Source organism: Labrus mixtus, chromosome 5 (assembly GCF_963584025.1).
Source record: "Labrus mixtus chromosome 5, fLabMix1.1, whole genome shotgun sequence".
NCBI classification, from domain to species: Eukaryota; Metazoa; Chordata; class Actinopteri; order Labriformes; family Labridae; genus Labrus; species Labrus mixtus.
Genome location: NC_083616.1, coordinates 19,886,242 through 20,171,264, shown reverse-complemented (window position 1 = coordinate 20,171,264; position 285,023 = coordinate 19,886,242). Strand labels below are relative to the sequence as shown.

General features: G+C 39.2%; 21 protein-coding genes and 1 long non-coding RNA gene across 25 annotated transcripts in view; 10 read left to right on the top strand and 12 right to left on the bottom strand.

The window, feature by feature from the left end:
- Positions 1–2,297, top strand: part of ppef2a (protein phosphatase with EF-hand domain 2a) — a 12,056-nt gene extending 9,759 nt beyond the window's left edge. Inside the window, exons 14-15 of the mRNA XM_061038454.1 lie at positions 481–568; positions 1,800–2,297. Of these exons, the coding sequence (XP_060894437.1) occupies positions 481–568; positions 1,800–2,053 (342 nt within the window). The 3' untranslated portion in view covers positions 2,054–2,297. The remainder of the gene's footprint in view (positions 1–480; positions 569–1,799) is intronic.
- Positions 2,298–8,160: 5,863 nt separating this feature from the next.
- scarb2a (scavenger receptor class B, member 2a) lies at positions 8,161–24,854 on the bottom strand. Of its 2 annotated transcripts, XM_061038452.1 has the most exons (13): positions 24,344–24,854; positions 19,514–19,671; positions 19,163–19,310; positions 18,639–18,833; positions 17,595–17,686; positions 16,700–16,819; positions 16,092–16,270; positions 14,466–14,584; positions 14,056–14,129; positions 13,876–13,927; positions 13,629–13,781; positions 12,313–12,360; positions 8,161–11,986 (listed from the first exon to the last, which is right to left on the bottom strand). In XM_061038452.1, exons 1-13 carry the CDS (start codon positions 24,464–24,466, stop codon positions 11,855–11,857), a joined length of 1,593 nt encoding a protein of 530 aa, XP_060894435.1. In that variant the 5' UTR covers positions 24,467–24,854; the 3' UTR covers positions 8,161–11,854. The 2 variants fall into 2 exon arrangements, with proteins under 2 accessions (XP_060894435.1, XP_060894436.1); XM_061038453.1 differs by lacking the exon at positions 12,313–12,360.
- A 17,188-nt stretch (positions 24,855–42,042) lies between these two features.
- On the top strand, positions 42,043–43,344 carry zgc:158260 (uncharacterized protein LOC571389 homolog). Its single transcript, XM_061039336.1, has 2 exons — positions 42,043–42,373; positions 42,541–43,344. Exons 1-2 carry the CDS (start codon positions 42,113–42,115, stop codon positions 42,676–42,678), a joined length of 399 nt encoding a protein of 132 aa, XP_060895319.1. The 5' UTR covers positions 42,043–42,112; the 3' UTR covers positions 42,679–43,344.
- A 1,130-nt stretch (positions 43,345–44,474) lies between these two features.
- On the bottom strand, positions 44,475–55,683 carry LOC132974787 (coiled-coil domain-containing protein 158-like). Its single transcript, XM_061039061.1, has 23 exons — positions 55,657–55,683; positions 55,247–55,359; positions 54,036–54,175; positions 53,636–53,811; positions 53,424–53,539; positions 53,026–53,350; positions 52,895–52,950; positions 52,154–52,264; positions 51,936–52,017; positions 51,527–51,646; positions 50,379–50,594; positions 50,057–50,293; positions 49,749–49,917; positions 48,741–48,893; positions 48,314–48,426; positions 47,515–47,673; positions 47,039–47,131; positions 46,698–46,805; positions 46,157–46,311; positions 45,850–45,912; positions 45,580–45,647; positions 45,055–45,215; positions 44,475–44,609 (listed from the first exon to the last, which is right to left on the bottom strand). The coding sequence occupies exons 1-22, from the start codon at positions 55,681–55,683 to the stop codon at positions 45,106–45,108; spliced, it is 2,910 nt and encodes a 969-aa protein (XP_060895044.1). The 3' UTR covers positions 44,475–44,609; positions 45,055–45,105.
- A 173-nt stretch (positions 55,684–55,856) lies between these two features.
- LOC132974403 (cyclin-G2-like) lies at positions 55,857–60,680 on the top strand. The gene is made up of 8 exons (XM_061038451.1): positions 55,857–56,041; positions 56,610–56,734; positions 56,851–56,988; positions 57,229–57,479; positions 57,621–57,699; positions 57,792–57,890; positions 58,375–58,577; positions 59,848–60,680. Exons 2-8 carry the CDS (start codon positions 56,612–56,614, stop codon positions 59,957–59,959), a joined length of 1,005 nt encoding a protein of 334 aa, XP_060894434.1. The 5' UTR covers positions 55,857–56,041; positions 56,610–56,611; the 3' UTR covers positions 59,960–60,680.
- Positions 60,681–62,832: 2,152 nt separating this feature from the next.
- Positions 62,833–71,726, top strand: LOC132974400 (sia-alpha-2,3-Gal-beta-1,4-GlcNAc-R:alpha 2,8-sialyltransferase-like). Its single transcript, XM_061038448.1, has 4 exons — positions 62,833–63,276; positions 64,395–64,517; positions 66,211–66,768; positions 67,858–71,726. The coding sequence occupies exons 1-4, from the start codon at positions 63,119–63,121 to the stop codon at positions 68,138–68,140; spliced, it is 1,122 nt and encodes a 373-aa protein (XP_060894431.1). The 5' UTR covers positions 62,833–63,118; the 3' UTR covers positions 68,141–71,726.
- LOC132974401 (ras-related protein Rab-27B-like) lies at positions 71,386–75,868 on the bottom strand. Its single transcript, XM_061038449.1, has 6 exons — positions 75,673–75,868; positions 74,681–74,853; positions 74,492–74,577; positions 73,672–73,775; positions 73,376–73,499; positions 71,386–72,248 (listed from the first exon to the last, which is right to left on the bottom strand). Exons 2-6 carry the CDS (start codon positions 74,831–74,833, stop codon positions 72,059–72,061), a joined length of 657 nt encoding a protein of 218 aa, XP_060894432.1. The 5' UTR covers positions 74,834–74,853; positions 75,673–75,868; the 3' UTR covers positions 71,386–72,058.
- Positions 75,869–76,206: 338 nt separating this feature from the next.
- On the bottom strand, positions 76,207–82,089 carry poli (polymerase (DNA directed) iota). The gene is made up of 10 exons (XM_061038445.1): positions 81,891–82,089; positions 81,667–81,798; positions 81,383–81,547; positions 81,032–81,178; positions 80,574–80,810; positions 80,106–80,284; positions 78,994–79,085; positions 78,772–78,905; positions 77,914–78,134; positions 76,207–77,608 (listed from the first exon to the last, which is right to left on the bottom strand). Exons 1-10 carry the CDS (start codon positions 81,982–81,984, stop codon positions 76,826–76,828), a joined length of 2,184 nt encoding a protein of 727 aa, XP_060894428.1. The 5' UTR covers positions 81,985–82,089; the 3' UTR covers positions 76,207–76,825.
- A 217-nt stretch (positions 82,090–82,306) lies between these two features.
- zgc:152968 (uncharacterized protein LOC564848 homolog) lies at positions 82,307–89,922 on the top strand. 2 transcript variants are annotated; one of them, XM_061038444.1, is made up of 16 exons: positions 82,307–82,543; positions 83,134–84,695; positions 84,783–84,878; positions 85,277–85,532; positions 85,880–86,217; positions 86,313–86,456; positions 86,532–86,646; positions 86,729–86,800; positions 86,876–87,016; positions 87,164–87,277; positions 87,390–87,463; positions 87,558–87,662; positions 88,028–88,143; positions 88,309–88,447; positions 89,171–89,291; positions 89,535–89,922. In XM_061038444.1, the coding sequence occupies exons 1-16, from the start codon at positions 82,396–82,398 to the stop codon at positions 89,621–89,623; spliced, it is 3,630 nt and encodes a 1,209-aa protein (XP_060894427.1). In that variant the 5' UTR covers positions 82,307–82,395; the 3' UTR covers positions 89,624–89,922. The 2 variants fall into 2 exon arrangements, with proteins under 2 accessions (XP_060894427.1, XP_060894426.1); XM_061038443.1 differs by having other exon boundaries at positions 86,873–87,016.
- A 9-nt stretch (positions 89,923–89,931) lies between these two features.
- On the bottom strand, positions 89,932–105,674 carry LOC132974786 (uncharacterized). The gene is made up of 12 exons (XM_061039060.1): positions 104,830–105,674; positions 104,530–104,678; positions 104,306–104,437; positions 100,946–101,033; positions 99,168–99,387; positions 98,697–98,979; positions 94,152–94,923; positions 93,786–93,934; positions 93,504–93,635; positions 92,742–92,829; positions 91,860–92,079; positions 89,932–90,616 (listed from the first exon to the last, which is right to left on the bottom strand). Exons 1-12 carry the CDS (start codon positions 105,551–105,553, stop codon positions 90,331–90,333), a joined length of 3,243 nt encoding a protein of 1,080 aa, XP_060895043.1. The 5' UTR covers positions 105,554–105,674; the 3' UTR covers positions 89,932–90,330.
- Positions 105,675–110,480: 4,806 nt separating this feature from the next.
- tal2 (T-cell acute lymphocytic leukemia 2) lies at positions 110,481–112,432 on the bottom strand. The gene is made up of 2 exons (XM_061038450.1): positions 112,216–112,432; positions 110,481–111,012 (listed from the first exon to the last, which is right to left on the bottom strand). Exon 2 carries the CDS (start codon positions 110,996–110,998, stop codon positions 110,660–110,662), a length of 339 nt encoding a protein of 112 aa, XP_060894433.1. The 5' UTR covers positions 110,999–111,012; positions 112,216–112,432; the 3' UTR covers positions 110,481–110,659.
- Positions 112,433–115,565: 3,133 nt separating this feature from the next.
- Positions 115,566–133,648, bottom strand: LOC132974785 (protein shortage in chiasmata 1 ortholog). Its single transcript, XM_061039059.1, has 28 exons — positions 133,635–133,648; positions 131,283–131,343; positions 131,072–131,201; positions 130,490–130,580; positions 130,199–130,386; positions 129,933–130,095; positions 129,679–129,784; positions 129,460–129,601; positions 129,266–129,355; positions 128,145–128,277; positions 127,751–127,845; positions 126,526–126,774; positions 125,780–126,268; positions 124,879–125,082; positions 124,558–124,752; positions 124,380–124,472; positions 123,838–124,019; positions 123,585–123,657; positions 122,863–122,932; positions 122,482–122,657; positions 122,283–122,388; positions 119,474–119,585; positions 119,109–119,230; positions 118,920–119,007; positions 118,608–118,765; positions 118,267–118,432; positions 116,996–117,737; positions 115,566–116,313 (listed from the first exon to the last, which is right to left on the bottom strand). Exons 1-28 carry the CDS (start codon positions 133,646–133,648, stop codon positions 116,228–116,230), a joined length of 4,524 nt encoding a protein of 1,507 aa, XP_060895042.1. The 3' UTR covers positions 115,566–116,227.
- Positions 133,649–135,259: 1,611 nt separating this feature from the next.
- krt1-c5 (keratin, type 1, gene c5) lies at positions 135,260–145,114 on the bottom strand. The gene is made up of 9 exons (XM_061038442.1): positions 144,985–145,114; positions 143,794–144,188; positions 143,042–143,124; positions 142,118–142,274; positions 140,302–140,466; positions 140,068–140,193; positions 136,734–136,951; positions 136,278–136,306; positions 135,260–135,467 (listed from the first exon to the last, which is right to left on the bottom strand). The coding sequence occupies exons 2-9, from the start codon at positions 144,178–144,180 to the stop codon at positions 135,352–135,354; spliced, it is 1,281 nt and encodes a 426-aa protein (XP_060894425.1). The 5' UTR covers positions 144,181–144,188; positions 144,985–145,114; the 3' UTR covers positions 135,260–135,351.
- Positions 145,115–152,560: 7,446 nt separating this feature from the next.
- Positions 152,561–163,120, bottom strand: lhx6b (LIM homeobox 6b). Of its 2 annotated transcripts, none has more exons than XM_061038441.1 (9): positions 162,891–163,120; positions 162,114–162,244; positions 161,337–161,468; positions 160,830–160,951; positions 158,754–158,971; positions 156,747–156,847; positions 156,508–156,603; positions 154,967–155,138; positions 152,561–153,686 (listed from the first exon to the last, which is right to left on the bottom strand). In XM_061038441.1, the coding sequence occupies exons 2-9, from the start codon at positions 162,114–162,116 to the stop codon at positions 153,604–153,606; spliced, it is 927 nt and encodes a 308-aa protein (XP_060894424.1). In that variant the 5' UTR covers positions 162,117–162,244; positions 162,891–163,120; the 3' UTR covers positions 152,561–153,603. The 2 variants fall into 2 exon arrangements, with proteins under 2 accessions (XP_060894424.1, XP_060894423.1); XM_061038440.1 differs by having other exon boundaries at positions 152,565–153,686; positions 158,754–158,974; positions 162,891–163,118.
- An 11,325-nt stretch (positions 163,121–174,445) lies between these two features.
- Positions 174,446–179,898, top strand: LOC132974399 (acyl-coenzyme A thioesterase 1-like). Its single transcript, XM_061038446.1, has 4 exons — positions 174,446–174,627; positions 175,471–175,952; positions 178,037–178,239; positions 178,428–179,898. Exons 2-4 carry the CDS (start codon positions 175,490–175,492, stop codon positions 179,034–179,036), a joined length of 1,275 nt encoding a protein of 424 aa, XP_060894429.1. The 5' UTR covers positions 174,446–174,627; positions 175,471–175,489; the 3' UTR covers positions 179,037–179,898.
- Positions 179,899–183,886: 3,988 nt separating this feature from the next.
- On the top strand, positions 183,887–194,138 carry ptgs1 (prostaglandin-endoperoxide synthase 1). The gene is made up of 11 exons (XM_061038439.1): positions 183,887–183,993; positions 184,097–184,177; positions 186,172–186,288; positions 187,473–187,613; positions 187,839–187,982; positions 188,060–188,241; positions 188,370–188,453; positions 190,138–190,384; positions 190,948–191,234; positions 191,986–192,133; positions 193,531–194,138. The coding sequence occupies exons 1-11, from the start codon at positions 183,972–183,974 to the stop codon at positions 193,878–193,880; spliced, it is 1,803 nt and encodes a 600-aa protein (XP_060894422.1). The 5' UTR covers positions 183,887–183,971; the 3' UTR covers positions 193,881–194,138.
- Positions 194,139–204,525: 10,387 nt separating this feature from the next.
- Positions 204,526–209,248, bottom strand: LOC132974783 (protogenin A-like). Its single transcript, XM_061039058.1, has 9 exons — positions 209,013–209,248; positions 208,295–208,448; positions 207,489–207,681; positions 207,169–207,263; positions 206,721–206,907; positions 206,305–206,402; positions 206,041–206,194; positions 205,819–205,937; positions 204,526–204,710 (listed from the first exon to the last, which is right to left on the bottom strand). The coding sequence occupies exons 3-9, from the start codon at positions 207,626–207,628 to the stop codon at positions 204,526–204,528; spliced, it is 978 nt and encodes a 325-aa protein (XP_060895041.1). The 5' UTR covers positions 207,629–207,681; positions 208,295–208,448; positions 209,013–209,248.
- Positions 209,249–213,503: 4,255 nt separating this feature from the next.
- On the bottom strand, positions 213,504–216,824 carry LOC132974987 (uncharacterized). The gene is made up of 3 exons (XR_009673182.1): positions 216,597–216,824; positions 216,446–216,505; positions 213,504–216,361 (listed from the first exon to the last, which is right to left on the bottom strand). It is a non-coding gene; the product is annotated as an uncharacterized LOC132974987 (long non-coding RNA).
- Positions 216,825–217,632: 808 nt separating this feature from the next.
- On the top strand, positions 217,633–225,091 carry pmpca (peptidase, mitochondrial processing subunit alpha). Its single transcript, XM_061038438.1, has 13 exons — positions 217,633–217,720; positions 219,916–220,118; positions 220,218–220,297; positions 220,386–220,468; positions 220,600–220,694; positions 220,865–220,965; positions 221,904–222,167; positions 222,322–222,414; positions 222,523–222,641; positions 222,735–222,825; positions 222,924–222,986; positions 223,085–223,229; positions 223,415–225,091. Exons 1-13 carry the CDS (start codon positions 217,674–217,676, stop codon positions 223,582–223,584), a joined length of 1,554 nt encoding a protein of 517 aa, XP_060894421.1. The 5' UTR covers positions 217,633–217,673; the 3' UTR covers positions 223,585–225,091.
- A 43-nt stretch (positions 225,092–225,134) lies between these two features.
- inpp5e (inositol polyphosphate-5-phosphatase E) lies at positions 225,135–232,545 on the bottom strand. The gene is made up of 10 exons (XM_061038436.1): positions 230,922–232,545; positions 229,872–229,995; positions 229,229–229,326; positions 229,018–229,142; positions 228,599–228,718; positions 228,185–228,292; positions 227,539–227,700; positions 227,319–227,434; positions 227,058–227,194; positions 225,135–226,293 (listed from the first exon to the last, which is right to left on the bottom strand). The coding sequence occupies exons 1-10, from the start codon at positions 231,725–231,727 to the stop codon at positions 226,161–226,163; spliced, it is 1,929 nt and encodes a 642-aa protein (XP_060894419.1). The 5' UTR covers positions 231,728–232,545; the 3' UTR covers positions 225,135–226,160.
- A 1,623-nt stretch (positions 232,546–234,168) lies between these two features.
- On the top strand, positions 234,169–234,870 carry LOC132974986 (gamma-crystallin M2-like). Its single transcript, XM_061039335.1, has 2 exons — positions 234,169–234,433; positions 234,557–234,870. The coding sequence occupies exons 1-2, from the start codon at positions 234,239–234,241 to the stop codon at positions 234,833–234,835; spliced, it is 474 nt and encodes a 157-aa protein (XP_060895318.1). The 5' UTR covers positions 234,169–234,238; the 3' UTR covers positions 234,836–234,870.
- A 35,271-nt stretch (positions 234,871–270,141) lies between these two features.
- Positions 270,142–285,023, top strand: part of LOC132974390 (neurogenic locus notch homolog protein 1-like) — a 40,692-nt gene continuing 25,810 nt past the window's right edge. The window contains exons 1-4 of the mRNA XM_061038435.1: positions 270,142–270,377; positions 271,141–271,222; positions 282,706–282,968; positions 283,559–283,897. Of these exons, the coding sequence (XP_060894418.1) occupies positions 270,320–270,377; positions 271,141–271,222; positions 282,706–282,968; positions 283,559–283,897 (742 nt within the window). The 5' untranslated portion in view covers positions 270,142–270,319. The remainder of the gene's footprint in view (positions 270,378–271,140; positions 271,223–282,705; positions 282,969–283,558; positions 283,898–285,023) is intronic.

Sequence of the window (285,023 nt, the reverse complement as noted above, 5' to 3'; positions counted from 1 at the left end):
CTTACTTTAAACCAAAAACTAGAAGTCAAAACACTAGAGCAGAAGACGACCGACATCCAACATAGACTCACATACGACAATAATACAGACTAGAACATAGAGGGACACCAGGATACAAAATAACAAAAAACACTAAAGACTCATCTAGTAAACACACAAGGGAAACAAACACCAGGGAACATTAATACAAAAACACACTACTGAAACAAGCAACACTAGGATGGACAGGAGAAATTAAAACATGGAAACCTAAACGCTGAAATACAAAACTAAATAAGACCAAATCATGACAATTATCATTAAGTGCGTAGTTGTTTGTGAAAGAGCTGGGTCTTTAGCTTTTACTTAAAGGCTTTAAGGGACTCTGAAGATTGAATGGAGTTTTGTAATTAATTCCACCACTGGGGGGCGACAGAGGAGGGGGGGAGAGACTGTGTATATACTGTTTTTTGATGAGTTTTTATGTTTCACCACTCTCAGCACATCGACCAGAGTCTGCTTGAGACTTTGTACCGCCACCGCGCCACCTTGGAGACGATCTTCAGGATCGTCGACACAGACAACTCAGGTAAAACAAGTTACATTCACACTGTAAGCATCTGTTATGACTAGCACAACATAAACTACTACATATTGTGCTTCTCTATGGACCTATTTTTATTTTACCAGAAATACTGAGTTACAAAAATGTCTTCTACAAGAGAGTTCAGTTCAAAGATGCACTGCAGAGTTTCACTAAAAGAACCAATAACATACTTTAATTACTACTTTACATATTTACATTCCCATGCAGTTTTACTGCTTGATCACACATCTGATAACATTCAAAACTGAAATCTGGGGTCTCTGTTTAATGAAAATATCGTTGAACCTGATCTGATTTACTTTGCCTGAAGAAACATTTGTTTAATGTCGTTTTCAGCTGGTTGTTCTCATCTTCCATTTATGTGGTTACACCGTTATTGATTAAATGATTTCTATAAATGATCTAGAGGCTGAGATCATCACAAGTTCTCTGACTTAAGGTCTTCTAACTAAAAGGCTTGAACACAAAAACATTCAATAGATACAGATTTTCATACAGAAAAAACAACAACAAAAAAAGAGCAAAAGAAGTGAACCCTCCCACTGAAGGAGCTTCAGAATGTTTGACATTCGTTTTTCAAAAAGGGCAATCATTTGATTCTCCTGAAAAGCCGCTGACTAGTTTTCTGTGTAATGAAAATGCTACATCATGATTTTTTTGTTTGACAGAGACGAGGGACTAAAAGTCACTATGTCTCATGATAACCCTATTAACTTCTACTTCAATCTTTCTTGTAATTAAATGTGTCAGAATAGTAGACCTTCTATTCAACATGTTAAATTGTTTTAATGAGAGAAAACTATAGTAGAATCCAGGTTTTTATTGCATATCTTTGCATCAAAAGGAAGCAGCCTGCACCAGATGGCCTTTTACGTATACTCAGAGACAAACTGACGTTTTGTTCAACAGCTTGATGATGTTAGTGACTCACAGAGAAAATCCAACGACAGAGTGTCAGAGATCTGTTAAGTGTGTGTTTTGTCCGTCACTGAGTTAATCCACCTGTAGCATGCAAAGGAGGCCACAGCATGTCACTGGCTCCTGAATCCCCTCCCAGTTAAGACAGGGATTAACCCACTGATCTATTGGACCCTCCATCCCCCACCCTAGAGCACACATTTCTTTTACTTCAGTTTTTTTTTTCTGTTAAGACTTTTCTTTCTTCGGACTTTATTTTATCCCGTCTTGTATCTTCAACTTCCAACATCCCCAGGCTTCATCACCATTGAGGACTTCAGGCAGACGTGGAAGCTGCTGAGTGTATACCTAAAGATGGAGATCACGGACGAGGCCATCTCCGACCTGGCCGTCACCATCGACAGCAACCAGGATGGCAGTATAGACATTGACGAGTTCATGGAGGCCTTCCGTCTCACAGACAAGAAGAGCCGGCTGGAGCGAGGGCGCAGCATGTTCATGGGCACAGCCACTGACCTCACCAAGCTGGATGTAGACCCCAACATTTAAGCACAGAAGGAGTAAGCAAAGACTGAATAACAAGAGAGCCCCCTCAGCTCGGACTCTCCTCGGACAGGCAGGAAAGGAGAGTACAGGGAGAAGCAGCCAACACGAGCAGCTTTAATGACGCACATACACACGTAGGATGCTGCTGAGCTACAGCCACGTGGATCAAAGAGGATTAGAGAGCGGCTAGAGTTCAAGATATTGACAGTAAATGTTGATTTCACATAAAGTGTAGGTTACTCTGCTTTAGCAAAATATTTAAAAATCCACTAACGAAGAAAAAAAGGGATCACATTCAGGTTTCACCAATATTAGGATAACATTGTAGGATACTGTCGTCACATTAACTATAAATGATTCTGCATTTTATTCAAACTATATATATATCTTTATATTTAACATCAGAAAGATTATTTGAACTAGGACTATGATATTTATGTCAAAGACTGTAAAGATCAAATGAGTTTCATCTGCACTGTAGCTCCAGGTGTTATCTTATAAACAGTACTCCCATCAGAGTTTAAATAATTATACCATGTCTATCAAAACACTCTATGGTGACTCACGAAAAACATTGTTTATTTTTTTAATTAATTTGTATTTATAATGTTGAATCTGTTCAAATGTTTGTCATGAAAGGCTCAACACCTTTAAAAAATCTATTCACTTACCATAGATGTAAAGAAGATTAAGATTAAATGTTAACATCAGAGTTTTTTTTTTTTTTTTAACTCAAAACCAACTTAAAAGATGACCCTAGTATTATGCCATTGAGAAGTTGGACATTAACTTTTTGTCCAAAAATTAACAGAATGGCCCAAAAAAGGCAAATTATATAACAACAATATGTGGCATATCCTAAAAATTAAAAAAAAATATATACAATTTTGTTCAATTTGTAGATAAAAAAAAAGATATACTTCTAGATTTTCTGAACAGCTTTTTGGACAGTGTTGTTTCTTTTAAATGTCTTAAATCTATAAATGATTAACCTCACTGTAAGTCAGGTATGTTTCAGCATGACCACTAGGGGGCACTGAAGACCTTGATTTATACTGACATAAGGGATGTAATGATGAATATTATTATTCTAATGATAATGTAATTTTAAAACATTAACATGGCGCCTGTCTATTTAAAGTTCTTCCTGTTTCATAGTGCAGAGGTTCCTCACTTCATCCATGCTTATTTAAAATAGCCTTCTATCCACATGTGATGTGTGAGGAACTTCAAAGACTTCATAGAAAATGTACATGTAGTTATTAAACAGTAAATAATTGTGCAGCTCTGCATCAGTTGCACAAAGTATTTGCAACTCAAAGTTGCTGGTGCCTTAGCATTAGAAGCATTTTAACTTCTAGAGATGAAGTTAAGTCAAGTAAATGCACTGATGATGTTTTGTATCAACTGCCAAGACGTACTGTGGTCCCTCCTCATGTCAGGTGGGACTCTCACCTTGTCCAGAATGGGGAACTCATGCTATCATTCGTTTTAATTTTAAGATGCAAGTCTACCTCCAGACTGTTGCTTTGAAGACAGAAATCATGAGTAAAATGTTGAACTGTGTTTTTCTTCATGGAGACGACATGGTGGACGTTTGTTCAAGTGAATTCTTCTGAGTTTCCATGGTTGGATTAAACGCCCAAATTGTAAATAATCGTTTATTTCAATCGAAAAGGAAATGAAGAAATCATGTGGAAAATGTTTTTGATTTTTAATGTCAATTTTTTTTTTTAGCATGTGACCATGTGAAATGAACATTGTAAATACAAATGTCACATTAGCATTAATTTGTCTGCATATTGTTTTGTGTGTGTGTGTGTGTGTGTGTGTGTGTGTGTGTGTGTGTGTGTGTGTGTGTGTGTGTGTGTGTGTGTGTGTGTGTGAGAGGTGTCTGAGTCCTATAATGGTTGAAAAAGTACAATTAGTGAAGAGTAAAAATATTCAATTACAATCAAAGCTCATGGATTCATACTACTAAGGCATACAGACTATGATGCTAAGGTCTCCCAAAGTCTACCTTCAGCAGTCACATCACTGCTAAGCCCCACCCAAGGGACACTAACAACACCTTAACATTGATGGACCACATGTAATCATTAATCAGCACTTGCATTGAGGTGCCACAAGGTTGTGTCCTTAATTGTTCATGTTGTACAACTTTAACTGATTCAATCATCAGAGTAACTGTACACTAATTCCATTTGCACTTGACAAATCAAAAAAATGAAATGCTTGACATTCTGTTACTACATATCACCACTAGATGGAAACATTAGTCAGTGGTGCCAGTACATCTCAGCATCACTCAAGAAAAAGTTTACCGGTAATTGAATTAATATTGATGAAGAAGTAAAAAAAAAAATGTGCAAAATACTGATTTATCTTTGCCTTTGATTTTTTATTTTAAAAAGAGTAGATTTTAGAGAAAATGCAGTTATACATCGATTTTTGTATTTCAATGCAGTTACTATATTTGGACATCTTTTTTTAAATGTGTTTTTATGCTCTGCATAAGAATATAAAATGTCCAAATGCAGCAAGGCTACTTGAGATTAAAGACCACCCTTGCTGTTCAGAAAGCAAACTGAAAACTCTTAGACAAATGGTATTTGACACTTCAGCTGTCAAGAACACAAAAAGAGCAGGTATTGATGATGTACATGTATTATTCAAGTTTTGTTTGTTCAGTTCGTGGTGTTAAGGATTATTGTTTAATCAGCTAAGGCCATAGAAAACAACTTATCTGAATTGATTAATTTGTATCTCCGATTATAATTATTGTTTATCAGTGACACTATAGGCCTACTGTACATGAGCTGGTTTTATCTTGCACAATCATGATGTGATGATGAGAATCAATTATCTTGCACTATAGCTACAGAAAGCCGCCTTAAGTAATTTGCAAATCAAATGCCGTCACAATCTCGTAACGTAGCGCCGTGATCCAGGTTTTAGTCAAAGACATTTAGGGTATCAAAAAAAAAAAACATTCTCATTTTTTAAGTGATGAGTAGGCTACCTGAACAGACACTGTGCAGTAAATATATGGAGGAAACTCTTGGCATATTTCAAGCCAACACAACATTAGCAATAGTTGGCAAAATCACTTACATTGCTGTTTGCTAGAAAGTCACTACAGGCAACTTTAATGCTTGTTATTGTTGTTAAAAATCAACGACAATGAAGTGCTATACCTTCCTGTCAGACAGTCAATTTGTTTAATATAAGATAAGCACAAGATACGATAAGAAGGATGTGTACTCACATACCCATATAGGGACCTCATCTCTGGCCTTCTTATAACCTACCTTACCTACCGCATGGCCCTCAGTGGCCACCACAACCCAAACAGAACTGCCAACTTCAACAGACCTAGGTTTCAAACACGAGAACTCCCGGTAGTTGCGATGTCGATACTACCAATTCATCCTACCAAATGGCCCCTCACGGCCCCCACAACCTACCAATCGGACCAGATGGTCAGCAGGAGCCAACACACAACCGGTGTTATCAAGTGACCTCCCGTCATTGGTGGTTTGTCAAGTTAGGCTCATGACACCTCAGGAAGGTACACAACACCTCAAGAAGGATCTTGCCAGAGCCAACCCCCTTCGATGCTCTCACCGCCTGTAATACCACCCGCAGAACTTCTTTGTGCTGAGAGAAGGTTCTGAGATGTGAGAAAGGGGACCCCCCCCCCCTCCCCCCGGGTTAGGCTGAATGCACTACCTCCCCCCTATAGTCTCTCACTCTCATGATGGAAGAGAGGAGAGCCTCACCAGCACACTATATGTGTCTGTTGCAGGGTATGTCTGGATCATTTTTTATAATGGCAGGAGTTGGAAATTCTTGGTCTCTCTTCATATCAAGTTAATGGTCCAGTCTATCTGCTAACTGCTGCTGGATGTAGACCCAAATTCAAACAACGTTATCAAACCTTTTGTAAGAATGCCCCTTTTTTTTTAATACAATGTCAAGAGAATGCTTTTAATCCGGACCAACATCCAGCCTGAAGTGTCACAGCCTGCTTTTCAAACCCAGCCACCTCTGTCCACAGCAAACCAACCGACACCCTGGTGACAAGTAGGACAAAAGCAGAAGGCATGACCTATTTTTTCACAGAGCATCGTGGGAGGGGGTTATCTATTGTCCGCAGTCTGCAGGTGGTCTTACAGTTGTAAAGCTGCTGGAGCTCTATCTTAATGGAGACATCTGAATGGAGGATTCTCAGTCGACTGGAGCGTCTCCAAGCCCTCGCTGAGGCCTCGGCTGAAAGCCTGACAGTACTTTAAAGTAGTCTTCTTATAGCTCACTGGGAACAATTCTGTTTGATATTATGGATTTATATACCTGGAGTGTGTTATGTTTTATCTCCTGCTTTTTGCTCTAATGTGGATATTTTCTTTCACAGTTTTTAAGCCAAAATAAATGTTGTTAGTTTACCATTTTAGCTAAATACATCCATTAACCATAAAGTTAGCTTCATAGTTATATTGAAACTTTATTCTAAAACACCAATGGCCACTTTACAATAAGTATCATTTTATGTATGCTGCAAACCACTCGCCCATATTCCCCATTCTAGAGTACAGTGTTTCTGTATTGGTGGAAAAAAACACGCACATGAAGAAAGGAGAGTTCTGAGGACTTGAAAGAAATTAAAACGACAAGGAGCACAAATGAACCTGGAGGTGATTAAAAAAAAATAAAAAATGTTTGAACTAAACCTGCAGAAAGATTGATGGAAAGCGTGAACACATGGTGACGCCTGCAGACCTTGAAACAATCTCAAGGGCGGCAACATGATGTAAGTTCTCTGAAGAGTTCATACAAGGTAAAGATATCTTCCCCAAGGCTACAAGTTAGAAAAATAAAAAAATAAAACAAATCTGCCGCTTTGTGCACATTCAATACTTTGAGGATTTGTGGGTTTATGTCCACAACAGTTTGAGATGAATCACAAAAGTCTATAAGCGCCTGTACTCCCTAAAAAACCTGCTCGAGCTTGTTGCAGTTCATTCAGCTGGTTCCAGGAAATGTCAAAACCGAGAAGATTCATAGCTTTTCAGCAAAACATTGCTCTTTGAAGGAGAGTGGAGACAAAGTCCTTGCTCTTTAATCCTTGTTTTTCTTGTGATACACGTAATCAAACATCTCTGGCCCTGCAGAAGGACCTCTCACTCATTGCTTAGTCATGGTCAGTCAGTATTTTTTTTCTGAAATCATGTCAATTAATTGACTTTGCTGCACTGTTGCTACTCCATCTGTGTCAGCACATTGCAGCAGAACCACTTCTAAGTATGTTGTATTTGTGGACAGTTCATTTAATGCATGTTTGAATCTGAGTGGTGATTTTAGAGTCTCTTGGGGCGCTAAGCAAGAATCAATTGGGGGGGCCCTCTAACCAGCATTCATCACCATCATGTCTGCCCGTGTCCAGATGCTGACCTCTTCCTCTTTCTTTATGCTCTCCTATGGAAGGATAATTCCTCTTCTTTTTTCATTGTTGACTTTCATTGACAAACTTTTGGTTTTCACAGCAATGCGACTCTGAGTTTGTGAAGCTAATTATTTTTCTCTCCTTATTTGCTGGAATTTTTACCAAACAAGTTTTCTATTTAAAGCTCCTGTGAAGGAATTTCAGTTTGTATCTGATTTGACAACTCCTGTGGGGAAAGGGTTTTCTTCTTTTTGTACAATCATCTTTTCAGATTTGACTGAAAAGATGCGTTCTTTTCAGTCATATGTCTCTATCCAGACTCTTTGCTGTGGAAAAAGTAGAAAACTATATATCAAAAATAAATCTTGTTCATTGCAGGTTGTGTTGTTTGCTCCTGTGGGTCATTAAAGGGGCACCAGTTTGAATTTTGGTCTTTCATAACCAGTAAAACAAAACAAAAATCCTCCCAGGGATTTAAACTTCCAGAGAGAGGAATTAGAAGTTTATCACATTTTAGATAAATGGCTTTCAAGTTTAATATTCAATAAAGATTGAATTTAACAAAAAGAGGTCTCTGTTGGATGATAACGAACTTGTAAAAACACTCGAGTGATCGGGTTCCTCTTTGTTGGCACGTTAACTTACACAAAGACACCAGACAACTGGGTTCGTTTGCACTTGATAGCAACTTTTATTTTTCTGCAAATACACTAGAAATGTTTACAAAAGCACTGTAGAAACATTTGTGCAGTGTAAATTATCAAAACTAAAAATCGATATTACTTTGAATTCATTTTGCACCTTACATGACAACAAGGATTGTCATTTTCAGCAGCAAAACAAACGAGTATATCTGAAGAGGAAAGGTCTGTTAGTGACTTCAGAAAATTGAAACGGGGAGATGCAGTTGTTACACCAAAGATCGAAATTAAGGGGGAAAAAAACAAAAACAATTAAAAGTATGGTATGGCACAAGTGCTCATTCCTGAAGGAGGGCTTCATTCATCTAGATAGGTACACAGCATCAATACTTTACTCAGTCATCAAGATAATCAGCCTTCCAGTATAAATCACTCCACTTTGATAGAAATGGTGCATTTTCTCCACAAACACAAGTTTTACTCTCACAAGTTCTCATACTCGTCCAACACAAACAAACTCAACCATTCATGAACACTCTTTACAAACATCATTTTACAGGGCTCCCACAGCTTCCAGTGTGAAATACTGGACCAGATTTTACACTTTTTTTTTTTTTTCACTTCCAAATAATACAAATGAAATGTGCTGAATATTAGTTTTTAAAAATCAATCATTTACAGAAAAAAGAAATACTTCTACACAAGTGAACCTAATAAAAAACAAATTCAGAACAAAAACCATAAATATTGTGTGGCCCCTTAAAAACAATTTCACACAATTCTGTATTGCTTTGTCTTACATAATACTGAGATCTGCTCGCAAGGAACATGGACTACTTTTGTTCGCTCTTGCATTGAGCGACAAAAAAAGCAATACTCCTCAAACTACCGACATTGAAATGTTTTTTTTTTTCTTGCCTTGGTGTAAGAAGGCACATACACTCATGCATTTCAGTTCAAGCTCACACGAAACTTCTTCAAATACTTGATGTAATTGGTGGCACGTTTTTTTTTTTTTTTTTTTAAAGAAGGAAATGAAAAAGTAGGCGGTGGTTATGTGGCATAGCCATTATCGCAGAGAGAGTAAACACGGCGATGGGGTAGATCTATGTGGGTTATCTTTGGTCAAGCAGGGACGAGCCAATGGGCTTGATAGATCGGGACTCAAAGGTCAGAATAGTAGAAGTCAGACAGTGATGGCTCAGGTGTGTGTTTGAACAGACACTATACACACACACACAGGACTCAGGGATTAAGGTCTCTCAGGTTCAAGTTTAAAAAGGTGGCTAATGATGGACTACGAGTTTGCACAAGGCGGTGGCTGCCTGTGCAAATGGTGGAATAAAAAGGCCTTTAGTGAATTGATTTAAAGGAATACTTTCAAAGGAAAACTCCACCACAGTGTTAATAATCCCAGAATCACTGACTTCTGACACCTAGCTGAGGTGGTGCTGAAGCTGCTCACCCTTTTTGTGCACCTCAAGCGACTTAAAAAAAAGTTTACTCCTCCAACAATAAACCCCAACGATACGTGTGATACGGTCGAATCGTCTGCTAACAGCGGAATGAGTGGTTAAAGTTTGATAACTAACTAACTGCTAATTCCAATAAATGGCAGCAAGCTTTGGGCTTTGTATCTCTGTGCTCAGGTGTTAAATGGGCTGGAAGCACAGAAGGTCTAAGAATTGAGACCCTGTGGATCAACCTGAAGACGAGCAAATGGTTGTTCATACACCATATACAAATACAAGTCCATAGGTTATGGCATTTTTTTTTAGCAGCAATAACAAATACAAAAGAATATCAAAAAAGAAGACACTCCGTGGGCTGAAAAGCAAGTAACACAGAGGTGTGGATGTGTGTCTCTTTCACAACAGCATCCATCATAACCAATACTAGTGAGGACAAACCATTGAAATGTACTGAACATATGGACCACCTGCATTGAAACAATAAGGACAGAAACATACACAAGACAAAAAAAAAAGGGCACAATTTTCCAGGCAAAGTGCAGGGAATTCTCCATGTTGACAGTATTATGGCCTTAAATTCACTTCCCATTGTAACTACTGTGTTTTGTTTTGTTTTCTCTTTAGCAAGTGTGGCAGACTGAGAAAAGAAAATACATCATAAAACATAAGACAAACAGTGATTCAAGTGCTGTGTGCTGAATTTTTTCTGTTTTGCCTGAATGTCTACAGCTCCTTGGCAAACTGAATGACTGCACAGCAGCGAGTGGTGCACACAAGGCTCCCTCAAAAACCCAAAGTATTCCACTTTTTCTTTATATAGTCACAGAACTTGACAGTGTCTTTGACAGATCACCTGTAAATATGTATAACAGTAGGACAAAGAAAATGGTCGCCTTGTGTGAGGACTGGTTTTAACAATCCAAATTGTGCTTTTGCTAATCGGCAACAGTGTAGACGTGCAGGAGCGGTCGACACCAGAGCAACTGTAGTGTCTTTCAGCACACCTAGAAGGACTGCTTGCTGGATTTTGGTCAGAGGTATCTCAACATTTCCCCTTTACATATGTACAATAATGACAGAAGAGTTTTTCCAGCTTATTTGAACTATGCATGAACAATAAGAACACGTTGAACCGTTATAAGGCAGAAAGCAGGTTCAAGTCTCCCTTGTAAGTTCTTGTGGGTGTGGTTTTTTTTCTTCCATTTTTGCTTTAAACGTGTGATAAAGCCTAGAGAAAGGTGAAATGTCAACCTTTCACAGCTAATTCAGACATCAACTTTCACAAGTGATGACTTGGAAATGTCGCTGTGCTCTCTGATAGTTTCCGTTTTTAAACTAGTGTTCTAGGAAAAACAGGTGAAGCCGAACAAAACAAGGAGAGAAGGGTGTGTTCAATATCACAAGTACATCGCAGTACACTGTGCCTGCATCAAGATACAGAGACAGTGACGTTTTTATCAAAAGGTACACACACATTTACTAACTGATACTTGAAGTGCGGTCGGTGTGTGTTTGCGTCTGGGTGGTTTCACTAATTCTTCTTCTTAGGAACAAAAAGGCAAAACTTCATCAAATGGTTTGGCTCAGTCTTTTTTTTTTTCTTCTTCACAAAAGGATATGCTTATTGAAAAAATGTTTTATCCTTTGAGCCAGGGAACCCAGTGTTTTCTCCTGGTAAAGGATTCATCTTTATGTTTGGGGGGGGGGGGGGGGGGAATTGTAATTCTGTTGGCTTGTTTTCTCCTCACACAAGAACCTATGCAGAGCGAGAATACAATGGTTGCACCATCAACTGATGTTCAGGTGAAAACTATGAACACTTTTGAGTTCATGTATCTGCAAAACACAGAAACATCGATGCTGCTACCGAGTTCCCTGGGAAGAATAAAAGGGGGAAAAGGCTTGTCCCAGCCTAGCCCACCAAGAGTCCCTTCATCTTTCGGGCCGACCAGGACGGAAAGTATGTGGAGAGTGAGTGCGGGTTGTGTTGCAGTACGGCAGGCAGTGAGGGCCATGCTCAGCAGGTAGAGTAGGATGAGGGCAGAAAGTCTTAAGATGAGGGGAGCATTGTCTTTGTTTACTAAACATTTACTGGGGGCTTGTGTCCCACCCCTTTACCTATCCTCCCCCACCCGCCAAAATGACACCTCTGTGTATCCAAACCCCCCACCCGTGGTAATGTAACACCCATGTGCTGCTCCCCCAGCCCCCTTTCCTGAGCTCCACACAATGGGAGGAGGATCCTCGATCAACACTTCTGGGCCTCCACTGGAGACATGGCAATGTACGAGCCGTTCCTCATCGGCTGGCTGGCAGGAGTTTCTGACGGCTCGTCGGGTTTGTCGCTGACCTGAGTGTACGCTGTGTCATCTTTCACCGTCTGGACCAGGAAATTCAAGAAGGATAGAAAGACATTAGTACAACCTAATGAAGTGGCATGATGTCCAAATATGCTTTTATATTGAATATGACATTCAAATGGAGTAAATGTTTGAAATGTTCACAGTACACCACAGCAATCTACAAATGCATCAATTAACAACAAAAACAACCACCACAGAAAATGTAGCTTAAAATATCAACACTGTGAAGCAAGAACTTAAAGGGGAATATCCCACAAAGATAATTAAAAATGATAATAACCAGAGATGATGGATAACAAATTAAAAAAGGAGAATAGCAAACAAGGCAAAAATTAAGACTTACAGTAAAAGAATGAAAAGCTTCAGTAAAATCAATACGTTTTACTTCGCTCTAAAACAGAAAAGGAAAAAAGGGGGGGTTACAGAAAATTAAAATTAGAACATGGTTAATACAACAACTTATTACATTGCAATTAAGCATGTTTTCAACATTTTCTGAACGCCGAGCAAAATCTCTAAACTTTAACTGTGTCTGTTCAAGTGGAGTTTCACATTCTGGGAAATGCGCTTTATTTATTTCTCAGAGAGTTTGATGAAAAATCATCTCTAAAAAAAAAAAATTGAGAAATGAAAAAAGGCTTGTGCGCAAAACTCATGGGAGAGTTATCAAGAATCCAGATCGATCTTTTTAGAAGATCCATACCAGCCCCATGTCTGAACGAGAAATGTGAAATCACAACTAGAGGCGGGTTAGTTTAGCATAAAGACTGGAAACAGTCAGATTAGTTATTGTATGTTCAAAGGTAACAAAATGCAAATGATTGCACTTTGCTTTGTGATTACCAGATTATCTAATGTTTAATTAGATTGTTGTTTAATTTGAACCAAAAGCCAAACAACACATTTTGGATTCTTTTTTACTTCAGACAGAGCCTTGCATGTATTTCATCTACTCTTTATGCTAACTGTCTTCTTTAGCTTTATATTTAGAATAAGATGCATACTAGGTGTATCACACTTGTCAGTATAAAAAGGCAGGTATTTCCCAAAATATTGAAATACTCCTTTCACATGTTGCATGTGTCTTCATACAGTGGATAACCTAAAGTAAAATAACTGGAGGTTCTCTAGTAGTGCAGGATCTGAGTTCAACAACCCACTAGAGATAAGAGGCTAACGTGCTGTCCATCAATCTCAGGACTATTCTAGTTCAATGCACTTTGCTACTCAATTCGGAGTTACTCTGAACAGAAAAAGGAACTAAAGAAAATGCTCTCTTCCTCAATATGAAGATTCAGCGACTCATCAAAGATGGATCGGCAGTTAGAAAACAATTACAAAAAGGAAAAAACCCACAGACAACAATTCATCCCGATTTATGGAAACCACTCATGCTGGCTTTGCTGTGCAGGAAACATGCAGTGTTAGTTACTGATATGTAGTTTTTTGGTGTTAGTTAACCTGCAGCAGCTCAGGAAAATGTTAACCATGCACAGACCCTGCAGCGTTTACCGTAACACTACTACCATCTATGGATTAGGAGTCTAGCTCTGGTTTACTCTGTGAAGCTAAAGTCAGTGGGTGGCACACACTTCAAACTGGGTTTACTGTGTAGATTAATACTACAGTTTAGTCCACAGCACAGGGGTCAGCTCCTACCTTCTTCTGGCGGTTTCGGCAGAACAAGATGACGAGCACCAGCAGCAGGATGATGCCCATGCCCACAATGAGCAAGGGGAAGTTTGACACAAGAGTGACGATGAGGAGCAGCGTCCTCATCTGGGATGCCGATTCATCGTCAATGGTCGCCGTCTGCGGAGGCCAGAGAGAGGCGATTATTGATCTGTGCTTCATTTACGGTCATGAGAACCAGTTTGTCTGAGGTTGCATTGGATGAGATCCTTACCTCGTTGACGAACATGATAGGGAAAATGGTCTCATTGATGAACTTGGTTTTGCTGAAATACAGAGAGAGACGGAGAGATGAGTGGGGGGGTCAGGGAGGACATCTGACTCAACATGTGGTTGAAATTGGGACAGTGTGATAACAAAGAATTGGGTCAGGGTTCAGCAAAGTTGGACTTACGGGAAGCCTTGAACTCGCTTCAGGATGATATTGAGCTGAGCTCTCTTGCAGGCACGAATTGGAACTCCTGTGGTCTGAAAACAAAATCCCAAAAAGATTTCCATTAATTTAAATTTAGCTTAGAAACTCTTTGATAATCATATGTTGTAAAATAAACTTGTGGTACCATGAGGCTGGATGATTTAATTAACCTGCAGTGAAGATTGATTTGGCTTTAAAAAAATAAAAACTCCCTCACAAAGTCTTAGAACGGTACGTCTTAGAATACATTGTGTTATAACTGTACTGTAAAAAAACAAAAACAAGCTGGGCGTATGCTATGAATCAAAACAGCTCTTCTCATTTAGATAAGAATAGTCAAAGTTCAGCTTCAAATCACTCCACATGGATCATAAATTGATTAGACGTACCGGTTGCAGATCCAGGTACGTCTCGTGCTCCTCCTTGTTGGGGCTGAGTCCTTCCACAGCATTAATGTACTTTGGGTCCGCTTGATAAAAGTGGGGGAAAGACACCACGATGGGAGCACCTTAACGGGAAAGGGGGAAAAATAATCAGTCAGTCATTGTTCACATCTTAAGTTGACTCCGATTGGAAAACCATAAAAGAAGAAACGTGAGATGAGATAAGAAGAACTCTGGTACTCTGCAGAGATAAAAGTACATATACAGTAAATCTTTAGCCCACATAGATAGAAGGAGAATGTATTCAGGTTGCACTTATTCTAAACAAAGATTCGCTGACACAGTGAAAACCTAGTATTTAAACCATATTTATTTAAGTTTTTTGGGGTCATGTTTGCCTTTGTTGGATAGGACAGCTGGAGATAAAAACAGGATATGTTGGGAGGAGAGAGTGGGGGATGACATGCAGCAAAGGGTAGAGGCTGGATTCGAACCCACAGCCGCTGTGATGAGGATTACAGCCTCTGTATATGGGACACATGCTCTAAGCACTAAGAGCCCCTTTCACAGTATATTTAGATTACTTGTATTTTCCATTTGAAATTTCCTCCACAAATGTTAAATAAGAAGGTTTTTAATGAGAAACATGTTTGCTAGAGGGATTCTTCTTATTATTATTATTATTATTATTGTTAATTATGAAGGACCTAAGCAAAAACATTTTCCCTGCAGAAAGCAGAACAACTTCATATTTTATTTTTAAAAATAAATTTTCTGAAATCACAAGAATGAAGAAATCCCCTAACAAACCATACTACCAGACAATTCTAACACAATTTCTTTGACAATGTGGATTTTTAAGATTTTATTTGTTGACTAACAGTTCACTTTTACTTTCTATAAGTAATATTACTAAAAAGAAAGGTCTTAAAAATACTCAAAACTGAGAAATACACAAGTCTCTGCAGCCTAGAACACATTTGATTTTTTTTTTTGTGCTAAGAGCTCATTCTGAGTCAGGGGGCTTAGAGAATGACACCACTTCACACATGACAACAGGGCTTAGTTTTGATTGGCTCTCAATGAAGCATCACATAAATTGAGCCAATCAGGCGCGTTGGTCTGGTTTGAGTCAGAGAGCCTGATGTCAACAGCCAATCGGGCTTTAGCATTGCAAGAACAGCAAAACCCTTCATAAAATAATGAAAAAACTGTTTTGACAGTTTTATTAAGTGTCTGCTTCCATTAATGCTGCAAAAAAAGATATTAAATAAACTGTATGGCTATTAAACAAACAGCAGAGTTCAGTGGTTACAGTAGCATATCTATCAGTGATTCCACATTGTCTTCCTGTGTAAAAGCCGGTGTAGATAGCCTTATCAGAGCAATCACACTCCACTCAATGACCACCATAAAACACTCCAATAGCTTCCACACACAGTCAGCACAGTTAATCATTGAACCGCGCATCGAGTAAAAATCTGGCATGCTCAAACAGAGGGAATGTCAGATCCCAGACAGAGGATGCGGTGTCTGACTGAAAGGACATTTTTTTAGAGGGGGGGGATTGTGTCACGGGGGCCAGTTTGGCGAGGTAGGTTGTGTTGGGTAATTGGGTCAGTGCTCCCTTACCTTCTCGACAAACGCTGACTTTGAGCACCCCAGTGCCGAGACAGTCTCCAGCAGGCACGCAGAAGCCCTCGTTAGTGGGGTTCTCTTTGGGGCTCATCAGGACGTCACTAGGAGGGGCAAAACGGTACGCCTGGATGCCTTTCACCTCCACATCTTTCACGTAGGCCAGATGGATCGACCTATGGAGATACAAGCTTAGTGTCTACTTCAGGGACTCAAATCGTAAAAAAAAAAAAAAAAAAAAATGTCAAAAACTCTAAATACAGATCTGATGATGAAGAGTATATGTCTTCTTTAATCTTTAATCCAGTTAGGCCTATGACAAATTATTATTTGGTATGACTTCCTTTATAATAACGCCATAAACCTTCCAAGTGTGTGCATGTCACGCTCTTTCCTCTCCCACGAGTGTTTGTCTTCACCATGGCCTTATCAGAAGTTGTAATCCCCACAAACTCAACTCCTTATCAGGGGATTTGTAAGCACGTTGTGTCTGACTCAGCTGGCAGTTTCCTAATTCAAACCTCGCTGTAAGTTCTGGTCCCCACCCCTGCCAGGATGCGTTGACTGTAAACAAATGGTAAAATGCACAGGCAACACATGCATACCTGCAGAGATCAGCAGCGAAGATGTAGAGCAGCTCGTTCCTGTTTATAAGAGGGTGGAAAACCGCTCCGTCTGTACCATTGATCATGTTGCTCTGGTTGGAGGACCACCATGACATCTCCCTTTTGATCAAGAAAGTGACAAAAAGATGTTATTAGAGTTTTGATTTTCATTATTCTGCTCCACCACAATACAAAGAAAATAGTGTACCCTTTACCACACTACCTTTGTTCCACATCTAAACAGATTGATTCATTTGATTCAAATTTTTGAGTCTTCTGAGCCATTTAAAAAAGTTTTTAGTCGGGACCTTTAGTCACAATTCCATGGTTACATCATAAAATGTTTGGTCTGTAAATCAGTCTCGACGCCTAAAGTGATTTATTTAACTGAAGTGGGGGGCCACGTGAAACTTCAGATAATAAGATTTGAGAAACTGAACTTCAGGTAATGTTTGGCTTTTTCCTGAAAAGGTGACAAATATAATCTTAGCACATTAAGTTTCTCTTTATTGAAATGTTAAAGGCTGGAATGGTTGATCATTCATCCAATATTTCACAATAACAACAAAGATTTAGTCCAAAGTACAAACAAAACTTTTTAGTCTGTAGAGCAAAGAGTCTTGTAGGCTTTTCTGGGTGGGAATGACATTTGAAGTAAGAAGGGGATCTGAAAACTACACATCTTGATTTGACCTACAGATAAACCAGGGGGCAGAGCCTTGCCCCTCTGGGATCACCAATACAAATGATGAACACAGTAAATGTGGACATCGTGACAGGGAGATAGTGGACGCTGGCAAGTGGTTTTCTTTCTCTAAGGGAAGTGGGGAAAGGAATAAAACATGTGTCTTTCAACAGACACTTCAAGCTGTCCGATATCTGCCCCAGTCTTTACCTCAGGCCGTTCCATGTGTCGATCTTTCCATAATCCATGTAGTTCTCCTCACCAGTGTGGAACACAAACTCTCCTTCATGGGTGCCATTTTTCTATGGAACAAAAAAAAAACAAACAAGAGACACGAGGTTCAGAGAGCGCTGCTGTGATGGACGACCATACAGGGTACAGTAGAGAGTCAGAGACAGTATGTTTAAAAATCATGTGAAAGAAATGCTTGTCATAAGCATGCTTATAGTGTTTTTTTATGTCTCTTCACAGAATTTGATTGAAGACCACAAAAACATAAATTTAGGATTGACACTGTTTTTTGACCTCAGATAAAACTTCATTTATATTTGAAAGGGTTTTTTTTTTTTTTTTTTTTTACTTTTAAGGGTGTAAGAATGTTTTCATTTCTGTATCAAATAATCTGCCTGTTTGGGTTGAGAATACTTGATCTATGAACTTGTATACTGAATGTTTGTAAAATAAACCTTTTTACCATCACATGACTTAAAGTCCAAATACCACTTACATTCAGTTTAATATCATGTGTAACTAAAACGCATCTAACTGTCACACTTTCGAGACTGAAAGCTGTGAGTGATTGGAAATGTTTTCAGATTGAAGCAAAATTCTAATAGCTACTTTTCCATTTAAGAGATGATAAGATCGACTTTATCGAGCCTCCATTGGCGTAACAGCAGCGATAATAGTGATAATATTAATTATGAACTTATTGACTAAAAGTTATATTTAGAAACACAAAATGCTGCACTCAGGATTACAAGCCGTGTGCCGTCAACGTCAAGCTGTGCCAAGTTGCAGACGTAGCTCGACTGACAGGAAGTACAAGCATCGTCTGTCAGCATGTGGTTATTCTCACTTCTCTTAGATGACGTTATAGCAGACTCACAACTGTCTGTTTTTTAGTAACCCCTGACAACTGACATGCAAGAGCTTTCTAAAGGTTTTTGCACTTAAATAACATCGAGCTCGCATTTCAAAACAGATTTCAGGAATACCCAAGCAAGTTGGGAGTTTCTCAACCTAAATTCTCACCTTCCACATCAGCCCAAAATATTCGTCCACTTCTGGCTTCAAGGAGTGGACCTTTGAGAGGAGAGGGTCTTTGAAGCCCCACAGGACCTCGTGGACAGTGCGGGTCATGAATATCTCGATGCCCAGACTGTTCATGTACATTGACACAAAAGTTCGCAGGAAGAAGGAGTAGGAGTTCAGCTCGTTCATCACCGCCTGAGAAAGGAACACAATCAGAGAATGAAAAGGTTAGCGATTTGGCACACAAATCAATTCCCGTTTGAAAATGTCCTTATTGTGTCATTTAAGTTCACTGGGCTTGTTTGCCTTGGCCTGAAATCCCTGTAGTTACTTTTGTTGTGACATGTTGTTATCTTGAACATACAAAGAAGACAATTGCCTGGACAGTGTTAGGGGAATCCTAATGTGTGGGAGAGAAAATGAAAAACACACATGCCAATCATATGACTTAACCTAAGCGACAAGATTAACTGGCGGCTGCAGGTCATAATAACAAACATTATCCTACAGACGCCATGTCTTACCACAAATGGGATGTTGACGGTCCTGATGATGTCAACCTCAGGGTCGCCAGCTGATTTCTCGGGCACAAACACAAAACTTTTGGGGTTCAGGGCGTAAATCTTGGTGCCGTTCTCCAGGAAGGTTATGTTTTCCCGCGGCCTGTATTCCCTGGTGTGGAAAAAGAGAGATCAGCCATTTAGTCCAGATGTCTTTTTGTTTTGATTTCATACTATTGTGAGAAACATATTGAAGATGGTGTGCTTTAAACAGGACTTTTACCAACACGGCTACAATGACAACAAGGTTCCTTTTTGATTCACAGCTGCAGATCTACCCCAACACATTTTTTGGGGCATTCATTTCCCACCTACCTGTAAGTGTAGGGTCCGATCTGTTTAACAGATGCCTTCCCTCCTGCCAAAAACACCTCTGGATTGGTCACATTGAAGAAGTAATACTCCATGTAAACAGGTGGAGGTGGATTCTTCCACGCCTCGAACACTTGGCTCTTCTCAGTCAAAGTCATTTCCTATGTAGAAAAGAGGAACATAAAATTTCAGATTGAGGGCACAGCTTAAAAACAGTGTTTTTGGTGGGCTATTAATTAGTTTGGAAGGCTGTACTTTTACACTTATGTTGCATACTGTTTTATTCAAATGTTTGTTTTCAAAGCTCTGTTGCTGTTGTGAATGAGGGCCATCTGAGAGCGCAAATGGCACATTTCTGCAAGAAGGAGCTGGTGCCAGGCCAAGAGCGCCCAAAAACTCAGAGAGAGGCAGAGAAAAGTCCTTCATGGCTGAAAAAGAAAACCCATCAGGACAGGCAGAAAATCTTCTGCACTCTGTCTCTGACCTCAGCAAGCCTAGACAAGAATCTGACTGTCAGCTACTACTCAGCCCACACAGTCCAGAAATGTGTTGCAATAATGAGACACAGCACTTCTGCAGCATTAGCAATCAAAATAAAGGTGAGTGGTTGTATTCACAATATGCTGGTCAAGACAACGCAGCCACAGAGAGTGCTGTAGTTGTTGTTGGACCGTGCTCATGAGGGGGGGGGGGGGGGGGGAGCCTTAGATTTGAAGTCAGAGCTAAGTAGCCATGTGTGATGTAAGCCTTGATGCCACACATCTGAACATGCGCAATGTAACCTTTAACTAGAACCTTCAGCTGTACAAGAAACAGACAGTGTGTTTACTGAAGGAGAGAGCCAAGGAGAAAAAACAAACTCTTTCCATTCTTCAGGGCATATTTTTAAAACCGGGGAAGGAGAAATTACCCACTTCGTTTACATCCTGTTCATGTTGAGTTCCTGAAAACCCTCTCTGTCCCCAGAGTACGGTGATGTGCACTTGAGAGAGGCTATACATTGTCTTCTGCCGTGACATGTTGTTGAGAAAATATGACTTAGGGTGTGGCTGGCTCTTCCTGTTTGGGTAACAGCATACAACCTTCAAACGCTTTGTTTTCAGTATAGAATTGTTAACCAGGGTTTTGTTAAACCATTTCTTCTTTTGTTACTTTACAAAAACCTGTGATAGTTAGATTTCAAACTACCTGATACTCTGCTTTAAACAGAAAATAACCATTGAAACAAGAAAGTTCAAAAAGCTAATTGGCCTGTTTATGAGTCATACCGGTCTTCCATATATGCCTCAGAAATAACGATTTAAGGTGTTTATGGCTGCAAGTTCCAAGGACTTTTTTTCCCCCCAAATCTATTTATTGTATGTTTCTCATTTTATCTCTTAATAATTTAGTCTGTCTGATGTGAAAAAAAGCTGTCTTCTGGTTTTGAAAATATAAATAAAAACAGGAAGCAGCAAACCTACCAATGTAAAAAACAGGAATATCAGAATAGTAGCAGCTCTTTAAGAAAGTAAATAGCTACCCTGTTTGGTAGAACCCTAAAATACCAATTTTGGGAGGGAAAATACCTTAGTAGAGACATTGTCAGAAATACTGTTGTTTTTTTTTGCCCTGTATTGAATATGATCTTTCTACATGGATGGTGAACATATTTTGCATAAACTTGACAAAAGGCCCGTATGACGCTGCTTTTTTTCTTCTGCCCCATAATATCTGTTACCCAATATTTACAGCTCTAGTGCCTACATTATTTTTGACACGAGGCTTCCATCACGTTATTTTTCATGATACTATTTTAAAGGATTGAATAATCAGCAGCGTTGACGTCAGAGCTGTGTATATCTATTATCAATGAAGAATAGCAGAGGAAAACCTTAAAGGACCTTGAAGTATTTAAGAAGAGGGATTCTCCTGAGTCTTGTAGATTCTGTCTCTTAATTAGGATTTGAAGGGAAATCAGGTAATGCAACAGAAGCGTGTGCCAATAATGAAAAGTCAGTATGTAAGACTTTTATTTCAAACCAGAAGTGACCGAAGTTGTTCCCCTTCAATAAACAAAACGCTAACTGTCACTTTTCAAACAGGCTGCATTCAGAGCAACGAAATCTGTGCTTGCCAACCTTGGCCGAAGGTCTGCGGAAAGGCCTTCGTGGAGGTTATATGAACATAATTTATCCCCCACAAAACCTTGATCAGTCACAAACAAAAAGACAAGTGTGGGACAAGGTGGAGCCGTTAGTCAGCATAATCAAAAATACAGCGCGTTTCACTTGCTCAGGAAAAAAGCTGGAGGGTTTCAAAAGATCAGGAAACCAAACAACTGGTCCAATGCGCACTGTGCCTTAGCCAAACAACTTCAGGCACAGCTTCGGTGTGTTGAGACAAGATCCTGCTTTCATCTGCATTTGTAGAAGACAGTAAAAATTGAAATAGGCGTCACCAAAAAACAAGAACGTCATTGTTTTGGTTAAATAAATGCCTCCTGGGTTGCAGATTCTGCACTTAACGAGTGTGTTTATACGACATTTAAAGATAACACATACTCTGATGCACCAGTATGTCCTTGTTCTTAAACGCTTTCAGCTCAATCAGTTATACTGCCTTGAAAAGTGCTGAGAGGAGTGGCATAAGTGTGGGTGTTTGTCTTTAGTCAGGTTTTCTTGTCTGAGCAACTCGGGATAGGCCGAGGCTGTAACAACAACAAAAGCCCTGCGACTTTGCTCCCAGGCTAAAAATTATGCCCCGGAGCCCTAGAACTCTGTCAAATTCCTCACGTGGCTCTAACTCTGCCTACCTCCACACCCAGCTCACGAGACTTTTAGAGTCTGTATCCTGGAGGCAGCTTTGACTTGTCCCAAAACAACCAGGCTTAATCAGTATCAAGGAGAAAGACAGAGAGAGAGATGCATTCACACAGGTCGTTTTTTTTTTTTTTTGGAGTGGGCTCTGCATGACCGTGCCCGCCTGATTCAACGGGAGGACCGTGGCGGAAGAGGATTAGCTATGCTGTCATTTCATGTAATCGCCAGCCACATCAGAACTATGTCCCCTGTTGGTGAACTTTGGCTAACTCTTTTTAATTTGGATCCCCTGGGATGTCGTGATTCAGAATGAGACATAAATGAGACCCAGACCTAAAATTAACTCCAGGAGGGGGAAACCGTGTCAGCCAGGGAGCTGTTTGCCAGTCCCAGACTTGGACAACGAGCATGTTTAGCCGCTCTTGACTTTTTTTTTTTTTCATCTCCTTAAGAAGTGTGTGTGTGTGTGTGTGTGTGTGTGTGTGTGTGTGTGTGTGCAAGGGGCGACTTTGTGAAAAAGCAGACAGATTTAAAAGTACAGATAATGAGTTTCAAAGAGCAGTCAACACAGGGGGTTATGTCTGGTACAGGAATGTAAGGTATTTTACAGGGTAGAGGTCAGCAGTAGGAGTGCAGGGTGGGGATAGGGTGTCAGCTGCCCACACCCCCACTCCCCCGGGCCGCCACCCCATTACACTACATAACTTAAACTACAGTAACGAACAACTCAAATGAAATATTTAATTTGACTCAACGCTCATGGGCCAAGAGTCACTAGAAATGTAGCCGCGTCACTGCACGTCCACTAGTTGAAGTGGTGATTATTACAGAATACATTTTAATCCACATCAGGCAAGATATAAATATTATGTCATTTGCCTTTGTGCATTTTTTTATGACATGACTTTTACATAAGAATAACTAGCTTAATAAAATAACTTAATTGAACAGAGTTTCCTCGGGGTAAGAGTTGATCAAGCTTGGATTGATTTGTGAACGAATGATGACTCAAAATAGAGTTTTGGGAGGAGATTACTTTTGATGCAGCCTGCATACGGGTGCTTTTTATCTCTATTCTTTTTCATATTTTGAAGCTATTTCAACACACCCTCTTATCATTCAAGCTATTTAAATAGATATTTCACTAAGTCAGAGACTGTCCACTCATCCAGGCTCCCTTCCCCCATAACTCAAGACTTGGCTGGACACCTCCCCCCCCTTTACCCACCACGTCCCTGCTGGCTGAGATTTCTACTATTACTACCGGTAACACTCCTCAGAATACCAACCACATCAAGAAGTCAGTATATTGAGCCTGACACAGAAATGTGTCACCGGGTCATGCGCACAGAGCTGCATAGATTATCAAAAAGCTTTAGTATCATCAGCCAGGAGAGGGAACATATGGTGTCATTTTCCCATTTTACCAGAGTCCCTTCAATTCAATGACAGAATCATTGGGAAATGGCTCATATCATTCCCAATTCAGGCTGCAGATAAGCAGCGGTCTACATGTGAACGGGGTGTCATAGAGATACAAATGCCACTATATGGGGTAAGGTCATGATAATCTCACCTCTGAAAGTCAAACAATCATTATTTTCCCCCGTGCAGGACTGAAAGGGGATTTCCATCTAGCTCAAAGCAAAGCGTGTTATGCATTTGTGAAATGTTTCAAATACACACGCTTGTCTTTAATTCAAGCTCAAACAAGAACCCTGAAGCAGCACAAGCATGTAATGGGACTTACACGCCGCACAACCTCGGATCATGCGGACCCACGAAGGGGAAAGGCTTTTAGTAATATCGCGTTGAAGCTGAAGATGTAAAACGCCGTAAAAACACAATAGAGTATACTGTAACACTAAGACAATTTACACACGGGAACATCTTGTGACCACGAATCAGAAAGATGCAGGAAAGCGGCGACTGACCACTGCAGATATTTAACATTTAAAGCCCCTCCAATATGACAGACGATGAAAGGGGGGGGGGGGGGGGGGGGGAGTGGTTGAAAAAGGGTATAACTCACCTTTTTTAGCCGGCTATGAATCATTGTTTGGAAGACTTGAGCCACGACCAGGGCGATCCCCACGATCAGGAGGTGAGCGCACACGATCCCGGTGGCGTAAATGGCACAGGATCTCCGAGTCATGATGCCGGGCGGATGATGTGTGTCCTTTCTCTTGGCAGATAAAACTTCACTGAAGTTAACGATAACCCCCACACAACATAAACAAAAACAAAAAAAAATCAAACTATAACGGTGTGGAGGCGTGATATCCGACGTCTCCTCGCGCAAGTAGCTGGGGGGTTTAAACTTCTCTCTTCACCGCCCTGGAGTGCTCTCTCTCCCCGGTGAGGCTTTGGGTAAACTAACAACACAAATCGAGTATAAAAAAAAAAATGTCAGTTTTCATCAAAAGATCCAAAGGTCAAACCTAAACCGACGGAGCAATGACTAGGCTGCTCGCAGGCAGTAGGTGAAATGAAACAGCAGCTCTCAGCACATCGGGACGCATAAGAAGAGCTGAGTCCACCTCCTCCTCTTCCTCTACGTATTAATGAACTCGGTCAGGCGAAAAGCAGCGTTTTGGGCGGCTGCATGGGCGGTGGGTGTGTGCAAAAGAAAAAGGGCAGGGGGACTCTGCTTGTATGGCTGATATCACGGTCTACAACAACAATATAATCAGTATTAAATAGAACTATATGACATAGGATATAGCAATTTATTCGGTACTTTTATGCATTATTTTTATGCATTATTTTGTATATCTTGATTTTCCATATTTACACATTTTAACCGGTGGTTTACTATTCGAGATAATATGTTAACTATACAACATATCAGACAGCCAGGATTATGAATGAATTAACGCCAAGGTTGCTCATGGACGTGCACGCGCCGGTGGTAGTAACGCACTTGGCTACTTTCTAATGAGCTTACCGGCGCACGTGCTCAGGGGAAATGCTTTATAATGTTACTTGAACACTTAATATCGAGTGTTACAATTTGCAAGAGCAATTCATTTATCTCACTCACACACACACACTCACACACACACACACACACTGATGAAGATGCCGGGGTTCCGCTACATTTTATACAGAATTCCGCTCTCACCTCATCGCGTCTCCTTAAATAAGCGCAGCGTCCACATGAATAATGCGCCATTCAGGCGACCAACGATCGTTGACGCGAGCCCTTTGTCCGATCAGCACGGGCTCTCATTGGCTGCTGCCCACCCGGACCACCGTCTCGAGAACACCCCCTCTGCGCGCTGATTGGTCAGAGCATGGCGAGTGCGATGTTGAATTTGATCGACTGATTTCGGGGCGGGGCTACTATAAAGGGGGAACATACGACATGATGCTCGGCTCTGCTAGAGAGAGAGAGATGATATTATGTGGTCGATGAGGAAACAACTCTAACCATAGTCAGATGATTTAGTCGCTGAACTACAGAAAAAAGTAGATGATTCATAGTTTGCATTATGATCATCACGACCACTAAATATTGCCACATAAATAAGTGTGCTTTAGTCCTCTGCATGTAAGAAAAACACCTAAGAGCCACATGACAGCTTGAATGCCATCATTACAGTCCACATATCCAGGTTAAACCTCGAGATAGGATGTATCTAAAACACATTTAGCAATAAAATATGTTGTCAGCCAAACAGAAATAAGTTGATGGCACTGACACATTCATGCTAAACTCATGCATTTTTAGAAACAGGATTTTGTTGCAATGTGTACAGATGTGTCTGTCGATAAATGAAGAAGCTCTATTAGAAGCCAGGACAGCTGAAAGTGTCTATTTTATTCTATGTGTGAAATCTCTAACCAAATTCAATTTGATAGATATCTTCATTCATATTAGGCCCTGCAGCTAAACAGCACAATGTAAAGTAACATCTATAAAGGCCCAAAATTAAAGGTTCTCTCAAAGTTCTAACATTTTTAATTGTTTTTTTAAAAGGCAGATCATTTTTTTCTTTCTCTTTAGCTTTTCTCTCTCAAAGAAGTTTAAGTAGGTCTCTTGGTATGTAAACCTTAGCCTAATTTGCATAGCAACATTTGAATTAAAAGGTGATTGAGTTGTGGATGTTTGCTTCTTTTGCAGACAGCCGGACAAACCGCACCCACACAGTCTTGTAAAACATTTGAATTGAGGTATTCATAGCTGAATTTGATTTTGCTTCTTGCTTTTTTTATGCAAGAAGCAATAAATGATATATAAAAGTAAAGTTTTCAAAGGCTATACAAACATTAGCATCAGCAAAGCAATGTTATACCTTTTAATAGAAAATAGAACTGCATCTTTGGCAAAAAAATCTCACTGAAAGAGATTCAAGAACAAGTATGAACACTATCAAGGAGGGTTGGGCCTTGTACTTGTTGTAGCCTAGAGGCCTAATTTTTAATAATCAATCCCATATGCAGACATCATGGAAAGTACAAATGTAAATGCAGAAAGTTTATTACCCTGGCCGTATGGTAAGTGGTTTTGCTATGGCGAAAACACTTCCTTTTCTGCAAACACATATTAACCAATATTGCAACAATGAAGGGATGGTGTAAATTCTCAATGCGTCACACAAAAGGAAAACATTGCGAACTTTGAAAACAACTTTTCAGCAACGCTCAAATCATTTCATTTGTTTCAGCACAGCACACACGGATCTGCTTTGGCTGCTATCGGACATTTTTGTCCAAGGGAACATCGATTTTTGATCAGAGCAGATTTTTCTTGTGTTCATTTGTCACTCTGATTTCAGCGTAATACTTTATTCATAGTGGTAATCGTAAAGTATGCATTGCAGATGTCTTTGAAGAGGAAAATTTGAATATGCAAGCACTAAAATCTTGTGTTGCACCAATTAGCTCTTAGCTGTCGCAGCCATTTAAAAACTTTAGAGGATGTTTTACACCACTTAATCATTCACTTCTTCAACCACATGAATGGCTCACCAGCTTTTGTTTGAAATAAGATCACATTTTAATACCACAAAAGTAAGAGGTGACATTTTTCTGGGATACTTCATGCCCCCTGGGCTGTGTGGCATTCAAACATTCTAACTGGTGTGAAGCTGAAACAGGGACCTGTGAGCCACCAAGGTCTTTATTTACAGACAACAGCAGCAGCTGCTTTTACCCAAAACTGTAGTGATGAAAATGCCAGGTCATATACCAGGTTAAATATGCCTCCTCTCCAAGACCTAACCAGTCATTCACAGAATCAGCCAGCTCATTGACTGGAGTTTATTTGGTATTGGGTTGCATCCTGCAACAAAATGCTTTATGGGCAGTAATGGACGGCCCGAGAGGTGAGCACGGTCATGCAGCCGCCTCTTTCATAACTCATTCATAAATAAAGCAGAACAAAAGACATTTTTGTCCTCAGGAAGTGATATACATCATATCGTTTGATGTCTGTAGCTGGAAGGAACCGACTGGGCTGGACTCTTAACATTAATGTAATTTAATTTTACCTCATTGTGCTCAGCCTTATATGGTAACCTCAGAGGATGGGGTCTGCAGGAGGGGGGCAGCATCTGTTCAAACAAGAGGAGTAAAAAATGCTAAAGACAATCATCAGGGGGGAAGGATAACAGTCAAGTAATGCAGCAACATTGTTTCTGCCAAAAGAAAGGATGGGTGGGGAGGGGGTGAAGAGGGGTAAAACAGTTCAACCTTTGTAATGGTTTCTTTTTATGTTTGGTCAGCAAAGCGACACTGATTTCTTTTTTCTTTTTTGTTGTTGAACTTGTTGGACGCTATAGACACCCAGCTTTGAAGGCCTACTCAAAGCCTTATGTTGATTTGTTTTTTTTATGTGGCTATATTTATGTAAAGAAACATACAAAGGGTGAACGATGAGAATAAGGCAAGCATTTACATGTAACAACAAGGAGACTTTTATCCAGAGGCTAAATATTTTTTGGGCAAGTTATTCGGTGTCCACTGTTCCCACAAATCATGCATTGTGTTCAAACATGTTTGGACCCACACTTAAAAATGGCATCAATAGCTTTTGGTTTGCACTTTGAAGACAAAGCTCAAGCGCAAAAGTGGCTCAACAGTGAACACTTTTATTCGGACACAGATGTCCATTCATGAGTTTAGAAAACAAAGTATTCTCTGAATGTTTCATACATTCTGCCCAGTCAGCTCTTTGGAGTCAACTGTGATAATAACCATGCAAAATTGACTATTTGCTTACTCGTGTGGGCTTTAACTCACATTGTGTTTAGGTCACCATCCTCACACCCAATAATTATAATGAGAGTGAAACTGAGAGACTATCACTCAAGCTTTGGTTCTATACCAACAGAAAGTTGTTATCTAGTTTAAAGTGTAATTCGACTTCATGCAGACATACAACATAACAATTTAACAGTGTATCTAGTTTGCTATTTGATGGGTGGATTTACTGGGTACTGTATAGAGACGCAGTATGCAAACATTGATTCATTGCTCAAAATCTAATTTGTTTTACTGTACAAATAATGCGGCAGATGTCGTGACTCACAAAACTATCCAAGGTTATTATTTGCCAGAACAAGGCAACAAGGATATAAAGGTGCAATAAAAAACAAACTAAAAAAGGACTAGCAAGAAAACCCAATGGCTCTCATGGCTGGACCTTACTTTTTTAGGCTAAACTCAATTGCTTTTGGAAGCAGGTACTGTATATGTTTTCAAAAGCAAAAAGTAGGATACCCTTTAAATGTAGGATTCTTAGCTGAAGCCTCATGAAAGTGCAGAAACATTATCTTCAACGCGACACAAACACGCGAACACTACACAGGAAACCAACAGAAGAACTGAACCATGAAAAACTGAGTGAACACTACAGAAAAGGGGGTCAGTATAGCTGGTATGGCTATTTAATTATTAGGGAGTTGTGGAGGATGTTCCATGTTGTGCAAGTGACTTTTGTGTAGAGCAGTGGTTTTCAAACTATGGTACACGTACCACCGGTGGTACGTGGGCTCCCTGTGGTGGTACGCAAAGAAATCTCCACAATATAAAAAACAAACCCGTTCAGCATAAAACAACATTTTTTTTGTCGTACTCTTATCTGTCTTGTATCTATTGGGTTGTATTTGTATCAAATGTGTTTTCCCCTCTAAATTAATCTAGTTTTTGCAACAAACAACTTTAATCCGCTCAATTTATGCTCGCGCACAGACATAAACAACAACATCAGTACGCCTCGCGTTTTGAAAAGTTCCACTCGATATTCCGTTATAGTTCAGTACTGAAACAACAGCAAGCAGCTGTAGGACTACATTAACATAATATCTGTTAATGTAGGCCTACATTAACAGATATTATGTTAATGTAGGCCTACATTAACAGATATTCTGTTATATATTGGAGTTCAGCACACAATCGGCAGCGAGCAGCTGTACATTAACATTTTTAAAACGGAGCCAGGAGAAGCTTCAGTTTTGATGCAGCGGAACTTATCCCTGTATCTCTCTCTCTCTCTGTAGCTCTGAAGCTGATGTGATTCTGCTCTCTTTTGATGTCTTAACACTCCGCAGGAGTCGAGAGGGATTCTTTTTAAAAAGGCAGTTTTGCTATGTTGAACGCAGAGACTTATAATAAAGCGGCGCTGTTTGCACCGAGCTTGCGGAGCGCGCGCCTGCACTCTCATGCGCTCTCTCAGGCACGCAGAAATTTTATGAATAAATGAAAAATTAAATGAGAACAGGTCGGATATAGGTATCGTCTATGTGTGGGAAACACTGGAGACTAAATATTTCCAAACAGGTTGTTGGTATAAAGTTGTCATTTTTATTGTTCTGCACTTTTGTGTGTGCAAGTTCTAGCACTAGCCCTTCGTAGGCCTACAGCGTGGCTGCCAGCAGTCAATAATAAATAATATTCTTTTTATGAATTAATTTGCCTCTTGCATGAAATGTGTGTTGAAATAGGCCTACAGTGTATTTTAACGTCTACCATAATGGTGGTACTTGGAGAGCCAAATATTTTCGGAGGTGGTACGCAGTCTAAAAAGTTTGAGAACCACTGGTGTAGAGGATTCTCTCAAGTGGTCTTTATTGTTTTAACCTTTAGTAGTTTCTCCTTAGTTTGTTTGGAACCTCTGCCAAGTTGCTATCAAAAAAAAGAGATACATAAAATAACCAATGCCATGGAGAACTGTAAAAGAACGTTCTAGTAAGTTTAGTTTAGACCTAGCCATGCAAAGAGGATAACTTCCAAGATATTAGCTTTTTAAGCAGTAGGCTATTCACTATGGGCACAGCAGTTATAGAGCTAAACTTCAATTTAAGAAGCTAGTTTGACAGCAAAAAAAAGCCAAACCCTGCCATGGTGCCAAGCTAGCATAGTAGTAGGTCTGTAATTACTGTAAGCACAACAGCGCTTTAATCTCAACTTTAATGTTAGCATGTTAGCATCTTCACAATGGCAATATGCCAATGATTAGCCAGTAAAATGTTACTATACTTTTGTTAAGTGTGTTAGCTGGCTTACACCTGCTAATTTGCCAAACAAACACAAAACAACATCATTTTTGAAAGTACAACCTTTTAAGTTTTACAGCAAAAACCTCATAAAAGGTTGAACTATCTTTTTCAGTGTTTTGATATGTAGGCTTTACTGCAGTGGTTCTCAGCACTGGACTTAAAAAGCAGATACAGTTATGATGTTTCTTATAAAATCTAAAATCGTCAGATAAATGTAAATGTATTGCACAATTCAACTGATAGTGAATTCTACCTTACATGGTAAAAAAATCTCTATATGTTATGGTTTGGAAAATGAAGTCAACTGTATTTACACAGTCCATCTCTAAATTGTATGATTATTATACACATAATACGGCTGCTTATTTTAAACATCACATCTGGGAGATGCAGTTTCTTTACTTACTACTAAAAAATCTACTTTCTGTGAGATGACACATGAAAACCAACCACATCGTTCAGCAGTCACATTCCTTCAGCTGTCCTCCCTATAAGTAGCTCCCTCCTTATATCAACCCAGCCGAAGCAACCTTAACCCTTTCTGTAAACACTGGCATAGTAAGTGTTATCCTGCCAACAGGGCTGCACCGTGGTGGAGCCTGGTACTGAACATTAAGTCACGGTGCATTCTGGGCTGAGACAGTCTTTGTAAGGTCACAGACTGATATACAGGCGTGTTTGCGGGAGTGGAGACTTATGGGGAGTGGCAGACCTTTTTACTGGAGGTGATTAATGTAAACTGAGCCATTAAGCGCAATGGGAAGAGTACACTGACTGCATTGAATTTATTTCTGGGTTAATTCATTCCCTGCTCTCCTTGGAGAGGATCACTGTGACCGAAAGAACTTACTGTGTTCTAGCAGACAGAAAAGAAAATTTGGTAATATGAGAAATCCAAAATGTGCAGCAAGAACAAACGCAGATTCTAAGAATGGATCCAATGTCATCTACCCAAGTACTTCCAGTTTCTATTGCTTAGTACGTCTACCTTGCAGGTTTCAAGCTGAAATATTATCCAACTCACAAACAAAGAATTGAATTGGATGTGACTCACTTAACATACTTTTGACCTCAGCAGGTCCATGCTCTCTGAGTACACTTCTGATTCCATCATGTTTTCTTTTTTATGAGGTTTTACTGCTGCAATCACAAACTGTCCACTTGTATAGGCTCTTTTCTCTCTGGATTAATGGCACCTGACTGGAATACAAGTGCCACATTTTTTTTTATTGTGATGTACTCGTGTCCTGACATTCAAAAGATTTTTGGTGGATGGAAATAGGTATTCATTTGCTTTTTCTTTTGCACTTTTTCTTTTAAATGTGTTAGATATTACTGCTGAATTTGGATGAACACTTGAGCCAATAGTTTCTGAACAGAACAATACTATTTGGGCTAGTTGTATTTTTTATTCTATTTTTAAGTTTGAGGCTCACAGAGGTGACGTAATCCCACAATTAAAAAAAACAATCATTGGTGTAAAGCATGGACACAACCATTATGTGGGGGCCAATTAACTACCTAAAAACATGGCATATGAATCTTTTGTCTCCAACCCCCAGTTTCATAACCACAGCTATGATCAAAATGTACTGTATAGGCTATAAAGTGGTTTATGAAGTAAATCAGCTGCAAGCCAACCTGGTGTAACATCTTTCCAATATTATTTTTGCTTTGTTGACTCTACTTTGCATGAACTAACACCCAAGGTGTTTCTTTATTATTTTTCATTTGTTTTGTATATGCTTTCTCATGGTATGACTTTCTAGTTTGTTTACTCAACAGCGGTTAAGTGCTAAACTGACCATAGAACTCTTTTGTCCAGCTAGGTGTGGTTTATTTCCCACCATTCAAAGAATGTGTTTTGTAACAGGAGACAGCATCTCATTGTTCCTGTGTGGAGCAACAAAGTGTTAAATTAAGGAATCCGTTGTCACACCACTTCACTCTGACAGAAATATAAAAGAGTTGATCCCCATAAAAACCTATTCTGAAAACATGTATAAGTGTTCATGATTTTTATTTTCATATAGTGACCTGACTTAGCCCTGCTTCAGCCTAGCTTGAGGGGAGTTATGCAATAATATATGCATTGTGCATAGAATAACAAAGCAAGCACAGAGTGTAGCTTCACTCAGATGTACTCTGGCTTTGTGAGGCCTGATTACAATAAACAAAGAGAGTAAATAACGAGTAAAATCATTAGAAGTTCCTAGAGATGGTACAAAGCTTCCAACTACATAATTTCTTTAATTATACATTTTAGCAGATACAAATGTATGCCAATTTTAGGGTTTGGTTGAATATTAATCAGTGATGAAGTTATTGTTCTATGTCTGGGCCCCCTTCTGAAATCTTTTTGTAGCTTATCCGGGTTGTCCTTTTTACGCGTCTTTGTTTAATTGCAATTGTACTTGTTGGATTAATACATTTTTTATGTATGAAATACCAATCTGATTAAAAAAAAAAAAAAAACATTTAAAAATCATAAAAAGTTATTCAGGTATTTGTTGGTGGAAAATATCATATTGAAGACTGATTATTGCCTTGTTATGTTAGGCATGTGTGAAGCAATAATTAAACATTTTAAGCTTCTCCGATGTGAGAAAAAGACGTCATCTTAGGTTCTGGGAAATTGTGAATGAATGGTTTTTAAAGACAAATGAATATTTTCACACAAAAAATAATTTTAAAATAAACCTACATTACTGTAATTTGTGGCCCAGTGCAAATATTACATGAACCTGAAAGTCTTATTAGCACATACAGCAGCCCTACTGAAAATTGGGAGATGATAACACAATCAATGGGCAGAGTTTCAAAAATAACACACAAAAAATACAAAAAATAACAGAATAGAAAATGTGATAGGTGATGGCTTAGATTTCAATTGATTCCGCCCTTAATCACATTATTCTTGTGTCAAAAGTTTCTCTTTAAGGGACATATGCCAGTTGTTTATCCTTTCTATCAACAATGGGTTGTGCGATGATCACTTCTAGGAAAAGTGTCATAAATCTACTTCACCCTGACCTGACCTTGATCACATGGTGGGGGGGGGGGGGGGGGGGGCTTTTCATGCCACACCTGTATTACATCCTGTACAGATATGGTGTTAGAGAGTTCTGCACATCCTATCCGGTGTATTGTTTTCTACTGTTGCTTCACATCCTAAAAGGCTGTAAAAGTTAAAAATGGCCGTAAAGTCCTTTTCACTGAGAAGCCAGCGTGCTGCCAAACCCTCTGGTTTTCACCATAAACAAAAACATTTCCTATGTATCGCACCAGTTTCCCCCAATTGTACTGAACCTCTTGATTGGAAGTAGAAAGTCTCTGGAGGAAAATTAATGCTGTACTGGGCTTTTGTTTTTGTATATTTGTATATTTGATTGTTATGTGTGGAATAGATGAGTAAATACAAGAATGCACGTCATCAAACAAATAAAAAATGAGATTAATGCAAATATTAAAAACTACTGCAATCACTCTGTTGTTCAGAGATCAAAGAGGGGTGTGTTTTTCACATTGCTTTCACAAACTTCTGCCCTGATCATATTAGTCTTATCTGAAAACAGAAAACACATCGCCTTGAAGCTTGCATGTGTAAAATATATTGTAGATACAAGCTATCCACATCCTAATGTTTACTCTCAGATTTTTTTCCTAAAGGGGCTGAGCTCTCCCAAGTCAGGCCATCTTAGGCAACCATTTAGAGAGCTGTTTGAAGACAATAACATGTCACCCGGGCGTCGTATTTCAATATTTATACATCAGGATGCTTGAGAAGGAAATCCTTCTGAGGAGGGAAGTATGGTGCAGTATGTAAAGGTTGAAATAAACAAAGTTTCAGGCGTTTCCTTGCCACAGTCAAGTACATAGATAAGACTATGAGAGCACAGCCAAAAAATGAGTGAGCTCCTTGTCAGCTCCTTGTAAATGTAAACTTTGAAGGAGGCAGCCTTATTTATAACTTGACCACCATGTGTGTTTGAGTTTAACCAGGCAGGCATAATTCAGTTTTATTAGCCGTAGGATGATAAGATTTACAAATACCTGTAAACTAAAGAGTTATAATAAATCATTCAAACATAACGTGCTGCAGAGCTACAATGTCCTATGATCCCAGTGAAGTGTCTCTCAGTTTCACTATGAGAAAACACATGAAATGAAGGTTTTAAATGTGAGAAATAAGTTAATATTTAACTATGGGTGTTTTGAAATCATATACAAGAAATTCAGGCCAACAGCAGACTATAGAGCAAAATGCCCTAAGCTGACATTTGGCCTTTCCAGGTCACAGTATGTCACACAGTCTGACTAAGGTCAGTCTGACTACGGTATGTAGGAGAAAGCTGTTAAAACACTTTGTTGGCTGCCACAGGGTCACATGAGTGAAGTTCCATCTTCAATCTGAAAGCTGGAAATTCCTCAGAGAAATGGTGCCACCCTGACGCAGCAAGGCCATGACTACTTTATCCATTCACAGAGCCAGCTGCTGCTTCTGCTGCATCATGTCAGAGTGTCAGAGCGGTCCTGTGACAGCACGAGGCGTCTATAGGCAAGAGGAGGAGGCTCAGGGGTGATAAACAAATCCATTCACAGGCTACAGAAGCCCCAACAGAAATCTAACAGGAGGCTTAAGTTGCAGGGATCAGAATATCTGTATAGAGTGCTCAACATAAAAACTAATCTCAACTTTGATTTAGTTAGAAATTGACAAGTTCAACTCATTTAAGTCCACCATAAACTATACAATCATTTGGATAATTAACTGGCTGTTATAATTTCATATTTCAAATTCTGTATTCCAATGTCACTGTTCTGTGGCTGCTGCATTCAGAGCCGGTTATGTTGGTGGCAAATATACTAAAACAGTGCATTAGACAGTTCACTGACTGCATTCAAACTGTTTACTAAGTTAGTTTGTTTTCATTAATAGGGCTCATCAGTGTTGAAAGAGGGGAAACAGTAGTGCCTCTGTCCCTGCAGTGATTCCCCTGTTGTTTAAACAGCAAGAGAGATTGGGGACCTGAACCCAGGCTAATTAGCCAATTTATCAGCCCTGAGGGGAACGACATGTGATTCAATCCAGTCAACAACATTCACTTTTCTATGCAGCAGTCACTGTCCAGAAATGTTCCAGAATCTCTCACATGATAACAGTAAACTTAGGAAAGTGCACGCTATACGAGAAGCAAAAATCACCTCAGGTAAAGTACGGACAGTAAGAAAAAGTATCACAATAGCAGCTAGCATAATTAAAGGTACATTAAGCAGTACTGGAATATAATTAATTACGGTGAATACACTTTCTGAAATTTTGCCTTCTGTGTCGATTTTAATTATGATTTATTTGCCAAATCCCCTCATATTATACTATTCTAAATAGCTTAAGAGCTCTACTATACTATAGAGATGAAAATATAGATAAATATTAAACACTGGACAGATGGCTCTTTCTCAAACAAATATTGACCCTAAGCAAAAATTTCCCTCGGACTATTGGCAAAGTGGGGCACCTATTATTGGTAAACTGGGACACTTAAAACACATTCACTTTTTTCAATTAAAAACACAATAATAATATCAATAACAAAAATTATCACTTTTGAAATAATTTAATTTAAAAAATGTAAATAAGGAACCTTCATAAAAGGGCGGCAGTAGCTCAGTCTGTAGGGACTTGGTGCGGACCAAAAATGAATGTTGGTCTGGTAGCTGGAGAGGTGCCAGATCACTTCCTGAGCACTGCCTTGAGCAAGGCACCAAACCCCCTCCCCACCACCAGCTCAGGAGCGCCCACTGTGGGCAGATCCGTCACTCTGACATCTCTCCATTAGTGCATGTCCATAGGATCCTGTTTGTGCATGTGTGTATATATTTCAGCCTATGTGTGTGTTGTATGACTACAGAGTGTAAAAACAGAATGTCCCCTTGCAGGGATCAATAAAAGTAAATCTTAATGTAGAAAAGTGAGAAAACATATAGACCAAGTCAGGATCCAAATGAACAACTAATTCAACGTTAAGTTTGATAGGACAAACCAACGGAAAAGCTTGAGTCAAAATGAATGTTACTGTGTTTGATAGCCTAAGTCACTTATTGAAACAACCATGGCATCCTGGCATTTTGTTTTATTTTTAATTTTTAATTTATTTTACTTTTCTTTTCTGCCTCCTTGCCCTTCTCATTTCTACCATTGGATTCTGAAATAACATTATCATAGTAAGCATTATTATTTCATCCTGAAGTTGGTAAATTGACTAAGTTAATTATAGCTATTTATTTTTATATCTGTATGCTACTTTTGCATGTTAGCAGTAAGCAATTAGCATTAAAGTAAATACAAATTTCAGTAAATACTTGGTTAAACACCTAGCTAGCTAGCTAATTTTATGAGGATATGTTAAAAAGGAACTACATTTCCCAATGAAAATGACTTGAATGGCTGTCCCACTTTACCAATAGTGTATTGGTAAACTGGGACAGTGTCAAAATTGCCCCCAAAAATAAAATAAATTACATTTTGTCTTATTTTGATTCATCATTATATTCCATACAATATATATATATAATATATATATATATATATTATATATATATATATATATATATATAAATGAAAAGCTATCCATCTGTTTTTTTTTTCTTTTTAAGACCTTAACATCATCTCAAAATGCTATGCCTTTGCATCGCTGGTTCACTGCTAGCTTGTTGAATATGGTGTGCCACGCCCCAGAAAGGGATGTCGTCCCCACAGAAACTTTATTTTTTAATCACATACTTCCTTATGATTAGCTCAGTGTTGATTTTTAATTATGGAAGTATTTATGTCATGATTTGGTCTTATTTAGTTTTGTATTTCAGTGTTTAGTGTTTCTTTATGTTCTAGTGTGTTTTGTTCATTCTTGAGTTCTGTGTGTCTTTAGTGTTTCATGATTTAGTTTTGTAGTTGTCCTCAGTGTTTCTTGTATTCCTGCCTCTGTGTGTTTTCCCTCCATGTTGTTTGCCCTGATTGTCTTCACCTGTGTCTTGTTAGTCTCACCTGTGTCTGATTACCCTATGTCTATTTAGTCTCTGTGTTTCTTCCCCTCTGTGTCAGTTCATTGTTGTTTGTCAGTGCGTAGGTTGTATGTCAGTTTACCTGTGGTTCCTTGTTTTCTCCTGTTGGATTTTTGAAGTAAGTTTTTGTTTAAAGAATAAATAGTTTTTGTTAATTCTGCATCTGGGTCCTCCTCTTAGTTTTCTCCATCCGTAACAATTTAGATGTAAAGATAAACATGATTAATCCTAACTGTCCCACTTTACCTATAGTCACCCTACATTTAGGCTACTTGAGTACTTTTACCAACTACAAATTAAAAAACTTGTCTGTAGGCCTATAACGTGGGTGTGTTTCATTTATTGTAAGTCCAGGGCAAATGTTGTCTGTTTTTTCCACTCTTTTGGTACTTTCCAGATTAAAATTGTGCAAAAAAATCCAGTCATCTAATCAATTATCATACATATAATACACGTCTATTTTCAAGTTCTTTACTCCATTAATACAAGGTTGTTATGATCAGTGATTACAGTTTGGGATGAAACTAAGCTGCACATTTTCTAACAAGGAGAGCCCCCTAGTGCTCACATACCGTTTCAGTAAGAGGGAACACATAGGAATTTAAACTCACTTTTCTAACAATGACGTTGAAAAAGTAACCTCTAACTTGTGCACTTACACTGTAGGAAGAGAAACCCAAACTACATGCCTAGCCTACGTATAATGTTTATGTAGACCTCTAGAGATTTTTTTTTTACAGACAACATGTCATGGAAGACAACAGCTGTACACTTCTAAATGCACTTGGAGGTAACCAAATATCACCACTTACATTTTCTGTACCACTTATCTTTAGTAGCTCCTTATAGCCTAGCATACAGTCCCCACATACTACATATCATCGCGGTGAACAAAAGCCCCCCCACAAGTTGCTATGTCTATCCAGGCGCTGAAGAGTTACTACTGTTGTCATGGTTACCACCTAACACACGGCTCTGGAGAGTTTACGAGGCAGATTTCGAGCGTCAAACATTGCGCATGTAATTTTATTGAACGAAATTAACCACTTTTCTGATTTGTTTTAGAGAGAAACCTGATTAAATGGCCTATACAATCTGGCAATAAGGAATGGATATAAATAAAACGCGCCCTGTTTTCCCTTGGTAAGTGACATTTTAGCGCCTGTTAGGCTATGTTTAAAGTCTTAAGCAGAAGATGTTATTAGCAGTCGTGTCTTTAGTGATTTGTTGTCAACGTAGGCCAGTATTGGGCGAGGTATTTGAAGCTTTTACTTAAAAAAAAAAAGGTTGCTACAACTGCATTATGTAAAAAATAAATACCCCATGGTTCTCTGTGTTTAGGCTACATTTTAAAGGGATGGCCATTACCAATGAGCTTAGACTACATGCTGCAGTGTGGCAGCCGATGACAACTGGTTACTTGCTCCAGTGTAAGTAGGCTATAAAGTGTTTCTATGCAAAATATTGCACTTTTTATTCCACACATTTATCTGACATATGCTTGTTGTTGTTTACATCGCGTTACCTCTTTAAAATAATATGCATGTTGTTCACTCTGAACTTTGTAAAAAGTAGTTTAGTAGGCATTTAGCCTATTTGAACCAAATCCCTGCAATTTCACATTAAACTTCTTATTTATTAAGGCATCACTTGCTGTAGGCTAAAGTGTATTGCTTATATTAAGTCTATTACAATAATGTGAAAAGGGCCAGTCTAGCTTATTTGTGTAGTAAAAAGCATTGTTTACCTCTGAAAAAAGTTGAGTAACAGTATAAAATAATATGGCCTACAAAGCATCCGGTATCAGTCATAAAAAAACTGACTTCACAAAAACCCCTCAGCGTCTCTGTCAGGATTTACAGTATTTAACTTGTATGACTTTTATGTCAATCTTTAACTAAGCTTTATTGTTTGTTCACCTTAACCGAACCAGTCAGAGCTCAGGGCAATCGAGGGATAAAAGAGGAGAGAGAAATACTCAGAATTCAGATGATGAGGAGGAAGTGGAGGAGACGAGAATAGATAAGATAAAACACACACTGCTTTTAAAATGAGCACTGCTTTATCTCGACCTACAGTATCTGATGTATTTCTGTTTTGAAAAGAAATGCAGGAGGATCCTGCAGAAAACCTACCTTGGTTAAAAATCTAAAATTCCTTTATGAGCCCTGAATGCTCCAATAATTATAATAACTTTGTCAGCCAACAAGCAGTCAAACAGACTAGAATAATAAATACATTAGACACAATTACACTATGAGTAATTGTATAGAAAGTTAAAAATGGACTGAAACATTTGAAGTCAATGTACACATTTTCACTAAATGCATCACTGCAAAGAAGGATTAAGGAAAACTATTTAAAATCTAGACTTCATTGTGTGTAAGTTATTCCTCCCTAAAGTAACTCTTCTGCTATCACACCAGCAAAGAAGACAAACAACAAATGTTTTAAGGCGTGGCTCAAGTTTGTAACCAGAAGTATTTCAAAATACATTGCGATGACTCAAGTAGGATTGTTCAGAGTTTATAAATCTTCAATAAAGATTTAACTAATATCAATTGAACAACAATAGTTTTCAAATTTCTGTCAAATCAATCGCAAACCCTTATGGATTAAAAAAGTGAATAGTCCCTTTAAAATGAACCCAAAACTCTTATTAATTTACTTTTAACATTTCCAGAAATATACTGGTGTTAGGGTTGCAACAACATAAGCAACCAAAGGGTGAAAAGTTTGTACAATCTCAGTCTAGTGCTGTTACTTTGCCCTGTCTCAAGAGGTTTCTGTGCTATCAGCCAGGCTTTAAAAATGACAGTGGTTTTCCTAAACAGAAGCACAAGAGACCCTTAAGGTAGAACTGTTGTTTAGACATCCTTTGTATCAGTATTTCAGCTCAACAACTATCAAAAAGTAGTCTTTAATTTTGGATACAAACTTTTAAAGTTGGTCCTTAAACAAAGAGGACATCATAGGGGTATCCAGATATCTGATCCCAAGTTATGAGGCGACACATCAAAGAAGCCAGAGAGCATAAATTGTGTCATCGTCTGTGTTTTGGTCAGAGATATCATATGATATGAATCTTCATAATGTGCAGGCTGAGTGTCCAGCTGGCGAAACTTAAAGGAGGATATAAAAAGATGAAGTGAAGCATGACCACGGGCGTGTTGTTTGAACAGAGACACACTACTTGAGTTAGCAAAACTCTCTCAGTCAACGAATGAATAACAATGTGTAGCTATTTCATCTGTTGAAGAACACAGTCTTTGTGATAGTGTGTGCATTTTAAATCCCATTATTGATGATAGGATGGAGACTGTAACTGTGGTGCTCAATAACAATAACACAGTGACCCTTATGAGCTTTTTTTGTGGCTGGTACACTGTTCCTAAGGGGAACCAAAGAATGAAATAATCACTACTCCTTATAATGTCCACCGTTACCCAATGATGAACATTATATTTACTTATAGCCTCTACATTTATTTTATAAACCAAAGTAAAAACACAGAATATATTCAACAAATAAATGTCATTTATTTTTGTATTAAAGGATATTTTAATGCTAATTCTTTGTAGAGGTACTTAATGTTGAATTTATTTATTTATTTGTATTAATCAATAAGGATCTATATATCAATCCAATAACTGATTCAATATCATTGATACAACATTAAATCACTAGTCTTATCAGCAGTTTCTACGAAAGGCTTGTAAACAGACTTTAATATGAAGATTAGACAGGTTTTTTATTTTCATTTTACATTTTTGGAGAAGTAAAAAAGTAAAATCACAGTTTGGGTGTCTTCTCTGAGTTTGCATAAAAAAAAACTCCCTTATTGTATTAAATGTCTTTTGTAATATAGTTTATAATCTAACACAAGCCTATGAATTAAACTGATTTAAAGAAGTATTTTGGAATTGGTAACAGATCATTTCTTATCATTGTCTAAAGAATCATTGTCTATGGTTTCATGATGACACTTGTGACCCTTATTATCACACTCTGATAGTGCTTGTATTACTTCAGTCAAAATACTAAATCATTGTTCCACAACTTTAGTTAGCCTTATCTTTTATAGTATTCAAACAGTTTGAAGCCTTTTTCATATTTCAAGAATGTGAAACTGAAATGAATATTTTTTCTTCATCCTCAGGTACAAGGAGAGGCTGCAGACTAAGTTTCTTAAACCGCCAGCGAACAAGGTTTCTTCGGTCATCAGTTTTGTAAACATGAACCTTGATGACTTCAGTGAAGGCTCAGCAGTTTTGTCAGGGGCCCAGAGAGGTTTCTCGCCTGTTATTTTTCATGGCACCCAAAACCAAAAATCCAATCAGAAGCCTAGAAAGAGCCCATCTAAAGAGCATGCCTGCTTCTCAAAGCAGACAATCCAAAAGCAGATCCGCAGAGAATATGTCGCTGCTTTGGAGGAAAAGCTAACACGGCATCCTCTAACAACGTTCCCACACTACAAGGATCACATGACCCCAGAGGTAAGAGTAGACAACAGCAGTCTGCATTACAAAGCTGAAATGTGGCAGAGGAATGAGGCTTTATCTAAAACTAGGTAGGGGTAGGCTGATGATTTAACAAGGCCTGAATGAAGCAGAACTAAGTTTGATACTAACATATTTATGTCATTCTTTGTGTTTCTCTCCAGTTATTTTATAAGGTGGCATCAATTTTGGACCCAGACATGTGCGTAAATGACGCCTCTGGACTTCCTACGCCCACAGGACACCATACGACAGAGGAAAATGGAGAAAACTGTCGAGAGCCAAGTAAGAAAGAACAATGAGGAGCATCCTCAAATAGAAAACAATTATGCTGGATTTTTAGTATTATATAATCTAAGTTACTTTAAATCTTAATTACCTGACTTATGAAAACAGCCAAATGAATAATGACTTCATCTACAATCCCGATAATTTCAAAGCAGCCAAGATGAATATGAACCAAGACCCAGAAAATCAAACACAAAAAAGAAAGGGAATGGTATCAACAAAGGATAAGAATTATCTTAAATGCATCCACAAGGACATGAAACTAGAAAGTAATGTAATAAATAAAGAATAGATAATGAAGTTTAAGCTCAAAGGTATCTTTATTGTCCCCACAGGGAAATTTGTTTGCTGCTAATTGAAAAGTTTTTTTTTTTTTACCTAAAGATAAAAAGTTGAAATCAAAATGATAATACAAGAGCATTGACTGGAAGATGAGATCAATGTTACTGAATCTGCAAGAGTGAGCAACAGTGGTCTTCAAGGCTCATTACTAAATTTCCCAAGAGATTGCTAACAGTCCTGTCATATCCATTAACAGGTCAGACAGTTCAAAAGAGTAAAGTTCACAGAGGCCTAAGTCCTCAAAGATAAGGAAAATATCCATTAATGGGCTGCTGGAAACTGAATCCCACAGCTTGGAGGAAAAGCGACACATAAGAACCGCTGCAACAGGGAAACCTTATTTAGTGAGTAGAAAGCGAATAATTGAAGCCATCTTCCTATCTGTTCTGGACTACGGGGATGTCATTTATAGACATGCTTCTGCCTCCACCCTAAAATCATTAGACATAGTTTATCACTCCGCCCTCAGATTTATCACTGGTGATAAATATTCCACTCATCATTCCTGTACGATAAAGTTTATTGGCCTTCATTAACAGTTAGACGTGAACGGCATTGGCTGCTATTTATTTATAAATCACTTGTGGGTAATCTACCAGCATACATCACTTCTTTATTAATCTGGGCTGATAATCAGTATCAGACTCGATCAAGTGACTGGCTGATGTTAACGGTTCCACATGTAAAAACGAACTTTGGGAAAACATCCTTCACCTATTGTGCTGCACACACCTGGAACACAATACAAAACACATTCAAACTCAATACAATGGTTACTATGGGTCAATTTAAAAACTTGATCACAGCTCACTGTACTCATGAGTGTAAATGTTATTAACTGTAGTTACCTGCTTACTGCTTATTCTTCTGGTCTTATAATCTATGTATTTTGTCTTCGTTGTTTTTCGTCTTTTTTGTCTCTTATTCGTTTTAATTGTACTCTCAACATCATTGTAAATGAGGGCTTACCCTCAATGATTTCTTGAGAATAAATAAAGGTAAAATGAAAATTTAAGGGGCTGGGCTTTGATAACCAACCAAGTGATACGATCATGACTACCATCTCTTATAAAACCTCATGACAATCCATGTCCCGTTTCCTTAAATAAACACGTGGAACTTGCTGACAGAATGAGGATAAGTAGATGTATGTAATTGCAGTGGTCAAGAGTTATGTAATCCAATGTGGACTAAAGGCTTAAAGAGAGTACATCAAGAGGAGGAGGAATTTCAATAGACCTGAGTATGTGCTTTTTTTTAGTCAAATAAAGGAACAATGGATGATTCAGCACTGAGTGTAAGCGTGAGGCACAAGTTGTACTTGTTGTTTAACTAACGCCCAAAATAAGCTTGAACAGCTGATACAGATATAAAATGATTACAAACTGTTTCTCCTTATTTGCGTTCTGAATGGAATACTTACCAGTAATGGATTCTTTTTTAATAAAAGACAACTCAAACACTCTCGTGAAAAAAAAACAACTTTATTCTAGATAAATAAGACCTGAAACACCTAGTAGACCTGATTGTTGATGTATAATGAACCTTTCTTTGACAACCTGATCTGGGGAGCATTTGGGGGGAAAATCTTGCCTGGAGCTTTCTGAAAGACAAAAAAAAAAAAGAGGAAACGGTCAGTCGATACAATTTACACAATATTATAGAAATAAGTGAATTTGTAACAAATTTGTATGCAATTGCATTTCTTGCTGGCCACAGTTGATGAAATGATTAGTATCAATCCATACAAACTGGCCGTCTTTCTAATCTGTAAGTGTTTGACTGATAACTGAACATTACTCAGATTTTTCTCTCAGTTTATATCAAATATGAAGCAGTCATCCAGAGGCAATATTTAAAATAAAAAAGCCCACAAATGACTCAGCCTGTTTTAACATCTGTCTTTACTTAAGGTGACTGCTGATCACTGTGCATGGAATATGTTTTAGTCGTGTTATCCTAACACACTGTTAGACTCACAGTAACATCAGAGGCTGTGTATACATGTTGTATGTATACATGCAATGTTAAAAATGTTAAAAACGTACCGACAAGAAGAGCCAGTCTATGGTCTGTTGTTCCGTGTCGTGTCGTGTTAGTCACTGTTGGCTGTTTGGATCAGAGGTCAGGAGAGAGTGGACTGGTGACCTGCGGCCCTGTTGGGGGCAAATGCACCCCCCTGCAGTCGCTGGACTCATAACAGCACAGCCTAGTCAAAATGTTAATGTTAAGCAAATAAATATAGACATTTGCAAAGATTCACCATTTGCTGTTACAAGTTTTCTGGTTTTATTTAATGCTGCAGCAGAGATATTTAAGGTAGTGTTTTCAGCACCTCAGCCTGATGAAAAAAACAGTTTGGGTAATTCTGGTATTTTTACTTTGTGTATTTTGTAATTTGTAATGTCAAGTCTAAAATAAAACAGACTTTTAAAAAGGTAATTTTTCTTTTGTTTGACGTATCCCTTTATCAAAGAGTTGTTTCAGCTGTGATGATGTCTGGCAGGTGAACCCTTCCTTTAGAAAATGAGTAACAGGAAACTATCATTCTGTCTTTAGCTGTGAAAACTCACTCTCAATGAAGGGTTTGCTGTTGATCTTATTCTCATTCAGTTCAGCCGTCTTCAGGACATGTGCCTCGCTGTGTACAGAGAGTGTTTGCAAAGACATGCATTACATGACATCACAAAACAGTTAATCAGCAGAGCCTTGCATGTTGCATGAGGGGTAAAAGGCTCACGTGGGACAATGATGTGATCAACTCACCGGCTTTAAGAAGGAAAGTCATGTTCAAGGCTTCAAACAAAAACATTAGCTGGGTTAGGTTTGGGTTCACTTCCTACCTGCCACAGGTTTTTCTTCTCCATCTCGAAGCAGCTTTTATTTCTTCGTTCTTGTCGGTACTGCTGTAAGTGGCAGGGGAATATTAAAACATACAGTTAAGAAGTTACACGGTTTTCTATCTCTTAATAGAATTTCATAGAGAAAGCAGTTAGAAACATTGTAGTGAATGAAACCAGTCATGGATAGACCCTCCACCACCACTCTCCTCGGGGACTTCCTGCTCACTCTGTAACATCACATGATTTTCAGATGTGACCTGAGCTAGCCTAAGAACCTAGCTAATCCCTGCAGTGTGTGGGAACGTACGATGTGGCTCGGTGCTCTCTCTCTGGTGCAGACCTCCTCCTGAAGAAGCTGCTGCGGGCCACAGTGTTTTCTGTGTGTGGTCTGTGGTTTCCCGAAATCACACCTCGGACCTCTTTGACGAGAGACCTCGACTCCTTGACAGAGCTCTCCTTCTGCTGTTTTGAGCAGGAGAAACATAGGAAGTCTCAATGCTTGCTGGGGTATGTCCTGTTCTGATTGGCTGGCATTGCAACAAAGACACCAGGAAATAATGAACTATAATTGACTTGTGACAGTAAACAGTCAGTAATCTTTTTTATGTTAAAGCATTAACCATATAAGACAACCTAACAGTGTGTTTCTGCTGTGGTGAAATGATTAACAGTCAGGTTTCTCTTCTTGCCACAGGAATGTAATGATGAATATGTTTTTGATTTAAAGGCCGAGCAGATGTGCTGAGCTCGGGCCTGTGCAGCCAAATAAACAATGATACACACATGTGGTTCATTGGCTCAGTGTGTAGGAGATAGACAAGAGAGACACAGAGAAATGCTGACTTTACCGTTATGTGAGTGTTTGAGGCGTGCTGGGAGGAAGGTGGGGCGGGGAGTGCAGATGGGGACGGGGAGTTCAGGTCGGATGGAGCTGTTAAATTTTGACCTTGTAGCTCCTGCAGAAGAGTTCAAATTAATTTTAGCTCAACGTTTGTGCTTAATTCTTTTTAAAATTTAAGTCACTTAATTGGTTTGATGAGATTACGCCAGTTACATTACTATCAGGCATTCAAGATGAAGACAAAACAACCTGACTGCACTGCATGTATATGAAATAGGGGAATCAACACGCATTGTATATTTGGTGAATAAGCTTTTTTTCCCTAAACTTGTATGAAATCAGTTCTACCTTCAGGTCCAGAGCATGTTGGAGTTTTAGGCGGAAAAACTCCTGCTCCTGCAGCTGGATGAAGTCTTGACAATCTGCAAAGCTCTCTGACATCTTCCAGAGAGGAGATACAGAACACATCAAACAAAAACAGAAAAGGACTGATAAGGCTCTTATTTAGAAAAAGTATATCAACTTGAATTTTTGATTCGTTCCAGAGGGAGAAGGGTAGGAGTAATTCTCAGTATTAAACAAGTTATTCCATTATATATCAAGTTCTTTTTATAGGTCGTTTTTAAATACAGAATTTATTTTGGTACACATTTTTACTCCCTATGAGAGTTGAAAAATGCCATGGGTTTCCTTGCTGTCAACTGTTTTGGCTCTAAACTCTCTAAAAAATGACAGTCCTTCACCATCTTATTCAGGCCGTTCTGAACTGTAGGCATCATTTGGTGATAATATAATTAATAGTTTAAGGTGTAAATGAGCCCTACCTTGTGGAGGATTGCCTCCAGCTGGCTGATCCGTTCCTTCAACTGCTTGTCTTTAGAGCAAAGAGCCTCCATCTCACTGCGGAGTTGTCTCTTCTCCTCCCTGATGAAGGTTAGCTCCTGGAGCTGATGCTGGTGCTGCAGGCCCTGTTGGCGCTTCTCCTGGATAGGACATGGACAGGATGGTGTTGATAAGTGAAAATGTATGAGTCTATATATTTTTAAACTGGCCAGGTTAGAAAGTATATCCATTTTACATAATGTGGGAAATAGCTTTGGCTTCATCACATCCTGGGTTACAAATAAGGCAGTAGTAAAAAGTACAACAAAACCGTTCAAATACTATTCAAAGTGGCTACTACAACTTGCTTACACTATGTTGCTTTTAAAACTATTAAAATATTGGGTGAAGTTGCCAGAGTAGAAAAACTCAGCAAGGGGAAAAAAAGGTGACTAAAGAAGGAGACAAGATTAATTACAGCGACTCTGTTTCCAAATCACCTGTTAACTGCTGATTCATTTTTACAAGTGGGGGAAGTGTACAAGGACAAAATAATCTTCTTTTAATTTAATTGAACAATGGAATTGAGGATCAACATGGCTGACTAATCAACAGTGGAGATACCTTGTCTACCGTTGTGGAATGTCTGGTGCAAAATTATAATTTACAAGTTGTAGAAGAACAGAAATACAAAAGATAAAGTTAAACTTCAAGTTAGTATGAAAAGTAATCAGAACATAAACTATTCCTGTCAAAAGTTTTAAATGTTCCTTGATTAATGCACACAAACAAAGTTTTCACCTGGTGCAGCTTCTCCATGGCCTCCTCTAGGTGTTGGATTTTGCCCTGCAGAGAGTCGATCTGCTCTCTCCTGTCTGTGATCTTCTTCTGCATCTCCATGGCTACTTGGAGGCCTGCGGCGGAGGCAAACCCAAGAGCCAAAGAGAAGACAGGCAGAAACAGGGCAGGAAGGGGATCAGACATGCGAGAACATCACACACATCATATATCAAGAGGATCAATCTCAGAGCTTTAATCTAGGAAAGGCTTCTCACATCAGTAACAAATGGCTACATAGATTATATCTCTCAGACTGGAATGCAGCAGATGAGGATAATTTTGTATGCAGGAGGTGTCAGGTTTCATAGCTTTTCAAAGTAAACCACTGTTAAACTGTTCCCTTTATCACAGAATATTTCTTTTAATTAAATCCTGCAGTGGATCTAACCGTGTCCGTCAGCTCCTTCCAGGGTCCTCAGGGTGCTCTTGACCTGGTCTAGCTCGTTATGGGTGTTCCTCAGCTGACTCTGAAGCTTCAGCACCGCACCCTTGTGCTCCTCACTCTTAGAGCTGAAGAGCTGTTGCAGCTGCTGATGCTCCTCTGAAATCATGCCCAAACAAACACATACATTACAACCTGCCCCAAGAAACACACACTTGTTCACACACGTACACACGCATGCACTAGAACTGAAGGGCTTGGTTGATTGTGAAAACATACCGAACATGGCTTTGTGTTTGTTTAACTCAGCAGGACAAGGAGATCATTAGATTTGGCCGAAAACCGTGAGAGCAGATCTCTTTCTAGAAACAGCCTTGTGTCACTGCTGGTGCAGGAAAATGGCCTGATTGCACTACTTTGATCAAAGTTTGCATATTTATACAGTTGGATGTAACACATAGTTGCTTCTTTTTGGAGGTCATGTAAAAGATGAAATGTGAAAATGAATTAACTGAATGAATTTGTGTATTTTAGAGAAACGGTGCATGACCCTGATTTTAGCCCAAACAGAACTGATACTATACTAGACCGCTGGGCAATTAAGGGACTAACAACTTACTCACAAAATTTGAAATATGAGTTGGATCAGAAATATTTGTACGTATTTACAGGTGAGAAGTTATCTTTTAAAGCATATACAGGAGGATGAACCAACAAATGTGTTTTTTATACAGCACATGTTTCAAAACAAAAATAAAGCTAAAGGAAATCTTCAAAATATATACCAAATACCAATAATCTCTTTGTGTGTTTAGTTGAATTTATGTGCCTTTTTTGGCTGTGTTCCTTATTTACAGAATAAGATGAGCTATATACACACAAAAAATGCAACGCATTCTATAGAAACATCTTTCTGGAGGAAGATTGTGTATGATCATTGCAATAAAGACATAAAAAACTAGAATTTATCATTCAAATAGACGGAAATGCTCCGGTTAGGAAAGTTCAGCTCACCTTTAAGAGTGAGAAACTGCATGTGCTGGACCTCCAGCTGGGAGGTGAGCTCTTGTTTCGTCAGAGTTTCCTCCTGAACTCGCTGAGTTTGATCAGCCACAGAGGCCTGTAGCCGCTGTCTCTCCTGCTCTGCAGCAGCCAGGTCTGACTTGCTCTGCTCCAGCTCAGCCTGAACAGTGTATGTAAAAAAAAAGGGGAAGAAAACAAGAGACAAAAAATGGGAGGTCTTTGATTTAGGTGAGTTAGAGGTATGAAAGGTTACTTCAGTGATTAAAACATGCTTCAGTACAGTATGCCTGGTTTCTGACCCTGATCTGCTGAATATCGGCCTTGTGCTGATTGAGCTGGTTGCTGAGGAGACTGTTCTCCTGATAAAGATTGTCAATGGTGCGGCTGTTCTGCACTGTCATCTGGACACCGCTCTCCATCTGCAACCTCAGAACGTCTATCTTCCTCTCTTGGTTGTCAAGCTGCAGCCTCAGGGTCTCTCTCTCTGAACGCAAGACTTGGCACTGTCGCTGAGCCTCCTCCAACCTAGCAAGGTGCTGGAAAAATCTCTTAGATTTAATGAACAATTAAAGATTGTCAGGAATACTGTGATCAATCGAAATCTCTTTTGTGGTTTATTACCTGCTGGGATTCTTGCTGCCTGAAATGGAGTTCTTGGGTTTTCTTCTCCAGGAGTTCCTGGTATAACCTCCCCTCCTGGGCCCTCTGCTCCAGCAGGGCCTCTATGCAGGTTTTCTCCTCCCCACCTCTGATAAGCTGCTCCATGGCCGCCTCTAGCCGTCCTCTCAGGACCTTTACCTCCTCCTGGAGTTCATACTGGTGCTTCTCACTGCACCCCTAGAGGATAAAGCAGGAGGCTCAGTGGGATGATTATACTTACATGGACCAATGAATAATAAACAATTAGCAGTGTGAAGACATATAATCTCCATCATGAAACTGGCTCTGTATTTCATCTTCTGTTATACTTGGATGTGTGGCATGCTCTGTGTAAAAGTGAATCCTTCTTAATAGTTACACTTGGGTCTCCACACTCACATAGAAAGAGTAAGGCTGCAACTAGACCATTTTGACTTGATTCAATACAATGACCTGCAGCTGATATAAAACGATATCAAGGCCAAACTTATTACAACTAGTTACAATTAAAGATTCTAAACTTACATGGATAGTTACACCACTAATAATTACAACGATAATCTCTCCATCTAACCACTGTGTGTTGAATTGATTTATTATACCTCTTACCTAAAGAGAGTTTTAGTAAGAATTTCTCTCTTCTTTTTCACCTAAACACGGCCATGTTTATGACCTATACTGACCTCATATTGGTGTGTTATAAAACACACAGTAGGACCTAGTGGACAAAATAAAAATGTGTTAAGAGACAGACTGCCTGCCATGCAATGGTTCTGCCCAATTTTTTTAAGCCAACATATTTCCCCCGTACAGATGGCCCTTCTGAGAATAGTAAACGAGTGATTCTAACCATCTGAGCCTGGAAATCCTCTTTCACTCCTCTCACCAGTGACTTAATCTGTTTTACCAGCAGATTACACGCCTCCAGTTCTTTACCTTTCTACGCCATAATTACGCCACAAAACCTAAAGCACCAATCGAATTAGAAATGTAAAGTTAAATTCCACTTCATACAGTGTTTTAAATGTTACCCAAAACGTGTAAGAGGGCCGTAGTAACAGTAGCAGGGTAGTCTAAAAGAAAAAGAAAACAACTACAACAGTTTCACATTCATGGGTTGCTGTAAGCACCTTAAGTTGGGAGAGCTGGGACTGAAACGTCTCTGTCTGTTGTAAAGATCGCGCTCTCTCTCTTTGGGAGTCCACCAGCTGGGACTGAGCCTGAAAGAGCTGCTGTTCCAGACAACACACCTATAGATGACAAAAATGACGTGCGAAAAGCAAATTAAAAGTAAATAATCAATGTTGATCTTGCATGGGAAGAAGCAAGAAAGCTATTTCCTCAGTGTTGCTTATACACATCCAAAATCATGTTTAGAATTGAAATATAGTACAATCCTGATAGTCTCACAAAGATGCTGATGTGTTAAATATTATTTTATATGCTTTGGTCTTGCAGATCTATACTTCGGGGGAAGTGAAAGAGCATGAACTTCTAACTGCCTGTATGCTCATATTGTTATTGTAAATCCTTCCTCACCTTATCTTTATGGCTGCAGAGGGTTGACTCAAGTTCACTGAGCTGACACCGATGCAGGGATGTCTGTCTCTCTGCAAGTTTCCTAAGCATAGAGGTTTAAAACAGATTGAACACAAATGCAATCATTCAGAAATTCAGTATTGCCTGATTGTTTTCACCCATGACAGAAAACACTGTCAGTTAAAACTGACATAGAATGATTCGAGAGAAAAACTTACTTTAGCAGCGCCAACTTGGCACTTAGGTTGATGCTGTTATTTTTTGATGAGCCTAGTTTGTCAGTCAACAGCCCCATCTCCTGGCCAAGAGATGCAATTACATCTTCAATTCTAAGGAAGAGCAAGGTCAAGAAGAGTGCTTACAACACTACCATGTGGACATATTATTATACTTTAGGATTTTTTTCTGTATTTCTCATAAAAATTGTAGTTTTGCTACTTAGCATATGGTAGTTATAATGGACAAAGTGTTAGAAATAAACCATATAACATTTGCTTTCCTCCTGTAATAGACATACTCCAGATTGCTGATAAACTGACTCACAAAAAGCCAATTTAAACCTTCCCTTCCTTTTTCAGCGATGAACTCAATCACTACTTAATCCAATTGGGACATAAAATGTGTTTTTAAAAAAAACATGAAATAAATAGTATTTTAAGAATATAAACAATATTAAGCTGTTGTTAATAGAAACGCCTTTATGATTTTAACATGCTAACGTTCATGATATGATTTTCAATTTTGAATTATCTTTGAACAAAGCATAATGCTAAAATGTTCCTGTTTTATCAGACATTTAGTTCACAACCTTAGTATTGCACAAAAAAGCAGCAAATTCTGAGATTTTGTGCTGGAAAAGTGACTGAAGTGATAATCGGTTATCAGAATTTCTCCTGACCAAAATTCCCCCTGGGATTAGTAAAGTATTTCTGATCCTGATCAGTTTAGTTTCTGATTACCTTTCTTTTTGGTTATTCGCTCCACTGTTTTCTTCACTCCCCAGATATCTGTGTGACTGTCATAAAACAGAAAAAAAAGTGTTAGACTTATGCACTAAAGATATACTGCAACTGACTTCTCTTGTACTTACTAAAAAAGGTCCTTCATGTAGCTTGTCTCTCTCATCATTTAAAGTCTCTGTCCCCTTAGTAACAGGTGTTAGGTGTGTTGAACCAGGCGTGGAAATGTTAGGACTGGTGACAACATGATGTCCATTTTGTTTCTGGCGAGATAGCAGTGTGTTGTACATCTCCCTTACATTTATTTCTAACGTTTCTACTTTTGTGTTAAGCACCAATGTTTCTTCCTCTGTCTCCTGCAGCTTCTGGTCCCCGGCCTTTTTGATGTTTTGGAGCTCCTCCAACATTTGCAGCATCTTTTCCATCTGAACAACGTGTGTCCTCGAATCCTTCAATCTACAAATAAAAGATCTGTGGGTCAAAGTTATTTAAAACTCTTGTTTGACAGAAGTTTTATCAGTAGATTCACCTGAGGTCAGACAGGCCGTCCTTCTCCATCTGGACTTTATACAACTCAGACTGCAGGTTCACAATAGATTCGTCCACACTGAAGGTCTCTTCTTCAGGTTGAGCAGGAGTCTGTGTCTGGTTAAATAAAACATTGAAAAATAAGAATTAGTAATACAGCCATTCAAACAACATAACACCAGTGACATTTATCCCTGAAACAAAAGTAAGAACCTTGCTGAGCTGTAAGTCAGACAGCTGTTGAAGACAGTCATCTATTACATTTTCAAACACCTCTTCTCTGGGAGAACAGATATCTCTTTGGGCCCCTGTTTGGTTTAAGCCATCCAGGCCACAGACCGTGGCATTCTGGTTGGTGGAAAGAATGGAGGAATCCCTAGCCGAGTCATCTGTCAAAAGAGGACATGAATACAAATGTGATTTTTTTCAGGGTAAATGATTATAGAAATATGCCCTTTTGCCTTTACATCTGTATATTTAGTTTCAATATCACCTAGATAAGTTAGGTGAATAAAAAGTGAATGATGATAAGCATTTAGTTGACAGATTATTTTTCCATCTTTCTTGCTACTATTACATAAACAGAATGTTGGTAGATGCTTGTTTTACTCACAGACATTAAAGCTGTGGTTATGGCAGCTTTGCCCAGGTGAGCTGTAGATGCAGCCAAACCTCTGCAAAGTAAGTTTGGTTGCATTTTCCACCTCTTCCTGAAGTCTCTGGGTTTCCTTGGTGCGCCTATCAAGCTCTGCACTGTAAAAAAAAAGTTGGGGGAATAGAGCAGTATTCATAGTGATGCCACAACACTGTGTGACAGACTTCCTTTAAATATCAAGGACACAAAAACCCCAGAGGAGCCTCAGTGGTCAGGTCAGGGCTTGAAGTGTTGATAGGGCAAGGTGACAGGGTATTTATGAAACTTATTTTAGCAATTAGTTGTGTTTTTTTTTTTACAACAATTGTTATTTTTTGAAAATGTTTAGTCAGTTTGGAATGATGTTATTTTAAGATAAAGATAAGATAAGATATACTTTATTCATCCCAGCAGGGAAATGTAGGTGTTCCAGCAGCCAGCATACATACAAACACACAACACAACACATATATACATACATATCCCACCCATACAAAAAACATGAGCCCACAATACATAGCCAGGATAAAAAACACACTGACATGAATTGTAATGTAGTGTTGTCATTAGTTTGGGCTCCGTGTCTACTTTGCAACAGAAACTAGGTCAAATAAAGAGGGACACTATTACACAATACTGTAGAAGATACATTAATAGACTTTTTCTATCTATTTTTCTACCTTTGGTTTAACATAATTTGATTCAAGGGTGCCACAACATCACAACTCTGCTTGTAATTTGTATGTTGTTTACAACTTTAGTTTAACTTTTATTTGAGCCAACAGACAAAGCAATATATCATCTGAACTATGGCACAGAAATATGCAGAAGCATCAAATGCATTGTGTTTAGTGTTTGGGGAGTAACACTACTGTACAGCATGTGCAAGTAAAAAAAATAAAAAAATAAAATAGGTGGAAAATACAATAACTGTACAAGTATAATTTAAGTTAAAAGAAATACATTGCAGGTTAGTCTACAAAGAGGTTTGTGAGTGAGAGAGCATAAATTCCTTTTCAGCCATGATTTAATATTATTAAATTCGTTTTTACATGTAGAATTTAAACACTTATTTTGTTTATTTTGTAGATTGTATTGAGCTAAAGAATCTTCAATGTAAAATATCAAATAAACAAACGAGGTATCACTTGAGCAAAGCATAAAATAAGAAGGTCTAGTGTTGTGACTACCTCAGTTCATCCAGTGACAGGTTGTGAAATCTGAGTTCCGGATAGGCGTCACCTGTTCCCGAGGAAAAAAATGTAAACAAATTATTTGGAAGACGGAATAATAGAAACAAAAACTAAAATATATCCGCCTCAAATGTTGGGCCTGACAGTAACCTACCTGCTGCTGCCTGAGTTGATTTTGTATGACTCGACGGAGATCCAGCTAACAAAACGCGTTGGTCATTTGTGTTAAAAAGCCGACAACTCTGAGGGACAGAGGGCCTGAACTCCGAAGACATATCTGTTCACATTACTGACACAACAAGAAGCTAACATCAGCAGCTAGCTGGTGAATATCGTTTCATCACCATGGAAACAGCATCTGTTGCTAATTCCTAGCCTTACGTTTATGCTATCAAAAGGTTTTGTACACTGGCACCTAAAGTTAAGTTTACCATTGCCTAAATGTACACTTTAATATAGATATTGGGTTAAGTACATCTTACAAATTTAAGATAATAAAAGTAACGTTAGCGCCGACACTTTGAAATCATTCGTCAACATCCGCTTCTTTCCCCCTCACAGTCGATGATGACGTAAATCCTACTGCAGTGTTGCATGCTGGTCTTTGTGGTTTACAAGCAGATCACTGGTTGTTTGTGTTTATTCAGGGCGGACCCTCTGTTTAGCAGGGACTACGGATCTTGTTTTTAACAATTTCCGCCCGTCTAAAATAAAAAATGGAAACATGAAGAACTGAGCAGTACGACCGAATTGCAGCTAATATTGTCCAGTGGGTCCACAGCTTTAGGACAAAGGTGAGACTACGTTTTGTTTATATACGCTAGCAAGACCGTTAGCTAAACTGGCTTACATTAACGCAATAATTTCTTTAATGCAGCTTTATGACTTATGTTAGTATTTTCGTTCAATCGAGTCTGATGTTTGAAGAGCCGAATGAAGTAAACAGAAAAAGTCTATTAATGTATCTTCTACAGTGTTGTGTAACAGTGTCCCTCTTTATTTGACCTAGTTTCTGTTGCAAAGTAGACACAGAGCCCAAACTAATGACAACACTACATTACAATTCATGTCAGTGTGTTATTATATTGCATTGTTTTATGCATTAAAAACATTTTTAAAAATGCCAATATTGTAACGACAGTTCAATGCTCTGGATTTTGATCAGATTTTTATTTTTTGTATTTTGGGCGGTGACGCTATCTTTCAGTGAAAACTGACACCCAGTAGGTGGGGTTTAGTAGGAGAGAAAATCATGTCCCCATCCTTTCAGTCTTTGGACGCCTCTTCTGTTTTCTGTTTCTATACGTAGTTGTGCATTTTCTGTGGATTTAGAATAACCATAAAGTATTTTTTTTTAACAGGATGAGGGATCTTCATGCGATTGACAGCTTGCTCTTGAAAGAGTTGAAGTCATGTTGTGCCAAGGAACACACATTTCTTCCAAAGGAGACTGGCCTGAAGCTGATGGAGTCGACCTCCACCGAGGTAACCCACTGACCTACATTAACAATTTTGGCTGTCTGTGCAGATTTATGTAAGGGCTAACAATACATTCTATTTCCAGTGATGTCTATCTAATATAAACTTGTTTTATTTTGCAGAATCACGGTGGAGTCTCCGCGAAATGCAGAGACACCAGAGTGGAAGAACTGTGGGGTCTGACCAGTTTCTTTGCTTACAGCACCCAAACCTTTGTCCAAGCTGTCAATTTGCTTGACAGATTCCTCACCATCATGAAGGTAGGACTTTAACAAAAAAATGTAAAAAAAAATGTTGATTTCAGTTTATTTAGTTGTGTTCTAATTAAGCCATATTTCTAGATGCAGAGCCTGTAAAAACAGCTTGTAACAAGTTAAATCATGATCTCTTTTTCTTAACACCAGTCTACTTCTTTACATGTTTGATATCAAGGGTCAATCCTAAGACCTTGAATCATGGGATGTTGACTCACACTTATCACTTTCATGTTGTATTGTTAGGTGCAGCCGAAGCACTTGCCCTGCATTGGAGTCTGCTGCCTTCACATTGCAGCTAAAATGGTCGAGGAAGAGAGCAATGTCTCACCCACTCATGAACTCATTCGCATCAGCCAAAGCAAGTTCACTGTGTCAGACCTGTGTCGCATGGAGAAGATCATCTCAGAGAAGCTGAGTGTAAAGCCTGAACCAGTGACCGCCTTAACCTTCCTCCGCCTCTACTACTCAGCCTTCACATCCCTGTCTGCAGGAAGGTAAACACTTCACTTTCTTTTGCTTATATTTGTTGTTTAAGCAGATGCATTGCTCCAGTTTGCATAGAATTAGGTCAAATAAATTGTGAATTTTGAGGTTTGTACTGGCGGATCACTTTAGGATTCCCTCTATATTTTAAGGGAGGAGATCCCAAGCATTGGGAGACTGGAAGCCCAGCTTAAAGCCTGCTTATGTCGGCTTGTTTTCTCTAAAGCAAAAGTAAGGATTGTTCTCAGGAGACAATTTGACAGCATAGCAGCATTCACTTCGAGCCATGCAGCTAATAAGTCTTTCTTTTTTCTGATCTACAGCCATCAGTGCTGGCGCTGTCCCTCATTGCTCAGGAGTTTGAAGCCCTCCAGTCCACTGCCTTGTTAAAGATTGTCCAGCAATTCCAAAGACACCTAAAGGTAAATATGTCTCATTTTTTTTATAGCTAATCATTTTGTTATATTTCCAATATAATGCCCATCATTGGTTTACTATAGTGTAAGAGGTCCTATATACATTCCTAATTAATAACTGTTTCTGTTTTCTTCAAATTTGCTTTGATTTGTTTTTTTTTTCTTTGGAAATGTTTAATCATTGCTACCAGGCTTATAGCCAACACAGCTTTTGTGTCGCTGTTTTGATTATACACCAAATCCTCAGACGACAGTGTTATATTTAAAGGTATTTAAGTCTCCATTGTGACTAAAATGCTCAAGATTTGTTTTTTTAATTTCTCCCGGTCCTGCATGTCTTACATTTCTCTGCTTTGTGTCATAATGCTTGTGTTGTGTGACCACGAGCATTAGGGGGAAAAAAACAACTCCTGACATGTTGATGACAGCATATTGAAAGACTATTTCTGTCTGCAGCTTCTCATATATTTCCTGTTTCTCTTCTTCACAGATCAGTGAGAGCGAGCTGTTCCACTGGAAGGAACTTGTGGCTAAGTGCATGAGTAAATACTGCTCAACTGAATGTAACAAACCAGACAACAAAAAGCTTGTCTGGATCGTGTCCAGGAGAACCGCACAGAATCTTCAGGCCAATCACTTCAGTGTTCCCGGCCTGCCAACCATTCCTGAGGGGTGCTGGGACGAGAGTGAGAGGTTAATACCACAGTTTATCCATTTCTTTCATGCTGGAATGACCATTCCTGAACAACTTCTTCAAATTTAAGAGTCAAAAAAATCACTCAAGTACCAAAAATAAAAGCAAACTACAAACGTTTACGTCAACTGGTCTTGCACAAACAAAGTATGGTGCTAAATTTGATGGTTCAAATCTGTGAGTAAACAGAGGGAAATGAAGGACAATGTAATTGGAAACAATGTGTGGTCAATTATTTTCATATCCTATTCAGTGCATCAATTCTTTTAAACAAGTAAAACAAACAACTTTTGTTCTATGATGAAGGTTTTAACTTTTCCTATATTGATAATTTAAAATCCACATAAAATATGTTTATGGAAACATAACTAAAGATATTCAGTCTACAATATAACAAAAGAGCAGCTATTCTCTCATATGCAAAGCTTTGAGAGTTGGCCTGCAGGAAATGACAATGCGTGTTAACATTGTTCAATAATAGAAGTCAAATCAATAAACAAATATTACATTGACATATTGGCCAGAACTAAAAGTGTTTATGTCTGTCTGCTGTTCTTCATGTTTTACACAATCCCTGTGTTTCCAAATTTTTCTACTGAACCCAAAATGAACCCAAAAATCTTTTCTTTTTTTTTTATCACCTCCAAAATTTCACCAATTAATCTGAGGATAGCTGATTGCTATCTTGAGCTTCTTCTGATCAAGTTGTTAAAGCATGGCCAGTATACCCAGGCCTTCATACAATCATACAAAAGGAAGAGTGTAAGCATGCTGAGAGAAAATACATTTGTTGTTTATATGAAATCATTTTTGTTATTTATTGCTATAAATTTCGACCTTTGTGATGTATTGATTGTTATGTTATGTCATATTAATATAATGACACATTTGGATTCATTGTGTAGCTCTTCTTAAGAGCATGTAAAAGGTTGCCCTAATCCCTGGATATATTCATATACATGAACCGAAATTGATGTGAAAAAGCATTGTTGTGGCAGATATGTACAGGTCAAGTGAAAGATTTGAAAAACATGTTCAAACCAAAGCAGCCATGCAGATAGTGTACGGTCCATGTATGAGCTACAGATCCAAATACTCTACAGCCTTCACTTTTTACAATACTTCTCAACAAAGGATTTCAGGGGATTCAGATTCTATTAATAGAATTTAAATGTGATGAATACAATTGAACCACATCCAACAAGCAATGCAGACTAATCCTCTAACATTAGTAGATAAATGTATTCATTTCCTTTTCCTCTCTGCTAGTGAGGACTCCTGTGAGGACATGAGCTGTGGAGAGGACAGTCCATGGGGCTCACCAGGAAGTGACGGTGAAGGATCCTTCTTCCCCTCTGCTTTTGTAAACAGCAGAAAGTGATGAGTCATTGTTGTTTAAAACCCTTTTGAATGTGTGTTTTATCCCCTGAACTGTTACAGATTTAAGATTGTTTCATTGTTACAGTGCAAACATTTGTGTTTCACTTTTTGTACTCTGTGCCAAGTGAACGTTTTAGAAGTGCCTGCGTTGATTCCGTTTATTATTTCCTTCTTTAAAGAAAACATATCCTAGTGCAAAATAGATAATTGCAATATCTTGGCAGCTTGATGGCAATGCATCTGAATGTCTCTTTCCCCAAATGTTCTCTTTTTGTTAGTTTGTGTCTGAGCTTGGCACATTCCAGGAAAAACAGCGAAGCACAAGCGAGAGATAATGGATGTCAGTCATGAGGTACTCTCATTGATGAATACAGCTAACACACTAGCATATCCTCCATCTTTTTTTAATAGCAGATTTTATACTCAAAATCATTCATATTTACAGTGTTCTGCAAGTGTATGTTATGCACAATACTAATGTGACAAGGTAGTGAGAAAATACCCGACTGTATATGCATGGATACGTTAAAATATGTGATAATGAAGGAATGTTCATGTTTACCAAGATAAGCTTACTGTAAAAAAAAAAATGAAAAAAATGTACATAACCTGTAAAAAAAAGCTTTGCGAAAGCTACATTATATGTGTTGTATTTGGATATAACGTGAAATATGTTGGAAGGATCAGAAGAAGTCCTTTCAAATAAAGACAAGTACCTTTTATCTACATTTGTTTGTTTTAAATCCTTTGTTATTTCGAATTGTACGTCTGCGGGAACTTGTGGCATAGGCTCCCTGCTTAACTTTACAAATTAAAACTCACATCATCACCACAAAGTGTAAGTGAAGAGATGAACCTTGAGAGTACGGATATAAATGCATTCTCACACGATTAGACCAACAGGAAACTTAACTTTTCTGATTGATCTAGGTGTGTTTAGGAGTGTTTTTAAAAGTCATATATAAAGAACTCTTTCCATATTCTGCCTAGTTTATACACTTAGTTACAACATTTTAACCCTTGGTCAGGCAAATGGTTTGTGACAATGAGAGATGAGAAGCAATCTTAAATACTAAATGACGTACGCCTTCAACCAATCACAGTCCCACCTGCAATAAGAGGGCAAGAATACCGCATCAATTTAACTGTCCTTTATTTGTTTTCTCTATGATTTTCAGACAATGATTTCTCTTCAAGTTATGGCGATTTGACACATGGATTTTCTTGCAAAACAGAACTGCTGCTTTGTGAGTTGAAAAAAATCCATTTACTTATTGAGCTAAACAAACTAATCTGAAAGTTTATTCCACAAGACCTCTCTCTACAAACATATAATGACTTTTTTCATTAATAGCCATAGCTGTAGATGAACAATATATATTGCAACTGTTATCACAGCATTACATTATTGCAGCAGTAAAAAAAAAAAAAAAATTTAAACAAATTAATCCAGCAGCGATGATAATTCAATAACAAAATGAAAAACAATGAATTGGTGTTGACATATAGTGTGTGCTCTCGCAGTACAACAGGTTACTGTGGAAGTTTAAACGAAAGTGGTCCTATGATTTCATGGAAAACTAAAAAGCAAAAACCTACTGTTGCGTTATCCACTTGTGAGTCAGAGTGTATGGCGTTGGCTGCAACAACACAAGAATGTTTGTATCTTATACGACTATTAGAGGGACTTGATGGACATCAGTATGTACTTCCTTTGAGGTTTATGAGGATAACCAGGGTGGATAGCGTTGGCTAAGAACCCTGTAAACATACAGAGATGTAACCATGTTGACATCAAGTATCAATTTGTAAGTTCAAGTGTTAATGATGGAAAAATAAGTTTGGACTATTGTCCAACAGAACAGATGGTAGCAGACGTGATGACCAAACCAGCTACAAAGTTTAAGCTGAGAAAGTTTGATAAGATTTTGTTTGGAGATTGACCACGTGAAAACATACATACATGATGTAAGCTGGAAAACCCAATGTTTATTTTATTTTTTTTATTATAATGTGAGATCAAGTGGGGGTGTTGACATAAAGGGAAATATTTGTGACCTCAATTGTAAAAAGGTTCTATGCTGTGTTAATGACAAGTGACAGCAGCCAATGATATGCGCTGATATTCATAGTTGAAGTGCGCATGTAGCCTATGTCAAGTGAAGTGTGTCAACAAAGTTTTTCCAGATCCAGTTCAGACAGAACCGATACCCGCCCACAGTGTCTTTATTCCTCCCTAAATATTTCGGTCTAGTTTTGGTATGCACGCCAGGATCGTTGTGCAAACTGACTCTGCTAACAATGGGAAATAATCTTACTGCAAAAGAGTACTTTGACATGTATTTGTTTTAATGAAGGGCTAAATTGAAAATGAGGTGTTTTACAGAGTAGTTTTACGACTTAAACAATATAAATACTTCTTCAATGACTTGCAAAATAAACACAGTGAAATTATAAAAAAAAAAAAGTATATTTCTTTCTGACACATAGTGGAGTGAGATGTAGCAAACACGAGTACACAAGTAGCCTACATTTCTTTGAATTCACTTGAGTAGCCTAATGTGAAGATTTATGACCGGAGGGGGGGGGGGGGGGGCGTCTATTCTATGTGTCTATTCATCCCATCTTTTCTATCCTATCCTCCTATTTCTGTCCCATTCATTTCATTATTGCACACGCTTTCGTTTTTTTTTGCTGGGAGCTGACAAGAAGCCTGGCTCAGTGTGTGTGTGTGTGTGTGTGTGCGTGTGTGTAAGTAATAAAGCGAGGGGGGCGGAGTTAGTGGTGATGCTGCTGCTGCTGGTTGTGGTTGTGGTGCTTGTGGACGAGGGTTGTCTGTTAGCTGGCTTGGATGTATTGACTCGCGTTTCTGCTCCATCTCCTTGATTAAACCGGCAGCCTGAAGGGGAGTCGCAGCGGAGTGTGGAGCAGCAGTCAGACGGAGGAATGAGAGCGGACCTAGACTTGGCACCTCCACCATGCAGCCGACGACCACCACCACCACCACCACCAGCCGTCCAGTTTCTACAATTACATGAGCCGATGAACGCCAGTTTGTCTGTGTCTTGCAGACGGGCAGCAGAAGTGAGCAGTCCCGGAGATGAACACATAGGCCAACGCCTCGCTGCAGCTACATACAGGGAATGAAAACGCTCCCAAGATGGTCCGCATCGCCAAGGCCCTCGGTTTGGTTATTCTGTGCGTCGCTGTGCTCATACTGTCGCTCATCAGCTATGTGTCCCTTAGGAAAGACAGCCTCTTCACCTCCTCTAAATACTACATGGGAGGACCGAGGATAATGTTTCATGCAGGATTTCGGTGAGTAATATTTCTTCACAGCAGAATTTGGGCAGAGCTATTTTTGAAGCGAACAAGTGACGTAGTAAATATAAACACAGTCAGGTGTCAGGCCTCGACTGCAAGATTCAAACAGCATCTTCCACTCAATTGAGGGGCAAATTCCTTCCTAGCGTTCAAACGGTGAGCTGTCCTAGGTGCTGATGCTGTTTTCCTGGGCTTGAACTCAAAACAGTGGTGGGCCAATGCTTTTTGGCCTAACCTACCGCCACTACCCTGTTGATGAATTCACCTATCCCATCATTGATTCCCATTATGTTCCAATTGCAGGAATAAAAGTAGATTTTTAAATAATTTTAAATAACCATTTGAACAGTTTACCCATCACTTAAAGCTATCTTTTGCAACGATGTATCTATTTCTTTTGGCAAACAAATTGAACAAATGACACTTTAGTTAACATTTTAATGGCAGGCTCGACTACCTTGAGATAATTCAACTATCTATTGCTTTTTACTGTTTGAACATGTTGTGGAAAGCAATTCTCCAATGAGAATGTTTGAGTTGTTTATGAAACAGATTGAAATGAATAACGATGCCATCAATAATTAAGTCCCAATGCAATACAAAACAATGAATAACACAACAATTAATCAATAAAACAGGAAGACATAAAAAATAAAAGAGTAGCAGCTAAATCAATGGTGAAAAAATGAGATAAGAATGAACTAAAACAACACAGATATAACATATAAATTAAAAGATGATCTTTTGATCGAGATTAATTCTTTAACAGTGATTCAATTCAACTCAATTCAAAAAACTTTATTTGTCCCCGGGGGGCAATTCAAAGGCACACAGAGCAGTAAATTAACAACAGTGCAAGTAGATGAAATATTTTAACCTAAATATAAAGTGTCAATTTAAATACAACTTAAAGCTTAAACTTAACTTAAAAATATAAAATATAAAAAGAGTAAATATAAGTGGACAGTGATCGGACTATCAGATGTAAACAGATGTAAACAGATGTGATTTTAAAGAAGATACTGTTGTTTTTAGTTTGAGATCATTTTACAGCAGAGAGGCAAGAGACTAGATGAAACGTTATATTTTATGGTTGTTGTTGTTGTTGACAGGTCTCAGTTTGCCATGAACTTCCTGGACCCCTCCTTCATCCCATTAACCAATGCCCTGAATGAAGAGCTTCAAGGAAAACCATACAAATGGAAGTTCAACAAGACAGCTTTTTATCAGCAGAGGTAAGAGATTTTGTTGTGGAAGAGACTCAAGAAGAGACGCATGGCTTGTGAATCGAGGATCTGTTTTATTTCTGTTAGAGCAGTTCTCATATACCACCTTCGACATCATTTTTTGGGCAATTAGATCATTGAACATTTACATAACAGACACGTATTGTTTCACCAGATGTTCTTGGTCATCTACCAGGTTGAGGTGATCTGGCATTGTGTATTTCCTTAGAGCAGGGGTCTCCAACAGGTAGCCCGGGGGCAGGTATTCAGTAGTTTTCAGTAGCTCGCCTCTCGGTTGACCGACTGTGTAAAAAAAAAAAAAAAAAAAATTAACAACAATAAATGCACCTCTTCCAACTATTCATATATTTGGCCCATAAAAACAAGTGTAAAGTAGTAATGTTTTCTCGGACATTGATGTGAATTTTCAGCAACATAGCTTACTATGTGGCACAATAAGAAGTGTAAAATGTTCATGTTTTTTTCTTGAACCTTGATGTGAATTTAAGATTATTGCAGCAGCTTGATCCAGCTGTTGTGTGCTATGCAAGCGATTTGATGCAAGTAGCTCCTAGCCACTTTCATTTTTTCAATGTAGCTCTCAGATGAAGAAATGTTGGGGACCCCTGTTCTAGAGATTGTTGTTTTGTACAAGATGGATACAGATCCTAGAAAGGTTTGGCATGGGTATGTATCTTGGGAAAGATTTGTGCGTGTGTGTGTGTGTGTTTGTGTGTATGTGTGTACGTGTGTGTACGTGCCAAATCAAGTTCTTATTACGTAACTGAATGAAGGTCAGATAAACACTGCCAATTTCCAACAATTTTAACAATCAGATTTTTCTGCTTTGTAAAGGATTTTGAACATCCAAGACTCAGTCATCCTGCTGGAAAACATGTGGCAGGGTTTGCTTAAGCTGAAATCCACGGAGCAAAGTGGCTGTGTTGTTTAAGGATATTTATCATTTTATAAACAGTTACATGTTGGACACTGTTACTGTAAGAAAGTAGATTTCCTTGTTTGTTAAAGAGCCTCAGCATTTTCACAACAACAGTGGTGGAGGAAATATTAAATTCCTAGACTTAGGAAAACGCTGAGTATGATGGGTGGAACTTGATTCTCCATGTACTTGGCATAACAAGAGTTTCCTTTCATCCAAAATGTGCATTTTGTTCTTACGTTTGTCATTTGATAACTATTTCCATATTCATTGGCAATGTCCCAAATTACTCAGAATGCTTTTTTAAATCCCCAGAAAATGGATCTAAATCTTTCACACTCAGTGGTTGGTAAAATTGTATCGTTAAAAGTCTTCATATAAGGGCTGCCACTATCAGTTATATTAATTATGTAACTTATCATTTTAAAAGTGCCTTTTTCCTTGTGTCCTGAGAGAACCTCGGGCTGTCATATGTTTGCATTTGTGGTTAAATATATACATCAAAGTGGTCACTGAATATTTTCTGAGGATCAACAAATCAAATATTCTTTAATCTTTTCAAACTCAGGAAAAAACAACTGCTCAGTAATTGCTATTGCAGTCATTGCGTCACGCACCATGTTTTGTGGCTGCATCACATGTTTACATAATCATGCAGTTGTCCTTTTAAACTGGAGCCATTGCAATTTTTGGGGCGCATACTGTATATTATAAACGTACATCTCAATGTGCTGTGTGTAACAAGTGATTGTCTTCTTTCAGGAAAGATATCTTCAACTACATCGACATTCCCAAAAACTTCTCCCTCACAAAGAATAGTGTACGTGTGGGCCAGCTGATGCACTTTGACTACTCCAGCCACAAATATGTCTTCTCGATCAGCAACAACTTCAAATCCCTGCTCCCGGATACCTCTCCCATCCGCAACAAGCATTACAGCATATGCTCTGTGGTGGGAAACAGTGGCATCCTGACAGGTAGCCACTGCGGCCCAGAGATCGACCAGGCCGACTTTGTCTTCCGCTGCAACTTTGCCCCCACCGATGTCTACTCAAAGGATGTGGGAAAGAAGACCAACCTGACCACCTTCAACCCCAGCATCCTGGAGAGGTACTACAATAACCTCTTGACCATTCAAGACAGGAATAACTTCTTCCTCAACCTGAAGAAGCTGGAGGGAGCCATCCTGTGGATCCCTGCCTTCTTCCTTCATACCTCAGCCACAGTAACCAGGACCCTGGTGGACTTCTTTGTGGAGCACAAGGGCCAACTGAAGGTCGAACTGGCCTGGCCTGGAAACATCATGCATGATGTCAACAAGTAAGACAGTGTTTCCGATGGTTAAGACTCAGGTGAATGAATGAGAGAATGACTGCTGATTATGATCAGGGCTGCAATGTTTGGTGGTTTTTCTTTTTGGTAAGGGTTCAACAATTAACTTTCAAAGGGTGGATACAAATTGACTTTAAAAAACCTTCAATTGACCAATTTAAGGCCAACAAGACTTAAATGCAAAGACATTGGACTGACTATCAACATTATTGACTATATGATACCTAATCATGCTTTTTTTGGCTCAAGGGAAGGAGAAAACAAGCTGTTAAAACACTATTGATATATTGTTACTTTTTAAGACTTACTTTTTTTACATTTTCCACATCTAGTAGATACAGAGTAAAGTAAGCATTCACTTTGAGATGTGTCTCTTGACAGTCGATGACTATAAGTCCAATATTCCTCTCCCTCTAGCTCTGATTTGGTCTCCACCAACCAAAGACTTATGTCAAAACAGAGCAGTGGCTTTTGGTGGACTTGTTTCCTAAGTACATCTGAAATTCTCAATATTTGACTTTGAAATTGTGTATAATATTGTTCAAAACAATAAAACCATAATCACCCACATAAAAGAATAGACCAGAAAGGGAGCATGAAATGGAAAGTGGTGTCACGGTTGGATAGATTGCTGTGGGATTAATATCGGTATTCTGACTAAGATTTTTAACTTTATAGTGCAATAAAGTGTGAAAACGATACAAGTGCAAGACGATGCAACACAAAACATTGTGTTGAATGGCAGTGAATATAATTGCAAAATAATCAGACATATTGTAGGCGGAAAATAAACAAAAAAAATCAAAGACAAAACAAAACAAAATGAAAAAGAAAAGTTTGTCTGTTTCTGAATGTGTTGGTGAGTATGTTCATGTTGCAGATTGAAAGGTAATTAGTGAAGGGTTTGGGTAATGTATAGGTGTGGGTTTAGGGGCTGCAGTAGGAGTTTCAGACTGGAGCTCCACTGCCACTACTGATATGTGGGTAAACCAGAGGGAGAGGCTGAGGAGCTTAATGGGATGATGCATTTCTGTTCTTGGATGCAGTTGATGAATATCTTGTCTTTCTCCCTCACAGATACTGGAAAACTAAAAACCTCTCCCCTAAACGCCTCAGCACTGGAATCCTCATGTACACTCTGGCCTCTGCCATGTGCGACGAGATCCACCTCTACGGCTTCTGGCCCTTTGGCTGGGACCCCAACACGGGAAAGGATCTGCCTTACCACTACTACGACAAGAAAGGGACCAAATTCACCACCAAGTGGCAGGAGACCCATCAGCTGCCCACCGAGTTCAAGCTGCTCTACAAGCTGCACCGGGAAGGCGTGATCAGACTCAGCCTGACGCACTGCTCTTAGGCACACAATGAGTGCTGGATGGTTGAAGAGGTGACTCCAAAGATGGTGACCCAGATCCGTCAGCTCAGCTTACACTTTTGTTGTGGCCCACAGTGCATGATTAGAGTTAAGTCAGTTTTTGACACCCACATTTCACAAACATGCACTCACATCACACTGTAATGCCACATGAAGATGTCAGGCTCACTCGGGATGTAAATCACAGCGTTGTTACTCATCCAGTATGTTGTTGTCTTCAGTACCACAATTAGGACTTTTATGCTGCTCAGTTGCTTCCATTGATCTCCTTTGCATGGCTGATGGCTGATGGCCGTGGCTAAACAGCTCGATCTTAACAAACGTCTGTTTTAACTGCAGGGGATTCTGCTGTGGAAACGCCAGCAGTGAAATCTTCAAGTTCTGTTTGACATGGTGTTGATTGATTAATCGCCTTTTACAACAGTATACTGATTCTGTACACTGAAATCACTGCCTAATCTCAGGGAAGGAGTTAGATCAGTGTTTTTTTGTAATCAGATTTAATGCCTCAAGAGAGGTGTAGTTTCTGTTTTCAGGCCTTTCCCCCCAAGAGGTGTGCCACAAGCTGCACTACTCTGGAAGATGGTATGTGTTTACAAGATTGTGCTCTATATAAATATAAATATACTTGTGTGTCTTTTACTCTCTGTAGACAGTCGTGACAGACTGTCCACTTCAAATTTTGCTGAAAGTTTTTGGAATAATAATCAACATTCCAACAATAAGCCATAAATTCATGGACAAATGGGGTGTGTTGTGCTAACATGCTGGACTCCTGAGAGTAGTATCAGCCTACATTAGGTTCTGAGACTATAACACGAGATATCTGCAAAAAAGAGACTACGTCTATGGTCACGCCAGCGACTTCATTAATGTCACAATGCCGAATTAGCAAGCAATGCATGGAAAAAACAATAATGCTGTTTACAAACTCTAACAGCTCTTCCTAAATTGTTTTCAGTTCATTAGACTTGTTGAACCCTCTGGATTAAATATATTTAGTCTACTGTATGTTTAAGAAAGGATTTTTAACTTGTAACCCACGTTGCTGTACCCTATATGTATCCAGGAAGCTGGAAATCATACATTTCCTTGCTCTTCTTCAACATAGGGAAAAATTGACATTTTATTTTTTAAATGAAAATTTACAAAGAGATCCTGTAGTTGTATCTTTGTAAATCCTTGAAGTTTTTTAGAAGTAACTTTTGATTTGATAAAGTCACTGCCCCCCCAAGAAAAAGGAACCTTTAAAAACAATTATCCTTATAAACTTTGTATTGTTTAAACAAACAAGAAGTAAGATGTTATACGGACTTTTTAAGGTTTTTGTAGTTGCACTCCCGTTATCTTTGGACAGGGCCTGTAGCTGTTTTTTTCAAAAGTTGTTTTCAAAGTTTAGTCTTAACAGCTAACAAGCTATGACTCCGACAAACTCTCACAAGCAGGGGCGTGTACCCAAGGTGCCAACCCAAAATCCAAATCTACGATTGGCTATGTGTCTAATCAGAGGCGGAACTTAAGTACAAATCAACTATTCTGGCTGTTTCCACATGCTAATGTTAGTACTTTTAGTTGTGTATATTTATTTTACTCTTTCCATGAACATTTCCAAAGTTTTTAAATTGAGAAACTTATATATAAATGTGGTTTCATATTAACTTTAGAATTACACACGTAAGCATTGTTTGAATTTGTAAACAGCTGCAACTGAAGGGTTTTGTGACCTACAATGAGGCGTTAGCGTGGCTACAAACATCAGGAAATAACATTTGGACACAGTTTCTTCAAAAAGTGAATACCAACAACTATTCCGAGTTTTGCCACTATCTTAATTACAAAAATAATGAATTAGAATTGTGATATTTATAAATGAGCTTTTCTTGGTAGAGAAAAAGCTATTTATTTGCCATGTATCTATATCAATTTCAATATTTATGACCTAAAACAGAGTAATGAATGAACGTTATATGACATATTGCATCTTGTATAAAGAGCATGATCCATTTTAATGGCATAGCATGTGAGGCACTAACAAATCTTTTGAGCTAGTTTTTTACAACCTTTTTGATGATTGTTTGATGGAAAAATTTAGTTATTTGCTTTTCTTTATTTTCCTGGTGGTTTTTTCCTTAAGAGTATCGCCAGTGTCTTTGTATGAGATGTTTGAAGACTAAAAAATGAACTTCTATATTTCACGTGGGACCAAACCTCTGCAGATAAACTAAATATCAACAGCATTATTTTTTTTGTAAAAGTAGGTCATCTTTGGAGTTTAATTATGCCAGACTGAAGCCAAGAGGTGGATATGGCGTTCAGGACTGGGCCCAAACACTGAAAGCTGGCCACATGACCATCTCATGACCATGCAACATGTGCTCCTTGTTGCAAATTCTGGCTGAGACCAAGCTTTAATACACAGAGCAATGCAGTCATTTACACTTTCCAGATGTAGTGTGTGCTTTCGTGCTCACTCAGAATTACTGTGGCAGGCATTTCCTTGCTACCCTTTCCTCACACAAAGAAATTATTCTTTGTCTGTCTCCCCCGGCAACTCTGAAAATTTATTTTTTTTGTCCCCTTAGGCAACACTGAACATTTTTTGACAACTAACTTTTGTCTCGTCTGTAACTCAGTCACCACGACAGCCATGAAAACACATATCTGATTGAAGTCTGAAAATCTAATCTTTAGGCAATTTTTTTTATTGGTCATTGATGTGTATGGATAATTTCTGTAGTCTCTTCATTAGGAATGTTTTGTATGTACACCAAAGACCATTTGTTTAAAAGGAGAAAGAAATGTTACTTAAGCTTCATACAGATTTTTTTTTTTGGGGGGGGGGATTTGTGACCCTGTATGTTTACTAACAAGTATAAGTAGAAGAAGTGTAGTATCCTCTTTTTGGTGTCGAGTTTCATGTTGATCACTTTTTGTGGCACACAAATCATTCAAATGGTTTGCTTTTTTGACTGCAGCCAAAGTATTGTTGTGAAACTTATTTGTGACTCCATGAATGTCCTCCTAGGGATTGACTTGTCTGAATAATCTGCTGATGTGTGCTGGAAATTCTCCAATAGGCATCTTTTAATTTTTTTAAGCAATCTGTAGAATGTGTGTAAAACAATAATGATACTAACAAAGTCTGTGAGGATTGTAATTCCAGTAAGAACAACAGTAAAGCTTTTTTGTGCATTACATTTAAATGACAAAACTGTGACATTCACAACTTAACCATAAAGTGTTTTTATTCCAAATGCAGCACCATACATGAGACGTTCCGACAGCCCTTTAACATTCTTGTAATTGTGTTCGATCTGCATGGCAACTATGTTCCATAATGCATAAAAAAGCTTGGCTGCTTATGTACATATCGTATAAAAGTCATAAATCATTCAAGGGACTTTGCTATCTTGGTTGTTCTAACAAAACCGATCATACATATAGGAAATGTAACCATGTCTTCAATGTTTTTTGAGTATACTTTACGATAAATATATGTTATGTGCCTGCATATTCCTTCCATCAATGCCTAATGTGTCAAATAAAACAGTATTTTTCTCTGATTTGACCCATTTGATGATAACTGATTATTTTTGGCTAAAAACAACAACTCTTATTGACTTCAAAACATCACAGTTTTTACAACGATACCTATATTCAGGTACTATATACAGTCTTCAAAGTTTTGAAGTGTTTTCTCTCTCTTTTTCCACACTCAACAATGCACAGGCTGTGAATAAATAACATTACAGACAGTAAATACCAACAGTAATTGGGCCAGATTATTTAAGTATAGGATATAGTGGATATAGGTTATTTATCTCCTGGCACCTCAGTCAAACTCCAGAGCAGAGTAACATTTTAAAAACCCAATGCTAATTTGGGCTTCAGGTGATGAAATTAGCAGGCGCACCTTCTCCTGGCAGGTGCCTCCTGCACTTCATGGCTAGTGGCAGGGCTACCGTTAGGTTCAGCGCTTGGGCCCCCATAACTGCTCTGCTCCATCCTCTTCATCACCATGTCCAGCAGTGTGGTCACAGCCTGTTCCACATTAACACCTGTCACCGCACTCGTCTCGAAGTAAGGAATGCTGACGAGAATAGAGAGAGAAGAATAGTTTGAGGAGAGCGGGCTGTTGTTGGGATTGACCACTAAATTAGTTAACTTCCTTTTCCTTTACTGCTTTTACTACTTTAAACCTTTCTCTCATTTGTCATGTGACTCTCAGTGATTACACATTTTTTTTGTTTGATTTTTTATATATATCAAGAAGTATAGCCAATTGGTATTTAATTGTTAATAAATAACACAAAAAAAACAGAAGTTTGTGAAATACAAAGGTATTTTCTACTTTAATCTTCCCACCCCTTAGGAGTCCTTGACCCAAAGGCTGGAAACCACTGTGTGCTGACTGAAATGATAAAGGATGAAGAGAAAGTGGAGAAAGGTTGAAAACGAATCACTAGCACCATCCTGTGGTACAGAAGCAAAGTGGCATCCCAGCAAACCTCGTGCTTGATTATCTCCTGGATGTTGACCAAATTCTTGTGATATAAAATCATTCAAAATATAAAGTTACATTTGAAAATGTCCAAGATAAATTGTTCAACAGACTACAGTGAAAAAGTCTAGACCATTAAGACAACATAATCGACATGAAAAGCAGCAGTAATACATTAAAACCAACCAAACCGGGATGCAAACAATTACTATTTGAGTATTGATTAAGGTGTTTTTCAGTTTTATACTATAATAAAATACACTGTGAATTATGGGATCAGCTTGATTTTGAAAAGTAAATCATCTGATCACTAACTTGAGTTGTATTTTTTTTTGATAACATATGACAAAAGTCCTTCAAACTGTCTATCAAAAAAGTATTGCCTTGTAAAAAAAGTGAATCAGTCTGTTGGACAAAGAAATAATTATGTAAAAATGTAAATGAAGACATAAGGATGTCCAATCTTGTTTGCTCGTTGGTGGCCGCCTCCTATTTGAATTTTATTCATGTTTTAAAAAATATAAAGTTCAATTACATGTTTCTCAGTTTACATCAACACTAAAGGAAATGTAGCCTACTTGAAGTTCTGGGTTACGTAGATAGTTATTGAGATTAGCATTGATTGTAGCATCTCCCTCACATCACACAGTCTCTCACACCTTCTAGTAAACCTGAATCTGTAACTTACAGACACCAGTACATGTGCAAATCCTCACCCGTATCTGTCTGCCAGATCTCTGGCCTGTCTGGCGTGAACATCCCTCACATCTCGTAGGTCAGCCTTTGTGCCCACCAGCACAATGTCTGGACTATCACAGTACGCATTGGCCTGGAGCTGACCTGAACCAACACAGAGGAAGTTACTTCAAACCGTGAAACTCATTCAGTCAAGGTGATCACACACTTTAAAAAAGGAACCTCTTAATCTTGGTGCTTGTGGTAATGGGAGAGGAAACATTGATCTATGAGAGCATTGATCTGAAGAGGAGCGTGCTGCTGAGATGACACATACTCATCCAGTTCCTGACGTTGAGGAAACTTTGCTGATTGGTCAAGTCAAACATCAGCAGGAAGCCCATGGCGTCTCTAAAGAAAGCTGTAGTGAGACTGCGGAACCTAAAAAAAAACAGAATGAAAACATTTTAATGCAGTAACAATCTCCTGTGTTTTTGATTTTCAGCAATGCTCAGCATGTTTGGATGGATTAGCATGATATTTTGAAAAGACATTCACAGTCCCCTGAGGTCCCACTAACTTTGGGGATCCCTCATCTTCTCTAGCATTACTGGCAGAATGATACTTTAAACTTTGACTTTAATATCAATACAACTATTGCAAATATAGACACACATTTTAACACAGCACCCCAACATTATAACAACCAGAATAATGGCTAGTGTTTATTGCTACTTAACACATTTTAGAATACTAACACACTGAAGTAAGATCTATTTGCAACAAACTCAGGCTTACATGGGTGCTAGCATAACTGTAGCTTGTGTGTGTGTTTTTGTGTTAATACCCTTATTATGTTATTATAGTTAGTTTTTATTAAAAAAAACAGAAAAAAAGTTAATCCTGACCAATAAATCCCGTGCTTTAGCCTATTTATTCTTGGTCTCCCAAGGTTTGAATGTGTTGCAGGAATTGAGTAACATTGTTTTCTTAAGAAAGTAAACGTACACTTATTGTAACAGGAATACTTCACGCCATCAGAGAATGAAATAGAATAACTTCACTGTCAAGCTGGAGCACCACATCTTGAACTCCATTGCACTGGGGCTTTCAATGATAATAAATATGAATATGTTGTAAATATGACCTGTGTTTACCTCTCTTGTCCTGCTGTGTCCCAAAGCTGAAGGTGGACTTTGAAGTTCTTCTCAGTCGTCCCATCAACACCTGTCCCTGTGTACATCTGAAACAAACCATCAAGCATGATATGATGATGATCTACCTATCTTCTACACCATCAAAGCAGAATTTAAAGCCTTAAATGTGACCACCTGATTATCACTTACCACTCTCTTTTCCCTGAAGTCAATGCCCACTGTGGTTGTAAACTTGCGGTTGAATTTATGGTCTGTGTACCTGTAGAGGAAGGTGGTCTTTCCCACCCCCGAGTCCCCCAGAGACAGCAGCTTGATCAGATAGTCATAATCCCAGTCAGCCATTGTGGAGCTGAGTGCTCAACCTGCCACAGAGGTGAACTCACAGTAAAAAAAAACTGGATTTCTGGATGGCTCATGTATCACAAGAGTTTAGAGGAAGCAAAAAAAAACTAGTAAAGAAAGGTGAATTAGGTCCTGCTAAGCAGCAGTTTTCAGTCTGAGGTGCAGGCTTTGCGGGACGTCATAACTCCCCACTCATTAGGCCCTGATCAGAGAGGGACTAGCACATGACTGGAACTGGCTTCCACATGAGCAGTCAAGAGTTTCATCAGACTTTGCTGAGCGAAAAAACAGCCTGTTTGGCAGACAGAACTCCTTTTATTGACTGCAAGGACTGTGGGCAGGCAGCTGAATACTGCATGACGCCACTCAGGTCACTGCAATGTTTCGGTTACACTTACAGCTGGGGATGGGTAGGCCAATAAAAACAGCATGGAAAATCAGATTTGGTTATGAACGCAATGGTTGAGAAGCCAGAAGAAAACAAGTACCACTTACATTCCTTTGAGCAGTCTAAACATCTTTTTCTGCTGGTTACAGGTTTAAGTAAAAAAAAAAGTCATGCAGCTCAGATTCTAGCATCACAGCAGTGACAGGACATGAGATACTACAATCAAATCTGGGCTCATTTCCCTTGTGCATGATTAACTGTATTGAATTCTCTGCTGTCAGCACATTGACAAGATGCTGAGTAATTCACCCTCTAACCTGCAGCGATCTCTAAGTATTAAACATTTAAAAAAACCTTTCCATGGGGAAAAACACCATCAATCCGCTATTTGTTGATTTACACAGACAAAAGAAAAGTTTCTAAAAATGACAACAAAAACAAAACACCTTACCAGTTTATCTGCAGGAAGTGCCAACGTCCATTCAGAGGTTGCCCAACTTCTCCTGATTAAATAAAATAATCACTATCATGATGTGATGGCCCATCCTGAGCCTTTCCCTCCTTACATGTGATCCAGGGAGGAGTTTCTCTCTAGCAAGAACCAAGCGGGGCTGTGCTTACAGACCTTGTGTTTTCTGGTATTTCTCATGAAAGGGGGAAAAAAAAAAAAAGGCTCTTTAAAACTGGATTGTATCCCCCCGCCGACGAATAATGTGTGCCTCTGTGGATTTGTGTGGAAATCATCCAACCAGGCAACATTCTCCACTTCTTGGGGCTCAGAGAAATAATCCTGCTTCTCTAAACAATCTGAAAACAACATGGAAACAATGAACCTAAAGACTTTATTTAGGTCTGCTTAAGATTGTGGAATTTGTTTCGCCCAATTTACTCCCTTTCTCAACGTATAAAAGGGGAGACACAAAAAAGGTCACATCAGGTAATTGGTGTATTCATAGAAAGACTCTCAAAGCATCATAAAATAGAGCACTTTTAAACAAACGTGTTCTTTATTCCAAAAAGGAACCTGACACCAACAAAGAGTGGACAAAAAAACAGAAAAGCAAACTCCAAAAGTGAACTTTTTGTTTCTGTAGAACATCAGGTGTCATGAAAATGATCTGAATAAGATCTTATGTAATAAAACAATACAAAGGATATGTCATCTTTTAAAATGAGACGAATAAATCTATTTGAATTGCTTTATTTTAAAGGTTGATCAAAATGATTATTAAAAGATTACCAAACAAATATATGATCAATATATTCATGAAAAACGCCATGGTAACTTATGAATGTATCAGTAATGTAGAGACTTTATGGATTTATTTAACAGATATGTGTAAAAAGAATCCTGTTTTAAATATTCAGTTACACATCAATTAAAAGAGTTAAAGTCATTTTAATGACACCCTCAGTCCTTCATTCTTTTGCAGCATCATTATTTAATTTATTTTGCAGCATCATTTTCTGATTTTGATAAACTATCCTCAAACAGTCTTAAGCAGAAGACTTATTTAATAGCTTGATTTTCTCTCGTTCACTTCCTTTGTGTATCACATGACAACAACATTTTCCTTGAGGTAACTAATAACAAAATAAAACGCCTAACTGGGTTTGAAATACTTGAAGAGATTGTTAGTCTGACTGCCTTTTCCTGCAGCTTTTCTGTCTTTTGTCATTAAGCTCCTTCCAGGTTTCCTGGATGAAGGATCCTTCAGGAGCGGCTTCTGTTGCTTCCATTCAGCCATCAGCTCGGCCTGAACATCCGGAGGTAGCTCAGAAAACACCTTAGGGTCCACATTTCCTGGGAACTCGCAGTCAGAAGACCGGGAGAATGATAGCCTCCCCTCTTCCATGACGTTTTCTCCTGGAAATAAGCTCTGGCCTGCAGCACTTTGGTGTTTTACAGTTGTTAAGTTACATGGATCCACAGTCTCTTTTTTGTCCTTAATATTTCGGGCGCCTGTAAATAAAAGTGAAGTCTTGTTTTCTCTTGTGTGGGAGACTTCAGCTTCTGTGGCTGAGCTTGTTGAAGTGTTGACGAGAGCGTTTGTGTAGACAGGAGACAAAAGCTCCTTCTGGATGTCCTCAGGGAGAAGCCTGAACACTTCGGGGTCAACATTTGGGGGCAATCGCTGTGTCGTCTCGTTATTTGTTTCACCGCAGTCTGACCTGGCCGTGCTGCAGAACACTTTTTGAGGAGGAGGAGGAGGAGGAGGAGGGCCTTCTTCAGCAACAACAGTAGAGCTCTGTTTTCTTTTAAAGCCATGTAAAGCTGCCCCAGGGCTACGAGGGCTTTTTGTGAGCTTGGTCTTCTGTGAGGTTTGTTGAGTAATGAACTGATGATCCGTGCAGAGACTCTCCCCAGTTTGAGAGGAATCATCCTGCTGGAGGAGCAAAAAAAATTCCTTCAGGAAATCCAGCACTAACACACTACTTCTTAGAAAGGAAGATGACGTGGATATTACAAAACTGCATTTATGGAAGAAAGATGGCTGAAAGGTATCTTCAGTATAAAGAAGAATGGAGCAACTTGTGTTTAACCTTTACCGACTTGAATATATAACACATGAAGGTTACGCTGTTATGAGATAATAACAACGTCATGAAAAAATGAAAGTATGAATAAGTTGAGGTTAGGATGATCGAAGTGGTCATGAAAAGACATTTAAACATGACGTTACTGTACTACCTGGCTTTGTGAAGAGATGCTTTGTGTTTTCCTGGGAGACGTGCTGTGTGTGAAGAAAGATGCTATGGAGCCCTTCCCGCTGGCGGCTGCCTCTCTGGTCTGCAGGTTACTGAAGCAAACATTTAGGAGGGTGAGGTGGAAGGCCGTGCTGCTTTCCACCATCTTATGGAAGAGCTTCAAGGCCAGCGAGAGCAGCTGGACCACAGCATCATCGCAGCAGCCTACAAAAACAAAAGAGACAGAGGTGCTTAAATGGCAGTTTTGGACGGCTGGAAATGGAGACGATTCAATTTATCCTATTTGACCACATTTTTAGAGAGACTGTTAAAAAAATGTAAAAAAGTTACATACCAATAAAGATTCCATTTTAGACTTTCTATTTGAACACAGCCAGTATAAGAGGTAAAGGGTTTCATTACCAAAGCCTTTCTGTATATGATACATCTGAACTTTCAGATATGACCTGGACAGGGGCGGCTGTAGTTAAGTGGTTAGTGTGCACGCACACTCCATGTACAGAGGCTATAGTCCCTCAAAGCGGGCAGTCTGAATCCGACCTGTGGCTCCTTCCCTCATTTCATTCCTCGCTCTCTCTCACCTCGATTTCTGACTCTATCTACTGTCCTGTCTCTGAATAAATTTATAAATAGCCAAAAAAAAACAACAACATATGACCTGGATGACTGAGAATTGTCACAGATTTTTGTCACAGGTTTTGACTGACACACCCTTAAAAATGATTTCACAGTGACATGTTTTCTTGTTCCTAGACCAGAAACACAAATAAAGCAATTCAATATTTCATCCTGAGCTGATGCAGGTTGGACACAGAGTGTCAGACTTGGCTCACAAACTTACCAGAGCAGATCTTCTGTCCGATGTGGTTTGGGATTGGACACTGCCGACTCTCTCGACTGAACCACTTGTTGGTCGCTGAGTATTTGCGAATGGTGAGCCTAAAGGTTTGAGGCTGCCTGCCATCTTTGTGCATCCTGCGCAGACAGTGAAGGTTTAATTCAGTGATTGAGTAAAAAAACACCACAAGGAGAAAGGTTCTTAAATAACTGGGTAAGTAGTCACCTCTCTACAAGACTGCTCAGAAGTTCTTGTATCTTTTCCAAAACCTCTTTGGTTGATGACATTTTCTTGAAGGAGTCTTCGTCACTGAGAGACTGAAACACACAGAGGATGATAATTAGGGGAAAATATTTTACATGTAACATTTCAGATGTTCCAGATCTTATATAGCTTTTGATCAACACAATACATGTGTTTTTTTGCATGTTACCTAAATTATGACTTATTGTTAGGAGGACACATACTCATCTTCTGTCATAAAACTGTAGTAATGAAGTGGATTATCTGGGAATTATCCAGAGTAATAACACCACTGGTTCTGAATAGAAAGATTGATTTGAATGTTCTAAATATAAATTTAAATACTGTAGCCTAATGTAAATGTATTCACTACCAATGCATTTGTCAAATATCACAGAAAGAAATCGCGTATAACATCTAAATGTCCAGTCACCAGCGGGGAGAATCTAGAGCATTTTCATATAATGTGTTTTTTTCTCTTTTTCGGTATTCCGGGTGTAACGACCTTTGGAATGAAACTCAAGAGAAAAGGTCGCCCCATGTTTAGTTGGAAGTCCAAATTAAATAAACAGTCCAAACATTTTGGATATATTAATATACAGTGTAAATTCCTATTATTTCATAATTTTCTGTAATATTTTACATTTTTTTACACAATGGACATTATGTTTGCGAGTAAAAATAAACATATATTTGCCAAGGGGCACCTACAGCCTCTACAGTGAGCTACTTGTGGGCTTAAAATGTTTTTCTTCTTCTTCCAAAAACAGTCCTCTTATATCTGTTTTTTGATTTACTTACGGGATAAGATAAGTTCCATACATGTTACTGCTGAAAATATTCTTGCTTCTAAGAAAAAATACTGAAAACTCTCTTTAGCAATCCAAATTCCACACAGACATAAAATGTAGTACAGAAGATCTAATGACATCTTGGATTGGTGCCTCACAGCTGATGATTTTCCATTGTTTGACTGTATAAACTATGAATCTGTGAACAACAGCTTTCTTATCTGCTTAGCAGAAATGTTTTAAAGGAGAATGAGACTATGACTTTACTAAAACCTTGTTCAATTTAGGGATATCCTTGCCTACCTGGGGGGCCCCAGTTGGGGTGACAGGTGAGTCATCAACGCCGAGAGACAGATTCTTTAACCGCTGAGCACTGGAGGCCCCAAACTCTTTCACCAAGTCACTCAACGGGAAGAGCTGCAGGTCTTTCACACTGACCAATCCCAGGGCTTGAAGTCTTTTAGCGGTTTGGTGACCCACCCCTAAAAATACAGAGAGGGACCAAATATGTATCAACAGATATACTAGATACGAGTGTCATATCCCTATACAAAGCTTTCAGATAAAAATACTGAACTATGGCTGAAACTTGGATTTTTTTCCGGTAGTTACACAAATGTATAATAATAAGAAGAGAATAGAAAATGACTGTTGTTCAAACTCAATCTCTACCTGTAATTATACACCTGTGATTATTTCTGTTTACAGCTACGAGATACAGAATGATCCAAGTGATGAATAAAGAGCTTTACATTTACTAAACCTCTTTACCTGGTACTTTACGAAGACCGCTTAGACTGCCCATGATGTCACTGATATTCTCTGGCAGGAGGGCGGTTTGCTGATTGGGTTTGAAAGTGCCTGACACCAGTTTGGCCAGTAGCTTATTTGTGGCGATACCAGCACAGCCAGTCAGTCCCAGTTTGCTGTGGACTGCTTCTCTCAACTCGGCTGCAATGTGTGAACCTAAAGCCAGCCTTGTATGATCACCAGCTTCCACATCAGCAGCTTAGCAGGAAAAAAAAACAAACATATATTCATCAAGGTTTTTGGTAACCTGAGATTCTACAAGAGAGTCTTAACCTTTGTTTTTTCATGTTCTGGGGAATTGAAAGTGCAATGCAAATGCTTCAGAAGTTTTAGCTTCTGTGTCTCTTTCACAACTCATATCCTGGTTTCCATTGACCAGATGTTCACACTTTAACGGCAGCTGCACAAATATGACTTACTTAAATGGTTGAAGACGTGCCCTTTGAATGAAATTGTATCAGTCCCTGGTGTCTGTGCGAGCCTATTCTCAACCATCGACGAGATATCCATGAAGTTTTCATCAAATCCAAGCCTCTCGACCAGTGGGCAGTAGGACATCAGCAGCTCTGTATGAAGGAAGAGAAGAAGGTAATATATGAAGAGAACAGAAACAGAAAATACACATGATGTCAGTTAAATTATACTTTCAGACAAGCGTGGGAAAGTAAAGCATGGACTGCTCTGTGAGCTATGCTTGAAATCTAGGATATTACTCTATTATGATTAATACAAAAGGGGGCACCCTTTTGTGATGTACTACTCCTGCCTACCGGTCATTTTGTAGGATATTTCTCGGTAATGTGTCAGATCTTCTCCTTTAACCAGCACCAGCTGAGGACATTTCTCCTTAGCAGCTGTCACAGACATCAGCTTGGTGACACCTTGCTCTCTTGCAACATAGTTACAGGTGACTATGATGTATTTCTGTTGGATACCTGGTGATATAAGAAACATCAACATCAAACCCGTTAGGAATCATTTTCTTTTTGTCCAGAAACAGAATCTGAGGGTGCACTTTTACTCTCCCGCCTTAAGAGTGAAGTAGTGAACTTACCTAAAGGGACTTCTCTTAGTGCTGGGTTTCTGATCATTTCCACCTGAGCATAGAAGCAATCTAGGTCAAAATGCAAAATAACTCTGTGTGCAGGTGTTGGTCCTAGGGTCTTCTGTAGGCTTGGACCTGAAACTGAGATTAATCTTGAAATATTTACCATCTGGCACGTGTGCATAGCTGACAGTCATGTCTTGTAAGAAAACAACTCAGACAGATACTCATACCAGAAGCAGGAGCGGGGCTGAGTGGGACTGAATCTACGAAACTGGTCTTCCACTCGTTTTCATCCTCCTCTATCTCATCCTCGCTAGTATCCATTTGTGTTTGTATATTTTTTGATAAAACAGATAAGGCAGCTGTGTCTGAGATTATGGAAGGTAAAAGTGCTCCTGAGAGTGAATATTTTCTTTCATGGTAGTCAGGTCCAGGTTTGTGCTGTAGTGCCATCTGCCGACATGGATGTATAACTGCGACACAACAGCGTCAATCAAGTGCTTAGGCAAAAAAAAATACTTTTTATTTTGGTGTAAATTGAGTTCTTTCCAAAAATGGAAACATAAATTTAGGGTAAATATTTATTTAATAAATAACATTTATGTCTCGCGCCATGAGCAGAGCCTATTTAAGGGGGACTGACGTCACGTTAATTTTAGTCAGAGCGCTCACCTGTCGGTCGACACTTAATTAAACTAGACGGTCTCTCGCGTCGTGAGAGGCGGCGTTTTGCAGATGTTTCCTTCGTCCGGTCTTTTTGGTGATATAAATTGTCCTTTCACTAAACGTGGGGTTTGTGAGCGGCCTCACTGTTTCTACAAACATGCAGAGATGCGGGACATGTTCGGTTCCTCCTTTAAATCCTCCATAGTTGACTTCACAGGTATTTAATGTATGCTGGCTCAGTGAGGTTGGCTTGACTATTTTGCGTATGCATTGTTTAGCTTGTTTTAATGTCACTGTACTTTGTTCGTTTCAAACAATGTGACGCTTCAGTTAATTAGTTTACATTGTTTTAAAACGTTACAGCTAATTGGTAAGACTTAAACTCTTCCTAAATGATGCATCTTCATGAAAGTTGTCCCAAACATTTAATGTTATACTCTTCGTTTAGCAGGTCATTGTTATAATGGGTTATGCCATGTTTAAATTAATTACTTTCATGGGTTCTTTTTGTCAGTGCTGGTTAGGGACACTAACATTTTTTTTATGGAATTGGATGAGTTTTTTTCAGTCAATTTAACTGAAAATACTTTATTCTTGTCTCAAGGGGAAATTTGCAATGTAAGAACACTAAAACGAAAGATTCATTCAGTTTCTTTAAAACAAATCAAAACACATTAGTTATCACTGAGCTACAGACAACTACACCAACACTTAGCACAGCTTACTTGTATTTGATCCATTTTCACCTTGGATTATTTCCCATATAAGAAGTTTATATAACTAAATCTATTTATTAATTTTCAACAGGAGTCCAAGATGGCTATCCATATGATGTCAGTGGTGCACCAATAAATGACCAAAAAGATGACTGCCTCCAGCAGCTGGCGAAGATCAACAAGGAGATTGAATCTGTTAGACATGAGGTCGAGCAGGAGCAACGACGATTGACCCACTACCAAACTGTACAGGTGGACAGCAGAAACTCGGTGCCTAGTGTCTCTGTTTCCAAGTACGAGACAACAGGCAAAAACATAGACAAAGGGCCATATTGTCTGTCTTCATGTACAAACTTAAGAAAGACCAACTCCCGAGCAAGGAAGTATGTAGTTGACAACTCCAAACCAAGGACTGATTTGGAGTATGACCCTCTGTCAAACTTTTCTGCTAACTTGCGGCCTTACAGCTCGTCAGAAAAGGAGCAAAAGGAGAAAGACGGAAAAGGTTTGAAAAGAGGAAGAAATGCTTGTCATTCCGACCGAAAGCAGACACTCAATTATCAGGCTCCACTCTCCCGATCGCCATCTCCAGATAGACACGATGACTCTTATGAAGACAGTGAACTGATCATTGACATTCCTCCCTTGCCTGACGGGGAGACGGGGAAATCTGAAAATTCTGTTTCTGAAAAATCCCTTGAGGATATAGTGGAGGAATTTCAGGAGGTTAAAGCGCCACTAATTTTACTTGATTCTCCACCGCTGCAAGTTTCAAAAATTGAGGCATTCGATGCTGCATCCAAACCTGCATTAAAGCTAAAAGATAGAGTTCACATTAACTGTGTTACTGAAAACAAAATCAATACTGAAAAAATTCTGTCTCATTCTTATGAGAACAAAGAATGTGAAAATGTGCTCGTAAATGGAAGTGGTTTTGACTTGACTAAATGTTTAGACGTCCTGGAAAGAGAGAGTCGTAAGAATACTCATTTTCATTCCACTGAAACACTTGTGGATAAAAGTCCTGAACCTGCAGATCCTCCTGCAACCACAGACAAGCAAGATCAAAACCAGAACAAACTGGTGGTTATAAAAAATAAAGTACCACAGTGTGAGCCGTCCCATAGTGTTGAGAACATGAATCCACTGCAGCCTTATAATTATCATTCAAAGAATTCCCTTTTTTATCAAGCTCCTGAGATTTACTCAGAAGAACAGAACAGGCACCATGCCAGTCAAGCCCAGACAACAGAGCCGCTTGCTCAGAACAGAGTTAGTGACCATTGGGCTTCAGCAAATATTTTACCAACACTGCGTCCACGCAGCCAGAAAACATCAAACAAAACACTCGGGCTGATGCAAGGTAAAACTTTGGATGATCATCCTCCACTTGAAAGATACGTGGATCCAGTACAACCAGCGTCAGGCAGCAGCAGTGCTCAGGCCGGGCACATTTCTTCAGAATCAATTGAGCAACCCTCAATGACGGCAGATGGTGAAGAAGTTATAATCATTGATTCCTGCTCTGATAACGAAGATGAGCTCAACTACTCAGAAATAGAGCTCTCAGACGATGACCCAATGGAGGAATGCTACAGGATCTTCATGGAAGCAAACGAGGATAATGGAAGTGAAGAGCACCCTGATGTTTCTGTAAGTACGCTGTACATCCCTTTATATCTAAGATAAAGAGCTCTCTGAGTGTTCACATTTTTTTCCCCCTGTCATTGTCACTTTCAGGTTAGAGATATGGATGTGGATAAGCCAATGTTAAATGTCAAACCACCAGCATTGGCGGGAAAGAAGAGGGTGGCTCATGAAGCCAAACATGTAGAGGTACAAGCCACTTTCATTTATGTAAACATGACAGCTAATCCTAAATCTGTATATTGGGAGGCACTCCTTTTTTATGAGCATTTCAAGGTTTTTTTTCAGTCTTAAAGATGTGCACTGGAGGTCTTTGTTCCACTCAAATATTTAAAGGCAAAATATTTTTTAAATGATTAATATAAAAAAGCATTGCCATGTAAAGTTAAGATGATTATCAAATTGATGAATATGTTGTATGCACCCATGTAGAAAATGTAAGAGCATTTTTCATAACTTAGATTTTTTGGTACCTTTAACAATATGGACAAATATAAGAACATCTATTCTTTTGCACTAGGCCACTAACCCCTTTATATTGCAGAAATGAGCAAACCTTTTTTTGATAATCTTGCAACTTTGAGCAGCCAGCAGCTAAGAGCAGACCTCAGCCTCAGGTGCTGGTTCCTTTGCGTGGGCCTGTGGTGTCGGGATTCGCCCCCCAGCCGTCCATCACTGCCAAGATCCAGCAGGTACAGCAGAGAGCCTCGATTCTGACTGCTTCGCTTAAAGGTGGTCAGGCTTTTGTTTCCTCTGCCTGTCAGAGGACATCAGAGACCCAGAGTACACCTTCTCCTTCCACTCAAACTCCTGAGAACTTACAGTCTGCTCCTGTCCAAAATGGTAAGTAATCTTTGGTTGTAGTCAACAAAATATATTTTGTTTTTTTTAGATGGCAAGATGTTTACATTAAGTCCAAATAAAAAAAAGTTATTTAAAATATTGGAAATGTATACATTAACATCTTAAAACAAATATATGGAAATCTATGGCCATTATTGTCTCATTAAAAGTTGAACCCTTTATTAATATATAACACTTATGTGCCATTATGTTAGTTTTCATATTTAAAGTATACATACATCTACATGCAGAAATCTTCAACTCTTCAAGTCAGTTTATTCTTGTGTATTTTTGTGTGTATATATACTGAATGCATCGCATCTGCATTGATTTGTTTTATCCCAAAGCTTACATAAACTACATACCTTTGGGAACAGCCATGATAAATGTCGGAAACAACCTGCAGTTGATCCTTCCTGAAGGCGCCTTCCCCCTGCCAGTGACTTCCAGTTCCAGCCAAGTTACTTCAGTGCTAACTCCGATCACTCAAGTGTATACAAACCCTGTAACGGTTAAACACACATATCTGCCACCTGGACTTAACCATGTGCATAGATACAGCACAACAGCACCTATGCTCATCCCTGCACAGGCACGCAAACCAACATTCAACTCCGCCTTTGCATTAGCACATTCAAGTCCTGCAGCTTCTGCTCCTAAAGCTGCTGTCCATTCCACTGTCAAGGTGAGATGCCAAAAGCTGGCTCTGTCTACACTAAATGTAATACAATTTTGGTTTTATTGTTTTTAATTTATTGATAATTAATTTATTTGTTCCAGCCAGTTCCTACTAAACGTAAACTGAAGCAGCAGTGTGGGGCCCCCAAAGACAAAGTGCCCCATGACATCAGACAACGTTATGTTAACATGTTTACAGAGGAGTTCCTCAAAACATCAGCCAATGTCAATGATGCATTTGAAAAGGTGAGGTGCCAATTGATGTAATCCTCACTGACAAACTTCCTGCTACTGATTTTCTTACATCGATATTTTTGATAGGCACTCGCTGAAGAGAAGACTTTGTATAATCGCAGTGTGAACAAAATCAAATATCTGAGTGTTGCAGTGAATGCTTTGAAGAGGCTGAAGAACCAAAGTGCTGCTGCTGCTAAAGGTGTGGACCTCGGGGAAAATCTGCACTGTTCTTTGTTAAATGTGCTAATAACAGTAAAGAATTAAGCTTTATTTTTTATCAGATCCAACTGTGGTCAGCACCCAAAGATGCAAAGGCAACATTCCACTTACCGTTGAGAAGTTTGAAGGAAATGGTAAGAAAATGTTTTTGTAGGTTATTGAAATACTTTGTCAGCTCTGAGTTTCATTCAATTATTTTTTTTCAGCAGATGATATGCCATTTTATGAGAGTTTAAAGGACTATCTTATGATGGAAGACAAGATGATTGAGAGCAACTATCCTGTCCACCACCCTGAGAAGCCAGGTTGTGCTGTTCTTTTTGCCGACCCCAAGAAAGTAAACACAGACCGTAAGTGGAAACAGAATGCAGCAGTGAAACAATGCTGTCCTTGTCACTAGAGGGCACACTTGACTTAGGTTGTGTACAATGACAGTTTCTTTTCTCAGCCCAGTTATATATGGTGATGTGCTTTTGCCTGTTTTTTGTTGGTTAAAGCCCTCAAGAGGATCTGCTGTCGATGTGGGGCTACATACTCTGTGAGCGAAACGGGCAAACACGTTCGTAAGGAGGAGTGTAATTACCACTATGGGAAAGGTGTCAAGAATAAAGGTAAGCATACTACATGGTTAAACTTCAGAAATAAAAAATAAACATCCCAAGTGTGCCAAAGTGCTAAAAGACTTCCTTCAGATCATTGTGTACTTTTCAAAAATACAAACAGTGCCAGGTGGAGTAGAAACCCGCTACAGCTGCTGTGAGGGAGTCATGGGAGCACCTGGATGTCAGGTGTTTAAGGTATGAAAATACATACTATTCCTCATCTATATTCTCTTAAGTCCTGCACAAATTTTAAAAGGTTATACTTGCATTTTTGTCATTTCTTAAACAGTTGCATGTCCATGATTCCCTCAGCCTGGATGGATTTGTGACAACCATCCCAAGAAAATCTTCAGACAGGAGCTGTCCTGGGGTCTATTCCTTGGATTGTGAAATGGTGATGTCAGCCTTCAAGAAAGTATCACCTTGTTGAGCAGAAACCCCCAACTATACCACAACCCTCTTGTTTTATTAGAGTCCATGATTAAAACTACGACCACAGAAACTCTGACTAGCACTTAATGAAAAGTACCACAGGAATACTATAGAGTCCATGATTAAAACTATGACCACAGAAACTCTGACTAGCACTTAATGAAAAGTACCACAGGAATACTATACCCGATAACAGACAATACTGCTTTCATAGAGGAACAGATATGAACACATCCTGCCTTACATATATATATATATATATATGGATGACCTTGACTAGCAATGAAGGGCCGTGCTGCATATTATAATACATTCTTGTCTTCATAGTGTTACACCATTCATGGTCTGGAGCTGTCCAGAGTGACTGTGGTGAACTCGAGTCTGGAAGTCATCTATGACACCTTCGTCAGACCTGATAATGAGGTCATCGACTATAACACCAGGTAATCGTATCTGATTCTTGAAAGCCTTTTTTCTACCTACTTTACTCTGCCTGAGTTCTGGTAACAACCCAAAACTGATAAATGGTTTTAGTGAAAGCTGTATCTGTGTATATTTGATCAGCTAAGTACTCTGTCAATAACCCATGTGACTATTTACTTATCAAGGTTTTCAGGTATCAGTGAGAATGATGTGACGGGTAACCACACCTCCCTCAGAGAGGTGCAGGAGGCCTTATTGAGCTTCATAAAAGCCGACACCATTCTGATTGGACATGGCATGGAAACAGACCTCTGTGCCCTGAAGGTGATTGCTTTCACCTTTTTCCCAATATTATTCTTTAAGTTATTATCGCAGGCCTCACTAAACTATGATTGAACGGCATGCACAGGAGGATCAGAACTAAGCTGCGAGTGTTTGCAAAAAGCAAAAAAAGGTTTGGAACAATAAGCCATTCCCTCTCAACATGGCAAACATAATCATCATCAGCAAAAAACCCCTTTCACCTTAAAAAGATGAGTATGTTAAGGTTGGTTTAAATGGTTAAATACTTGGTTTAAACTTGTTCTCCATCTATAGCTAACAACATTTTACAGATGAAAGTGGTGAAGTTGGACTTTTTTTTATTATTTTAATCACTTCTATTTCATATGCACAGAGAGAGTAGTCAAACTTGTGAAAAGTTCACAAAAAAGTAGAGATGGAATCTAAAACTAAAATAGGGGTACAGCAATGGATTACAGACGATTGAATGCAACATTGTTCAGCTGTTAACGGGTTTGGTGACTGGGAGGTTTTAGGTAATATAAGAAAAATCATCTTTAAATAATAGTACAGTGTGAAATTACACACCACAGAAATCGTGGTGAAATGTTTAAAGGGGATAATTAGTTTATAAAGCAGTTGACATGCCAATGTCTTCTTTTGCTTTTACCTCAATTGTATGACTATCAAGTTGCTTTTACTTTATCCATGGACCTACACCCATTAAGAAAGCCTTACCAGTAGATATCTCTCCATTTACTGTAGTTGCATCATGGGACAGTGGTGGACACATCAGTGGTCTTCCCCCACCGTCTGGGCCCCCCTCACAAGCTAACCCTCAACAATCTCACTGCTGAACATCTCAGGAGGATCATCCAACAGAGTGGTGGGTCAACATGGATAACTACAACCACCGAATAAATGTTTCACCGTCATTTCATCCGATGTCATTAAGTTTAAACTGCATTATAGATCAGAATAAAATATGTTTAATGCAGAAATAGATAATAATCAGACTGCTACATTTGAGCATGATCAATAATAGAATATTATGTGCAATACTGTTTTCAATGCATGTTGTGCCAGTGTGTACATGTCCCATAATATACCCTATCAATGTTTCTCCCAGTGTATGGCCATGACACTGCAGAAGATGCTGCTGCCTGCATGGAGCTTATGCTATGGAAGGTCAAAGAAGATGGAAAACTGAAAAAATGATTTAATAAAACATTCCTCTCCCCGCCCATAAATGGAATAAAACACAAGCTGTTGGAGCGTTTGAATGTCACATTTAGTTTTGTATTTCTCAGTTAACTTTATTGATGACATAAGAGGGCTGTTTTTTTCTTCTAGTTTCATTACATCACTGATAAATGTTAATACAGGATTTTGTTTGTTAAATTTGTATTTGCAGCCCATGTGTCTATATCTGTCATAATATGTGGTATAACTGTATTAAAAAAACCTGAAGAGGCTGTGATGTCATCAGTATTATCCAAATAAAAGAAATGACTGCACTCCCTTCGTTTTTGTTTTTTTAATCTTCTGAGCCAATGAACATTCAGTGTTTAATATCAAATTTGGTGCAGGTGCACATATGCAAATGACCGTGCACCTGTTAGCAATTGTAGTGATTGCTTCAGGCATTGGTAATTAAAGCTCAAACAAGTAAATTGCCCAAGATTGGAGAGACTATATTGGAGAACAAATATATGTTTTGTGTGTTTAGGTTAACAATGGTTATCAGACTGAACCTGACAAATAGGTTCAATAGTCTGTTTAAATAGCTCAGAAAAAATGTTTGACAGTGTTACCTAAAAGTTTAACGTTTTTAATTTTCTGCCCCAAATGTTTTAAAGGCGGGATCACATTGCATACTTAATGACAACAGAACAACCTTTAGTACTTTGTATTTTCAAAGTCATTCACTCAGCCTTTTTCTTTGCGATTCCCTTTCTGCCACAGCACCTCCGGAAGCAGAAACTGCAGGTCTTGATGAACATGAGTATCAGGAACAGAAGAATGGAAAGGAGAAATGCCAGGACATCCAGACTGTGATACTGGTACCAGGTGAGCTCATGGGCCTGGACCCTTAGGTGCTTGGCCCCATTGTTTCTCATGGTGTACTCGATCCAGAAAACTGCTTCATCTCGAGGACTCATTGGTCTGTCATGGTGAATGCTGGACAGTTGCATGGCATTTTCCTTGTACCTGCAAACAGAGAGGGAGTGAGGTCAAAGTATTGTTCCTGTAATTCTTCCAAATTTCCATTTTAATTCTTTGCAAGGGTTGCTTTGGCTTCCGGTCTTCCCAGTTCTCGATACAATTTGGAATTGTTGTCTCAGCCAGATGTAAGCACAGGGGAGATATTGTATTTGTACCTTGGTGTGGGGGTGCATCTGTCTTCTTTTGGCACTTTTTTTTACCATGAACTAAAGGACCCTTCATGCTTTATCTTGTAGTGCTACTGATTGTATCAGTATATGTATGCCTGCAGTGCATGCAGATTAGCCTTTGGTGTTTGCAGCAATCTAAAAGCTTCCAAGTTCTTGAAGCTATTTCATTGATTATTTTAACTGTCAGTTCCCAACTGCTGTGGACATTTTGTTATTTTGCTACTGTTTTTTTCTCCAAAATCAGCCGTGTAAAAATAACTACATGCTGGTTTTGCAAATCAACATCGCACTACTCATAGCTTTCAATATATTTCTACTATTACAAAGCCTTTCTGTTTGCACCTTTTAAATTTAAAACATTTCTAGTTTTAAAATACTTACATGACATTACAGATATTCTAAATGTTTAGTTTCATTTCTTCCTTTAGGGCCACTTTCATATAATTTTCTTAACACTTTACCTATCGTATTGTTTTTATTCCATCATTATTTGTTTATTTACACATTTTGTGAATTTGAACTTGATTGAGCTCCGACCATTGCTATGTGCATCTGTTTCTGTGTAATAGTAATAAAACCTAGACCTTTGAACTGCGGAGGAAAATTATCTAAATATGAAGTTTCCACATCGGCCCCTTTATTTCTTCTGTTCCATAATATTTGTCTGATTGTATCAGTGTCTAGTGTGATACAAAACTAGCATGTTATTAGGGCGAAATATTGTACTTTTAAGTGTAATTTTAAATGTTTTCTACATTTTTCTATTAACATTGAAAGTTTCTTTGCCTCATCAAGGATGATGATAAAAACATTTTTTTTTTTTTTTTACATGTAATTTAAAAGTGGAACATTTACACCAATTTATGACAGTAAAAAGCAATGCAGTGTTTATTGAGCTCTTTGACCTTTAAACTCTGCTTTAAATGAACTCTATCCTACTGCATTACATAATGGCTCCGTTATTGCATGTCATTCTGCTTGCTTCTGTATCATTAAATTCAAGCCCCCATTAAGGCAAACAAACCAACTGATTAAATAAGATAGGTAAGTGAACTTACGACTTCTTATTTATTACAGTGTTGACTGCATCTGTAAGGTCCTCTTGCTTCATGAAGTTCACGTTTAAGATAATTGCTGCTCCCTTAGCCTCAACATGAACCATGTTGTCTGGCTGGTCAGCGAACATGGGCAGGCCCACCATGGGAACACCGTGGTAGATTGCCTCATAAATCCCATTTGTGCCACCATGAGTAATGAAAGCTTGGGTCTTGGGGTGACCTAATGGGGTACAAAAAATGATTAAATATAGTAAACTTTATCAATTCAGGACCTGCTTATAAAGGAAATAATTTACATTCTCAGTGTTTGATTTGAATTTCATGATCAATTTTCTAGCAACACCCCTACCCCTGAGATTTGTACTGAAGTGCCCTTTACCTGCAGTATCAGGTGTAAACCTGTGAATACATCTAAGCAGGTTTTATGTGAACGGAAAAGTGACGAGAGTATACTCGTAATTGTCTGTATACTATCAAACAACCCTTGATCTTTGTGTAATGTTGATGGACATGGTTTTCCTGCATGAAGTAACCTCAGTTTAAAAACTTTAAACTACGGTAATTGTAACTGGTGGTGGATCTCAAGGCATACTTTTTGAACATAAACTGCTAAACCACATTGTGTGGACCTGCTTTCATATTTTTTTCTGTTTTAAAATGTATCTTATCATGATGAATAATACAAAGGTCTAGTGGTTGGAAAGGATCATGTCTCTGAATTAATGTGCTCTCTGACCAAAGACAAATGTCTCCCATATGTTGCTTCAGGATATTGTACTTTAAAACTTAAAAGTAATTAAATATTTCCGTCAATACTAATATATTTCATTAAAAATAAAATAGTCAAAGGCCTTCTGTAACTTTTGTGAACGCTTTACTTACCCAGTAGATCATTCTGAGGGATCCAGTTGTATATCCTGGTGTTGGCTCCCAGATTGGCTGGTTTTTCTCCACTGTATCTCCACAGCACCTGTAAAAACACTTAAACACTAACTCAGGGGTTTTACTTTATCGAACTGTCCTATACAGCAGATAATTAAAAAGTCCTTGCTTGAAATATATATAGATATATGACAATCCTTTTCCAATCAGTCTTCACATTTTTTCATCTTTCGATTGTTTCTCCTTGCTGTGTTTTATTTTTATTCTTATTGTTATACTGGTATCCTGTAGGGTATTAAACCAGTACAATCTGAATCTCCTCTACTTAACTCTCAGCTACCTGCATAGGCATCAGAGCAACTACAGGCAGCCAGCTCAACTGTGGTAAACTGTCTGTCTGACTGTCCTGCCACCAAACAATTGAGTTGATGCAAATCCTTACAAACTAGTCTACCCCTCAGAGAAAAGTAATCCTTATCAAAAATAAATCTTCAAATAGCTTTGTAAACATTAACTGCACATTATTTGTTGCTGCTAAATTGAACCTAGCCTCTTGTGCTTACTTTGAACCCATTAGGGAAATGTTGGTTTTATTGCCTATTTTTGAAAAGCAATTTGTAACTTGATGTTCTCTATCAAAAAAACTCCATCAAGTTTTGTTTTTGAAAATAGCGTCACCTGATACTACATTTTTTTTAGCAGCAACATTTAATTCAAATGTGCTTTCCCTTCACAATTAAGTTGGGTTTCTTTTTCTCTGACCTTTTGTGGGATCTGAGCGAGAGCTGAGGCTATCACGTTTCCTCTCTCTGCAGTGATGTTCTTGATGAATGATCCCAAAGTGAAGACCACAATGCCAGCGTCACCAGAACTTTGCACAAACTCCTCCATATCCTGCAGTAAGAGAAACATTACAAAAATGCAAACATAGCATGTACTTCTTTTCAAAACAATTAAGCAGCTTTATTTATTAATGTTTAGCAAGGAATACTTAGGCGGTGTCATAAATGATACATAGGCTTGTGATAGTGGATAGAGTCCTACCTCTGGCAAAGGTTGAGCAGGCCGGCAGTGGATTCCACCAACAAATTTGAAATTAGGAAGTGAAGGACGAGGGAAATCAAAATCCCAGTAGGTTCGTATCAACCAGATATCTGCTCTACCCATCATTTCACAAGCACTTACTGGTGTTCCTGTCACCATAGAAAGAATGAATGATAATGTAACAATTATCGGTTACAAGTATTTTGAATTCTAAAGATGGGATAACTTATTTGTGTTGCCTTATCAAGTATTTCAGTGCTAAATATCTGATCTCTGCAGTGAATCCCTAGCAATTTGATCTTTGAACTTCATGTGGTCTCTAAGAAATTGTGTCTTCAGACGGTGGTTCTTGTGTGAGTTGCTCACCTTTGAAGTCAGAGTAATAATTATTGAGTTGTTTCCAAAAAACATCATGCATGACGAGGTCTTGCAGCGCATAGAAAAGGAAGTTCCACACTCTCTCGGAGAAGTCCATCTTGTCGGTCAGTTTGCTCATAGCCCCCGGGACAAACGAAGGTGGAGCTGGTAACTGAGCACACTGTCTCTCCCAGTTATGGGCTAAGGAAAATCGCAGAGACAAGACCAGGGGAATGCCCAATGTATCTGCTAATAAGTCACTACCCGCATAGATAGGGTCAGAAAAGAGAAGGTCATATTTTGCCTCTCTCAGCTTCTTCATGATTGTTTCTGATTTCAGCACTCCGTCCAAGGTCTTCAATGAATACTGCAGGTCGACCCTCATCAGATCCATGTATTTGATGTAAATCTGCCAGTAGCTCAAATGATCCATCTCGTACATTGAAAAGTGAAGATATTCTTCAAAAAACTCCTCCAGCTCCTCCAATGGGAAAGAGACATTGAAGGGTTCGTAGCCAAAGCTTGAAGGCTCGCTGGCGTTCATGAACATCGACGTGCTAGGAACCAAAACCGTCACCTTGTGTCCCCTGTCGATCAGTGTCTCCAGCACAGGCTTCATGTTAATCCAGTGGCTGCCTTCAGTGTACCACACCAAAATGTTCCCTCCATTTGCGCTCCATGTGAGACAAAGTAGCAGCAGAACGGAAACGGAGAAACGGTGCTCTAGCTTCATAATGCATGTGGTAAGTGGAGAGCATTCTGTGCTGATCTTTCGTAAAAGCTACCCCTTGGAAAATGATTAACTATCAAAGCTGAACTCTGGCTTGTAGCTCCTCTTTGTGCTCTGACGGGCCATATAACAGGTCCTTACCATGTTAGAGGTCAAATGTACTGTGTACACTAGTTGGTATGACAAAGGACAAACATCTCTCATCAGTACCAGAAAACACCAGACTGAAAGAAGATTCTGATAACAATTTTCTACATTATTGATGAAGGGATGTGAGACAAAAGGATAATGACTAAACCAAACATTGTTTTGGAGTCTGCTTTTACTGAGTAAGTTAAGTGCTGTGCAACACTCTTATGGAGTATATGTTGACTGAAGAAAGACTGATTTAGAACAACTATTCTCTCCATCATCTAGAAATGAATGGTTAAACTGATCCTTAAGCTGACAATAAAAAAAGGTCAATGTGATGCCATGAAACTCCCTGAAAAGATACTTTATGTTGCTAACTTGTACATCACTAGAGGGCACACTTACACAAACACATGCTGCTGTGAGGTATTTGTTCTCATGAGGCTGAGTGTCCTTAAGCCACACTGACAGACACATTCATAGATATTATTGTTAGAACACCTACAGGAAAGTAGTGCAGAAAACTGGAACTTTTTATGCTCCAGCCAATACTGAGGGGCCCAGAGTTGTTTCTTACCCGATGAGCTATGTTCTCCCCACCCTAAACTGAGAAGATCTCAGGATCTACTAATAGTTGGACTTGCCTGGATGACTTCAAATGAATGTGGTCAGGAGGCACACTGATCCGATGATTGAACCATCAACAGGCTCCTTTCAACATGAAGGAACAGCAGTTCTGTAGGCTTGATAGATATATGACCCCTGTCTCTAGAGGAGAGCCAAACCAACTTATGGAGGAAACCCATTTTGACTGACTGGACATTTCTGGTAGTAACCCAAGCCTGTGAGTGAGGGCTTGAATGAAGCTGACCAACTTTTACGTTGACTGTTCTGACTCATCTCCCTCTTTACCTTGAGAGTCTGATATAATGCCTTCATCTGAGCTGATGCCAACCCCACCTATATGTCAACCTTATCCTCCATTTTACCTTTACTTGTGAACAAGATCACAAAATTCATTTAACTACCTTGCTTAGGGAAGCAACTCGCTCCAAGCCAGGAGAAGCCAAATGAACCAAGTCATTAGCAAATAACATGGATGAATGATATCTGATCCCCAGAGGTCATGAATTATAAGCGTTGTATCCACCATGGTTGGCCTTTTTTGCAAAAAATCTGTCTCTGCATAAATTATATCCGTTCCAATAGTCGCCAACCAATGATGAGAAATAAGGCCAGTTTTTTTTTTAAAGATGTACTAATCTCATTGTGGCCACCTGCCACCAACTCTTAAGCCAGGTGTACATGTTACAATTGTTTAAAAGTTGTTGGGGAACGTCAGCATAAACTGTCTGTACGACTGAATCATTAACAACGCATGACCAAAGCTCACCATTTATGTGCTCACCCTTGAAGACCTGATTGTCGGACGAAACCTGAGCGCTCAGCGGGGTTAAATTAGGACGAGCAGAAAGTTGTCAAAAGAAAACTCCCACAGATTGAGGTTGAAGACAGATCTGTGTTCATTACAGTTGTCTCATATGCACGGCTCAAATAGCCAACACACACCGACAACAACGTTTTAACGCTCTCTCACAAACACAATCTGCACAACAACGTCTACTTGTAGCTATTATTTGTGTTTTCAGTAGAATTTTTAGATACTTGCTTTGTTGATTTATTAGGCATGGACCATCCAACAAGACCATTTCCAGACTGTTACCTAGGAGGAGGTAGATTTATTTTAATTTAGCAAGTTACTTTTTGGATAGGATATATGTTCAGTGTTTACAGATTAGAATAGATAAAACTCTGAATGAACTTAAAAATCACAATAACGCACACAACTACAAATATAGAGTTTGGCAGGTTGGGTTTTTAAGGCAATTGAAGACAATTAAGAGGTTTAAAATACAATATTCGTTCTGTAAGGGAAAACTATCCATCATGTCAACATATTCCTGAAACATACCTGCACTGAGGAAGTGTTAATACATGTTTATTAGGGCCGGGTATTTCTCACAACCCCACTATACGATATGTATCAGATACAGAGGCCACAATACGATACAAATTCTGATATACATTGATTTTGGATAATGACCATGTCCTACAAAGAATTCACTACAACAGCTATTCTTTATTGGTGAGAATAACAACAGAGGCATATAAAGGATTCCTACAGCTTAAAACACTTCAATTCAGGTCCTCAGAGATTCTAGAAATACATTAAAATATTTTAATCCCAGAGCTATGGCTATGGCATTATTGTGAACTGCAGCCGTATCGATTCTGTAATATCTGCATCGATAAATTTGTTTGCAAGGAGCACATAACGATATATTGCCATATCGTTATTTTGAGCACATTCCTAATGGTTTTTAAAGGACCTGGGTAGTTAAGGTATGCTAGCCAGCATTCATCATTAGAACTTGAAGTTTTTTTGCGAAAAAGCCTAAAAAAAAAAAGAATCATCGTCACACTGCTTATTCACCAAAAAGATGTGGCTATGCAAATTTGAATGTCACGTTTATTTTAGTGATACACTGTTGCATGTGTGCTGGTGGTATGAGAGGGCAGAATATTATTTATGTTAATACAATTATACAGTATTACAACATTTAATGTTTTTTTTCTACAGCCATAGCAACAACCAACATTCAGATTTTAATCCCAAATGGTTCTATGGTGTAGGGTTACCATTGAGCATCCATTTGTTAGCCGTTGGAAAAGAAAGTAAATAGTGGTGACAGATAATAAAAGAAACAAGAAAAATTTCCTCATTTGTATGAGTGATTATTTTGCAAATATAAGGAGACAATATTGTTAAAACAATTTTTAAGCTAGACTGATCAAAACTGAGTTACATCACAAAACAGTTTAAACATATATAGTTTCTCATCTCAATCATGCTGATGGTAGCTTCAGCAAAAAAAAAGCACTTACGCAGCAATACTTGACACTTAAGTCTTCTTAATTTGTGTCCTTATTAAAGTCCAAATCAAGTGATTTTAGGTTGTTCTGGACACAGGACTATCTTTAAACTTTTTGCATTTTCTTTCTTTTTTTCTTTTTTTTTAATTAGGTGCAATAAAGTGACAAACTGGTGATATACAAATGAGGCACAAAAAAAACAAACAGACAAGGTCAGGACAACGACTCCAAAATACAGTAAATAAAACAAATAAAGACAGCAAAGTACTAAGACATCAATAGACACACATTATACTACGAACAGAAAAACTACAAAACTATGAAATACCTAAGAAAGGATACAAGAAGCGATGGAGAGAAGGTGCTTAGTAAAGGGGACTTGAGAGGTAGAAGAGAGTTGAGGAGTTGAGCAGTGTGTATGTTATGTGTAGAATATGTTGATGTTAAACAACGTTGTGGTGTGAGAGTTTGTGTAATGATTATGTTTTAGTGGAAGTTGACTGCAGCCGGGGTTTTGGGTTTGGTTTGAGCGTTATTTGATTGGAGGGAGAGGCAAAGCTGTTATTTTTCTTTTCTTTTCTTTGGCCGGGTCCTGCAGCAGCAGCCCCCAGACCCTCAGGAAGGGACTTGTCGCTTGCAGCACCCGGCCTGTTCAGCGAGCACACATGAGAGGGAGGGGCCACCAGACCCAGCAGAGGGAAGCCCGCCCCCCCAAATGCAGTAGCTGTTATATTTGTTTGCATTTTCTTAAGAAATCACTCAGTCTTCCTCTTTGTTGTACTCTTTCTGCCACAGCACCTCCGGAAGCAGAAACTGCAGGTCTTGATGAAGATGAATATCAGGAAGAGATCAATGGAAAGGAAGAAAGCCAGGACATCCAGGCTGTGATACTGGTACCAGGTGAGTTCATGAGCTTGGACCCTTAGGTGCTTGGCCCCTTTGTATCTCATGGTGTACTCGATCCAGAAAACTGCTTCATCTCGAGGACTCATTGGTCTGTCATGGTGAATACTGGACAGCCGCATGGCATTTTCTTTGTACCTATGAAGGTGAATAAACAGGTTGAAATGTGGAATCTGTGCAATCTCTGTCATGGTGCTATGAACCATGGCATGTCTTTTCGGCATGTTATCACTTTGCTCCTGGATTATTATTTCACAGGCACGATAAAATCTGTCAAATGAATCTACTTCTTAACAGAAAAATTGCAGATTGGTTAAGGGACTTACGATTTATCATTGATGACAGTATGGACTGCATCTGTAAGATCTTCAGACTTCATGAAGTTTATTTCTAAGTTTACTGCAGCTCCCTTCGCCTTCATATGGACCATGTTGTCTGGCTGGTCCCCAAACAGTGGAATGCCCACCAAAGGAACACCGTGGTAGATGGCTTCATAAATCCCATTTGTGCCACCATGGGTGATAAAAGCCTGGGTCTTGGGGTGACCTGATTGGTACCAAAATCATTAAACAGTCAGATACTATTCACTTTCAAGAGGCAGACCCGTTAGCTTTTTTCACATTTTATTTTGCAGCAGTATAATAATTCTTTGGATTTTAACCGTCATTTATCTGCTCTCACTGCCCAATAAAAATAAATAACTAACATCCATCCATTGTCTATACCGCTTTCCCCATTCGGGGTCACAGGGGACTGGAGCCGATCCCAGCTTTCATTGGGTGAGAGGCAGGGTACGCCCTTGACTAATTGCCAGTCAATCACAGGGCTTAAATATAGAGACAGACAACTCACTACACTCACAATCACACCTAAGGGCAATGTAGAGTCACCAATGAACCTAATGAGCATGTCTTTGGACTGCGGTAGGAAGCCGGAGTACCCGAAGAGAACCCGTGCATGCACAGGGAGAACTTGCAAACTCCACACAGAGAGGCCCTGTCTGACGGCGATTCGAACCGGGAACCTCCTTGCTGTGAGGCGACAAAGTTAACCACTGTACCACCGTGCAGCCTAACGACAACATTGACATCAAATTAGCATTTTATTGAAAGAAGAATAACTGACATAGGTAAACAGGCTCTTGAATCAATACTTGGTTAAGGACTGTTGGCTGCAATAGGGGCGGCAGTAGCTCAGTCTGTAGGGACCTGGGTTGGGAACCAGAGGGTCGCCGGTTCAAGTCCATAATATGGAAGTTGGTCTGGTAGCTGGAGAGGTGCTAGGGTGCTTCCGAGCACCCTTGAGCAAGGCCCTGAACCCCCAACCGCTGTGGTGCGTAGCAGTGTGTAGCACCCCTACTCTGACATCTCTCCATTAATGCATGTCCACAGGTCTCGTTTGTGCACGTGTGTGATTCAGGCCTATGTGTGCGAGAAGCATGTCTCTGAATAACAAAGTGTAAAACTAGAATTTCCCTCAGTTCAGGGCAAGACTCTTAATGAGCTTCTAGGTTCATTGTGCTATTAGGCCCAGTCTGGAGTCAGTCTGTACTTTGTTTGGTACAACATCTCATCCTACCAGACAAGTCCCTGCCTCTGAAAATAATCTATACAGAATAATGCTGCCACTACCAGCCATCAGGCAGGTGATAAGTGGGGCCTGTTATTTTTCCAGAAATAAGGCCTATCGGGGCACTGATAGAATAGCAGTTAGTTCACGCCCCTTGTATGGAGGCTATATTGAATTGGATTTAATTTCTTTATTTAATAGGGACAATGCAATAGTTTCAATACAGAGCATGAAACTGACATGCTGCACAGAGAGTTTAAAGCTATTGCTAATTTCCAACTCTTGTCCCTAGGTGGTCCTACAAAGGGGGTGCTAGTCTGACCTGTGACCTCCTTTCCAATACATGTTATGTCCCACTCTCTCTGTCCTGTCTAAATAATTGGACATAATCCCAAAAATAAGTATTAAAAAAAAAGAGTACATTTATGTCTTTGTTTTATCACAACAGAGAATACAGTTTCTCACAGTCCTAGTTCCTATTTTTTTTTATTACTGTCAAAGGCCTGTTCAGCAAATTTGATCAACCTTTACTTACCCAAGAGATCATTCTGAGGGATCCAGTTGTATATCCTGGTGTTGGCACCCAGTGTGTCTGGTTTTTCTCCACTATATCTCCACAACACCTATAAACATTAGTAAAAACCCCAATTCCAAAAAAGTTGTTAAAATCTGGATAAAAGCAGAATTCAGAGATTGTAAAATAATTTAAACCCCATACTTTACAGAAAATAGCTCAAAGGCATCATATCAAATGTTGAAACAGAGAAATATTGGCTTTTATTAAAAAATGATACGCCCATTTTGATTCTGATAACATGACGGTCTTGTTTGCCACCCTGTTGCATCGCCTCTTCTTTTAACCACATTTAATAACAGTTTGGGAACAAAGGCGACCAGTTCCTTAATTGTTCTAAATGAAAGGTTTTACTGTTCACACTCAATGAGGGATTGCAGCTGTTCAATAGTGCTGTATTTTATGCTTTTTAATGCTCCAAACATTTCCAATGGGTGACAAGTCAGGACTGCAGAAGTCCAGTTAGTCATCTGGACTCTTTGACTACGGAGCCATGCTGCTGTGATTGGTGCAGATTGTGGATTGCTGTTGTCTTGCTGGAATAAGCAAGACCTTCCCTTTTAATAAGAAGTTGTTTATTTGGCAGCATAAGTTGCTTCAAACCCTTTACACATGGTTTAGCATTAGAGCTTTCAGAAATGTGTAAGTTACTCATGCTGTGTGCATTAATGCACCACCATGCAATTACGCATGCTGGCTTTTGAACTGCACTGAAAACAAGCACGATAGTCCCACTTTGGGATGACCCGATACCGATACCAGTATTCAGCATCGGTATGATGCCGCCTTTAAGTACTCGTACTCGTAAAACTACGCGGATACAACAGCACCGTTACCACTTTACGGCGGGTGTGTGCCTCTATTCGGTTGAGCGGGTAGGCGGAGAGAAGCGAGATGTCAGCGGTGTGGAGATATTTCAGCGTAAACGATGACGACAAAAGAAGAGCAGACTGCAAACTTTGCACTGCAAAATTGTCAAGGGGAGGGGTGAAAATTAGCTCCTTTTAATACGAGTAATTTGATTGAACATCTTAAGAAGCAGCACGCCGCAGAGTTCACAGAGTTTGTTAAAGCTAGCAGCGGGAGACCGCTACAGCCAACTTTGCAGCAAACGCTGGAGAAGCGAGAGAAAATGTTGAGAGACAACCCGCGCGCGGTAAAAATATCAGAAGCGCTGACCCAGTTCATTGCTCTTGATGACCAGCCGTTGTCAGTTGTCGATAATACAGGATTTCGTCGTCTTCTAAGTGTTTTGGAGCCGAAGTATGAGGTTCCCAGCCGTCATCACATCACAGACACCGTGTTACCCAAGCTGCATGACTTCGTGAAAAAGCACATCCACGGACTGCTGCAGGACATTTCGGCGTTCAGCTTCACCGCTGATATCTGGACAAGCAGTGTTAGCCCAATGTCTCTCATCAGTTTAACAGCGCAGTGGGTTGATGAAGATTTTACTTCCCAGAGAGTCATTCTACAAGCAAAACAGTTTCGGGGGTCACACACGAGTCAAGCCATAGCAGGTGCGTTTGATGACATGCTTCATACCTGGGGAATCCCAAAAAGTTCTGTTCATGTTGTGCTTCGGGACAACGCCAAAAACATGATCAAGGGTATGAGTGATGCGGGACTCCCTAGTCTTCCGTGCGTGGCTCACACGCTACAGCTAGCTGTTAATGAAGGACTTTTGGCACAGAGGAGCGTAGCTGACGCGGTGTCAGTTGGATGTAAAATTGTTGGACATTTTAAGCATTCGGCATTAGCCTACTCCCGCCTGGAAGACATTCAGCTGCAGCTCAACCAGCCTTTAAGAAGACTCCAGCAAGACGTGCAGACGCGCTGGAATAGCACGTACTACATGCTACAGTCTCTCACCGAGCAGAAGCAGGCTCTGGGAATATTTGGCTCCGAATATGAACTCCCCGACAATCTTACAGCGCACCAGTGGACACTTCTGGAAAAAACTTTGTCTGTTTTGGCTCCGTTTGATGAGTGTTCTTTTTTTTTTTTTTTTTTGTGTTACAGAGATCCACTGAACATGTTACATAAAAAGGAAATGTCTGGCAGTGCCATGTTTGTTTCTAAAATCTGTTATAATGTCAGCAACAGGAATGTTTTTCAGTTGTAAAGTCAAAAAGTAAGGAATCATATCTGATTTGAATAAAACGTACTTTCGAAGTGATTAAGAGAAATTCAGTGGCATTATTAAGTAGTCGTAATGGTACTCGGTATTGGTGAGTACCCAAATGTAAGTACTTGTACTTGGTTTGAAAAAAAGTGGTATTGGTGCATCTCTAGTCCCACTCCTCTTAATCCAATCAGGAAGTCATTTTTTGACTAATTTGACCACAGGACAGTGTTTCACTTTGACTCAGTCTGTTTTAAATGAGCTTGGGCCCACAAAGACAGCAACATTTTTGGATTTATTCGAGTTCCTCTTTGCATGGTAGAGTTTCAGCTAACGTTTGTGAATGCAGTAGCAGACTGTGTTCACAGAAAATGGTTTTTAGAAGTGTTCCTTAGCCCATGCAATGATGTCCACAAAAGAATTGTCTGTTTTTAATGCAGGGCCATCTGAGGGCCTGAAGATCACAGCCACCCAATGTTGGTTGTTGTCCCGTGTGTACAGAGATTTTTCAGATTCTCTGAATCTTTAAATGATATTAGGTACACTCAGCCTCTCTGGGATGCTCTTTTTATACCCAATCATTTACCCATACCCATCACTAACCTGTTGTTTGTCAACCTTAAAAATTACATGTTCCACCAGTTGTTTCTTTAAGTATTTCTCACCTTTTTCAGTCTTTTGTTGCCCTGCCCCAACTTTTCTGAAAGGTGTTGCTGGCAACATTTGCAAAATAGGCTCCTTATTTTATCTTAAGCAGTGACATTTTTCAGTTTCAACATTTGATATGTTGTCTTTGTGCTATTTCTAAATAAGACTGGGGTTTAAATGTTACAACGGTAAATTTTACCAAATTAAATGTTTCTCTGCATTAGAATTTATTTTTTAAATATGATCTACACCTCTCCTGTAAAATCTTTGTAAGTTATATATATTTTGAACTTTTCAGTTAATAAAAGATGCAATGTCAGGCTCTGTCACTTTATGACCATTATCTTCAAAGCTTGTGATACTGCTGACCTCTTGGCATAAGCTCATAAACTTTTCAACGCTGCAGGCTTTCAATGCCAGGTTGCAGTAGAAATGTATCAAGCCAGCAATCTTAAGTTTATTGAGTTGAGTTTGCACACTACAACAGAATACTATATTGAAATCATGCTCAAATCAGTTATAGTTGGCAAAAAGTGTTTTTATCTGACCTTTTGTGGGATCTGAGCAAGTCCGGACGCTATCATGTTTCCCTTCTCTCTGGTCATGTTCTTGATCATTGATCCCAAACTGAAGACCACAACACCAGCGTCTCCAGAGCTTTGTACAAACTCCTCCATATCCTGCAAGAAAAGTAACATCTTTGTTTAAAAAAAATCACCTGATGTAATAGTTGTAATAAAACAAAAGACGTGTGACAGTATACGAGTTTGACCTCTGGCAAAGGCTTAGCAGGTCTGCAGTGGATCCCTCCAACATATTTGAAGTTAGGGAGCAAAGGGTGAGGGAAATCAAAATCCCAGTAAGTTCGCATCAACCAGATGTCTGCTCTACCCAATAACTCGCAGGAACTGGTGGGGGTTCCTGTCACAAGACAAAAGTTATGGATGACAAGTGCGCCTCGAAAAGTATCATCAATACCCAAGATAAAAAAGCTTTTATTTAAATGATATTTACAAAGATTAACAAGTTGCCAACCAGTCTAGTGACTTGTTCTTGTGGCTGAGTTGCTCACCTCTGTATTCGGAGTAATAATTATCAACTTTTTTCCATATGCTGTTGGCCAGCATGATGTCCTGAAATTGGTAAAAGAGAAAGTTCTGCACTCTTTCCAAGAAGTTCATCTTGTCGGTCAGTTTGCTCATAGCCCCCGGGACAAACGAAGGTGGAGCTGGTAACTGACCGCACTGTCTCTCCCAGTTATTGGCCATGGAGAAGCGCAAGGACAAGACCAGGGGGACTCCCAATACATCAGCTAACAAGTCACTACCTACGAAGATGGGGTCCGAAAAGAGAAGATCGTATTTTCCATCCTTCAGCTTCGTCATGGTGGTTTCTGATTTCAGGAGTCCATCTAAAAACTTTAAAGTATACTCCATGTTGACATTAATCAGCTCCATGAATCTGTTGTAAATCTGCAAGTAACTCATTTTGTCTGTCTCGTATATAGAAAATTGAAATAAATCTTCCATTAACCTCTCCATCTGCTCCACTGAGACAGAGACATTGAAGGGTTCATAGCTGAAACGTGAAGGCTCACTGATGTTCATGAACATCGACGTGCTCGGCACCAGAACCGTCACCTGGTGTCCCCTGTCGATCAGTGTCTCCAGCACAGGCTTCAGGTTAATCCAGTGGCTGCCTTCAGTGTACCACACCAAAATGTTCCCCCCATTTGCACTCCATGTTGCCGAAAGAAGAAGCAGAATGGAAAAAGAAAGATGTTTGCCGAGCTTCATGGTTGCTGTTTGTCTGGAGGTGAGCCGGCTTTGCTCTGCTCTTCTGTAAAAGCTACTCCTTGAAAAATAATCATTAACTAACCAAAGCTGAGCTCTGACATGTAGCTCCTCTTTGTGCTCTATGACACAGACCCAACCCAAGCAAATGGTGGGAGGTAAAAGATAGTGGTTGTAAAGTTAATACCCAGTACTAAAACAAGAGCAATCTGACCTGTACCGCAACTCCACAAACAGTTAACCCAGACTTTAGATCCCCAAGTTCTACTCTTTAGATGAGAAGAGGTGAGAAAAAAGGCACAAAGGCATACTCATTTCATCTCAATGTGCTTGGAAGCACTTGCATAATCTGAGGAAGTTGAGAGCATGTGGGTGCCTGTGGAAGAATTTCCTTGCATACCACTAAAGGAGTACTGGATGGGTTTTCAGAGAGGGGGGATGTAGTAAGTCAGGAAAACAAAATGAAAACATATTGTATTTTGAAGGAACATTCCAAAGCATTTGTCTTTGTCCTACTCAGTATCACACTTTGGCACAGATTATCAGAACTCCCCTTTAAACATTTGGACGTATTGCCATAAAGTTTTGTTTAAAAACATGGGTGGGGGGGGGGAAGAATGTTATTGTCTGAATTTTAAAGACATCTATTGAATGCTTTTACTGTGAGCGTTTGGTCGAGATGTAGTGCCACCAGCGGGTGAAGAATTTGAACTACTAAGTGAAATATGTTAACATCTTCAAAATGGTTGACTTTTGATATGGTGTACATAGCTGTAGTTCCAGGATGATGTGTCCCACTGACTGAACACAGGACTTCTCCTGATGCAACATCATAAGTTAAGTCTGTGCTATTTGAGAGAAATTACTCAATACATATTGGATGGATTGCCGTTAATTCTGATAAATTCATGTCCCTACCACCATGAATGTACTGACTTTGGATATCCCATCATCAGGTCATATTTCTAAGTTTTCTAATATATTAGTCTGTGACTTAAAACACTTGCAAAATTAACATTTTCATCAGCCTCAGCTGTTATTTGTGTTAAGTGCTGATTAGAAAATGTAACTACATTTCTTCAAAAATGACTACAATGTTTACCTTGTTAACAGGGTCACTGTGAGACTGCTTGCTGATCTTTGCATTTAGCTAAAAGTACTGCTTAGTACAGACTTAAACAGCTGCTAGCAGTGCAGCAGACCTTAAGTCTTGTTTAAGAGATGTGTCTGCTAGTAGAAGGAAGCAGCTGATTTCAAAAACCTGCTAGAGCCAGGGGTCACCTTGGACTGAATATTTTTGGGGCGACGGGGTTTGTCCACCGTGCCTTTTGGAAGCAGCAGCGTTCAGGCTGTGTGTTCTCAGGAAATGTCACCCCGACTGTTCGGTTGTCCAAATCTTAACTCTGGGTTCTTTGGCAGCCTCATTAACATTGTAGATTCCTATTGATGCTTGATTCAGGAGCGACTGGAAAAACAATACACATTTGAATATTGAATTCAATGCCCTGTTGATGGAGTCAGTGGCCATTCATAGTGTGTAAGTGTGTATTGTGTTGTTTCCAGACCTCCCCTGGTGGAACAGAGTGTATGTGAGAGAAACTATTGACAGGCATATCAGAATTTTTCATGCAAAATTGCCGAGGTATTGAGTCTAATCATGCATTTTACCCTTGTATTTCATTTTCTTTGGAGCTAAGCCATCCACCCTTCTCTCATTACATTCCTGCTGCTTCCTCTCCTTCTGTTCATCTTCCGCGCTCTGTCTTCCCACCACAGGGTAAGGGTTACAGCGTATTGCTTTTTGAAGTAGATATTTGCATAATCAGATTAGGATGCGTGATTGTCAGTGTGCTCCCCCATCAGAGGGTGCTCCAGAAGCGAGAGGGTGCTGTCCAGCCTAACAATGGATGTCTCCCCTCCTCTCTCACTCTCCTACCAGCCTGCACCTGCATCCCACCCACCCATCCGGGCTGCAGGTTGGCCTCAGCGGCAGTCCTTGCTTGGACTTGCAGCCGTGGAGGGGTGAGAGAGAGAGCGAGAGGAATAGTGAAAGAGGAGGGGGGGGGGGGGTTGGAGTGCACGATGGGAGTGGGAGGGCAGGGGTTGAGCTGAGATATTTAAACATGCAGAGTGTGAATTGGCTTTAAGGGGATAAAGAGCTCAGGGCCTATCGGTTGGCACCCAACTCCAGAAATTCTTTTTCATTGGCGCCTCAGCCGGGAGAGCGAGGGGCTGCCTGCACTGATCTGGCCCATTGTGATAACAGATTCAGACAGTGTGCTAGACGCTGATAAGGAAATGTGCTCTCAATAGACGATTACCCACATACTTGGTCGAGAATAGTCAATCAGGCAAATATACTTGGTGGAGGGAATGAGAATAACCACATTTGTCATTATTTTCAATGCAAGGTTTCATAATCTTGCAAAAAAGTTTAGGTCAGAGTGATGCTCATATTGCGATTGGGGAATTTTGTAAACAAGTTGTATCAGCAAAATGCATTTCACAGCCTAGCAGAACGGTGGCAAAAGCTGTCAAATGTCTTAGGGAATCTAAATTGCACAAAAATGATCAACATGAAAAAACGTTTTTTTAATCTTTCATGCCATATTACCAAGAAGACTAGCTTTTTATAACCACGGTTGCTTTATTTTGGTATCACTAAACCATGAAATTGCTCAATTCAGCATGAAATCGCAGAAGAGGTAAATACCTCTCAAATGTATGCTGTGAGAGTGATAAACTGTTAATATACAGTATTTTCACTCTTCTAGTACAGTTTGATTTATTTAGGTTTTGTTTGCAGGATAACAAAGAGTCACCTGTCAGTTTCCCACAGGCCTCCAGTCAGTGTGTCCAGCTGCCCTCTGCTCCGTGTACACACTATTAGCTGGAGTTTAACAGCCAGGGTGAAAGCGCCTGAACCCAACACAGTGTTTACTCTTCAGCTCAGTTAGTTGCGGCCCTTTTTGCCTGAAAATGGGGCACATTTTCTACAGTCACAATAGACGATTAGGCATGTAAATGTCTGACCTCGGTTTAAATGACAAACAAGGACACTGGTGCAAAGTAAATTGTATATATTTGAACTATAGCTGAAATAACGAATCAATGTGTTGAAAAAAAAATAGAAACTATTTAGAGCTTACTGGTGAGTCATTTATTAAACCAGAAATGCCACAAAAAAATGTTGTAGGAGCAATGTCTGAAGTGTGAAGATTTGTTGCTTTGTAAGGATGCCAATAAAAACAATTATAATATGCACGTTTTGTTATATTTTGACATTTAATAGATTTACTTAAAATGAAAAGAGAATAATTAATACTACTATTGTCATGTGTTATTTGTTGCATTTCCCTAAAAAAAATAATATCAAACTGCTCAATAACATGTACATGATTTAGCTGGATGTTAGCCTTCACGTGTATGTTTGGAATCTAACTGGAATAAATTGAACCATTTTTGTTGTCACTTTTTTTGAATAATTTCGGCCAGATTTGCTAAGATGTTAGGACTCGATTGTTATCATATACCGCATGTGCAGCAGCTAAGTGACATTTTCCCGAAGAAAACTCCATCTGATCATCGGTCATTTGGACAGTGTTTGACTCTAGAGCGACCTTCAACCCCCGGGTCACAAGTTAAGCTTTCACTTGCAGCACTGCTCTGGTCAGTGGACAGAGAGCAGAGGTCAGCTCTGTGTCCACACGGCCCGACACAGCTCTAGTGGACAAATGTTTTTGGGGCTTGTTGAGCACGGACAAAGAGGCAGCAGCTCCACTCTTCAGTTTAGTTGTATCTCACACTAGGTGAAATTTCAAATTATTAATACTGATTGTATAAAGTTATTTTCTTTGTAAACAACATATTTTATATCATGAAATTCTGCTTAAGGTGTGCATTACAAACTGTGAGTGTGAATTTTCATAATAACAATCGTTTTTAGATTTCAGTACTGAGTTGTCTCTCTGCTTTACAACATTGTTTCAGTTGGGAGCAGATCCTCATATGCTTTGTGCATTGCATTATAGAGCAATCATTTCCATCAATACTGAACTTAAAGTTCTGGTGTTTCTTTTTCTTTCTAAATGCATGGCAACACAAACAAGCTCAGACGTGAAGCGTAGCTCCAGTCAATCATCAAAATGTAAAGATTACTTTGAATTGTGCACAACGAGAGAAGAAAGACACAGCGGGTAATTTAATAACAAATCATTTATTAAATAAATAATTCAAATAAATAACATACTGTATATTCACAAACGGACCAAAATAAGTTACAAAAGAGGTATTAGGAGAAATAAGCACACTCTTCACAGTAAACAATCAATTCATAATCTTTGGCCATATGACATGCTTATAATACAAAAATCTCAAACCAAAGCACATTTAAATAAGAAAACATTTGTGTGGGGAGGCATAAAATCACTGAAAGAGGATTGTCAGTTTTGCCGAAAGTATCACACGCTGTAATCAACAAATACTGAACATCGTATTTTTTAAAAGGGGTAAAAAAAAAAAAAAAAATGTCTGAGTCTTCAAAGTGACATAACCTTGTTCATAAAAATAAAGGTCAGATTTAGTCTTCCCAAGAAAAGAAGTATGTCGACTAGAAATAAAAGTGCCCTTGGCTTTTTGAGACGATTGCAGTCTGGAGAATTGGCTGGGCCATTATCTTTTCAAATGCTTGCCTGAATCTATGCTTTAAATGAGAAATTCCTTAATCCCCCCCCCCCCATTTTCCTTATTGGCAAAAACATCCCTCAGTGCAAAACTAAATTAGTTCCAGGCGACCGGCAACAAGGAATATTAACAGGAAGACATGAAGGAAATGTTGTACATCCAGGTTTTATACATCCATGCAAAATACAAATGAGCTTTTCACAGCAAATCATATTTCAACACTGATCAGCTGGAGGCCTTGCCCACTTCTTCTGCCATGTTTGGAGTCCACAAATTTGACACGCAATCATATCCTCTGCATTAAAAAAAAAAATGCAGAGATAAAAATGAGTCTTGAAGATGGACTCGATCAGTTTAACCCCAGGAAAAAGTTAGAAAGTCCACTCAAGAGTTTGTCGTTTTTTTTTTTGTTTTGCAGCAGTGGTTCTACCAGGCCTCAGAGCTGTCACAGCTGGATCCAGGTGATGGGACTTCTGTGTCACTGGTCAGGGCCCAGGCGTGAGGAGGGGAGCGTAGCTGCTCCATGTTTCCTCTGAGGAAGGTGAGCAGAGCGGTGGGGGAGTGGCTGGCTGGCTGACCGCTCTGGCTCTCCAGCAGCTGCACCAGGAAATTGATGTAGCGCATGGCCAGACGCAGGATCTCGTTCTTGCTCAGCTTCTTCTCTGGAGGATGGGTGGGGATGAGCTTGCGGAGCTCTGCGAAGGCCGTGTTGACGTTGTGCTGACGCCAGCGCTCCCTCGTGTTGGTGAAAACCTTCCTGGTCATGATGCTGAGTAAACCTGCAACGATTAGTTAGCAGGTCATCAGAAACTGTTCAACGGGTAATGGATTATTCAGTAGACATTCTAATGTAAAGAGCCTGAGAATGTTAAGATTTTATGCTTTTCCATCCGTGATCTTAGACTGTCATCTTGTTTTGTTTTTTTATAAATAGGACAGTGGACAGAGTCAGAAACAGGGATCAGAGAGTGGGGAGTGACAAATGAGAATGGAGTGGAACCCGGGCTGCCCAGGGATGATAGCCTCTGTACTTCGGCCGCGTGACATAACTACTAGGCTGACCAGCACCCCATCATCTCGGTGTTTTGAACTCTTGGTCGGACAAAACACAAATATGAACAGGTAAATTGGATATTTCAATTTCTCTTATAATTATTTGAAAGTTTTAGAGACAGAACAATAATACAGAAAAATAATCTGCAGTTGAATCACTTTATATTATAACCACAATCCAGCAAGCTGAGCTGAGTAACTGGAAGGAGAGTCTATACTTCATTCATTTAAAACTAGCAGCTTGCAGTATGCCCCCAAATAACAGAATTATATTTTAAGCCAAAAAACAAATCCTCCTCTGGGAGTATTGAGCCTTTTTCTGCTTCTTCCTGAAACGTTGCATTTTGCGTTCGGTGTATGCGGCACCAGGGCTTCACTTAACGCCCTGCCGTGTTTGTCATTTATAAACAGCAAATAAACTTCAAACATGAATTGTAAAAATATTTTGTCAACAACTGATCACAGGTTGATGCTGGTGTATAGACTGATTATAAATGACTGTAATGCAACAACATCTTTTTATAGCAGAATATCTTTTGAGGTGTTAAAAATGTTCTCTTAAATTTTACATTTATAAACAGTTCAAATAAATTACAGTTACATTATAGTGCATTATTAACAGGTAATTATTAAACTGTGGTAGTAAATGCTAAATAGAGGGGTTAAAGAGAAGTGTCATCAACCTTTTTATTAAGCGTCAAAAACCTCAATTCTATGTATGCATCGATATTAAGAGATCATTTGATCTTCTACGTAATGCAACGTCTGGTCTATTTATTTGTATTTACCGTTACACCAGAGCTGCAGGCTAAACGTACAAAATATCTCCCCTAATGACATTATCCTGTTAATATGAACTTGACCATAGTGAAAATAAATGGTCGCAAAGAGGACGGGGGAAATCCTTCAGTTCACGCCAGATTTCTCACCTATATGTGCGTAGAAATATGCAGAAAATCTCAGCTGCAGAGTCGTCCTCCGCTGGTTATCAGCTACGCAGAAGTCCGGCGTGAATGTCCACTCAGTTATGTTTTCTCATGCTCACTTAGATATCCTTAAGAGAGAGAGAGAGAGAGAGAGGGAGAGAGAGTGTGAGGGAGGGAGGGATGGGGAACAGAGAGAGAGAGAGAAGGGGTAAGACTGCTGCATGCTCGCATCCCACATTTTATAGGAGGGTGAACCCATTGTGTGACGTGTGCTGTCGTTGAGCCTCTGTGTCATTGTGTGAGGTTGGTGTTAAATGATTGCCAAAGTACACACACACACACATACACACACACACACACATTTTCTGTAAGATCTTTCGGAAACAATGCGGGTGGCTCTAAATCATCACTTTAAAATATTTTCATAGGTGTGTCAGTGCATCACTTGAAGGGATTTGGGATTCAACAGCATTTAAAGTGACTATTTGTGCTGCTTTTATGATTCATTGCTCATTTAATCCTTAAAGGTTCGCACTAAAGGTGACAAATATATTCCCATTGGAGTGAAACTGAGACGTTCATGTCTCTGATCCTCCTCTTACTGGCTGTGGACACTTGTTCCTTTCTGTTTCTCTGACATTAGGCACGGACAGCCCACATAGCCCTCCACCGTGAAAAAAAGATGTTGATATCACAGCGATTGAGTTCAGGCTGATTGGGCCACAAAAGGTAAAAATAGCATATCCAGATTGACAGTCCTACAATACGGGTTTTGTTATGACTATGGTAATCTTGTTGAGCCATTCACAGGGGCTTCACATAAATTACAGAGGAAACAGGGCATGCACAGCGCCCTGACTTACCTCTCTCTAACCACTCCTCTCCTCCCTCTCTCCCCCTCTTCTCTACCTCCCACTTTCAACCTACATTCAAATAAAAAAAACAAGCCTAGTTTAACCAATTGTCACTGTTCCTTTTACACCCTTCAAGTGTTGTTTCAAAGACGCAGCCTTCCATAAAAGTCTCTGTGTGGAGTAGGAATTTACATAATCCGATTAGGGGCCGGGATTAGCCCTGGGCCTGGAGAACAGGCCCGATGGGGGCTGATTTTCTCAATCGGCCATTCATGGGCCCTGCTGCACGGCCAAGAGGCTGCACCTGCAGGCCAGGCGCCGCTGCTCTGTAGTTCCATCCAGCATCCATCCAGTGTTCACTGAACGTCTGCAGAAACTCCAGTGGCAGTCTGTTATTTTTCATCACACCTACAAGGCCAGGTGAAGAATCCTTATAATCTACATGTTGTACAGGTCAGGCCTGAAAACACAATGACACATTTTGAAACCACTTGTGGAATTAATTGGGTTTTGTTAAGGTGCACCTCTTGGATAGGGAGGCATGCTGATACAACTGTAAGACGACTAAGAGGAATCTGTTTTGTTTTTACACTAACAAAAAGTTCTTATTCACACAAATGTATGCAGAAAATACTATACAGAAAATAATAGCACAGTATTGGTTCTGTACCTTAAGATTAAACCAACAACTTTTGACAGAAAAAAGATTAAGTATATTAGAAGTATTTTTAGTTTAAAAAAAGTCTACATTTTGTGCTTAAATGCCAGACAATACAAATTACAACACTGACGATGTGATTACTCAAAACTCAAAAGCTCTTTTTGAACTTCTGTTTTAGTTTTTGACCTCTCTGACCCTTTCAGCACACGTCTGTATTGACTGTTCATGTTATCACACCGGCAGAGCAGTAGACTTTAGTGACGTGATATTAGATCAATTATACATTCAGAACTATTTCTCACCTGATAAATTCTGGTTGGCTGTCAATGAAATGAGTTTTTGCTGTAGGGCTTTATCTTAACTTTGACACTGATCTTCTAAATGCAGTGACAGCTAGCTCAAACATTGACCATCAATCAACCCCTCCTATGATTCTTATTGACAACCAATCATAGATACTGTGCAGTAGAATGGCTTCTGAGTTGATGTAGTGAGTGAAGAGTGAAAATATTCATCATTGAAATCTAGTACTTTGTTTTTTTGAACGTTTTTTTTTTTTTTTTTTTACAAATTATTAAATGTCAAAGTAAAGTAAAGTTACAAGCAGATTCAATGATAAAGACACACAGTTGTGTAGGTCAATAAAGCTTGACTTTTTCTTCTTTTGATTTGTTTATTTTGACGGGGACAGTCTATTAGCTGTACCAGTTAGCTATGAGCTAATTTACACATGTAGCGTAGAGAAATGTATGTTTATAATAGCTAGTGGAAAATGGTAATGTGAAGTTATTATTTAGATATATTTTTTAAGTATTATTACCACCAATTAATCTGTAACTGATAGGAAATTGTATTAATTTTGTGTAATTGCATTTTGTATAAATGATGAAAAACTGGAATTGTATTACTATCAATGACTGACTCGTCACTGATGTGCTTCTGTGATGTAGTTGAATTAGTGTGTTGCTTCTTTTAGGATTCCCTTTCCTGTCTACAAATAAGCTCAGGTCTAAGCAAACAAATGTAACTCCAGCTCAGAAGAATCCCCCCCCCCCCCCCCCCCCACACACACACACACACACACACACACACATTCACAGAGGAGAGGAAACACACAGGTGACACAGTAAACTGCTGCTGTGATTACAGATAACAGCTGTGTGACCTTTACAGCTGCAGTCAGAAAGATCGCTTTGGTTTAAACAGCCTGTGAATTCCCACAATAACGCTCCTCTTCCATTCAGTCCAGGGCTTCCGGACAGTCAGGGGGCAATTACTGCTCCATTAGGCTGCTGTTTACCTCGCCTTTGTACAAGGCCTCCTTTGACCAACCTGCAAACATCACTTTTGTTCCTGAGCCGTAAAAAACAAAACATTTAGTCTGCATCTTTGTTTGTCCACTGCTTGTTAGACCACCGAGGCCAGAGAGAAGGAGGGCTGGGGGGGGGGGCGGGGCTGGCTTGGTATTGATGGCGGCCAGTCAGTGCTGGATGTGTCGGTCCACAGACAGGGGGAGGCTTGGAGTCGATTTCCCCGGGGGTCGTCTTTGTCTGGGGATCATTCCTGAGGGAGCTGGCTTCACTCTGCTGGCTCGTGAAGATAAGCACTCTCTCCACATGCTGAGAGACGATGATAAGGGGATTGCTTCACTAAATGAAAAAAAGAAAAAAATAGCCCCACCATTGGAGCTGCTAGAATGAGAGGCGTTATCAGTTTAGCTGGGAAAAGACCCTCGATCCCGCTCCTCCAACCATAAATCACAGTTTGTTTTTCACTACTGAGCATGCTCCATGTGGGGAGGGGGAAACCAAAACAAAAGCAAAATGTGCACACAGTGGCAATCTTAATGCTTTTTATTACTTAGAGGCAGAACATAAACATTTCAGAAACAGTTTTGAACACATTATAATGTATGTTATAATGTACAGTAGTTTGAGCAGATATATTTCAGTGTTTTGTAGCGAACAGTATGTCAACAATTCCAACTTCACCTGTGAAGACATCTAAAACTGTTTTATATTGATATCAATTATCTGTTTATACACTAACATTTTGTTTTGAATGGCAACAAGATGAAGGACATTTGAAAAATAGAGAAGTTATACAAAATAGTTCAGAACTTCCTAAGAGGGAACACAGCTTTAAGATTGAATAAAAAAACACATTTTTTTAAATATCGTTAAAAATAGCAAGATGATAATTCTTATATAAACAACTTATTGGTCAGGAGCTCGTAACAGAACAGCAATTTCATTTAGTTTCCTGCTTTAAAGGTCAAAACACTGCTGGTTAAATATTGAATATTTGTCTAAAATGCAGAAATTATATTTCAGCGCATTAGCAGGTTTTTGCAGCCAAACTTGAAAGTTATTCCACCTGAATAAAAACCTCAGAAGTAAAACACTAACTATTTGAGTAAATAACTTGAATGTTACAAAACTTGGTGAAGAAATGTTTCCCTGGTGTTTACAAACAGAACACAGGGACAAAATATTCATGACTAAAATAATTTGAGCCTCGTCTGTCCATCACTTCTTCCGGGAACCTTCTCGAAGCTTAACCTTCCCTTCTTTAGTGGAGTCATCGCTGAAAAAGAAACACACGTACAGACATATCTGAATCAGGTAATGAAGCTACAAACAGTCTCAAACAGGCCATTCCAAATGAAACACAGTTCAACTTTTGTTTTAGTGAATCTACATGCAAATCAAAGAAATGGGGACTGAAAATTACATTCTACCATTTTGCAAATCTTCAGGGGGAGTTTTTTGGGCTGAATAGTGGGTGTGGGTACCTCTCACGTAATGTGCCATTAAACCATTACATAATTACATTATCACTATAGAAAAGCTTTTAAAATATAATTAGGAAGATCACTAGTGTTTGACAAAGTGAGAATTGCCCACAGGTTTGATAAGTGAATGCAAACGCCTTAAACCTGCATTGACATTGATTTAATAATTATGGCCCCATCTATAGATAGACAATAAAGCAGCGTATGCTTTACTATACAAGGGCTACGATGACTAAGAAGTCACTACAAGGGCGACCAGTCATACAAGGTAGATGTATAGCAATGCATTCAATTTCCACCCTTTTGTTCTGATATAACTTTTGCCAAACTCAAGACTTCTAAACAGCAGTCCAAAAACCACAAAGCTACGCCAATGTGGCTTCATCCACTTATTTTATCCGTGACAAACAGTCAATGCTCTCATGGTAGAAAACCCCAGAGACAACTTTATGTAAATAAATGATTTACCGGTACTTGCGCCGACTAAACCTGCCACCTCGCCGTGCCTCTTCCTCTCTTGTCCTAACCAGCATTTGGAGCCGTAGTTAGCTGAACCTGGCGTTGTCTCTCTACTGTCGGGGAAGCTGCTTAGACCTCGGTCCCACATCGATACCTCTGCAGGAGGGCTCAGACTGTGGCTGCCTGGATCCTGGAAGCCACTGAAGACTGGAGAGTATGTGGTCATGTGACTGGCGGCTGGCTGCTGCAGGACTGGATTGTAGCCTAGCACAGAGTCTGGCTTGAAAGAACCAACAGGCTTTGTTGGGGTCCACTCGTCATTTATTCTTTCTACAACTCTCCCAATTGCTCCAGTTCTGCCTCTCCAACTAGAAAACTCCACCTCCTTCCTGCCTCTGTCTTCCTCTCTCCAAAGTTCTCTGTTCCAGCCCGTCTGGAGGTGAACGTCTGGGCTGCCAAAGGAGGAACTCAGGTTGAGTCTGAAATCTGTGTTTCCATCCTGCACTAATACGTCTGAGTGAGGTTTGAAGAAGCTGCTATCTGCTCCAAACTGGAAGCTGGTGTCACCACAAGGAAGATCTGGATGGGGGTTGGTGGGGGTTTCTGGTAGTGGACCAGAGTTTACGTGCTCTGGGCAAACAGCAGTAGTCCAGGGGCTGTTAAGGTGCCTGGTTTGTTGGTTTGTCTCAGTGGTGACTGTCTGAGACTCTGGGTGTTTTTTGGTTGTTGTATACAGGGAGGTGGTGTCACTAAACAGCTGAAAGCAGAGAGAGGAGAGAGGTTATTAAGTCCTGAGAAGATTCAACTTCCCTTCTTTTAAATCACTTATTCTTCTTATTTATGATCTCTCCTGCAGTAATTAGGTTTATAACAATGATTTGGACCGTCTTAAAGGATGACAGTTTGAGGCTTACATCAGTCAATCCATCAATTATGTTTACCGAAAGAAAAAAAAAAGAGGCAACTTTTGACTAGCTATTGATTGTCTAAGAAATATTTCAAGCCAACATTTACCGACACTAGCATCTCATCTATAAGGATTTCCTGTTTTCTTTGTCACATACGATAGTAAATAAACAATAATAACTCACTGAATTTAAACACATTAGACTCTGAGTTGTGTTGGCTCTACTTCTTAATGTTTTATTACCAGAAAAACCGAACGATAAAATTCTCATTACCCTGAGTAGCAGCCATAACTCTCGGTCAAATCCCATAAAACATTTTTATCATGCCACCTATAGTACACATATATTTGAATGTAGTACACGTATATCTCAAATCACCTTGAGGACTTTATGCGGCACCTCAGGGAGCAGCTCCTGCAGCTGAGACAGAGGGGCCCCCAGGAGCCACTGAAAGGATGGCGCTCTGTTCAGCATTAACTGACTGACCAGAGGGTTGATACTCGGGAACTGACACAAACACTTTTCCTCCTGGAGCAGAAGAACAACAGGACATTAACACGTAAAACTGCACATTAACTCTAATGAAAAAAAAAAAATACTGGATGATAAAAAAACATCTCCAGTATTGTTTTTTTCAAGGCTTTGTTTTTCTTATGCAATTTAATCAAGTTGTAACAAGTAGTTAAAGAAGCAAGTACATGTCAAATATTAGACTAATCTTTGTAACTTCCTGATGATTAATCACCTCTGAGGGGAGCAACGTCAACCAGTCTCTACTCAGGTATTCGACAGGGTCCCTGTCGCTGGACATCAGGCTGTGGAAGCAGATCTTGCTGATCCATTTGGTGACTTCCACCACATTAGACACTATCAGCACCTGAGAAACACAGGAAGAGGCTTACCGGTAATTTAAGAACAACTTTGTGTATTTGAGTATATGTCCTCGGTTATTATTATTTTCCATGCAACAACGTTCAGTTGAAAAACAGAAACAGTTTGATGGAGAGAATGAAATGATGTTTGTGTTTGACCTTCACATCCAGATCCTCTGACTTCATGCCGAACAACACCAGAGATGAATAAACCAACACCAAGTTATTGAAGGCTTCAGTGGAAAATCTGCACGAACAGAAGTACTGACGGTGAGTCTGTGTGCACAAAATACGTACCTATGTTTGAGTTCCACATCTGTGTGCATGTGAGTGTATGTGTTCACTGACCCTCCTCCCCGGCTGTCGGGGCAGTGCAGTATGAGCCAGCAGCAGTTGTATTGCAGGGACAGAGCTGTCAGTCTCATGACTACTTGTTCACTGCCTCGCTCCTGGCACAGTTCATCCTCCTCCTGCACACACGCACACACCCACGCACACACACACACACACACACACACACACACACACACTGAATTAAGTATGAGTCATTGCTGTCAAGATCATCATTTAAAAGGAATGCCTAAGAAGCTCAGTGAGGGAAATAAAAAACAAGGGTACGTTTTACATCATATTGTGTAAATGTTTATTTGTGTGTGTTTGTGTGTTTGTACAGTATGATGATGGATGCAACAGCTGCCTCTGTCACACAGCACCTGAACAATGATGGCGGTGCTTTCATTCACTGTGATCACAGTATACTGATGGGTCCCACCAAGCATCTGCAAGGAGGGGCAGTGGCTCCTTTCCAGCACAGTTATGTTAAACCTTTAAAACAACACACACACACACACACACACACACACACACACACATTACAATTACATCCTATCATCACTGGCAAGTTGTGGTGTAAACATTTTATAAAGATGGACTGATTTACGTCCATAATTTTGTCTCAGGAAATACTGTCTGAAGGGAATTGTAGAAAATGCTCTGGCAGTGTTTGTTAAAGGGCCAATTAATCACCATAGCAACCCAAGCCCAGGTAAAGCGGGGTACACACTACAAGATAATCGAGCCGATTTTGGGCCCGATTCCCCCCTTCCGACCAAAGTCAGCAAAGGCCCCATGTTATGATAATGCGTTAGGAGGATTCACTTCAGTGTCTTTAGCGGTAGGTGTGGTTGGTAGGAGGAGAAGCAGGGTCAGTACTGATGACACACCTGAGGGGGGGTGTGGTGGCTCTGTCTCTGTAATCTTCATTAGCAGCACCTGCGAAGGCGCAATGGGTTTTGAGTCGAAGAGACTGAATCTGAAGTAACGTTTGTTTTTGTTTCAACACTTCTTCTTCAACACTTCTGTTCTTTTTGCACATGAACTAAACTGATATGAAGGAGAGGGCTGGCGGAGGAGATCGAACCCAAGTGACTCCGTAGATCGGGCTGTCCGAGTGAGCTGGTCGCGGCACGCACGAGGATCTTGGAGGTGAGTCACCTACACGCACCCCTCAAACAGACAGGACAGTTGCACACACATTCAGGTAAGGCAGGATACACCTTCACGTTTACGCAACACGTAAGGAGAGGCATTAAGTTACGGGCTCACTGGCCTTAGCGTCAGGGGCGCAAGGATAGCATTTAGCTGTGGGTTTGTGTAGCGGCGTAACACCCCACTATCTGATGTTCCAAAGATTATCTTGCCAGATTCTCCTGTGGTGTGACGTGTGTTTTAATAGTGATTTTAACCTCCCCGATCTGCTCGGAAGACGATCGGGGCCGCCCCGTTTTGAAATTGTAAATATTAAACATGTTCAACATTTACGATCAGAAATCCTGGTGTGTGGGGAGAACACCAAGGACGGCCGAGCACGGACTCTGTGAATTGTCACGTGGAACGGAACAATATTATTTATTTATTTATTCCGGAGCGGTGGAGAGTGTGCTGACTGGAAACATCACCCAGTGGTACGGGAACAACACTGTACGTGACCGAAGAGCCCTGCAGAGGGTGCTGAAGTCAGCAGAGCGTACCATGGGTACAACACTCCCCACCCTCCAGGACATCTTCACAAGGAGGAGCACAGCCAGGGCAAAGAGGATCATGAGTGATCCCCACCACCCAGGTAACGGACTGTTTACGTGGCTACCCTCTGGCAGGCGCCTTCGACACATCAAGGCGAACACAGAAAGACTCAGGAAGAGCTTCTTTCCTCAGGCTGTCCGGACTGTTAACTCCACTCTCCTCAGTTAAAAACATAAACAGAACTGTGACTACATGATGCACACACACCACACATTCCAATCTGCACATGACACTTTACACTGTTTACATTATTCCATATTTTATATTTTGTACATTCAAATAATTATTTTTTTATTTTTTACATTATATTCTATTTTACTGTATATATGTGTATTAGTAATTTGAGTGTTTATTGCATGGCCTTGCGGAACAGTCTTTACATTTCACTGCACATCTGTATGAGCATGTGACAAATAAAATAAAAAAAATCTTGAAATCTTGAATAGCCAATAGGGAAGCAAGCTGACTGAAGCAGGAAGCACAACATACATTACCATGACGAATACAGCAATCGTGAAGCAGAAAGTTAAATGGTTGCCATGAATTCAGGACCAACTTGTTGATTTGTGGCAACAACACGAGTTATATTACGTGTCCTGTAAATCAAACCACAATCCAACTGACTGGAGTTTGACCAAAATGTTTACCGTAATGGATCTACCAGCTAACAGCTAGCCACATTTAGTTTGCCCGTCATGTTTGTTTACTCTTAAATTGCGTCTGACAGCGCGAGATTACACGTTGTGATAGTCGAGACTCTGGTTGTCGGTGAATGAATCGGTTAGTGTATGGTGTTCTGAGTTGATCGTCTCGTTGCACACCACACACTGCGATCTGAACTGTTAATCAGTCAGGATTGTTGTCATGTGTGGGGTCTCTCACTTTATTAAGATTTTAGAAATCGTGTAGTGTGTACCAGGCTTCAGTTGAATAAGTTCCTAATGGTGGCATCAGCCTTGTTAAGTTTGTAAAACTTAAAGAATAAATTAAGTTCAGAGGAAAATTCATAAAAGTATTTTTTTGTTGTGAGTAGTGAGAGACAAAGATTTTGGTGTTATAACCTCAAGGAATGGCTTGGTAAAAACAAAAAACAACACAATTTCAGAGATTATTTAGCTCTTTCATAAGACCTTAATGATAAGGCTGAAATCTGCAGACAACCAACTTTTTAAATTCAGTATCTTCAGTAAAATGCTGACAAATTTCTCTTAAAATTTCCAATAACTCTTGATCTGGCATTCACATAAACTATTTGTTATTATTGATCATGAGCTCCCCTCCCAGTGTTTGGTCTCAATTAAAAATCATGATGCAAGTTTATGGTTGTCATCTTGGTAATATCATCCACCATGTTTTTGTCTAAAGCTAGCAATACAAACGCAGGTATTTTATTATTCCTAAACTGAATATCATTAAATTACACTGCATGTATAAACGTACCCTGACTCAAGAGTCTGCAGCAGAAGCGGACAGTTGAGAAGCCCCTCAGTCACAAACAACATGTAAGGCACTTTGTCCACCAGGCACCACGAGGCCTCCTCAGACTCTGTTGTGTGAAACAGACAGTGTGTAGTTAAAAAAAACTCTCCCACAACATGGAGCTATAGACTGACTTTAAATCATTTTATTGGCAGCTGACCAGTGTGGGAGATTATAGTGTTGAATGTGAGGTGATTGACCCCCCTCTCTCTGCACACTGTGGCCCACGGTGACTGGCCTGGATGATCGTACTCCACCACCAGACAGAAACACTTCCAGGGGAAATCAGGGCCCACATGCTGCTCATTCACCAACACACACACACTGTCGCGCACGCTGGTGGGACAGGACGGGCATGTAAAAACACTTCAACACAGCACAGCAGCTTGAAATATTTCCTTAAGCACAGCATAACAAACATTTACTCCAACATGACAAAACACTTGATCATTTGATTAACTGCTGAAAAATAGCAAAGTACGTGTTTCCTGACTACAGTATGTGCAAAATGTATCCATGAACAACAATGATCCAGTTTTACCTGCTGATAACACTGGCACCATTTAGTTTCTTCTTGTTCTCTTCAGGGTGAACTGCAATTACAGAAGCTCCTGAAACAACAAACATAAACATACTTTACTTTATGATGCGTTCAAAGAACACTGCCACATTTGTTGAGTTTGTGTTCTGAATTCTCGGTCAAATTCACTGTGTTTGTATTTAGTCATAACGGGTGAAAAATATACTGCTATACTCTTTTTGAACCAGCAGAGGGCACTATCTGCTTTTGGTTTTTCTTGTTCAATGTCAGTAACTGAAGAAGAGAGGCGTACATGCATGTAAATGTAAACATGGGCAGGGGCAAAAGACCTCTCTGGTTTCAAAGCAGGGGGTGGACATTATGGACACGACAGAAACCACGTTCAAATATGGCAAGAGATATGTTGAGAAGTTTGAGACACCAAGAACATATTAGTAACATGATGGGAAGCAGATTTATAACTATACAATGTCAAAATGCAAAAATAAATAAAATATTTTGTATTTTCATTGTCAGAGGATCGAAGTACAATATTCATATTTGTGCTTAAATTGACTTCACTTGCTGTCTTTATATAAATTAGAAAATCATCAAAATTGTGATGAAATGGTATCTTGAATCTGATGTTGTTGATATTGTGATATATTTATGATGTGACTAGAGTGTATTGTTTCCCTTCTGATTTATGAAAATCCTGAAGGAGATCTGAAAGAGTCGCTCACCAGTTGTTTGGCTCAGGCTGTTGATGATTTTGGATCTGTTTTCATCAGAGGAGGTCGATAACATGACAAGGAGCTACAGAAGAAAAAAAAATCAGATAAAACCAGGAACAAAAAATTACACAAATGAACTCTGAAACATTACGGCTGATGGAAGAACTAAACATGAGGTAAAATAAAAAGTAGAAGGGTTTATTTTGGAAATCATGAGGCAATATTAAATCTTAGCTTTTTTTTCTTCAGTTATAACACTTACTTTGTCTGTGGTTTTCTGTCCTTTCATTCTCTGCTGCCATTCAGCCAGCAGCTGCTGCAGCTCCAGCAGTTTCAGGTCTGGCTCCTGATTCTTGTGACTGAGGTAGAGGATGATCTGCAGCCTCTTCACCAACTGCTGCAGTCTCTGCTCGGCACATGCCTCAGCTGCCTGGGTGAGGTAGTCTGTAGTGCAAACAGAGAAGGCCATAAATAACATAAATTACTGTATTTTACTTTGATTCACACACAATCATGTATATGAACACTCATGGATCACAAACATGAAAATCCTCAAAACTTAAGTTTCGTTTCAGTCTGAAAACAAAAATGAATCTATACTATACCGGTAAGTGATGGGCTTTTACAAGGTCTTGGTGAAGCTAAACAGGTTTATTTTCATGAGCTATTTGTATTTTTACGATTTGTTAAATCACTTGTGAATGGAACGTATTTGTGTGGGTTGTGAAGAGATGTATTTTTGTTGTTGCTGTATTTAATGAATGAATTCAAGGTGTAGAAGACTCTAAAGTCAGCCGTACTGACCCAATGCAGTACTCAGGTCACACTTCAGCAGAAGCTCCTTAAACATCACCAGTAAGTGAATCAATGTAGCCTGGTTTAAAAGTACATCCTGATCTGCATCCAAAACAAAACAAAGCAGATGGGTTTAACATGTTTTCATTGTATGTATCAAGATGTTACAAATGTGTTTCAAAAGTACCTCTGATCAGCTCTGTGCTCTGTGCTTGTGTCCTGCAGAGCGCCTTGTTCTGCTGCTTAAGGATGAAGTGTGACTGGTCAGGGGCCAGGCATCTAAAGTCTCGCCCTGCCGGGACGTTGAGCCCCAGCTGTCTGGCTGAGCTCAAACATGGCTGAGCAAAGGCCAGCAGCACAAAGTATGCATGTCGCTGACTGTCTGAAGGAAGATGAGAGAACATGTATTGTAATAAAACCTGAAACACATCATCCATGTTTAATAATTGAAGACAGTGTTTTTTCATATTTTAATATTTGAACAGAATGTGCTATAGTAGTATCTTACCTGTAGGTTGGACTGCTACTACTCCGCTCTCCTGACTTACAGGATGATTCACGTGGTGACCTTTTGACTCCAAAGCTGCGTTCTGTTCTCTGGTAGCGTTCCCTGACACAGCACCGTTCATGGACATCGGCCTTGTGTCTGATCTTTGTATTGGCTGTAGAGGAGGCTGGAGCTCAGGTGGCGTTTGTCTCTCCACTTTTAGTGCTGATAACATGAAGATAAAGGAAGATTAGAAAGTGTAATATGTTAGGTCATATCCTTTTTCTCAATTTATCTTGAAGTGTTTAGTTACTTAATAAAAAAATACTCAATTTAATCAGTATGAGCGCTGAATTAACTTGCTGATTGTTTAGCTCTTTTATTTATGATGATTATGAGAATTATGACGACAAAGCCTGAGCACATTGAATTCACTAATGCATAAATGATAAATTAAGGTTACTATGTATCATTGTCTGCATCAGGTGTCCACATTCCTGTTATGACCACAAGGTGGCAGCAACATTTAAAATCTAAATAAATCCCCAGTAGTAATCATCAGTAATGACGGCAGTAAGACCATATTTCTATTTTAGCTTAATCTGAAAAAAATATTATTTTACACACAAAAAGTAAACATTGTCGACTTAAATGTAAGCCAACCAATAAAATTCATTTCTGTCAGACATTTTACTACCATACAGACTCGTGCAAATGAACACAAATTTGACTAATATTTGATTTTGAGATCAATAAGTTCCCCAACTATAACCTAAGGCAAGGTTATAATTGATCTTTTTAGTGACATGCATGCCGTAAACACCAAGTCATCAAGACAAAAATCTGAAGTAAAGCTGAACAAATTGAGGGAAGATAAAAATCATCTTCAGTCTTTATGATACACAAATAAAAAACTGTGTACCTTGAGCTTTGGCGGAGGTCTGAGCTGCTGATGCAGCAGGAGCTGTCTGCTGTGATCTCAGCGTCATGAAGGTGGACAGGGGGTCCAGCTCCCCTGCTGGAGGAAGTCTCAGAACCTGCGGACTTCTGCCATTGTCTCTTGTGTTCGATCTGGAGGAAGCTGCCTGCTGAGAAGTGGGGGTGCTGTTCTCTGTCTTACGGTCATCTTGACATGTTTTAATGTTCTGAAGAGCAGAAGACAAGGCTGACACTTCTGAAAAAGCCTCATCTTTATCTGTGGTGGTGTTGGTAGCAGCAGGTTTAACGTCCTTCTTGTCTGTGCTGACACGGTGACTCAGGAAGGTGTTCTGAGAAGTATCAGCGACTGCCTCTCTTTGAAGAAGGGTGTCATCTGCTGTAATCTCAGGATGAAAAACTGCTGTTTCACATTTCTCCAGGTGAGGTAACTGAGTTGTGTTTGTGGGATTTATCAGGATGGATCTATTTGTGACTGGAGAGAGAGAGAGAGAGAGAGAGAGAGAGAGAGAGAGAGATGTTAGAAAACTGCTGCAACACTCTAACAATAGAAAATAATGTGAAAAATGTGAACCAGGTCTGAAACAGGTTTAGAGAAAAACATAAAATGTAAAAGAATGTTTTAGGCTGCAATTATTTTCACAGATTATTATAACACTTCTAGCAGTTGATGCCACTGACACAATCACTTTTATCACCCGACAGAACTGAATCAGTTAGCTGCTGACTCACTCTCCACATGTTCGAGTGACAGTTTTTGGAAGTCTTCCATTTCCTTCTCTGGCTTGTTGGAGGGACACTCAGACCTCAGGCTCTCTGTGAACTCATAGTTACTGCACAGATTAACCTGTAAAGTCCCCGGTCCAGTCTCTGACTGCAGTTTGTCATCAATGCTGTCAAAATGTAGAGTTTCTAACGTCATCATTTTTAAGGCGTCAGACAGAGGCCGGAAGTCAACAGCTGGGTCAGTATTCTGGGGCTCTGCAAGAAAATACATCAGATTTGATTGTTAAGGAAAGGCTTTGCAGATTTGAGTTTAGTACAGCTCTCTGAAGGTGGCACCTTCTAACATGAGACACTTTCACTCCAAATTCTAAAATACCTCCAAGCATAGAAGCGGCTTACCTCATTTCATTCATGAATTAACAGGATCCTCAAAAGAAAACCAGTATTAATTGATGATGCAAATGGAAATAAACAGGGATAAACAATGTGTCAGTAAGCACGTTTCATTGGACAGTCCATGATGATTTTTTAGTGTCTACTTCTTAAAGAAACACTCGATTAAGCTGAAGGAGCGACTGCGGTCAAATCATCAGAGTCAGTGCAGCAGAAGCAGAGATTTAGTTTTGTCAAGGTCTAAAACCTCCGTGTGGGACATTTCCTATAAATAAAATCCCATGGAAAATTTATATCAAATTGATTCTGCTGAGATAGAATTTGAAGCTGTGGAGAAATAAACTCAGGAGACAGAGCGACATCTAGTGGTGAGCAGAACTTACAGCACTGACGCTAAAAACACTTGAATAGAACTACCCGAGTTTTTGTATTTGGTCTAAAATACTGTTCTTTAGCAATGAATGCAGTCATTACTGATTCATACGATTGATTTGCTTATAATTATATAAGTTGAATCTTCCTAAGAGAATTAATGTAACTCTTAGAAAAATACTTTGCAGACAGTGCGCGGGGGTTGGGAGCTGGGATTGAATGAAATGCGAGTGTGCTTGCTCTGTAGGCTCCTAATTCTAAAGAATTCTTGGTCATTCAGTTGCTGTTTCCAGTTCTGCTTAAACATCCACAGATTTTTTGTCAATCAGAGTTTAATAGATGATGCATTTATGTAAAGGTTTCTAAATGCATCATATTTATGATCCAGAACTTCAATACTTCTGAATATTAATTAACTTTGAGCTTCTGAATAGAACACTACAGTTTAACGTAGCCGTGCAGATACCTGCTAACAGAAAGCCAACCACGAAGGTTGGATGCCTCTCCGCCCTCCAAAGCGCTGTCTCCATGTCATGCTGAACGGTCGCTGACATCAAAGACCTGAATAACAATCATGAATGTAAGATCAGCTTTTCTATGCGGAGTAACAACGACATTACATCACAAAAGGACTCTTCTCCCCTAAAGCTGTAACAGATAATGATTTATACTTTTCATACACTGAAGAAGAATTTGACATACATTTAATGTGTTGACTCCCATGTAATCATCTTTTGTTCATTTTCACAGAGCTTATTTACTATCTGAACAACTGAATGTTATAATTATCCCTTTTTATTTGGATAACAGCTGCATATACTTGCAGTTTGACCAAATGCTGACCTGTTATCATCACTCACCGTCCACAGAGTGGGGATAGTTCTTGCCACTGAAGTTCACATGTGGATGGACAGATCTTGGTTTGACTGGTCTGGTCTGGAGTCAAGGTAAAAGTCAGGTCCAGCTCCAGGTCAGTAGGAAGCATCAAATGTCCTGAGGGAAGAAGAAGTGCATAAAAAAAATGAAACATGCACATTCTTGTAAAAGTGAGTTATAAAAGCACTTTGATCAACAACAGAGCATAGTTCAGAGTTAATGTGGAAAACAACAAGTACAGTTACTTGTTACAATTTCAGGATCCTTGTTTTTAGCCGGATTAATTTTATTTGAGGGTAAGCTTCTGCCTCACTACCTTTCAGAGGCAAATATGGTAGCTTCTACTTCACTCAACTTTTTTATAGTTACAATTACTTTACAGCTTGCTATTCAAATGACATAAAATATGGTTTAATTGAATAATGACAAGTGACAGTGAGTCCAATGGATACTTCTACTGTTGAAACTTTGATGGACAAAAAATATGGTTCACTTTTTAAAGGGATGCCTAAGACCATCAGAAGTGTAGTCACTCAGGATAATGTGTATACTTAATAATAATGATAATGATACAGAGTATGAAGGAAGTCTGCAGATGTTGCAGATATTCCCTGTCATACGTGGTGACCTAGTCGATGGCCGAGGACATGTACAAAGTATTTGAACTCTATCTTCTCCCAGCCTGTATTACAAACTGCTTATTTTCACAGTGTTTTGGTTGACTTAAACGGCCACATTTACTCCAGCCAAGTATCCTGCTGAGGAAATACAGCAGAGCCTGACAACTTGTGTGCACTCTGGTACATGTAGGCACTGCTGGCAGAGCTCAGACAGCAGAAAAATAAACCTTCTTGGTCAGCGTAGCAGGCACTGAGAATGTTTTTGCTCTCTTAACAACTTTCTACATTGATTGGACCACCATATAAAAAACATTCCCATAACTTACATTATGAATGTAGGGCTTGTAGATGAGTATTTTAGTAGATGGATGTTGCTAATTGAACTTGAATAATTTATCCAAATACAAGCTGGTGGCTGAAAAGATGTTTGTTGACATGTGATAACATTTCAGATTACCCTTGTGTTCGCTCTCCGTTACTTTTACCCGCTAAATCCGGCTCTGTCAGACCTCTGTTTATCTTGAGCTTTCTGCTGGGCTCCTCTGGTATCTCATACTGGGAAGTTTCCACAGATGCTGGGACATCTGAGCGGAAATCCGAAGAATGAGACTCCAGTGTGTCAGTTCACTTTAACTTCAGTGCTTTTTTTTTATTATATCTAAAAGAAACGTGTCCTCACCTTTATTGAGCACCTCCAAGACTGAAGGCTGCTCATCCAGCTGTTCAGGGCCAACATTCATACGACCACAAATACCTAAAAAGTTGTCGCAGTGTTCTTGGTTGAGATACAGAGTGTCCAATACAACTGGCAGCATCAGAGACTATGAAGAAGAAAAAAAGATGTCATGTTAAATTCATATCATACACAAGCATTTGTTATTTATCGGTTTTTAGTTACCTCTTCCTGCGTCATAGATTCTTTCCCAAACTCCTCATGAATGTTTGCACACGCCTCAACGTCGCTGGTGTTCACGTCAGGAGGTTTTTCATAAGGCACACAGTGTCTGAAAGAGTTATAATCCAACTGGGTTTAAACACTGCACAGCACAGCATGAAATAGGGCAAACAAGCCGATAAAAAGTAATGTTCCTTTACTGTAAATAAGCTAAGATATTAGGATGTAACGACCTCTCACACCCTGAACATAAAGACCTGAATATGGCGTCCTCAGAGATGGTCAGTCCCGCTGAGCTCAGCAGAGGGTCGGACACAGGAAGGGTCTTCAGCCGGGACAGTTTGGCTTTCAGTGTGGGTAAATGTCTCTTAAATTCTGGCAGGTAATCGACACCCATGAGCTCTTCCGGCAGGAGAAGATCTTTGATTTAATTAGACATTTTTGTCACAGTCAAAAAAGTCTGCATGAGGGAATGTTAAATTGAAAAAGATCATGTTTCACGACTGACACGTTTTTCAGTTACCTTTTTCATTTCCAGGTTTCATCTGGTCTGTGGTGCACTTGTAAAATGATTCTTGGCATGGATCACTGATCTGGGTCTCTTTCAAAAGACAAACTAACTCGTCCTGGTCTAGATCGGTCAGTGAGTCAGGATTAGAGCTGGGTATCACCTCCACATCTCCTTTCACCTCACTCAGAGTCACATTAAACCTGGAACGTAATAAAACGTCTACTGAAAACTATATTGATTAACTCGATACATGATTCATTGTCAAAGATAAAAAATCTTTCACGGTGAACTTGTTTACAGAACCTTTCTAGTAGATTCACTAGTTGCCTTTTTTCTCTCAGGTCATCCAGCACAGAACCACTGACAAAGAGTTTGCAGGTAGAGATCACCTTTCCTAGAGCAAGTATGAAAAGTAGCTATATCAATTCTTGCACATCATTTCTGTTAGGGTTAAAAAGTTACATTTAAGTAGACCAAGAATTTATGGCATAAAGTGCTGCAACGATCAAGAGGTAATTAGTGAACCAATAGGATAACTAATTGATTATAAATTAGATAATCGTTTAACTTTTTTATTTTTGGGCAGGTAATAGTAGAGTTGACATATGGGATTTTCCTTTACCTGAGCTAGATCAAAAATGCATCATCATCTGCACTTTCACCCTTTACAGTAAAAGGACATCAAATCTAAATGTTTTCTTGAAATGTGAGGGGTTTAATGGCAGACCCCGTGTTTTGCATATATTTTCTATACTGTATATAACCTGGAGTTATTGTGTTTTATAACTTTAGAATGAGCCTCTTACACTAACTCCTATTAAAATAGACTTGAAAACCCACATCCTGTAGTAGCTATACTGTATCATCATTAACCGTCCTGTATACCTCTGACCCACGGTGTCCTATAGGTGACTTCAGGCAGTTTACCACTGTGGGGGTACAGGTCACTGCTATCGGTGAAGTACGGATCTGGTAATGCCAGTAGGTTCCTCATTACTTTATAACTGGTGTTGGTCTGAAATAAAGACGGAAAGGTAAACAAAGCTTATTAGTTTAATGATACAAAAGACAGAAAACTAACAGGCCATAAACTCACCTCGAAAACATAGTCGAGAGCTTTGTATCTGTTGGCAGGAAAACAGCGCTCCGTTTCTGACCTGTTGACATCAAGAAAAATACAAACACAGAAAAGCATATTTTTAGGAAATCATGTATTTACTCATCTTTTCATCACCGCCTACAACCACTGACTCTCATCCTCTTCCCTTGACACTATTTCTATTTTGTATTGTTCTCTTAGTTTTTGCTTTGTTTTTTGTTGTTGTTTCCTGTCAAAGCGTCTTTGAGTATTTAGAAAAGCGCTATATAAATCAAATTTATTATCATTATTATTATTATTACTGAGTCTTGTTTTGTTTTTTAAATATAATTTTGTGATTAATGTAGTAGTGTGTATGATCATTTAATATATTATATTATTATTACTGATGCATTAATGCTTAAAGGTGGAGCTAATAAATACTTTATAGCCTGAGGGTGAGCTTATCATTTAAGCCTTATATCAACAGATAAACATATATATTTAATATTATATTGATTGTATTTTGTAGTGTAGTAGTGGTAATCGTTAGTTAAAATGTCAAACAAATGTAATGTTAGTGAATTAGGATAAAAACATAGATTATCCTGCTAATAGTAACTTGTGCTTAAAGAAGTACAAAACAGCAGATAATAAATACTCATTTAAAGTATAAGTAACTCTACCTCAAAACAGTACCTAAGTAGTTACTTTACAGTTTGTTGTCACACAAAATGATTTTTATAGCTATTTAACGAAAAGTTATCTTGTTAAATCAAAGTTAACTAAACTACATCACATGTTAGCTAGCAGAGTTTAGAGTTGAACAGTTAGCTAACTTCTTTTCTGAGATTTAAACTTCAGCTTCAAATTAACTAATTAAACTTTCATAGTTAGACTCATGGTTAGCATCAAACTTACATCATGAAAATGATTAATAATGTGTTTTGAAAGGCGAAGTGAAGATCAGGAAATGATACAGACTGTGGTCCAGGTCAACGGGGTCAAACGTCGTCTCTCTCCCTCTCTCTCCCTCTCTCTCTCTCTCTCTCTCTCTCTCCCTGTCTCTCTCTCTCTCTCTCTCTTTCTCTCCCTCTCTCTCTCTCTCTCTCTCTCTCTCTCTCTCTCTCTCTCTAACCCTGACGCATGCGCTTCAGGAAGTTTTAATGGTTTTTTTCCCAATTGTTGTATTATTTATTTTATTGTGTTGTTGTTATAATTTTTTATGAATATGTTTTATTATTATTTTATGCAGAGCACCTCGGCTTAAATTGGGAAAACAAAACAAACGTAATTTAAGTAGCACTACTACCGTATTCATTTGAAGTAAAATCCAATTATCAGCTTAAAACTTCCAAAAAAAATTCATTTTTGGTATTTATTAAAAAAAAAAACATCCAATAACTGTGATTATACGTCAAAACTATAGGCAGCAAGGGACACTGCTCTTTTATTTGTAAGAATATGCTACACATATTACAGAGATCTACAATAAGCATTGCTTAAGATTTGTCTAAAATATAGTTTTCATTGTTATCAATTAAACAAAGGACATACAGGGAGAAACTGAACTCACGGAACAAGTTCTTAATGCACTTTACGCTTTTCCCCACAGGGGGGCGATCTTTATTACAATTACACATTATAGGCTACAAAGCTGAAACCATAGACTGTAAATATTAAGGCTGAAACAGGATTCAGCGGTGAAAAGGTATTTTGACCCTTCAATAAAATAAAGTACAACAATTAAACTGTAAAAGTACTCGATTTCAAAATCTTGCATAACTAGAAATATGTACGACATTATCTTCAGAATGTGGTCTTCTGAAAATAGGCTACAGTAGGTTATGTTGAGTAAACTGTTCTTTTATTTTCCTGTAAAGAGATGATCTCAAGACAGAAGAGTTTTGCTGTCCTGTTTCTGATAAAGGAGATGCAGATAGTCACAACTGATCACTCTTCATCTTTAACACATTCCTGCTTGTCTCCTCAGTGTGCTTGTAAATCTTGAATATGACCTCATGGGACATCTTAAGTTAACAGACTAATAAAGGTCAGTGTATATTTGAGTTTTACAAGTTTCTCATTGAGGTGATAAAATGAGTTATATCACTGTTGATGTAGTTTAAGGCTAGACATAATCAGTCACCTTTCACTCTAGGAATGTGTTTTTTTAACTCGGTCAAAGTGAAACTTTTCACGCTGGAGTGACAACTTGTAAAATATTCACACTGACAGAAAACTGCAGGACCTGAGTGCAAGCTGAAAGCGCCCCCTCAATGTACAGTATATGTGTGTGTGGTGATTCACAGGTGCACTTAGCAAGCATATAGAAACCCTAAAAGATAATACACATAATGTTACACTTACATTATTTTTGCCATGTTCTTTTTTCCAGATTTACATGCTCTTCTATATTGAGCATATCTTTTTTAAATTGATCATTTTTTACTTAATGCTTTAAAAAAACTGTTATTGAAACTTTAATGACAATAACACTGGATTGAAAAAACAAACATAGAGGGCTACCATGTGTTCTTTTATACAACCTCACCTACAAACTCACCTGTGTGAAACTTCTCACTCACAAAATCTCTGAATCTTTAAACTAAGTCCTTTGTCACAGATGATCTAATTGCATAGGTCATGGGTTTAAAGCAGAGAGTTCACTAGAATAAAAGTTTTCTTTCCAAAAACCACAAGTGGAGAACACAAAGTTGACACAATTTTTAATCTCCGTTTGACTGCGGGCTCATTGTTTCCATATTGCTCCGACATCTGCCTTCACCATCGTGACCCGAATCCCAACACAGCAGCTTTTATTTACAGTAGTTTAGGATTTGGACCTTTTTGTGTTCTTAAACGTTTCTCTTTCTCTCACATGAAATGCATTTATATTCCAACATTACTTTAATGCCTTTGCTCTCTATGTACATGTGCACACAGACAGACGCTGAAACTCAAACCTAAAGAACACAAAAGCCTGTCACCCGATCCTTCAGCATTTCGGTTGTGTAATTTCTGCCCTCTTGGCGCTCTCTCTTCCTCTCTGTTCCCTCTTCTGTTAATTCCTCCAGTATCAGTCAAAGTTTCTGTTTGGGCTAAAACCTTTTTTATAAACGACATGCACACATATTTTTTATACACTGTTTTTTATTGACACTGTACATCTGCTTTGGTTGATTTGATTACTTCTTCAACAAACTGACATTGAATTACTTGTATTACTATTTAACAAGGAAACTATCCTGCAATAATGCCCCATTTTCTAAAAACAATTGTCCCCTAACTGCAAAAAATTTTTTACCTAACATCTTTTTCATAATTATTGAATGAAATACTCTAATACCATCATATCAGTGTTGAGATAAGCTAATAGGCGGCTGACTGTAGTTTTATATTAAATGCAAAGAACTATATACAATATACCTTTTTGTATTTAAATAATCCAAATATGGATTGTTCATAAATTAGCATTAGAGGTATCGGTTTATAGATTTAGTTGATTTTGGTCGCTGCCAGAATTGTTGTTTTACCTTTCTTTCCAGACTTTATGCTAAGCTAAGCTAAGCTAAGCTAACTGGCTATTAGCGTGTACCATTTTGTACCATGACGATGAGTGTGGTGTCTATCTACTCGTCTGTGTATTCTCATTAGATGTGAAATCTCCTTGATGACCTTAAAAAAAGTTCTTTGACTGAACACAATTAATCTGATGAGAGATAATAAGCCCCAGAAAAAAAGATGATGTCCTAATTGGACCATGATTTAAGCTTTAAATCAAATTCCAGCAGATCTACGGGTGCTTCTTTGGACTTGTATTATTAAACAGGCTATTCAAACACTTCAGAGAATAGTGATCTGATAACAAACATATATACAGAGAGCTATCATGTTGCGAAAAAAGACAAACTAATGTATCTGTTAAACTCTATTATTAGTGTATTTTTGTCACGTTTAAGGCAATAAAACACAATACAAAGAGAAGGATAACATTTTACAAGAAGGCCGTGGTGAGATTTAATCTGAAGCACAGCAGGCACTTTGGCTTTTAGACACATCACTTCTTCTCCAAACACACTTTGGCTCATTTTTTGCGCTCCTCAATCTGCTCCACCTCACTGGACTCATCCACCACCTTTCCATTGATCATAGTCTGGGTAACCACTTTTACAATCTTTCTGGTCCTGACCTCAGGGTCTTCTGTAACACAAAATAAAACCAGGTTTAATCACAAACAATAACAAATGATATTCATCTTTTCTACTGGAACAACAATTAAAATACAATTTAGGCTTTAATTCCCAGATTGAGGTTTTGAAGATTGTGCATTACACAACTAATTGTATTTATAAGATGTGGGTACCTGGTCACACATTTTCCATGTTTCTTCAAAGCTCCTGTAAGAGTCTTAAACTAAAATGTATAAACTTAAATGTATATTGTTGCCTCTTACTGGCCTTCAAAATCAAACAAGACTACCAGCCTTAAGAGTGACAATTTCAATATAATTATTATCAATATCTGAAACTGTTGCTGGGGTTTAGGTGTCTTGCAAAGTGATTAACTGCATGCTGTTAAAACTACATTTTTTCCTTTTACATTTTCAAGGCAGAGATTCAAAGTGAGAGAAAGAAGGATGAGATTTTTTGTATAAAACATTAACTTTAACATGTACATGACACATTCAGTAAAGAGATAAGAAGCATTGATTTGTCCACAGGGTTCGCCAAAATTAACACAAACCCCGAAGTTCATCGCAGCAGCTTTCAAATAGCCTCAAACTCTTAGCGCTGCCTTAGTTGGTAAAACATGCCTATAGGATGCAGTCACCATGCAGGCACACAATTCTTCCAATAGAAATATATTAGAGTAAAATCTGTGCTGACTCTAACAATATAAGAGATTAAGTCATGTCCATTTAACAATTCCAATAGATAACTCTTTTTTTACTCAAAATCCTTGTAAATAGCTTTTGTTCCTCATTCAGCAAATGAATAAATCTGAACTTACTTTTAGGAGGAGGAGGAGTTTCTTTCACCCTGTGGGACAAAATAACATCATTATTCAATCCAAAAGAGCAAAGTGCCAAGCAGAAACGGTGTTCCCTCAAGATCTGATACAAGGACACTGAAGAAGAATCACTTCCAAATATAAATCAGCTTGTTAGCTTAGCTTTAGCTCTATACCAAAGCCATTCACTATGATCAAATATGCACTTAGTGAGCTTAAGAGTTGCTGAGAGGTGTGTTTTGATAGATTTGACAGATCCAGGATATAGTTTCTCTATTTAACAGACTTTATATAGAAAGTAGGACCATAAAGTGGAGTCAATATGAAGGTGTCCTGGAGTCTTTTTTTGCTATGCTAAGATATAAACTGTGAATATGATCTATATTGTTATAGAAGTGTATGTAGTTATCAGTGGTTAATGGTTACAAGGGTTTTGCTTTTGCAGCCCTGTCTTACATTTCCTCTCCCTCCAGCAGCCTCCTGTAGGTGGCGATCTCCATCTCCAGGTTCTGTTTGATGCGCAGCAGCTGTTCGTAGTCAGTCTTGTTGCGCTGCATGTCCAAACGCAGCTGAGACAGCTCGTCCTCCAGCTGAGTCAGTGTGGCCTGAAGGCGATCCATCTCCACCGAATACTTGTGGCCCGTTTCTCCCAGGTTTCCTTCCAACACGTTCACCTGTTAACAGGACCAACAGGTAAGGATCGGTGACTGGATATTAGTTTCATATGCTACAAAACAATGAACAATGGAGCAAAGGGTTAGCTTCACCTGACTGAAGATATACACATAAGTTAAAAAATAGAAAAACAATTCATTTCTTGTTTAAAGGTGCATCCTTATTATTATTATTTAGTTTGCTCATGTTGGGGCATCTGAAAACTGTAAACCTTAAAAAGTTGTACATATTTAGAAATTCTAAAGACAAAGTCAAATAATGATTCATTTGGAGTCCTGTTTCAGGTAGTTTCAGAACACATTCGAGTTCAGCCAGAGGATTTTTGGGTCAGATATTCCCCTTTTGTGCACTAGTCTTTGTTTAAAATCATACTAGAAAACAGAGACACGGATATTAGCTTTGCGTTAAGGGACAGTATTTACCACTGGAGGGTTTTCTATTTTCATATGCAGTTAACCATTTATATAAATGATTAGAAAGCCACGTTTTACCAAACAGTAGCAAGTTGCTGCTGGGATTACATTTTGGGCATTCCTCCCCATTGGCTCTAAACACAGACAGTTACCCTGAATTGCCATGAATACAACAGGAGCCCTTTCAGTTTTATTTGTGAACACTACTCTTACTACAGATATGACACATATAGAAAGTAACCAAAAGGTATCCTACTGTTTGAGATTATGCAATCAAATCTGCAGAGACTATGATTCAGACACCTAGATGAACTTAAGTCTATGGTTCACTTCACAACGTTAAGCTCTGTCTTTGTCACTGAGGTCAAACCAAAGCTCAAAGACTTAAACACTTCTTAAAGCTGAAGGAAACCGCAGAGTTTGGTCATAATTCTCACGGGGTTTATGAGCATGTAACATCACATTATGAAGTCATTGAATGCTTGTAAATGCACAAAGGTTAAAAATAAAACTAACATTGACATTCATAAAAGTCTGTAAAGCTTAAAGATTGGAGTTTACCCCTTCATGTTGCTATGTACAGTATGTTTACATGTTGAGCTCATCCATTCACGACCCCTCACAAATCACCCAGAGACACTACAGACTGTCAGCACCATAATATCTATGCATTGAATACTGTGTGCTCAATATATAGAACAAATATCAATGATCTATTACCTGCCTTCACTGAGGAAGTCTACACACTGTTTGATCTGTGGGCACATGTAACAGGAATACAAAACACTTCCTTGTTGGACTCAATGTCTTGTCGCTTTGATTGATTACTGGAGCAGAAAGACATTGCTGTGTACACTGTTCCACTACTAGCTCTTTGTTGACGAAGAGAAAGCAGCTGTTACCTTTAGAAAGGTCTGACTTGTATACTGTGTACAGAAGACAAAAAGGTGAGGAGGGGGTTTGAGCTCTAAAGAAGTAGAGGAATGGTTGTTAAAGTAAAACTGGACTCATCTTTGCAAGTTCAAACAGCTACAGAACAGGATCCCTGAAGTCTATTGGGGTTCAGCGTACGTTTAACCTGATGTGGGATATCTTACAGTCTTAGTTCTTGAAGAATCTTCTCTTGTTATATCTTCTCATAGCTAAAGCAAGAGTTTGAGTGGAGCTCAAAACTAGATAGATAGATAGATAGATAGATGATAGATAGATGATAGATAGATACTTTATTGATCCCGAGGGAAATTCAAAGCATCCAGTAGCAGGTGACAGAGACGTACATGACATGAAACATTTGTTACAAATTAACCACAAACCGACGCCCTGTAATCTGTAATTATACCTTAATATATATTAAAAAAAAAGAAAAAAAAAGTGTTTCTAAAAAAGTTTCTGTAACATTACCTATTTCCAATTTTTTTTTAAAAAGTATTACAGGCAGGAATTACAATTTGCGACAACCCCTACTGCTGAAAAATGAAGCCAATGCAAAAGTGCAAAAAAATAAAGCTGCAGTTCCTCAAGTGTCCACTTGAGGCTGACTGCAAAAGCCCATCAAGTCACGTACTACTCATGTTAAAAATGTCCATTTTGATGGCAAAAATAAACATGTTTACAGCCTGGTACAGGACAACTTTGGTCTGAATAGTTCATGCCTTGTGGCCATTACTGCTACAGTATAATATTGGTGTGATATAAGAAATTAATTCGAGGGATAAGAGTTATTCATAATTAGGGGTGTGACTGTTGTGACTGCAAGTGGGCGAGTTGTAGCTGTTTGCCAGGAGGCCGTGGGCAATCCTCAGCACACCCTCTTTGTCTGATATTAGTTTGTTGGTTAAACGTAAAATTAAATTCCGTTTAACCAACTAGTCTAAAGATAAGAAAACAGTTCAAACTAAGCAAAATGTATTTAAAATCATCCACGGGTAAAGAATATAATTTGCTTTGCCGAGTGTGGCTAACATTAGCAGCGCTAACACTGCCAGCCTTCCGTTCGTCCTGCAGCGTAACATCTGAGTTGGAGAGTCAGAGAGCAGGCCACAGCCAGTGTGTGTAGCTACAGTCCCGGCTAGTGGCTTGCGTTTTAGTTTGAGTATTACATTTGACAGGCATTGAAGGCCATAATATTAATAATTCATTTAAATGACTAGTTATTCTGGTGCTGACTGGCGAGTGTGATGACATCAAACTGTTTACAGTACTTGACTAACTACCGAAAGTAACTGAAAGTTAGTTGGACACAGCATTTTCAACATGGCAACTGCCATCATTAGAAATTGGTAAATGGTAAATGGACTTGAGCTTATATAGCGCTGTTCTAGTCTTTGGACTACTCAAAGCGCTTTTACACCGCCTGTCACACCCACCCATTCACACACTGATGGTAGTGATCGCTATGTAGTATCATCAGAAGTAACTAATCCCATTCATACACCACCACTGAAGCAGCGGGAGCAATTCAGGGTTAAGTGTCTTGCCCAAGGACACATCGGACATGTTGCTCAGCCAGGGATCGAACCCTCGACCTTGCGGTTGAGAGGCAACGACTCTACCAACTGAGCCACAGCCACCCAGCAAGTGATTTCATCGAGAATCCATCTATCTTAATATATGACACAATTCTTGATTAAAATGCTTGACTTACATAGTTGCACATATTCAGACTTAATAAATCCACCATGTGTTTATTTTGTGTACTGCACCTGTTTCCTGAGGCTGTCCAGTTCAACCTCGAGAGCCTGCAGGAAACGACGCCTCTCACTGAGCTCACTTTGGGCACATCGCAGAGCCTCGTTGCTTTCTTTCACCTCCGACTGCACTGCCTCTAACTGCAAACACACACACACACACACACACACACACGAATATAACATCTTGTTTAATAAAAGCAAATGACAGAACAGAAGAAAACAGCAAAATCACATCCAGGAACTGACCTTCTTAAGGTACCAGGCCTCGGCATCCTCCTTGTTCTTGCGAGCGATTCCCTCGTACTGGACCCTCAATTCAGCCATGGTGGCCCCCAGATCTGGACCCTGAGCCGCATCCACCTCTACACTCACCTGCTCAGTGGCCAGACGTGCCTTTAGTGCATTAATCTCCTACCATGATTTAAAGAGATCAAAAGGTCAAGCAGTGTTAATGGAACATCTTAGTTTCTACCATCACATTAAAAACAGGTTGGGTCATTTGGAAACACTTGGGAGTGGATAATAAGTATCCAAAAAACTTCTTCATCAGTTTGACAACATGTGCAACACAATAAAAATACTGGAACACTTAAAAGGAAGGCAGACAGCAATGAAAACTGTTCCATGCTTTAGGAACACATCCTGACACAATTGGAAACCAGTTGCTATATTAAAGCTTTAAGCAAATGTTCTACATTATGTTCCAGAATCGTAGTGTGGAATTGTATTCGGAATTACCGTGTGAATATTTCTAGAATCTGTTTACGGACCGACGGTCACGCTAGCTTGGTGATAGCTTATTCAACATAGCTCAGACCAGAAATATTTGTTTGATGAAGTCCCTTGACCCTTAGATCCTGTAGTATGTACTGTAGTAGGCAATACATTAATATGTGGTTTAGAAACACAGCCAGTGCCAATCCTTACCGTGTTCATTACTTTTAACAGTTTCTTGTAACTTCTCTATTGTTACATTTTTGGGCGAGTTTGTGTAACTATGTCAAAGGAATGTACATTTTGGAACAAACTTCACCTCATCAAACTATTATTGATAAATGTCAATACACCTGCAGCTGAAAGGTGCTTTATTTAAACAATTCAGCAAATTAGCAGTTAACAAAGCTCCAGAATTAAAGTGTAATTAAAATCATATGGGCAGTTGCCCACTTAATAACCTTGTTGATATGTTGGCTAGGCTATTACTGCCCATTTAGTTGAATGGTTGGCTTGTGGGGGCCATTAGGGATCAAGTGGTAGAGTAGGTAGTGTTGCTGTTGTCAATACCTGGATCTTACAGGAACGGAGCCTGGGTATGTCGAATGTGGTTATGTCGTTTGGGTTGTGGTAGCCCCTAAGTGCCACGGGGTACGTTATGCAAATTATCAGTAGGGCATTAGTTTTAGAGGCGCAATGAGATAGGAAGGTGTTTCATCACTGAGCGCTTATCCTCTTGAATTAGGGCAAAAGTATCTTGTGTTTATTTCAAGAAGAGTGTCCTTTGTTTTTCTTTCTTTCATGTTTGGTCACCTCAGCCTCTGCTCGATAAACCTTCAAATACAAAAATAAAGTCTGCAGGGAGCAGAGCAGCACCTGCCAGGCTCAGCCTACATCCGGGACACCACACCTGTCTAAACACACAATAGGTGACTGGATGGGCTCCAACACTCCTTCTGTGTAAGACGCACAATAGGGGTTGTCTTGTTGTCTTGAAGCACCATTGGGACAAAGAAAGAGGGCGTGTCCATACACTTCACATTATCATATTTCAGATACTGAATACTCTAAATCCATCCGCTACAGCACTGCTTTATATCGAACTGTTGCTGCTGTGCCAGTGATAGAAAACAGGACTGGAATGTGTTTTTACTGAGGTTTTTGGATGTATTTAATCATACCCAGTCAAAGGACGTGAGCCTTTAAGCAGTTCAGAGGACCCACTGTGCTTCAGAGACATCCTATATTTAAACACCACTACACTTGACAACTTGTAAAGCGATTGCCTTGACGAGCAAACACTCATTTATCATTCCTGACGTGACCTTCACCATGGCAGACATCTCACCTCGCCGTGATTCTTCTTGAGGAAGTAGAGCTCCTCCTTCAGGCTGTCCAGGTCTCCTCGCAGGGTGCTGATGATCTGGTCGTGATCAGACTTAGCTCTCCTCAGAGCCTGACAGTCCCTTTCCACCGACTGGCACAAGCTGGCCTCCGCCTCCCATCTGCGAAAAAAAAGAATCACATCATCACAATCATCACATCTGACACAGAGACAGGCATCAGAAGGCTCAGAAAAGTGGACCTTGATGTAAAATTATTGGGCCGTGCTGTTTTATTGGTAATCAATGATATATTATATTACCACATAAAAAAACACTCTGTTGGTTTGAAATTGACATGAAGGTTATATGAGCAGTGAGCGGTATATTCTTTGATCCAAATGTGCTGAACAGTTTGTGAGGATCTTAGTATTTAATTTAATAACCTGTTATCAACCTTTAGATAACTAAATTTACTGTTGAATGTACATTTTTGTGTTTGCAATTTCTTAATTTTCATAGTAACGTGTAACAACATTTTACATTAAAGTATCTGGGTGGAGAGTACAATATATTTTTAAAATATAAAGGAGCAGACCTGGAGAGTTTAGAGCACTTGGCTGTTAATCCCATAAATCACTGCCAATTGATGTATCGCTGCTTCACATCGGACCACAGAACATACCATCGACACGCTGTGAAAAACACAGGCAGTGTTGGTGTACCTTTACTCCACCGCCTCTCCCTGCTGCTCCATCCTCACCTAACAAATCCTGCACTCACTCAAACGACACGGTCGCCGGCTCCTGAGCAGAGCGTGGGAATGAGGCTCTTATTTCGCAGCCTGACATAAAGGTCATTTATTCACACAGCTCTGCAGTCTGGAGCTCCCATGTGAACACTCACACGCGAGTAAAAAAAAAAAAAAAGAACCTCTGTGTGACACTCACTTGACCCTGAAGTCGTCAGCAGCCAGCTTAGCGTTATCAATCTCCAGCATGATGCGCGCGTTCTCCAGCGTCCTCTTTCTCACCTGAGCGGGGAACATGGAAATGAAAACATCATGGAGGACTAGAGATGATTTTAGTTTTTTGTCATTCTGCTTATCTGAACCCATTAGCAGCAGGAGCTTCGTGCTTCTTCTCATATCACTTACAACGAAGTTCAAGATGGACAACTTAGTCTTGTACAGGTTTACTTAATCTCTTTGTCAATTTGGCCAAGTGCATTTTTTTGACAACCAAAAATAAAGAAAAATAAAAAGTAGAACGATTAATAAACAGGATGGATAAAAAGATAAAAGGATCCGTTAATAAAGAATAAGAAACTTATGCAGTATTTAGTCATCTAATTCCAGGAGGGTTGAAACATTTGAATAGCAGTGATTTTTACAAGCAGGTCAAACAGAAGACGCCTGAATATTTGCAGCTTTCTGAGAAATCTTTTTAAAAAATAATTCAGATCTTTGTTTAATTCCAATGATGATCCAAGAACAGATTTTAACAATGCTGTTTATTCTGTTTCTATTTTGAGCGAAGATGATTTGAAACCAAAGGAGAATAAAATATTTTTTTACTGCCTTCAGAGTTTTAAAGCACTGGCTTTAAAGGTAAACTTGGAAACAGGTTATTTTTCTATTCAACAAGAAAAATATCAATCACAGGGAAAAATAAATCTTGGACCTAATCTCCTGGTCACTTACCTCCTGTCCGATGGCATGTGCCTGAGCCATCAGGCCCTCGATGTCATGTCCTTTTGGAGCCCTCTCCAGCATCAGCTGCTTGATCTTCACCTCCAGCTCGCCGTTAGATCTTTCCAGCGTGCGAACCTTGTCCAGGTAATTTGCAAGCCGGTCGTTCAGGCCCTGCATGGTCTCCTTGTCGCTGGCGCCCATACCGAGCCCGTTGAAGGAGAGGCTGGTGCCCAGCATGTTGAGGCCGTTTCCCATAGAGACAGAGCGGGACAGAGACAGTGTGCTGACAGGGACCTGAGGTTTGGAGCGGATGCTGCGTCCGCTGTCCCTCACAGACACGCTGGAGAAGGACGGCTGACGGACCGAGTAGCTGCGCACAGAGAGCGTGGAGGCCATGGTGTCGTCTGCAGAGGAGCCAAGTGAAAGTTTTATCAGTGCTCTTAACAAACTCAACCTCACGGCACAGAAATGGAACAGAGAGCCTTTGTCTTAATTAACATGTTGAAACGTGTGTGACGAATGAGACTAAAAACAGACAATAATGAAAAGAAATCAAAGTCAAAAATCTATTTTACATCAACTTTGTCAGTAATTCTTAAAAAATACGAACATTTGAAATTGTTTTTGTCATTTGAAGGCTCGCTCCACTTGTTTAGCTTATATCTTTACTTGTTGTTGTTTAATATTTGTAATTTGACATCTATAATCATTTTGGGGTTTTGCATCTCACTGTGGTCATCTTTGCAAAAAAAACAAAAAACATTTGATTGTAGTTTGTGTCTTTCAGTAGTCCTTGTGTGTCTCTCTGTCTCAGTATTTCTGTTGCATCTCTTTATTATGCATCTAAGCAGTCATTAGATAAAACTTCAAACAAGAACTGTTAAGACATTTTAAACTGAGATGAGAAGGCTCATTCTTGGATCCATCACTCAGGATACATTCTGTACAGGTCCTGGGGATGAGATCGTTGTTTAACATAATAAATACTGGTTCCACTACGTGTGCCAGACAGTAAATATGATGCTTCTGTGCTTGTTTGTAAATGATTGAATATGGATAAGGAGCAATAAAGCTGATCTATTAGACCTCCTGGCATTCATTTCAGGGTCAGTCTCTTAAGCTTTTGATCTCCAGTGTGAATTTGAATTTTTTTTTTAGCTCATTCAGCAACAAATGAGAAATTACAAAAAAAGTACTCACATCAAGCTCAGTTCTTCAGCAGGTCTTCTGTTGTGCTGCTCGGTCACGTCTGGACCCTGATGGTGGGAGTAAGAACTTACAGGTGAGTTTGGCTGTGGGAGGCGCAGACTGTTTGTCAGGGCGGAGCCGCTGACTGTGTGTCCAATCAGACCGCAACACAGCAACAAACGCGAGGACACAACCCGACACCTTGTGGAGGTGTTGAAAAAAAATAATGGAGGAGCAAATAAACTACACCTGACTGTGTCTGAACCTGAAATGCAGCTTATTGTCTGCAGCTTTAAAAGGTTTGCAAACATCAGAAGCTGTTAGTTCATTGAAATGTAACTCCATTATCCAATGAAGGAAAGTCATCATGTATTTACAAACTATTCTGTGTGCATCTACAAATGATTGTTTCATTCTGTTATCTGGTGTGTTCCAGTAAATTGAAACTGCACTTTTTTAAGATGTAAACTAATGGATGTGCTCTATAAGTTATAAAAACAAAAGCACAGGTTTGAGTCACCACTTCATAAACAGTAAATTCTGTTTTTTGTATCTCCTCTTACATACAATGTGACATTTTGAGCTACACTTTGCCTTCATACAGTGACATCAGCTTTCACCTGCATGCTGAAATTTGGAGGACAAACTGCTGTGTCTAACATTGACTCTGCAGGCTCCAAAGTGATCCCATTGAGCGCGCTCACAATGCACTGAGCGATGTGAGACGCCAGCCTCACCTGAGGAGTGCCCTGTGGGATGAGGGGAGACTCAAGAGGAAGCAGGGACAATGGAGGGACAGAAAGAAAAGAAAGAGAAGACCCCTGAGAAATGCAGGGCGTGGGCCTGGCTGAACTAGAAACCCGGCAGACAGAAACTCTGTTATAGGCTTATGTAATCCTCTCTAACTGTATTGTAAAATTCCTCTGCTGGGCATTATTCTCTCTGAGGGATCGGATCACACAATGACACTGACCTGGTTTAGTTGCCTTACATGCCTCTCGCTCCAACCAGCAACGCACACCTCTGCACTGCGCGCACACACACAATCACAAAACAAAAACACTGCCGAGATCATACACGTGATCAAATTCAGACTTCAGAAGCAACTAGATGTAATTCCAGGTTTGACCGCTGGATGTTCACAATCTTGGATGGAGAAAATTTCAATTGTGCTTTTTGTAATCCTAATACGTTTTTAGCTGCTTGCTTTTACAGTGGAGACACTTTAAGGCTATTCAGCTTTCCAAGATGAGACAGAATCAGGTCCAACATGGTCTAAAAACTGTTTAACTCTTGTTACATGTAGTATTTATAGGATGGCATATGTGCTAGGTTTTTGTGAAATTACAATCTGCCCTTACAACAGTGCAGTCATTATTTACTGATTATAGCATGTCCTTACGGTCCTGATGTATGTACAGCCAAAGTTTGAGTGTCATTAATCTAGCACTGCACTGATGTACTTATTCTACTCTGTATCTATCTACACCATCAGATTAATGACACAATCAGCAACTTATTATGTTGTAACATTATGCATAAAGGTCAGACTTAATTGAACGCTGGTTGAAGTGTGAAAGCGACCCAAGAAATCAGCTTAAAAAACAAACAAAGAAAGGTCATTTTATTTAACATGAATTTCAGCATCCTGAAAAAGAACCTTGGCAAATCTTATTCTTTTACTTTACATTACTTTCAATTACAATCCTACAGGAATTTCACTTACAATACCTCTTCTTCACTGTTGTGATAGGTTTATTTAGAAATATGTTTGAATATATTTGCATCATCATCTGTTGTCCTGCCTTTCAAGATAGGGATTAATGCTTTCATTCAGTAGATAATGGCATTACATTTGAGCCCTTATTTGGCAAAATACTCCAAATAAGAATGCATAGACATACTGCCACCTTGTGGACAAATCAGATAACATATTATAGAGATCAGTTACAAACACATGCTGCTGGTAGTTTAAATACTCCTCTTCCTAATGTTGTATTGAACAACAGACTATATGCACAGTACAGAGCTGACAGAGAAAATGTCTATCTTTTCAGATTTAACTGAAATCAGCTGATACAAAGTTTAATGTGTAGGCTACTTATTAGATTCCAGATTTTTACATGCTCATACAGATGGGCAGTGACTAGCAAAAACAAATTATACAAGTGTATTATTAATTTGAGGGGGGTGGAGCTGCCTGAACATTAAGTAAGGCTGGAGCACTTCTTTAACTACTTTCTTAATTATTGATTTTATACAGTATAAGTTCATTCCCTGAAAATCTTTTTGTTCTTTGAATAAAGGGCAATGTGACTTCAAAAATTATTTGGCAATCTCTTAAGCTATTAAAAGCTCATTTTTGACTTTCACAGCATGAAGACTTATATATGAAATTCTGAACAGATCTGTGCAATAACAGGCCTTTCTGCCTCTGACATGTTTCAAAAGGGGGATTTCAATTCTGCTCCACCTTCTTATAAATCAAACTGAAGTGCAGTGATATTTCTAAAGCTGTTATCGTTCCCCCAACATAAACACATTCTGGGAACCTGCCGTGGGTCCTCTGTTTATTTTTGCACAGTGCACGTTTGGCCGCCAGCATGGGTGAAGTGAATCATAAGTTTCAGCTATTTCCTCCTGTCGTTCCTCCTCCAGCCCACATGTGCTACTGTACCAATCACAGTTTACACACGACACACGAACAAAGTTTCTCTGTTTGTTCCTCTGAATTTCTATTGCACACTATGTACAGACCCACAGTCCAGAGTCAGATCAATTCATTGTTTGTGTTGTCTTTGTTTAGAAACTTGATACTGAATTTAGTTTGTGTTGAGCTTTTTTTAGCCCAGGGTCAAATGGCAGGCTGTGTAACATCCACATTCAAATTAAACTCTCTTAGCCACAATGTGAATTCATGGTGGTTCAGTTTGAGTAGGCACATGACATTTGGCCTAAAAAAAATCGTACTCATGTCAAGTGATGCTAACACTGTTGTATTTGGACATATAGGGCCTCTTTTCAGTTTTTTAACAGCAACTCAAACAAAAACTCTTAGATTGTGAGGAGCATTTAGATTTTGGGGAGGTTAGCACTCAAAGAATGTGTAAGCTGAGTAGCACATTTATTAGGTTGCAAAGAAGCCTGAAATAACATTTAAAACAATCAGGAATTAGAAAGGAGACATCCCCTAATTCAGAGGACAACAATTCTGTCTAAGGGATTTCTGAATGTTAAAGATATTTAATTTAAATTGGAGTCAAAAAGTAAACCTACAGAATTACATTCATGTGAATTTTGTGAAGGCAAAACAAAACAGATTGTAAAAATGATATTACAAATGAAAATAGTATTACAAAAGCAGATCAAGACAAAACAGTCAATATACTGTTGCGGCTGTATACTTCCCTGTGCTGTTAGTCCCTTCTCCCTTTCTGTTGTTTCCAGCCCAGGTGAAGATGATTGAACAACGAGGCACACCTGGCCTCAGAGCTTAAAAGAGCAGTGCTGCCTTCAGGGAAGGAGAGGCTTTTGGAGTTGGGACTGCTGTGACGCTCAGTCAGGGATTGTCTGCTGTGTTTTGTCATGTCAGTAATAAATCCCTTGATTTTGACTTGGTGAAGGTGTTTTAAATGCTTTATTTGGTCAATATGTGGTTTGTTGTTTGCCGCACAGGGTAGCCTTATGGTGGGGCGTAACAATACCAAAATATCTTATGTCATTGGATTGTCTATAGCCTATGGTGTTTTAAGTGAAACAGTATTATTAAATATTTCAGAATCTTACAGATCCTTTCTTTATTATTATTAAAGTAAGATATTATTGAGCTCATGAGCCATTAAGATTCTTTGCATGGCGCCATCAGTTTAGTCAAAAAATGTCCTCAAGTACAGCGGAAAAAGAAATCCATAAAAAAATCAGGAGACTCTGCCAGCATATGGCAGCATCTGAAAAAAACTTGAGAAGAAGAGGGGGGAAGATGGGCCACATTGCAATCTTCCACAGAGGTTTTGTTGACTGTTGTGCAGGAGGAGAGCTCATCAGTGTGAAGGAGAGAAATGTGAATACGCAGAGACAAGGGGCACTGCAGTGTATCTACTCATTAGGCGGCCGAAGCTGTAATTCAGAGAGCGAGCGGCTCTGCAATCAGGGGCCTATTCATTAGCATGGGGGGCCCGCTTTCATCTGTAACTACTTGAAGCTGCCAATCACGCAGGCAGACGCATGACATGATGACAAAATGGGGCGGCTTAAATGCCAAGGGATGCTTGTGCATTGGGAGAGATGTGCATAAATGCTGCCTCAAGCGCTTGTATCTCAGAGGGTCTTTAATGGGGAAGAAATGCAGGTTTTTACAGTGTAGTGCTGGCAGGTGGCCCAAACTGTGTCAGCCTGATAATCATCTCTCTGCTCAGCATGAAACCAGCTTTTGTTCTCAGATTTCACAAGGAGGAGCATTGCTTTACAGAGCAGTTTTTTCCTCCTAAATTGAATTGATTGGAAGTGATTGATTCGGGAAAAAAAAGTTTGATTCAAAGATAAAGTTTAGAAAAAAATAAAAGCTTACTCCCTCTTACACAGATATTCAATCTACTACAGGAACATACAGATAGTCAACACACATATGTCAGTCTACATTTGGGCTCACAGCAACCAGTGTGAGCTGTTTTCATATGCCGTAGTTCTGCTACTCTGAGTTTAGGCATTGCTGGGTCAAGCTGTCGTGTTTCTGACCTTCCTGCTCCTCCAAATCACGCAGATCTGAACAAGGAGATCACAATCTTTTGATTTTAATGCCCACTTTTTCAAATCAACAGAGGAAACCTGTGCAATCATATATTTTCCCACTATCCTGAGGGTTACATTCAGACAAACTTATTGACCCCCCTCCAACAAACAATAACTATAGGGTCAAGTATACTGTGTAAGAGTGTGAACGTTCATTTTCCCATTAAGTATGTGTGTGAAAACACAGAAATCAATATCATTTATTTACCCTTTTTATATCCACTAATATACTTCAATTAACATTAAACTATGTGTATGTTATTTTTTACTTTTAAAAGTTATGGAACAGGGTGCCAACTTTTAAATCTTCTATAGGCCTTTTTTTTGAGGTCTCAAAGAAAAGATGTTTGCCCTATATATTGAAAATTCTAATAAAAGTACATGGCACATTGAATTACAAAGAAAGCTATTAGGAGCCTGCTGAAACAGCCTAAATGGTTTTTATCATAAATCACTGCTCTAACAAGGCAAATAGTCATGGTGTTTTTGCATACCACCCCACCACCCTTGAGACCTAAATTTAGCTAAACTGATCAACATCTGGCCTAAGCGTTGGACTTCTCTCTTTGCTTGTCCTGGTATTTGACACAGTTGACCATCACATCCAATTACAAATACTACAACAATTAGGCTACTTGGAGTTACAGGAACTGCTTTGAGTTGTTTTAAATTGTATTTATCAGATCAATTAGCCTAAGTTTTCTATGCAAACCAAAGTTAGCCATGGAGTTCCACAAGGTTCATAGCTCGGACTGACTCTTTTCACCTATGCTCCCTATATCATGAGGAAACAGTAGGCTACTCCATAAATTGTTATTGTTATACCAATATTGTGAGCTGCACATGATAGTAGCCTATTTGATAAGCGTGATTACATTGTCATCAGGTGGATGTCGATATGTTTTTATTTTAATTGTGTAAACTGATGATCCTTAGCCTACATTTCTACCCTTCCCTATGTTTTACTTGTCTTGATTTTTTAAGCCCCTGGCATGTTCGTTTGTCCGGAAATCTAACATTGTAACATTGTCTATGTTTACAATAAAGTTGTAGGCCTTAAAAAAAAAATGCAATACAGCGGATTGAGCCCTGATTGAGCGTCTTCTGCTCCACACATGTTTTCCTGCACACAGCCAATTGTCCAAACTGCTTGGACAAAGGGTAACAAAAGAACTAGCCTACAGAATCTATATTAAAAAAAAACAAAAAACAAAAAACTAATGGACTGTCTTGATTTTTATCTGTCATCACTACCACAGAGTGTACAGTCACCTAATGTCGTTGGTACCTTCATGCACCGAAACACGTCACTAAAGCACCTCCACCTGTTCCTTATGTGGCGCGGAAAATCCAAAATGCCGACGGCCTACGAGACAGGACATTTCTGTTGGAACTCAGTGACGTTTGGCGGCGGCCCTCCCCTCTTTCTACCCGATTTTAGTCCGTTCGTGTATTCTAGTTCTTTATTTCCCACAAAAGCCTGACAGCTCAACTTGGTTATGTCCAGTTACTTGTAAGTTACTCTGCTGATTAAGATGACAACTCGACAGAAACACTGACCTGGATAGTAGGCTTTAGCCTACAGTATTCTCAAGAACAAGGTTCCGGGCAAAACGTGAGCTTTGTATTCTTATTTATATCTTCTTTGCCCCTTCAAAATTATATCAAACTGAAATGTTGTTTAACACCCGAATTGAGCTGAAATAGCCCATATAGACTTTGGTTATTGACTGGTTAAAGGGTTGATGCTGGACAGCCAGGCCTACCTGAAGTTCCCTTTTATCGTGTGTTTTTCTGTCTAAACTATCTGCAATGACAAATTACAGTTTGTGAGCTCATGTTTTGCTGTTTGGGTTATTAGGCTATATGGCTATTTTGAATCAAGATAAATGCAGAGACCTTTTCTAATTTTTTAAATCATCTCACTTAAAATACAAACAGGGGAGGCTGAACGCTAACACTGTAACGATGCTAAATGGGGGGTAACAACAAATTGCATTTAAACAAATTGCTAGCAAAGTTGCAACTACTTTTCCTAACCTGAGTTGGTTTGAATCTGTGGATTTGGTTTTTTTTGGGCTTGAATGTATTTGTTTTTTTTAATCTACGATGCTGTGGACACATTTGTACTTTGACATGTCCTTTCTGCTCCTTTTATCATTAGCCACATCAGATTTTCTTATATCAGACATAGTAGATGTGTTGCCACTTGCCAGCATTCCCAGATGTTAAGACAGTAGCATGAACAGAACAGTATTACAATTAACTTATTTTCCACCGCCGTGACCACAGTCACAGCGACAGAAAAAGAGCAAAGCTCTGTTGTAATATTACTGCAGTCATACAGTCTGTTTCAGTCAGAATCTGCATCATTTGTTAGGAGAGCTGCTGGAGGTAACCAGCTTTTCTTTTCTTTTCAAATGAAACAGAACTCTGCCTGATCAGTCACAGCTGATTGTGGGCACATCCAGTGAAAGTGGCCCACGATGTATTTTATGCTGTTTAATACTACAGCTCAAACTTTGTCTCTGGTTGGAGGGCGGGGGATGGGGTGTTGTTGAAGTAATACCAAGCAATACACATGAACAGATTTGTTTAAAATGTCATATAAATGTCTTATAGCCACATCAGCACATATTTTGAAATACAAAATGCAGATGTAGCACACTCTCAAAATGTACTAGCAGTGGTCAAAAAAAGAGTCATTGATCCAGTCTGGAAGATCCAGATCTAATGATACACTTTAACTCAATGTATCTCTTTCATTCTTTACAAAGTAGCTCCTTAAGTGCTGTCAATCAATGTAAGGACTGTAGATAATCTGTTTTAAGGGGCCTCATAAGAGTCCACAAACTGCCGAATCAATGGCCATGCTGTGAGTGTATACCGTAACCGTGATCCCTTTCACGGCAGCTTGTTCACATTTCCTGATAAGTACAGCAAGTAAATTAGAGGTTTGTGGCAGGATAATGTGGCCAATAACAGGTTCCTGTAGGTACTTGACCTCTAACAGGCGACCTTTTGATTTTTGCTTTTAGAACCAAAAAAAGTTATAAAGTGCTTCCTGTGGAGATGCATTCATATGTCTCTGTAAATCTGAGTTCTTTTTAACATTTTGAGCCACACACACACTTGTAAACACTTCCCTTCTTGCCCTCTGCATAAATTAATCAACCGCTCACCTCGTAATTATTCAAAAAGCAGCTTTTATATTACAGCTCTGATACATTTTTATTAAACGTTGCAGTATTAACAATGTACAATCACTGTTCATTCCACGTTTAAACACATTTAAAAGTGCTTTTTTCAAAGTGAAGCTTTGTTCTGAATAAATAAGAAATTCAATTTTCTGACAACAACACAACAACAAACAGCAAAGCTGCAATTTGCTTATCACGATACATAAAATGCTGAGGTTTTACTGTTAAAAGTCCTACAACACTCCTTTTCTTCTTCTTTTTAAAAGCTCCTATTGCAGCAGCACAATAAAATACCATGCATGGGCGGGTAAACAAAGGAAAACAATTCTGACCTGATGCAATGTTTTGTGTCCCATCAAAAGAGGAAAATTAAATAAGTGGTCTCCTTCTCTGCATCATAAAAAAAAAAAACTCCCAGCTTGTCCTGGAGGCGAGAATTCCTCCACGGTTTGCTGTCTTTAAAGTTCAGCTCAGCAGTCTCAAGGCAAAGAATCCAACTTGATTTAAAACAGAAACGTCAAGGCCTCTGCTGTTTGCCGGGGATTCAACTTCCAAAGCAGAGCAGATTACTGAAAGTACGTCCCACATGGAGTTTTACTTCACAACATCAGAGCAGTGATGAGGAGAGAGTCGACGTTGGAGGTCAGCGGCTGATTGGGAGTTGTGGTAACTGGATGGACGGGTGGGTCAGGTGGCCCGGAGCAGCGAGAACAGAGAAGGGATGAGCTGCACGAAGAAGAAGAAGAAGAAGAAGAAGAAGAAGAAGAAGAAGAAGAAGAAGAAGAAGAAGAAGAAGTCAAGAGAAAAAGCATAAGTTTGTGGAGCGATTTGAGCATGTTGCTGTAATTTAGTTAAAAAGATGCTGCTGATGAGGGGTAAAAACTTTTGGTATATCCAAATAAAGAGTGAAGCCACAGTGGGAATCAAATAATGTAAAGGAAAGAGTATATCCTCAGGTGTTCAACACTTAACTCCTACCACTGTTATTGTAGTGTAATCACATATCAAGCTGAAACAAAGGGCTTTACATTTATACAACACTGAAATCCTCTATACTTAGACCCTTCATTCAGGCACACAAAGACTCTAACAAATAAAAGGAAAAAGGCTAATACAGGAGCGTTATACAGCAGATCTCTCCCAAAATGTGCATATTTGCACTCCAGTATTTACAGCGTCTTGTAATTTTGTCGTTTGTTAAAATTGTTGTTGCATTTCGGTAAAATGACAATAAAGAGCTTCATATTCAGTTTCATTTGTGTTTGTTTTTTCTGTCGCTACGAACTAAATAAACTGCGAGGCCGCCCTGCTGAAAACTCAACCTTAACACATTTCACTATTTCTTGTAAGCATTTTACATTTTTGTGGTTGATTTTAATCACTCACATTTATTTTAGAGAATCATTAAAAAATCCTCTCGGTCTTATTGTTGTTCTTTATTCTCTATTCCTCTTTTCCAATTATTTACTTATTGAAATAATGTTAACGTACAAATGCTGCAATGCAAAATACCTGTATTCCATACATCCACGTTGTAAAAAGACCAAAGTATAGTTACACTATCAACTCAAAGCATAAAAACAAAAATATTGAGTATAATTAATACTAAGGATGCAGATAAATGGCTCATTTGCTTTTCGTGCGTCTTTGAAATGTTTGTCAAAAAAGTGTTTTAAGTAGAGTTTCACATGATAGTTGGTGGAGATGGAGCTCAAACTTTATTTGTATAGCACATTTCATAAAACAAGTATCACAAAGTGCTTTTACATTAAAATAAATTGCTGCCAGGTGACATCTTTTTGAACTACTTTACTGTATATCCATTGATTGGTAGTGTTTGTGTGTGTTATATGTTATATATTTCTAGCATCATAATTTAAAAAATTGATTTTTTTCTTTATGTTAGATCTAAATCATCTTATTCTATAACCTAACTCACTTGAGTTATCAGATAAGTGAAGTAGACAGTGCAATTTTTCAATCTGAAATTGACTGAAAGCACTCACCGTCCAGGTATCCATGCAGGGCGAGTAGATGTGGTCGGTCTGGGCTGCTGAACGGTGAATAGTGGATGTCGTCTGGCAGCGATGGAGGCATCCTGGACAGCGGAGCGCTCTGGGAGAAGCTGCTCTGATGAGGCTGCTTTTTGTGTCGCGCTCGGCAGTTCTGAAACCAAACCTGAGAGATACCACAGAAGAGATGAGCCTGCAGCAAACAGGGTACAGCAAACACTGCGGAAATCATTTGACTTACCAGACCCCGTGTGTTATATCTTTAACACTGTGGTTTAAGAGGCTTGAATTCTTCACTTGGCTAGGAGCTGTAATTATTATTTTTTTATGTCTATCCATGTGTCTGGTGAAGTCCCTTTTCAGCCTAAACTGATATTTAACTTTTGACTTCTTCTTTTAAATTCATTTTTAAATCATTTTAACATCCATATGATGGTTTTGAGAATGTTAAATGTATCACTTTAGACTCTGAGTAACTGTGATAGCATTTTCACAATCGACCAACCTAATAAATCAAGACACCGATGTAGACAAAAATTAGAGCTATAATCCATAAATCCTAAATAATGAGCTTTACCTCAAAGCAATAATCATGTAATTAAAGATTATACAGTTTGTTGTTGCACTGTTTATGCCTGGTGTATCTATAACTTTAGGAGGCGGTTGTTCATTCTAAATTTCTTTTAGTCGATCAGATACAATATCAATGTATCTATATGTTTCCTGAATTCATCACCGACTGGCCTTTTCTCTAAAGCTTTACAACTACTTATTAAGCCACTTTTAAGTGGACAGCCTCATTTCATTCTGAAATAATGATCAAATGTTGGATCCTAAACAAAGCGTGTGTTTTCTATTAACAAGGACTAGATAACTTGATTGACAGCTCAATAGACCTATAAGGTCAGGCCATGGCCTCACTTGAAGGGGGGGCAGGATCCCATTGTAGGTCTGGTTTTTAATTTAAACCTATAATCAATCTGACTGCTGGCTGCTCCACAGATATACCTGAGTCTGTAAGTGTTTCATCAGACTGTTTTAGTGTTTTAAAATGACTTAATTGGATGAGTCACAAGCTCTTTTTCTTTTGAAATACTGTATACTTTAATATGTGTGGTCTCTGGTAGACCACCTTTATTTAAGGCACCATGCGTCCGAATGAATTTCACAGATTATTTCACTGCACCATGATAAACGCAGGAAATTGTAAGTCCAAGAATCTAAACATCACCAGCCTTAAAAAAATTATTTGAGTTGGAAAAAGTGCTTATTCCTGAAGGGTTTTTTAACCCTTTGCTTTAGACATCTTTAAAACAAAGCATCTAAAGTAATCTGTGAGTCACTTCTTACAGTTTGTATGACCTGTAAGCATCGCAAGCCTAAAATGAATCTTCCATTTTGAAATTATTGTGGACAACTATTTAATAATGTTTTACTTTTTTAATTTGAACATTAATACTATAATGGCCCCTGACAGACTCTCACCCATGCCGTGTGGAAATTGTGATGCAATATTGCATTTCATAACTTCCTACCTGTATGACTCTCCTGCTCAGTCCCGTCATCTCTGCCAGCTTCTGGAGCGTCTGAGCGTCAGGGTTGTTGTCCTGAGCGAACTGAGACTGCATCACCTGAAACCAAACAACATACTAAAATATACAGAGGCTATGAAGAGAAAAAGGTAACCCTCACACACACACACACACACACGCACACACATGCACACACATGCACACACATGCACACACACAACAAACAAGAGCAGACTGCGTACCTGCAGCTGCTCAGCTGTGAAAGAAGTCCGTGCCCTCTTTGCAGGTTTTGGTTGGCAGTCCTGATCAGAGGGTAGCGCTCCCTCCAAAGTTAGTCCTGTCCCTTTAAGAAAGCATGATCACACTCATCATTATACTGTGAAGGTAGACCAAACAGCGCAGTTACAAGTTTAATTGGCCAGTCTTTGTAGCAGCTTGAGTCTGTGTCAGGAAATTGACCATTTGTCCAAACATCCCTGTAGCAAAATTGAAACGTTTTCTTGCCAACAACCGCACAGTCCAAAGTATTTATACCAGTTTCCTCACAGACAGCACAGCAGAGAGCACAGTTTAACAATAGAACACCAACTACAATATATGATTGAAAGAAGTAAATACATGTGATATAGATTTTAGGATTGAAATAAACAATGACAGACTTTTTTTGTTTTGTTTCTACCTCTCCCACTAGCTTGTTGTCATGTAAACAGAGGTGTGGAGTACTGCAGTACAAATACTTGTTCAGGTATCTGTACTTGGTATTAGTATTCTTTTTCGAAAAACAATTTACTCAAATTATCGTCTTTCTAGCCTTTAAAGCTCATTTAACTTTTGGTTTGTGTCAATTTTGGCGCCCCCTGTGGACAATGTAGTTCTTCATAAACTGTTCAAATTGAATCCTTTTCTGATCATTTCTGACTAGCACGACGGTTTTGAAGTGGGGACCAATTTCAGTTCCAGTGCTTGTTGTTTGCCATGCAGTACACAACGTCCAGTCACTGCGAATCAGCTGCTCCTGACAGGTCAGATAACAATTTGGGTTTGTTTGAAATGTTGGTTTGTACGACTGCATACAATGGCACAGTGGAAGCAGAGCCACAAGCCTATTCCCCAACTGCAGGGCTTTTTTTTTTTTTTTTTTAACTCACATGAGTAGACATCTAAAAGTACAATGGCAACAGCAGGCATGCCTGTTGAATGTGTCTGTACCTTCCTATCACGAAACATAATGTTCACAAAACATATGAACAAGGAAAACGTTGGCAGGAAATAGCTGCGGACCTCAATCGACCGCAGGGAATAAGCTCTTTGTTGTACTTAACTTGCCAGCTAGCTGAGTTTTTCTTTGTGACGCCAAGTGTGTGTGTGTGTTTGTGAGAGGGCGAGGGCCTCTTTGAAGGTGTTTGTGTTTGACCTATGCATATGAGACAACTGACTTCTACACTACTCGCTGCACGTCTCAGCACATTCACACACTGATTACGCGGCTTCATAAAGTGCCCTCCTACTCATCAGTACTAATTTATTCAACGTCGTTCACATGCCGCTGGCAAAGCAGCAGGCGCAATTTGGGGTTCATTGTCTTGCCCAAGGATACCTCAACGTGTAACTGCAGGAGCTGGGAATCGAACTGGGGATTGAATCCCCCCAAAATCTTCTCTATGATTGTCTTGTTTGTTTTTGTAGCTCAAGGCATCAGTACTTGTTTCAATCTGTTTCATAAGCAGTTAGCTTTAGAAACAAACAGCTGGTAGATATGTTCTCTATTGGGGCTCCTTTTTGCTTTTATAGCCTATTGTTACATTTTAAAGTCTGTATTTATACTCTTTTACCCAACAAAAAAGTTGAATCCGTACTCTCTTCTCTTTTTTATGCAAATATCTGTACCTTGACTTGAGTACAGATTGTGTGAACTTTTGCTGATTGTTTTTTCAGCTCCCATGTTTAGTAAGCCAAACCTTACAGCGGGTCCCTATTAAACCTCATGTGAGGTGAATAAAAAGATGTAAATGATCAGATTTTTTGTATTACCTGATTAAAATGAGTCACAGGAAAGTCTTTACATATAACGTTTGATTTTCCTATGCATCTTAGGAAGTGATATAGAAAGTTAAGGACATTATGGGGAAATTAAAGGGAGCATCATAAGCTTTAGAGATTGAGTGATCCATGGTTACGAGAATATTTTGTCACTGAGGTCCTAACTAATCCAAACTGTATCATCAAGAGACCATCAGAGGGTGTGTTACCGTTCTCTGCCGCCCTGCGCAGATTATCCAGCATGACGTCGTAGTGGCTGCGGCAGAGCACCCTGCCCTCCACCAGGCCAAACTCCTCCCCGGTGGACAGCTGCCTCTTGCAAGAGAAACAGGCAAAGCAGGCCAGGTGGTACACGCTGCCTCGAGCCCGTCGCACCCAGTCGCTGGCGAACACCTGCCGGCCGCACTGACCACACTTGGTGCCAAACCTACTGTGAACCAGACGAAACAGGAAGGTGAGGATGGACTGCAGGTTACTGAGCTTGGGGAAAGGCTGGAATGTCCCAATCCTACGCAGACTGCTTTAAATATTTAGCATCTGCCAACCAAACCCTCTACCATATTTGTATATTTCTACCCTTGCTTTAAAGCACCACAGCAAACTGATGTTGGAGATATATAAAAATGTAGGAAAACTAATAAAGAATTAGAAAATATAAACTTTAAATGTGTAATGATCTTTCAGTTTTGTTTGTATTGTTTGCAGTATCTACAGTTAAAAGTGTTATTTTTCGTCTATTGTGGCAGGCAGCTTTGGACAGCCTTATTTTATCTCCAGATCAGAAATACTAAAGGTCAACTGTATTTTAAACCAACAGCAGAACCTTCTGCTTCACCTGCAGAAAAATCACAGTGTTATGTGCACTTTAACGCTTTATTTTTCCACAGCATTAACTTTGATATATGTTTATTTCCAGCACCTTTTTTTTTCTATTATATTATAACTAAATCCATAATAGTACCAACAGTCGCCTGGGAAGTAAAACCCAGGACACAACACAGTTCACAATCGTCTCACTGCTCATGTTTAAGTAATTCCTGCACTGTGAAGAATTGTTGATCCACCACTGGAAATCAAGCCTTCATTGTCATATTTCCTATTTTATTGCACTGAAGGCAAACTGATTCAGGAAGAAGTGCGTTGTAGACAAAGCCTGTGAACTAAAACATAAGCTTCTTGAGCTAGATTTTCATGCAGGATCCCTCTACAATAAAATGAAATTAGCCAATAAAGCAGTAAACCTTGAGAATTGGAGCATTAACCTTTCACTAATCTGCATCAATCAAATGTTGAAATTCACTGACGTGCATTGTGACGTTTAGGGAAGTTATCCAGCAGTTTGTGCACTGATGTGGTGTGGCTTATAGGAGGCTGCTCTGACAGTCTGATGAGTGTGAACACAGGAACAGACACAGTTTTGCTGTGAACGATTCTTCTCAAAGGATCTTGAGGACTTAATGCTCATGATGGTCAATCAAACAGACCATATTTACAGCGAAAATTAGTTTATATCAGCTGTTAAAACACCCGGAAATAAAGTAAAATAAACCAAAGTATGTCCAAAGATTCATCACATGGCGAAGTAATATTTTTAAGTTGTTCTTCATTTGTTACAGCTTTCACTTGAAAGTTACCATTTATTTATGTTCGGGTAGAAATGCATTAAAATATCATCTGGCACGTTTAAAAGTCAATCAAGGTTTTATTTTGCGAACCGCCTCTGTCTGCACGTCTTTTCACGATTTTAAAAAAAGAACAGGAATGATGCTCTTTAAATGCTGAATTCAAATCCTAAATTCAGAAGGGATCAATATGATTTTCGGAAACTGATTGAACCTCCCCTGTGATATGATGTAATTGATGACATCTACAGTTTAAGGAAATACAAAAGAATCAACCTTGAGGATTGATTGTGTGGACATCTTACAATTTTTTTTCCAGAATAAACTTTAAACGCATAAAGACGGGTAAAAAGAAGATATATAAAATAAAAATATTCTAAAAGCTTAATAAAAAGATAGGATATTATAATTAACTTTAATCAAATACGTTATTTAATTTGGCAAACGATTAATTAGACCCAATTAAAACGATGTGAATATAGCCTATAGGCGACCAAATTCAAGCCAAGCCTACTAAGAAAAATAAAAACAATTTTATTAAAAAAAAAAGGTAGATACCATTTTGTCTATGGATTCGATTCGTTAACGTGAGATTGTACTTTAAATAGGCTACATGGAGTTTCACTTTTAAATTCTCAAAAAACTACAACAACGCGTGTTTACCTGAAATAATCCAGTTTGCAGTAGATTTCTTTGTTTTTGACGTAGCAGCTGTTGTGTTGGCGCAGAGACGCTCTGCACACTGAACACTCCAAACAGCCCAGGTGCCAGTTCAGGTTATTCACCTGTGCAGACACACGAAGCGCGTCAGTGGATGCGTGGCCCATAATCAATCTCCGAGATGTAAAAGTAAAACAGTGCCCTGCATAAATCTTATTTTAACTGAAGTTAAATGAAAAAAAAAAAAGCTTAAAAAACGTTGTTTTTTTTTTTGTAAAAAAAATAAAAATAGAGGAACACCCGTGTAGACAACATAAAAGGAAACTCCCTGCAATGCATGCGCCAAATGATCATGGCCTATTTAGCTTTCTTTCTTCTTCTTTTTTAAATTAAAATAATCTATTGTGTGTAAAGGCATAAACAGAATTAAATCAATCAGTCAATCAATACGGGCTCTATGGACTCGCTATATTCTTCTTGAAACGTAACATATTTCTCATTGTTTCTCACCTTAAGCAGGTAGCGGTCGTGGATCTCCAGGCCGCAGCTCGCGCACTGGTTCTTGGCCGCAGTAGGAGAGCAGAGACAGGCGGCCTCCGATGGGCTGCCCTCCCCGGACTCCTTCTTCACCTCCGTCTTCGACTGCATCAGAGAAAAAGACGGATTAACATCCGAGTTGAGAGTGAGTTTCTTCTTCTTTCATAGATTAGGTTTTTACGTTCTATCTATTATACATCGTTGTTTTTATTTTAACGTCCTAGGCCTACTGGAAAAATACTCTGTGAAATATCTTATCCTTCAACAGTAATGAGGTGGAAACATGTGGATCAAGTTCTTGAAAAGAATACTTGGCCTATAGGCTTTCTAAGAAGAAATAAAAGCTGTATTTTCTCCATATTGGTACATCACCTGTTTTTGCTCAAACACCGATGCATTTGATTACAAGATATTTTTTCTATTTCATTTTTAACCTTTTCCTTTCAAACGAAGATTTATTGCAGCTCAAAAAAAAAATCTTGCGTTACATAAACTCTAATCCGCATAATAGACGTTGATAAATTGAGTTTCATGGTTTCACTCTATCAACATCCCCGATCATAAACGCGCGCAGCCTTGACGTGCAGTCTCCTTAAACATGCGCCAAAACACCGAGTCCTGCCAGGGTTAGTGCGCGTGCACAAAGTTTATAAAGAGAGCAACAACAGGCATCGACGAGACCTAAAGCAGATTAAAAACAAAGATATCCAAATGCTGCAAAGCAGAGTGGTCCAGATGTTTTTGACTCACCATTTTCGGGTCTTGAACGCTGCCTATTTGGAGAGAAGATGGAGCTCTCGCTGCGCATTACGCATCTCTGCCCCAACCCACACTATATCCGGTCCAAAACAACGAAGAACAGTTTCTCCTGCATTTAAACCCTGGCAACAAAAGACAGTTTGATGCAATTAGAATAAAAAAAAACCCTGTATCTGATCGATCATTCTCCCAGTGCGCAATGGGAGGCAGTATTCCCATGCAATCAAACGTGGTGAAAAGAAAGGATGGAACTATATCTGCAATTAGCGCTGGATTGAAATGCTTCGCTTGATAAGTGGCAACACGAGTGTCAATTTCATCTGGCAATCAAAAAATAGAGAAAAAAAAGCTCACAATCGAGCCACCAAGCTAAGAGTGAAAATGCAGCGCATCCTAATTTCAATAGCTGTATAATCGAAAATCGAAAAATCTCCAAAGTGAAGAGGCTCAATTGGAGTTCGGTCTATTCACAACAGACAATGTGAAGAAACTGCAGCTGATCTCGAGGCATAAAGGAGCTTGATTGTCTCGTGCTCATGATGGACCCATTTAAGCACTTTGGGCTCCCCTGTGTGATTACAGCTGTATTCAGAAAGTGCCAAAAAAGAATCTGCGTTTGGGTGGCAATCCGGAGTCCTTGTTGTCCTTCAGATCGTCGAAATTAACAGGAATGCAAGATTATGTTAATTACCAGCTACGGCATAAATATTGGAGGCAGTGGAATAAGACGAGATTTCCTATAAGAATAAAAAAACATATACTTCATACATGGGAGAACCTCCCAGAGCAGCAAATACATCGTCCAATAAAAGTTTCTCCAGAACATCGCCGGCAAAATATCCAAATAATTCAGTGAAACAGTTTTGTAAACAATATTTTCGCTTTTCTGTCTTCAATAATCCAACTTCATTAAGTTTGTGGGATCAAACGTTGCACCTCCCAGACAGACTCTCCAGAGCTGCTGTGGTTTCTTCTCCCCGCCTCAACCCAGTTACACCCAGTTCAGTCAGGCAGGATGTGATGCTGCAAACTTGACCAACTGTTTGAGCGATCACTGCTATTTAGGCATGATTTAGTTTCATACAATTATCAGGAGGGAAATGTGTTGGTTTAAGACCAGAATGCCTGTTAATTTGACCCAATTTATTTAAACCGCACATCTATTATTCCTAAACAAAGAACAGTATTTAAGACAACAATGAAGCCATACAGTGCAATTTGAAGATGATTTTAAGCATTTTTTTTTTTCAGTTTTAGCCACCTGCTCCTGTGTTCCCTGTCCAGTTCTTACTGATTTAAAAGTCAGCTGAGTCAAAAAGAGATCCTTAATAATACAGTTTCTCCTGTTCATGATGGCACTTAGAAATCCAGTCCTAAAGAATAAATTATGGGAGTCAAGATCAACGGTCTTTATTCTATCCAAAAGAACACAAGTTCAAAAGACAATATATAGATTGAATGACAATAAGGACGTACTTTAGGTGATCCATTGTTAAACCTTTAGCAAGTCATACTTAAGTTTTCCATTCAAATGTACACTTTAAAGTAACAGTTACGCAAAACATCACTTTATGTTTTCACCCAATATTAAGTACACGTGTGATACAAACACACACACACACACACACACACACACACACACACACACACACACACACACACACACACACACACACACACATATTTGTTTGAGGCTGCAAATAGTAAACCATTTGTCACAAAAAAAAAATTACATCTGTGTTACTTCAGTCTCACCACCTCATTACAAGTTAGTGGCCACTAAAAGATCAATAGTGATTTAGGAGAAACCAATAAATAAAAACTTTTAAATTATTAGTTGTCATGAATATGAGATTCCCAGAATTTTGTATTTCCTTCAAATTGTTTCCATCCCAATCGCTGCTGCTGAGCACTGAAAATAAAATATAATAAATATTACACTCCACAGACTGACATGATCTTGAAAACAAACATGTTGATAGATGTACTGTAGCTGATTTGTCTTTGTGTCATCTGGAACAAATATTGTTGCAATAAGTTGAGAGCTGAGTGTTTTTTAAGATCAAAATGATCTCTGGAGTAATGTGAAGTATACATTTCGACACTGCTCTGATTTATAAATAATTCTGTGAGAAACTGACCACCTCATATTTACATAAAGACTTTTAAGTGGTGTGAGTGATGATGACCTCTGCTGCTTGTCATGCTATCACGAGTGTGATTGAATGTTCAGGACAACAGAATGAAACTCATACTAAGCAGCTGGTTATGGAATACTTTAGGTTTGTTATCACTAAGAAACTGGGGAGATTGGATGATACCAGTTGTTACAATCACTCTGTTCTCATTTCAGCAATGCGGGTGCTAAAATGGTGAAGACATTTTGTTGCTTAGGAAGCGTATTCAATTCAAAGGAGAGAAAAAAATCTGCTCTGTTTTTCTGATTTCACGAGATGGTGGTTCCTCGAAATCTCACAGAAGCTCTCATTTAGACCTCTTAATTGAAATAGCAAACATTCCCAGGCAGTTTAATTATGATTTTGCATTGATTAGTTTGTCGACTTTGCACAGCCAACTTTTCAGTTCAGACGGAATCCCTACTCTGATCTGTCAAGACCTGTTTCGCTGATAAAACTTGATGCATCTGAAATCATATAGGATGGCTATATGGGGACTGAAGAGACAATAGGGCAATTGCTGAAAATACTGGATCCCCACAAAATGCAACTGAGGTATCGGTGTTGTGCCCAAAAATGCAAGTACCTCGAAACGTATACAGTATTTTCAAAAATAATTATCTTTGATTTCAGAAAAACAGAGCCCTTTTTTTTCTTCTCATGAGAGTGCTATGCCACTTCCATATGTAGCCACACATGAAGGATAATAAGGGAGATAAGGAGGACAAAGAAGAAGACTGTCAGACCAAGTTGCATACTGTAAGTTAGCATTGCAGCTGAAAGTAAAATACTTTTGTCATGTGCTGGGGCTAACGTTAGCTACAGCTAGCAGATAGCAGCTAGCTAGCAGGAGTCGGATTGTAATTGTTGTTTTTGTGTGTTCATTTTGTTTAATAGTAGGCTATTGCACAGAATAGTCATTTCTTCAGTTTTTCCTCGTGGCGACAGTCTCACACTGAGGCTATAGCTTCACAGTTATTCACAATAATCACTTAAGTCCTGCAGAGATTGAACAAAATAGCTTTAAGTAAAGGTTTCCATTAAATCAATGACACTCCAATCCTTATTGATCACTTAAAAAGCATCTCTAACAGCAGGATGACATTGTCTCAGTCTCTTTGTATTGTGCGCTTGTAACACACGTCAGCAGCTCCATGCATTAACAGTAATAACCAAATGGAAAGGGGTCAACTGTGAGTGGGCTGGTCAAGAAGTAGGAGGACTTATAGGTGGAGAGGGTGTTATTTCACCTCCATTATCACTTACTTTAAGGGATCATTATCACACAAAAGTAAGTGAAAATGTGTGCAGGACGGAAAGGGTTTTGGTGAGATTTGTACGTTTTTTGACCACCGTTTTTTTTTTGGTGTTGTTTTGTGCTTGGGGAATTTTCATTCAACATTTTTTGAGGTAGAATAAAAAAAGAAAAGGAAATCAGCGCCTTGGACCATTTTCATACTAAAGATGTGAATAATTACATGACAGTTCAGCCGTCCACAAATAAATTAATACTGATTACGGCTTTTAATGAATGCAGTATTGACAACTTTTGTATTACAGGTATGTTATAAAATAAACAGCACCTCCAGGTTAGAAAAAAGTGCATTATGCAACTGTTTTGTCTCACCTTTGAAGTTCTGGCAGCTCTGCAGATGTGTTCATGTCAAGACTACTCTGCGACTGTGTGTGTGTGTGTGTGTGTGTGTGTGTGTGTGTGTGTGTGCGTGTGGGGGGGGGGGGGGGGGGGGACTGCTCTGTACTGTAGCCCTGCCCTTCCTTCAGCTGTTTGTAGTCCACACAAACAATAAGCGACCAGCACACCACCACAATAAAAACAATCTTTGCCACATGTTAAAGCTATTAGACTCATCCAATTGGCCCCAGTGGACAGTTTGATAGTTGGTATGTCAACAACGTATGACGTCTGCTCACTGTGGAGGTGCAGGAAAGGTTCACATGAGGGCAAAATCTTATTCAACCGGCATCAAGGTGGAGTGCTTTTGTCATCAATAAATAACAAAGTGTGTTTAACTTACTGGCCTTTGCCCAGCTGTGATATGGGACACTTTTGTAAGTATTTTTAAAGAGTTTTATCTGGGGTGTCATAGTGTGTTGAGTTGCCAAAAGACATGGCCAACAGACAAAATAATTTAAATGGGTTTTTTTTGGAGCCTTTCATTAAGTGAAAGTAGTCTTTTGGCTCATTTTTCTGAAGTAGTTTCAACAATTTAGGTTACATGTACCTCACTTCCTGAGCATGATTGTGGCCCCTGCCCTCTTTTGGGTAAAAATGTCAGATCTAAAATGGACTTAGGGGGGGCGCTGGTGGCGCAGTTCTTATTGCGCACGCCCCATGTATGGAGGCTGTAGTCCTTCAAGCGGGCGGCCCGGGTACGAATCCGGCCTGTGGCTCCTTTCCCGCATGTCATTCCCAACTCTCTCTCTCTCTCCCTGATTTCCGGCTCTATCCACTGTCCTATCTCTCCAAAAAAAGCCAAAAATAAATAAATCTTTAAAATGGACTTTTAAAGTTTAAAGTCCCAATAAGAAAGCCATTCTGTGTAACAGTTATCTTGAGTCCCAATCCAATGGATGTTCAGGTAAAGATAACAATCATGATTTTTCTGAACAGGGAACAGCATCATAATATTATAAATACATATACACAAAATACAAATATCTTTTCAGTCTGCCTCCATCAATCTGGACAAAAGACCCTATCTTGTGACCAGAAGTATCATAAACCTACATCACATACCTCGTGTGTATTTTAACCGTGTAACCTGGGCTTGGATCGTCACTTTTAAATTGTATTTTTTCTTATTGTATGACAGTTTCTTGTAATGAATGTGGGAAGAATCTGGTAACACAGCCAGACAGCTCCTTGTGTTGCACACAGTGATTGCTGGCTTAAAGCCTGAAGAAAACAACCCCAGCCACACAGTTTATCACCTCTCTAGTTTCTTCCAAAAACCACAGAGCTCTTATTTACAGTCCTTTGTTCTTTATGGAAGAAAAACACATAGTCACTTATTCTGTTTAAATCTTTGAATGAACTAAATGCTATGCAACAGCAGTAAGTCACATTGCACACTAGTGTTTTCCAGTTGCCAGTACTGTCCGGGGGCTTGTTTTCACCCAAATGGGGGCGTGGTCACCTTGGTGAGCTGGAAGTGATGTCCTCATCTATCAAATAAAGAGACATATGCAAATAAACCAAAAATAAACTTGCAATTTCCCAGAAAATTATTCTAAATGAATTCATTATGTTTGCCTGTGTTCCATATTCTCAGCTATCTTTGGCAGTATAATCTACAAGTGTTGGAGGGGGCTCAGCCTTAGATGAAGGATAGAAAAGGACGATGAATTGGACAGAAAGAAGAGGATGTTAAACTGAGTTGCATCAATACTTTAAGCTGGTGTCATGTTGTGAAAGTTTGCTACTTATGTTCATGTAGCCTATATACCATGCATGAAGCTGTTTGCAAGCAGGCGCAGTGTTCATCTGTTTCCATTGTAATGTAACATTGTAATGAATCTGCTCGACTATCACCTGTGCTCCAGTCATTTTTGATCATTGCTCAAGTTTTCGTAAATCCACAGACTTTTTTTCTGTGATGACTTGTAGCCTTTTCACACATGCACAAAACTCCAGAAATTTTCATTACATTTCCGAGGTGAGCTGCATGTGTGACTGCTACCCAACATAATCAGGGTATATTCCTGCAAGCTGTCTAGAAAAATCCTATCCAGAAAAATTCACAGTGAGCAACAAGGAGATATTGAGCAAGCTCGAGTGATAAACATCAGTTTCATGCAACCACTGTGCGACCATTTGGAGCTTCCTTATGAAGCTGCATCATACTCTTTTCTGCTGGCCAGCATGTTCCTTTTCCCTCCTTTCTTAACTTTTATCTATTACTTTTGCCAACATATTTAAACTGCTTTATAGTTTTCCAACCACAATTCATGCGTTCACTGTTAGGATTTGTTAGGATTGCTTATTTACAAAGGCAGGTAAACCACAGCTGCTGAGACAAATCTCTTTAAGCCCTGTTCTCATATAGAGTGTTATTAGATCCAAGATCAACATCTGACAATATTCACATACTTTAGACTTCATTGGCAGAAGTGCTACAGAAACAAGAAAAGACCTTGGTGTTGAGTTTAGGGCTTGATCCGCCCTTTCCCAAACATTTTCTTGAAGTCAACATGCCAAGCGGAGTATCAGTCATCCCTGAAACGTTGCTTTGTGCCGGTTTCTGGTACCATGCAACCAGTGAAAGAAATTAGAAGGAATCATAACCATTTGTCTACCATAAAACCATAGTAACCCGGACACTGTTGTCCATATCACGTTATCTTGTAATCACAAATTAACTTCAATATAACAAAGACAATACAGATCTACATTGTTGATTGACTGTAATGCAACACATTCAAGGATTAAAAAATAAGTTATTGTACAATAATATTAATAATTAATCAGTTATTGTGGGAAAGGTGTACAAGAGTTGATTTATTAAGAGCTGAAACCTCAACTAATCAACGGGATGTGTGGGTATGTTTTATGGTAAAATGAACATTTTCCAATTCAGGAGCTCTTGACCGTTATACACTCCAAATAAAAGACATTGCAGCATATTAGTGACCATACTTGTTAGCGACGCCAGAAAATAGTTATTAAAAGAGCTATGTGGGGTCTTGATTGTTGAAAGCAGGGGGAAAAGTTTGAGATTTTAAAAAAAAATGTTACTGTAGAAAATAAAAATATCATGCCTAGTATATCATGTAAATGTATTAAATATAAAACACAAACAATCTATCATGAAATTGATGAATATAGTGATAAACAGTCAAAATAATTAGCCCAGAAAGAACAATGTTTTTACACTCAAAAGAATGTACAGTAGTAGAAGAAGATAGAAGTATAATACATAAATGACTGAACTCATCAAACGATGTTGAAACAGCCAAAAGTTAGCAAAAAGTAATGAGTTAACAACTATACATGCAAACTTGACTGATGCAAAAAAAAAACATGATTGTAAGATTTTAAATGTAGAGAAAGGTCTTTGTAACAAAACTTGTTAGTTTGTTATATTTTTCAGATTAGCCTACATTTGGACCATAAAAGATTCTGCTGATGAATGAGTAGCCTGCTAGCTTGAGGTCATCTGAGCAGATTACAGAACATCAGACAGAAAGAGAAGCAGTGCTGAGACGTCCATGGGATAGCAGTCTTTAACACATTCTTTGAAATGTGAGCATAAAATACTAGATTTCTTACACGCGTTCACTTCTGAGGCTGTGAAGAAGCATAACATGTGAAAACCTGAGAAAGGCTCCAGCCAGTGAATGTTTGCCCACGGGAGCTTGTTGTTGGATCAGTTTGAAGACTCAGCATCCAGCAGTGTCCAAAATTCAACAGGCTGCATCCACTCTGACATCAAACCAGTCTAGATTACAGTCCTGCAGCCAAGCTTTCAACAAACAAAGGAAACGGCACATTACACCATCCCTTTCTCTTTAAAAGTTGCACTAGAGAGAGAAAAAATCGCTCTCCAGTTATTTAACAAATACAAGTTTATTTGAAGTACTGACAAGGAAAAATGAAGGGCTTTTTTCAAGGCTTGCACTCCATATGACAGCAATTTGGGGGTATTGTGTATTTTGGCCCGAGCATGTGGTCCGTGATAGATGACAGGAGAGAAAATCTCGAGCCGCTGGCTTCAGCACAGACATGCAAATTGCTTTCAGCTGATTGCAGTATTCTGCTTGATATTTATCAAGTGGATTACAGTATGCCTCTTTATTTACAGCCAGGAAGCAGCTGATCAAGTTCACTGAAGAAGGGAAGAAAGTGTGTTTTTTCCTCTGCTAGGTGAAAGTAGAAACCCCTCAAATGGCTAGTGAGCTGTGTAACTCACCTTACATTACCACATCGAAAGACACAACACATCCAGGTATTGATGTTTCTAGATTATCCCAAAATCACACTCACTTTGGTTTGAACTTGCCAAAAACACATTTCCAAGAACACATAATAAAGTAGGGCTTCATAACATTGAATTCAAGCCAACAGTTTCTCATACATTTATTTTTGTGAAGAATTATTTGTAACCTGTTACAAATGAATTGTGAATTGACAACATTTATATTTACTGTTCTTTAAATTAGAACGTGTAGTATTTAACATGGTGCACTTTGCTGTAATGTAACTAATGGTTTAGATTGGCAGATTGATACAGTTCAGACATTAAGTACGTCTCCGGATACAGCAGAAGAAGTCCCCATGCCTTTTCTTTCTCCACATCCCTAAAGGTATATCTGTTTTAATATATCAAGTTTATAGTTAATGTAAAGACAATGCAATGTTAAAGAATTAGCATTGCACTAAATTACATTTTCAGCCGTTAGAGAGCAACCAAACCAATGACAAGTTATTTTTCTCTTTTATTGTTTACAGGCATATCAATTGAATATATGTAATTTGCTTTTTCTTTTTCTTTTTTTGTGAAATAATTTGAACATTGTTTTTTGTTTATTGTATTTTCGTGCTTTTCATTTTGTTTTGTATTTCTGATATGTTTGATTTTATTTGATATGTCTGAAATAAACTTAATCAATCAATCAATCAATCAATCAATCAATCAATCAATCAATTGTGTAACTTTTGTAGGGAAATACCTGAACTGTTAGCTGCTAAATCATCTGGCTATTCACTAGGATGCAAACTCAGTTGCCAAGCAGGTAGCGCCAATAAGTTTGAAAGGATTTTCCAAATGAAATGTAGTTACAGTAATCTCTATTATGGTCTTAAATTTGCAATGTAAAGTCTAAATATCTTAGATTCTTCTTTGCATTGACCATTCTTCTCTAATAATTAAAAAAAAATCACACCACTTTATGGAAATGCTAAACTGTGTTTTTACACCCGTTAGCATGATGCTAATTCTGTACAGGCATGAAAAGCCCTTTTCACAGACTTTTTTTTGCAAAAGGACCGTAATTTACCCCAGCCATCTTTGTACATTTATATTGATTCCCCAATGGCATAATATCAGTGTTCCAGTTTGTGGACTGACACGGCACAGCAGGAGCTCCACTTACACACTCAGTCAGACACGCGCACACACACAGTGCGGCGCTCCCCCACTGGCTCAGCTGACACGTCTCGCCTCTGTTACCACCTACGAAGACGGCATAGAGGGTGGGTCGCTTCGTCCCCCCTTTACGCCCCTGTGATATTCAGATTGAAGCGGATACAGAGGTGTAAATATCCCAGCTTGAAACGGCAGTCTGAATAAGGCTAGAGTCAAAGACCTTTTTAAGAATTTGTCTCCTAAACTTATCCAAGGAGGATCCTTAAAGCACTTATTTGTTTGTTGCCATATTGGACATGAGATGTATATTTTTTTTAAAGTTGATTGAACAATTCATTGCACTTTTTGCTAAGCAGTTGTAAAGCTAATAGGCAATGACAGAGGAAAATATGAGGAAAGTTATATCGTTCAACCAGGCGAAGTCCTTATGGCAATAATAATCAACATCAATGTATGTAACAGCAAAGTACGAAAGTGAAACACAGAAGGTTCAGTTTAATGAGAAGAACACATTTTTTTTATAGATCTATGGGATTTAATTGAGCCTAATTCTTGCCTCTGATCAGGATCCAGATCCACACTTCAGCTTTAGATATTTCTGAGGACTCATAATGTGCTTTCCTAATCAGGTAACCAACTCCAGGAGGAAAATTACCTCCTTCCGACCACTTGCACTCTCCTGCAGTGACCCGGAGCAATCAGAGGTGAACAGGGCTCCTAATCACGGAAAAACCTTTAGGTCAGTACAAGCACACCCCACTCTGGCCCACCCAACCTTCCTCAACAGGCCAGCCTTGAGTTCAAGTGTTTAAACTGTCACATCAAATATGCTCAACATGGAGATTACTTGTGCAGGAAGCATTGTGTGTTTAGTTTGATGCCGACTACAATATCCTGCCGCTCTGTTGATCCCTGCAGCTCTGGATGGAGAACCGTGGAGTCGGGCTGTGTCAAGTAGAGGTGGATGATGCCAGGCACGCTCGCACTCTGATCAGCCAGGGGAAAGTGTGGAAGGTGGGTCAGGAAATAGAGGAGTGTTTTAGCAATGAGAGCTGGAAAGGATTTTTTAACCTGGATCACAACCAGGACTAGCTTGCTGTTTGTTTTGATTAAAGAAGCTCAGTTTATTCTGAAGGAGTGTCTGGAGAATAAAAGCAGTAAGAAACACAAGGTGAACGTTATGAATTTTACAATTTTAGGACACTGCCAGCTTTGACTTTACTTTAATGTTTGTTTTCCATGAACAATATGTTCTTACAATGTTGTGTGTGGGGAAAAAAATTGCTTTATTACAGCGATGAAGACTCTGTTTTTCTATGTTGAACTGTGCCAGCTCTCTGACAGCTGATGAATGAGCTCAAATCTCACTCCTCCCACGGATCTCTGGTCATTTGCAACATGTAGTCTACTGTTAAGTTCTGAGGACTGTAAACACTTTAAACCAATGTAATAATACATTCATTTGAAGTGAATCACAATTTCCAGTGGATTGACAAAACATCAAACACACTCGGGTATAATAAAAAAAAGCAGTCCGGAAACAAAAGCAAGGAGTGTTTCTTTTACCTCATTAGATCGTTTTTTTTCCTGTGAATTCCTCAACTACAAAGAAAACAGGACAAGGAAGTACAATTTAGTTTCCATTGTTAAATGAAATCAGGTATTCATTGTCAATATTAAACATTGCTTTGCAACCTTTTTTAGCCAGTAGGTGGCAGTGGAACAAGCGTAAAAACAACATTTACACATTCTACATCCACCTTATGTTGACTTGTTGACATGCTCACATGTAAGCATTCTTTTTACACATCTTGAAGACAGTCCATCTAACTGGTGTTCTTTCAAATACCTTTTGTATCGTTGTTTTACCTGCAACATTTACACTCTGGAACTTGCAGGCTATAGTTACCTTAAGTACTATTCTATTCATCTACACATAATGGTGGTGTGTGATGCTGCAATCATTGCTACTGCTTTTATGTGAACAATGGGAGCTAAACATTGCTCAATTTGGTTGATTTAATAAAGCCAAAACTGTTACCAAATGAAGAGCCGAAAGAGCCAGTGTTATGCAGAGAAATGCATCCCTACCAAAAATTGCAAGCTACTTGTGGAAGCATTAGAAAACTGTACAAATCTTATTTCAGAGGCAGATCTGTGATGACAGATGGGAAGTTTATACATAATACAGTTCAGTGTCCTTATCATTCTGGAGACTTGAATGATGAAGCATTTGTGTAAATATGACACAATAAACTGTGTGACTCTGAAGTGTCTAAAGAGCAAATTTAAGGTTGGATGCAAAATACGACAGCATAGTAATTTAATCCAAATCTGGCAGTGCAGAAATTGTGTCTGCCATATTTTCCCCAAGATGGCTAGGGGATGAGGGGAGTAACAATAAATTAAAACCCAGGGAATAGAAATAGGAACTAAATACAAGCAAAGTTAAAATGGATTTATTAACAAACTAAAGCAAAAATGTGCACCACAAAACAAGCTTCTTCTAAAAAACACCAAACAAAAGAGAAGTCAATCTAGCTTAAACACAACTCAAAACTAACAATCGAGATATAAACAATAAGGCCTTCATCAGAACACAATCCTTGCACAGAAGGAGCACACTAAATTTCTTGACGTCAAAGACACACGCAGTCCAACGACCCGCAGCCTCCTCTGCTGCTCTTTGTAGTTTTGCTCCTGATTAGTAATTAGCCACAGGTGTGGCTGGGCACTCTGAAGCTGAGGAGCAACACCTGGGGAGCACACACACAGGAGAGAGAGAGAAAACACAAACACACACACACACACACAAAACTACGGGACGTAACAGCATTGTCCTGCGAGATGCATGCAAATCTCTGCAGGCATGACATTTCTCGGCATAACACCGGCTCTTATTACTGAGCTGTGCCAAATGATGCGGATCATTAAATAGAGCCTGAATTCCCGTCACTGACTGCAGCTTTTTTTTTTTTTTTGCACTTTCTCACTGGCTCCATGTTCAACACCGGAGGTTGCCTCTTGGGAGCGATGAAGGACCCAGAAGCTTTTGGCGAACCGCGTTTAAACTGAAAGGACGAAGAAGAAATAGTTAGGGAAGCTTTCCAAACAAAATGTATTACATAAAAAGCTCTTCAGTCTGGGAACGTTGACATTTAAACCTATCGACAATACACGGAAATTACCATAATTGACGCCAATTGAGTCACTCTACTTGAAGTAAGTAACGACACTTAGCAGTAGCCTAGATTCTGTCAGGACCAAACACTCTTAGATATTTCGAGATTAAAGTCAGACATTTATGAGAATATAACTCGAAAATGCACGAGAGAAAAGTCTTCATATAAGAAAGTCCTCAATTTACGAGATTAAAGTTGTAATGTCATACATTTCCTCGACTAAGGTTGTTATGTTATTCTCTATGAAGGCTATATCAGAAGAGTAGTAGCCATCTGTACGGAAATGAGCTACGTGGGGCATCCATAGACTGTACACGGTCCATGGCATGGGAGCATTTTGTGAAGTTATACTTTCGTGTTTTTTTTTGGGGGGGGTGGGCGGATTGCAAACAGTTTAAAGGTGCATACCACCACCTACTGTGCAAGAGTTTGTAGCATCATATCATTTACCTTCCCTAGACTTTAAATTCTGCCTGCCACCCTTGTGCAATATAGGAATGAAAAAACAGCTCTCCTGACAGCTCTTATCCTCTCTCCTTCTCCCTCTATACTTAAGTTTCACAAACAAGGACATACTGAATCTTTTGGCACATCAGCATCACACAAGTATCAGGACCCTGAAAAGATACTGCAAAAAAAACAAAAAACGAGGCTTTCACTCTGACTTGGAGGAAATGGTCTCTTTTGTGGTAGAGTCTAGAAATCTGAATCTGAATAACCTTTAAGAATAATAATTTTCGTAATTTTGACCATAGCCTAATTAGATTTATTTAATAATTTTGTGACTGGATGAGCAAGAAAAGGGGGGGGGGAAGCCTTTGTCATGATGTCTTATCCAGTTAGAAATGAGTATCTACTTTATGTTTCGGTCTTACTGTTTCAGGTCTGAACTTGTTGAAGAGATGTCCTCTCAGGTCAGACTGAGGCTGCTGCCGAGTTCCCGGTGTTTGTTTGATGACTCCATTCAGTTGAAGGTGGCCGGCCTCAGATCAAGACAGGTGGTCACCATGAGAGCCAGATCCACTGACGAGAAGGGAGTGGTCTTCAGCTCTGCAGCCACCTACAGAGCTGACGGAGACGGGGAGATTCACCTGGATAGAGACCCCTCACTCAGCGGGAGCTACACTGGGGTTGAACCCATGGGTTTGCTGTGGTCCATGAAAGTAGACACTTTGCACAAAAGGTTTCAAAAAACAAAATCAATGAACCCGCATGTGGTGAAGTTTTCTGTGCATGAGGGGGAGGAGGAGGGGAAGGGCAGGACGCTAGCAGAGCAGACTAATGAGAGACTTCTGATTGGAGACGGGGTCAGCAGGATCCCTGTTAAAGAGGGGAATATTCGGGGAGTCCTGTTTACTCCCCCAGGTAGGTGTATGTTTGACTGGTATACCGTTGTATGTTGCTGATTGGAGCATGATCGGGAAAGGGTTCCTGTTAAGTCTTTTTGATAAAATGAAAGGAATTGACAGTCCTAGTTCATAGTTATTTAGGTATATCTCCATTGAGGCCTGTATGTGGTGTTTAACTACCCTTTACCCTGAGATCCTGTAATAATAAGGCCTCTTACTACTAGACTTAACACAACAAAGACAGAACATGGGGGCAGTTTTGTAGCACACCGATCTTCCAAAGGCATACCTGTAAGTGGCCATGTCTACAGAAAGTTTGGTTTATTGAGCACACTGGGTTTCCTGGGCAGAATGTGAGGAGAAGAAGTCTGCAGAGTCTGAAGTTATTGTGATTCCTTCGCACCTTTACACTGAGGGTTAGGGTTATCTATCTTACAGAATGTGGCATAAATCAGACAGCCTGTTCTGTCGGTAGGGGACACTGTAGTTAGAAATACAGCAGTTACATTTGGAGGAACCCCTTTTCTTTCATGTTTTACTTGTTTGCTGTTCCCACTGTCATTGTTTTATGTACTTGAATTTGAATTTATTTATTTAATAGGGCCAATGCAATTTAACATAATTTCAATACAAAGCATGAAACTGATGTGCTGCATAAAGAGTATATAGCTATTGCTAATTTCCAACTCGTGTCCCCAGTTGGGCCTTTGTGTAAACAACAGATTAAAATGTACAACATTCAGTTACATAAAACCCCATAACACGATATGAGGATACATTAAAATACATCTACAACAATACAAATGTTATAAACCAGTTTAAAATAAAGTTTGAAGATATTAATTAAAAGTGGGTACAGCTCTGGCTTGCTTCGAGCATTTCACCTGTTTTGTAAAAGATTTTAAGTCGGACATTAATTTTATTTCGGGTGGTAAGGTGTTCCAGAGTTTGCAGCCTTTGATGGAGAAGGCTGATTGACCAAACGTAGATCTACGATGTTGTACGCCACAGTCTCCATTCACAGTGCTTCTCGTTACCCTGTTTCCGTCCTGTTTTCGAACATATCTGGAGAGAGGTTCAGGGGCCAGATTGTTGATACATTTAAAAACAAGTTTGAGGAAACATAAGTGCATAAAGCTCTCAAAACTGAGTAGATTGTGTTTTTTCAGTATGTGACAGTGATGCCACCGGACAGGTTTTTTGTCCATTATTTTCAGGGCCTGGTTGTATAGTGATGAGAGGTTTCTGATTGTAGAGGGTGAAGCTTGTGACCAAACTGTCATACAGTATGAGAGAAAATCATTGAATGCATGAACACCTGTGCTGCTTGAGTTGGTATGTAGTGTCTTTATTAATTTAAAGCAGTTCAGGTTGTTCTTGATTGTTTTTGTGATTTTATTTACGTGTTTATCAAACTTGAGTTGTGGATCTAAAATGATTCCTAAGAACTTAAACTCACTAACTTCCTCTATTTCTCTATTCTGTATCTTAACGTTAAAACTTCCAGGGGAGCACTTTTTCCTAATGGAGAAACACATTGAAACTGTTTTACTCTGATTCAAAACAAGATGGTTGCATTCCAGCCACTGATGGACAAAGGTACTCAGTTAGGATCTCAGCTGCCTTGCTTGGTGACTTAGCAGGAGCATATATAACTGCATCATCTGCGTAAAGCTGGAAGCCGGCTACTGGACAGGATTTAGGCAAATCATTTATAAACAGACTGAAAAGCAAAGGGCCAAGAATTGACCCTTGGGGAATACCCATTTTATTGATCAAAGGAGAGGATTTTTCTTGGTCAACTTTCACACACTGCTCTCTATTCTGAAGGTAAGACTCAAACCAGTCAATTGATATTTTCGAGAAATTGAAAGATGGTAACTTAGACAGGAGAATGTCATGGTTGACAGTGTCAAATGCCTTCTTTAAGTTATGCACTTTGGATTATTTATTAGTGTTGTTTATGTATTTGTATGTCTCCAGCTGCAAACAAATTTCCCTGTGGGGACAATAAAGAGACCTTTGACCTTTGATTGTTGTCATTCCAATTTCAGTTAAAATGTGTGTTTGATAAAGTTTTTGATGTGCTTATTTGTCCAGGACCAGGCCCTTTCCCTGCTGTGTTGGATCTGTACACTTTTGGTGGAGGTTTGTCAGAGAAGAGAGCCTCTCTGCTGGCCAACCGAGGATTTGTTGCTCTGACTGTACCGCTGTACGGCCATGACGACATGGCGAGGCAAATCACAGAGATCCATCTGGATTATTTTGAAGAAGCAATCAAGTTTTTAAGGAAACATGATAAGGTGAGGGGTTTGAACAGGACCTTGCCAGAAACCTTTTTAGGGACACATTTTCTAGGTTGCTTCTCTGTCTACATGTGGGGTTAGTTTAAATATGGCTCCGTGCACATTTATGTTTGTCTTCTAAAGCTGATCGGTAGTATCACAGAAAATCATTAAAAGCAGCTAACAGTTTGAATAATTTTCCACAGGTGGGCAGTAAAGGAGTTGGTGTGATATCCCTTTCAAAGAGTGGAGACCTTGCCCTTTCAGTAGCTTCTTACCTGTCTGGTGTTGCAGCCACAGTGTGGATCAATGGCTGCTCTGCCAATACAATTTTTCCTATCTACTATAAGAAGAGCCAACTCCTCCCTCCGCTGCTATTTGACATGAGCAAGATAGTTCTCCACAAGTCAGGAGCCAGCATTATCAAGTATGGAGTTCATGATCCCCAGGCAGAGGAGAACAAGGCCACCCAGGTCCCCGTTGAAAAAGCAAAGGGACGTTTTCTCTTTGTGGCTTCAGAGGACGACTTGAACTGGGACAGTAAGACTTACATGGACATGATGGCGAAGAGACTGACGCATCATGGGAAGGACAACTTTGAGTGCGTGAGTTACCCTGGAGCAGGACATTACCTGGAGCCACCTTATGGACCTTACTGCCCCTCTGCCTTTCATGGGGTTGTGGGAAGAGTGGTCCTGTGGGGGGGTGAGCCCAGGCCCCACGCAGCAGCAGAAGTCCACATGTGGGTGAAGATCCAGGAGTTCTTCAGAGCTAATCTGAGCTGTGATGCTGCACACACTGCAGCCAAGTTATAGGTGTGGAAAGGCTGATTGGAAAGCGATTATCAATCTGAGGAGCTGAAAAATATGTGTAGAAGATATGTAGAAAAATCTGTACAGCACAATCAAACATGTGAAAAGCTTTTTGTTTAGTTTTTTCATATAGTTTTCCACTCATGACGACTGCACAGGAGATTTTATTTTATATAACTCACAATTTTACATAATATAAAGACTTAAAGTTATGGATAGTTAGGGGCAATCGGATGAGTGACAGCTGGTCAGTCAGGTGTCACTTCAGCTAATTGAGTCACTGAATTAGACATTTCTACTGTGTTTATGTGTCTAATATCTTAATTTAACAGAAATGTTTAAACCAACTTTTTGGGGGAGTAATTTCTAGTATTAATATGTCAGTGCTAATAACATTAATCAGCAGGTATTCCTGTATGAACTGAATGTATCTGGCTTGTCCATTGTTTGACATTGACTGTTTTTTATGTCGCTGCGTCTTCATGGGACTCAAAGAGTGTTGTTGGCTTTTCCCTTATACAATACTGCCAGCGAATTGTTTGGCTGTAATAAGAGTAAGGAATTGTCATACTGCTCTTATGTGATTTGAAAGCATGATGTAAAGTGTGAAAATGTGGAAATCAATAAACGGTGGATCATATTTATGTAAGAAGTATGGTTCATTGAGACAGTTTTCTCACCGGCTGCAATTTGTTCACCTATTGCAAAAAATATTTACCTGCTGCATCTTTTTTCACATACTGCAAAATGTATCTCACAAACTTAACTACTTCTTTGTGATTGGACTACACCTAAATCCATAACAACAGTCAAGGGTCATTTCCTGTTTATACAGGCCACAGGTAATCCTGACATTGAATTTATTTTTAAAAACATTAAAATAAAATGAAAATGTGTAAACATTGAAATTGAATATGAAGCTGAGTCCCAAATCAAAGTATTAAAGGCCTCTTGTTTGGTCTTCGAATGTTCAATCTTGTCTTTCATTTTATGCTGCAAATGGAGCCACTGTGATGCAACACAATTTAGACTCTGTCTGACAATAAAGTCCTATCAATCCATCAATGGACTTTACAAGACTTTTATTGAAAGTGTGCTGACCTTTTGTATTCAGTGTTGGGGAGGAGCACTGTCCTTACAAAATAAGAACAAACTGGACAAAGTTGTTAAACTAGGCAGCAAGATAACTGGGAAGCAAATGTACAGCATTTCTTTCCTGACACACCGGTACACTCTGAATTTAGCCATCAAGATTACAGCTGACCCTCTGCACCCCCTTTGGTCAGAGTGTGAACTCTTGAATTCAGGGCGCAGGTACAGAATGCGCAGGTACAGAATGCCCAGGATGAGGACTAAAAGAGGCATTACATCCTTTGTACCGCGCAGTATTCAGCTGCTTAATAAGAACTGACTATACAGGATGAACTCGACACTCTGCACTTTATTTAACTTGCTGAAATCCCTCATTGAATCATGTGATGCTTTAGTGTGTTTTTATGTGTTCTTATGTGCTGTCCTGTAAATTTGTGTTTGTATTGTGTTTTTTAGCTCTCTGTGCAAGGAAAATTCCTCTAGGGGCAATAAAGGTTTCATTCATGTGGACACTAGTTACAGTGCTGATTTGTAATGCTGTTTCTTTCCAGGTACAGATCCCAGTCTCTCGTCCTCCAGTGGTTCAAACTGGAGTATTGTTGTTGCTGATAAGACGCTTATCCTGATCGTCCTGCTGCTTCTTCACTTTGGTGTCATCTCAGCATGTTCCTCTCGTCTCTGACTCACTGTTTGCTATCTGTCAGGAAGAGTATGTACTGTTTTCTCTGGCCAAATATTCAGCAGATCATCAGACCAGTCTTCTCGCTGACTGTTTCCCACAATGCAAATGGCCAGGTCAAAGATTGACAAGACGAACAGCAACAGCTATCAGAGAAAATGAATACATAAATCAGACAGTTTAACCAGATATCGCAATCTCTCCTCCTCTGTATACCGCAATCAGTATGATCCGCACCGACCGCAAGAAGCATGAGTCAGGTTTTAGCCTCTACTTTTGGAGCAAACTCTACCAGGTGAGCTACCAAATGTGCCATGAGGGATAGTTTACCGGACCATTAGACTGCCCTGTGGAACTAACAACTACCCACCAACTGACCCAAAATGAACCACAGAAACACCTTTGAACCATCAATCCAGAACTAGAGGCCTTTATTGATAACAATGGATTCCTAAGGGTAGAGAGACAACAGAAGGGGAAATGGGGCAAACAGAACAGGAAAAACACACAGTAACACTGGAACATTTCTAATGTCTGGCTTTCAGTAAGCACTTATAAGAATGTGCTTTTTTGATGTAAAAGGTTGGGATGTTTTACAGTGGGTTTGTCACTATGAGTCACTTTTCATATAACAGTCATTTAATCTGTTTTTTTATTGACACATAATTGTCTTCTGCATCTTTAAGTACAGCCTGGCTACATGAGTAAATGTTACTTGGCAACAAGTGGACCACCTGCTTCTTTGAACAGGTCTAACAAATGATGAGGACCCTCCGCTTTGTTAGAAACTCACCCATGATACCCCTCGTCTGAAGGCCCATTGCTGCTCCGTCAGTTATTGGCTTGCTCCCCAACTAGACAGGAAGCGTGCTAATCTGTAACCTGATCCAGGGGAAGGAAGAAGTCAGGAAAAGCCTTCAGTGCTTTCACCAATCATATTCATCACAGAGCCAGGCGCAGGCTCGTTTAGAGCGGGAGCACGGCTTAACTAAACATCTTTTTCATAAAATAAATGCTTCCAGGTTACTCCGAGTCCAGGTTCCAGTCACTGCGGCATCTGATCTCAATTACCAGGAATGCTAAAGGAAGCAGTGAGGCTCGGCCTGCAGCCCACGCTAACAGCCCTATGGCATCGCAGCTAAGAGTCCTTTCAGGCACTTGTAAGGCGGGAAACGATGATTTGATAATTAGTTCCTGATGCTTCTCATTCTCTTTCATATCAATCATGTGTAGGAAACAGAGTGTAGTTCAAATACAGTTTGCTGTTTGAAGCTGCAGAGGAGTAGATGTATGGATGCCTGCACATCTAAACAACCACCAAAACCAAACACAAAAAACTGCAGAGCGCTAAAAAGGAAGGGGAAAAAAACACATTGACGACTGATTGTTAGAAGCTTATTTCAACATCCATTCAGAGTGAAAATATTTGGGATTTGTTAATGCCCTTTATTTCTAACTCATGCCTCATTTCTCCATTAGCCTAGTAGAGTTTACATGACTGCACAGTGCATACCAGCAAACTTTGATAACATTTCACATTTTTAAGGTTCATTTTCTGTAAAGAAGACAAAACGGCTGAAATATTTTAATATCTCAAAAGTGCAAGTGTTCCCATGTGTCAACACTTCAGATTTTAAAGAAGATTTATTTTTTGGGTGAAAACTAAAAGAGGTTCAGTTGAGTTGTTCCAGCATAAAGGACTAGCTGGCTTGCCTATGTCTTTTTGTCCTTAAGCACGCACAAACATACAAACAGACAATACAATATGCACCTAAAGGTGGCAGGAGGATGATCTCATACATATACGACCACACAGACTGTCTCCTCCATGAGGTTGTCGGGATGTGGGAAAGAAACATAACTGCCGTTGTGTCTTTTGTTTCACTGAAATACATCAGCTGCTGAAAAATGATCTGAACATGTTTCAGTCCAGATATGACTTTATCTCCATGTGGACATCTCATGTAAGCTTTGGTTCTTAAATTGCTACAGTATGCAGAAAATTACAGGCACTCTAATAACACTCAAAAATCTCCCATCGCTTCAGCTCAGTTTATGTCTCTGAGGGAAGGTATGAATGATCAGAACCTGGCAACTTCGTTTCATTGTTTGGATCATTTTTCTTTGTTTCTTTCCACAGATATTAAAAAAAGGATAATCATCAGATGAAATAGGAGCTCCACATTCTCCTTTGGGTCTCTTGATTTAGTAGAGATGTTCTGATTACCTTTAAATAACTGGAAATGACGCAAATACAATACATTTTCAAATGTTTTATATTAACATTCCTATGATAATTTACAAGCATTTAAAAAAATACAAATTCTACTTTGCAGGTTTATGTGTTAAAATAAATTCAAGATGGCAAACAAAAAAGCAGATAGTGTTATAATCAGGGTTTACATTAATTGCTAGATTACATTTTTGTCCTGGTACAGTGATGCTGTGAGTCTAATTGGCAGGGAAATGAGAGCAACCTATTTTCACTAAAATGGAGGCCGACAACATATTGCGTTGTGTCACTCTTAGTTCAGCTATTGTAAGTGCTTCTTTAATTGATTTGGGTCAAAGGGTATGAAACACATACAGTAAACATAGATGCAAATAGTCAAGTTTTTAAATTGTCCTAAAAAACAAAACAAGGAATCATCAATCAGTTTTTTGTTTTTTTTAATAGTTTTCAGTCATCTCTCAAAAACAGAAATTTTAGTAAGTGTGTGCAGACTGTCAATTGAATAAAACATATTAGTTAATTATTTCAACAAGTGATACATTCATTTACCAGCAGGTGGCAACAAAGCAATTTGAAATTCTCCTTGAGCATCACCCTGTTTCCTGTCCATTCACTGTTATCATTTTACTCACACAAACAGTAATATTCATACTTGGGGCAACTGTTTACTTAAAATAAACAGGCAGATTGATATATTGATTTGAATAGTTTTGTGAGTGAAAATTGCACAAAGGTTCTGTGTTAAGAAATATGGAATCAAAGTTATTTGGTGCAAAATGCAGCAGGCCTCCTTTAAAAATCCAAATAGAGGAAGTAGAGGAAACTGTGTGACCACCCCCATTCACTGCTGCCTGATGTTAAATAGACGGACCATACAAGTGGGCATGCTTATTGTTATGGAGAGAGTGCACAAAAGCTGAACTTACATAACAATATGCATCGCGGAATCATGAAAGGTGAGTCCTAAAATTATTCAGTGGAACACATTCTGACCATATTTGATGTTTTTAAGCCAGAATTTAATTTCTGTTTTAATTAAATGTTTTAATTGTTCTATAGGGTTTGGCCTCTTTTCTATCTGGCTGTTCATCCACCTGCTGCTGGTGCATAGCTCCTCCTGTGCTGGTGAGCCAAGTGTTGGTAAGAATTGTCAAAGTCCTAACTGATGCACTGAGATCCTTTTGATTAGGATGTACTAATTATAATGACAGCATACTCATATACTGTACGTTCACTTCCTATTTTTAAAGATTTAATTATTGTACCCAACAATTGATTTGCATCAATAGATAATTCAACTTCAATCACTTCACATAAAGTTGTGTTAATGATAATAGCACAGCTATATTTGTTTTGAAAAAAGCGTATCAGTAACTATTTAATTAACTGATTTAAGTTAAGTCATTTGAATTTCACATACATAAAAAATATATTGTAGCAGAAAAACAACTTCAACATCGTCGTAAAAAAAATCTACATGAACTAATGTCTAATTATGAACTAGCACTGCGGTTATAAATATGAATTATAATATGTAAAGTATGTGTTTATATGCTAAGTATGGCAATAATGAAAATATATTGTAAACAATAGCACTACCAGTCTTATAGATGATTGTGATCGTGGTGGGTGCTGTTGCCTTGACTCTACTTGGTGATTGGTTGTTGCTGTAAAGAAGATTATAGCTCTTTCACTGTATTATGCAAAATTGCAAAATCATATAATTGGTTAACTGGCTTATCATTGGCAGAAGAGCCCCATATGAGTGCCTTTTTCTTGCATTATGTATCTGTTGTTAACTGGCCAAAATGCTCCGGGAATATGGCACATAGGCCTAAGTATGGCACAACTACATGGGAAAAAATCCTGACAGCATCACATCATTATCAGTCTTAGAAATGTCTTCTCAGTTTATTCAGGTTTGCCTGATGAAGGGTTTCTTGTACACCACTTCAAATACATATTTGTCTGCATGTTAGACGGTTTGTGCAACTTTACCTTTAGGTTTTTGATGGACACATTGTTCTCCTACACACCCTGTCTCATGAAATGGATGTGCGAAGGTTTTTTCTCAGTAGATTCAACATGGCAGAGGTGGAGAGACCAAAAAAAATGTTAATGTAGCAAACTAAGAGGAGTAAAATAGAGAGTGACTATGCAAGAGGCTGGACAAGAGTAAATCCTGAATGAGCTTTTACTTGTTGGACAGATGTAGTATTGCATGTGAAAGCTGAAGGGGCAACTACTCATAACAGATACCAATTCTAATATAATGTTTCTGTAAATCAAGTAAAACTGTACCTGACAATAGATAGATATGAATAGATGTAAACCTAAGTGTTACATTTCCAGGCAAAGAAGGGCCACATCTTTGAGCTACATCATGCTCTGCTTCTGTAAACAAACCTTAATATGGTGGAGTTTAACCCACTGCAGAGTGAAAACTAGTAAAAAAAAAATTGTATATATAACCCATGATATATGAATGCACACAATTCAGTCAAGAAATTGTGCATATGATAAATAACCTAATCAGACATTTTGACTTTCACTGGGTCCCAGTCCGTCCAAGTATCTGCACCCCTGCTAGAGTAAGACTAATAACTTTTTAATTTTAGAGACACAACATGTTAAGTTATCCTTGTACATTGGGCATGCCTATCTATGCTCTCGTTCACAGCTATTGGGAAAGAAATAGCTGCAGTGTCTCATTATCTCATTGAACTTATGCACCAAGATGGAGGGGACAGGAAGCCGTGGCAGAGAGAGTGTGAGAGTGTTGACGATATGAGGAGGTGGGTGGGGTTTGTGTGAGGTAGCAGCAACTTGCTGAACTCTGAATGAATACATTTAGTTTATCGATTTCTGTGAAGAGACTAAATAAAAAAAACTTTTAATCGTTTTTTTTGGATTAGGTTCACTTCACAGATACAAACATTTATCTCTGGAAAATACCCAATAAAAACACAATCTGATAGCCAAATATATGTGTTTGTATAATTTTAAGTGCAGTTAAAATGAATGAGGATAAGTCATTACTCCGACTGTGACATCAGCCATATGATATATTAGGGGCTAGATTATAACAATCAATCATCCATACAAATGACGATGATTTTTGTCATTGTTTGCAGTAAATCCTTGCTGTTACTACCCGTGTCAGAACTCAGGAGTTTGTGTGAGATTTGGTGCAGACGGCTATGAATGTGACTGCACTCGCACTGGTTTCCATGGAGACAACTGCACTGCTCGTAAGTACAGAAAAGTTTCCTTTTTTTTTCGTTCTTTTTTCTAGATTTTCGTTTGGGCTTTTTATGCTTTTATTTAGCAACAGGACAGTGGCTAGAGTCAGGAATGGGGGAGTGAGAGAGTGGGGAATGACATGTGGGAAATGAGCCACAGGTTGGATTTGAACCCGGTCCGCCCTCTTGAAGGACTATGGCCTCTGTACATGGGGCATGTGCACTAACTAACTAGGCTGCCGGCGCCCTAAACGTTTACCTGTTTTAACTTAAATAGAAATGTCACTGTGAGTGTGGGTTAATTTAAAAGTCACAGCTAAGAAGTGCCTTTCAAAGTGAAACCTGGTCAATCTACCACTACTACTTAATGTGACCACAAACCTTAGCACTAAGCTAACACCAGCTTTGTGTCTTATGGGCACCATTTAGTCTTCATCTGAGCCTAATCCTGCAGTGTTTAAACTTTAAAGTTTAATTTCTTGAGTTCATTTTTCAGATTTGTGGTAATAAAAAACTGAATTTTTCCATTGAAGACATAACGATTAAAGAAAAGTCTAAGATACAGATGAGAGAAATCTGTAATTTTCTGTAGATTATTCTCAAAATGTAGAATTAGTTGGTTGTTTCAGCAACTTCTCTACCAGGCTATAAGTCATTAATAAATAACTTTTTCATAGCAGGGTTGAAAAATCTCACTAGGTGGGTATTTCTTATAGTAAACTTAAAAACCAGAAGTTGGTAAATGGTCAAACATTGGTGAGGTATTTATATAGCTGATCGTTTGCTCTTACTGACATTGTTCCCTTTTTTTTAGATCCTTGCTTGTGTTGTACTTACTCTCTGATGTACGTCGCTTTGGATAAATGCATCTGCTAAGTGAATTGTAGAATTGTAGAATTGTTTGTAAGAAAAAAACCAACAAGAGTTAGTAATCCCTAGCCACTAACGTTATTTGCTAGTTAATCGTTAGTTTGTGATAGATGTATTTTTTTTTCAGAAGGTCAAAAGTCAAATGATCCATTTGTGGGCTCTAACCCTAAAGACAAAAAAAACCAAAAGGTTTTTCTCCTATTATCGGCTTATAGATGAATATTAGGCATTAATACATATTTGTTACAACGGTCAAAACGCACAAATTCTTTACAAAGGATCATATTTTCCTTAAATCATTGACTCTTTAACCTTTTGTGTAGCTGAGTTCTGGACCAGAGTTCGTCTCTTGCTGAAACCCAGTCCTGCGGCCGTTCACTACATCCTCACACACTTCCAATTGTTCTGGGACATCGTCAACAACACTTTCTTGAGAGACACATTGATGAGATTAGTGCTGACAGGTGAGTGGTTTTTGTGTTATCAGATGAACACACATTAATGCAAATTACTTTCAAGACTGTGCATGATCAGATCGGAGACTGCTAAAGTTAATTTCAGTGAATAAAATGTGTACAGCAAGTTACTAGAACTAAATAAATATTAACATTTTCTTTGTTAGGTTTAAAATAAATCCTCAGTTTGTGAAATAGAAATGTGTAATTAAATTGTGAATTGTTCTACCATAGTTAGAAGCCACCTTATCCCAAGCCCTCCAACCTACAACACGAAGTATGGATACCTTAGCTGGGAGTCCTACTACAACACCTCGTACTACACCCGGCTGCTCCCACCTGTACCTGAAGACTGCCCTCTACCAATGGGAACTAAAGGTGAGACCCACATGTAAACAGCTGCTCACAGCTGTGCACCTGAGGGAATGTTTCTTGACTTGTATCTTTCTTTCCAGGTAAATCTGTTCTTCCTGATACCAAAGTTTTGGCTGAGAGGTTTTTCAGGAGAAAGAAATTTAGGCCAGACCCTCAGGGGGCAAACCTGATGTTTGCCTTCATGGCCCAACATTTCACCCACCAATTTTTCAAGACAAACCATAAGGTTCCTGGGGGCTTCACCAAGGCTCTAGGACATGGGGTGAGTTACAGCAGTCGGCTACTACGAGAAGGATTATTAAACAATTACAAAAGATAGGAAAACAATAAAACATGTCAATATTTGGGTTTGACTTGATTTGGGCTATGTATTTTCTCTTACTCATCCAGGTAGATGCCGGTAATATCTATGGTGATAACCTCGCGCGACAGCTTCAACTCCGCCTTCATAAAGATGGAAAGCTAAAATATCAGGTAATGTAGTAAGAGCTTGGCATGGTGGAAGGAAGGGTCTCTTTGCTTTGTATATCAGAGCATTAGGAGATGATCAATATCACTCATGTGGGCATTGTAAAAAATTAGCAAGAGCCAGCTGCCAGTTAGCTTAGCTTAGCACGAGGACACAGTAACAGAGTCTCTGAGGGACAAAATCTGCTGTCAATCAGAAAGTTTTCCTTACTACTATAGGTACAGGTTTAACTTAAGATGTGTTATTCATACAAAACATGATAAAAAAATATATTCTGATACATGATTGTAGATTATGATGATGATTATCATGACCAAGTAGTGGATAAAAAGTATACAGAAAGGGCCCACCATTACAAGGAGCAACAGCAAAATGATACTTGCATGAGTCACCCAAACATAGGCTATTGTATTATACTGAAATGGACGATTCCATTTCTTTTCCTTTTGGTACCTTTAGTACATTTCAATCAGGAGAGACTTATTTAAGAATGAACAATTATTATTTAACAATATTGGAAATAAATGTGCAAAGTCTTTGGGGCTTAGACTCCATCATGACGACTTCATGTACTCGGAAGGGTAATGACTGGGGTGGAGGAGGGTTGCAGCGATTGCACTGAAATGACAAACTGACTGTGGAAGAGAGAGAACAGATTTTAACATTTGACCGCTGCAGGATGATTGGTTGAGAGAGAGTCGGGTTGGATTATTACTTAAAGAGTAAACCCGAATTTGCTGGTCACCATAGCAGGGAGATGGAGGAAGTGGTAGAGGAAGTGGCTAAGTTGAATGAAGAAATTGGATAAATATGTGAATATCACCACTTCCTGCTTGAACTTACGCTGAACTCCATTAAGACGCCAATCTTCTACTTATATAAAAGTTCGATTTCGAATACATATAACAATATTGCAGACTATCTCTACACAGTGGTAATGTTCATTTAATTCTAAATACTTCTTTTATCACGCCTCACAACATGAAAGCAAAATGTGAAATTGATAGCAGATATGCTCTTTTTTGTGAAGACCACGTACACTCAGCTCAGTAACATTTTCTAGACCATCCTCAAGCAAAGTGCCTTTTAAGCAGTTTAGCAAACTGAATGGTTTGAGGGCCTTCCCGCCCAAACCCCCATAATAAGTCTGACAAATGCTGGATAACATCTACCAGTGATTCAGAAATGAGTAAGAGGTTTGTCTCTCTACAATCTCTGTCACTGTTATTTGAAAAACTGTACCACAAGTTTCTCAGAAGTTAGAGTTACACAGGATATTTTTAGATTTACAAGTAGTCTATTAAAGAGGCTGTTACCTCTGTAGTACTTTTTACATCTAGTGTAGTACACAGCCCATCATGTCCTGAGCACAACAAAGCCAAATTAAAGTTGACTTTCAAAAGAGTAAATAGCTTTTTGAATAGCTTGATCGAGGCTTTAAAATACGCTTCTCTTGGAGCGCTGGTTTTTGGCTCAGTTGGTTGAGCAGGCACTCCATGTACAGAGTTAATCCTTGCAGCTTCAATTCTTGATCTTGAAACTGTTCGGTGCATGTCATCCCCAACTCTCTCTCCCCTCATTTCCTGTCCCGAAAGCTTTGCTATCAACAATAAAAGGCAAAAGCTTGAAATACAATTTTAAAGAAATACATCCCTTGCATGTGTATAACTGATGGTTATTTGTTCACAGTTAGTAAAAGGTGAGATGTACCCTCCTAGAGTCTCTGAGGTCCCTGTGCACATGGTGTATCCTGAAGCTTTCACTCCTGAGCAGCGTCTTGCCATTGGTCAGGAGGTGTTTGGCATCCTGCCAGGCCTCACCATGTACGCTACAGTATGGCTGAGGGAGCATAACAGACTCTGTGACATCCTGAAGACAGAGCATCCCACCTGGGATGATGAGCAGCTCTTCCAGACCGCCAGACTCATCATCATTGGTGAGTGCATCAGAAGACATGATGCCCTCATTAAAAGGTCGTCCAATACCAATGCTTTGTCATGCACCATCAGCGTCTCATAGCCTACAGATACACAAGGTAACCTTTTGCAGCGTGACATCAACTCGAGTTTCATCCAACTCCAGTGTAAACCTGTTAGGGGGAATACAAAATGTCCTGCACTAAAGCTTTTGATGGTAAGAGGCGATGGGAGGAATAAATAATGCAGAACTAACAACCGGGAGTCTTGGGTTTAATCCCAGTTCAAAATGCAGGGCTTTAAAAAAATTCTGTACAGTTGGGTACTTGTTCACAGATACAACAATGAACAAAAAAGGGACAAACCAAATACTTAAGGGTCACTAATAACAGATCCAACCCTAAGGAGTCGAGAAGGAAAAGATCAACTTCAATGTACCTGCTGCTTGTGTATGAGACGCCAATGGGAAATTACAAAGTGTCAGTTTTTGACAAAGTGGGGTGCTGTAGGGTTGTACATGTATTTATATACAGTTTAAATGTTTGTAGAAATAATAAAAGTAAATGTTTTTTTTTTCCTACAGGAGAGATAATAAACATCATAATCGAAGAGTATGTGCAGCAGCTGAGTGGTTACCTGCTGAAGATGAAGTTTGATCCTACCCTGCTCTTCAACGCACGTTTCCAGTACAGCAACCGCATCGCTTTGGAGTTCTGTCACCTCTACCACTGGCACCCGCTGATGCCTGACAGCTTCATCATTGACGGAGATGAAATCCCATACTCCCAGTTTATTTATAACACCTCCCACCTCACGCACTACGGGGTGGAGAAACTGGTGGACGCTTTCTCTCGTCAGCCTGCAGGACAGGTAGACAAGATAATCTAACTTATCCAAATGAGCCAGAAAGCAGTTAATAGTACCGCCGAGTTTGTATTGGTGATCTTAAAGAAATCAAGGCACCCATTGTTCAGACACCTTCAAATTCATATTTTACAAATTCAGGAGCATGAAACATGTGCTATAATTATGAAACAGATGATGAAATTCAAGTTTTCTGACCCATTAGACTGACTTTTATCACAGTAAAGACCTACAAACATAGCTGGAAAGTAGTTGCTTTGCAGACATGTCATTTATCACCAACTCTCTGCTCCTTGGTATCTGGGAAGCTCTCTCAAATAGACCACGGTGATGTTGCATTTTTTGATTTGTCACATTTAAAACCACCAAACCACTACGTGTCTTCAGAACAAGCAGACTTCCTCTCACAGTCTCTTCCTCAAATCAAATGAGAGATAATATATCTCACCTATGTTCTGCAGCATCACTTGCATGCAAGACAAAAGATGCTGATCAGTGAGTGTGGTTACATGTCAAGCCTGGGAGAAAGTATTTCTAAACAGTTCTTCAGTCAGAATTTAGAGTCCACCATAGCACTGCAGACTGACACTAGTTAAAGTAACAAATTATCCTTTTCTAGCTTCAAACAGGGGACTCCTCTCAGTGCTAGTCCTGTTAGATCTAAGTGCTGCATTTGACACGGTTCACCATCACATCCTATTACAGAGGCTAGAACAATTACGTGGCATTACAGGGACTGCTTTTGTTTGTGTTTCAGATCGGTGGAGGAAAAAACTCTCATGAAGTTGTTCTCAAAGTGGCAGAAATGGTCATCAGAGAGTCCAGAGCAGCCCGTGTGCAGCCCTTTAATGAATACAGAAAGAGGTTTAACTTAAAGCCATACACCTCTTTTTATGAATTTACTGGTAAGCATGTTCAATTTTCTAACTAAAATACTGTAACTATGACTTTAATGCCTTTAACTCCTTCATTTTAACTTCAAATTATTTAAAACTGGATTCATGTCATAAATTGTGTTTTCTTTGTCATCCATCAGAATTTTTAATTGTTTTTGTCTCTATGGTTTTGCGTAAAGTGAAATTTGGAACAATTACATTATTGCTGCACAGGGGAAGCTATTGGTCTCGTTCACTTTCATTACACCAGCCTCAATTCCTTCATATCATTGAAACAGGTCAATAACTGAGCTAAATGTCAGAATTAAATAGACTGTAAAACCAGTTATCTGATAATAGCAAGATTAAACAACATACATAACTTCATAGCAACATATTGAATTGTTTATAACTTTTAATAGAACATTAAAAAGTCACAAATTTTATCTTATCTCACACTGGTTCATCCTTGCATCCATTTCTGCTCAGGTCATGTTAGCTGCTCAACAAGGTTGCATCAGTCTCTTTTTTACTACTTCTTGATAAGAGCTAACCACAGGGCGCAGGTGGCCTAGCCATTAGGTCAAAGGTTATGTATGGAGGCTGTAGTCCTCCAAACGGGCGGCCCAGGTTTAAGTCCGACCTGTTGCTCCTTTCCCACATGTCATTCCCCACTCTCTCTCTATAGTTTTCTACTCTACCCACTCTCCTATTCAATAAAAAATAAATTAAACCACTGATCAAGTATTACTACTTCTGATGCGCCAGCATTTGTTAATCAGCTCTCATACTTAGTATGAATGAGGCTAATAGAGACGGAGTCACTTTTACAGCAATTTGGCCCAAAGAATTGCAGAGCTCTACCTATTCAACTCACGACAGTGGATAAGAAGTCGAGGGATCTGGAAAGTCATCAAAAATGTATCCTGTCAGTTTTAAGTTTACTATGATTATTTTCACAGACTTTTTGTTGTTAGTTAATAAAGAAAAGGGTAGAGAGATAAGAAATGTGGGGAGAGAGAGTGCGCGTGACATGGATCAGAATAGCAACAGGCCGGTAACCCAGCCTGTGACCAGTGCAACAAGGACTGTTATGAGATACAAATATCAATCTGATGTTGGTACTACAAGAAAAGAAAGGGAGTCACCACAGTAAGATGGGACCATCCTCTGGTTCTGGGGTAACCTATCCAGTCATTATTGAGTAACTTAAGTTAATCAACTTAAAGCTATGCTAGTGTTAATCAAACCTGTAACAGGTAAATGACAGAGTTATTTAACTTTGATTTTAAAATTGGTAAAGGAAACCAATCAGCTTGTTCCATTAGGCCTACAGTGTTATGAGTAATGACTGTGAGTATCTTCAGATTTTGGCGACACATAACAAGTAAGCAATGCATCATTTCCATCCTTTCTTTTCCCTGCAGGTGAGACAGAAATGGCCAGAGGTTTGGAGGAATTGTACGGTGACATAGATGCTTTAGAGCTATACACTGGCGTCCTATTGGAGAAAACTCGTTCTAACGGCATATTTGGTGAGAGTATGGTAGAGATGGGTGCTCCCTTCTCTTTGAAGGGCCTGATGGGAAATCCAATCTGCTCCCCTGAGTACTGGAAGCCCAGCACCTTTGGAGGAGAGACGGGCTTCAATATCGTCAAAACGGCTACTTTGAAGAAACTGGTGTGCCTCAATACCAAGTGGTGTCCGTATGTGGACTTCCATGTGCCAAGAAATGAGGAGGAAGCAAAACCAAGAAAACCATCCACTGAACTTTAAATGATTTATCACCTCATGAGCAGTTAATGGCTATAAAGCTAAAACATGCTAGCTCAGTGTTTTAAGGTCTACCTCCTGAAAGTACAGCTGACAAATAACGTCCTGTGGTTTATAGAGAACTGTTATAAATGTATTCCTTATTCAGCAGGAACATTTTCCAGAGCTTACTGGGACTCATTTGTTCATATTTGTTCTAATAATTTTTGATTTGGCAATTACGGTTGTTACCAGTCATGTCAATAAAGCATCTTGAACTTGTTCTTGTGTTATTTTACTCTTCTTTTTAGAATGGTGTTATTACAACACTGTGTCTTTTTTTAATTCAAAAACACCTAACTTCTTGATTAGCTAGGTTGATCTTGCCAAAACAACAGGTTACCTTGACAACATTAAGATGTATTCAAAATATGTCTGTTGGTGGTTGATTGTATCTTTGTTTTTGTTTTTCAAATGTGATACAAATTCTTAGGAAGATGTATCAGTCAGTGGAAATTGGTATGACAACATCTCGACCGTTATATTAGATTTGCATTACCATGCAAAGTTGTTTTGCTACGTTAGCAGCATTGCCAACGACTTTGAACAAGACTGAAATATTTCATCACATTTTCAATAATTGGCTAAAAAAAAATTATTTAGGCTTTCATGAACCCAGAGAATGCATCCATTTTATTTTTTTATTTGTAACACAAATGGGTCACAAGTTTTCACTGTGAATTTACAGACTATAATGACCTCTACTTTTCTCTGATGTAGATATTTGGGATGGATTTAAATTGTATTCTGTGGAAGAATCCTAATTGATAATCCCTGACTTTTTACAGAAACACAATTTTACAGCAGATATTTGGACTTCATAAACAACTGTCATTATCTTTTTCTTTTAGCACCAACATGTAAAACTGGTTGCCCGGTGTGATTTCTGAAGAATAACCTACAACCTACTGAAAACAAACATCACCAGTATTGCAAGAACCTACTGTTTAAAATCAATTCACCAATTTTAGAATGCTTACATGCAAAGCGTTGTGTATCTTCTCATCAGCACAAAGTGAGTTTAATGACATTAGTACTTACTGTAGCTGTGCACATGTAATCATTCTTTATAGAGCAATCCAAAATTGCAAAACACTGCACAAAGGCAGCAAAATTAAAGTTATAACATCATAAGAAAGATAGAGAAATACTTTATTGATCCCGAGGGAAATTCAAATGCAAAAGCAGCACGTAATAATTGCACATGTTAATGATTTCTCTGCAATTTTAGTTGGGGAAAGAACAGGATGCAGAAGTTGCTGCATCACCTTATATACGTGAGAAAAGTGTTCACACTCTACAGTGGTTTCTCAGAATAAAGTCAGAGTAACTTCTGTTTTTCAAGTATGTCTAAATTTAGTGACAAGTGAAAAAGACAGCTTTACTATAATGTGCACTAGAGCATGACATCAAAATGCTCTGTCAGCATGCTAAGTCATTATGCTTCTGAGCTGCACAGTGTGTGCTAATGATACATTTGTCAAACAGGTAAAACCAAGCATGTGACTCTGGTGTTGAACTTGGGTTAAAAAACAGCAAATAAGACAACCTTTTATATTTATATCCTTTTTTTTGTTAACAACTGTGACTTTGTGTTTGCAAAGACAAAGGCTAAAATGTTTGTGAGGGTAATCCAAAATTATACAGAGCTAGCTTACTGCCAGTTGCATGAATAGCTGGAGGAAAAGCATAGTTGTACTGACCTCTGTTGGTTACATTTTTAAGATGTTGGATGTCTGCTGGTGTTGTTGCTGTATCTGTTCACTGAGCATTGACTCTGTCAGTTTGGGGGTAATTTACAATTTAACTGATAAATAGCAACAAAAACATTTTCAGCAAGTGTTCAGGATGTTTTCAGAGTAAACATAAAAAATGCATATGCTCAAATTATAAAATTACTGAAGGCTGAATTCCATTTAGCAATTTTAGCTTCATGTTATTTGGCTCCTTCTCATGGTGTCACAGCTTATGGGACACCTAAATAAAGCACATCTCAGGTGTCATTAGCATCATCTTTCTCCCATGACAAGACAAAATGTCTACTGAGAAAAAAAGCCCTTTAGTTTTGAATGTCTCAAAACTATTGAGATAATTGCATACTATAAAGAATCAATGTTTAAACATGATGAATTTTACTTTAGATCTTTATAATCTAGAATAATTGAGGCCTGATTGTGTATTTATGGGCGGCAGTAGCTCAGTCTGTAGGGACTTGTGTTGGGAATCGGAAGGTCGCCGGTTCAAGTCCCGGCACGGACCAAGTCCGGAAATTGGTCTGGTAGCTGGAGAGGTGCCAGGCCTCTTCCTGAGCACTGCCGAGGTGCCCTTGAGCAAGGCACCTAACCCCCCCCCCCCCCCCCACAAGCCCAGGAGCGCCCGCCGTGGGCAGCCCCCTCACTCTGAGACCTCTCCATTAGTGCATGTCCACAGGATCCTGTTTGTGCATGTGTGTGTATTTCAGTTCATGTTTGTGTAGCATGTTTACTAGACAGAGTGTAAAAACAAATTTCCCCTCACGGGATCAATAAAGTATAAATTCTTCTTCTTCTATTTCTTGATTCCAGAAAGTGATAGCATCGTCCTCCATTGTCAGAGAACAATATCTCCAAACATTTAAGGGTTATATTTGAAAAGATAGTGAGCTGGAAAGGAATGTTTGACTCTTTGAGTCTGTCATGGCTTCAAAACTGTTGTAAATTTTATCACAAGAGTTCGCTCTCCTCCAGTCCTGGCAAACATCTCCCACTTCTGGAGTTGGGTAGATTTTCAGCACTGTCATCATGGCAGAGGTGAATGGACCAAAAATGATGTAGAAGGAGAAGAGAGTAATCAAAAAAGAGGCCAGACAAGAGCATTGCCAATCAAAATGTAGTTTTTCTTTAAAAATTAAGATATAATAACTAAAAAAAAACCAACAACACAAGTTACAATGTAACCTCATTGATCATAAAAAAGACAACATGGTGTGCTTAAGTTTGGAGCACATGGTTGGATTCATGGCCTTTTATGAGACACAGCTACAGAAATCTTTAAAACAAAGTATCTTCATCTTCTGGACTGAAGAAATGATCTAGCTTGAAAATATTGTTAACCAGCAACAGCTATCACAAACAATGAAACAAATCACTTTAGACTTCAGCTGTATTGTCTTATTGTTTATTGATACAGCCCCTCTTTGCCTCCTTTAGTATCAAAAATGTGTAACAGTCAGGTTGCTTGATATAAAAGAATGAGCAGGTTACCTAAACACACAAAAAATGCAAACTTTGGTGACATAGTAAAATATCCTTGGCTGTTTCACTAAAGAATATAAACTTTAAAACACAAAAAGGTATTAATGTACTAACCAATAATCAATAAAACAATCAGGATGAATCAGGATGATACAGATTATTTCTATTTAAGTATCAAAATAAAGAAATGTAAAAAATACAACAGGTAGAAACCAAGACTTGAAGCTTTGTACAGTAGCAGCCTGTTACTACAGTTAATATATAATGTCACAGTGAATGTACTCGCAGAAGGTTACACAAAAAGTGCTGTGCTAAAGCTATGAAATACATAGAAAAAAATGTGGACGCTAATTTACAGTCAGCCCCACTACCCTTTTATTTGCTTTCTTTTTTAGAGGTTCAGCTCAATACCACTTGTGTCTTAAACCAGGAGATGATTTTCCTAGCTTAGCATAAAGACTGGATGCAGATGAAGACAGCAAGCCTATCTGTGTTCAGAGTAAAAAACCTCACCAGGACTTCCAAAGCTCAGTAATTAATAAAAGTAAAATGTTCAATCTGCAAAACCAGTGAGTGTTTTGCAAATTATTAAATATCTTGATGAAAAGACATGAGCAGTAAAAACGCTATGTTATCAGAAAAAAGAAAAAAGGAAAATTTGCAAGAAAATATTCTACAGAAACATTCCTTCTGAAACCACAAAATCCTAATTTTTACATTTCTGTTTTTGTACAGATTTAACAGGATGATAAATAATGTATAAGACAAGTTTACAGGTAAACTTTAACTGATATCAGGTCATCTGTTTCCCCCTGCCCAGTCCTTCAGCGCTGAGCTAACTGACTTCAGACACAGCCACCATTTTTAAACACAGTGTAATAGAAAACAAAATGTTATTACTTATAATTTGTAATGTCTCTTACTTTTATAAATGTAAAAAAAATTCCCCATGTCATTCTTTCACTATTCACTTCTTGTAGATTGATTTATCATGAACTCATGCATACATAAATTCATTTTAAGCTTGTGGATCATATAATTAGCAGAGCAATATAATAGTAGTGGTGTGATTTCTGCTGTATTCATATTTCTATAAGATGTGGTCAGTTTATTAAATCATTCTTAGTTTTAATCTTTTTGGTTGAACAGCACTTTGTCACTACAATGTGCTTTTAAGTGATCCAGTCAAATGCCAAAATTAGATTTTTGATTCAATAAGTGCATTTCCTAAATTATTGGATGCTTCATTAAAAGATACTTTTGCACATTAGGATGCACATTGTCCTTAGTATGTCTACAGCTATTCACTTACAGAGGGAGATGGTTTGTCGTGTATAGCTCTTGATGCTTTTATCGGTAGTTAGCTACTTACTTACAAAATCTGGCAGTTGATTGGTCATTCTCCTGACTGTTACCTAATGTTGGACCAAACAGGGGTGCCGCCACTGAAGTCGAATTAGACACTGAATTGATATGTGTACTAGTGCCTACTGCCATTGAAGCAGTGGCTGCTGGGTAAAAATGGACATCCACTGCAACTGTAGTGAGGCCCAAGGAGACGTTGTGAGAGAGGAGCAGCGGAGGGTTTCCATGTGAGATGCTGAGGCTGTGGTGGATGGGTGCTCCACATGACTCCAAGCTTTGCAGGGTTAATGAGGAGCGCAGGCCTGCCTCAGGTCTGGACGATGGAGACGGGGAAACTGAACGAGAGGGTAAGGAAGATGGAGGAGGTAAAGCATCCTGACATGGGCTGTGGTTGTCTCCTCTGTTACTGGTCCATTCCTCTGCACACTGCAGCTGAATGCTGGGATGGGACATACTGCAGCCTTTCTCCTCCTCCAGAGAGGGATCAATCTGACATGGAGAGGAAAGCAGCTGTGAATGCCAACTTAATGTTCACAAACCAAAACAATCAACAGAATTCTTGGAGTCATTGACAGTTGGTATGAATTGGCCAGCAGAGCTAAGCCCTCCATTTCTTATACAATACAGATAAGTGAATTATTCTTTGAATAACCTTGAACCTAGAGTAGCAACCCAACATAATACAATAACAACATGCAATATCTCTAAATGGGCTTGGTTTTTTTTAGCTTTAGCTTTGTAGCATCCTCCTTCATTTAAGTCCCTAGTGTCGGAACAGACATCATGGCATGCCGCTTGATTTGATGTTCATTTGGCTAAATTTATTTAGCCTGCAGACCACCAACTTTTGACCAATGACAACATTATAGACTGTAACATGCTAGAAGCTATCTTAACATCTAATGACTTAAGAACTGATAACCATGCAAGGTCATTTTGCGGAAATAAAGATATCCTGACAGCAATCATTTGATTTTAGATTTTCTTTCTCTAATTATGGTACTCAAAAAGGGGAATAAACCAAAGTATCAAACTTGTGAAGCCTGCATTACCCATAGTGCATCGTAACCAATCCATCATTGAGATGTTTGTTTGGGTTTTCAGTATTAATGGTGTCCAATGTAACTTTGAGCCATATTGTACGTCTCAACGTGTTACCAATGCTGACTCAAATGACATCACTAAAGATAATTTAGAAGATGTCATGTGACTCACTTTGTAGACCAACAAGACTATTAACAGTTTTTTTTTAGTTTTCAACAATACTACTCAAGACCTGTTAACAGAATTGGATGTGCAACATTGAATCTAATTAGCAAAGGTAGCTGATAAATACAAAGACATTGTATTTAGCTGTTTTACCCAACCAACAATGCTGTGTAAGTTTTACCTTTATTATGTCTATGTTGAATTATTGCTTGAATATCATTCTGCCTAAATGGCTACAAATCGTCCAGTAGTGGTACTGTACATTTCTACAATTCTACAAGCAGACGCTTTTATCCAAAGTGCATCAGAGAGTAAGTACAACACTAATCCATTCATACACCGCCACCGAAGCAGCGGGAGCAATTCAGGGTTAAGTGTCTTGCCCAAGGACACATCGGACATGGGGATTGAACCCTCAACCTTCCGGTTGAGAGGTGATGACTCTACCAACTGAGCCACAGCCGCCTTTGGACCACTGAATAGAATGTAACAGTGATGAAGATGAAGGCCAAAGAGACGCCCACTCCCACCACGATGGGGATGTCATGTTTCTCCAGCACAGGCAGCCATGATGGTGACATTTCTCTTCAGTTTTTCACATTTGTAACTTTTACAAAGTGTTGGATAAACTGCCTTACATCTGTGCAGTCCAAGTGCTATCTTGTCACCCCCCCCCCCCCCCCCCCCATCTGCTAAGAGCACAAAAAAGTCCCCAAATCTAAAACTAAAAATATATATGGACAATAATTGTATCCTGTCATGTGTTTCTGTATTATCAAACCTTTGTGCCAAGAATAGGCTCAGGGTAAGTCTCTACACAGACTGAGTGGTTGTCCAGAGTGGGTGGTGTGTCCTCCAGAATATCCTCAAATGTGGGCTCCATTTGCACTGTGACCAAGCTGGGTCCTTGAGGTCGGGCTTGTGTGTCTGCTGTGTTGGGGCTCTGCTCAATCACAGCCACACAGTCATCGTCTTCAAAAGCTCTGTGAAAGAAAAAAACACACTGTTTTTTTTTTCTGTACCTCTGACAGAGAGGTGAAGATATAAATTGTCTAGTTCATATTTTCATCAAAGTGTATTTGCCTGTTTTCGTAAGTTCGTCCTGCGGCTCGACGTTCAGTGTGTCTTATGGGGACACCTAGATTCCGCTGAGCTGTCAACGACACATTAGTTGGTTCTAAAGGAATAGTTTTACATTTTAGTAAATATTCTTTATTCACATTCAGTTGGACAGAAGATTGATACCACTCTTGTGAGCTTTAGGGTTGTTTATTGACGGCTTTTGTTTCTTTTAGACAGAGCCAAACTATGCTAACCAGCTGTTGAATTAATTTTTTACATGGCCTCTTGTTTAAACCTTTTTGTGAGTTTGCTACGTAAAGTGTAAAAAAACTGTTTGAGCAGCAGGAAATCATCTTGTCTAACACCTACCCTGTGGCAGCGATTACAGGCATTTAAAATCACAATATGTTAATAGTCAATCTTGTTACAGGTGGTTTTGTTCACATTTTTAAGGTCCTAAAAAGGCATCCCTATTCAATTCAGTCTTTTTCAGAACCATCTTACAAAGGCTTTAATAAATTCTGTTTCACATGTGCAATTGTAACCAAACGGGCCAATCTGAATTGTGTTCCCCTTTAACAAACAGACATGAGAGTGGTCTCAATTCTCTTCCATCAAACTCTCTGAACAATCATAATTAAGCTTATTCCCCCAAATGTAAAAGTGTTCCTTGTGGAATAAGTTCTCAGAATGTTGAACTAGCTTTGCGGACTTTTGATGTGACCGAGGCTCTCTGACCTGCTCGACATGTTGGTGCTGGTTCATTCTTCTGGACCACTGAATAGAAGGTAACAGTGATAAAGATGAAGGCCAAAGAGACGCCCACTCCCACCACGATGGGGATGTCATGTTTCTCCAGCACAGGCAGCCATGATGGTGACTGCTGGGTTACTCTTGAGTGTGAAACAGGAAAAGTTAAATTTACAATATTCCATTCACAACGTCCACCACTCCACCATCTTTCTATGCTACCTACCTTGGATCATTGCTGGTCATTGGTGATTGGGAGGTATTTCTTTTGAGCCACTCTGTCAGCTTGGTCTCATTTCTGGATTTAGCTGATTGATCTGGTTCACCTTGCCTGCTCGTATTTAGATGCATCTGATCGGACATATTGACTTGATGTAGAGGAGGAATCTCAGGGTCCAGTATTGAAGGATTCGAGGTTTGATCAGGAGGATGGGTGATTGAGATAGAGGGCTGGATTATGAGAAGGTCTTTGTGTTGGATTGGAGAAGTTTCTGTCTGTGATTGGGGAGCTTGCGAGTGGAGCAGTGGATTTTGTGTTTGAGATGATTGATGTTGGGTTTGAGAAAGTGTTGATATTGTTGAAGTTGGTTTAAGCAATACGGACGAAGGTTTGCTATGGATTTGGGATATTTGAGGCTTTGTGACTGTAGACGGAGGAGTTTGTTTGAAAGGGAAATAATGCTTAATTGTCGATAACTCCAGTTGAAACTTTGGGAGAAAACTTTGTGGAAATGTTGATTGATCTACTTTTGAGATGGTTGCTGAAGGTTGGGTTTTCTGACGTATAAGTTGCCACGTGTTTTTGAGATTCGTTTGAGAAATCTGGATTGAGCTTGGCTCATGGTAAATTTGATGAAATTGACCCTCTGGAACCACCCGGTCTGGCTGAGTCTGAGACTGTTGTGATTCAACATATAAAGCAGAAGACGGTGCGACTGAACTGATGTGGGTCGTCCTAGTTTGCGTTACGAGACTCTGTTTTGGAGACGGTGAATATGTAATCAACTTTGAACTATGAAAGCCAAAGGGTCCACTGACGGAAAGCTTTGATGGAAGTGTAGAAGCGGAGGTCTCTGTGATGGGCCTTGTGATTTGACTGGATAGACCAACAACATGGATATCCAACCCCTTAGAAACAGACTCCACTAACAATTCATCACTGACTTGATTCTGAAATTGTACATTTGATGATGTAAATGTCTCATGGGATTGACCTTCACTGTGTACATACTGAAGGGTAGTACCCAAAACTTCCCTGGTGTCTACTGATGTCGAGCTGCTTGTTATCGGTGGTTCACTATTTGGAATTAAAAGAGGATTGCTAGTCACGAGCAGATGGGAGAGTAGATCCACTGACTGAAAGTTTGGATGGGGAGGAGGAGGTAACATTGGTGGCTGCATTTGAGTGACTAAGGGCTGAGTTGGCAGCGTTGTTGGCTGAATCCGTTGTTGCTGTAAAAGATGACCAAGTGACTCTGGTGACATCTTTAACTCTGCCACTGCTCCCCTTAAAAATGTCATAGCTTTATTTGTTGTAGCACCACAATCTGACGAGGAGCCTGGAGAAAGTGTTAGAAAAAACAACAAGGTAAAATTCCTTTAAATAACACAATTTCAAGTGTTTTACCCTATTTCACTTCTCACTACAAGAGTAACAAGTCTACAAGGAAACTGAGCTGCTCTCAGTGTGTTCAAGCAATTGTAAACATGGCTGCCTTTAGGCCTTTAGATTTAACTTTAGCATGCTATTATTGACATAAAACAAATAGTTAAAACTTATCCTTCAATTCTTGCTAAAGCTAAGACAATTTTAATTGTTTCTCTCCAGACATTTTCTCATTCTGACTTTTTAATGATTCTCTTTTTGTTTTCTCACAGCGAAGCATAAATGCAACAGATTCGAGTCAGCCTCCGTATCTGCTTCTTGTGGGACCATTGAGATCATACAAATCACATACACATTCATTTTCTTGTCAAATAAAAAATTGGGTGACTAGCAGGTTTGTCTTTCTATTTCTAATCTTTCAAAACACACATTATTCAAGGTAGTAATAAAGTACTTCATTAAGCGCTTACATGTGGCCTCTTCATGCTGTATCTGTACATGTGGATGTTGTGTTGTCTGAACGTGCTGTCCAGCCACAGAGTCCCTGGAAAAGGAGACCATTGGCTCTTTGCTAGTGTTGGTGCTCTAGAAGTATAAACAATGCACTCTTAGTTGGAAGACAGGGAAAACACTTAACATGCCAGAGACAAAGCAGGAAATAGGCCACAAATATCAGAGCGGTGTTGTTACAAATTGAGAATGAAAGGTCACCACATAAAGCTGCAAAGAGTAAAATCAAACAGATTCACAACTGCCCAACAAAATCCACACATAAAAACAATACATATAGTCTGCACACTGATTGGTCACCACAGAAAACTCAGAGCAGAGATCTCACAACTTCATTACTCACAGCAGACAAAACCAGTGTTGCCTGCTTGCTTCTATCAGCCGGACGATGTTCAGCTTTGGACAGAGAACAGTATGACAAAGGGTCAGCTAGAAAAGAAACTTGTGCATCTTGTAATATCTTTACATACTTGAGGTGAACAAGTGTGTTGTACCCCAAATCATAACAGCCCATGACTACACACGCTATACTGGTATCTTTATTTCACTCTGCCTTTATAGGGGAAATGAGTAGACGTTAATGTACCTGTGACACTAAGGACAAAGCGTCTCTGATGTCGTCCTGCTCGATTCTCAGCAGTGCAGAAATATTCCCCTGCATCAGAATACTGCACATTGGAAAAATGCAGAGCGCCATCTTCTACAAGAGACACAAGATATCAATGCAAAAAACAGAAACTTAATATTTTCAAAAACCTTGTTTAGATTTTGGTAGAAGGTTCAATTTATCGTTCTATCTTTTTCCAAGGATTCTATTCATCATCAACTTATAATAAGAACCTGGTGAAAAGATTGATTGAATAAATGCCTCCAATCACATTTTGAACTTACCACCAATGTGTCTATCTTTAGTGGGGCTGATGGGTAAATATGTCTCTCCTGCCCCCCTTGTCCAGGTATATGTTATGGGCATGATCCCGACAGCACTGCAGGGCAGAACCGCTGATGCGCCGACCCTGCAGCTCACTTGAGCTGCAAAGGTCACTATGATGGGACTCACTGGGAGGAGGAAAGAGGAAAGTGCAGTCATACTCTGACTGCATTAAAGGCATAAAAGACACTTTATGTGCAAGAATACAGAAAACAATATATTAATAGTACCAACTTGTAGGAATAGAATAATTAAGTTACATATAGGAAGCTTTTCCAACAACGAAATGCACTTTGTTGTTAAGGTTTTTGAAGTCCAGAAGTTTGTATTGTATATTGTGGAGGAAGGTGTTTAACTTGAACAGATGTAAATATCTTAAATGCTCAACACTGCTTTACAGTTATAGTTCAAAACCGTCGTCATTTTTGGCACGACCCTAGTTCCCACTTTACATTTCTTGTGAACTCTTAAGCTATGTGTCTTATATCAAAGTATATGATTACTGACTATTGATGGTGCAATAGTGGATTGCTGTGCAGTTATTTCTGCTCCTGAGACTATATCATAGTGCAGCTTCATGAGGTGAATTCCAACTGAAGCCGATATAACTGTGTGTTCAGACTTTGCATCTGAACACAGACTGTACTGAGTAGTAGGCATACTCGATATAAGAATAAATACCCGATGTGTGATAACACTGTTTCATATTGTGATAACAATGGGAAGTGCAATAAATAACCAAAAACTCAAGAGTGCAATGTAGAATTAACTCTGTTTTTTGTTTACTGTAACTGCTGTTCTTCCTCTTTTACACAATACCCATGTTTGAAACATGTCCCTCCTGAATCCAAAATTAATCTACATTTTTATTTGTTTTTCACCTCTGAAATGGCACCTATATTGGAGGGTAGCTTGAGCTTCATATGACAGCATCATATGAGTGAGAAAGAATCAGTTTTTTAAAAACAAGAATAATTTTTCCTGTTTATTTTTCAACTAGACTTTTAATTTGTGTTTATTGCATGTGCTCATATTGTTATAACAAAGACATTTCAGTTACCCTATTGGGTAGCAATGAGAACTCTTATCTCAGGGATTGCATGATATTTGGGGTTAACTTTATGCCTAAAAAGTCATATTTTTGCCATGGAGATGGTTCTGACTTGACCTTGACCTTAACTAATGATTAAAGAAGCAGGTTGTACTTTACTTTGCAGTTATACTATTAAATATTACCAGCGACTCTCAGTGTTGATGTGCTGCTGATTCGGCCCAGTGAATTGGAGGCCTCACACACATACACTCCCTCGTCGTAGCTCCGTGCTGACTGGATGTAAAGAGTGGCATTTCTCAGTCTGTGTGTGAAACATGTAAATTATACAAATGAAGGGGTCAAAAGGAATACAATTATGTCAAACATCTTTTCTTATAAATGAAAGTCATCACAAATGAACTTACCCCAAAGAAATCCGACCCCCAGTCTCCTTGGAGTGACCTCTCTTCACCCATCTGATGGAGGGGAGAGGGTGACCTGACACCTGACACTCCAGCACCACCCGAGCACCCACAGGCACAGCTAACACCTGAGGCCACACTTTCACTGATGGAGGGGCTGCCGGGAAAAGACGAGACAGAACAGCACAAAAAAAAAACAGAGATAAGGCAACATTTTAAGTGACTATGGGAACAAAAGTGAATTGTATGTCTGGCGGAGAGTCATACTTAGCACAGTTAATGTGGCTCTTCTTGAGGTGAGAAATCTTTGAAGCTGAATGTTTGAGGCCCTGCAGAAGTAGCTCCCACTGTCGTACTCTTGGACACTGAAGAAAATGATAAGACACACACAGTCGTAGAAAACCTTGAATTTTGTGCAGGCTCACTAAAGTAAGATAATAAAGGATTTACAGACCACTAATGTCATGCATGTAGTTTAATGTTTAGATTTTAACACGGATTAAAACGTTGAACATGAAGTACTTTATAGGTGTAAATCAAATTCAGCAAATTATACCCTGCAGAGAAAAAATAAAACCACAACTATTCTCGATAACACCTCAATGATCCTGTTTCTAAGGATACACACAAAAATAAAACACATACACTCCCAATTGAATAAATTCACACTCGCATACACACACCTGTTGAAGAAGAGGTCTCCACTGGGCAGCACGGTCGCACGGTGTGTTGGAGTAAAAAGTTTGTTGTTTTTGAACCAGGACACCTGAGCTGCAGGTCTGCTGTACGGTGGCCTGCAGGTGACCGTAACATTTTCTCCTCTCTTTATGGTCAGGTTTTTTGGCTGCTTGACGAAACTCCAGTCCATCTCTGGGAACACAAGGTACAATATGTGAGTGAGAGTGTGTGTGTTGTCCTGTTTATGTTCCCGTTTTTAGAGATTCTCACTGAGCAGCAAAAGTCATGTTGTGTGAATGAGACTCTAAACATCAACCAACATTGGAAAATTTGGTTGATGTTTTTAAACATTTTTAAAACCATTAAAAAAGGTCATTGTCTTGTAAGTCTTTAGCAAGTAATTTTAAGTTCTTTTAATAAGCGTAGTTTACTGCAAATGTTAGCACACATTACCAGCTGGGAGTAGAAAGGCTGTCTGCGACCTGATGGACTCTTTCCCATTAGATGCTTCACAGTGATACCAGCCCCCGTCCTCTTTGGTCACATTTCTGAAAACAGTGAGAAACAGTGAAAAAGTGAGACTTTCAATTCTGCCTTGCAGGTCTATAAAATCACTTTTTTTTAATCCTCCAACAATGTCGATAATGAACTTATACAAACTACATGTGTAGTTTCATTTCTTGATGCATAGTTCTTGTTTTATCATTAAAATCTGCCCCAAAATTGAAAACAATAAAGAATTAATATTCCTCTTTTCCCATGCCGCGTTGCACCTGAATGTGAGCAGCTGTCCATTGTTCTGGAGGTTGAACGAGGACGAGCAGTTGGTCAGGAGGAAGCCGTCTTTGAACCATTGCACCATGGGAACAGGGAAGCCATGAACAGTGCAGCGCATCAACACCTCTGTCCCCATAGCAACAGTTGTGTTTTCGGGGCCCTGAATGATTTGGAGCCGTCGAAGGATCCCTGAAAGGAAGAGTACTGACACTGTGAGACATAACCCCCACTACTAAAATGCATGTCAGTACATTTTTAAAGAAAAACTATATGTTCTAAAAAAAAGTAGAATAGCATTTCTTTATTAGGGGATAGATAGTTACTCTTGCTCCAGTTGGGTTTTAAGATATATTTGGCAGCATTCCTGTGATACTATCGATTTGCTAAATACTCAATTTTAAAATCTGACTGAAATTGATGAGAGGGAAGTATCAGTGATAGATGTAGCAAGATTTCATGAAAAAATAACAGTTTTGGTGTGCCAGTGGTCGAGTGGTTAGTTTGCACGCCCCCAACAGAGGCTTGTGCTCTAAACAGATGATCCACAGGTTCAAATCAGACATGTGGCTCCTTACCTGCATGTCAATCCCTACTCTGTCTTTCCCCAATTTCCAACTCTATTTACTGTCCTGTTTGACCAATAAAGTCACATAAAGCCCCAAAATAAGTCTATAAAAAATTAGAATAGTTAACAGTTGGAATACCAATCCACAAGAACTGAGTTACATATGTGGTCATGTTAATCTTTGAGAGACAATGACCTGTCTTAAGACTCCAAATATAATAATGTACACAAACTCACCAAGCACTGTTAGCTTAGCAGGCCTGCTCTTCTTGCTGACGTGTAGTGAAGGATTGTGAGTGACACAAATGTATATCCCATCGTCCTCTAATGTTATGTTGAAAAGATGCAGAGTACCCGTAGTCTTCTTCTGGTTACCACCTCCATATTCACCCTGAGTACAAAATTAAACATTTGTTTTATTTGCTTAAAAAGGTATCACGTCATGAAAATGGTTTGGATTGAAATAAAAGCCATGTTAAAGGATGTTGGAGAGTGCTACTTAGTGTATCACTCCACTGCTAGAGGGAACAGATTGGAAGCTGGTGTCCTTGGGTTTCTTAAATGTGGAACACATCCAGAGGTTCTTGGTCAAGACTGGACCCGTGATGTTAAAATACCAGCTAATAGACTAAAAGGTCCTTCCGGGAGAATTAGCTCCCAAATTCACATTTGTGTCTGTATTAGATGCTGAATAATTAGGACAGCAGCAAGGAAAGTAATGCTGCTAAGCAGGCTCAAAACATGGACTCTTGTACAAATTGACAAAATGAAAGCAAATGGACAAATTGTCTATACCAGACATGCAAGATTTAAAACACAACAAATACAACAATAGTTTCCAGGTTAATCTAAAACAAATATAAAGCATGCAATCACAAAGGTGTGTTGGTTTGCCTTCAGAGTATGCAGCTTAAACTAATTGAATGGATGAGTCTAAAGCTCAGCCATTGCTCACCTGAATCTGTCGTCCTCTTGTGACCGGCCTCTCATCTTTGAGCCAAGTGATGCTTGCAGGAGCTGAACTTTCACCCGACACACACTGGAAGAAAACTCCCTCTCCTTCTCTGGCTGTCTGGTCCTCAGGACTGAAGAAAACCTCCTCCAAACCTAGTTCACACAGTAATAAATATTCCAAGTACCTTGAAACGAACACCCTGATATTTCCAATCAAGGTTACATAGACTCACCCATTTGGGATGAGGCTGCCAGACTCGACAGGATGATAAAGCAGAGGAGGGAAGTCATCTGTGTGAGCATCCAGATTCAAACATGCATCCTACTGCAGAGCTCCCTGTGAGCCGAGGGGACTTCTCCATACAGCTTCATCTATGGTGTCTGCTGGAAGAGTGAACACACATAAAAAGGAGATGAGTTTTAATTCTAAATAGGGAGCAATTCAAAGCCTATGCTATAATTTCACTTTGCTTACTGCAGTAATTCTGTTTTATTGTGTCTAGCTGATACCGTTAAAATGACCTCCAAAACATGCAGACAAAACCATAACATACCTGCAATAAATAATGAACAATGAGCACTAATCGAGGATAAAGGCATAGGGTTACAACATTTAAATGTTTTTAAAAATAGATACATATACATCAAAAACATGATTGATAAGTTCTATATGATCATTCTAATACATGTAACTATTACCAGGTAGGTATCACAAGATGTGAGTTATAGCATGCTGCAAAAACATGCTTGTTGACTTTTTTAAACAGCAAAGATACTAATGAATGAAAATTTTGACAGTTAAAAGACAGCATGATCAGATTTTTCATCAGAAAACAGAACTTTCTTATGTACAGGACACGATCAGCAAAGAAGTAGGAGTCACCGCTTTGTCTACAAGGGACGCCAAAATGTACGGGAACTGACAGTTTACTGTAAAGTTAAAGTTCTTCATTGAAATTGTATCTAAAGGCTCCTGAGTTTTGAGCTGGTCTTGTTCAAAGCAGTCTGAAACGAGTAAACAAGACTATTTGCATAAAGATGGACTATTCCTACAGAGTTTTTTATGCCTGAAATCACTAACTTTTGGTAGGTGTCAGATCACTGTGGAAAAAACTCTTTTAAAAATGACTTCTTTAAAGTAAACTTTCTAAAGACTCTTACTGAGTACCGGTAATACATCTGACTGTTGAAAGTAATCCTGAGAATCCTTTTTTTCTCAGACACCAACACATATACAGGACAATTCTGCAAAGAGATGGCATGTACCACTTTGTCCAGAGGGGGGCGCCAAAATAGGAACAAATTAAAAGTTTCCCACAGCAGCTTTAAGTAAAATGATATGTACCGGTAATAAGGACAATGAACTGAAAATATTTGTGTTAATGATACATAAATATATGAACATTACATTGAAAACGTAAAAGAAAAGAGGATTCTCATCACTTAAGATTAGTAACAAAAAGTGACATGCAATTTATAAGAGGTATGGATATCTGAATCTTTGTAAATAATCCTGTTAAGCTGGGTCAAAATAAATGATCTAGAGTGTTCAGAAAAAAAGTGTTTCAAATGTAACTTTATTTAAAAAAAAAATTTCATAAACACAATATAAACTGGCCCATAACAGAAGAACATCTGTCACTCTAGCAGAGCACTGAACCTATTTTTCAGTTTCAAACAAATGTTTTCTGCTGTATATTTGAAATAACTGTCTCTCATTCTGTATCTTGCTCTGAATGCCCTCCACTCCCTTTTCTGTTTCGCTTCATTTGGTTGTGAGTCTGTAGCTGCGAGGTCTGCTTTGTCCTTTTTAGTCCCTTGAATGGGCTCAACCACTTTACAGAGCCTCGCACTGTGGCCCTCCACTCAATGAAAGTGACATGAAAAGAGGCTGCGGAGCTTTGTACTATGAAGATCAGTTATTGGTCCTCTGCAAGGAAAGCTGCCTGTCTGATCACACAGGCTTTCATGATCCTCAATATGTCCATGTAAGGCCTGATCCTTTATTGTTTTAATGTGCCAAATTCTGCTTATGCAATGCTGAATTAACATAAATATTAGGGCATGTTAACGCGACACATGCCAAAGATATAGTTCAGAGGCTCATTTATGATTAAAGGGTAAAAACTGAATGAGGAGAGACAAAGGTGAAAGGGCTTGCTGTGCTTTGCAAGAATGTGAACATTGGGAGTGAAGTGCAAACAAAACGATGTCTAGAATGAAACCTATAAGCTTTACAGGTTTAAATTGTATGCAGACATTGGTCATATTTCTTTCAAATTCAGCACAAAGTCTAACATTTCCAGATAAGTAAAAGTAAATGCAGATTTATGCGTGTTTGATGCACAATTATAAACTGCTGATGGGGCTAATTCCCAAGTGTTGTGCCATTAAATTAGAAGGCACAACAAGATGATCCAACCAGAGCACAAACCAAAACTTAGTTGTAAAAAGGTGACAGGACTGTAATGGTTTTATTTGATGAAGTGCCTTAATGGTGGATGATTATGGCACACACCCCTTGTCCTCAGGTTGATTCCAAGTTGTCATATTTGTTTCATGTTGTACCGCCTTAGATTAACTTTTTTTTTTATTTTGTTGTTTCGCAGCAAAAATACCCACAAAATCAGGAGGATGGAAAAGCACATGATTTGGAAATTTGGTAAATCTTAAATGTCTCAATTCCTAAAACATATTTTGATCTTTTTTATACTAACATTTTTTTTTAAATATCAGAAAGAAAAAAAGGTAGACGGCATCATCTCCCAAAATGTAAAATAAAACAAAAAAAAATAAAAATAAAAATATGGAAGCTCATAGTAAAAAATGCATGGTATTGATCAGGGGATGAAATAACATCTAACAATATGGACTATAACCCAACCCTGTATAGTGCTGCTTCAACCAAAAAAGTAAACCCAAATCCTTGATTTCAGGTGAGAGAACATTAGTAAAGAGGTTAAATGAGTCAATGAATTGCTTGATTAGCTTGTGGCTGGTTATACTCACATAATGCTGAGAGCCTGTGGGTGTGAATTTGTGTGACTCACATCATTTACACTGTTTAGCATTTCATTAAGAGGTTTTTTTTAGCCCTCAAGTTTTTTCAATTGGGTTAAAAATATAACTGCGTTTTTTTTTAAGTTTCTGTACTTTCTGAAAATATAAATCATTAAAATAACAAACATTAAACTATTTTTAAAAACGTGGTATCAAAAATTATCAAAGTATAAAATGTTTTGACAAACTTAATTTGTTAACTTTAGAAAAAAATGTCTAAGTAAAAAAAAATATCAATTCAGTTTCCAATGTTTTCCAATGTTTTTTTCTCATCCTCTGATGCTCAGCAGACATATTGCATATTACATATGCAATTAAAAAAATACAGCTGACTACACTAAATGCTGAGTGGAGTAAATGGTTGAACTAAAGCTAATGGTAGAACTAGGGTTAAAAATGCATCTCAGACTTTTCAAAAATACAAGATAACTGCATTATGAACTCAAGATTTCATAACCTTGTATTCATTCCAGCAACATTGAAAGAGCATTGAAAGTTCAGGTTTTTACCTTGCAACTGTCCAAAGGCAGTTTTTTTGTCGGTTCTGCAATCAGCCCATTTGTCTTCAAGCCAATTTGTGTCAGTCAGAGCAGAATCTCTGTCCTTCTGATGCATTCACGGAGAATACAGCTGCAAGGGAACAAGCAACAGACACACGCATGTGCTAGATTTCCTCCACCCCCCTTGTACACACAAACACACACATTCACACTGAGCATTTTCATTCAAAGCCAACAGCTGTAATGAAACACAAAACCCTTAATTGTGTTCCCTTTATTTGGACACTAAACAAATGCAAAATTGATTACACACTACACTCTGCTCAGAAAACAATACATTTGAAATATGAAGCCAAGTGTCTGCTGATTGTAGTCAGTGAAGAAAATTATTTTCTGTGGACAAAGAAGATTACAGCCATATAATATGTTGAGTATATTTACCAGGGCACATTTTTGGAGCAGAATACCAAAAGGCAACCTCCGGTGTTGAAAAAAAAAAAGAGAGATAGAGAAGCAAATGACAGTTTAAAAAAAAAGCCTTCTACAAGTGTCCACTCCAAGGCTGCTGCAGAATCCAAGGGATCACCATTAGGTCCTACACAAAAATACACATACCAATAAAAGTTGATATCAATAGCTCATTTTTTTATCGATACACACTGCACAGGGAAGTGTTTTTTTTTTTTTTTTTTTTAAACTCATCCAGTTTGAATATATTAAGGCCAAGAGCAAAGCTTTGCCTATTTCTAGACTGGTGTAAAGTTAGGTTGAGATAGTATTTCCAATATGGCGCCCGCCATCGCTGGGCTTCATAACACATCTTCAGAAACCAATGGGTGATGTCACTGAGACCACTGCATATGTCTATGTTTTGTAAAAACAGGTAGTCATGGTAACTTATAGTTCCTTGTCAGTTTAACAAGCAGTTTAAGTCATCTTAACTAATGTACATTTTTATTACTTACATGTCAATATGATATACTTTAAAATACAATTGCCCAAATATAAATAATTATTCTTATACAAAGTGGCTATACAGAGAAGTGGTTACTGCTAATAATACTAATAATACATGATATTTATAATGCTAATTTAAAATCTCAAAGTGCTACAATTAGAATAAAAACCATAAGAACAATTGCATTAGTAAGACAGGTAAAATCAGGCAGAGTTAAAACCTAAGTATAACAAAAAGATCTTAAAGCAGTGGTTTTAGGGACTTACGGGAAATTTTATTTTTATTTTTTTTAGGGAAAAGCTATTTTAAAAAGGAAGGTTTTCAAGTCCTTTTAAAGGAGTCCACTGTCTGTGGGGCTCTCAGGTAATCAGGAAGAGCATTCCAGCAGAAGAGAAGGCTCTGTCCCCCATGGAGCAGAGCTCAGTCCTGGGTGCCCCTACTGCTGGTGCCTCACACTCAGAGGATCTAGAGTTTGAGTCCTGCATTAAACATGGATGAACTTAATAAATGTTAAATTAATTAAAAATGGTATATGGCTTTCTAGAAAGGTTTAAAAAAAAAAAAAGAATACATATTTGTCTTAACGTATCATCTTCGATTCTGTCAACTTGAATTCTTGAGACAGCCGGGACACAAACTTTTTTAATTTAAACAAAAAAATTATTCTAACGTGCCACAGCCTATGATTTATACATCTGCAACGAAATGTGCAAATGTAAATTCAATGTAATTATTGGCTTTTAGATAATACAATTTGTACCTTTTTCTTCTAAAGTTACACTATGTTCTTCATGGTAATGAGCAGCAGATGTTATAGATCCATAAACCAAACTTTCCCTCTTTAGGTTGCTTAACAGACCACTTTGATTACATCACTGCAACACTGCATAATTATGTTTTATGATTGATTACAGCATGCCAGCATACAGGGATGTAGACCTAAGCTGAATATAGCAATTTAATGGATAAGTGCAGGTTGAACTGCTTACATGTGGGTTAATGGGGGATAATAATGACTGCTGCACAACCGCTCAGTCAATCTTTGAGGAGCTTTTAAGGTCAATCATTAAGCGATGTGGCTTTTAGCATGACTAAAGATTTAAACGTGCTAGAAATAGGCTAGTGATTTTGATCAAATAATGTAACTCGGATTGAAACTATTATTTCCTAGAGTTGGAGTAAACTCTGCAAGTAGGCTATAAATAAAATAATCTTCTTTACAAACCCCACATGACCTCAAGAAGACAATGTTAGCCGAAGGTCCACTAGCTTGTTAATATAGATGCTGAGTTCATCCTATGGATGCTCCTCTGACTTCTCATTAAGTTCCAGCATCAGGTTAAACATTTCATTCAGAGTATGTGGTTTGATCATTTTTTCTTGTTAAAGAAATATTGTTCTCATTAACGAAGGCTATACGTTGTGATTACTGCTAAGTACCATATGTTCGCACGCCAACAATCCAGCCTCAGCTAATGCAGTAAATATCGTGCTACAATTGCATCATCTACATTTTAATTGTCCAGAGTGTGCTGCCATGCTGAAATTAGCATTTAGCTAAAAACAAAAACAAACAAACACTGAAAACAACTCTGTATTCAAGTACTTTAAGAAATGCACGTCTGCTGACTCTTAGGCTTGTTTCAACCATAAAGTGATCTCTTACATGTTAAAATAGGATAAGTAGGCCTACATAATAAACAGAGGTTTGCCGTGTCTATGCAGTGGCTTTTCTCACACTTTTCTACATGGATGTCTACAGCTAAAGTACCGCAGTCTCTCCACATGTCTACTAGGGCCAGATGAAGTCCTTGCAAATGTAAATTGGCCATCCATTCAGCATAATCAAATGGAAATTAAAGTACAAATGCACCAATTTATAATCTATGCAGGAAGGGTCATTTTAATTAAGCAGACAAAGACGGCAAAATGTAACACTGCTGGATTCAGGAAAACATCAAACACATAAATCCACCAAAGGACATTCAGCATCCCTGTGTGAAAGCAGAGTTTCATATAAATAGACAGATGGGTTTCTTTGCGACTGAGACCCATTGGCTCTTCTTAATGTTGAGAAAAGGTGCAGTATAGAAGTAACACTTATTGATTATTATAAATACATCAACCGGTATGTCTCTTACTTTTAATGACTCATAAGGAGGGTAAATTCTGTCTTCTCACCTCTGTTATCTCTATCCTTCCGTTTTTAGTTTTCACCATCTGGTATAGTGTTCAGCAGATGCATGCATGTCATTTAATATAACATCATATTAAAAACCATTTTGATTTAAGTGTTGACAAATTAGAATGAATGTTTGTTTGTTTAAGGACTTTTAGTCTTACGGTTTTCATGAAAAAGGTTGTAAATTAATATCATAAAATCGTATTGGATTTGTTTTGGATTTCCTAAAAGTAAATATTATAGATGGAGGGGTCATTTTATATTGAAAACTTTAATAATCATTACTGTCTGACATCAAGTTAAAAAAGCACCAGACCAGAAAATAATCTTTGTAACTCTACACTCAATAGATCAAAACGATGCAAAGAACTGTTTTAATACATACTAATTAAATTATTAGGCTGTGACAAAAAACACATTATTTAGACCAAGAGAGAACATAAATAAAATAATCTATCTATCTGTCTCTAAGCTTTATGATGATGGATGTTTGTTTTTGAGTCACATCAGCAGCAGGTGAATCATGGAAACCAGAGACGAGAGGAAGAGGAGAGGGTTGCCTGTCGTGATGAAGATCGGCTGGGCAGCTGCTTGGAGCTCTGTTAAACAGAGAGCCTGCTGCAACATCTGGTGAGTCTCAGTACTTATGCCTGCAGAACACATCAAGCCATGGACTGACGTCAGAATCTGACAGAATCTGTTTCATCATATCTAACTTCAGTGGGAGACGTTACCATGTTGGGACCATTCCTTCCAGGCATTTAGAAACTCAGTTTCATGTTCCCTCCCAGAAACTGCGTCAAATAAGTCATAAATTACTGATTAGAACTTCTATTCAGAAAATGTAAATATGCATATTCATTGAACAAATAACTTTGCCATTACCTTTAGAGTTCTCTATCAGCAGATGTTTCAAATCTCTGAGAGCTCGAGCGAGATTCTCCAGTCGGTGTTGCAGGTGGAGGTTTTCTTCTTTCAGAGTGTGGATAGTGTCATGGAGCTCGTAGGCCGAGCTGCTGTCTGAAGGCAGAGAAATCAAAAATAAAACTGTGCTGACTTGCAAGCTGGAGAACATTTTGATTTAATTTTGTCACAGTCCTGTTAAATCCTTCAGCTCAGCAGCTCCAGCATGTTTCTAACTAAGGTATAGAGTTGGAAATGTTATTTAAGAGCTGGCCTACTTCTGTGTCCAAATTGATTGGCTGATGGGTTTCTAAATGCTCTTGGCCAGCTGACCACTCTGGAGGATCAATTGTTTGTTTGTTTGTTTGTTTTGATACCAGACCCCATATTAAACAGACACATATAGAGTTGTGGTGCCGTTATAAAAATTCTGCATCCTTGCAAAGAAAAGAGCACTAAATGGGCAAACTGTTGGACTGGACTCTAGGGCCAATATTGACGTGGTTGATGCTTAACAACAATATATACTAGTAAATATATGTGAGGCGGACAATAGATACGATTCAGGTTGGCAACGAACAGACATCGTCGATAGGACACTAGAGTTCAAGGGTGTTTCATCCAAAATATAATTCAAGTATTTCAGAGACTCTAAGGCACTTTTCTATTAATACATTTTTTAATTATTGAAAGGCTTTTTAAAATGTATTTTAATGTGACACAAAGTCTTGAGTGAGTCAAGTCAAACTAAAACACCACAATATGTCTGTCTGTCTATCTATTTATCTATCTATCTATCTATCTATCTATCTATCTATCTATCTATCTATCTATCTATCTATCTAAACATCTATCTATCTATCTATCTATCTATCTATCTATCTATCTATATATCTATCTATCTAAACATCTATCTAATCATCTATCTATCTATAATTATGTTTTATTATTTATTTTATTTTTTGTGACCTGGGAGATGTGGGCGTGTTGTTCTTCCGGAAGTGCTTCTGAAACATTTCATCATATTCCGGGTTGGATTTTGGTCACAGAGGATCCAAGATGGCGACTCACATGTCGAGGTGCAGAACCTGGAGTCGTGTTCAAAGGTAGAACTAATTTTGCAACTAACGCCATTATCTTGCCGCTTGGCTCTCACTAACTACATTAAGATATCGCAAATAGTCTACTGAATAATCTCCGTGTCATGCATCAGCTTGTCATCTGCAGCTTTTTCACTTTTTCGTCCTCATCTCTGAAGATTAGCTTACTCAGTTAGCACGATGCTAACTGTTAGCCGTCAAACAAGGTGTAGTCCTGCAGTCAGGATATCTTGGCTGATGTGACATCATATATACATGTTGTTACAGTTAAAGATAACTAAACGTTTTGATAATAATGAGAGCATTTTGATGTTTTTCTGTGGAGATGTAGACTATGATGGAGCTGTGCTCATGATTTATACTTCTGAACACTTTAACTATTAATCTGCAGAACTCTATAATTATGTTTAAATTGTTGCTCCACTATTCACAGGTGTGCTTGGTATTTAAAGTGTATGTAAGATCAATGGCAGACTGAAAATTAGCATACACTCCTCACTATCCAAAATACAACTAAGCACTTCTTAAATACATAGAATATAAAATATCTTTATTGTCATTGCTATAAAAACAACAGCTACATCAAAGAAAAACTTTTTATCCTTCATGAAGTTTTGTTGCAGGACTGCGTCAGTTATAGCAAAGTTAGGCGTGATTACAAATGATAACTAAGTACACTAATTCATTATTTCCCCCGACTTCTGAGTTTATCCACTATTCTCTCTAATGAAAAAAAAAAAAAATTAGAGACACATAAAAAATGATTTGAATACAGAAATGACACTAATCCTTCATGGATTTAGCAGGGGTGGGCAACTGGCGGCCCGGGGGACACATGCAGCCCCCCCCATCAACCCTCAACGTGGCCCTCAGGTCAATTTTTTTACACATCAATGAATTGGAAAGATGAAGAAAATGTGACAAAATCTGCCATGAAATCATGAAAACTCAGAAATACGTCCATAATAATATTTGATCTCTGGCATATGTTGAGTTAAATTTGAGACATAATTGATTTTTTTTTTTTTGATAATTGATTCATAATTGATCGTTTTTGTATACTACAATTTGGCCCTTTGGCAGGGAGAATTAATTGAATGTGGCCCTTGCCGTGACCAAAGTTGCCCATCCCTGTCCTGTAGTATACTTTGGCCTGCTCAGTGGTTTGTAGATATTTACTTAATTTAACTTTTTTTGTGCCATTATTGCGCAATTAGTCGATAACATTTCATCTCTACAATATCAAAACACTCATAGTCATACTTCGAGGGCATATCTCTCTGTAGCAGCTCTGGGATACTAAATAGCATTGAAGCTTGTGTTGAATTAATATATTTTCCCTAATTGTCAAACTTGAATAACACTCTAAAGGATCTGCAAAACTGCTTTTACATTTTCTCTTGTGTATATCCGCTGCATTTTTTCATTGCATTTATTACATTGTTTAACGTAATGCTATTTTAATATGTTAGAACGTCTTAAACAACGACGTAGTAAAAATAAAACTGTGTACTACCAGTAGGACTGTAAAGCTTCACAGATGTAACACGTGCACTGGCACATAATGGCAAGCAGCCAAGAAAAACATATAAACACATTTTCTCCCCTCCCGAAAATAAAACAGCAGTGTGGAAATATTTTGGGTTTCTGAGAAATAAAATGTTGACAGACCCATGCTAGATACTAAATGCAAACAATGCTGTTTAGAGATAAAGTGCTCAGAAACTCAATAAACCTGGCAGAGTGTCTGAAGGAGAGGAAAAGAGAAATGAGGCCTTAAAGGTTTATTCTTTTTCTATTTAGAAAAGGACTTAAGAAATACCATCTTCAAATAATATTTTAGGTGTTTTTCTAAGTAGATACAAATGTAACATGTACTTAATCAGACTGTTGTAACATCTCAATATCATTTAATAATTATGTTATAATTTCAGACGTGTCATATCAATACATAAATATTGATATCCAAACATTTTGTATATATGATGTATCATCAGAAAACGTGTGATTAAGAACCCTACTAGCTGAATGAATCATTAGTAAGTGTTGTAAGAGGCTCATGGTGGCTTGGCAACGAAACAAAAAACAAGTTCCTGGTAGAACCATGTACACTTTGTGGTTCAGCTACTTTGCTCAAAGTTAGGATTCAAAAAAAGTTTTTCCAAGCTTCATGCTGCACATAACTTTTTTTGTTCTTTAAGATTTGGGATTGCAGCTTACAGAAAGTACAGCAGTGGCAGCGGATACCCTAATATCTCACTGTCGTCACCACTGCCTGGGATCCCCAAGCCGGTGTTTGCATCTGCGGATGGTCAAGAAAAATACGAGACCAGGATCACTACACTAGAAAATGGCCTCAAAGTTGCGTCTCAAAACAAGTTTGGTCAATTCTGCACAGTTGGGAGTAAGTGGTGGCCTTTGATATGCAAACTATAATAACCACTAGTCTTCAGTGTCTCGCTGAAGTGGATGAGATGTTTTTGTTTTTGTTTCTTACTTTTAGTCTTAGTAAACTCTGGATCCAGACATGAAGCAAAGTACCCGAGTGGAATAGCACATTTTGTAGAGAAACTCGCCTTTTCTGTAAGTAAGACCTTTTAAAATGAAAGTTAAAGAATGTTGTGGTGTGTGATGTTATAATGACCACAGTGGGGTTTTTTTTCATCTTCAGTCCACAGCTCAGTATGGGAGCAGAGATGAAATTCTCCTCACGTTGGAAAAACATGGAGGGATATGTGACTGCCAAACATCCAGGTATGCCATCTCTCAGCATAGCGCATGTCTCAGGGTTATAAACTGTAATGCTTTCCATCTGTGAACATGGCTTTTCTATTGTAGAGTATATTTTATACTGTGATTATTTATGTTCCCATGATGCTTTGCAGAGACACTACAATGTATGCGGTGTCTGCTGAGGTGAAGGGACTGGACACGGTGGTCAGTCTTCTCTCTGATGCTGTTCTGCAGCCTCGTCTGCTAGGTGAGTATGTTACATGACAAGTCCACCGCTGCATGTCTAATAGTCATTTAGAGTGTTTATTGCGTGGCCTTGCGTTCCGCATTTCACTGCACATCTTTGTGAGCATGTGACAAGTAAAAAACTTTGAATCTTGAATCTGCCCGTCAAGATTTTTATTTTTTATTGTGCAGATGAAGAGATCGAGATGACCAGAATGGCAGTGCGCTTTGAGTTAGAAGATCTGAACATGAGGCCGGATCCTGAACCCTTACTGACTGAGATGATCCATGCTGTGAGTCACGTCATTTGTTTACAACCTTAGACACCAGAGCGGTATACCACATGTTCAAATTCAACACACCCAGGCTTTCTTTGAGGAAGCTGGCTCAACAAAGCCTGAAGTTTTAGTCTAAGTTATTGGGTATCACGGCCGGAGAGGGATGCTGTAAATAAATGATTGTTTTAACTCGTATATTAGTTGATTTGTTTATATTGCAGTGTGATAAACTGTCATTGTCCCCATTTATTTATAATATGACACTTACACGCATCTCTTCAACTTTAACAATGATACACATGATTTCAGCAGTATTATCAGGAACTGAATGAAGGTCGTATACTTACACCTCATGTACAATTTGTGAAAATAACGCCGGTGTGTCGCCAAATTGAATTCAAATTTAATATACTGATTGGATTGAATACATGATAAATACCTTAAAAATAACTGATTACTTGTTTTCAATGTCAAATCAGCAGTCAAATAGGAAAAAAAGATGCTGTGCCCTCATCATTAATTAACTATGGGAATGATCTGCTGACATTTAAAGATCTGATTTGAGATTGAATTAATGGCACTTTAAAGTCATAACTTTGAACATCCCCTGGTACAGACCAGGGTATGAGTTTAGATTATGTTACCATGGCAATCTAGCCAGGTGTATGTTAATACATTATCCATACCCTTAAAGCAGCAAGACTGTAATTAATAAGCAGAAAAAAACTATACTAAACCTGCTCCTGTTAGCTAGTAGTAGTGTGAATTGCATAAGTTACAAAGGGAGGAATTTTCGAGACAGGACAAGTAGGAGCAATGTCATCCCTGGTCCGTACGAGTTGCGTCCATGTTTTTGTTGCGACTACAGTGACTTAGAGCTATTATACTTTGTTCATAAAGGTAAACATTGTAAATATATACTTGGCTTTATACATTATTGTGTTTGTTTCCAGGCTGCATATCAGAACAACACAGTGGGACTGCCTCGTTTTTGTCCCGTCCACAATGTGGATAAGGTTGACAAGAATATACTCCACGGCTACCTGCGTAACTACTACAGCCCTGAGCGGATGGTGCTGGCTGGAGTGGGCATCGAGCACGAGCAGCTGGTTGAATGTGCCCGGAAATACCTGCTGGATGTGACACCAGTGTGGGGAAGTAGCTCAGTGGCAAATGTGGACCTCTCTGTTGCACAGTACACTGGTGGCATTGTGAAGGTGATTTCATGGGTTTTATTGTTTTACAAATCACCTTTTAGGCCCTAGAAGCTTCTGAGAATAAAATTTATCTGGCAGATTTTTCATTTGTGAAATTCCTCAAAAGAAATCAGTTACGAAGGTATGATAATAAAGTCTACTCTAACTCTGTCAGATGGAGAAGGATATGTCAGATGTGAGCCTTGGCCCCACCCCAATCCCAGAGCTCACACACATCATGATCGGCCTGGAGAGCTGCTCCTTCCTGGTAGGGGTTAACCATGCCTGACCATCTCCAATCAGTCTTCAATCAGGAGCCGGAGCCATGTGAACAACCAGCATTATGATAAAAAAAAAATATGATGTCTCTTCACAGGAGGACGACTTTATCCCATTCGCAGTTCTCAACATGATGATGGGTGGAGGTGGCTCATTTTCTGCAGGCGGACCTGGAAAAGGCATGTTCACCCGTCTGTATCTGAATGTGCTCAACAGGTGAATGTCTCCTTACAGCAGTGTTTCAGCTGATCACAAGTCCCCCGTATATCACATCAGTTTATTAATTGTCACTTTCTTTGTCTGTTGAAGACATCATTGGATGTATAATGCCACCTCGTACCACCATAGCTATGAGGACAGTGGTCTGCTGTGTATCCATGCCAGTTCAGACCCCAGACAGGTTGGTACAGGCTCAGAACCGCAAAGATCAGATGTCTAATTGTACCATGTAATCCATTAATCTATGTGAATGTTGTTGTTTATTAAATTCATATCTAGGTGCGAGAAATGGTGGAAATAATAACCAGAGAGTTCATTCAGATGGCTGGCAATGCAGGAGAGGTAAGGCAATGTAGCTCTGTCGGGGCAGTAGACCACTACTTGAGCAAGATTGATGTAAAGAACCAAACATCATGTTACTCGTATCTTTGTGTATCCAGATGGAGCTAGAGAGAGCCAAGACTCAGCTTAAGTCCATGTTGATGATGAACCTTGAGTCACGGCCGGTCATTTTTGAAGATGTGGGTCGCCAGGTTCTCTCCACGGGAAAGAGAAAGCTGCCACATGAACTGTGTGATCTTATTAGTGAGTATTGAATAAAAGCATAGTATTTTAAGTATTTCATCGTAAGTCATGGGAATGTCCCCAAAACATGCAAACTTAGGTAATAAAAGTAAGCAATACTCACCTATTTGAGCTATCTGTGGGACGGTCTCTGTTCAACCTGATCATCTTTATTCTTTTCTGATTTTTCCACAATTATTTTCAAGGCAACGTGTCAGCCAGTGACATTAAGAGAGTGACCACCAAGATGCTGCGCAGCAAGCCCGCAGTAGCCGCTCTGGGAGACCTGACAGAGCTGCCCTCATATGAACACATCCAGGCCGCCCTGTCCAGCAAGGACGGACGTCTGCCCCGCGTTTATCGCCTCTTCCGATAGAGCCACATGGCCACGGAGCTGGTCGTCGCAAGCAAGCATCAGTGTAAATAAGCTGGACTGAAAGATTATACTAGTGTTCCCTCCAACGTACACAGAACTCAACATAGCTCTCCCTGGGAGGGGACTAATACCCGGGCTCTCCACCGATCACAGTGGGGATTTTAAAGACAAGCTACATTTTACTCTTCAGTATCGTAGTCTTCATACAGTGAGAGGTTCTGTATTTATTGTGAGTGAGCACGAAGCCATATTTCATTATTTACTGAGGTGGTTTGCAGGAGTTTTGATGTAAAACGGACAATTCTCCCAGAAACTAAATTAAAATGTTTATTTCCCTTTTAATGCCACCTTCCCCAACCTGTTTGGTTAAAATGTAATCATGTACTGTATGGCATTTCATTGTAGAATCATCCTCAACATATAGTCAAGAGAAGGGCTTGGCTGACATCCCCAGCTGTGTTTACACTGCTCTAACAGATCGCCTGCTCGTTCCTGCATAGTGGATGGAACCAAAAGAAGATGAAAACTATTTATTCAAAAGCACTTAATTAGCTCAGTTCTACAGAAGAGTGTGAGGGCCAGGTACCAAGAAACAACGAGTGGATGAGACTGTGTGTTTTCATTTTGAGAAGAAAAATCCAAATGTATAGCTTATAGTTGATATTGTAGTTTAAAATGCACACATAAGAAATAATGAGAATTCAGTTTACATGGTGAAAATGAACTTGAGAGTAAGGTCTTAACGTAAAAAAAATGTTTCCTTAACTTGGCAGGCTTAGTTTGACTTAATTCTTCATATTTCAACCTAATCTCCACATTTACATTTTTTTAAAGAATAAATTGAAATCCTTTAAGTGTTTTAATATGCCTGGTCCTGATACTCCTCTGTACAGTGCACAGGCAGTATAACACAACACTATACACAGCAACATGAAAAAATTAATAAAGTTCTGGAGAAATCATTAAACCTCACCTCAAACTGTTGACATGTTGTCCTCAAGACTGAACTCATGGTTTTTTTTTTAGAATTCAAGTTCTTGCACTTTCCCCATAAAATAAATAACATTTTTTTAGTTCAACACCCAAATATATAGAAGCCGTAAGTGGACATAGATCCATATATTTTTCCATGATAACGATTAGATTTTGTTTTCTTTAGGTGTCAATTTAATAATCTTGTTGTCTCGGGATAACAATGCTGGTGTTAATGTGATAACGAGCTAATTCAGAAGTTTTGTCACAGTCTCAAGAAATGACTCGTCACAGGAAACACCAGCATTATAGTCCCAAGACAACAAGAGAAATATGTTTGCGATCTCAAGAAAAAAATGTGTAACACTTCATAGCGCAGGAAAATTGAGTAAAATATATGTATGAATGTCTGCTTAAGTCTTCCTTACAAAGAAGCCCGAGTCTATTTCTACAGTAGTGAATGTGGCTCGTAACATCTCTGTACCAACAGGTAAATGTAATGACTTCCATCAATAAAATTGTATATTTTAAGGTGCTTGCTTTTGAGTGTAATGGAACAGAATTTACAAACATACCAGTGTGTTTAAAAACATTTATTACAGGATCTTAGTGGACATATAAAAAGACTGAAATGTTAGAGGCCCTGAAGAAACAAAGAAGACCCACAGGCACTTTTTCTGAAGCAGACTAAACTGTTCGTGCTGGGAATGCTAGTCCACAATGAATGTGGTACATACAGTACATGGTGCACAGTTATTAAGTTACACTGCAATGAGAAATGAGAGAGGTAAGGCACTGTGTTACAGTTTGTTGTAAAGAATCACTTTGCCTCATTAGAGAAAAGTAGTGATAAAGAGTTAACAGTAAAACTTGTCTTTAATAGTAGAGTTAGTGCTTTCATACATATCCCCTGAAATCCAACAGTAGCATATAACGAGTAGTAACAATCTCCTGACTAGTGTTTTTCACTGTTGTGCTATTTATATAACATTTGATCTAAAGCTCCCTTCTTCAGTCATACTTTATCTCTCCAAAAGAACATTTAGCTTGGGACTAAAATTCAAGTTCAGATCAATCAATGGCTGAAACCTAAACTGAACGTTTTGTAAGCTGCTTGATGACGAGTAAAAAGGCATTTGAACACTGATGTAGCTTTAGAAAATGTTACCTTGTAGTTCATGATGCTTTTAAAACACTTGTGACAAATGGGTGAATGAATGCAGCTACACAAAGACCAGTTCACACTGGAGCATGTAACTGAAGAGTAAGCCACAGCGGCAGCCCCCCCCCCATTCATGTTTGAGTTAAGGGGGGGGGGCAGAATAAATAAAGACCAGACTGCTGTGTCTGCAAACCTTTAGTCCGTCTGACCTCAGGGTCCCTGCCCTCAAGAACAGCCAGCCCCCTCCGACAGGACAACCAGACACATGCAATGTTCCCAATTATGCCCAACAGAGGGCGCACTCTGCTCAGCCACTGCCGTCCTGTACCAGGTTACGCCAAATGTCATGAAGACAAGTGCTTTCCTGCCTGGTTTTACGTTCCAGTTTCTGGCACCGTTTCGATACAATCCAGTCTGGACTGCTGAGTGAATCTGAAGGGTTTCAGGAGATGGTGCAGATCGTGCTGCTACCTTGGTTCTTCATGGCCTCCCTCCTCTTCAACTCTCTGGTGATCCTCCTCCGGATGCCCTCCAAGTACAAGCCTCGGTCAAACTGGCCAGCACCAAGGGGAATACTGAAAAGCACAGACAAAAAAATGTAGTCCATCACATGTTCAACGGGCCCTAATAAAGAAAGCAGATGTAAAACTCTCAAAAGGGTTTAAATAAAAGGCAAAGAAAAACCAGTGAAAGGGGATACTTAGTATGATAACTGCTGCCCCGGATAATACACACAACATGTTTGCCGATATTCTTTTTGGTTGGATATATTAACATAAGAAAAGGCTAATCGTCTTCTTGTAAGAATACAACTACAATAATTGAACACATTAAAGCTCCCTTACTGTACTGAAGTTATGGAAAAAAGTTATTACTTATCAATTAAGACAATAGTGTTTCTAAGTATTGGTCATTATATTATTACAGTGTTTATATATGTGTGGCTTAACCTTGCTGGTTTCTGACCATCAGTATATTGTCAAGGGCATAACAGACAAGATGACAATGTTTTAAAAGGACCTGTGTGTAAGACTGAGTGACATCTAGAGGTGTGGATGTGAATTACAAACAAGTAATAATCACATCTCTCAGCTTCCTGTTTGAAGCATCCAGGAGAACCTACAGAAGCAGACTCAAGACAAATGCTAAGGGCCTTCACTAGAGCTGCTCTTTCATTTGTCATTTCTGGCCTGTCTATAGTGAGGGGAACTTTTCAGGTATTATACACAAATGAAAACAAGTTTATGAATCTCTTCTTAAATTTCTGCAAATATATCCCTATAAATACTACATCCTGACCCCTTTAAGGGATTTTTTTTAAAAAGGCATTGGGACTTACTTGTCTCTGCCTGGCCTTAGTTTGACCTGGAAGACCCCGATGACGGGTCGATGGTCTGAGGTCTTGATGCCGCAGCAGCTGGTGTACTTGACCACTTTTATGTCATCTGCCTGCCTGTTCCTGAACAAGATCCTGTCCTGTGAACATGAAAAAATACATTTTAACCTCCAGGAGAGACACAACGTTGAACTGCCCTTTTTTTTAAATTATATCTATAACTATTCATCTACAGCCATGTAAATCTTGTTTTCTTCTTCTTACTGTGTATGAAGGCGTTCTCTGTTTAGAAGTAGTGTCGTAGATATCACAGCCCACGTCAAACTTGTATGTAGGGCGGAAGTGTATCGGGGCCTCTTGGAAACCTTTAAAGATTGAACCTTGAGGGGAAAAAGTTTGCAGGGTGAGAATGAATGGAACAAAGACTCCTACTTCTATGAGAAGTTCTCTATGTAAGATGTATCCTCCTACGAGACAAGCATACCCTCTTTAATTTCCTTGGACAGCTGGTCGTGCTCCAACAGAGGGCCCATATTCTCCCCTACTGTGCGGTTTATGATGCTTTCCACATCAACCCGATCTTTACTGATTCGGAAGTTGAAATCTCCAAACCAGAAGACCTGGTCAAATCTTGTTGTGACGTCAGCTACGATTAAAAAAAGATATCTTTCATTATTGAAGCCAATTTTTTTTTTTTAAATTATATCAAGGCTTTAATCCCTAGAATGCTAATAACGACATTTTCACTAAACATTTTTTTGGAAAAGGATGAAGCGTTTTGTTCAAACCTAATGTGCCACCACCTGAAAATATTTTCATCTCGTTTTAAGCAGTTTTAATCTATTAATAAAGAGTGGGAAATGTGCTAACGGGGTTGAGCTTCACCATCATTTGTGAATGTGCATGAATCCAGTTTCAGTATATCTTTAACGGATTTGTCTTTGTTTTTAAATCTTTAAAAGATTGTTATGTGTCTGATAAAGATATGTTTACACAGAACATGACGGTAACTGCAGGTGTGTCATCCTAAAGGTTTGAGTGCATCGGTTTTTTTTTATACTTTTGGAACAAAAACACTTCAGTTCTAATGGGTTTGATTTGTCCACTCCAAAGTCTCTTAAGAGTCTCACATGGGGTGGAGCGGTATGGGTTGGTGTCTGGAAGGCCTTTTGGAAGAGCTAGAGCCTCAACGATCTTGTTGTAGTCCAGTATTCTCTCGTAAACTTTGGAATCTCCAGCTGGAAGGAGAACAGAACAACACAAAAGAAACACAAGATTTTCTAGCGCTCAAAATAGAAAAGTGTAACTGCAAACATCTAATCCTAAGAGCAGATTTAAAAGCTGTTTGGTATATTTCACAACAGACATTTGAATCTTATTAAATTAATATGTTTTATTTTATTGGTTATGAAGAAGCTAATTTCCCACCGTAGCTGTAGTACAAATTCCCAACCACTCCTATTTACAGCCATACTGATAAGAGCCTCCCGCAATGATCAATCCCTGCTTCAGGTCCAGACTTTGAGGAATAACCTTCTACTCACAGGTGAAATGGGATGTGATGAAAAGGAAAGAAGTCCCGAAAAACGTAAAAGCCAGTCCCACAGCGCCTTTGGTTTTGATCTGGGAGATGATCCTGGTTGTAACCGTGGCATGCTCTACCTCTGTGTGGGCCAACGGAGCAGATGTTGTGGTTACTGTCAGAGCCATAAGTGCAACCAACCAGTTGTATTCAAATAATAAAGAAAAACATGCAAACATGCATCTGTAGTAAAGAAAAAAAAATGACTTTCGCTAAAAGGGATGATCTAGTTTCTGGTGTAGAGTTTGTTTTTAAAACTAATGTTCCATTATCATATTCAAGTATATTCTTCTATAAACCTTCAGTAGAAAAAGTTAAATCAAAGACAAAGGAAGAGTTTAACACCTAACTGATGTCTACCTTGTGTGATTTTAGACTGACCTGAGCAGAACCAGATGAGGTCTCTTCTGACAAACACGCTTAGATACAAAACGCCATGTGATGCTGCATACAGCATGACATAGTAAGGTCCCAGAGTCTCCTGAAGACGGGTCTCCCACTCCCTCCTGCACACACAGTCACATATGTAGCAGTGTAATGCAGCCATCATTTATACCTTGTATTAAATGAGCCATAATCGAATCCTATTTACCTGTCAGGACATCCCTCCTGGACCCCAATGATGTAGAAGTCTTGTGCAAATTCAGAGTCTGTTGGAAGGAGGAGGTCGTCTAAGTTGGATGGAAGCCCCTGAAAAAGACAGAGACTTTGACTCAGTATACCCTAACTTATGCAGGCAGTGCTGAGACTTAAGCCGTGGTCACACTTGCACAAAACTCCTTAAGGATTCCTGGGGTTTTTCAGGGTGAGCTGCATGTGTGAACGCAAAAAAGACTTTATCCAGAGTTTCTCCTGCCAGTGCATGACCACAGACTGTCTGCGGGTGAGCATGGCGACCTCGGTGCACGTGATCAAACTGCTGCATCATGTTTTCTGCTCATCAGTATGTTCTTCTCCACATTATGGTTGATATTGTGATTTTGTCAAACTACTTATAGCATTAACATAAAGGCAAATATTCTCATTATAGTGCCATATAGCGGACTCTGATGCTTTGTCCGCCACTTCCATGTTGTTCTTTTTACATCATGTCTTGCCTCAGGAGACCCCACCACCCCGAACAGGAGGATTTCATGAAATCCTCTAGAATTTTTTTTAGAAGTGCATATGTATGAAAATGGCTTGTAAATGTTCCTTGGCATATGAGACACTCCAGGGTCCTGGTTTCCTCCTACCTTCTCCCCCTGCATGTTCCATGTGGCTACGTAGATGCCCAATCTCCTGTCTGGAAAGTAGCGGTCCAGCTCCTCGGCCCCCAGCAGAGCTCCACTACCCAGCACACTTCCCTCCAGGAAGCTCCTAAATAAAAACCCACAGCACAAAAACACACGGGGAATTAGCGTTCCTATTGGCATCCAAGTTCAGTGTAGGAAAAAGCAAGGCTGTTGTCTCGAAAGTCATGTAATTATGTTTTTTTTTTTTCATTTACATAACCCTTAACTTTCAAACCCATTTATATCTCAAAGACCTCATATTGCCCCATATTGAGCTGAAAGCAACACAAAGCTAACACCAGGAGCTTGCTCATAGTAGATTAATGGTTAGTTCTCAAAAAAATATAAACCATATTATTAACTTGCCTGCTCATGATGAGATAACATCTCTTGTGATTGGTTGCTGTATACATTACAATAGACCGACTGATGGATAAAAAATAAGGCATCTTCCTGCTGGGCATCAACTGTGTAAGAATACACTAAGACACAATTTTTTTTGGAAGTCCTTCTGTCAAAAGCTGTTTCAAACAAACATCCCCTCTGATCATGTGTCGATGGCGATTTAATCTGTTGTTGCTTCTAAAACACTTACCGGTACTCCAGATGTGTTCATCTAATCAGCTCCAAGCAGAGAGAACAAGTTTTACAAAATATCTTGCAGTGGCTATTTGATACTCTATCTGATCGTTGGTGCAAAGTAAGATTCTTTTGAGCAATTTTCTTTGAGTATGAGAAGAAATAAACAGTTCATACTGACATAACAAAAAAAAATCTATGTATTACAACAAGACTATAATATTGCTGCAAAGTAAACACATACATTCATTTGGATTGTTTCATTTTGTCACTAGACCACGTTAAAATGAGGAGCTCAGGTCCATTAAAAGAGGCCGGCTTCTTCTTAATAGACTTCGGACACCAGGAAGAGATATTACACCTCACTGAAGAGCCTAAGCACATCTACAGGTACGGTTCATTATCTTTAGTAGTCTGCTTTGCCTACTGTACCTGTTCCTCACATCCTGGGGTCTGATGGGGCTCAGCACGCTGTAATTGGACCTCATGGAGTTGACAGAGGCACTATCCGACCCCATGTTCTCCAGGAGCCGACTGTCGCTCAGGTTCCTGTGGAGTCTCTCCCCATGCTTCTCTCTGGCCAACACGGCATAATCCAAACAATCCCTGTCAATCCTATTAGCCGCCCTTAAAGTGGCAAAGCTCTTCTCTAGAGCCGGCAGCGTCCCGGTGGGTTGCACTGGAGTTAGACGCACCTTGGCGGGCCTCACTGGATGGTCCACGGGGTCGCTCTGCTGGCTGGTGGGCCTCCTTTCATACTCAGAGAGACTTCGTCCTCTGTCCCGGAAGACCGGGGATCCTCTCGTCACGGCGGAGACGGGTCTCACGTCGGAGTCCTTATTGTTATTCCTGATGGTGGCGGCACCTCTGAGAACCAGCGTGCCTGGAACAAGAGCTGCTTGGTCCTCTTTGAGCGAGTCTGTAGAGGAGCCAGTTTCAGTTGGGTCACTGAGACTCTCCTGGCTATTTTTCAGCCTCCTGGTCATGAGGTTCTCCTCCACGGAGCAGCTTTTGCTCGACAGCCTGGGTTGTGAGGGTGGTCGAGGCTGGTACGGACTGACCGCTCCCTCTGCGCATGTGGCATTGAGTTTAAGGGTGTCCTTGGGCTCCCTGCTGAATTTGGCGGTCACTAAGGGGGTCTTGAGCGCCCTGCTGTCAACGACAACTGAGTCCCCTTGACCAGGAGCCTCAGCGTGCTGACGGAGGAGACTGTCACCCATCCTCTCATGTCCAGCCATGTGACCAGCTGTGGTCAGGTGGATTGGGCTTTCTCATTACTGACTGACATCCACCTAAACATACAGGGCAGACAATGACTGAGTGAAATACTGGTCATTTAAACGAGTTAGTTAAAGCCATGTAGGGAAGGTGTGTGGCGTGTTATGTTCCTCTTTCCCCATCAGTAGGCAAAGACACAACATTTAGACACATGAGTCACTGATAACATTGTGAATTTAAACTTACAAGCAGCAGAAGCTAAATAATTGTAGCCTTAGCGATTTAAGCTGAAATCATCTTAGTTTTGTTTTAAAAGTATCTCACTAACAGCACTGTGATTTCTAACTAATTGCACACTGTGCTCACATAAGCTGACATTATTGTTATGGTAGATATTATATTATTAAACATTTAGCGGTATGCAAGAAGCTAGCTGAGCTAACGACGAAAGCAACCTTTTAGACGACCTTATTTATAAACCATCGGTGTTGATATTGTCCGATTTACAAGATTTTTCAAACTGATGTTAACTTGACGTAATGTTACCTCTCGTTTACTGATGTTTGGTGGTGGCAGACCGGCTGATTTAAAAAGTATCGTTAGCTCGACTACTTCCTTAGCAACGTTTGACAACACTCTCTGTTACCAAGACAAGAGAGTCGTCACAGAGCGCAGGGTGACGTCACAGCGCCCCCTTGTGCTTAGAAGTTCACCTGCAGTGCATCTGAGTTATTGTAATCTACCATAGTATGTTTCACCATTGATATAATTTCTTTAACAAATTATTCTATACCTATGTTTTGAACTATCTTGTGTTTTCCCTGTTAAACATTTTATTGTTGTGTTATGTTTGTAATTGAATTTGAATTTGAATTTCCCTCGGGATCAATAAAGTATCTATCTATCTATCTATCCATCCATCCATCCATCCATCCATCCATCCATCCATCTATCTATCTATCTATGTTTGTAATTGATTTATCTTTTGTTTAATTTGCCTTTTTAATGTGTTTAGGTAGGCCTACTTCCTTTTCTGACTTAAAAGCAACTTTGATTTTCAATAACTTATAAAGGGTTTTTGAAAAAGATACGATTTAATTCAGTTTATAAAAATCATATTTAATAGCATTCATTTCATAATAATTAAGATAGACGGATGGATGGATGGATGGATGATTGGATTCATTTATTTATTTGTTTTGTTATGTAAATCAAGATTTGCAGTTTGTTAAGTTGAGGCAGTGTTCAATAAAATAATGTGAACAAACAGCTAAATGTATTTATTTCACTCATTTTATGTACAGAACTCGTCAGTAAAATATGCTCATTGCCTTTAAATAAATTATTCCACTCAAGCCATTCACAATGTCCAACTGTGTTTTTATAGTGTCATATGTCACAGTTCTAAAACATTTGGTAACACAGAGTTTAAAATTGTTGTGACAACACAGAAGTTATCAATTTAAAGGTTGTAAAAAAAAAGTATATATAATGTCTCAAACTAAAAAGTTATAAAGAGACAAAAAACTATCTTACATTATGTTTATTCTTTCAACAGGCAAACACCTAACTGAAACTAATTCATCTTTACGTATACTATAGGCTACTATCTTAAAAACAAATCAGAGCCATAGTTTAAAATTCTTATTCAAAAATAAGATCTATATCAGGTAACAGAGAGTGTTGTCAAACACAAAAAAGTTCCAAATATTTTGTCATTTTACAAAAATGAATCCTAAAAAAGATTTTTCATTAAATGACGCACATTTGTTCAATACGATCAAATAATTGGACTGTGTGATACCCGAGGGCTTATAAAAAAGGACATGTTTATCATAAATCAGGAAAATTCAGTCCAAAGATCCTACTTAACTCATAATGTTAGATACTGATATATGCTAGAGTGGCTTTTAAAATGACATTCTGTGGGCTGAAACAAAAAACAACAGTTTTTCTTTTTGCTGATGACAAAAGAGTTTACATAACATTGAAAAAAAAGTGTGACCTCTATATGTTAACCCTTTCAACAACCCTGTGACCCCAACGTAGTGAGTGAAAGAATCTCTGCTGGCCCCTGAAAAAGTGGACAATCCTTCCATATTCTGGCGCGTTTCTATGAGGCTGTTGCTGGCTCAGGAAGTTTAGACAAAAGGGCCAGTTTTTGACGCAGGTATAAAAGGAAAGGGTTAAACCAGAAACGGTACAGTTTTGTGAAAGACCAGCAGCAGCAGCAGTAACAGCAGCATCAGCAGCAGCAACAGCTCACTGACCAACAAGATGACTTCCACTGGAATGAACATGAGCAAGGTAAGCTCTTAATTTCCATGATATTTAAATGTTTACAAGTAAAAAATAAATCTTCTTGTAGGTTAGTTGTTTTTCTATTTTCCCCTGATAAGACATAATCATGTGCACCTTCAAAAATCAACAACTCTAATAAACATTACACATGCTAATCGAGGCCTTTCCTCTCTCTCCCTCAGATCACCTTCTTCGAGGAGAGGAACTTCCAGGGTCGTTCCTATGAGTGCATGAGCGACTGCCCAGACATGTCCTCCTACCTGAACAGGTGTCACTCCTGCAGGGTGGAGAGAGGCTGCTTCGTGGTGTACGACCGCAACAACTACATGGGCAACCAGTACTTCATGAGGAGGGGCGAGTATGCCGACTACATGAGCATGATGGGCATGAGCGAATGCATCAGGTCCTGCCGCATGATCCCAATGGTGAGATCTCACTTCTGGCTGGTTTTACTTAGAAAAGCGAAAAATATAATTTATTTTCATACGAAAGCCTTGATAAAATTGTGAAATACAATGCCTTTAACACATTCCTCCTCTGGAAAACAGCACAGGGGATCCTTCAGGATGAAGATCTATGAGAGGGAGAACTTCGGCGGTCAGATGCACGAGCTGATGGAGGACTGCGACAGCGTCATGGACCGTTACCGCATGCCCCACTGCATGTCCTGCAACGTGATGGACGGCCACTGGATGATGTACGAGCAGGCCCACTTCAGAGGCAGGATGATCTACATGAGGCCTGGCGAGTACAGGAACTTCTCCCAGATGGGCGGCAGCGGCATGAGGTTCATGAGCATCAGGCACATCAACGACTCCTGCTATTAAACTGTGTACGCTGAATAAAACTGTCACAATCTGAACTGCTGCTGTGTCAAATGTTTTTTTTTAATTGTACTTACCTTAACTCAGCCTATACTGGCTGAAACTCACAGGGAGTTTATAAAGACAAAGAGGATATGGTTCCCTGTGTTCATTTACATAGGCTTATTTGATTCTTATTTTCATTTTCCATCAACATCTTTAGAATTGTTATGCTCTTCAGCTAGCTCCCCAAACCACTGGCTTTTTATGACTTCACATATTATATACCGAAAAATCAATGGGATTTAATTCACATCAATATTTTGGAAATCACAAAACATAACATAACTATCCAGTAAAGAACTTCCTTACATCCTGTAAAATATCCCATTCTTCTTTAAAGATAAAAAAACAATACAATACAACATGCTCTAACCTTAACCCTAGGGATCCTTAGAGGTTGTGTTCTGGCCTTCAGACAGGGATAAGCTAGCTTGTTTTGTTTTAGCACTTGAGCTAAGCTAGGCTAATCAGCTGTTAACAGGGCTCCCATTGGAATACAGAATCAAGCTCAAATAGTCCTAAAAGTTAAATTGTAAAAGTTTGGCACATCAGTATACATCCATGCCCAATGACAAACGTTTTGTCCATCTTGAACAAGGCATGGTAAAACAGAAAACTATGTAAGAACACCTAACTTAAAACGTGTTGCATAGTTTTATACCAAACACAACTTGGGGAAACACGACTTTCAACCTCCAATTTTTGACCGAAAAGTACTCATTAAACCTGTCTTCATGTTTAATCAAGTACTTTCAAGAGGCTAAACATGACCAAAATGAACTGCTTTACAACTGTTACCATGAGTTAGAAAGGCAGGAAGTTTAGTCTAATTCTGTGAGAAATTTCAACAGTTGTGTCCAGAGTCACAAAAATATTGGAATAACCGAGATTCTTCAATTGTTCAATTTGGCCTCAGGCTCTGTTAGAGTGGTTAGGAGATGTAAATATTGTGTTTGGTACGTCTGGGTTTGTTTCTGCTCGTCTGGGTGTTTCCTTTACTCATGTTCTCTGCAGGCATGTGATCTCATCAGCATCACATTAGCAGAGCAGTCACAAATACACAAGCAGTCTTCTGACATTTTTTCCAGAAATCATTTATTTCACAAGCACTGTGACAATATTAATTGCAGAAAACATGACCATTTGGATTGATTGCAATGTCATGTGTTACAGGAGTTCGTTTTGGTACAGACACTCATGTATCCCTCAGCATGACGCAAAACTTTGCTGCCTGACCCGACAATTCTTCAATTCATTTAGCAGACGCTTTTGTCGAAAGCGACGTACATCAGAGAGTAAGTACAATACATGTAAGGATCAAGAAATGAGGAAACAACGTCAGTAAGTGCAAATGAACAGCTTTAAATCCAATCTCAAAAGGTACTGAGCCCCCTGACTATTCATCTCAAACTATCTTGTTATTTTCCAGCAGAATAGCTGGAAAAGTTATGAAATCTGATTTTTCTTTGCTTTGAGTTAACAAGATCAAGATAAATACATATGTTGATGAAATGTGTTTTGGACTTTCATAAGCTTATTAGCACATTAGCATGCTGTCATGTTACATTTATTGGGGACCATGGGAAACATCAAACCTGCTGACAATATTTTGTTAGCAATATATTGTAAGAATGTTAAGATGTTTGCATGTTTGGCTATCATTGCAATAAGGGTTTTGAAGCTTTTAAGCTTAATAGAAAAACTTCATGCAGCTTCGTAAAGCTGCTGAAATGAAAAATCCATAATAACACAACTTAGCTTTTTTGATTAATTCTCCCTGCTCTCATAGCCACATCAGATGCACCAGATGCTGTTATCATAATATAACTCTACAACACTGAATGCTAACTGCTCAGCATCATAGTAAAGAGACACATTTAGCAACTAGCAAGATGAACAAACTTTAGCATTTGGCAGCTGAATACATGGATAATCCCCCCTGGAGTTGGTAGAGGCCAAAACCAAAGATTAAAGGCCCAAATGTTGGACTTATATTCACCAAATGTCTTGAAAACTTGTCCTCAAATGAACAATGTTAATGCTTCATACTGTCTGTGTCTACTGGATGTGATTATGGGCAACAACTATGTGTTTGCAACAGCAACTTAAAACGGGACTGTCAAGTTTTATTCACGTTTCTGTTCTGCCCAGTCCTAAAAAGTAAACCATATGTTTAAAGGAAAATAAAAACATGTAAAAAATTAGACACATTGAAAAGATATTTAACTGTGAAATCACAGCAGTTTCAAAGAAGATATGTAATTATTCATATAGCCTAGTTCTTTTTTGTTTTATTTCCCAAAGGGGGATTATGGAGGCACATGTCTCTCTATCTCCTTTTTCACTCTTTCTTTCTTTTTCCTTTTTCCTCTTCCTCCAGAGATAGGCCAATCCAGCGAGTGAGTGGGGAATCGATGCCCTGATACGAGATTCAGCCTAATGAGGATCAGAAACATCTTAATAAAGACCCTTAATCCACCACTTAATCCCTCATTACAGAATCATCTGCATTCACTGGTCCTGCTCCATACCGCCGCATTGACAGCACATTCAGGTCCATTGTTCTGCCTCGCCTCATCTCTCACCCTGGGCTACGTCTCCCTTTGTCTCCCCTCGGTGTCAGTTATATTTGATCCGCTCTCATTAGACTTTCAGACGAGATCAGCAGAAGGGCCGGAAAAATAGTGCTTTTGTGTGCAGTTTTGTGCTATCTCTTGTCTGAAATGGAAAATGAGACATATGCCTAATGAGGCGGAGAAGAACTGGGACCTTGTGTCCAACACAAAGATAGAGGGTGTGTTGGGAGCGCTGTGACCGATACTGTTAAAGGACACGCTTCCCAGTCAACGTCTGTGTCTGTGATTATGACTTCTGAGAGAGTGAAAATTACTCTGAAGTGGGACAGATGGATTAAAGTTTAATGCTGAACCCTGGAGAGTCTGTGTTTGAGTTTAGTGCAGCATTAACACAAAAGTTAGGAAAGTTTTAGCCAAGTTAAAAAAAAAAGTATTCTGGCTTCATGCAGTTTATCCTTGTTTTTTATTCCAGAGATAACTCAACAATATACATGTCATATTTTCTATATGTTTTGAGACATGGCTACATAGCACTGTTGAGATGAGGTCTCGTGTGAAATACTTTTTTTGTAACTTTCTTTGGATTATTTTTGCTTCTTCACTTTGAGTGCCCTTTGGTCATAATGAAATTACTTCTACAGCAAGATACATGCACAGTGCACCTTTAAAAGCACATCATTTATTAACAGCTTTTTCTCTTCTTGTTGATCCTACTGAAAATCAGCAGCTCAAGTCCCTTTCACACCTGCACTGCACTCCTGGAAAGATCCCGACATTGTCTGTGAGGGAGAATGTTTGGATGAAAATGAGATTAAATGACATAGTAATATGTAATACGAGCTCAAATCTTAAACCTGCCGAATGGTTTTAATTTTGCCTTATTTGTTAGCAAAGCAGAACATAGTCTTGAAATTCATAGATAGTATCACATCTTACAAATTGCAAATAGCCTACTCTACTTGTCCCAGTTACCTGACTCTTCAAACTACTCACCTGTTCCACATTCCCTAATCATCCGTTTTGATACCAGCCCAAATCTACCTACTCTATCAGTTGTTCATGTTGCATCATGCAGTTGATATTCAGCTCCTGGAAAGTTAGTACAAAAATCCCCAGTCAAATTAACCCCATCACTACCAAACCTAGAATAAAAAGTGACGTTAATATAAATGTATGCGAGCTTAGAGGGGGGAATCTCTTCTCCTTAAACTGACTGTGAGAGATTATCTTTACGAGGGTTGGATAATTAGCTTCATGTTGGTTTGGAAGAGGCTGATGTTGACCCACACTACCCCTCCCTCTTCATTACTCTGTGTACTGAGGTGAACAGGAGGTGGAGGGGATAAAACGATACAAATAAAACTCATTAAAGGTACCCATGTGGTTACAAATCCCCCCCTCGCGATATGCTAACACTCCACAGACATCATTAGCTGCAGTCAAAGAAGCTATCGTTATTCTGCCTGGATATGAACACAGATCAAAGCCAGCTATAGTTCATTGTCTTTTAACCTGAGGCAGGATTCTGAAAATCAGAGCTCCCTTTTTGGCAGGTTTCCATTTTTTCCTCCTGATCTCGGCAAGGGAAGACCTAGAAAATCACTCCACATACCAAGAGCAAATCTCAAGATGAACAAAAAAATCTTAATGATCTCCCAAATGGAGCCCCCATGGCATTTTCTTGAAAAAAAAAAAGTGAGTTAATGTTTGCTTTAGCAGAACAGGTAAGGGTACTTTTGTAGAACGAAGTTTGCTGAATCCTCCAGTAACATTTTAAATCAACTTTTTGAAGATGTATTAGGATTTAGTGATCAAGATTTAAGGGGGGAGCTCCAGAGGATTGGGGCTACCACACCGGTGGCTCTGCCCCTTTAAGTCCGCAGGTTGCTGTGGGGAGTGGAGAGCAGATCAGGGTCCAAGCTACCCACAGAGCTCTATGTATAGAGTTTGAAATGCCAAAACAATTATCAGATGCATTACCTGATTTTTGTGTATAGAGCTATCATCAGGTCGCATTTTTATTTTGTCCAATTACACTATAAACCCAACTACCAAATAAATGGTTATAATATTTATTTTGATACGACTGTCATGTCCTTCACAGGATATATTTATAATTTTGGTAATAAAGTCATTGACCAAACATCTGCAAAACTAACATACATATCAGTCTGAGCAGTACTTTCTGTTGAGTGCTAATAAGCTAGGTATTCAGAACCCTAACACACTTCACTTAGACGATGGGCATAGTAAACTTGACACCTTCACCTGCTGCTAAGAATCAGTTAGCATCTTTATTAGTGCACTGTGCCTAAGTAAAGCCTTGGAGAGCTAGCAATTAGCTAAATTCATATGAATAGAGCCTAAATATAAAACCTTAAGGAGGCTATTGTTTTGAGACTTTTTAGTTTATGTAGACATAAGCAAGGTACTAAACACAATCAAGATTGTAAACCAGTGATTTTATTTGACCACAACATAAAATGCTCCAGCACTGCTGACCACATCATTTACACCTGCACAAATGTTTGCCAACAGTTTATCAGTTAAATGAGCAAAGCAGTGAGTCACAGGTGCTGAATCCTCCCCAGAGGTGACGTTTTGCTTGGACATGCTGTGTGTGTAATCCCCAACAATCTCCTGCTTCATTTCACACACATTTGCATCAGAGCTCCTCAGGGTCCCATCCCCTTCACCCCCTTGATCCTACATGTCCAATAAGAGCGGTATAATTTTCTCCTCAGTTTTGAGGAGAACGCTCCCTGACAACTTGATCTCACCCATGCCAATTACTCCATTTACATCCCACTGTTCCCTCCTGCTCAAACACAGATGCAGATTTATTTTCTTCTGTGTTTACATTAGGCAGAAACTGAGGCAGGTGCAGGAGTTTTGTCCTCGGGGCAGCTCGCAGCTGTGAGGAGTGTAACTGCTAACAGACAGAGAGAGAGGTATGTGCTAACAAACTAATCACATATGATAGCATCTGCAGTCAACAGACAGCAGACACACGTTACAGGCCTTATGCCCTCCAGCAGCAGACTCAATGAATGGTTGAAGTCGACCGTGACCACATCAGTAAAGATATCCACAGGTCAGTTAAAGAGAGAATGTAAACAAAAATGGTAGTAAACATAGAGACACGTACACCTGTCCACTGCTTAGATGAAGTTAGATCCAATTCTTATGAAGACATCTTTAAATAACTGAATGTTCATAAAATATACAAACAGAGTTTGGCAGTCGTGAAAGTAGAAATTAATGTTCAGGTCCAGATTTTTTACATGTTTACACCTAATAATTTACCCTAAATGTCTTTGTGTATTTTTGTTGATTTTGACTGGCAATTATTTCACTTCAGAAAAAAATAACATCCTCTACTGTTCCACCTTCAGTTTCTTCTATTTTTTCAAAAAAAAAATTCTCGGGAGTATCTTCCACAAGGGTTTAAGGATAGAGGAATTTGTTTGCTGTTGAGAATGAAAAACACTGTTATGGAAAATATGGGATTATATATTTGTTTTATTAAGAGGCAGACTTAACTTGAGTTTGCTTGAAAGTTTAACATTCATTGATTTAAAGATAGTTCACTACAAATTTCTTTCTGAAAGTTTTTTATCATAAAAATTTGATTAGGCTTCATATTCATCATGCAGTATGTCCCTTATTCACAACTGACTTTTCTGTAAAGAATAATTAATAACATATGAGGAATATTTCAATGATTTAACTTGCTTTAATGAAGATACAATTGAAGATTCCTTAACAATATTATTTCAGCCATACCAGTGTGATGGACAGAAAAATGCCTACAGATTATTCTTCCAGGGAGTCATTGAATAAAAAGCTAAAGCAGCTTTTTGTCTGTAAAAGACCTGCAATGTTTATTTGTTCAACTTTCCTTAACTGGACCATATTGCATTGTGGTTTTGGTCAAAGGCATCTTCTAATATTTGTAATGATCATATTCACCCGCCACCATTGTCCACATTCTTTTTGTGCTCCTTCACTTACAGCTTCAATTTAAACTTTGCAAGCACAGTGCTTGACTAAATGTACTTTTTTACTTTGGAATAATACAAGTAATAATAATAGCAATACCAGTTTTTTTTTTTTTTTTGTGGATACCACTCGACATCCTGCAACAACTTTAATTTTCTCTAGAATTAGGCTCAGACTCAGAACATCAAAAACACCAACGGCAAAGTCATATCCCTCCTGCTACTTCCTGTGCTTCACTGAATTATCTGCTTCTCCGTTTCCAGCCCTCTCTAATAATAACCAGCTCTCTGAGAGGAATGTTGAACTCTGGCTCTGTGTACTGTATTCTCCCTGTGTAGTTGTTTTCACCAACTTATTCCTCATGTCTGTTGCTGTTGGAAGCCCTAGGAAACAAAAAAAACATTGGATGATTTAAGACTGCTCATAACATCGGATACCCAGGAAGTGGTAAAAGAGAGTGGATGTGGTAGTAATCAGATCAAGTCAGGTCTATTGTGGTCCATTGTGTGCAGTCACATGTCCATGCCCTTTCCCTGCTCAGGTCAACAGTAGAGGGGTCACATGTTGACCTTGTAATGGCAGGTCAGGTGTGGTTATTAAATCGATAACATGACTTTTGGATCACTGATAACATATGACATGAAAAAATATTTAATTGAATAGTATCAATTGAAACTTCACTGTGTTAACTTATTATAGACAAGTAGTCCTTTGACTGAAGTCAAGTTTATATAATATGAAAAGACAGCCATAGCCAATTAATCCCAAAGCAATCTTTATATCAGTAAAGAACAGTTGACTGATCAATTGATTGATCAAGCCTCAAGCCTCCTGACCAAGTGATAACCTCAGATGTTGAAAGATGAAGCCAATGTTGAAGTGCAAATTTTTTTCATATGGGACCCAAAATTGGGATGCCTTGGGTTTTGCAGTAAGCTTCAACTCTGATAACTGCAGTTTTTTTGCACTTCCGCATTGGCCTCATTTTTAAAGGGCAGAGGTTGCCGCTTGGTTCAAAATCAGGCTTTTGTGTTGTAAATACACTGCTGATGCCCCGATGACCTGCAAAGACCTCTGACCTCAGTCTTTAGCCTAGACCTGTAATGACCTCAGCAGACCAGTTCCTTATGGTGGCTCAGAGATGAAAGTCTGCTGAAGATTAACATTTTGTAGTCAAAGTTTGTGGCCACTGTGTTATCTACTTTATCTCTGCCATCAGTAGCACACTAACAGATTATCAGTACCAAGGTCCTTTGTTGACACAGCTGCAGCCTGGGTGTAAGCTTATAGGTTCAGGATGTTCCTCGCTGCTGTCTACCAGCCCAGCGGCTTCACAAAAACACACAAAGATTGGAAAGACTCTCTCCCTCTCACTGATGTGTGAAACCAGGCTGAGACATGTTCTACCAGAGAAGGAAAATGCTGGGTCTCAAAGAGTAACATATTGAAATACTGTAAAAATAAATATATATATATATATTTTCCTCTCACTTTCTTTGCAGGGTGAGATCATTCTTAAACATGTATCTTACAAAAGTAAATTAAGTAAACAAGCTCTGTTCTTAGTGGTGTATTCTGATCATTTTTGCATACATATATTCATATCACCCGTCCTCTACATGTCAGAGTGAAATAGTTCACATACTTAGAAATTGAACAAATGTGTACGTAGACTTTAAATGCATGAGTCTAACTTATTTTCGTCATTCACATTTCAGTATTGGTACTACAGAATTTTTGGTAAAAATGTATTTCTCCTATTGCAGCAGGTTATGTAAGTTAATGCACACAACTTTTCAAGAAAGAAAGCAGCTGTTTCAATCCTGGTTAATTCAATACCTGTCAGTGCCAGAAGGGGGCAGTGATGCTACAATTTCCCCTTGTGGATGTTGATCTAAAAATGATTCTCTACCTCTACTCTCCAGCACTTACACACAAAACCAAACATGTGAAACAAATCCTGACAAGGAAGTCAAACTCTGACCCTTTGTCCCTGAAAAGATCTGAGAAACCACTGGAGTCTTTCTTTCCGCTCTGATAGAGTTTCAGTGACGGTGAATCCCTGCAGGTAGAAAGCTCGTCCTCAAACCATGCTCAAAGTTTCAGCTTTGTGTGAGTGTTGAAAGGTGTGAGTGTGGGTGATAATGTACAAAAGGACAATGGTATCAGATGGCCGCTCCACAGGGACAAGAGTGTTCAGATATCTATATTTAATCTGTGTTTAGTGTCCGAGAAGTGTAGGTTTTCTGTATTGTTTTGTGCAGGTCAGTGGGCTGGTGGGTGAGGGGACATCCTCTCTGTAAAGTGAAACAGGTGCTTCAGGGAAGGGGCTTCCCCAAGGACCAATAGGGACGAGTTCTATATGGTTAACAGTTTACACCCTTGTGAAACGACAAGGTTTGCAGTAAGGTGGTGTAGGAGCAAAAAGGCTATTGTCTGTGAATGACTCCCTGATGTGTTGCAACTATGGACTGTATCTGTTTCACACAGTGTGAAAACTGTTTTTGTAAACATGCGCACTAATGTCAAGTCGTTCATGTTAATCTTCACAAAATGTTAAATCAATTGACAGGTCACTTTGAAGAAACTGAGTTGCCAACATTTTTAAAGTAATTGTTGAGTTTATCATGCATGTGTCGATTATCTTTCTTTCTTTCTTTCTTTCTTTCTTTCTTTCTTTATTCTAAATAAAAATCTGTATAAAATTTAAAAAATGTAAAAAAGCCAATTTCAATATAATACACATTTGACTCGTTCGAAAAGGGATAGGAAGAAGCCTAGGCTTGTCAAGTCCTACCCCCATTCTTCACCATTAACAAATGCAAAATCCAATAAAATAAACTAAGTTTACTAAGTCTTTAAGTTCATGCACACAATTAGAATGTATTGACAGCTTCACAGGGTCAGAAACTTGGTTGTGTGGAAAGAATCCCATCCCCTGTCCATCAAATGCGTCTGTTCTGTTGACTAGATTTTGGCGGTTAGACCATGAACATTGTTGCAACGATTGACTCATTGGTTCTCAGCCGCTGGTTTGATGAAACAAGGACTTTCAAGAAAACATCTTTGGATCTGGAAACTGTAAATGAACACAATAAAACGACCAACAGATTCATCAATGATAGTAGCATGTGACTGTTTAGATGCAGCTATTTTAAAACCTTTAGTCCAACAACACATTTTCTACTTACATGTTTTTGTCTCTGTTCTTTGTCACTTTACAATTTCAGGTCAGACTAACTGATTTTTACTTTTAACTTGCAAAAAAGTTCTGTTGTGAATATATTGAAAAGTCAATGCAAAAGCAATTATTTGAGACTATTTGAGAAAACATTATTGTCTGTTAAAAACATCTCTATCCTCAATCCACTGTCTTATCTAAATAAGGCTAAAGCCCTCCCCAAAAATAAATAAATAATCCTCAATCTCTTTTAATGCTCTCGTAATTATAGTTTTAATTTAGCCTCAGTAATCACTCTTTTTTTTTTAATCCTTGCAAGTCCCAGCCTTTTATAACAACAATAACAGTGTCATTATCAGGCAAGAATCTGGAGTCTAACGTTTTGTGTGTATCCTGTTTTTAGCTAGGAATAGAAAAATTGCCCTAAAATACATCCATATGCTAGAAGGAGGATTTCTTTCAGGACGTGTCTGTTGTGTAGTAACTTGTCTGGCTTTTTTCCCAGAGGATCTGAGGTCACTTCCTGTTTGTTATCCCTGATGCTATCATCCTGAATGCCTAAGCAGCTGCGTCCAACCATCCAGGAAACCCTTTCTTAATTTGTTATGCCTCCATCACCTCCTCTCTTCTGGTGTTTAATTCCCACAGAAAAGCGAGCGCGCACTTATCAGTCGGGGCCTTTTAACATGTTTATTACAGATCATCAGGGAGCTTGGAAAGAGGCCTAAAAAAGAGCCGTCTGCTGCTCTTCAAACCCCAAGATTCGGTCCCTCGGTGCTACGTCAAAGGCTGCGCTCTTGTAACCAAGTTAGATGGCGTCGACAGCCACTCGCAGGGCTTCAAAGAGTAAAGCAGCGGCTGCAGATGTGTGACTGCTCACAGGGTCCTAATCTGTTCAGAGGAGGAGGGATCCAATCCGGATCTTTTTCATCCCACCGCACAGAGATGGGGCTTTTTTCTCTGAGAGGCCTGCTGTAATACAGAGCATTAGAGAGATAAAGGCCTCTCCTCACAGCTGCCTCACGCTGACAGACTCTTGGAAAAACTGGCTCGGGAGGATCTGGGAGGATCCTTTCCTGTATCTCCACCACAGGTTTCTGTCTTCGCAGCCTCACACCCTCCTTCAAACCCTTGAGCTTGGTTTTCTTTTTACCCACAAATCTCTCTTATCATTGTAATGATAAGGTCTCCTCATGGTTCATCGCACTGTGCACCTCACTGTAAAGCTTCAGACAGTTTTTTTTTTTTAAGATACAAGCCTTACTAAACACTTTGCAACCTGACCCTTTTAAAACATGCAAACACCCCAAACTTCAATTTGATGTTATAATGCAGACAGAATACTCTGTGTTAATGAATAAAAGTTTTACAAAATTACTAGATTTCAAAGTGTTAATGGCCTAAAGGGGTTGACGTTGTATGAAGCAGAACCAGAATCCTTAAAAAGCACCTAAAATTCAAAGGCTTCAATCGAACACATTAAAGTGTAGACTTCCTTTAATGTACCCTTAAATGTCAAATACTGTTTGACACACGCATGAAAATGTCCTTAGATACACAGAGACAAAATGTCTTCTGATTGGACATATTTTCTATCCAATGAGAGTCAGTTTAGGAACTGTCATGTTTGTATTTATGGAGAGAGGAAAGCAGAGTGATGGAAAAGAGTCAGTAGACAGGCAGCAGAAAGGCCAGGACACAGAGAGGACAACACATGAGACCAGGGAGGAAGGGAAGTGGAGCAAAGATGAAGGGACAGGGGGAGGCCCAGCCCAGACGTCACATCTGCCGCCACAACTCCCCAGAGGCCTCCAGGGCATGGGAACCTCACTCGTCTCCACCCAAACCCCTCCTCCTCAGTGGTCCGACCAGTCCCACCACCGGCTTTGGACCTGCTCTGTCTGGCCTGGACCCCAGATCTCCCACTCTCCCCCTGACTCTCTCACACTACTGTTGTTACTTCTTATATTCTTATCTCTTGTTTTTTCCTTTTATTTTCTCCTTTTGACTCTTTTTTGTATCTATTCACATTACACATCTTAGTATATGCATGATGATGACAATAAGATGAGATAAGATAAGATCATTATTAATCCCGAGGGAATTTGGGATTGTAGAAGTCAATGACCTGACTTTGAACCTTATTGTAGCAGATTTGAATTTAACTGATAATAGAGAAGTTAAAGGGCGGACGTTTAACTTTAATTGAGGGGTGCCATTCACGTAAAAACTGATTAAGGATCAAAATCTGCAGCTAGAAGCAAAACAAACCTCATGAAGAGCTTATCTGTTATTGTATTAATTTATGAACAGAAAATTGATCATCAACAATTTTTGGCTTAACAGTTATTTCTAAGCAAAACCAAATATTACAGTCACATTTAACTCTTGTCAGATTGAATTATTTTTATTTATTTAAGCACATTAATCAGTGTAAATACAAAAACACACATGTACAAACAACTGGATATAACTTGAGAGCTGCCTCAATTTTAAATTGCTACCAGTTCAATTCCATGTTTGCCCTGATTTAGTTTATTGCTTTTCTGACTGATGTGTAACTGCTCACTTGTCTTTATCAGATGCCTGCACTGTGCCATTGTCCTAAAAAATGCTCTAGTCCAAATGACCCAAACATATTGTGTTAATTTTTTGTGTCCACACGCGTTAAAACATGAAAGTATTTTTTAGAGACATATTTCGGTAAAAGTACAAATGGCTTCAGTCCACAGTAAAATGAATAAAAAGTTGATTGAATTCTTCAAACATGCTTTGGATGAATGTGCTATAACCAAAGGGATTATACGGTTTCACAAGATTTATACATCCCTTGCAAACAAAAAAGGCTATTTGTGTCACATTGTTGCACTTACATCCCAGTTTTGACAGTCAAGGTTTCCACACCACATTATCTCCCTCCCTGTGCGTGTCTAGAGTAACACAGCAGTTAAACCCCTGCCAGCTGTTAACAATGGCATGCTGTGTGTGTAAAGACCTTCGGAAAGGCTGTGTGTAAGCGTGTGCGCACATGTATGTGCAGCAGCTGTTGGCAGTGCGTTCATCTTCCAGCCCATGTCCGAAACACAGAGGCCGGCTGCTCCCAAAGCTCAAACCAACGCGGCCCTTTTTTCACACATTTACAGCCAACCGCTGCCATAATATTAGATTGTGTTAATATTTTTACTAATATGAGCTGCAGTTTTCACACATCTGCCAAAGTATCTTTTAATTGTTTTAGCGGTGAATGGTAGATAAGGTTGTTTCTTTTAGGCAGGGTTCATCATGGAATTAATGGGAAAAAGCAGTAGGCTATACATGATCAGCGTTCTCCAAAGTATTTAAATCTTATAGAAGAAAAACAGACAACTGAAAATCAATTGAAAAAGGGGCTTAAGTCCTTCTTTAGGCTGTTCTGGAGCACATCTCTGATGTAAAGGTGAATGATAACATGCTAACGTGCCTAAAACGTCCTAGCTAACATGCTAATGCCAAACAACTAGTTGTTTACCATTTTTGTCCTCTTTGTTTATAGTGTTAGCATGCTAAAATCTGCTTTACAGTATAACACTAAATTAACAAAAATTACAGTAAAAGACAAAAGAAATATAAATAAACTTCAAGAATTTGTTTGACTGATAGAAAATTGTAGGCTACATTGCACTGGCATTTCTTAAAAGTTAAGTGACTACTTAAGATATTGCAAGTCATCGTATATAGGCAACATGTAGCTATGTATCTGTGTACTATTAAGACTTTACAATAAGTTACACAAATTAAGTACATTCATATCTGGAAAATAATTAGCAATCTGAGTAACATTCGCTGTTGTGATTCAGCCATGCTAGTACGTTGAGCCGAACCGCTGCCTTGGCAAGAACAAATCCGTGTAAATAGAAGAGTATATTTTTGTGCGCCCACTCCTCCTCCCTGCTAGCTTAGCAACAGCAGCTGATATTTCATAAAAGTATAATGTTACCTCTTGGATCCACAACAAGTTAACATCAAACAGGCGTCACATCATTGTCCCTGATCAGGTTTCACACAGCAGCTCGGTGTCACACTCAAGGGAATAAACAAGCAGTTCCTCACATGCCAAAGTGTGGTTTGTCACATTTAGTTAACACAAGTGGTCAAACATAAATCAGCCGCAAACAGATCATAGAAGGCTATTGATTTTGAGAGGAATTAAGTCTCAGATATATATACAGATGTAGACCAAAAAGACAAACTCTTTTAACAGAAAATATTATCTAATTTTAACATGTCCCACTCATCTGGATTAGATGACGTTTGAGGTATAAACCAGGGGTCTGTGTAACAAAGCAGCTATGGTTCTTATTGTGAAGACTTTAGATTGACTTCATCGCATACCCTAACTTGCCCAACTAACCATTTGCATGACCCTGACACTTTTCATGGCATGACTCAAAAATACTGTAAATTAAATGGGGGATGTTGTAGAGATCTTATTTTGATGTCTTTGTGGAGAAAGTCCCCACCCCACCAACATGCAGGCTGACTGGAAGTCTCAGATCCTCCTTAAAAATATCTTATTGTTTTTATCTGTCATCCCAAATCCTCGTGGCATCTGTGGCTTTAATTAATTTGCAATAAATGCTAATAAACCTCCCATTTGCCATAGAAATGTATCCGACACCTTGCTAAAGTTGGGTGCTTTCCTTAGCTGTTAGGGCTGACACCGCAGCTGAGCAACGTTTCCCATGCTGCTAAACCTGCTGGGAATCAATGAAGACCACAGAGTGATGAATAATGTTGACTAAATATTGCCCCTTTAACGACACGGCCTGATTAATTGGCACAATGCTAGAGATTGGCATCATGTAAATATAAGGTTGTCCAACTGATGTTGGAAGTGAGAGTGTGGATCTCTGTCTCACGCATACTTCTGGTCTATGCCGACATACAGGAGGAAACGTGATGATAGAAGATGGGAGAGATTTATGGAAAAAAATAAAATAAACCAAGGCAAATAAATACCAACCACCCCCCTACTACTACTTTAGCTACTTTCTCGCTAACACAAATAAGTGCTACTATTAATTGTTATGTCCAGATGTTCAAAGTTCATTGTCTTTAAGTTGGTGATTAATAACGAAGTAGAAGCAGAAGTCTTATATTGATTCTTAAGATTCTGGTAATGTGACTTAGAAGCTAGAACACAGCAGTGGGACTTCAAGACATATGAGCATATGAGCTTCATACCCTGAGTTTGACGTCAGAGGAAAATGGCCATCATGTAGATATGGTCAATAGAGACAACTGTCAGGACGAAGATAAAGAAATAAGATGAAGTAAGAATGGTTCAAATTCTCCGTCTTCAACAGTCAGCCTTGTGTTGAGAGGAGGCATCTGGAAGATTGGCAGCTGTTCAATCTTTAATGAGCGACCATCTCCCTGACCCTGCCTCGTCCCGCATGTCCTCCCTCAGTTCAATAAACCCCCTGAGTCCAGACCTCCAGCCTCTCCTCTCCTAACCTCACTCCAACTAGCTCCTGGCAATTAGTAGAAGAACCAAACATAATTGCAATGAAAGGATGAGAGCCTGTGTGGCCCTGACCGCCGTCATCCTGACTGTGTAACAGCCAGGCCACTTGTTCTCCATATTGTCCATCTGCACAGTAAGAGCTTTTGTTTCCAGAGGACAGCAGAAAGAGAGAGGGCACAGAGAGAGCAATGACCAGAACACCCTGCACAAGTCTGACCAGTTATTAGAAGCCCCGGAGACACCAGACCGTACAGATTGACCGTACAACAACACATTGACCAAATCTTTAAATACTCAAGAAAGAATAACAACAGAAATAAAAGTTTACATTTTAATGTTGAAAGCGTCACTGGGAGTGATTTTTAATCCACTTGTTTGGCATAATTAATAATTCGATTAGAAAAAAGCTGCTTATTAATTAGAAAGAAAACAGCCAATAGGAATATATGAAAACTAAGAGTTCAAGTTCTCTATTTAACAAGGATAATCCTTCGCCAAAAAAACTGCACAAACAACCTCACACTAAGGTAAGGGCTTTTCCTGCTCTTTGTAGTATCATAACATTTGGTATGAATTTGCGGTATACAAATAAAGATTGATTGATCGAATACCCCAGACTTGGTTTTCCCACACAGCCCTGTTTCTTAGAGACTCTGTTTGCTAATGAAAAATGTAATTATGTTTTGGTTATGGCAAATGTAATGAAGGGTAAATAGAGAAACCTAATAAAGAAATGATATCAGTTAAAGATGCTGGAAAGCCATAGAGAAAAATAAGTAAAATGTAAGAGAACATATTCAATTTGTTTATCCACCGAAATAAAGCAATCTTGTCAAATACTATCTACACATGGTGACTGCATTGAAATAATGACCTTTTCCAAAATCTTAACCAAAGAACATTTATAGCTGAAAGTAACCACAGACTGAACAGAAATCCACAAGTCTGTCATGACAGTCCTGCAGGACTTTTGAAAACAAAAATCAATCAAAATACCAATAAAATATTGGGTCTTTCACATTAGTTAACGTTATAAGTAGAAGTATTGCTTTGCATTATTTAAAAACACAGCAGTCAAGTATCAATACTGGTTAACTTGGATATGAAGTGTATACTTTTAGCATGAGTGGGCATGTTTTATCACAAAAAAAGAAATGATCAGTAAGGTAAATGTATGATAATCTGGCACAGAACTTGTGCAACAAACTGGTTCTAAGCAGGTGTCAACTATAAATATCAGTATTAGTGTCAACCTTCAACCAGCCATAAAGCCTTTTGGGATGATCTTTGTTGGTCATTTCAGCTTCAGCTCAGTGACTCTGAAAGGACGGCGAGAGGCCACGGAGAGGCTGCCGGGATGGTCAGCAGCTCATTACTTCTAAAAATAGCTCTCGGTGATTGTTAATTTGTTTGTCTGTGTTAGGCTGAATTACTGTAAATCTGATGAGGAGAGATATGACAGAGTGCATGGGACCGACTCGCCTTTTCTGCTGCTACACAAACACACAACAAGAAAAATATTTACACAGCTGACCATCTCATAAACGTCTGTTATGCAGTTTCTCTTGATAATTAAAGGATAAGCATATGAGACCAGGTGCTTGATGAAATCTTCAACTGTCTCTTTTCCCTATACAGACATAAAATACAAACCACCTTGATATGATCTTTTTTTCAATGCCCTCCAGGGAGATTTACGCTTGTCTGTCTGTCTGTTTGTTGTCATTATAATGTAAAACATGCAAATGATCTAAGAACAGTTTACTACAAACACAGTGAAACCAAGCCTCTTTTAGGTTGCAGGCAAATTGCTGTGTGAATACAAACAGCTGTACTATTTCCTTATTTAGGACTTTTTCCCAGGCTCTGAAGGAATTTTGTTCCTGTTTAAAAAAAGGAAAAAAATCTCACCAATGATTGTGTGCAGGCAGAGAAACAGATATGATGTTGGTGGGTAAACAATAGGCAGTAACCCTAAGGCCTTTTCCTTTGTGTCGCAGGAATGGAGAGAGGAAACAAACCGTCGATCGAGGTGAAACAGAATGTCAGGTGTCAGATGATCGAAACAGGAGTCTGATGGTCTCACAGATACTTGATGGGAGCAGGATACCGGTGCGTGGAGAAAGTTACCTGAATTCCTGAAGTCTCATGCAGGGTGTGAAAAGAACTTCACAAGACAGAGTCAGCATTTTCAAAACAATCACAAACAGAGGGAGAACAGTGTGGGAAACTGATGAAAAAGTTTGATAAGAGCTTGTAAGGCAGCCATAGGTGTGAATCTCACCATGTCTTTGTGCCGTTAGGTCGGGGATTTCAGGGTAAGCAAAAAGTTACATTCGTTTTAACTGGAATAGAAAGTGTTAGACTGATGTCACAGATAAAAGCCCAATAAAGAGCACATATTTTAGTTATAATTTGATAAAACTGAAATTTAAATAATAAAAATAATCATCGAAAGCTACATAGTATCTCTCCATTATAGATGAATCAGGAATAAGCCACTTTAAATGTTTAATAGTTTTGATAAATGACTGCTGTTAAGACCAGAGGCCGTTTCAGAAATCAGGTTAGTGCAAACTCTGAGTCTGTTAAACCTGAATGGAGGGAAATTCTGGGTTTTCCGTTTTCAGAAAGGAAGGTAACTCAAACCCGGAAAAGAGGGTTTCACTCAAGCCCTTTCAAGAAAGAGTGGTAACTTAATCTCTGAGTCAGTTACTATGGTTACTGAGTCTGTAAATCTAGCCTGGTCGCGAGCAGGTTTTCTTCCATGAACCCAGATTTACACCGTTTCATTTCCTCATTCATTCATTTCTTCATTCATTCATTCAGTCCGCATCACTTACGTGTTAGTGGAGATTCACTGTTTGTCTGAATAAAAATCCAGGTTGTTTCAATATTATCTGAACATGGCATGTCCTTTAGTCGAGGAGCATCTGCATGAAGGGGCTGCATTATTACTCTGAAGGGAGTTATATTTACAACATAGTACATACTACATGCAGTACAAACTGCATACTGCATTCGACAGTAGTATGCAGCCTGAGTGATCTTACTCAGAGTTGATTGAACAATCTCAAATCAGCTCTTTTTGAACAGGAAACTCAGAGCTTGTGGTAATGTTGCGTTCCATTTATCTCGGCACCCTGATCTTGGAGCTGGGAATGGCGTCACACCCGAGTTGACCGTGTTCCAGTTGTAAGTCAAACAAGCAATATGGACACATCCAGAAGTACCTTTGTTTTGTTAGCTAATACCAGACGATAATAATACACTATGTGATAGTTTGTGCAAGAAAACAAAATGACAACATGTCCACAGATAGAACTTGCACAATACTATTAGTGTGATTTAATCACAAAAAGATCAACATAATAGTTACCGCTTAAACGTTACTGTCGATGCACTTAGCAGCCGTGTTGGATTTTCTCAGAGTCAGAATTCCGACTTCAGGGGACGCGTTCCTGATGACGTATCAGACCGGCAACTCAGAATTGCAGACTTCTGAGATCAAATGGAACGCACCATAAATCAACGCAGAACTCAGGGTTAGACTGAGGCTACAGTATTTTGTGTTACAGAATTAAAACATTGTCTATATTGTGTATATACGTACGTATCCTCTGACCTTTTTGAGGTCTGGATGCCTCCCCAAAGTCTCTCTACATTTGAAAAAGCACCTTGTGTAAATATTACTTCTACTTTTGAACTTAAATCCTGTATGACATGTGAAAAAAAGATCAAAAAAGTAAAAAAGTATAAAAGAAACCTTCAATCAGAACTCCTGTAAGCCAGCAAAGGAATTATTGGCTAAGTGGTGGGAAAATACATTGTCCTATTCAACACTGCTTTATTGAAAGGGACAGGCAATGGTCTTGTAAACCTTTTATTTCTCCAGTATTTTCTCACAGCTGCTGTTGAGGGATAAATGCTGCTCATTATGTAGCTCTGCTGCTTTATAATTTCCCCACTTTTGTAAGATTGTCTTGTCATGAGAGCAAGGGCATGAGGAACAAACAGACCTATTTATGCCGACTATGTATTTGTCTGTTTAGACAGAGAGGGATATTCAAGTACCCTGTGAACTGCATGGGAGCCAGAGACTCAAATAGCTGTTTTTCTTTTAAGAGCAGGATTAAGCACATAAACAAATAGTTAGGTCTATAATTAATGTAAGTTGTTCTCAATCTTAAGAGGTGAAAAGGGGAATTCTGAAAAGAAGTCAGAACATAAATCCTGCAGACCTGTTGGTGAGACCTGGAGCTCGGAGAAGCTGAGGAGCTTAATTACAGTAAACAAAACATTTACTTCCTCTGGACTGTGTACGTGCAGCTGGGAAAATCAGCACATGCAGTAGGTGATTCTGTCAACATAAAACCAATATGGAGGAAGTATGCACTTGATGTTAGTGCAAGTTGCTCCTAATCGTTTTGTTACAAGAACCATTGTTTTGTGTATAGGTTCTCATGCTGTGTCTGCAGCACTCAATCTTCTGAGCTGTGCAGGTTTTATGTGCAGATCCTCAAAATATTGTGGAAAATCATTCAAGTAAAGTGGATACAAAGTTTTTTATTGCATTGTGATCCTGGTTTTGTGCGGTATTGGGCATACTGTTACACTGTCGCGGCTTACAGGGTCCCTTGTCCCTTGTTTTGTTTAATAAGCGGCGCCTGAGATATCTTTCACTGCACTCAGAAGTCAAAATGTCTGTTCTGAGAAAATACTCTGAGACATTGTATAACATGCAACATAAGGGAATCATTACGGCTGTACTGACTAGTTTCCATTATTGGTGCATGTTATTTTATTCCTGTTTCCTGGGTTATGTTAGCTGCTTAATAGCCAAATGTTCATAAAACTTAAAGAGGAAAACGTTGTCTTATACCTTTCTGAGCCTCATGTAAACCAAACATCTTTTAAACATGTTTTTAAATATTGTAGAGTTTCCATAATATGAGTCCATCTGAAGTTTCTGTAAGTTTGATCAGGCCATGATGAACCTGCAAGGAAGAGAGTTAGCTTTGGTAACAATTTATATTAAAGGGGCTATATGTAACTTTTTACATGTATAAATCATTTTTTATCGCCCATTAATAAACGAACGGTTAACTGATGTGAAAAAGTAGATGTTCACTGTCTATCTGTGTTGCCTCAGGTTACTGGTGCAGTTCGCCTAACGGCCATGCGGTATCGCTACAAACGCAGTATTTTTGAAAGTTACATATAGCCCCTTTAAAGATTTATGTAACCTATCATTATTAAAGTAGAGACACCAATTTTGCACATTTTTCAGCAATGTATTCACTTTATCCTAAATGTTTTAAAAAGATTCAAATAAAGAGAAACATGTTACTTTATTTACTTACTTAACTTTTTATTTGTAAAGGGACCATGTACAATATTAAACATAAATGTTGCCATTGATGCATTGCACCAGAGTTAGCCTTGAGCTAATTTACATCTGCAGTCCCTCGGCAGGTCACAATTAAAACATCGAAATAGCAATAGAAACTATAACACATAGCAGATTATCCCAGAGCAGAACATCTCACGCGCACACACACACACACACACACACACACACACACACACACACACACACACACACACACACACACACACACACACACATTATTGGAGTAATTGTCCATTTACTTGGCTGCCTACAGTATCTCTTGAGGAAACATGGTATACATCAGCTGTAAAGTCAGGGGGGAGAAAGGAAGTCCGCTCACTGTTAAGTGAACATTAGCTTTAAATAAATGAAGCAATGGGAGTTCCTGGTTATCCAAGTCAGGGTTTCACTAATTTGCCCAATTGATCTTTAATTTGGCACACCTTCTTCTTTGTGCATTTTGATTCCATTATTGTACATTCAGAGTGTGTTTACATTGTGGCTCGATCACTTTTCACTAGCAAAAAAAGGTGATTTTTCTTTAAAGGCAAACCTTCCAACACTCCTGATGTAACCAAAGATTTACTGATTGCAATATGAGAGAAATAAGCTATTGATGCACGAATAGCGAAAGAGCTGCAGGTGAATACCTGGTACAAAGACCCCCCACTCAGCTAAAAAGGGAAGTGTTATTGTTGTAAATAAAAGGGGGCGTGTGAATTTTCTCTTTCCCTCACTTCCTCTGCGGTGTCGAGCATCAAAATCAACCCCTCAGGTGATTCATTGTCCTACAGAACTCCTGGCTTCCTCGCTCTTTGTGTGGCAGGGTGTCAGGAGCTCCCACGCTGTTCTCGTTCAGACATTACACAGCGACACACACAAGAACACTAATCCTCACCCTTCCTTCCCTCGCACAAACTACAATTATGAGATTACTCTCACAAACAAGCCACACACGCACATTATAGGGGCTTACATTTTTATTGTCCAAACTGAAATCATTAAATCTTAGAGTAATAAACCGGAGAGCGTCAATGGGTCGGGTAAACAGTTATTTTCCAGCCAATATTTTCCCCACAAAGATGTTCGGTGGGAAAAGGGAGACATGTGGGTGTTTGTGTGTGAGACAGAAAAAGACACAGCAGAAAAGAGATCAAGTCGCCTATGGGAGAAAGACTTAGAATCTGTCGTGACCTTGCTCTGGTGAAGTCCATATCTGTAACCCCAAGCTCACAGACCTGACACAGAGCTATTTCATTCCCATGACTGGGCTGCAGATATTTACCCACAAACCAACAGGGACTTGGAGCCAGTCTGTCCCAGCTGTGTAGTGAAACTCTTGCCTTGCACATCATGTGTCCCCGATCAGTGCTACAGACGACATCTATCTTATTACACATCTTTCAGTGCGTGGGCTGCAGGTGCTGAAACTATTGCATGATGTGGTACGGAGTATAATGTAAAAGCACTTAAATAAAATAATGCAGAATAGAATTTTCTCAGCAAGCCCACATGGAATTGGTTCTATCAGATATGCAGTTTATGATTTTTGTTATTTAGGAGAAAGTTGAAACTAGTTATTACTTTATTGGATTTTTTTCTTTAAACCTAAATAAAAACTTTTAATGCTTCAAACTAACTACAACCCTTTCAATAATATGAAATACAAATGTATAATTGTTATCATTGCGACAGACTCATCTGACGACTACCCTTACAACTACCCGCTCTTCTTATTTTGTTTTTTCCTGCATGTCAAATTACAATTACAATTACAATTTTGCTAAGAATATGTTCTTTTCAAAGTCATGGCAGACTTTGCATTTTCATTTGTTTCAACTTGATCAGGAATGCCTTCATGTAAGGGTAAGATACTAATAGCATCATGGATTTTTAAAGCATAGAGGGAATATTAAAGGAGCTAGCAGTGAAAACGTATGACACGTACAATAGCAGGATTGAGCTTGCAAACAGCACTGATTCCCAATAGACCTTAGTTTTTGCTAATGTTATTTGACAGCCCTTTTTTCTTACTAGTGATTGAAACTTAAATTGAAACAAGGACCGTAATCTTTCTAAACCGTGACAAAGAACTGTGAATAAACATGAAAACAGATTGATGATGCTCTACTTGTGACAATCTTTATCTGTGCACAAGTTAAATGTGAAAAAAAGACGTGGATTTTTTAATTAATTAGCAGAATTGTCCACAAGTTACAGTGATACACCACGCCCATACTTCTGAGCTGACAGATTTCAATGAAAGCTCATGTTGTACTTCTACCTCTCTTCGGCCTGTTCCTGTACACAGTGTGATGTCTGAAAATGGGCACAAACGAGGGGCTGGGCTCTGTAATACTCTAGAAAAGTAGCAATGCCAAAATTGGAGCAAAATGAGCAGTGACTGGGAAAAGGTGACGCATCTAATTTTAAAATGTTAGGTGGTGGCCTTTAGTCTACAGGAAGTGATTTAACGCTGGAGAATCTGGTGCCCGTATACGATGACATCATTGTGCAGAAACTGGCATGTGTTTTTGGGTTGATCTTGTTGGAGTCTTGTGCATACGTTAGTACAAATGACTGATTTTGACTGGGAATCTTTTCCGCAACACAACAGGCCTTTTAGAGAATGAAGTCTATTTCTTGTGTCAGTGGAAGTTTCCTGTGTAGGTTTTAAACTGCTGGAGAAAGTGGATTAAAGTTGCTAAAACCGCCCCTGGGAAATTAGGCAAGCCTGGACCTCTGACACATGGCATGTCCACAGGCTGTGTGGGAGTGAAACACTCTGGACTGGCAGATGAAATATTACGAGAATCATTGACTAAAAGAGAGGTGATGATGAACGGCAAACAGAGTACAAATGACGTCCTGATGGTAGAAAAAAGGAATTAAAGTTAATAGATGACAAGTGAGCAGAGGAAACCAAGTTTAAAAGATGGATCAGGTTATGGACGGAGGAGATGTAGTCCCACGGGAAATCCTAATAAGGGAAAGGTTGCATAGTTCCCAAACTCATGAGCACACCCTTTTTTTTCCATGCTGTGCCTCAGGCAAACAGCCTCAGTATAACATCGGGAAGTTAACATTTTAAGTATATATAATCCTCTTGAGAAGGTTTTGCATCCACAGAAAACAGCTTCTGATAATAACTTTTTCCATGAAACTAGATGTTCTTATAAAAATAGCTCTCTTAAAGGAGTCTTCACATGCATGCTTCACAAGTAGAGAGTTGTTTTCACTGTACATAAGGGTGGTATGCTGACAGTGTACGAGCTGTCTCTGCGGTAATTATCAAATATTCATGGAACAAAGGGTTGGTATTCTCTGCCTGCATGGGAAAATTGGCTCAGAGGTGTGTCAGACTATTTCTCAAGATAGGACAAGCTCAATACTGCATTGTGTGTCATTATGTGTCTGCTGGATTTGTGAGTTATCTTTCAACATTTAAAAATAAATGTGCAATCCTTTCAAACTTTATTTCAGGACAGTTTAAGTCCTCTTACCTGCAGATCTCATTGCTCTGTTTCTATAATAGCAAGAAGTCCATGACAGGAAGCCAACGTTTAAAGGCCCTTATTTGACTGAAGAAAAACATTGAAAACAGGCACATGTGAATTAAAAAAATATATTTTCTGTGACCCCTGAAAACCCTCCGAAACTACCCAAATAAACTTTTCTAAACCAAAGCAGCATCATCTGCTTAACATCCTTTATCAGAGGCTTTCAAAGAAACATTACAGAACAGCAACACAAAATTGATCCACTTCAAGTTTTGGTTTGGATGCTAATCAATCAAGTAAGGAAAAAGATCATGATCGGGTTAAAAAAAAAAAAAATGCTCTGTGCAGGTTAGCTTACTTTCAGGGTCAAACCAACAACCACTTGGTTAGGGAATGATCATGTTTGTAGTTTATAGAAATCTGTTTTAACTCTTTGTCGTAAGAAGGACACACACACAAACTGTTTTGCTATCGAGAGTGCAGAAAAGGGATAAATATAGTTCATAGGTAAAATGAAGGTTTCAAGGTTCTTGTTATATCTGTAACGTTATTGCTATGCGCTATGATAACTTTATATTTTGTCAGGCGAATCAACAGAGATAGCATTCAGCGTTCTTTATGTTGCCTGTTTAGAACAAAATGTTCCAGTGATGAAAAAAGAGGAAACAATTTAGAGATGGAGTAAAAAGAACATGAAGGGATGCTGGAGCAGAAAACACTGGCACAACTTTGTCCCCCCCCCCCCCCCGATAAACAAAAGGAGGAAGCTGCCCCGTGTGACTGGCTAGCAGGGACTTCCTGTTTGTGATTATGTGTCCAAAAACAGAACCAGGGTCTCTGGACCTCCCACCACTCTGTTTCAGTCCAGGTTAGAGAACCAGAGACCTGCTGTGTCTGGCTGTGCACACATTGTGCTTACGTCGTCGGGGAGTCACAATACTGGGAAGCAGCTGCAGTGGACATAAAAGTGACAAATGTACGCTGTTGATGGCATACAAGACAGCAGCTATCATTAGTGTAATTAGCCTTAATGGTAGAGACACAGGAAAGCGGCATAATGGCTTTTTGGCTCTGTTGAGACAGTAGATCTGACATGTTGACACGCTGACCTTGTTCAAGATTTGTTTCTGTTTTGGATACAATTAAGATATTACCAAATGTCTTTCCAACATAAGAAACACTTTATAAAATACTTTATCACACAGAACAGGTGTTTTGTTAAGTATAAAAAAAGGTGTAATAAAACTCCTCATGCAGCGGGGATTTTTTTTGCTGTACTGTATTAACCCTATACCCACACTCTATTTTGATCTTATCAAAGCTTAAACATGTAAAATGTGTCTATTGTTGACGTAGAGCTGACAGATGTGGAGCCAGCTGTACAGTTTTGGGGTATTTCATTGATGCAACTTCTTAATTCTTCCCCACTGTTTGGAAACAATCCTCCACACATATTTGACAATTTAAAGCATGATGTTACTTTGCAGGCTCATATACAATGCAAATATAAAAAAAACAATATATTATTATGAGTCAGCCATTTTTGCTGCATTTTGGTTACTTCCATTTATTTGTTGCTTATCATATAATCATAACTTCTTCCAACTATACACAACTTTATTGTTGATATTGACTTGAGCGACTTAAAAGCTTGAAATGTGTAGTTTTGATCACGCTGATGTGAGCTTATAATAACTTTATTAATTCTTGTCCTTATAATTACAGGTGCTGGTTAGTGAAAATAAGCTTTCCAGTATTTAGGACTTTACTAAGCAGCAGAGTGTTTCCAAACTTTTCCAACACTACGTTAGACTCTCTGCAGCCACCTCCTTCCCTTCTGCCTGTTACCACAGGAAAACAGGAGCCAGTGACCCTTGCCTGCATTTCCTCACATTGGGCAACAGAACCTACAATTCAACAATCAAGTCAGTAAACCCTCCTCCCTGATAAGAACAATACAGTAACACCAGGATACATTAATCCAGGTTTGAAACACTAAGGAAACAATACCCCTGCAATACAATGGCCTATTTTCCTTCCCTCAGGTATACGCTCTGTATCATGATGGACACCACGCTCGAAGGAATTGTCTCCATAGAGGATGTGATGTTGATTTTGACAATGAATCAAACTCTGGTGTTAAAGGGGACATCCCATAAACTAACCATTTGTGTCTACTGGGAAAAGGACAAAAGATCTGAAAAACCCTTTTGTGAATCATTCTCCTGCGATCGTGTGATTTAAACCTCCACCAAGGCCAACAGTCTATTCTTTTAGGATATTTAAATGTACAGGTGCAAACACTTTATATATCTAAATTGGAAGTATTTCACATACTTCACAGAGGAATATTTTGTGAAATGAAGTAGCCAGTTTATCAAAAAAAGTACAAATATCAAATGCTAAGATCAAAATTATAGTAAAAATAAAAATGTACAGAGGGAACACTTTTTTCTTGTTTGTGAGCCATATCCTGAACTGATCCTTAACTGTATTACGTTATCATGGCTTTTACTTATTTTAACTATATTTTTGGATCTGTTTCAACTATGTTATGCTTGTTTTAATTGTTAGGCACTTTAGAACTTGTTTTGGAAAAGTGCTATATAAAATAAAGTTATTATTATTATGAATTATTCTTGCTTTGCACTTGCAACTTTAAACCAAATATGATTTAATTGTATAAATAGTTTGTTTCTGTAAATTGCTGCCAAACAGACAAATAAGAGGCACAGAAACGCATCAGTTCTTCCTATGGAGAAACTGTGGAATCAAATCATTTCTGACCATTGTTGTTTACACAGTTAAAATGATAAAAGCCAGGTATAAACTAAATATAGATGCAGCACTGGAAGAAGGTTTAGGACCTTATTAGGTCACAATTCTTACCAAGATGATTGCTGAGGGAAACACAGAAAAGAAAGAAAACATGATCAATTTGATTACATGCTATACCACATAGACCTTTAGCCGGCTCGGCCCTGGCACTCTTGTCCATCTAATGAGAGTCCCTCAGGGCTTTGGAGAGCACGAGGGTCACTTCTTTCCCCAACATGAAGCTTGTTACAGCCTGTGAATTTATAAGTAGTAAACAAGAGCCTAGAATTAGAAAAGTCTTGGTTGTAATGATTCCCTGGAGAGAAAAAAAAAACAAGACTGCATGGCTCTGAGGAGGCTATGAACGACTTGTTTGGATCCTACAGGACAGCCCGAGATGTTCAGTAAACATCTGTCATTTGAAGAAGTCAACGCTGCAGTTGTAGTAAATGAATCAGCATTCGAGCGCAAACAGAGGAAGCTTGTCTGTTGATGGATGACAGGATTAGAGCAGCTCAGTTTACGAGGGTCACTTATCGCAAGTGTCGGCGGGAAAATTGACACACTCTGTCATGATGAAGTGTACAGACAATAAACACGACTCAATGTGTGTGATGTCAAGCATGGCCGAGAAGAAGACTGAGGTGAAGAGGCTGACAGGTGTTCACACTTCTGCTAGTGGTTATATGATCTGCTGGAGTCACTTCTAAATCCTAATCTCATCTGATCATCCTTAAAAGTGTTTCTAAGACATAAACACATCCACACACTTTTATTCCTTTTTGAAGGAAAATGTGGAAAAAATACTTTTATTTTAAAAGTTTTGAGAAGCCAGAAGAGACCTTTTTGTTTTTTTTAAGTTATCCAGTAACACCAAAGGAAAGTCCTGACCTCTAGTTTTTTTTTAAATTCCATGAAAGACATGAATCAACAACAATTAATCCTACAGGTCTACAGTTGAGTGTCGCTAAAGCCTTTAGGTCATTGAACTTGTTTTGTCAAATAAAGGGTTTAAATACATATCAGTGAGAATTAGTGCTGCACAGGGCTATACCACAGACTGTCAATGTTGGGCTATACGCTCTAGTGAGCATAGTTACTGTAGTTTACTGTGACACTCACATGCACTCCAAATGTTCATCAAGACCTCGCTCTTGTTTGAATTCAGTGCTCAGGTGTTTTAACACTCAAATTTGAAATGTAATGAATGTAAATATCGAGGTTTGTTGTGATTACTCAAAAGTTTGTGTTTATGTCATATCAACTAATGTAAAGTTTTCCAACTTACAAAAACGATTCAATTGAAATGAAGAATTGGAGACAAAAGGATAAACTTTCTAATACAGTTCAACTAAATATTAATTGAGCCAGAGGGTCTTTGGTTTGGCCACAAATTGGAAAGAAATACTGTGTTGTTGACAGAAGTCACCTAAACTAAAAGATAACAAGCATAAGTTAGCTTGACTTGGAACATTTTTGGCGTTTAATTAATACAAATTTATCTTGACTCATCGTCCAGTCACTAACTTTTTTGTTAGTGTTCAAACATATCGATATTTGTTTGCAGTGCTTGAGACTTTCACCCAGAAGCATTTGAGTCTGATTTTACAGTTCATGACCTTTACTTAACCCCAGTAGTTTTCTTGCCTAAACCTAACTAAACTCTGACCTCTAAATAAAAAGGTGCAGGGGTAACACTTCAGAGGTTAATGTGTTAATTATCGTCATCATGATGAAGAGCGTCACCTGACTTTTAACCCTTTCTGCATGTCCGAAATACATCAAATGCAGCAGCGTTAGATGGTGCTTAAAATGTGTAGACCATCATGTGTATGTACTTAAAAGTGATGTCTAAAAGTATGCCATCCTATATGATCAATTTTGTGTACACATTTTTTTTTTTTTTTTACATAATTTCAGCCTTCTGGAGGCTGGTTTTAAGAAAAGAGGTTTAAATCCTACCTTTTGTACTGTAACTCTTGCTCTACATACTGTAAGAAGAACTGGATGGTAAGTTCATGTAAGATTTGTGTTCGTAGATGTTTTAGGAAAATGTCAAACAATTACAAACCAGAAAAAGCTACACATAAAGCCAACATCATAAGAGAACACAACTGCTGCCGTTTACACTGCGACTAACTGATGGAGAAATATTTTTCAGCATAAGTACAAGAAAATGTTTTTTTTACACTTTTTATTGACTTCAGCCAAAGCATTAATAATCTTTGAGATTACTGTTGATCATAACCGTCCTTTTCAGTCCTGTCACAGTAGATGCACAGATAGAAGGCCAGTACTTTGTATGACAGTGCGTTACATGAACACGTCCCAACTTGTCCCTTTTTACACTCAACACATCTGCTGCTGCAAGCTGCACGGCGCCCACCCACACTTTCTCTGTGTCTCAGAGGAGCTAACAGAGGATCTTTTATGCAAAGTGATATTAACATTGGACATTCTTGGCAGGAAGCTCATTCATAAAACACAGTGAGTGCAGCAGTTCAACAAGTTTATCTTCTGTCACCAATACGAGGAGCAGCCAAGAGTCAGTTGATCAACCGTCAGCAGATACCATGCATGCATTTTAACATGTTGTTTATACTTATGTGATATGAATACAGGGATATGGGGTAAAGACAGAACAACTTCATAATAAATCTAAATGGAAAGTGTCATTTCATATAGATTTCTCACAGCTGATCAGAGACTGCAGACAGAAATAAGTCTCGGATGATACATCCAGTTCAATGAGGAAAACATATATCTTTTGTCCATATTACGAATATGGTCGCTGATTAATAAACTATAACTCAATGAAACTCAAACTAGGGGAATGTAGGCTAACTTAAAGCTAACTAAACTGTAAAGCTTGAAAGAAAATAAAGTGGACAAATTCATTTGATGTCTGATAGCATTCATTAAACAGTTCTGATGACGTTTATGCTCCAATCATCTTCACATTTTTTCTATAATACAGAATAAAGTTAATATTTCTCTGAAAGCAGTTTTTTGTTGACATCTTGATCAGGTGATGACCTCCCTGTTGTTGTTTCTTCTACACAGGTTAGGTCAAAACCCCTGTTGACTTTGTTTTTAATACCCTTATGCTTAAATACAGTGGACAAAACTTGTTGGCTTTTCCCAATTATTCAGCCACTAGAAACACTTACTTGAATTAATTCCTCCGCCTTATGCAGCAATAACACTTTTTTTAATAGCACTGATTATTGTTTTATTTTGTTTCTTGCACTTTGATTTTATTCATCCAACAGAGCACCTTTCACATTTGGTTAACTTTGACATAGAGCAACTAATCGTCTCTCTTCTCCTTTGTTTAGTATGTGTTGAACTTCTCACTTTAGAACAATGAGGGGTAATGAGTGCAGATTTGTTAGATTATTGTTATTTTGAGGAATACAGCTGGTTTTCTTTCATGCGAACGCCTTTGCTTTGGAGGTATCATTCAGTTCCATATCAGTATAATTATACCTATTCGTGAGGATGAACAGGTTGACAGATTTGACTTTGGTTCCTGATCTGATCCGATTCGGAGCAGCTGTCAGTGTTTTTGAGGCTGATAAAGTAGAACAGGTCTCTCCATCTGTGCTGCACCAGTCGAGGGGACGGACCCCCCCCCCCCCCCCCCCCCCCCCCCCCCAGGTCAACACAATGAGAGGGAAATCAACACAAATCCTGTTTACCTTCCACCTCACAATGTAATACAATAAACACATTTCCCTCTTTCCCAACAATGAAAAACAGCACAATAGGGAGTATTTAAATGAAATACAGCATTTTTAGGCATATGTTTGATAATCACTTACAGAGGGGGGGGGGGGGGGGGGTTGTCTGACCTCGCTGTGGAGCAGCAGAGCGACAAACCTTTTCACCTGGGAGATGATCAACTGTGTAATAGTCATGTAAACTGATACCTCAGAATGACCTCATGTAGATCAGGGTCGACACCTCGGTCACACTCTGACCTTATCTGTGTCAAAGTGAAGCGATTAACACGTCCAGGACTGAAAAAACAATCTGGTCAACTGTACAGAATGAAACAGAAAGTTGTTTATTACAGGTGAAGAATGATTTAAGCCTTGTATAGAAAAAAAGTCAAGTTTACACAAAATCATCAACAACATTGCCTTGAAAAATGTTAGTATCTATTTATGTCCAATCTCTGAATACATTCGTTTTTATTTAGGCATTTATATGTAGGTATCATCTATGAGTAAGATGATACAGGATATGATCTCACTTCTCTTTTATTGGCTCTGCCTTTAACTCTAAAACAATAACTTGTGAATATGATTGTTTTCTAGTATTTCTTTAGATGTTTCGGAGAAGAAAGTGCAGCTTGAACTTGGAAGTATCTCATTTGACCAATGTTTCCAAGTAGTTGTTTTTCTGGGATTTTCGGTGGAATGACACATTTAATGTTTTAGATTAATCTACTTTCCCACAAGGACTAGCCCTACTTTAATATGTCATGAGACTGTGTTAATATTACAAATGAAATCAGGCTGTCCTTTTTAATGAATTCACTCACTGAGTTTAAATCTAGGTGGGTTAATCTCTAAACAGCAAAAGCTGATTATGAGATAATCAGACAGATATTAACATGACAATACCCGTATAGCATTACCTTATCAGACTACAATCACGTTATTTATGCATGTAAACAGACTGATTCACATTTAGGTTATGCACACTTAGACACCATCTTTCTACTGTTACCTCCACCTTCTTGTTGAACATTTTCTCTCCATCGTTGACTCTCACAGCGCTTTGTCTGCCCTCAGGCTTTTAACGTCTGAATCATTTTTTTCTCTCTCTGGCAGCTGTTTTACCTGTAATGTTTTTGGTGGAGTTTCTATGTGTCACTCTGTGGTTTCTTAAAATTATGAGCGCCTGCTGGTGTTGAAAGAGACAGTTAGCACCTCCGTACAGTTCACATGACAGCATCATTTGTTTGGCAGTTATCCTATGCTATAATCTTACAGTCATTTATGTGGTTTAAGAGCAGTCTGCTCTACAGTGGTCTAACAACTCTTAAACACCTATGAAAAAAGTATTCAAAGCCGGTTTGAAGTTTGGATGTTTGAAGGAGATTTTAATGTAGATTTATCAACAGAAAAAACACCCGTTAAGTGAAAAGGTCTCTATAAGGTGAAATTAATTGATAACAAATACATAAATAAAAAAGCTGCTGTATGTATTGATCTTTTAATCTGACACACCTTAATTACCACCGATACGGCCGATTGGTTTTAGCAGTCTTTTATTCGATTTAATGGAACTTACCTGTTTAGGGTCAAAGGCTTTCAATTGATTGTAGTATAAATACTCATGTAGTCATGTTGGGAGGGGCCAACAAACGAGATGTGCCCAAACCTACAACACAGCAAAGGAATTGAGGGCAGTCTTCTTTTTACTGCATAAATGAATTACATGTAGTTCAACATTTTTGTAAAATACAATGTTAGTGGCTGTTTCCACACTCATGGTCCTCACCAGTAGATTTTTTTTTTTTTGTGTATCTGTAGATGTTACAAGTAAGCATTATGAGCACTCTTTCTGATCATTACTGGCTTAAAAAGTGCTCACAATAAACAGACATCCAAATTTGCTCTGTTTTTTCTCTGATCTTTGGAGTGTAAAGATTTTCCCTTTTTTCCAAAGACAGATTTGATCCACAGTAGTGTTTGGACAGCAACATTTTTTTTTTCTGACACCACTTTTTTCGTGATGGAACTACATTTTTCAGTGGTTCCCTTTTTGCTCAGAAGACTGCTTTTTGTGATCGAACCAAAAGTCAATGTTTTATTTTGGCCCATTAACCAGGTTTTCTTATATGTAACAAAGTACTTTTGGTGTGTAAACAGGAAGGTTTGTCAGCATTATTTATGTCGTACAAGTAAGCTTTTTCAGCCAGGACATGAACCGTCATGTTCACAGAGGCAGGTCTGTGTTTACTCAACTCATTAATTCAAGTGTTAACTGTCTTACTCCTACTCAAGCAGCAACCTCCGGTGTTGAAAAATGAAGCCAATGCAGAAGTGCAAAATCCTGCAGTTCGTAAAGTGTCCACTTGAGGCGGGCTCCAGGAGCCCCAGAAGTCACATACCACAACCAAAAAAGGTGTTTTTATAGCAGAAATGTTTACAGCCTGGCTGGTACTAAAAACAAAATAATATTTTTATTATTTATAATTTATACGATTTTTTTTAATAACGCATCAGTTTTGATTTTATGAACGTTACTGTTCCATCCATAGTTAGGCGCATAGCTGACATGACTGATGGCTGAATCATGGCTGATTTCCAACTCTATCCACTGTCCTATCTCTCCATTAAAGGCACAAAATGCCCAAAAATAAATCTCTAAAAAGAATTGTCAACTGAGACTTATTTTTGGAGATTTCAAAAAAGAAAGTTACAAAAGCCTCAAAGACCTGGAACATCTTTAATAGGTACTCATTTGTTACTGCACCTTCATTATTTTTTACAAGAGCTTGATTTTTTTTTGTGAAGGTGAATTAAAAACACATCACTGGATTGTATTGGTTTCATGTTTCCTACTGATTTAAATAAAGGTGAGGGAAGTCCTCTCTTCCCCTGTGATAGTCCAGGTAACCTTGAAGTCAAACTCTATTGAAACCCTCTGCTGCTGACTCAAGTTCAAGAATGTAAAAGTAAACACGAGTTGTCAATTTTTTTTTTTTTACCTGTGCATGACAGCAGTAACCTGTGTGAAGGTGCTCAGGCTTTGTTCACAAACCACCTGATGAGAATCTGCTGACTCTGCAGACTGCTGAGAAAAAACATGTAAGAGTCAAAGTCAGCATTTATTTATCAGTGCAGAAAATCCAAACTGCTATCAGGCAGCTTTCCAGGCTTCATATGGTTATGATGTCCTGATGTAGGAGCAGAGGCTGGGGTTTGACTGATGTAGTCCTTAAATGACAGAAGTGACTTTCAGAATCAAACTACCATGCAAAAATCTTCTGGCAAAGTGTCTCCCCTTGAACTCTATTCTTCAAAACTCTCTCAAACATTTGGTTCTTGTATCTTTCACAGTGCAGAGAAAATAAATGTTAGAATGAGATTGTTATTAAAGTGATATTGAGCTTTTAAATTGCCACATGAAATCGGTATCAGCATTTACATTAGAAAACTTTACATTCAAAGTTTTGAATTGTTGTCTGGGAGAAGGGTGTTTTCTGGCACAGGGCAGGATTAGAAGTAAGCGTAAGTGAAAGCAGAACAAAAGTTTGGCATTTGATAGGCTATTCGTTTCATCTTTTAAAAAAGAGAATTTCATTATAACATTGAATTAGTGTGTTGATAAGTGATGTTTTTTAGTTTGATTGCTGGGACATGATTTGTACCATTTCTCAAGAGTGGGTTAGTTACATGTTATGAAAAACTACAACCATGTCACTTTAAAGATTGTGGAATAAGGGCTATCTTGATCAAAATAATCAACACTAATGGATAGCAGAGGGTCCTTTGGTATCCGACTAAAATGCACTTAAATTCTTACAGGCAGTAAGCACAGAATGTATTTCATTACTTTAGTACAAAGAGAACACATAACTCGTCGTCCTTTATATCATCCATCTGTGAAAGCACAGTATCTTTCCCAGGTAAGCATCCACAGCACTTGAATTAGCAGATTGTCACCACGTATGGTCACCACCAGCAACATTCACATTGTGTAGTTTATTTTTTTTTTAAACAAAAGTAAGCCGGGCATCATCGCCTGGTTAGCACACACTTGTGTATTTAACTTTTGCAGTAGGCTAACTCAAAATACTTTATGAGTATATGTTGTGGCCGGTTGTGGCATTCATCAATCTTTCAACAGTGAAAAAAAAACAGCTTGGCACTAAAGGACCTTCATTAAGTAGCCAATGTTAGCATGAAATAGCCTACAAACTGGCATGAAAAATACAACGAAGAAACCCAACGACACTGCTTATTAAGCTGTGCCAATAAGGCTGTAAAAGAGTGAACTCATGCTCAAATGACTTGTTTTCTGTTTAAATGTAATATACTTAATATACTCTCACTATGTGGGAAAACTTCAAACAAACAAACTTGGCACTAACTTCTTCAAGTTGTATAGTGTGTTGGGGATAAAGTATGTGCGTGTGTGTGTGTGTGTGTGTGTGTGTGTGTGTGTGTGTGTGTGTGTGTGTGTGTGTGTGTGTGTGTGTGTGTGTAACGCCCCTCTAAGCGGAGCAGCGGCTGGAGAAGTGCGTCCCTCAAGTCATTTTCAAACCGGGATCTGAAGTGACAACATCCCATGCTCGGAGTTCACAGACGCGCCTTACTTTCCCTGTTGTGGATGTACTCTGGGATGAACTGAAAGTGTATATTTTTTTTTAACTTACGGAGAGGAAGACACTATATCGGATCTATGAAAAAACCCACGTGGATTTGTACAATCATTTTAAACCAGAAGGAATGCATATTTTGTTTGTGAAACTAACTTTCTTGTTGTCGCTGATAGCCCTAACACGAGGTGAGTAGTGGAGAGACTCTCTCTCGAAAGTTGTATAACTTTATCATTTAATAATGCAATGCATTGTTAGTCACTCTACGAGCTCGTTCCACTTGTTGCATCAAGGTTTTGAAAACTTCTGAATTGAAACTCAGGTAGGATAACGAGATTTAGCCTGCCAAACTTTTTTCTTTTTTTTTTTAACTCATCTTGCAAGTTTCCGAAGTTAGCTGTTCATTTAAGTTTACCGACATAACTTTAATAATATTATGTCATTATTCCAAACATTTATGCGGAACGTCTCTCTCATCTCGAGTCCTGCATATGAGCATCATTTTAATCGTGTTTTGCGCAGACCGGTTGCGCACTTGTCCAGCAAACACTCAACTTTTTCCCCACTTCGATGTAAACGCATGCCTTTTTGCAGCTTGTATTCAGGTCTGCGGTCTCTTTATATTTCTATTATATAGCAAAGCTGTGTTACTCCCCAAATGGCACATTCTTTACGGGGCAGCTGCAGACAGGAGCATGCAACTGCCAAACTAGTGTCAAGCCCCTGTTCAGCCACAAAAAAAAAGCGCACTTTAAGGTGGCAAGAGTCACACATATACTTCACATTTATAGAGCATTACCTGATTTATTTATAACACCCCTGAGGAAAACTTGGAATCTTTGTGACACTGTTATAGCTGCCAGACAGAAATATCAACTTGTTCCAGACTTGCTTAAAAAGTTTTTTTTTTTTTTGCCAAGGTGCAGGTGTATTAAAACTTGTCCTTTGCAGGTCTAAGATGCTCCATGCTCACGGAGTCGTGTTTGAGCCAGGGGAGGTGTGAAACTACTCCAGAGGGCAATGGAGAGTGCAAGTAAGTTTTATTTTTTTTACAACGCTCTGTTCTTTGTAACCGATATAGTTTGAGGAATACCTGTGTGAAGAGTTGAAAATGTGTGAATGAGGAGTTTGAGATGACTCAGATTTTTGTGATGGGGCGAGCACTCACACCAGTGTTGCTATTTCTGGGAGGCAAATGGCCAGAGGGCTGAGACAGGAATGAGTGGACATTGATGAGGACAGGGGTCACTACTGCGATAGTGTGTGTGTGTGCGTGTATATGCGTGTGTGTGTGTGTGTTAGTGTGTTAGTGCCACCACACTCTCTCCTCTGCAGGCAAACTCTCGCAGCCCTAAATCTTGCTTTTCTATTCTTTCACGGAGCGACAGCTGGGGTTGCCAGAAGCTCGGCGACCATTGTTCTGTGTTGCGATTAATTCTGTGTGACTAATCTGGGTGAGGCTTCCCAGAGAGACCCTCAGACTCTGTCCTTCAACCACCACTACCCCCCCCCCCCCTCCACTCCAAAACCCCTCCTCTCTCCTGGGATTTTGTCCCCTCCTCAATGGCCCTTGGTGCTCTCTCTCTATCCCTCTCTCTCTCCCTGTCTCATTCCTTTGGACAGATGGCAGAGAGTAAATGTTTTTTAACCTATGAAAATACCGAAACAAGGTTAGCTTTTTGTCTGGGACGTTTCCAATCCACATGTAAACCAATAAGCCTCAGCTATGCCCAGAACTCGTTTTTTTTTTTTACAACAAAAGCCTACTTTCTCCTGGCTCTGTTTCCATCCTGGCATGAGCAGCACTGGCCAGAGTCATCTTACCGTCCCACAACTCATGATCAGGTGAATGGCCGGGCTGTCCATGTCACAGTTTCAACACTGCAATACCCAGGCAGCCATCTTGGCCCCCCGCCACATCTTAATTTGGTCTGGTTTTGTTGTGCACCCCTCACAATTACACACCCACCACCCCCCCTCCTCCATCACCTTCCCCACCTCCTCATTGGGCCACAAAGCCATCATTGTGCCCCTGCACTGTCCTCCTCCTCAGACTTCTCCAATTAAACATGGAGACGGACGAGCTCGCGGTTTTGAAAAGTTTTAAGCGGGCACACAAGGCCCAGTGCGGTATTGTGTTTGTGTGTTTGTTTTTGAAGCATTGCTCTGTTTTTGTGTAAGTCGTCACTGGGTGACAAAACTTAATGGCAAAAACTCAGCTAAAATAATGAGCAAATTGGTTCCAGCTCTACAAGCTTAAACATTTGCTGTAATTTCATATTGAACAGAATATTTTTGTGTCTGGGGCTTTGATTAAAGTAAAATAAATATTTGGATTTGTGACATTTTTCGATACATTTTGATGGAAAAGTCATGAAACTAACCCTCTCTGAAAGGGACTCTTTGAGTTTAGTATCAAAAGTTCAAAATCTGAGATCAAATTAGTTAATAAATAGACATAAATATTTTTTTTGTATGACACTTATATTTATAACTAAGGATGAGGTAGAATGTAGGACCATAGAAAAGTGCCATGTTGTTCTGAAGTCAGTGTGCGAGTTCAGAGGAAGCTGAGTGCATAAATAAAGAGTGATACAGCTGTAAATTGTGATTACCATTAGCTGGGGAATTGTCAATATAATCCTTTAAAATACAATCAATAGAATTGTTCCTGCTCTACAAATGTTCCTCAAATGTTTACATCTCAAGTCCAAGAGAACCCTGAAGACCCCACAGGGAATGTGTTCACACATTCAAAAAACTCTTTTCCCTGACATTACTTTTTTCTGCAATTCTGCAATAGGGAAATTTCCACATTAAGTCAGGTGAGCTGATGTGTGAACACAGCAGGTAATATTCAGGAAAATTCCCTGAGTGAGCAGGCGGAAATGACAACATATATATGTTTCCAGTGCGCAATAGTCATGCCTGTAATAAAACTGCTACTCTGCTCATGTTCTCGTGTTCTTTCCCACTCATTAGTTGATACTTTGAAACACTTCCACTTACATGCAGCATTGATCTAAAGGTGTGTTGAACTCTATTGCTCTGTCCGTAATCTTACATTTCCAACAGGGAAAACTTTTCCGGTCTGAGGGACATATTTGAATAAGCTACTCAGGAAGATTTAAGGGGCAGGCTGTCCTAAAAAAATGTCAGGACAGCCTGTATCACCGCTTTTACAGGAACTTCAGTGAGCATTCCTTTACATTAATGACTCTGATAGTAAGTGGGCAGCTGAAAGTATCAAGGTATGAACACTGAGATACAATATCATCAGGCGGATCCTGTCTGGAGCTTATTGTAAGGGAAAAATAGTAAGTTACTGTATTGTGATTTAAGCATGCAGTGATGTTTGTTTTCTACGAGGCTCAGTTTGTTCTTTGCAGAAGAGTAGAATAACCCGAATTAAAAGCTACTGCTCTTGAATTCAGTATGATGTGAAGTCTGACAGAGATGCCCACTTGACGTGCCATACTATAAATACCATCTCCTCCTTGTATCTGGCCATGTGAGCTCCTTACTAAAGTTTATCTACAAAGGCCTCACATTTTTGCTGCAGAGGTTTGGCAGCGGGAACGAGCAGTGACAGAGCCGAGCCAGTCCAGAGTCCAGCGGCGAAACTACGACCAGAAACAAAGACGCTCCGTCAGAGATTCTCCTCTCTCGGGCCAGAGAGATGAGAGACGTCGGGCGGTCGAGAAAGGACGCTGCAGAGGGATCACATACCTCTGTCATCATCAGGCAGTCAGAGTGATGACAGTGTACATCAGATCTCAGACAGCCTGTTGACTGCTGAGCGTCATGTGACGAGGAGCTATCGGGATTTAGGTTCTAGATGATGGCCTTGAGTTTAAATCACAGAACTTTTGAGTTTATAACTCACAGTTGTCCGTAAACATAAACTTTCTGTGAGTGTTTATTGTGTGTTATTAAGTAGCTGATTGCAAATCAGACATTTCTCTTTTCTGCTGAATATCATGGTGATTGATATGTTGTTTAAGTTTTGGTGTAGATGGCAGAAAGTGCAATCAAAAAGTTGAGAACTTCAAACCCCTAATCAGGGTTCTCTTATTTTCTTGTCTTTGTATTCCTGTTCTAAGTCTTTTAATCCCTGGCTCGTATGTGCAGCGAATGCTACAGTATCCATCCACTTCAATGAAAGCTAGCCCTTGTCTCTTCAGTTCTGGGGATTCCTTAATGGCACCTCTGTTCGCCTGGGTCAGATGAGTCTATCTTAACCCCCCCACACACACACACACTACCCCCCCCCCCCCCCCCCCCCCCCCCCCCCCCCCCCCCACCCTCCCCTACATCTCCATTCAGAGTCAGGAAACAGCCTCAGAGTGGCCTGAAGGAAGAAAAGGTGCCGTATCTGATCATATCATCACACAACGAGAAACACACAGCGCCAGGCTTTTATATGGCTGCTGCTGCTGGTGTTGGGTTGCTTTTGGCGAGAGTCTGGCTGGTGAGAGGACTGATCATCAGAGCACTGAGGCTGAATGAAGTGATTCGATGGTGGGGAACCTAAGCGTCAAGGATTAGTGACATTTGAGCCTCCCTGGTTGGCATCTGCCAAGAGAAATCACATAAACTTTGATCACAGAGAGCTCTGACAGTCAGTGTGTGTGTGTGTTTGTGTGTTTGTGTGTGTGTCTTTGTGTGTGTGTGTGTGTGTGTGTGTGTGTGTGTGAGAGTGTGAGACAAAGAGACTGGGCATACTCCAAACCACACTTCCTCATTTCTTTTTCTTTTTTTTATTTTCACTTCTTTCAGCCTGACCACCTGTCCTTTCTGTGGGTTATGGAAGAATAACTAAGAGAGCCGTGCGCTCACACCCATACAGCAGCATGCCTCATAATACCCATGATTACTTGCGGTTTTACACATTCAGCTCCACACAGGAACAGATTGACTCTGTCTGCCAGGTGTGCACTTTCACTGTCTGATACACACTCACTCAGGAGTTGAAGGAAAATGAAGTGTGGTGCCTTTGTAGGGAAACAGATCGGACTGACAATTTGACTCATTGTGTCACTACAGTACATGACTCCTCACAGTGGATCAGACACGATGACGATGTGTGAGGTTAACGTGAACAGCAGTTAATTGACCAAAGTTGTTTATGTATTCATGGGTTCACTGCAAAAAGAAACTGACTTTTTATTATATAAGACATGTTATCTTATCCTCTTAAACAGTATTTGACTGACCATGCAGAGACTGTTTTTCGAGACTTAAAATTCCGCCCTGCAACTTTTCTTTCTGTCGTTGAGTTAAGTAGCAAACTAAATGTATGAACAGCATTTAAAATCGACCAAAGCAAAGCTGTTAACAACCTAATGCTTGTCTTGATTTATGGGGGACACTTGGACAGGAAGCAGTGATGGGACATTTAAGCTCTGCCTCAAACCTTGAAGTCACCGCGTACAGTAACAGCCTGAGTGTCCAGTTGCAGTGTCAGCTACACCTTCACACAGCCGTAAAAGCCTTTAAGTAGTTCCCAGCCTCGTAAAGTAGGCAGTAGCAAAAGTCATTAGGGCAGCTATGACAGGACATACACACACACACACACACACACACTCAAACACACACACACAAACACACTTTAGTGGTCGGCCCCTGGGGGAACAAGCTCTTTCCCATGGGCTGTGTCCCTACTGCTCCCAAATAAACGGGGTCTCTAATGAAGGCTGCCAGATGTGGGCTGGCCAGGTCAGCTCTCCTGTACGATTAGGGAGGAAGGAAAAGAAGGATGGATGTAAGGAGAGGGAAAGAGGGGCAGCGTCTCCCCTGTAATTTCTGCAGCCAGTGGGGATTTGGTGGTAACTGTGGTTTCAGTTCCACAACAAACAACAACCCAGATTTCTCTTCCAGATTTAGTTCCAGCTGGAGAGCTATTTTTATTTCAATAAACTTGATTTGTGTGATTGAAGTAGAACTGCAGAGCTCATATTGTAGTGTTTATTCACTCTGCCTATGGTGGCACAGTTGTCACTGTGGTTAGCCATGTTATGCTGAGAGGGACGTGTGGAGGAAAAGGAGAGCAGAGAGGCTCCCCCCCCCCCCCCCCCCCCCAGGCAATGCTTTTGAAACAGATCAGACAAGACTAAAAAGAGAGAGAGCACTGCCTAAATTGCGCCAATGTGTTGGCAACATTTTGGAATCAAAACATTTCCGACGTGTTTTTGTAGTTCAGACAGTGTGCAGGAGTTTGCCAGCATTTTTGGTTCTAAAAAAAATAAATGACCTAACAATTGAGTTCCTACAGTAGGACTTAGGAAAACATTTATCGATATCGTTTGATCTGGCAGTGTCTCAACTCAAGAGAGTTTTCGCTAAAAGTCCTCTAGTAACACAAACGCAGCGTTAGAGTGATCATCAAAATAGTTGCCTGATGATTTTCTGTTGGTCAACTAATCAGTAATTGGGTACAGGTCTGATACTTGTCTAACAAACACTTTCTCTATTGAACATTTTTTTTCGGATTATCTTCGCTTTCAGTTTATTCCCCATATAATGTGGTGGAGATCATTTAAATTTATGTAGTTATCTCAACAATCATGGCCCATCCAAGGCCTTAGCAATAGATTTCAGAACCACAGTATAATCATAAACTATAGAAGAAAAAAAAAGTTGTAATAAACTCAACCTTTTATTTAAGCCGTTTTCACAATCTGAGAATTTATAGTGAATGTCTGGCGGGCTGCTTATCATCTTCCTGAACTGGTTATTCCAGAATTCACCGCAGGAGACACAGAGTTTGTGTGTGTGGGGTGGGGTGGGGTGGGGGGGACAAAGCAACAGAGTCAGTTTTTGTCTTTTTTATCAATGCCACGAGTAGCTCCAGGAATTCCCTGTATCAACGAAAGAGTGGAGAAGAACGTACTGGTGAACAGAAAACACAGTGAAGCAGTTAGATGACGTGCACTGCTATTGCACCACTTCCACGCAGGTTGCTTAATATATATGTCATCACCACTTCCCACTCACTTGAAAAGAATTTCCCTGAATATGTCCTGCTGTGTTCGCACATCAGCTAACCCTGACTATGTTGACTATATTCCTCTTTTCCTGTCTGGACTACAAAACGTGACACCCCCCCCCCCCCCAAAAAAAAGGGCTATGTCCTAAACTGTGGGTTTCATGTACCATTACAGACCTAACTAATAGCCTTGTCTCCAGAGTAATCTTTTTCATATTTGCTGAAATCTACGGCGAGATGGATAAACAAAAATGTATCCTAAAATAATCCTAATAATTCTGCCATTTACATGACTGGAGCCCGACACTGAGCCTGTCTCTCACAGAGATTGACATGCTGCAATAATTGAAATAATGCACAACCTAAATCCCTAAGCTCCTTAAAATGAAATCCAGATTTGAGGCCCTTACAGCTGCCAAAAATCTGTGGACCCACTCTAGGTTTTTATTTGTATACAGTGCACATGTGCGGCCTGAATATGACGTTCACAGCCTCTGTCCCAATCCGTGTGCGACCTCAGAAAGACGGCAGATGGCAGATTGGCCCGAAAGTGAGGAAAGCCCCTTTAGAGCGACGCCTGGCCTTGGGTCAGATGTCACCGCAACATCTGCTGCGGGCTCGAGCCGCAGCCCAGCCCTGTCATGCATCCCATCAGTGTCGCCGACCTGTTGCCACGGGCTACAGCGGTAGCAGTAGAAGAAGAGACGATCCTAGAAGTGAGTACGGAGGAGAACAATGAGGTGCTACGGGGCAGGGATGACAGAAAGGATAATAACAGTATCAGCCTTACAGAGGAGATCGCTCCACTGCTGTCCTGCGGTTATACGATCCCCCTCAAACACCTGATATTTGCTCAGCTTCTGATTTGTGCCCTTCTTTTCATGCCTTTTTATTTACCTTTCCAGCAGCCCAGTTTACCTTCTGCGGTTGAGATGATCCTGCTCACCAGGCCTGCAGATTTCTCTTGTTGAAGCAGCTGCTTTGCTTTGTTTGTTTTAAATTCTCCATAAAAGAGTCGTTGGATGTCTTTTGTCTTTACCCTTTTTTTTTTTATATATACGATTTTGCACTCATTGAGGCTGTTCAGCTTGCTGCCTGTAGAAGCTGTTTTGTGCATTTTTGAGCATCTATTTGACATGCTCCTGCCAAGTTACAGAGCAAACTGTTACCAGTCTTTGCCTAGCGTGTGCTACAGTCGACTCCCTGCTAGCACCTCAGCTGGAGTGTGTTTGGATAGTGCCTCCACGTGCACCAAGGTGAGGGTGCAGAGGTTCCATCTATTTGTATTTCAGGCCTCAGTGTGAGACACTGGGCTGTTTTGCAAGGGGAGATGCCCACTTTTAAAGCTAGCACAAGTTTTTTTTTTTCCCCCTCAAAGAAGAAAAAAATCAGCGAGCTTTGGGTGAAGAATCAGGACAGGAGACTCTGGAGTAAACAGCAAAATTTCCCGCCTCCTTTCTGTGATTCTTCCCTCAAAAACCCAACCAAACCAGTTCCAGTTCCCTTTCTCTGGTACTCCTTTGTTTGTTCCCCTGCTTGTGTGTGTGTGTGTGTGTGTGTTTTGGATTTTAAGCTCCCCTTTCAAATGTCGCAGACCACAGTAAAGCAGCAAGGCAGCGCAGAGGAACTTGGAAGAAAGTGAGCGATAGTCAGAGTTGAGAATTATAAATCTTAATGTGGTGTCTTGCAAATGGAAAGAAATCGGGGTATCGAAGAGAGGGATTTGGAGGGAAAATGGTGAGCCGAGGGGAGCGGGAGGATGCCAGTGACCATACACGCGGCTTTTAACAGAGGAAGTGAAATGAAGTATGAGAAGAAAAAAAAAGCAAAATTCATCATTGAGCCATTTACAAAAGAAATATTCAGAGATTTTTTTTTTTTTGCGGGAGGGAGAAAGAGGAGAGGAAAGAGGAGGTGTAACAGCTGAATACACCCAGCCTGTGGTCAAGTCTGAATTGGGAGGAAACACAATGGGCCCACTCATCCTTCGCTCTTACTCCCTCTTTTTTTTTTCTTCCTCTCTCACTCCTCATTTCACTGCTAAGTAGTAAAAAGGGAGGGAGAGAGGGGGCCAGTGTTGGTATTCAGATGCCAACACTACAAAAGACCAACTTAATGATACCTGGAAAACATCTCAACACTTTTTAAAATCTTTTTTTTTTTTTGTGTGTTTTATGATTGTATTCGATTTTTTTTGTGGATAAATCGTCCTTTCTACTCTGAAGATTCTTCTCACCCCAAAACAGATTAACTCAATCTGACAAACTCAACTGCATTGCCAGAATAGAACCATGAAAGTGAAATATTCAGGCAGTTTAGGGAGTAATGATCTTGATTTGAGCAGTACATAGTCTCAACTCAAGCTTGAGGACATTCGTAGGATGGGGTGCCATGCAGAGCACAGAGGCAGTGGTGGGATCGGGGATGTGGGAGGAGTGGGAGAGATGATGGGCTGGGGGGTGGGGGTGGGGGGGTTGTGAATGGCCGGGGCAGCAGCTGCCGTCTGCTCATTAACATGCACACCTGCTCCCTACGGCCTTTTTCCAGCAAGCTTGTGTGGCGCCTCACGACCTCAGCACCCGCCACTGCTGGGACTTTAAACTGGACTGGTCTTCTAGCAGCCAGATCTGCTACTTCTTCCCTCTCGCTCCCTTTTTATACACGCATACACATACCCTTTGAATGTCCTGCAAGAGACGTGATGCACAAATCATGAGTAAGAAAATCTAGCTTCACAAGTGGTTTTTATGAAATGCTGGGGTCATCTGCCCACATTTGAAGTGTTCAAAGAAGTTCAACTATTGTTTTCTAACAGCAGCAAGTATTGAATAAAGGGTTAAATGGAAAAAAACGAGTTACATTTAGCAGATTGTGAAGCTCCCGTATGGTAACACAATGTTGTACTTGTGATTCTAAAGAAACTGTAAAGAATTTATTTTTATTCTTATTTGCATGAATCTGACTTTGCAACCACTGTTGGTTTGCGCTTAATGCTACGATGATCCGAGTCTAATTGACACTCAGCCAAGCCACCTCTTCGCGGTGACATGCCACCACTCACTGCTGCTGTTTGTGCAGCGGGCATTCTAGCATGTGATGTTTTCTTTTCCTTACCACAGTCCTAAGGCCACCTAATCCCCTGAGAGAGAGACCCTGTCTAAACACACGCCTGTCCCTACAGAGGGGCCATGGCTTAGTCCCCATTTACACACACACAGACACAAGCACAAAGTCACACAGGACCCCCAGGAATGTTTGGGGACATGGTCCTGCCAGCCCCTCAGGGCGTACAGACTTGCTGGCTCTGTTCAGGTATTTGAGAATAAAGGCAGATTTTGATTTCATGGGAAGGCTGCTTTGATGTGCACAGGATGTTTAATGTGCAATATTGTTTCTGCATTAGAGTGTACACACAATATTTCGAGAGAACTGTTGTCTGTGGAATTTGCGCTGAAAAAACAACAACAAAACCTTCACAGTTTTGAGACATTCCCAAATGGTGTTTTTTTTTTTTTTTTCTGCACAAGAATTCACACATCAGGAATCTTTCATCTTTTTGACAGAGTTTGCGCTGCAGTTGCTTCCGTTTCATCGTCTTCCCATCTCTTGTCTGATGCCGGACCAAATCCTCTCTGGGGAGCGAAGAATAACGAGCATTGAGGTTGTGGCACGGCTCTTTGAAGTTTCCATAATGTTGGCTTACAGCTCAAACACTGTGGCATAGATGCTTCCTTGTCTTCAGGATGAATGAGTGCTGACAAAAGGGTCAAAGTGAGCACATTTCAACCCGGAGAGTTCTTGAAGGGTGCCATGATGGCGGGTTTTCTTGTACCCCGACTCCTGGAAAGAACGGATTAGGAACAAGAATTCCGAATACCGCACATTTTTTTGTTTTTGTCTTAGAGGCTATTGAGGAGATGCTTTGTTTTTGTAATGACCAGGCCTCAATGGCCACCCAGTGTTGTTGACAACAGTATTGAATCGGTGAAGGTGATGAATATGGGAATGTGGCGGCAGAGAGGCTCTTATTGTGGAGGACTGAGGCGGTTGTTTTTGGTGTCAAACAACTCCAATATCGTTGTGTTTCTCACAGTTATACACCTGTACTTCAGCTTTTTTGTACACAAGGAGACGGCAGCGTTTGTCTTTGTCTTTGTTTATTTAGATATTTACTGAATTAAAACTTCAGACATTTAAAGGGGAAGTCATTTTGAAAGATTGCATCCGTTTTCCTGGTCGCTCACATTTCAGAAGTTATATTAGTTTAACAAAAGCTTACGAAGAAAGTCATTGTTCTGTCATTTTTATAAAACAGATTATGAACAAATACATTGATTAACAGTTAATATCCCAGATTTGTTTGGTTAATCGATTTGTTATGGCAATAAAATCTCAATACATTGTGAAAATATTTCTCAGAACTGAAATTACATCTTCAGTTGTTGTCATGTTTTATCCGATCAACACCCCAAATACTTCCATAAATTAACAAGTAAAATGAAGAAAATCAGCATATCATCACATTCAAGGAATAGTTCAACCTTTCAAAGCAAAATAATAGTCCTACATTTTATTAAGAAGGTTAGACAGGACTTTTTTATTTTTCTTATGCATGACTTAAATAGTTTTGTATGTATTAAAATGATTGGCCTTAACATTTTTACTCCTAAAGCTTCAGCTTCAAGTTTCACATGATTGACCTGTCCTCACCTACAATATTGTTTTAGGATTTGAAAGCAATTGTGAATGTAAACGCACAAGGTCCTTGTCCTCATCTTCCTGTGTTATTTTCTTATGGGTGTGTGTGGGATGTGAGAGACTGCACACTGACTGTGTAGGTATGAGTGCGTGTGTGTGTGTGTGTGTGTGTGTGTGTGTGTGTGTGTGTGTGCACATGCTCTCAGTGTGTGTGGCCTCTTTGTTGAGCCGTTCATATCCTCAGGGGACACTCTTCAACCCCTCTCATTGTAATTGTAAATGTGTAAATCTGCAGGATCTCTCTCTCCTTCTCTCTCTCTCTCGCTCACTCGCTCGCTCTCTCTCTGGGAACTTTTTCACTGGGGTCCAAGCAGTGTTTATGACTAACCTGTAAGAAAACATCACTGGAGTTTTCCCCCTCCTCCCTCACTTTCAGACTTTCTCTGTTTTACAGCGTGAAACTCATTGTTCACGGGGCTGATGGCAGACAGACGAATGTCCTGTTTAAAGCCTAGTATCTAATGGTTGTGTTGTCTGCGGTGTTGTAAAAAAAAAAGAAGCTGTATGGGAACAAAGTACTGCACAAAGGGTAGCCCCTTGATGAGTCTTAAGAGTTGTCTTGTGAACTCTTCACTTAGCGCTGAATAAGATAGGAGAAGAAAGAATAAGAAGAAATAGTGTTTTGGAATTCCCTTTCACTGACCTGAAGCTGAACCTTCTGGGAGAAACTTCAAATACTTCAAATCATATCTGTTAATGAGTTACAAAGTGGTGGTATCTTCCCCGTGTTGCCAGATCATTTGCTGACCTCTCTACTTGTGTTCTCTCAGGTGCCGAGATGGATACGTAGGAAGCAGGTGCCAGTTTCCTGACCCGTGTACCTCCTCACCATGCATGAACGGCGGCGCGTGCCGGGCCGTGACAAAGGGGAACACGGTGGATTTCAACTGCACCTGCAAACTTGGCTTCAACGGCCACCGTTGCGTGACGCCCATCGACAACGTCTGCATCAGCTCGCCCTGTCGCAACGGAGGCACCTGTGAGCTGGAGAGTCTCACGACGTACAAGTGTCGCTGCCCACCTGGATGGTCAGGTAACACGTCGCTGTAGTGTGGCAATAGAAGATAAATGTTTCCACTTTGGGTTTGGTTTGACGACATCATGTGGATGTCGTAGATGAAAACAGGGAAGGAAATAGAAGAAGAAAAAAAAAACAAAGACATGCCAGCTTCCCTCTAATATAGTTTTTTCTTATGAATCCCTTGATACATGTAACTCTTTAGTCTAATAAATTGTTTTACACTACCACTTGCAATTAGACTTATTGAGGTGGTAAAACACTGCGTGAAATTTTTGTATGGCCTTGAAATAAAAACAATCAAGACTTTGCAAATCAATGAATTCTCCAAATCAGAGCTCAACATGTTTTTTTTCTTCTTCAGGAGATTTGAGAAGACTTTTTAACTCAAGATGTACTGAAAAACTTTTGTTTTCTGGTCTCTGAGAGTTATCAATCAACAGCTTTGACAGGGTTCAGAGACTTCTTCTGATCATGTCCTGCAGTGTTTCTTACTAGAGCAAAACAGTGCAGAAATGCTTCTAACATATTTCTGATGAAGCAGATCCATCCATTTAGAAATAGGTTAGTTAAGCCTGTAGATCACAAGTTGTCTGTGCCCTCAGGTAAACTGTGCCAACAAGCCGACCCCTGTGCCTCAAACCCATGTGCCAACGGCGGCCAGTGCTCCGCCATCGAGTCACACTACATCTGTACCTGCACGGCCTTCTTTACCGGACAAACCTGCAAGCAGGACATCAACGAGTGTGATGTGAACCCTTCACCCTGCAAGAACGGTGGTGTGTGCATCAACGATGTTGGCGGCTATCGGTGCCAATGCCCACAGGAGTATACGGGAAAGCACTGCGAGAGCCGCTACTTTCCCTGCAACCCCTCGCCTTGTCATAGTGGAGGCACCTGCATCCAAAAGGGAGAGACCAGCTATGAATGCTCCTGTGTACCAGGTAAACATCACATTAAGCCGTGGTCAAAGAGCTGCATTAGAGGAGGTTAATTAGTCTTTAAAGACATGATAATAGGCTGTTCTCTTTTTTGAATGAAGTTTAGCCTTGCTGAACTTTTTCTAATTGAGGGAATGGCGAGCTGGACTAAATAGGAGGTAGCTGTTGAGGCTGTGCTGTGTAGAACCATCTACTTGAATTAAATGTCTGTTGTCCAAGTATAAACAGATATTATTTTAAACAAGCGTAGTGGGTCAACATGACATTGGATCAGATTAAAGATGAATTAAGAGACATATTTTGATAGTCCAAAAACTCCTTCAAATAAACAATGTGCACTTATTTTCAAGTTTGCGACCTATCTTATGAGGTTTTAACTTAACTAAGTAGCATGTTGGCATAAGTAAACATTAAAGTACAGTTTATTAAGAAAAGTGTGAAGAGCTATTGGGACTGACTATCATTTTCTTCGTGAGCTAGGGACTTAGCCATTAGCTCAACGGCCACAATAAGCGTCTATTACCTACACACACTTCATGGACTGCTTACATTTTAGGTCTTTCCAGACTTTGCATAGTTACTTATTAACCTTAAACATCAAAGAAGAAATGTTTTTAGTTTGATAAATATTGCTAAAATAAAATATATTTGATCGTTGAAATTGTAACGTATGATCCTCTTGAATTGAGTTCACCTATTTCATCTTTGAATGCACTGTGTTCCTGAAGTCTCTTTAATTTTCTGAAGCTGGTGGCTGCTTGGTGCTGTGTAAAAGATGATGTCATTTAAGGCAGGGCTGTTCCTGCTTATGTTGTACTCAGTGTGCATAGTGTGTGAACAAGGCAGAGCAGGAAGGCATTGGGGCTTATCATAAGGAAATGGTCAAAGGACAACATCCTTTTCACATTGCAGAGTGAAGCAAAGCTCACTGGGACTACAGTTCTGAACCTCATTACCTTTGCATAGCTATGCCTTGTTTTGACTGCTTAATTAGCCCTATTACAACATAGCAAAATATTGAATGGCAACTTTTCTTCCCAGCTATATCATCCCTGTCATACCTGGAGAAGTTGAAAATGTGTTCCACACTCAACGTCTCTGCTGCTCTCGATCCTGACAGTTACCTTTT

What these genes read in the sequence shown, in the direction of transcription:
- inpp5e (XM_061038436.1), bottom strand. Translation starts at nt 231,727, where the DNA reads ATGGCTGGACATGAGAGGATGGGTGACAGTCTCCTCCGTCAGCACGCT. An exon ending in CATCACATCCCATTTCACCT is followed by an intron (nt 228,293 to 228,598) that starts GTGAGTAGAAGG and finishes TTCTCCTTCCAG; the next exon opens with CTGGAGATTCCAAAGTTTAC. An exon ending in GTCCAAGGAAATTAAAGAGG is followed by an intron (nt 227,435 to 227,538) that starts GTATGCTTGTCT and finishes TTTCCCCTCAAG; the next exon opens with GTTCAATCTTTAAAGGTTTC.
- ptgs1 (XM_061038439.1), top strand. Translation starts at nt 183,972, where the DNA reads ATGCATCGCGGAATCATGAAAG. An exon ending in TGGAGACAACTGCACTGCTC is followed by an intron (nt 186,289 to 187,472) that starts GTAAGTACAGAA and finishes CCTTTTGTGTAG; the next exon opens with CTGAGTTCTGGACCAGAGTT. An exon ending in CTCGTCAGCCTGCAGGACAG is followed by an intron (nt 191,235 to 191,985) that starts GTAGACAAGATA and finishes TTTGTGTTTCAG; the next exon opens with ATCGGTGGAGGAAAAAACTC.
- scarb2a (XM_061038452.1), bottom strand. Translation starts at nt 24,466, where the DNA reads ATGACTCGGAGATCCTGTGCCATTTACGCCACCGGGATCGTGTGCGCT. An exon ending in TTCATAGCCGGCTAAAAAAG is followed by an intron (nt 19,672 to 24,343) that starts GTGAGTTATACC and finishes TTTTCTACATAG; the next exon opens with GAAATGACTTTGACTGAGAA. An exon ending in ATTTTGGGCTGATGTGGAAG is followed by an intron (nt 17,687 to 18,638) that starts GTGAGAATTTAG and finishes TTTGTTCCATAG; the next exon opens with AAAAATGGCACCCATGAAGG.
- tal2 (XM_061038450.1), bottom strand. Translation starts at nt 110,998, where the DNA reads ATGACCAGGAAGGTTTTCACCAACACGAGGGAGCGCTGGCGTCAGCAC.
- lhx6b (XM_061038440.1), bottom strand. An exon ending in ACGACCGCTACCTGCTTAAG is followed by an intron (nt 160,952 to 161,336) that starts GTGAGAAACAAT and finishes GTGTCTGCACAG; the next exon opens with GTGAATAACCTGAACTGGCA. An exon ending in GCGCAGGGCGGCAGAGAACG is followed by an intron (nt 156,848 to 158,753) that starts GTAACACACCCT and finishes GCTTTCTTAAAG; the next exon opens with GGACAGGACTAACTTTGGAG.
- LOC132974400 (XM_061038448.1), top strand. Translation starts at nt 63,119, where the DNA reads ATGGTCCGCATCGCCAAGGCCCTCGGTTTGGTTATTCTGTGCGTCGCT. An exon ending in ATGTTTCATGCAGGATTTCG is followed by an intron (nt 63,277 to 64,394) that starts GTGAGTAATATT and finishes TGTTGTTGACAG; the next exon opens with GTCTCAGTTTGCCATGAACT. An exon ending in ATCATGCATGATGTCAACAA is followed by an intron (nt 66,769 to 67,857) that starts GTAAGACAGTGT and finishes TCTCCCTCACAG; the next exon opens with ATACTGGAAAACTAAAAACC.
- krt1-c5 (XM_061038442.1), bottom strand. Translation starts at nt 144,180, where the DNA reads ATGGCCTCCACGCTCTCTGTGCGCAGCTACTCGGTCCGTCAGCCGTCC. An exon ending in TCAAGAAGAATCACGGCGAG is followed by an intron (nt 140,467 to 142,117) that starts GTGAGATGTCTG and finishes AAATCATGGTAG; the next exon opens with GAGATTAATGCACTAAAGGC. An exon ending in CTGCTGGAGGGAGAGGAAAT is followed by an intron (nt 136,307 to 136,733) that starts GTAAGACAGGGC and finishes TTTGTCCCACAG; the next exon opens with GGTGAAAGAAACTCCTCCTC.
- poli (XM_061038445.1), bottom strand. Translation starts at nt 81,984, where the DNA reads ATGGATACTAGCGAGGATGAGATAGAGGAGGATGAAAACGAGTGGAAG. An exon ending in CAGCCCCGCTCCTGCTTCTG is followed by an intron (nt 81,799 to 81,890) that starts GTATGAGTATCT and finishes GATTAATCTCAG; the next exon opens with TTTCAGGTCCAAGCCTACAG. An exon ending in GCATCTCTTCACAAAGCCAG is followed by an intron (nt 77,609 to 77,913) that starts GTAGTACAGTAA and finishes TTGCTCCTCCAG; the next exon opens with CAGGATGATTCCTCTCAAAC.
- pmpca (XM_061038438.1), top strand. Translation starts at nt 217,674, where the DNA reads ATGGCGACTCACATGTCGAGGTGCAGAACCTGGAGTCGTGTTCAAAG. An exon ending in TCTGCAGCCTCGTCTGCTAG is followed by an intron (nt 220,695 to 220,864) that starts GTGAGTATGTTA and finishes TTTATTGTGCAG; the next exon opens with ATGAAGAGATCGAGATGACC. An exon ending in TGGAGAGCTGCTCCTTCCTG is followed by an intron (nt 222,415 to 222,522) that starts GTAGGGGTTAAC and finishes GTCTCTTCACAG; the next exon opens with GAGGACGACTTTATCCCATT.
- LOC132974783 (XM_061039058.1), bottom strand. Translation starts at nt 207,628, where the DNA reads ATGGGGACAGAGGTGTTGATGCGCTGCACTGTTCATGGCTTCCCTGTT. An exon ending in GGACAGCTGCTCACATTCAG is followed by an intron (nt 207,264 to 207,488) that starts GTGCAACGCGGC and finishes CACTGTTTTCAG; the next exon opens with AAATGTGACCAAAGAGGACG. An exon ending in AGCCACATTAACTGTGCTAA is followed by an intron (nt 206,195 to 206,304) that starts GTATGACTCTCC and finishes TTTTCCCGGCAG; the next exon opens with CCCCTCCATCAGTGAAAGTG.
- LOC132974399 (XM_061038446.1), top strand. Translation starts at nt 175,490, where the DNA reads ATGTCCTCTCAGGTCAGACTGAGGCTGCTGCCGAGTTCCCGGTGTTTG. An exon ending in AGTCCTGTTTACTCCCCCAG is followed by an intron (nt 175,953 to 178,036) that starts GTAGGTGTATGT and finishes TTATTTGTCCAG; the next exon opens with GACCAGGCCCTTTCCCTGCT. An exon ending in TTTTAAGGAAACATGATAAG is followed by an intron (nt 178,240 to 178,427) that starts GTGAGGGGTTTG and finishes AATTTTCCACAG; the next exon opens with GTGGGCAGTAAAGGAGTTGG.
- LOC132974986 (XM_061039335.1), top strand. Translation starts at nt 234,239, where the DNA reads ATGAGCGACTGCCCAGACATGTCCTCCTACCTGAACAGGTGTCACTCC. An exon ending in CCTGCCGCATGATCCCAATG is followed by an intron (nt 234,434 to 234,556) that starts GTGAGATCTCAC and finishes TCTGGAAAACAG; the next exon opens with CACAGGGGATCCTTCAGGAT.
- zgc:158260 (XM_061039336.1), top strand. Translation starts at nt 42,113, where the DNA reads ATGAACCTTGATGACTTCAGTGAAGGCTCAGCAGTTTTGTCAGGGGCC. An exon ending in AGGATCACATGACCCCAGAG is followed by an intron (nt 42,374 to 42,540) that starts GTAAGAGTAGAC and finishes GTTTCTCTCCAG; the next exon opens with TTATTTTATAAGGTGGCATC.
- LOC132974787 (XM_061039061.1), bottom strand. Translation starts at nt 55,683, where the DNA reads ATGGTAAACTTAACTTTAGGTGCCAGT. An exon ending in GCCAAGTTGGCGCTGCTAAA is followed by an intron (nt 52,018 to 52,153) that starts GTAAGTTTTTCT and finishes CTCTATGCTTAG; the next exon opens with GAAACTTGCAGAGAGACAGA. An exon ending in GCAGTTTCTCACTCTTAAAG is followed by an intron (nt 48,894 to 49,748) that starts GTGAGCTGAACT and finishes GCATGATTTCAG; the next exon opens with AGGAGCATCAGCAGCTGCAA.
- LOC132974786 (XM_061039060.1), bottom strand. Translation starts at nt 105,553, where the DNA reads ATGAAGCTCGGCAAACATCTTTCTTTTTCCATTCTGCTTCTTCTTTCG. An exon ending in CAACAAAGAGGAAGACTGAG is followed by an intron (nt 94,924 to 98,696) that starts TGATTTCTTAAG and finishes TCCAAGGGGTAG; the next exon opens with CTTTTACGAAAGATCAGCAC. An exon ending in TCGCTCAGATCCCACAAAAG is followed by an intron (nt 92,830 to 93,503) that starts GTCAGAGAAAAA and finishes GTGTTTTTACAG; the next exon opens with GTGCTGTGGAGATACAGTGG.
- zgc:152968 (XM_061038443.1), top strand. Translation starts at nt 82,396, where the DNA reads ATGTTTCCTTCGTCCGGTCTTTTTGGTGATATAAATTGTCCTTTCACT. An exon ending in AAGAGCACCCTGATGTTTCT is followed by an intron (nt 84,696 to 84,782) that starts GTAAGTACGCTG and finishes TGTCACTTTCAG; the next exon opens with GTTAGAGATATGGATGTGGA. An exon ending in GAGGATCATCCAACAGAGTG is followed by an intron (nt 89,292 to 89,534) that starts GTGGGTCAACAT and finishes TGTTTCTCCCAG; the next exon opens with TGTATGGCCATGACACTGCA.
- LOC132974401 (XM_061038449.1), bottom strand. Translation starts at nt 74,833, where the DNA reads ATGGCTGACTGGGATTATGACTATCTGATCAAGCTGCTGTCTCTGGGG. An exon ending in ACTTCAGGGAAAAGAGAGTG is followed by an intron (nt 74,578 to 74,680) that starts GTAAGTGATAAT and finishes GGTTTGTTTCAG; the next exon opens with ATGTACACAGGGACAGGTGT. An exon ending in GACACAGCAGGACAAGAGAG is followed by an intron (nt 73,776 to 74,491) that starts GTAAACACAGGT and finishes GTTTTTTTTTAG; the next exon opens with GTTCCGCAGTCTCACTACAG.
- LOC132974785 (XM_061039059.1), bottom strand. An exon ending in GAGCACAGAGCTGATCAGAG is followed by an intron (nt 124,473 to 124,557) that starts GTACTTTTGAAA and finishes TTTTGGATGCAG; the next exon opens with ATCAGGATGTACTTTTAAAC. An exon ending in GACAGAAAACCACAGACAAA is followed by an intron (nt 123,658 to 123,837) that starts GTAAGTGTTATA and finishes TTTCTTCTGTAG; the next exon opens with CTCCTTGTCATGTTATCGAC.
- LOC132974403 (XM_061038451.1), top strand. Translation starts at nt 56,612, where the DNA reads ATGAGGGATCTTCATGCGATTGACAGCTTGCTCTTGAAAGAGTTGAAG. An exon ending in TGGAGTCGACCTCCACCGAG is followed by an intron (nt 56,735 to 56,850) that starts GTAACCCACTGA and finishes TTTATTTTGCAG; the next exon opens with AATCACGGTGGAGTCTCCGC. An exon ending in TGCTGGGACGAGAGTGAGAG is followed by an intron (nt 58,578 to 59,847) that starts GTTAATACCACA and finishes CCTCTCTGCTAG; the next exon opens with TGAGGACTCCTGTGAGGACA.